Raw genomic sequence first — 263,951 nt, forward strand, 5'->3', positions numbered from 1 at the left:
GGATCTAGAAATATGGATGTTAGACGGTTGTCTTTCTGTAGTAGTGGATGTAGTTTGCATGTGATGCCTCTTAGCGTCTCCAGGTGTGGGTTATATGTGATATTTATAAAAATATAAACTCATAACGTGAATGAAGTCAGGCATAGTAATAGTAAATATCAATCTCATTGTTGGGATAAGTTCAGAAAGCAAGTGTTGAGTTATAAAGAAAACATACAGCACATGGTTGCGTTATACTATACACTCTATTAAGCCAGGGCCACGTGTTGAAATTTTGTGGTTAACCCACTGTATTACAGCAAAGTACTCTGGAAAAAATTGACTGCACAACGTTTGGAACCCACAGCATGTGCAGTAATGTTACAGATTCTGCAAAAGTTAAAACAAAAATGCTATAGCTGTAGGATTAAACCTGCAATGAAAGCCAGCTGGTTTTTGCCATGGGCAAGTCCACTTCAGGATATTGTGTTGCCATAGCCTTATTATGGAATCGGTTGCCTTTTGATGTGCCCTTTATGATTCCATTGTTTGTCTTTTGTATCAACTGTTCTAATGTTGATATATTTTATTATCCTTCTTTGTGGATAATAAAATGATTTAGATATATAACTATGTATTTTACCGTAAATCTACTGAATAAGCATTTTGTTGATCTAGGTGCAGGTCAATTGCCCTTCTTATCAGTTTGCTTCAATTAGAAACAATAAAGCATCTGGCCGATGACCAAGAACAGGGAATATTTCTAAATATTCTTTAGATATACATTTGTTTTCTTCTGCTGTCTAACAAAGAGGTTACACCTTTGAGAAATTTGTTTCAGCAGGTTTTATTCAGGCTGCCAAAAGTTTATGGTCTGGTCAGGACTGATCAATATGCAGTCATTAGCAGTCTAGAAAAGTGTTACCCAGTAGTTTTTATTCTTCAAGTGAATATCCACCCATCAAAACCATTGGGTTATAAATTCGGGGACCTCTGTGCTTGAGATAGGTGAGGGTTCCAGAGGTGGAATTTGCATCTATGAGGCATTTACCCTTTGTCCTGTGGATAAGCCATGAATGTCTCAGATAGGAATACTGCATTAAATGTATTTGGAGACTTTTTTTTTTTTTTGCAACACAGCCCCAAATAGATTAAAATTAAAGGGGTTGTCCCATGAAAAGCATCCTATCGATATTGCTAGTTTATGTGGATTTAAGACATTTCCTAAATACATTGCTTTATCAAAACTGCTTTGTTTAACCGCTGTCTTAATTTATTCACTTCATTGTTGACACTGCGTTTCTATGGCCACTGGGCTTATCTTCTCATTTCCCAAGTGAAATAGCTGCCTGCTCTGGGGGGGGGGGAGGGGCTGACAAGCAACAGAGCTCCTCAGATAGGGGAAGGGGGAGGTGAGAGCTCCAGGATTACTGTGCTGTCTATCTTCAGCTTTTCCACTTATCAGCCGGTTTAATTGAATTTGGCTGATAAGGGCTGAGATAAGGAGTCCATTACCTAAGTATGTAATGCAAGCTGACTCAAATTTAGCTCTGCTACATCAGTTTCCACATCAGCTTTATACTATGGTAATGCATTTAAAACCAATCCCTCATTACTGACTGCAAACATAGCAGATAGCAGAGCAAGTGAAACCCTGCCCACCAATGTGCCGAGAAATCCAGGAAGTGAAGAGAGCACAGACCCCTGCAGGCTGCAGAACAAGAGTTATGGGAATACCCCTTTAAGGACACCATTGTCATACCTTCCAACTGTCCTGGATTTAGTGGGACAGTGACTGATTCAGGGTCCTCACCTGTGGTCATGGTCAGCACGAAGTTTGTCTCGGATTCAACTCATCTGCATCCAGAGAGGATACAGATGAGTTGATTTCAGTGGTGAAGCAGGAGTTTACAGATCCTGCCTCACCACTGTGTCTCCTATGTGCTCCAGCTCCGGGAGCTATAGGTGCAATGTGATGATGTCACATCGTGCCTTCAGCTTCCTGCACACTCTGGGACAAGAGACTGTAGACTGCAGAGGAGCAAGGAGAGGTGAGTATCAGTGTTTTTTGTTTTAAATGTTAGACTACAGCAGGTGAAGAGGGACATTAAACTGTGAGGTAAGATGGATGGGGGAAATAATCGGGGGGGGCATTTTATTGGAACATTAAACGCGGGGGCATATGAAGGGGACATTAAACCAGGGCGGTAGCTGGGGAGTGACATTAAATTGGGGCAGCTGGAGGGAGAAATTTAACTGTCGGTGCACGAGGAGAGAGACTTTATAATGAGTGGTCAGTTTGAGGAGAAGATTATAATATGGGGGCATATAATATTAGGGTGACTGTAGGAGCATTATACTGTATGGGGAGCAGAAAGAGAAATTTATAAGAATGGGCGTGGTCCATTTAGAAGTGGGTGGAGCCAAGTGTGCCACACATTTTGTCCTTCTTTCTGTCCTTTGAAAGTTGGGAGATTTGCATTGTGGCTATTATTGTTACTCATAAGGATAATGATACTGTATGAAATAAGCTCCTGCCAACAGCCAGAATAAGATCTTAGAAAGGGGTTGTCACATGGAAACAACCCCTCATTCATGTGCCTAATAGGGTATATGGGTCTCATGGGGGAGGGGGGTGATTGACTACTTGGGATCCCTTCTGTGAGCCGCAACAAAGAAACATAGGAGCACACTGAGTTCTGGTAGATTTGAGCCAGCTATGAATTACAGTTATTGTTTTTTTTTACAAATATCTTTATTAGTTTTTTGCAATCAGTAAATCAAACAAATAAGTTACATCAACAGAATATATAGCAGGTATGATTTAAAGAATACTAAAAAATAAAAAAACAGAATTGCATAGAAATAATAAACACAAGAATAGTAAGAATTATTATGTAGGAGCTGAGTGAGGAGAGTAGAGCTACATTGTTTATTAAGAGGCGAGAAGATTCTCTAGGGATGTGTTTGAGAAATCGGTCTGGATGGACGGAATTCATTTTGTCTTCTTGCAATTCTCATGGCACTCACATGGTACAGTTTGGCGATTTTCTTGGCCAAGAGACCAGATGAGCTGGATGATGCTGTTTCTCTTTTCTTGGGAAATCTTCTTCATGGCTGATCCTCAGTTTGAACCAGTGACCTTCTGCTGGGATATCAACCAAATACGCTGATCTATAGAATAACAGGTTGTAATTTGTAGTATATAAAAAGAAAAAGAGCAAAACCGCAACAATGCAGTTACTTGACAAGAATCTGCATAGCTAATAACATGTTAAAGAGTGGTAAGTCATATTTATGTATGAGATAGTCAAGATGATTGTCTATAAAATGATGGTGGTCTCACATTCTCAGCTGTAGTGGCTGGTGAAATATGGAGCCTAAAAGTTACATTGTTACCCTTTTGCTTTTCAATGTATATTACATTTCAATGGTTGCTGTGTAAAATTATACTTGACCTATAGAAGCCTGGAAAAATTAGCTGGTTATCAAAGATGGAAGGAATGACGAATGACACTGGATTGTCTCTGATGGGACAGCCCATAACTATAGATCTATGCAGCTAATATGGAGCTCAGCACAGAATGTTATATTTAGATTTTAGGAAAAAATTGTCATCAGTCAGTGTTGGACTGGACTGCTTAGGGTCCACAAATAAAATCCATTCTGGGGGCCCGCAGTAGAGCTATAATATTCCCTGACACATAATACTGGAAAATACATTTAGAGTATCTTGCTACCTAGCTTTTGCCTCTGATTATTTCTGTCCTGGGATCCTGTCAGTGGTTGGTTGCCTAGAACTAGGACCTTCTTAGCCCTATGAGCCAAGAATCTGTGCCCACACAGCAGCAGGTTTCAGTCACTGAGAAGATGTGGTCCAGGGTGGAAGGATACCGGTTGGCCTGACTCTGTACCTAGAAGTCATCCCAGCCGCCTAGGGTGTCCACAGTATATAAAGCAAACTGGGTAGTTCCTTAAATAATCTACCCAGTATATTATATTGACACATAGCCTGGCTGAGATGTTGTATGATGAGTGTCTGTATGAAGTACAATGAGTGTACTGTTTCATGCCACGGTGAGCTGAGGCCATCTGGCTCAGGAACCCACCGGAGGATTCCTCAGTTCACTTGTGGGCCAGTTCAAGCCTGTGATCGGTGGTTGACATTCACATTAAATTGCACTGCATATCTATGAATTCAATATAAGGGCTGGATCACAAAAGTGCTTATTATGTACATTTGCACTGTGCTGAATTTATGATTTTCTGTTTTCCCAATTGCAATGTTATGTAATAGCTGATACTGCTCAAAGTCATTTCCTGTTAGAGTATGGGTGCCATATTTTATATTACTTGCACTGATACTTTATCAATAGAGATGAGCGAACACTAAAATGTTCGAGGTTCGAAATTCGATTCGAACAGCCGCTCACTGTTCGAGTGTTCGAATGGGTTTCGAACCCCATTATAGTCTATGGGGAACATAAACTCGTTAAGGGGGAAACCCAAATTCGTGTCTGGAGGGTCACCAAGTCCACTATGACACCCCAGGAAATGATACCAACACCCTGGAATGACACTGGGACAGCAGGGGAAGCATGTCTGGGGGCATAAAAGTCACTTTATTTCATGGAAATCCCTGTCAGTTTGCGATTTTCGCAAGCTAACTTTTCCCCATAGAAATGCATTGGCCAGTGCTGATTGGCCAGAGTACGGAACTCGACCAATCAGCGCTGGCTCTGCTGGAGGAGGCGGAGTCTAAGATAGCTCCACACCAGTCTCCATTCAGGTCCGACCTTAGACTCCGCCTCCTCCGGCAGAGCCAGCGCTGATTGGCCGAAGGCTGGCCAATGCATTCCTATGCGAATGCAGACTTAGCAGTGCTGAGTCAGTTTTGCTCAACTACACATCTGATGCACACTCGGCACTGCTACATCAGATGTAGCAATCTGATGTAGCAGAGCCGAGGGTGCACTAGAACCCCTGTGCAAACTCAGTTCACGCTAATAGAATGCATTGGCCAGCGCTGATTGGCCAATGCATTCTATTAGCCCGATGAAGTAGAGCTGAATGTGTGTGCTAAGCACACTCATTCAGCACTGCTTCATCACACCAATACAATGCATTAGCCAGTGCTGATTGGCCAGAGTACGGAATTCGGCCAATCAGCGCTGGCCAATGCATTCTATTAGCCCGATGAAGTAGAGCTGAATGTGTGTGCTAAGCACACACATTCAGCACTGCTTCATCACGCCAATACAATGCATTAGCCAGTGCTGATTGGCCAGAGTACGGAATTCGGCCAATCAGCGCTGGCTCTGCTGGAGGAGGCGGAGTCTAAGGTCGGACCTGAATGGAGACTGGTGTGGAGCGATCTTAGACTCCGCCTCCTCCAGCAGAGCCAGCGCTGATTGGCCGAATTCCGTACTCTGGCCAATCAGCGCTGGCCAATGCATTCTATTAGCCCGATGAAGTAGAGCTGAATGTGTGTGCTAAGCACACACATTCAGCACTGCTTCATCACGCCAATACAATGCATTAGCCAGTGCTGATTGGCCAGAGTACGGAATTCAGCCAATCAGCGCTGGCTCTGCTGGAGGAGGCGGAGTCTAAGATCGCTCCACACCAGTCTCCATTCAGGTCCGACCTTAGACTCCGCCTCCTCCGGCAGAGCCAGCGCTGATTGGCCGAAGGCTGGCCAATGCATTCCTATGCGAATGCAGACTTAGCAGTGCTGAGTCAGTTTTGCTCAACTACACATCTGATGCACACTCGGCACTGCTACATCAGATGTAGCAATCTGATGTAGCAGAGCCGAGGGTGCACTAGAACCCCTGTGCAAACTCAGTTCACGCTAATAGAATGCATTGGCCAGCGCTGATTGGCCAATGCATTCTATTAGCCCGATGAAGTAGAGCTGAATGTGTGTGCTAAGCACACACATTCAGCACTGCTTCATCACGCCAATACAATGCATTAGCCAGTGCTGATTGGCCAGAGTACGGAATTCGGCCAATCAGCGCTGGCTCTGCTGGAGGAGGCGGAGTCTAAGGTCGGACCTGAATGGAGACTGGTGTGGAGCGATCTTAGACTCCGCCTCCTCCAGCAGAGCCAGCGCTGATTGGCCGAATTCCGTACTCTGGCCAATCAGCGCTGGCCAATGCATTCTATTAGCTTGATGAAGCAGAGTGTGCACAAGGGTTCAAGCGCACCCTCGGCTCTGATGTAGCAGAGCTGAGGCTGCACAAGGGTTCAAGCGCACCCTCGGCTCTGATGTAGGAGAGCCGAGGGTGCACTTGAACCCTTGTGCACCCTCAGCTCTGCTACATCAGAGCCGAGGGTGCGCTTGAACCCTTGTGCACACTCTGCTTCATCAAGCTAATAGAATGCATTGGCCAGCGCTGATTGGCCAATGTATTCTATTAGCCTGATGAAGTAGAGCTGAATGTGTGTGCTAAGCACACACATTCAGCTCTACTTCATCGGGCTAATAGAATGCATTGGCCAGCGCTGATTGGCCAGAGTACGGAACTCGACCAATCAGCGCTGGCTCTGCTGGAGGAGGCGGAGTCTAAGATCGCTCCACACCAGTCTCCATTCAGGTCCGACCTTAGACTCCGCCTCCTCCAGCAGAGCCAGCGCTGATTGACCGAATTCCGTACTCTGGCCAATCAGCACTGGCTAATGCATTGTATTGGCGTGATGAAGCAGTGCTGAATGTGTGTGCTTAGCACACACATTCAGCTCTACTTCATCGGGCTAATAGAATGCATTGGCCAATCAGCGCTGGCCAATGCATTCTATTAGCGTGAACTGAGTTTGCACAGGGGTTCTAGTGCACCCTCGGCTCTGCTACATCAGATTGCTACATCTGATGTAGCAGTGCCGAGTGTGCATCAGATGTGTAGTTAAGCAAAACTGACTCAGCACTGCTAAGTCTGCATTCGCATAGGAATGCATTGGCCAGCCTTCGGCCAATCAGCGCTGGCTCTGCCGGAGGAGGCGGAGTCTAAGGTCGGACCTGAATGGAGACTGGTGTGGAGCGATCTTATTCTCCGCCTCCTCCAGCAGAGCCAGCGCTGATTGGTCGAGTTCCGTACTCTGGCCAATCAGCGCTGGCCAATGCATTCTATTAGCCCGATGAAGTAGAGCTGAATGTGTGTGCTTAGCACACACATTCAGCTCTACTTCATCAGGCTAATAGAATACATTGGCCAATCAGCGCTGGCCAATGCATTCTATTAGCTTGATGAAGCAGAGTGTGCACAAGGGTTCAAGCGCACCCTCGGCTCTGATGTAGCAGAGCTGAGGGTGCACAAGGGTTCAAGTGCACCCTCGGCTCTCCTACATCAGAGCCGAGGGTGCGCTTGAACCCTTGTGCAGCCTCGGCTCTGCTACATCAGAGCCGAGGGTGCGCTTGAACCCTTGTGCACACTCTGCTTCATCAAGCTAATAGAATGCATTGGCCAGCACTGATTGGCCAGAGTACGGAATTCGGCCAATCAGCGCTGGCCAATGCATCCCTATGGGAAAAAGTTTATCTCACAAAAATCACAATTACACACCCGATAGAGCCCCAAAAAGTTATTTTTAATAACATTCCCCCCTAAATAAAGGTTACCCTTGTGCAGCCTCGGCTCTGCTACATCAGAGCCGAGGGTGCGCTTGAACCCTTGTGCACACTCTGCTTCATCAAGCTAATAGAATGCATTGGCCAGCACTGATTGGCCAGAGTACGGAATTCGGCCAATCAGCGCTGGCCAATGCATCCCTATGGGAAAAAGTTTATCTCACAAAAATCACAATTACACACCCGATAGAGCCCCAAAAAGTTATTTTTAATAACATTCCCCCCTAAATAAAGGTTATCCCTAGCTATCCCTGCCTGTACAGCTATCCCTGTCTCATAGTCACAAAGTTCACATTCTCATATGACCCGGATTTGAAATCCACTATTCGTCTAAAATGGAGGTCACCTGATTTCGGCAGCCAATGACTTTTTCCAATTTTTTTCAATGCCCCCGGTGTCGTAGTTCCTGTCCCACCTCCCCTGCGCTGTTATTGGTGCAAAAAAGGCGCCAGGGAAGGTGGGAGGGGAATCGAATTTTGGCGCACTTTACCACGTGGTGTTCGATTCGATTCGAACATGGCGAACACCCTGATATCCGATCGAACATGTGTTCGATAGAACACTGTTCGCTCATCTCTATTTATCAATTAATCAGCATAAACAAATAGAAGCTCCATATCTAAAGAAAGTCCAGTAGCCAAGTCAATGAATCTGTATTATACAATGAAGCAAACTTTGTGAAAACTTCATGGAGGACAACTATGACTGACTTATTCTTTTATCTGGACATTTTCCCAGTACTCAGTAAATAGAAATTATTATAATCTCTAGATATTGAAACAGACAAGCCAGGGCTGGGAAGTAAAGGTAGAAAGAGTAGAAAGTAGTAAGATAAAGGTGGTGCCAAACCAAATGTTAACAATGACAACCAGTCTGATGTAGACGCAAGGTCAAAAAAAGGGGAAAGCCACCCAGGCAGAACTGGCAGAGGATGAGGTCATGCCTAGTCATACAAAGATCTTGGTAAAAGTGGTATGAACAGTAGCAAATGTTCTGAGCCAAAGACAGTTCGGAATGGCTATGTTAGATGTGTTAGTACCGCTGGCTACAGTCATTGTAGTGAACTAAAAAAAAGGAACTTGGAACACTTCTGCATTTTTTGCATTTCCTTCCCTTCTGTCATCCAAAAGAGTTTTTTTATATTACAAGATATATAGCTAGACAGACATAGTAAATGTGTTATAACCCATTCTATATACAATTATCAGAAACCGAATAATACAGGGACCATGGGAATCCCGTAAATCCTGTTATAGTAACTTTCTGTGTGTGGTGACCAATTCAAGAGTATCCTCCTTTTTGAGGCTGTAATGCTCCACCTGCAACTTTATAGTTGTCCTTCTAGTCTGCTAGCCACTCACTAATTCCAGTTTCAATTGCTCATTTCAGTTTCAGTAGTTATATAATCTATCTCCTGGATTTTTTTTGAGGGATCCATTGCTTTAGACCTTAGCAATTGGGTTCTTTTAGGTTTCTGTATTGTGTAAAGGTTATATGCCATTCTTTCTGTTCTGATGATGACCTGACTTATTCTAACTGATTCTAATGTCTACCTGTCCTGACCTCCTGGTCCAGGCACATTTATCTACGCTATCACCACATTGTCTCCAGTCTCTGTGCTTATCTGTCATTGCAAACCAAGACTACCAACCTGGAGATTACCTTTGGGAAAGTTCATACCTTTTTGGACAGTTTCTAGAATGAAGCACACAATATTTTAGACCTGGCTCAGTAGCACTCCAGTGGATCCACACTATGTGCCCCATGGTTCATAACAGTTATATCTGTAATTTACACTTGTAAAATTGGGCCATTTTGTTCCAACAGTTCTACTTCTTTGCAGAAAGTCTTATAGAATTGTGTATCATATTTTAGAAATATACCTAAGTTTAGTTTGCCAATGACACAGACAATATTTGCATATTGTAGGTACTTCCTATACCTATACCTATACTAGGACCTTGTATATTGTAAGTGCATCTGAAATCGAGAAATTAGATTGTGTGCCCCATCAAGAATGGATATTATTGATGTAAATGACAAGTTTTAGTGCTGCAGGTTATACTGCTACAAAAGGCAACAAAAATAAGCAAATGAGCAACTTGTCAGATCTGGACACTTCTATGGCAGGAAGCCTATAACTTCCTCTCCTTAGCGTATAATCTAATATACAATATGCTGAATTATATGTGAATATTCTATAAAACCAACGAATGACATCCTGGAAGAACAGGTTACATGCACCATAGAGATGAATGCCCACGTCTTGGAAATCACCTACTTAAATCAATATCATTGTGGATGTCGTAATATATTAGAATGAAGCAAACAAATATAACACCTCACAGACATAACAGGAAAGTTATATCATGAAACTACTAAGTATAAAAAGGTGAATTCCAGATTACCATAAGACCTCAGACCTTTAATAGGTCATTGTGTGTGTCGGGGAGTTCCTCCAACACCAGTAGTCCCTGAAGCCCCATCTATGCCAGCAGTGCCAGTCTTGCAGTAGGATGTCATTTGGGTTCTGCATCAACTAAATCTCATCTTAAAGGGATTTTCTGGGCAAAATTTGTTACTATTATTAATGGATTAATAAGTGAACCCAAATATCTTTAGCAGTGTTTTGAGTGATTTCTAGCTTTCTCTGGGAGCTCTTGGCATCTTCTGCACTTGTTTAGATTCTTGTTTTTTATCCTACAACTACCATGATGCATTTTTCTTCACTCACACTACCTCCTCCTCTCATTCACTCCCTCCCTCTCCCGCTAACATCTTTTTCCTGTTTCCGTAGCTAGCCCACCTACTACTAACCCCTCCTAACTAACTGAGCCTACCCCTCTACACACCATCATGCTTGCCTGTCTTCCTGTCTGGATCTTCTGAGCACAGGAGATCACTTTCTTCTGTGGGGCCAGCTTCTCCTCCGTTTGACCTCTGTTGGCGAAATAGAGCCAGAGTGCTGATGTAATGTTCTGTACCCAGAATATACAGACAGGAAGACAGGCAAGTATGATGGGGTGTGGAGGGTGGTGGGTTAGTATTGCTGACATTCCATTTCTGGAAATGGAACGTCACTGGAAAATCTGAACGTGTGCCAGGAGTGCCGCCCTGGTGATCTGGGTAAATATAGATTTTTATTTTTATTTTTTGTAAAGTAAGTTAGAAGTTAGGCAGCTGGTGGTTAGCTTAGTGTAGAAGTATCATTTTATCCCAGACAACCCTTTTAAACATATTTGTCAATGGGGAAGATTTATTAAACTAAATGTCCCAGTGTTCTGGCTTCATTTGCAACACTTTTTTTTTTGTCTTGCATGGCACATGGTTAGCGTGAAAGGCCATGATTTAGAGGAAGGGATGTGGCTTAATATGCAACAATGTGCAAAATTGCACCAAAAGAGTAAGCCAAGTAGTGAGCGTAGTCAAAGACTAGACTCTCCCAATGAGTCATAAGTAGGGTTGATCGATCAGGATGGGAAAAGATCGGATCCTGATTGGTGATTGAGTAAATTTCACAATAGTGATCGGGTTCCGATCCCGCCTAAAAATGATCGGGAACGGAATTCTGATTCCGATCGCTCAACCAACTTACCTGCACAGAACCGCTGCCGCTCCCCAGAGCTCCAAGACGTTGTTCTCTCCTCTACTATCTCTTCGCATGACGGAAGAGCGCTGTGCGTGCCCACACCTCCCTAGGCTAGTGTTACTGCTAGGAGTAGGCGGGGCTTTTTGTGGCCTAGGAGAGTGTGGGCGGGTACAGGGAGGGGAGACGTGAGTGATGCACTCACGTCTCCCTGCCCTGTACCCACCCACACTTTCCTAAGCCACAACAAGCCCCGCCTTCTCCCAGCATCAGTCACACTAGCCTGGGAGACGGGGGGCGTGCACAGCGCTCTTCCAGCGTGCAAAGAGAGAGGAGAGAACAAGGGCCCAGAGCTCCGTGGAGTGGCGTACACATCGAGAGAGGAGGCAGCAGCAGTTCTGTGCAGGTAAGTGGGGGGACTAAGTAGCCAGCGGATTTTTTTAATCACTACACAGCATGGAGGCTTCAATTTTTGGATTCCACGCTGTGTAGTGAACAGGATCGTTTTTAAAATCCAATCTTCGATTATTAAAAAAATCCCATTGACTTGCATTGGCATCAGAATTGGGATCGGGATTGGGTTTGAATGGAAAATGATTGGAAATCGGATTTTAAAATCGATCCTGAAATCTCAAGATCGGCTCAACCCCACCTGTCAAGTCTAATTGCCTATAATGTAAGTTGGCCATACACTTTAGATAGCAGCCCATTATATGTCTAATGCAGTGGTTCTTAACCGGGGTTCAATCGAACCCTAGGCCATATGCACGGTTCATTTGGTGCACCAGTAAAAAAAACATATATATATATGTCTTGAATTTGGAAAAAAATCATATTTGATTTATCACTAAAGAAGGGTTCGGTGAATATGCATATGAAACTGGTGGGTTCGGTACCTTAAACAAGGTTAAGAACCACTGATCTAATGTGTATGGTCAGCTGACATTTTATGTAGTCAAAGGACCAAAGGGTCTATTGAGATGCAGCATGTGCTACATGAGTGTTTAGCAAATTACTAGGGAAGTATTGCATACAGTAAATAAGATAGCTCTCCAAAAGTTAATTTGAGCTTATTAGTCACTTTTATTTTAAGGATTATATTGAGATCCATACATGACATTCAGCCTTGTAGAGTTGAATAAGCATAGAGCGATCTTTCAGGCCAATTCCCCCTTCCTCAGGCAAATACACTGGCTTTGGTGCGGTGCTAGAGTGACAAGGCCCGACCAGTGAAGGTCCTGGAGTGAGGACTTAGAGGAGCTGGTTAGGGAATAGTAGTGAATGGTGGAGTGTGACAAAAGAATAAAACTAAATCTCCTCCATATTTCTTGTGTCCAACCATTGAGATGATATAATCTGATTTCTGGGTACTATTGTGACACTATACTAAGGTGCTGTGCTATGCTATCAGCCTAACCACATTGATGGTCATATCTATGAATACAGATTTACACCTAACATTGTGAATGTACTGTAAATGGTCTGACATAGTGTGAATTATCCCAATCCCTTTTAGCTCAACCATATTCAGTGATTAAAAGCGATTCTTCTCATTGAGGAACAGAACTTAGATTAGAGAACGGGAAGTTTTAGTGTTTGATACAGAACGAAACTTGCCATTGATATTACGCAGCCTTCATCTTACTAACCTGCCAAGTCTTATCTTCACTTCTAACTTCTATCTTCATTGAATGTAAAGTTTCATTTTACTAGAAATGATAACCAAGACCTTACTGAAAGGAAGCCGCTCACTAAATAAAACATAAATGACAAGTGAGAGCACAACCCTTATCACCCTTATCTTTGCCCCACTGCCTTGTCCGTCAGTTTCCTTCATGTTTGTTGGGCTTCCATGAATGGGGCCAGATACCTTCTTCTAGTTAACAGGGCCCCAATGTCAGTATGGGGCCAAGATGAATCTTATGTATGGGTCCATAATGATACTTCTGTGCGGGCGACATTGTGGTGCTAAACACCGTCATGGAGAGCCTTTCAGATATATATCAGGTCATTGCCAGAAGTTCAGCCATTCATTTAGGACCTTGGACAATCTCTCTAAGGTCAGCACTGTAGGGTCCTGCAACGTAAATTGTATATAATGGTTTACTTGCAAAATCCATATCATACTTGGAAGCCCTACTTACTGTAGGTATTATGATATATATTTTATGTTTTGACATAGAAATAGCACTACTATTAATATAAAACCATGATAAATATCTCATCTTCAAAAAAAAAATAAATAAATAAAAAAAAAAAAATATATATATATATATATATATATATATATATATTACATTTCACAGTTTATTATATTACATAATACAAAAGTAAAGGGGTTAATTCAGAAATCAAAATTTCCCCTAATAACCCAAGTTACTCTGCATCATCAGTACAATTGTAGGTCATGATCAATCCAGACACAGTAGGCCTTGGTTCCATGGTCATATATCTTTTGGTCTGTGCTTTGAATATCTCATTCGTAGATTTATTCACATCCTCAGGAAATTACTCCTTCCCTGGTGTTTCCAAAGCCTAGGAAAGCCCCATCTCATACAAATGAATGGGCGAGCCGAGGTGACGAAGGATTCAGGAAGCTATTAGCAGCTTTCTCCACATCAGATCAGCTGATCAAGACACTAAATAATCCCCAAATCCCTCCACACCTTATTAAATTGACCCACAATCAATCTAGAAGTGATATGAGGCTCATTTAAAGGGTTCAATTCACGAGACATTCATCTCATTCACAAGATAACATCCATAGCCACAAAACTATGTTGTTCCCCATATGATGAAACTACAAAGCTCTCGGTAGTTCTATATTTTACATTAGATTTGTTATATTTCCATGTAGTGGTTTTCATCTCACTGACTACAACACCCAACAAGAGGTTAAATTCTTCCATTGCTTGGAGTAGCAAAATCAATGTATATCACATACTTCCACCTTCATATGTTGTATTACCACCATGAAGCACTATTAAATTATACTGCCATATGCACATCCTTGCATTAACATCCATAATAAATGAGGAAAACCTAACCACTAAAACTACTTTATATGTTGTCACTGCTGCTTATAGATTTTTGTTGCAGTGTAAAATTGGTATGAATATGAAATGAAGAAGAATCATTGATTTCTGTATCATGGAGTCATTGACAGTCACTTAGGAGAAAGTTTTCACAGCATTGCTGTATATCTTACTTACTCTCAGACGTGCAGTGTAAAAGTATTTGCCCCTTTAAGATTTTTCTTAATTTGGTATATTTATTGCAATTCATAAGATAAGATAAGATAATCCTTTAATAGTCCCACAGTGGGGAAATTTCAGTATGTTACAGCAGCATGGATAATATAGATACAGGATAATACACAGTAATATATTACAGAAGTAGACACACATAAGCTGAGAAGAGAAGATATACTAGGAGTCCATAGCAGCTAAGGAAGAGAAGAAAGAAAGAAGGAAGACCTCATGATCATTTAGTTTCCGTGCGGAGTGATCTTCGCTTGGACTGATGTAGATTATACAGCCTGGTCGTGGTTGGAAGGAAGGACTTGTGATAGCTCCTTCTCACACTTGGGGTGAAGCAGATGGTGACTTACAGTGCTGCCAAGTCCCATCAAGGTCTCATACATGGGGTGGGATTTGTTCTCCCGCATGGAGGTCACCACAGACAGTATCCTTCTGTAACCCACCACCTGTACTGGGTCCAGGGGGCTCACCAGGACAGAGCTGGCCCTTCTGATCAGCCTGTCAAGTTTTAATATAATCAATTGTTTATTCATGGATGGTTATCGCTAGAGATGAGCAAATTATTCAAAAATTCAATTCGGCAACTTCACCAAATTTTCTGGTACGATTTGATCCAAATTAATTTGCGGCAAATTGTGTTAAAAAAACCCCCTGCTATTTCCTGGCTGCAGAGAGCCTGTATATTGGTGTAGAACATTGTGCCTTGCGGTGGTTTTTAGCGATGTCCAACTAGGAGACTTGAACCAGCGATGCACTGATCACTGGTTCAGCACTATAGACTGCAAGACGCGTGTATTGTAGTCTATAGAGGAAGTCGGCTTATGCAGATGTTTAGGCTGACTACCTCACTTCTGGACAGGATCAACTAGGGGCTTCTAGCAGCCGGGTTTGGCTGCAGCATCCAAGATCATAAAACATATGATCAGAGCTGTGCTCCGACCGGATGTTATGGAGCAGGGTGTTAGATGTCAGTTACAGCTAACAACCGCTCTCGATGCCATGGGCAGTCACAAAGTGGTTAAAGGGCTGTGACATCACAGGGCTGATGGCTGCTGATTGGCTGCATGCATAACATTGTGGATGATCCCATGTTCCTAGAGTTCCTTGCCCCATGTCCTAACATGTGCAGCAGCCATTTTAGGAACAAATGTGATTCATTACCAAGAAGCATGAGGAAATCCATATTCGATGCAAATTGAATATTAACTAAAATTTGGATCATTTTTCACTTCGTCAGTTTTGATTCGCTCATGTTATTGCCTATGAAAAGTAAGCTATGCTAAATGGAAAGGAACCCAAACAAAAGCAGGCAGAGTATATCGTATGTTGCTCTTGGTCATATATAAAACAGAGTCCTGAGTGTTGCAAGGCAACAGTGCTAACTATTAAAGGGGCTCTATCAGCAAAATCATGCTGCTAGAGCCCCACATATGTGTGAATAGCCTTTAAAAAGGCTATTCAGGCACTGTAAATGTTATATTACACTACCCCCCCCGTTTTAAAATAATAACCTAAAAAAGAATGTGCTCTACTTACGGATCGTGCACGCTGGGCGGGCATTCTGGGTGTGTCTACATCTTCATCCACGCCTCTTCTTCCTCCGACGTCCTCCGGTCCCGTCCTCCTCCGGTTCTTGCTCGCGGACACTGATAAAAAAAAAATAGCTTGGGCGCATGCGCAGTAGCACGCGGCTGCTACTACGGCTACTGCGCATGCGCCCAGGCTATTTTTTTTTTTTATCAGTGTCCGCGAGCAAGCACCGGAGGAGGACGGGACCTGAGGACATTGGAGGAAGAAGAGGCGGGGAAGAAGATGAAGACACACCCTGAATGCCCGCCCAGCGTGCACGATGCGTAAATAGAGCACATTCTTTTTTAGGTTATTATTTTAAAACGGGGGGGGGGGGGGGGGTAGTTTAATATAACATTTACGGTGCCTGAATAGCCTTTTTAAAGGCTATGCACGCATATGTGGGGCTCTATCATCATGAATTTGCTGATAGAGCCCCTTTAAGCTACAAACAAAGCCCAAGGCAGCCGTAGATTGTCCAAATGGATAGCAGGCTGTGTAATACCTCTGTATCTGCTAGGGGGCAGTTGTCACAACTTTGGGGTTGTGTGTTTGGCTCCTGCTGCAGTTCCCTAGATCAGCTCTAGCTCTGATGGAGCAATTTAACTCCTTAGATGCTAAAGTCAATAGAAACCCAAAGTGTTTGACAGCGGTAAGGTGCTCGCTCTGGCAGCTGTTTGTTTTCCCCTGTTCATGATTTCAGGAAGAAAATAGATTATCATGACCTTGCAATGGCTTCTCGGTCTGCCATCAGTGCCTGCTTTGCTGGCTAATATGTCACCTGTCAGGGTAATACTAGTATACAGGCACTCAAATAATGACAGCTAGTGTAACAAAGAAAGCAAAATCACTTTTAAAGAGAGTTTCACAAACGGTGAAAAAAAAATTCAGAACACTGAAAGAATTGTCATCTTTAGACTCTCCGTCCAAAAACCCAAATGATCCCCTAAAATCGTACTATTAAAAAGCAGAACTTGCCTTCATACAGCTATGCCAATGGAATACTTCAAAAGTTCTACCTCTCGAAAGACTCTTGTCAGACTGAATAAGTTTACACTGTTGCTCAATAATTAAGTGACAAAATGGCCTTGTCATTAAGGGGTTAATGACCTCCCTTCCCCTCCCCCCTTATATTGTGTTTGATCTGACAAAAATGTTATGAATATGTAACCATAAAAAAAGAAATCAGAAATATTCATGTTCATGGCATTGTATCAGCCACTTGCACTATTGAAGAATGAGCAAGCTGCCCCAAAATGGCAGATGTTAGGGAGATGCTGGCTGATAGATGGCAATCTTGTTACCATAAGCAACTTGCAAACAGTCACAACTAGGGTTGTGTGATGAGGATCGGAAAAGATCGGATCTCGATCGACGATTGAGCAAATTTCACGATCGTGATCGGAACCGGGATCGGCTGGAAAATGATCAGAAATCGGATTTTAAAATCGATCCTGAAATCTCAAGGTCGGCTCAACCCTAGTCACAACCAATGGATGCAGATGAACAATGGGGAGAAGTAATGTAATGGAAAATGTGGAGGGCACAAAGTGGGGGACTATCTTTTTGCTGCTATTCTAGGGGGCATGATCTATATGCCAATATTTTGGGAACAACATAATATGAACCATAATTTTGGCACATAGTGTTGAATCCTAAGCCATTATTGGTTCCTGATGTAGCCGGATAAAGTGTGTAGACTTCAATGGGGCAACATGTCCTGTGAGAGTGCAGAAAGACTGGTGTCGGACCCCTGTAGATCTAAGCTTTAAGCTAGGCCAACAATATTAGGAACTGAATAACCCAGTTAAAATGTAAAGGGTATCTCCAAATACAAAACAAATTGTCATAAAGTAATAGCACATGGGGTCCAAGCATCTATATCACGGTACTTCACCAAATTTGTTCTGTGGCCTCCACCAACCCGGCCTGAAAACATCTGTCCAGTTTTCTAATTACTTCTCCATGTCATAATATTGTTAAGAAGAATTTGTTTTTTTGAATGAGGAAAGAGATAAGTGATCTTTCTTTCTTTTTTTTCCATGCAGGCTGTGAAGAGGTTATGAATTTCCAGTGAAGACATTCTGTCCCTCTTATAGTTTTATTAGGATTTATGGAATATTGCCTATTTCTGTTTTGTGATGAGAATCTGGTGAGTCCTAAATGCAGGAAGGAACAGAATGTTCTGATATTTCAGTATCTTTCCTGCATCTGTAATGTAAACATGCAGAATATTACATTTCACACTGTTCACACTACTAGACAAACAGCAGCTACCAGAGAAGCGCTACCTGCTCGCTTACTATGAGGGCGCTCATAACAAATTTAAGAAAGTTAATCATTCACCAGACAGTAGCTGTGGAAATCTTTCTCGGGTCAATACACTGAGCATTATTTCTGCTGAAAGTTCCAGGGAAGCTTCAATAGAGCTCTAGTAATGTCCAAATCCCATTTGTAGGCAGCCGTATCACAGTAATCATTACTAGAGATGAGTAAACACTGTTCGATCGAATAGATATTCGATCGAATATCAGGCCGTTCGAGGTATTCAATTTCAATCGAATACCACGAGGCAAACGCACTAAAAATTAGTATCCCCTCCCACCTTCCCTGGCGCTTTTTTTTGCACCAATAACTGTGCAGGGGAGGTGGGACAGGAACTACGACAACGAAGGCATCGAAAAAAATTGGAAAAATTGGCTGGCTAAATCAGGTGACCTCCAATTTATACGAATGGTGGATTTAACATTCGGTTAATTTGAGACTGTGAACTATGTGATTGTGAGACAGGGATAGATGTACAGGCAGGGTTAGCTAGGGATTACCTTTATTTAGGGGGGAATGTTACTCACACAGCTCTTTGTGGCTCTATCTGGTCGGGAACCCTGTCAGCTTGCGATATGCACGAGCTGACTTTTTCCCATAGGAATGCATTGCCAGCATTGATTGGCCAAATGCCATACAGAGTACAGTATTCAGCCAATCAACGCTGGTTCTGCCGGAGGCTCGTCTGTGAGGAGGCGGAGTCGAAGATTGGACCAGAATGGAGACTGCCGTGGACCAATCTTAGACTCCACCTCCTCCGGCAGAACCAGCGTTGATTGGCTGAATGCTGTACTCTGTATGGCATTCAGCCAATCAACGCTGGTCAATGCATTCCTATGGGAAAAAGTCAGCTCCCGCATATCGCAAGCTGACAGGGATCCCGACATAATACAGTGACTTGGGCTTGTTAGCTGCCCCCAGGCATGCTTCCCCTGCTGTTCCAGTTGCATTCCAGGGTGTTGGCATCATTTCCTGAGGTGTCATAGTGGACTTGGTGACTCTCCTGAGTCAAAGAATGGGATCCCCTGAAATGAGCATTTTCCCCATAGACTATAATGGGGTTTAATATTCAAAACGAATATCGAATATCGAATATTTTACTGTTCGCTCATTTCTAATCATTACCCCTGACAGCAGGGAGAGCTGTACTCAAGGGTCTTAAATAAATGGCCATATGGGATTGCCCTGTTAAGCACACTTTAAAGGGGCGAGAGGGAAGGTGAAAATAAATGTTATTTTTTACACCTTCCTTGGGCCTCCACCTATTATACGCTGGGGTCTGGAGAGAGTATTAAAATTTCACATCTGGTTTTATCCAAACAAGTTCAGACCAAGTCGAACCGGAGGATCACTACATCCGAAAAACAAAACTTCAGACGTTTGCCCATCCTTATTCCGCAGTAGTACAGGGTGTGGCCTAATAATGTCATGCAAAGAAGGGTTTAAGTGTTGGGAGATATAAATACTTATAAAACATAAAAGGTGCGGCTATACACCATCTAATGTTAATACAACCTATTACTTGGTGTACTTTCAGCTGCATAATCTTGATGTATCTTGTCGCATTTTGGCCATGCCATTTTTGAGATGGATTGGGTAGAGGCAACCGTAATGAGAGAGGATAGAGTGGATACATTTTATGCAGTTTGGGAGTTGTGTGTCCAGATTACGCACTAAGATGCAACAAAAAAATCTGAGATATTAATATAATTGGCAACTCCACTTAGTATCTGAATAGAGTGTTAACAGGAGACCTGCCAATTCAATTTTAAACTCAAAGTGTCTGGGGATCCCTGGATCGGACTTACCCCTCTCCTCTCCCATCTGTCTTCTCCATAATCTTTCCTTCCCATCTGTCTTGTATAACTTCCACAATTTGTAGTTCATTTGGAATACAGTTTACTGCTCTTTTTTTGGTTAAACTGATGTTGTTCTTGGGTCTGGTTCACGTCTCCGTTTGGGCCATTCCGTTCCGCTATCGGCATGAAATATGCGGAGAAAAGTCCTGCAAGTGGTACTTTTCTCTCTACATTTTTCATGCGGAAACCACACGGACCCCATTATAGTCTATGGCATCCGCCGGTTTCCAATGGTAACCGAATTTTTTTATTTTTTTTTTTAATGCGGATCGATTTCCGTTCGGGGGGGTATACAAGCGGTCTCCCCAAACAAAAAACTGAACGCAGATGTGAACAATGACTATCTGAACTTTTCTAAACCTCTTTTGATAGTCAGAATTTTACCTTGAAATCTAATGAATATATATGTTTGATGTACATATTGACATGTTTGTATAAATTATATTGGGGAAAACCCCCCCCCCCAAAAAAAGACCATCTTCCCCGTTTGCCAGGAGGTGCCTACTGAGGTCATTGTCTCAATTCTCGTCATGGCAGTTGCGCCCCTGGGTGTTCCAATCAGGTAAGCCTGACCAATCTGAGTTGCTTTTTTAATATATTTCATCCTGGTGACACTCCCTTTATTATTAGTATTAGTAATATTGGCCATTACCTTTTGAAATAATCTGATATATACTGGTACATATGTGGCCAGTGTGAGGCCCATCAATTTCTGGGGCCCATGTAGTTGAATGGGTTGTGTTATGGGTAATACCCTGGTAATGGCAGACATATAGACAAAAGAGATCTATAAAGAGAAATTCCATACAATTCTCCATACAAGTTACTTTAGTCATTTTGTACCTTGTATTCTTGGTGCATACAAACAAGTACTCTGCCCTGCAGCCATGGCCTCCATATCAACATTCAGGATGAAAGTCAATAAGTGGGACCAAGCAAGGGCCAATTCACATGCAATGAATGTAGACTGTGTCATCTGATGTATTTATGGGATTTTGTCAAGTTTATGCATTTTGTACATTTAGTGTTCATTTTAGGAAAAAACACCCTGTGTCAGCTAAATAGTAAATGCCAATGATAAGAAAGCATCCACTCAGAATAGCCCTACACCATTGTATTTGCCACATATATTTAACCATAAAAGTGTGCCAGGCATATGATTAATCTAATATTAGGACACCACCATCTCACCAAATCCTCAACACAGTGGGACAGATTTACTAAAAATGTGTCTGAATTCTGGTGCCAATAATGGCACGCAAGCCACAAGCAAAGAACATGGTTTTAGATGCAACAATGTGCCCAATACTGCTGCAAAATCTTGGCTCAAAGTTTCAGAATAAAGTAATAGATGGTATAAAGTTAGAAGGGTCTGACTATTCGGTTATTTCACAACATGGGCCAATATGATACATTTGGGGAATATTTAGACTCTCTGTAAGTAAAAAACATCTAAAAGTTAGAAAGTGTTTGTCACTATACAAACAAGGCTGAAAGTCACATATGGCTAGTGTAGCCACATTGGCTATAGATGTTTAATAAGGTGATGCTTTCGAGTCCAACTAACTTATGGTTTCTTTGTATATGTTGCACTCATGTACCATGTCTAGTACAGTGTTTCTTAGCCTATTCAGATTCAGAGCACTGGAAAAAAAAAATTAAATCCTTAAGGCACCCCTAAGAAAGAATTTATAAGAGTGCTTTGGTTCCCTGGCAGGTTTCCAAGACGCTCCTATTGGGAATTGCTAGTCAAGGATATAGGAGTCCTATAAAACTGTTTTTCATTAGTTCATGAGTCTGTGATACTACGGATGCGTATTGCAGGGTCATAATAATATAACATGGGGCATGCGGCCAATGCAGGTGTGCACTCGAAAGAAAAAGAAAAGAGAAAATAGCCTGAAATTACGAAGTTCAGGGAACGTGAGGAAATTCCCAGCTAGCTGGATAGATTGTGTTGTCAGAACGGTTTGAATGGATCTGGCAAGGATCATTCCCTCACCTTACCTGACATATTCAAGCATTGAAAATAGATTTCCTTGTTAGAGTTAGTCTCCTTGTTCACCCCAAAATCAAACAATGAGCCCCTTGTTCATGAAACCTACTTACATTCTGTGGTCAATGAGGCAGACGTGTTATTGTGGCTGCAACGTGACCCCGGTGTAAAATGTGCCAAAATGTGGTGTCTAGTTTGTCAATTACTTCAGTCTAAGGCTAGATACACACAATAGAGGTCAAATCGGCCATGAAGGTCCATTTTCCAGTAGTCTTGTACCCGTTTTCACAGATTTCCCCCTTCCCCCATATAATTCAGTGTATGGAGGGATCCGTGAAAACAGACAAAAATAGTACAACAGTGGAATTAATGCTGTTGTGTGGCGTCCGTTAAAACCGCATGTCACACAGCCAGTATTCACTGCCATGTGAATCTAGCCTAACTCAATGAGTAGATGGGGCGTCATTGGAAAGGGGGTGAATTAGTGGGGAAAGGGGCATAGTTTACATGTGAGAAAATGAAACAAATTACAGAAAAATTTTGTAATAAAATTTGGATGCAAAGTAGACCAACTAATAAGTTTGGTATAAATTTGAATGAGACAATCTAAAGATGAACTGGATTTATCATCTAGCATCAGAAACTGTGATAACTGAAATAACTACACTCACCGGCCACTTTATTAGGTACACCATGCTAGTAACGGGTTGGACCCCCTTTTGCCTTCAGAACTGCCTCAATTCTTCGTGGCATAGATTCAACAAGGTGCTGGAAGCATTCCTCAGAGATTTTGGTCCATATTGACATGATGGCATCACACAGTTGCCGCAGATTTGTCGGCTGCACATCCATGATGCGAATCTCCCGTTCCACCACATCCCAAAGATGCTCTATTGGATTGAGATCTGGTGACTGTGGAGGCCATTGGAGTACAGTGAACTCATTGTCATGTTCAAGAAACCAGTCTGAGATGATTCCAGCTTTATGACATGGCGCATTATCCTGCTGAAAGTAGCCATCAGATGTTGGGTACATTGTGGTCATAAAGGGATGGACATGGTCAGCAACAATACTCAGGTAGGCTTTGGCGTTGCAACGATGCTCAATTGGTACCAAGGGGCCCAAAGAGTGCCAAGAAAATATTCCCCACACCATGACACCACCACCACCAGCCTGAACCGTTGATACAAGGTAGGATGGATCCATGCTTTCATGTTGTTGATGCCAAATTCTGACCCTACCATCCGAATGTCGCAGCAGAAATCGAGACTCATCAGACCAGGCAACGTTTTTCCAATCTTCAATTGTCCAATTTCGATGAGCTTGTGCAAATTGTAGCCTCAGTTTCCTGTTCTTAGCTGAAAGGAGTGGCACCCGGTGTGGTCTTCTGCTGCTGTAGCCCATCTGCCTCAAAGTTCGACGTACTGTGCGTTCAGAGATGCTCTTCTGGCTACCTTGGTTGTAACGGGTGGCTATTTGAGTCACTGTTGCCTTTCTATCAGCTCGAACCAGTCTGGCCATTCTCCTCTGACTTCTGGCATCAACAACGCATTTCCGCCCACAGAACTGCCGCTCACTGGATGTTTTTTCTTTTCCGGACCATTCTCTGTAAACCCTAGAGATGGTTGTGCGTGAAAATCCCAGTAGATCAGCAGTTTCTGAAATACTCAGACCAGCCCTTCTGGCACCAACAACCATGCCACGTTCAAAGGCACTCAAATCACCTTTCTTCCCCATACTGATGCTCGGTTTGAACTGCAGGAGATTGTCTTGACCATGTCTACATGCCTAAATGCACTGAGTTGCCGCCATGTGATTGGCTGATTAGAAATTAAGTGTTAACGAGCAGTTGGACAGGTGTACCTAATAAACTGGCCGGTGAGTGTATATTTCGTAGATCTTTGTGTTAAGGTTCTGTTCACATCTGTGTTGGTAGCTCTGTTCACAGCCTTCAATCCAGTCCGGTGGTGTAACTCCCAGTGTAGCAGGGGTAGGGGTAGCAGTAACTCCAGCCGGTAACAGGCCCTATTTACTTACCGATCCTGGCAGGGGATTGGTAAGTGACGCCACGGGCCCCACTATTATTATAGTCAGGGGTCTTTTCAGACCCCCAAGTATAATGATTGGAGGCCCAGGAGAGGTAAGGGAACATAAAAATAATGTTACTTACCTCTCCGCACTCCAGACAGGCTTCGGCCTAGTTGTGTGATGTATCTGCGTACCGGGTCATGTGACGCCCCAATGTCATTGAAGATGGCCGACACCACCGAGGACTGCAGCGGAGCCGGAGATAGGTAAGTAACAGTGTTTTTTATGTTTGTTCATGGGTGTCCACAGTGGAGTATAATACTGTGTGCAGGGGCCACTATGGGACATAATACTGTGTGCAGGGGCCACTATGGGGCATAATACTGTGTGCAGGGGCCACTATGGGGCATAATACTGTGTGCAGGGGCCACTATGGGGGCATAATACTGTGTGCAGGGGCCACTATGGGGGCATAATACTGTGTGCAGGGGCCACTCTGTGGCATAATACTGTGTGCAGGGGCCACTATGGGGCATAATATTGTGTGCAGGGGCCACTATGGGGCATAATACAGTGTGCAGGGGCCACTATGGGACATAATAATGTGTGCAGAGGCTGCTATGGGGCATAATACTGTGTGCAGGGGCCACTATGGGGGATAATACTGTGTGCAGGGGCCACTATGGGGGATAATAATGTAATAATGTGTGCAGAGGCTGCTATGGGGCATAATACTGTGTGCAGGGGCCACTATGGGGCATAATACTGTGTGCAGGGGCCACTATGGGGGCATAATACTGTGTGCAGGGGCCACTATGGGACATAATAATGTGTGCAGAGGCTGCTATGGGGCATAATACTGTGTGCAGGGGCCACTATGGGGCATAATACTGTGTGCAGGGGCCACTATGGGGGATAATACTGTGTGCAGGGGCCACTATGGGGCATAATACTGTGTGCAGGGGCCACTATGGGGGCATAATACTGTGTGCAGGGGCCACTATGGGGGTATAATACTGTGTGCAGGGGCCACTCTGTGGCATAATACTGTGTGCAGGGGCCACTATGGGGCATAATATTGTGTGCAGGGGCCACTATGGGGCATAATACAGTGTGCAGGGGCTACTATGGGACATAATAATGTGTGAAGAGGCTGCTATGGGCCATAATACTGTGTGCAGGGGCCACTATGGGGGATAATACTGTGTGCAGGGGCCACTATGGGGCATAATACTGTGTGCAGGGGCCACTATGGGGGCATAATACTGTGTGCAGGGGCCACTATGGGGGCATAATACTGTGTGCAGGGGCCACTCTGTGGCATAATACTGTGTGCAGGGGCCACTATGGGGCATAATATTGTGTGCAGGGGCCACTATGGGGCATAATACAGTGTGCAGGGGACACTATGGAACATAATAATGTGTGCGGGGGCCACTATGGGGCATAATACTGTGTGCAGGGGCCACTATGGGGGATAATACTGTGTGCAGGGGCCACTATGGGGCATAATACCGTAATACTGTGTGCAGGGGCCACTATAGGTTGAGGTCTTCAGGGTCCGTATTGGTCAACGGGGGGGCCCTATATCAAAAGTTCGCCACAGGGTCCCGCCATTCCTAGTTACGCCACTGATCCAGTCCATCTAAAATAGCGGACAAATAAAGTACTACAAGCATGACTTCTCCATTAGGCAACTTTGTGGAGATAATAGCCACCTTACAGAGGTGAAATAGTAGTGGTAGTAGAATCCATTGTTGTCCATTATTAGAGGGGTTCATGTTTAATCTGTTCTTCTGCTTTTACAATGTAACATACTGATTAAACAACGCAGATGTGAACGCACACTTATATTGATGGGATAGCAATGCGGTTCAGTGTGACACCTACTGTATGTAATAATTCTTCTATATGCAGAGTAGAAGATGATCTCACCAGAAGAATTCATTAATATTACACAGACTCCACGGTATTGCTGTAGATAAGGAAGCTACTTCTATTATTGCGGTAGTCTAGGAAATACCTGGTAATAAATAGACCTAAGAATTTCCCACTTATTTTTTTCCTGGAATAGGACAAAGTGCAGAGTATATCAACTATACTGGGCAGGTATGGCTTGTCAGGTGAGATAGGTGCTACTTAGTTTGTCTGCTTAAACGGATGCTATCATTAGAATCCCATATTCCACAAACACCAGGCTATTCTTCTCCTACCTTTAGAATTCTCCTACGCGCCGCCATTCAATAGATATTCCCGTTTTTCTTCGTTATGCTAATGAGTAGAGATGAGCGAACACTAAAATGTTCGAGGTTCGAAATTCGATTCGAACAGCCGCTCACTGTTCGAGTGTTCGAATGGGTTTCGAACCCCATTATAGTCTATGGGGAACATAAACTCGTTAAGGGGGAAACCCAAATTCGTGTCTGGAGGGTCACCAAGTCCACTATGACACCCCAGGAAATGATACCAACACCCTGGAATGACACTGGGACAGCAGGGGAAGCATGTCTGGGGGCATAAAAGTCACTTTATTTCATGGAAATCCCTGTCAGTTTGCGATTTTCGCAAGCTAACTTTTCCCCATAGAAATGCATTGGCCAGTGCTGATTGGCCAGAGTACGGAACTCGACCAATCAGCGCTGGCTCTGCTGGAGGAGGCGGAGTCTAAGATAGCTCCACACCAGTCTCCATTCAGGTCCGACCTTAGACTCCGCCTCCTCCGGCAGAGCCAGCGCTGATTGGCCGAAGGCTGGCCAATGCATTCCTATGCGAATGCAGACTTAGCAGTGCTGAGTCAGTTTTGCTCAACTACACATCTGATGCACACTCGGCACTGCTACATCAGATGTAGCAATCTGATGTAGCAGAGCCGAGGGTGCACTAGAACCCCTGTGCAAACTCAGTTCACGCTAATAGAATGCATTGGCCAGCGCTGATTGGCCAATGCATTCTATTAGCCCGATGAAGTAGAGCTGAATGTGTGTGCTAAGCACACTCATTCAGCACTGCTTCATCACACCAATACAATGCATTAGCCAGTGCTGATTGGCCAGAGTACGGAATTCGGCCAATCAGCGCTGGCCAATGCATTCTATTAGCCCGATGAAGTAGAGCTGAATGTGTGTGCTAAGCACACACATTCAGCACTGCTTCATCACGCCAATACAATGCATTAGCCAGTGCTGATTGGCCAGAGTACGGAATTCGGCCAATCAGCGCTGGCTCTGCTGGAGGAGGTGGAGTCTAAGGTCGGACCTGAATGGAGACTGGTGTGGAGCGATCTTAGACTCCGCCTCCTCCAGCAGAGCCAGCGCTGATTGGCCGAATTCCGTACTCTGGCCAATCAGCGCTGGCCAATGCATTCTATTAGCCCGATGAAGTAGAGCTGAATGTGTGTGCTAAGCACACACATTCAGCACTGCTTCATCACGCCAATACAATGCATTAGCCAGTGCTGATTGGCCAGAGTACGGAATTCGGCCAATCAGCGCTGGCTCTGCTGGAGGAGGCGGAGTCTAAGGTCGCTCCACACCAGTCTCCATTCAGGTCCGACCTTAGACTCCGCCTCCTCCGGCAGAGCCAGCGCTGATTGGCCGAAGGCTGGCCAATGCATTCCTATGCGAATGCAGACTTAGCAGTGCTGAGTCAGTTTTGCTCAACTACACATCTGATGCACACTCGGCACTGCTACATCAGATGTAGCAATCTGATGTAGCAGAGCCGAGGGTGCACTAGAACCCCTGTGCAAACTCAGTTCACGCTAATAGAATGCATTGGCCAGCGCTGATTGGCCAATGCATTCTATTAGCCCGATGAAGTAGAGCTGAATGTGTGTGCTAAGCACACACATTCAGCACTGCTTCATCAAGCCAATACAATGCATTAGCCAGTGCTGATTGGCCAGAGTACGGAATTCGGCCAATCAGCGCTGGCTCTGCTGGAGGAGGCGGAGTCTAAGATCGCTCCACACCAGTCTCCATTCAGGTCCGACCTTAGACTCCGCCTCCTCCGGCAGAGCCAGCGCTGATTGGCCGAAGGCTGGCCAATGCATTCCTATGCGAATGCAGAGACTTAGCAGTGCTGAGTCAGTTTTGCTCAACTACACATCTGATGCACACTCGGCACTGCTACATCAGATGTAGCAATCTGATGTAGCAGAGCCGAGGGTGCACTAGAACCCCTGTGCAAACTCAGTTCACGCTAATAGAATGCATTGGCCAGCGCTGATTGGCCAATGCATTCTATTAGCCCGATGAAGTAGAGCTGAATGTGTGTGCTAAGCACACACATTCAGCACTGCTTCATCAAGCCAATACAATGCATTAGCCAGTGCTGATTGGCCAGAGTACGGAATTCGGCCAATCAGCGCTGGCTCTGCTGGAGGAGGCGGAGTCTAAGGTCGCTCCACACCAGTCTCCATTCAGGTCCGACCTTAGACTCCGCCTCCTCCGGCAGAGCCAGCGCTGATTGGCCGAAGGCTGGCCAATGCATTCCTATGCGAATGCAGACTTAGCAGTGCTGAGTCAGTTTTGCTCAACTACACATCTGATGCACACTCGGCACTGCTACATCAGATGTAGCAATCTGATGTAGCAGAGCCGAGGGTGCACTAGAACCCCTGTGCAAACTCAGTTCACGCTAATAGAATGCATTGGCCAGCGCTGATTGGCCAATGCATTCTATTAGCCCGATGAAGTAGAGCTGAATGTGTGTGCTAAGCACACACATTCAGCACTGCTTCATCAAGCCAATACAATGCATTAGCCAGTGCTGATTGGCCAGAGTACGGAATTCGGCCAATCAGCGCTGGCTCTGCTGGAGGAGGCGGAGTCTAAGATCGCTCCACACCAGTCTCCATTCAGGTCCGACCTTAGACTCCGCCTCCTCCGGCAGAGCCAGCGCTGATTGGCCGAAGGCTGGCCAATGCATTCCTATGCGAATGCAGACTTAGCAGTGCTGAGTCAGTTTTGCTCAACTACACATCTGATGCACACTCGGCACTGCTACATCAGATGTAGCAATCTGATGTAGCAGAGCCGAGGGTGCACTAGAACCCCTGTGCAAACTCAGTTCACGCTAATAGAATGCATTGGCCAGCGCTGATTGGCCAATGCATTCTATTAGCCCGATGAAGTAGAGCTGAATGTGTGTGCTAAGCACACACATTCAGCACTGCTTCATCAAGCCAATACAATGCATTAGCCAGTGCTGATTGGCCAGAGTACGGAATTCGGCCAATCAGCGCTGGCTCTGCTGGAGGAGGCGGAGTCTAAGGTCGGACCTGAATGGAGACTGGTGTGGAGCGATCTTAGACTCCGCCTCCTCCAGCAGAGCCAGCGCTGATTGGCCGAATTCCGTACTCTGGCCAATCAGCACTGGCTAATGCATTGTATTGGCGTGATGAAGCAGTGCTGAATGTGTGTGCTTAGCACACACATTCAGCTCTACTTCATCGGGCTAATAGAATGCATTGGCCAGCGCTGATTGGCCGAATTCCGTACTCTGGCCAATCAGTGCTGGCCAATGCATTCTATTAGCTTGATGAAGCAGAGTGTGCACAAGGGTTCAAGCGCACCCTCGGCTCTGATGTAGCAGAGCCGAGGCTGCACAAGGGTTCAAGCGCACCCTCGGCTCTGATGTAGGAGAGCCGAGGGTGCACTTGAACCCTTGTGCAGCCTCGGCTCTGCTACATCAGAGCCGAGGGTGCGCTTGAACCCTTGTGCACACTCTGCTTCATCAAGCTAATAGAATGCATTGGCCAGCGCTGATTGGCCAATGTATTCTATTAGCCTGATGAAGTAGAGCTGAATGTGTGTGCTAAGCACACACATTCAGCTCTACTTCATCGGGCTAATAGAATGCATTGGCCAGCGCTGATTGGCCAGAGTACGGAACTCGACCAATCAGCGCTGGCTCTGCTGGAGGAGGCGGAGTCTAAGATCGCTCCACACCAGTCTCCATTCAGGTCCGACCTTAGACTCCGCCTCCTCCAGCAGAGCCAGCGCTGATTGGCCGAATTCCGTACTCTGGCCAATCAGCACTGGCTAATGCATTGTATTGGCGTGATGAAGCAGTGCTGAATGTGTGTGCTTAGCACACACATTCAGCTCTACTTCATCGGGCTAATAGAATGCATTGGCCAATCAGCGCTGGCCAATGCATTCTATTAGCGTGAACTGAGTTTGCACAGGGGTTCTAGTGCACCCTCGGCTCTGCTACATCAGATTGCTACATCTGATGTAGCAGTGCCGAGTGTGCATCAGATGTGTAGTTGAGCAAAACTGACTCAGCACTGCTAAGTCTCTGCATTCGCATAGGAATGCATTGGCCAGCCTTCGGCCAATCAGCGCTGGCTCTGCCGGAGGAGGCGGAGTCTAAGGTCGGACCTGAATGGAGACTGGTGTGGAGCGATCTTAGACTCCGCCTCCTCCAGCAGAGCCAGCGCTGATTGGTCGAGTTCCGTACTCTGGCCAATCAGCGCTGGCCAATGCATTCTATTAGCCCGATGAAGTAGAGCTGAATGTGTGTGCTTAGCACACACATTCAGCTCTACTTCATCAGGCTAATAGAATACATTGGCCAATCAGCGCTGGCCAATGCATTCTATTAGCTTGATGAAGCAGAGTGTGCACAAGGGTTCAAGCGCACCCTCGGCTCTGATGTAGCAGAGCTGAGGGTGCACAAGGGTTCAAGTGCACCCTCGGCTCTCCTACATCAGAGCCGAGGGTGCGCTTGAACCCTTGTGCAGCCTCGGCTCTGCTACATCAGAGCCGAGGGTGCGCTTGAACCCTTGTGCACACTCTGCTTCATCAAGCTAATAGAATGCATTGGCCAGCACTGATTGGCCAGAGTACGGAATTCGGCCAATCAGCGCTGGCCAATGCATCCCTATGGGAAAAAGTTTATCTCACAAAAATCACAATTACACACCCGATAGAGCCCCAAAAAGTTATTTTTAATAACATTCCCCCCTAAATAAAGTTATCCCTAGCTATCCCTGCCTGTACAGCTATCCCTGTCTCATAGTCACAAAGTTCACATTCTCATATGACCCGGATTTGAAATCCACTATTCGTCTAAAATGGAGGTCACCTGATTTCGGCAGCCAATGACTTTTTCCAATTTTTTTCAATGCCCCCAGTGTCGTAGTTCCTGTCCCACCTCCCCTGCGCTGTTATTGGTGCAAAAAAGGCGCCAGGGAAGGTGGGAGGGGAATCGAATTTTGGCGCACTTTACCACGTGGTGTTCGATTCGATTCGAACATGGCGAACACCCTGATATCCGATCGAACATGTGTTCGATAGAACACTGTTCGCTCATCTCTACTAATGAGTTTTCTCGTATCACTGGGGGCATCACCTGTGCTGCTTGAAAATTCTCCAGCGCTGCCTCCATCTACTGGCACGCCTTTCTCCACTGCGTCCTCTGCAATGTCTTCTTCCGGCACTGGTGTCTTTGGGCTCTAAATCCCAGGTATGCACAGTCGGCTCTGCCATTGGGCTTCGGGCAGAGCCGACTGTGCATGTCTGTACAGCCATTTTCTTGTGGCCACTTACACGAGCATACTGCATGTGACATCGCAGAGGACATGGCAGAAAGGTGTGCCAATAGAAGATGGAGACGGCACTGGAGAGTTGTCAAGCAGCACAGGGGACACCCCCAGCGCTGCGAGAAAACTCATTAGCATAACAGAAAAACGGGATAGCTACCGAACAGCGTCGCGAGAAGAATTCTAAAGGTAGGAGAAGAATAGTCTTTCTAAAGGCTATTCATACGTGGTGTTAGTGGAATATGAGATTCTAATGATAGAATACCTTTCAGTACAAGCAATAGCTGCTGCCATACGTCTCTGAAGGTAGGATTCTGGAAACCAGTATGATTGGGTGGTTCGGAGTTACTGCTTATAGCAGTTAGACTTGTATTATGTGACCTATAGTTCATCTATGGGGAAACTACCACTCCCATCATGCCCTGACAACCACAAGAAATGAAAGAAATTATTTACAGTACATAGACCCCTCAAGTTCTCAATCCAGTAGAATGTTTAGAGGGGATGTCTGGGATTGGAAAATGGACTTTTTATCAATTCCTGCCGCCGAGTTATAATATGTGGTGCAGCAACCTACTTCTGCTGACATACATCACCCTGGCTGAATTTGCTGACATCTTGCCTCATATTACTCATTTACTTTTGCAGAAGCATCAGGGTCGCTATGACAAAACATCCCCAGGTTATGATGAATAATATCATGGTTTCTTCTGTATTCCTCAGAAATGTAAGACGCTGAAATATCACATGTAGATAGGAACTATCAATGATGACAGTGGTTCCTACTTCCTAGGAACGCGATAAGAGATAACCAAGCAATATTCATGTATAAACTGTGGCAGATGTAAAGGAGAAGTCAAAATAATAGCAATTTCATCTGACTTCAGATCTGTAGAGCACATACTGTATGAGAGCGCTGGTGAGCAGAAATGTAGGAAACTGATCTGGCCCGCTACCTACACCAGGGCTCATCCACTGAGTGTAGACTATGCAAAACTTTAAGACCATCAGTAAGAAGATATTACGAGACATAAAAGAGTTGACCGGAGATTAATGGTAGCTGGTGGGTGAATGGTCACAGATATCTATGGGGCATCATTGAATGATCGAACATACATACATACATACATACATGCATAGAAGTTATAGTATGTTACAGAGTAAGTTGGTTCTCATATATTCCTCTGAATTGATATATATGCCTGAGATAAACACTTGTCTATCCTTAGATAAAATGGTAATAATATAAGTGTAGACTAGATGTACTTTGTTCCTGCTGTGACTCAGGCCCATTAGTGTGAACGGTGCTACACTACAATACCACACAACCCGTGAGCACTTTGGCACGGTTTATAAATGAAAGTAGCCAGGCTTAGCTAAACCTGCCAAATCACTTCGAAAATAGAACTCAAGTGTCAACTATATTTAAATACCACCCGCTGGCAAAAAATATTTATATATATATTTACACCATACCCATGCATTGCAGACAGCTACCAATATGGGACATGTTGAAAGACTCTGCAGCTATATGGAAACCACCCAAGATCACATCTATTCCATGGAACTGAAGACATGACTTCAGCAGCTTATAGTTATGATCATATCAGTCATAACCTAAGAATTCTCAAAGGTTATTTTTGCAATTATGATTACATTTTGTACAGTATGTTCATCCTATGTGTTGCTGTACATGGGAGGGGTGATACGATGGTTGTATAAAATGTGAACTGTATATTCATTGAAATAGTCACTAACTTTTCAGATAACCTAGTCTCATTTAACCCCTTTCTACCACAGGCATTTTTCACTCCCCACCTTCCAATTTTTTTCCATTTACAGAGCTGTATGAGGGCTTATTGTTGGTGGAACAAATTGTACTTCATTATGGTACCATTTAATACAATGTACTGGGAAGCTGGAAAAAATTTCTGAATGGGGTGGATGCAGGCACTGACTGTGGGCATTGCTACCAGTTCTCCATTGTATAATCCTGTGCGGCCACCTTATTTAAATACTATCATGGCAGATGTCGGGAAAGTGGTAAGAGCATGTGATTCTGAACCAAAATGTAATGTCATTTAATTAGAAATGTTGTTGCTTTCTGCTTGTAAAAACATCTCTAAAGTTCCTGCTACTAGGTATCTCTCTTCTTTCTAATTTGCAGTTCACTCCCTGTCAATAGGGAAGTCCCATTCATAGATACCATTAAAAAGTAAAATGTTTTCACAGTGAATAGAGGGGGAACAGACTGGTCTTTCCGCACAGTAAATACAGAGAGGAGGAAATGTTTTCTGCAAAGCCTCTAAACACATCTGCAAGATGCTTTCTTTGTGCTCTGGATTAAACATTTTGCACTTCTCACAGTTTACAATGTAAGAATAGTCTTGTATGTACTTCTGGCTACTTGTGTGATTACAAATGGGAGATTATTCACGGAAAGTAAGCACATTTACTAAGTGTGCTCATAGCTTGCTCTTTTCCTGCGTTAGGGATCTTTTCAGCTACATGTATTTGCAAGTCAGTGTTCCTAGAGATCCCATATTATGGACACTTTTCTCAGCTATTTGCTATTGTACAGTTACCTCTGCCAGATTTACATATCAATAAACTAGAACCATAATAAACCAGTTTCCTAACCTTCTGCTCAAGGACTATAATGCTTAAAGGTTGTGTCCCATCTCAAGGATCCTATCTATACTGGTAGCTTATGTAAATTGAAGACTTTTCCTAAATATATTGCTTTAGAAATGCTGTTTTGTTTGACTGCTATGTGAACTTATTCCTCCCATTGTTTACACAGTGTTGCTATAACCACGGAGCTATAGGACAAGTGATGTCACTCTGTCACTGCTCTTTCTGGTAAGGCAATCGTTCAGCTAATTGCAGTTTGCCGATAAAGCAGAGTCTGTTATCTATCTATGTAAAGACACAGATAACACTGAGTCTGTTCTATAGAAGCATCTGTATATTATCTGATCTTTGTAAGGTAAGTGCTGTGAGACTTCTTAGACCCATTCAGACTGCTGAAACACTGAAATGGGGAAACCCCTTTAAGTACCTTAAACATTCACTTGGTAATACTATATAAGATCCAAATACTACTATATAATACTATATAAGATCCAAATTCCTGTGCTCAGTGATTTCTTTATCCAATAAATGAAGCTTTGTTTTTCTTGTATATAAATATACCTGGCATATACCTATATGTCTCTTGTTATTTCTATTTTATATCTGACTGCCATATTATTCATGGAAAACCCCTTTAAGAAGTGTCCATAGTTTGTTACTTCTAAGTACTGTAGATGTATAGTGTATTGGATATAGAAACTGTGCATAGTGGGCTTAACTGGTTTGTATTATTCATTCAGTGTTAAAGTAGGAGGGAATACAACAAACTGTATGTTATCACAACCCAGTAAGAAGAGATGAGTGTTCAGACACGTAGGAGGCAGCGACATGTCCATGCCTGTGTGAGTCAAGCACTGCCATAACAGTGATAACTGGAAAGCCACAGGTACTGAGATTAGTCGGCTACTCCTACATTACTCTGTGTGGCGACCAACAATCAGATGGTCACTGAGTGCCACAGAAGCCGGTGGGTTTGGATGATGATTATCATATATGTATGGCCTAGATAGAATCAGGAAACTAGCGTAGATATTTACGGCACACTTCTTAGGAAAGTATGATATCTGCTGGTCTGGCACCTTCCTATACCAAGCACGTCAGGCAAATTCACATTACCTGTCAATTTACTACAAGCTTATACAAAGTCATCCCTTCTAACTACTCTGTATTCAGAATTATTATGCAAATCAGATTTGTGTCATAAAGATTTACATTTTCGTTTTTCAAGTACACTCGTGGCTGGTTTTGTGTCTCAGGGTTTTTTGGATCATTGAGTTCAGTCTCAAACACCTATGATAATTAGATTGCCAGATGAGTCCAATCAAAGGAAACCTACTTTACGCTAAAGCCTCATGTTGCGGAAATGTAGTATTTGTTGTTGCGGGTTTTGAGGCAAAGCCAGGAGTGGATTGAGCAGAAGGCAGAAGTATAAGAAGCTTCCTATACATTTCACATTTCTTTTGTAGCCATTCTTGACTTTGGCTCAAAAAACTGCAGCAAAATCTGCAACAAAAAAAAGATGCGTTTCTGCAATTTGAGGACTCAGGCTTAGGCCAAGGTCCCACATATCATAAAGCGATGTGGGAAAAATCACAGTGGAAACTCACTGTGATTTTTCCCGCAGTGATTTTAACAGAAAGTCCTCTGCAAACTTTCTGCTTTTATTATATCTACAAGGGAAATTGCCATGATTTCCGTAGGCATAATTGACATTCCTCGATTTCTAAAAAACGCAAAGGTTTTGGAAATCATAGAATTTCCACTGAGTATTTTTCTGAAATGAATGGATGAGAATTGCTAGGAATGAAATACAAATTGTTTTTTGCTACAGAGCTTCTACCGTGGCATTTAAGCCACGTTAGGCCCTGGCTTAAGGCCCCCATATAGCGGGCTGCAGCAAAAAAACGCTGCGGGAAAAGACCACAGTGGAAATGTATCATTTTTTTCCCCACAGTGTTTATCATAGAAAGTCCACAGAGTTTTCCCCTGCAGATTTTCTTCCCCTATTATACTTATATAGAAAATGCCAGCGTTTCCGTAGGTATATAGGATATGCTGCAATTTTCAAATAATGCAAGTGTTTTTGAGAACACAGCGGTCCTCTGCAGATTTTTTTTTTCTGCAATGTGTAGATAGGATTAGACAGAATCCCATCTACTTTGCAGGTAATGTAGAGCACAGATTTTTTTGCTGTAGCATTTTAAATGTGGCCAAAACACTGTTTTTGCAACGTGTGGCCTTGGCCTAGAAAAGACGTTCCAGGTTATCAAGCAGGCCTCAGGTTTCAAGCAATAGAAAAATTATTTCTGCTGAAATATGTCAAATAATGCAATGCCTTGTACAAGGAATGGAAACATTAGATATTTCACAATAACTGAAGCTTGATTATTACTGTGAAGAGATTTGTAGCTGATTCAGAACACAGAGGGGTTCGTGCAGATAAAGGCATGATGAGGAAGGTTTCTGCCATTCAACGTATTAAAAGAGTAGCTGCTTAAATACAATTACCAAGCAGCAAACAGGTATTTGAAGTTGCTGGTGCCTCATGTTTTGAACCAGAATCACGGGGAGAAAGCTGGTAGGCCCCCTTTAGGATCCCTAATAACATTCGACACATTGGAAGTAGCAGGACGAGGAGCACGAGGAATTTTTTGAATTGAATTCAATGGAATTTTCCTGCGTGGTATTCAACCGATACGAGTATTCAATCGAATAGTAGTATTTGATCAAATACTATTCGCTCATCTCTAATCCCTAAAGGTGTGAAAATGATTTCTTCAACGTATACAGAGTTGCTGACTGACCACTTTCTTCCATGGTACAAAATGAATCATTGCTTCCATAGCAAAATCATCTTCATGCAACAAAGAATACGTCCGAGTTCTTGGCTGCGATGGGCATAAACTGAGAGAAGCTCATGTTGTGGCCACTGTCCTCCCCTGACCTCAACCTGATTGAGAACCTTTGGCATATTCTCAAGCACAACATCTCTGAGGGTGGGAGACAGTTCACCTTAAAACAGCAACTCTGGGATCTATTCTGACATCTAGACAAGAATTACAAGCAGAAACTATCCAAAAATTTACAAGTTCTTGGAATGCAAGAATTGTGAAGGTGATGATTTTGGTTGAAATAGCTTTTGAACAAGCAAGCCAATGGTCATTTGTTGAATTTGCAGCATTAATACATACTTATCATAGAATACGCAATGAGAGATGTACTATATATTCAATCTCCTTTATTAAATACAGAATCGCTGAATGTTTCATGAACTGGATTTACATTTCTGATGGTGAAACATGAGACAAAGTCAAGGGAACACACTTTTCGTGAATTTTCAGTACAAAGCCACTATGCACACAAACAAATGAACAGAGTCTGGGAAACATACTGGTATTCTCTCTAATGGATATACCTTATTGCAAAAGATGGAAGTCTAAAATGAATATTTTATAGACTTAAAAACATAATACACTGCAAACCATGACACCAAGTACAAAACCAAATACATTGGTCATGTATAAGAACAGGAAAAAATTTGTTTGTTTTGTTATTTCTCCAGAATCAGAATCACACTTGTCTATAGGCCAAGTATAGAAACATAGCTCACCTCTATTCAACCAAACTCCACTTCATTTCCAGACCCCATGATATGCAATTGGCCAGTTCCCAATTTCAGATTTTTCTCATGTGGGTATGTCCCGCCAGTAGTATATGCTGGATATGAGATTTGTGTGTCCAGGATGCTGTCCCATTCACTATCTCTATCAGCATTGCTCCATGGCCAGACAGAGTTTTCCTTCCACAGTCCATAAGGGACTCTCTTGTGCTAGCAACATTGTTGAGAAGTATGTAATACTCCTTTCCCTTTACACTTGAACACAGCCGGTGTGATGTTTCCATCTACCCCTACAAACTTCCTTGTGTGTACTTTATTTCTATCTGCAATCTGTGCACTATTCTACTATGAAGTCTTACATACATTCATCTAAACATTTGTGATTTGCCATGTACATCCTCCTACCCTTCCTGATGAGACTAATACTGAGAGAAGCGGTGACAAAAGCCAGGGTACGGGTATTTCAGAAGTTGCAGGACAACCAGCTATGTGAAGGAGTTACACAGAGTCTGCGGCAGCTAAAAGATTGGTCATTTTCTAATGAAGATGATTTAAAAAGTTGCTCAATTTTTAATTTAGGAAATAAATTGACAATTTAAACAAAGTAGTGCAAAGGTGTCCTTAGCCTTTAAAAGGTTTCAAGACTTACAATCTTAGATGGATGACCTATCCTAAGGAAAAGTTATCAGGCTGTAAGGGTCAGACACCCCTGACCCCCACTGATCAGCTGTTTGAACAGACTACAGCAATCATGTGAGTGCTGCTTCTTCAGTTCCTGACAGGCCATGTGATGATTGAAAATGATGTCACACAGCCTGAGGTGGCACTTAAGGAGGACTGCTCAATTCAGACAGCTGATCACTGGGTGGCCCACGTGTTGGACCCCAGCTGATCTTAAGTTGATGACTTATCGTAAGGATAGGTTATCAATCATAAATGCCCCACTGATGCTGGTACACTTGGAATTTTATATCCCCCACAATTCCTGAGTAACTAGTGCAGTTAGTTTTAGCCACTAATATACTGATTGCTGTCAGATGGGCGGTGTTGAGAAAGCTTTTTCCAATCCAGGACTGCCCACCCGAGTACAAAACCTAATTAACATATTGGGTACAGAACTAACATATTATTCCATTGCTGCAAGTATCAATAGAGTGGAGACCATTAAAGGATGAAAAGAAATGGAGTTGGTGAAAGGTCCTCCAAGTTCCCAGACTTGACAGTATTTTAAAAAACACAGAAAATCATATGATCATATTAGTTATTTAAGTAGCATAAAACATTCAATTGACATAGGACCCCTTCCAGCGCCAGTATTTGCATGTAACTGCTCCCCCCTGGAACCCTATTTGTAAGCCCGTGGATGAAGTATGAGTGTCCTGTAAAGACTCCATCCATCCTCTTTATTTAGTGCAATTCCAATTCTGCTTTTAGAAAACCTAAGCAGTCTTAGCGTGTTTGGTACCTTGGGAGGTGCTGCAGAGTTATTAGGTAGTACGTCCATTACACAACCTGTCCAACCAAAAACACCACTCACTTCAATGTGACAATGGTATTATTAGTGAGAGACCTTTTTAATACTTTTTTACATCTCTTAGTATTAAAGATTATAAAGTAAACCACTTCCTAGGGAATAGGCTTCCTATTAGATCTGATCGAGGAGATGCTTTATATATGGCGGATATTGTAGAATTCATCTTTGTATTGGTCCACATGGACACTACAGCTTTGCAGGGTCTTCTTTAACCAATTCTTTTATTTTACTTTACTCCATTTTCTGATTTTCTTTCCCTTGATTAGTTAAAAAAGGAAAAGTTTGTATCCTGTCTAATGGATCTGTAACGTGATGCAAAAGAATGCAAAATTGGGTAAAAAGAAAAAAAATTGAGGTCACTGGTTTCTAAAGGGTTTCCAATGGAAGAATCGGGAAATGGACTCTCGTTTTTGCCAGTTATTACCATATTTGCAATTATATGTATGATCATGATCTAAAGCAAGATGGAATTGCAGGACTGTATTATGAGATAAAACAAGATAATGGTAAGAAATGTGTTATGGAATCCTACATGATGACGGTGCAGGGCTCCATTATGGGATGTTAATGTAGCATGATGGAAATCTGCTTAAGGAAAGTATGGTAATTATGAAGTAAGTGTATGATAAGGGTGAAGGGCTGTATGATCATACTGGATGATGATGGGTCAGGGCTATGTGTGCTATCTAATGTGATACTATAGGATGGAGGACACCATTGTACAATGGGATCTTGCATGAGGAAAAACACGTCTGTATGATATTAATATATGATAATGGTCAATGATCATGTTGGATAACGATGGGGTGGGGCGGTGTACACTGTTTGATGTGATGTGCTAAGATGGAGGACACTATTGCATAAAGAAAGGTATGTCTGCATAATATATGATAATGGTGAAGGGCTGTATGGTCATGTTAGATGGTGGGATAGGGCCATGTGTACCCTCTAATGTGATACTATAGGATGGAGGACACCATTGTACGATGGGATCTTGCATGAGGGACAAGTCTGGCACTGCTCCCAAATCTGGAGTCAAGTAATTAGTGTAATGGTTTGTAATGTAATTCCCAGTAGACTCCAGTCACAAGACTTATTAGTTTTTTTCTCTCATTAAACAAAATCACATGTACAAAGTACAGAAACTCTCAATAAAATCAAGAAATAATTAGAATTTATTTTCCATTTACCTATTATTAATTGATCACAACCTAAAAAGCTGCCTTCATCCTGATCTATGGAAACTACATTCACTGTTTCCTGTAGTAATCTGGATGAAAACATCCAGGAATAAAGCTGAACTCTGTGGTATCTTAAAGGGATTCTCCATGTAGTCTGTATGTACTAACTGCCTCTGGGGGATTTAGGAAAGGAAGGCTTTTGGACTGTTTGGTTCTGATCACATAACCTGGGATCAGAAAGAACACCTGACCCCAGAATTGCTCTGATTCCTTCCTCTTCTCCTGTGTTCCTAGGTTACCAGTATAATGGGGGCTGGTTGTTACTATTTTAATGATCTAGTCTTCTAGCCCCCATCATACAGGTAACTAGTTGTGAACATGGGGGAAGAGGGAGGATGCAGAGCGTCTCGGGGCCAAGTGCTGGTTCTAATAATGTTCCATCATCTTGTCAAACACAATGCCACTTTTTTGGATGCTTAGTTTTTCCTTTGATCTTAGCACTGTGTAAGGCTGCCATGGTCCGTTGGAGAGAGCAGGCCTAGGTTTGGTTGTCCTATACCAATACACTACTACCAATAGAGGAAGCCAACTAGAGTAAGGGGGAGGGAGAAATGCATGAAAAAAGGCCAACCAACAACTGTCTGGGGTAACATGAAAGCATAAAGGGGGTTCTAGTTTGATTTTGGTTATAGGGCCACCAATATATTATGTAGGGCACTTCATGCCACTATAAATGACCATTTCTTGCCTATCACAATCCTGGCACTGTGATACACGGCCAGTTCTTTTAAGGGTATTCTTAGACCAATAGGGATGGAAGTGCCACACTGGGAAAGATGAGTTATTAAATGGTAAAAAACAAATTGAAATACACAAAATATACATATAAGCCCACAGGTGACACATCACAGGCTGTACTGTAGGAGCTCAGGTAATCTGTAAGAATAAAATAAATGAGAGGCGTCCTGGGAATCGGAGAAGACATGGCAGGTCCAGAGTGTGACTTTCCTTAGGAACATATCAATGCGAACTGTAAAAAACTAAAAAGCACTAAGGTTATCCGCTAGCTTCACCGCAGCCGTCCATACGTCCAGCAGTCCGTTATCTTCATACTATGACTTTACACTTATAATACTGATATTGTCTTAAAATAGTGACAAATGAGAAGCCCTCTGAAATCTATATACAGTGTACCTGACTTATTATATGTACAGCGTATTTGACTAAAGATCTGACTATAAGCCAGAGACAAGTGAAAAAAGAAATCAGTGCCCTTAAGTACATTCAGGCTTGTGTCTATATTACACTAGAAACCAAGAAGCAGGAGCTAGAACAAGCAATGAATGCAGACACCCACATATTACAGACAATGGGGGACATAAAAATGAAGAAACCTTCATTAGATTTGCCTCCAATGTGAATAATGTGTATACTGAATTCCAACAGTTATATAGAAGCAGTGACAGCGATTACAATGAGGCAATCAGATATCTTAGTGTGGAGGCTGAGAGTAGTGACCACAGCGGTAATAAGACTACAACTCCCAGCATGCACTGATGGCCAGATGGAGAGCCACAGGTTGGTGATCCCTGGTCTAGAGAACATGAGTATTTATTTCGCATTCATAGTGGTGTAAAATGTGCAGTAGCTCTCTAATGAAGTCAATGGACGTTAAAGGTCTAATGCCACCAAACATGTTTCTCTTCTGTCGTATAGGATAATTTGCTGATCGGTGGAGATGTGACTGATGAGAGCGCCACTGGTCCTGATATAAGGGGCATTCTCTGTGAATGCACCTTCAGGATCAGGAGCCAAACCCCACCTGAGCACCAGGGATGGCCAAACTACAGCACTGTCCAAATAAAGTAAATGGTGTCTCCATCCACCAGAGGAAAAATAGGTTTGGTAGTATAAGGTTAGGTTCACACTTGTGCTGGGCTCTCCGTTGTTCAGGTCAATGACAGAGAGCCTGTCCATTAAAACAGCGGTTACCCTCGGACATCATAGTCTATAATGGCGTCCGTTGAATTTTAATACTGAAACTGGTGGAGAGAAAGGTCCTCCGTACAGGACTTTTCTCTCTGCCGATTTTTGTGAACCCATCAAGGCCTTTAAGAAAACTTTGTGAGAGCACTTGGCTGTTTTTGAAGCAAGCAAATACACATCAAGATATGGAAATAGCCAGCAGTTAGACCACCACCTGGAAACCAATAGAGTACAATCTCCCGGTCCCCGAACACAAGAGAAAAGTCATCGGCATCAATTCTCTTTGGTCTATTTTATGAATATGGTTTCCTGTCCTGTACTCATGAAAAGCACATGCATGCTTGTGTACAGGGGAGGCGAGAGGAATAGCTGTCAGAGGAACAAGATAGTGAATGTAGATGGAGATCTTAATTCTCTTTATGCTAGTAGCTATCTGCCATTGAACAGAAGCTGGTGCTGGTGTCTTAGAAAAAAAAAGCTGACGGTCAATGAAATAGAATAGCAGACATAAATAATATCGGCACAGGCAGTGTAAATGAACGGTCTAAAGTGCCAAACAGTGCAAAGTATTCGCTCTCACATAACTCAAATGTCATCCAGAAGACGAGACCAAATTTACAGAGAGACGCTCATTTCTAATTTAGAAGACGGGACAGACAGTAGCAAGACGGAAGGGATTAATGGTCACTGAACTGGTGTTTGCAACTTAAGTCCTGTATGTCCTACTCTTGGTTGCTAAAATATCATAGCATAGAAGCAACATGAGACGGATGTGTGCAGCATATACAGTAGCAGGCCAGTAGCTCTTTTCCAAGGATGTGCGTATTGAATGCTCAGAGACCGCTCCGAGGTGACAATGTTTGCATGGTACCAGGGTTTACCCATTGGTGATTCACACCAGATTCAAACCCCTTTCCAATTTAACATTGTTGACAATATGGCTTTACAGTTTACATCGTAAAAATAGATGTGAAATGATTTTCATTCTCAATGGCCGCCTTCTTCCTCTGCTGCACTCACATCAGCCTTTTCAGTCACGTTGAGCTCAGCAGCTTCATCTCCTTCCTGGGTGTCATCTCCAAGTTCTGCTGGAGTCTCCACAATAAAACTGAATGTGTGAATACTCTGCGGGTCAACAGGCGGGACCAATGTAAGAGACTCCACACTGAGCGCATCGGTATTATCATCAGATATTAAGGAGATGGTTGGCTGGGGGGCTGGAGTCAGGCTGGGGGCCAAGTTGGTTATTTCACCATCTGCCTTTAGCAAAGAACTCTTCCTAGTTCTAGAGCCAGGTTGTGGATTCTCATCACTGGACTCCGTCTGACTGTACATGGTCATTGGAGGTTGGTCTGGAGTGGGAGAATCATCTGGAAAAGGAAAATTACCATCATTAATATAGAGACAAGATACTGCGTCATGTTAAGTAAATAGACGTGTACAAGAGATAATGAAGCTTCACATATACTACACAGGGCAGGAGACATAAATCATTAACAGCCTACAAAACAGTCAGACAGGAGAAAAACAAGAAGGGTCAAGGGAGAAAGGAAATAAAAGGAGGGCATATAAGGCTTGGTTCACACTTTGAAATCTACGCTCGATACATTTTCATATATATATCAAGTGAATTTGCGTCTCTGGTACACCACGCATTGCTAAAATACTCTTTTCTGTTCGCGTTTCCTGCAGTTCTATGAGATATCTGGTCATTGGTATTGGATGGTACCTGGATGATATTTGTACGTCACAAGTGCTTTCACAGGCCCATGCACTTAGTTCAGTGAGTCTGGGCAAAATACACAAGTTTAGGACCTGTCCGGTCCCATACACAACTGTGGGCAGGTGTATGGGGCCACAAAATAGAAGTGTGCTCTCTGTGAGAAATATGCCAAGCACACTGACATTGTACACAATGTAGAATATGGATCACAAAAGAAACACAGACACATTAGGGTGGATTTATGAAGGGGTCTAAAAGAAAAACCGTCTATCGCCCATAGCAGCAGTAATAAAAGAAAGCCGTGTTTGGTTGTTATGGGAATCAAAGACAGGTATTGTCCTAAAAGACAAGTGTAGTAAAAAAACAAACACTTTTGGGGGCGTTCACATTTGCGTCGTGATATTCCCCAGAGAAACTGCATCGGAGACGGCTTCCCGGCGTCAGTTTTAAAACCCTTTCATTTGAATGCATTTTTAAAGCAAACCTCTGGTGTCCGTATGCAGCCTCTCTGCAGGGAAACTGTTTTTTTTTTTTTTTGGCTGGATACAAAGTCCTGCATTTTTGACTTTGTGTCCGACCAAAAAATCTGTTTCCCCGTGGAGAGGCTGCATACGGACACCAGCGGTTTGCTTTAAAAACGCATTCAAAAGAATGCGATTTAAAACTGACCACTGCGAAGCCGTTCCCGATGCAGTTTCTCTGGGTTTAGGACAGAAACAGGGCGCACAGGGGTGCAAGTGTGATTGCCTTCTTACCCTCGACATGTCTAGTTTTTACCAACTTACCCCAGAAAAGGCTTACTTTATTAACAAAGTTAGATTTATTTTGAAAGGAAATGGAGGTAAAACATGTTGTCTGATCTGCATCCATCTTGTCATAGAGCAGGAATCTCTGTTCCTCCATTCCAGTGGGCGGGCCTATCAGTGATTGTGCACCGAGACAGCTGTCAATCACTGGTAGGGCCGCCCTCCAGACTCAATGACTTCTAAGGACCAAATGGATAAATGACAGGTTATACTGAATCCTCCCCCACAAAGCTACCTATCAGCTCCTCCTGCTCTATAACATGCTGCCTGCAGACTGCACTGTATTTTCATGGTGACAGGTTCACTTGAAGCATAATCTCTGTTCACCAATGGCAAAAAGCAGTAAGCTATCTAGTGTCTCCATTCCAAGATGATTTTTTTTCTTAACATGTCCATTATTAGCTCCAACAGCTTAGTCTAGATATCTCTTTTCAGAATGCAATAGACACCCCTAGTGCAAGCTTAGGGCTAGCTCACACTGAGTTTTTTGTAGGCGGATTTTGACACAGAATCCACCTCAAAATCTGCCTGCAAAAAATGCTCCCATTTATTTCAAATGGGAGCTGCTCCTTTCTTATACCCCCTAGAAATTTTTTTCAGAAAAAAGAAGCGGCATGCCTTATCTTCTTTTTTTTTTTTTTTTTTTTTTTTAATGTAGATTGCGAGCCCCTATCAGTATCTCTTTGGAACATGGGATGGAAATCCATGCAAACACGGGGAGAGCATACAAACTCCCTGCAGATGGTTTTATGCCCTTGGCGGGATTTGAACACCAGGACTCCAGCGCTACAAGGCTGCAGTGCTGACCACTCAGCCACCGTGCGGCCCCAGCATGCCTTATCTGCACACAGTTTCGGGCCTAATCAGGAGCAGGATGTCGCGACAGGACGCCAGTGCACTGCATCGGCATCCCGACACAGCTAGCTACGGAGAGAGTTCATATCCTAACTCAACAGCATGTGCCTTAGCAAGAGTCTGGGATTTAAGACGTTTGGAGATATGCAGCTCTATAACTATACAGGTACATAGATCTGTAAAGGGCCTCCACTGTAAAGTAAAACATGCTGAGCAATATACATATTTCTTTCAGAATTGATAAGTTATTCACAATTGGGTCCTGCAAATATAATGGTCAAACATGTCAAAATGAAACTTTAGGTGTAACCGGATAATGGTAGTCTACTGGCAAAAACAAAATTAAAAACTGGTAGCCCCTCAACCCCTTCCCGTCGATGGCACTTTTTGACTTCCTGACCAAGCTCGATTTTTCAAAACTGACATGTGTCACTTTATGTGGCAATAACTTTGGAACGCTTTAACTTACCAAAGTGATTTTAAGATTGTTTTTTCATAACACATTGTACTTCATGTTAGTGGTACATTTTGGTTGATATGTTTTGTGTTTAATTATGAAAAAATTGAAAATTTGGTGGAAATTTTGAAAAATATGCATTTTATAAAGTTTGAAATGATGTGCATTACATACAGATAGTCAGACCGCCAAAATTATATCATAAATCTCATGTCCCAGATCTCTGCTTTATGTCGGCATCAAACTTTAGTCACCCTTTTAATTTTTACGGACATTATAAGATTTACAAGTGAAACAACAATATTCAAAATTTTCAAGAAATTTCCAAAACCCATTTTTTAAAGGGCCTAATCCAGTTATGAAGGCGTTTTGAAAGACCCTTGTATTAAAGCCCCCCATAAATCACCCCATTTTCAAAACTGCACCCCTTAAATAAGCCAAAACAACATATACCTAGTAATTTAACCCTATAAGTGCTTAACAGGAATTAATACAAAATGGAGGTGAAATTTTCAAATTTGAATTTATTTTACTAATATTTTCGTTTAGCCCTAGAATTTGCACATTCACAAGGGGTTAAAGGAGAAAACGCCCCCCACAATCTGTTAGGCAAGTTCTCCCGACTACCATAGTACCCCACTTGTGGGTGTAAACTAATATATGGACGCACAGCGAGACGCAGGAGGGAAGGCGCGCCAAAGAGCTTTTAGAAGGCAGATCTGGCTGTGAACAGTTTCAGGAACCATGTCGCATTTACAAAGCCCTTGAGGAGTCAAAACAGTGGAAACCTCTAGAAAGTGACCTCCCCCCCCCATTGTGAAAACCGCCCCCCTCAAAGAATTTATCAAGTGATGTAGTGAGCATTAGTAACCCCGAAGTGAATGTGTAAGCTGTGCAGAGTAAATTGGGTACACCAAATCCCATTCTATTTTCCCACCAGCTCCTATGACACGGACGGGGAAGAGGGGCATTCTGGGGGATCAGCGCTGGTGTATTATCTCTCATAAGCTCTAAATATGGGGTGTCCCCTGAAAACGCTCGCACCGCTTACACATTTCCTTCTAGTCGCAGCCACTTATGTCCTAATGATTTGGCGACTTTTGGGGTTTTTGTCTTCACATTGTACAAGGTAGATTTTTATTTTTATTTTCTGGCAATGTGGCCATATGAGGGCTTGGTGTTTGCGGTATTAGATGTGCTTTTCAATGCCACCATTTTGGGGCGTGTAACTTATTGACTACATTTTATTAACTCTTTCTGGGTGGGATGTAAAAGGAAACATCAATTCTGGCATTGCTTTTTAGCATTTTTTTTTTCCCGTGCAGCGTACAGCATAAGTAACATGTTACCTTTATTCTGCGGGTCGGTACGGTTACGGCGATACCTCATTTATATGATTTTTTAATGCGTTGCTATTTGTGCAGAATAAAATTCAATTCAGGGAAAAAAATCTATTGTTTTTGCATCGCCATCTTCTGAAAGGCATAACGTTTTTATTTTTCGCTAGACAGAGCTGGTTGAGGGCTTATTTTTTGCGGGAAGACCTCTTCTTTTATTGGTACCATTTTGGTTTTCATCTGACCATTTGATTACTTTTTATTGAACATTTTGTAAGGGAAAGGTGGTGAATAATCATTATTTTGTGCGGTTTTCTACGTTTTTTTTTTTTACGACATTCGCCGTTCGGGTTAAATAATGTTTTAATTTTATTGTTCAGGTTATTACGGACGCGGCGATACCAAATATGTAATGTTTTTTTCTATTTTTCTTTATTTTACATAATAAAATATTTTATATGGGGAAAAAGGGATTTTTGGGGCTTTATTTATTTATAATTTATTTTAAACTTATTTAAACTTTTTTATTTTTACTTTTTTTTCACTTTTTTTTTCTGTCCCCAATTGGGATTGAAGCAGTGATCGGCTGATCACCGCTTCAATACATATACACTGCAATACACGTGTTACACGTGTATTGCATTGTATAGGAAGCTGTCAGCCTGTGTAGACGCACGGGCTGACAGCTTCATTTACGGCAGGATCAGCCAGGAGCGAGGACGGGGTAAGTGAAGGGGCAGACCCGGGGTCACTGATCAGACCCCGGGCTGCCCCCTACGAACACCGGCACCCCCCGAAACCGGCGCGGGGGGTGCCGATCGGCACCATATGACACTGTAACCCTGGAGGTGCCGGTGGTCATGTTGATCACCGGCATCTCAAGGGTTAACACCCGCGATCGGACCCGGTTCCGACCGCGGGTGTTACGGGGCATTGTCAGCCGTGTATTACGGCTGACACCCGCTGTGCATGGTGCGCACACAGTTTCTGTGTGCGCACCATGCATCCACAGTAATAGTACGGCGGTTTGCGGGAAGCCCTTCTCAGCAGCGCCGTACTATTACGGCGAATGTCGGGAAGGGGTTAAAGAGTTTTTCTCAAAACAATAACCCTATTTAAATCTGTAGACAATTAAAATTAAAATTTTACCAAATATAAATAATTCAAGTTTTTGTAAAGTTTTAAAGATATTCTCTTAGTGGCGGCAGTCTTTTGTCTTGAGAGGTGGCCGATGCATGTATTTGATAATGGATGCAGGAACTTTCTATAGTTTGGCACTTTGTTAGAAACTCAGCCATGATTTCCTTCTTGTGGCCGGGTTATCTTCTTAACCATATAGTAGCCCCAGCCTGATAACCTGTCCCAATATGGAAATAATAGCTGGGTTTTTGATAAGTGCCAGACCATACAATGTTCCTCTCCGAAAGTTCAGGGTCTACAAAACACCAGAAATTTGCTGCAATGTAGTAATTAAAACACGAATATAAATCATGGACAAAAACTGTTACCCCTAAGGAGCATTCACACGTGCATCCAGTGTCCGCTGGGTTTCCGTCCTCAGCCCCGAGAAATTGCATAGGAGACGGAAACCTGGTGATCAGCTTTAAAACCCAATCATTTGAATGGGTTTGTAAAGGTGACCACGGGTGTCCGACTGTGACCTCTCCGTGGGGGAAAACAGACTTTTTTGGTCCTCCATGTCATGACATGACTTTGTGTCCGGCCGAAAAATCAGTTTCCCCACAGAGAGGCCGCCGGGTTTTCGTCCTCCTCTGGTTTTCTCGGGGCTGAGGACACAGACCCAGTGGAATGGCACAGGGAGGACACTGGGCGCAAGTGTGAACGCCCCCCGACATGAGAAAATGTTTAAAGCATTACAAAAATGTTAAATCTCTAAATGTTAAATTTCGTAAATTTGCAAAAATGCTTATTTAAATTTGTAGACAATTAAAAGTTAATCTTATATTCATGGGAAAATCTCTTTAGTGAAACTGAACCTACACACTCAGAAAATAAAAACAAGCTAGTACCTAAGAAGGCCGGTTATTTATTCTGAGCAACCATGGACATTGAACTCTTTTTGATCTTAGTTCTGATGAAATGCACAGTAGCTGTCTAGTTATCTCATCACACGCATGAAATAATACTGCAAAAAAAGCATTTACTATGTACCAAGGCTTATTCTTAGATTTACAGTGAAAACAAGCCACTATATCTACCTCTTTGTGGGTGCTGCACTGTCACATCACCATATCAGTTATGTAAGCCTAGAGATATACATGAAGGGGGAAGATTTCCCCAGTACTAGAATAGAGCAAGATGGATAAATTAAAGACATCTTTATGCGCAGCCATGTAAGAAAAGGCTTTATTTGTATTACGGTTTCATATTTTTATAATCTAAAAAAATATTTTTTAACATAGACATAAAAATCTTGTGATAGAAATGAATTTCTGGCCAGGATGAAGAAGCCTACTCACATTTCATAAAACAGAATGCAGTCAAAATTCACCTGGATATAGGCCAGGGCTCATGTCAGGTTTGTGCTAGGACTGGGCAATTAATATAATGAACTCAATGAATTCACTATTTCAAAAAAACAAAAAACAACAACAAAACAAAAAAAAACGCAATTCTGATTTACACTTGGATCAGTAGCCTTGCCCTGGTGTGATATCATGTATGCATATAGGTGATATCATGTAACCATCAGGAACAGGGACTTCACTGAAGGCAATAGTTGGGTAGTAGGATAAGGAGGCCTGCATTAAATATATCTGACTCCTCCTCAGTGGGCCAACTCACTGGACTTTTTTATTTTTTTAAGCAAAAACATAAAAATTTACAAAATTGAGAATTGCTGTAGTCTACCACCAAATCAACTGCCACCACCATGTTACAAAACACAATAGGGTGAAGATGTACTACTCTGAAATGATATGCAAAGAAGGCAATTGGTGCACTGTTGGCAGGTCTTCAACCTTGGGAGCACTGCTCTTGCCACTCAGACCCCTGCCATCTCCTGCCTGCACCACCCCCTGCACAGGGACTTGATTCTCCCCAACATCCATCCTACAGGAGCAGTTCTTCTATGGGTGAAGGTTCACCCCAGTGCACCAACTGCCTCGTTTGGATAAGACTTTCAAATTTTCAATGTTTTCTACAGAAAGAGACATAAACAACATACCTTTGTTATTTATCATGTGTATGTGCTCTGTAACACGGTGGTGACAGTAGAATACGCTTCGGGAAGGCGGCAGACTCCCTCTAAGCTTCAAATAAATTGAGATAATTCTCTATTTCAAGGTTTTGTTTTGACACAGGAATCGTCAGAAAATGCCACAGCCAATGGTCGGTCACCACTGCAACCAGAGACTAGCAAGGGACCCATGAAACATTGCAACAGCAATCTCTGCCCCACTTTCTAGCAAGTTTTGATCATGTAGGAAAACACCTAAGACTTGAATTTAACCATACCGTTAAGCACCAGCCATTTTTTTTTTTGGTATAAGGAAGCAATGGTGTAACGTGATCCGCCATTGCGTAATTTGTAACAAAAGTCCCCCCTCACCATGTGCTCTGACTAATGCTGATTAGAGATGAGCGAGTAGTATTCGATCGAGTAGGTATTTGATCGAATACTACGGTATTCTAAATATTCCTACTCGTGTGGTATTCGACCGAGTACGAGTATTTCAAACACCTACTTGATCAAATACTACTCACTCATCTCTTAAAGTGTCCCAGTGATCCCTGTGGATTACACGGCCTACTAACTAATAAGTACTATTTCTATACTTGGTAAACTCGGGTACATTTTCTCGGAAAGTAAACCACAGCGTCACACCCTGGCCATGTCAAAACAGCCTATATATAACCACAAGCTTCTAAAGTAGAATTGTATGCTTGCCTGTGGTTAATCAATGAAGGAAATGGAGAAGTAGCAATTTCCTAACATAGACTTATTAGTGGACTTGATCACGTTACCCATGTAAGCACTCTCATAGTAACCTGTTCAGCTGTATCCCTGTAATACAGTAAGCATGCCTCTGTGTATGGCAGCCAATAGTCTGTGAATGGGGCACAGAATACAGATTCCTATAAACTAGTCAAAGCTGCAGGAAAGTTATACAACTCCTCAATATAGCAGGTCACTACAGGTAGGACAACTCTTTAAGAACAAGCTCTGGTCAATTCAGTATAATATGTGGCCCTAATATCTATCATTTACTATATGGCGGAAAGTCAATGTTATGCTTGGGCTTTCTCCTGCGGAATGCATAGAGTTGAAGAGTGGATCTGAGGAGGACCACCTCCTCAATTTTGATTGTCAAGAAAAGGAAGAATAGAGCATGAATGTCACCGTGCTGAATCCTTTGTCCTTACGGGAGATAGGCTACTGTAGGTCTGGCAGTTTATTTTCCATTTAAAGGGATTCTATCATTAGAATTCCCTTTTTTAACTAAGAACACATAGGAATATCCTTTATAATTCTGATCCTCGCTGCTGTTCCTGAGAAATATCTTCTTTCTTCCATATGTAAATGAGTTTTCAGACTGCACTGGGGGCGTCCCCTGTGCGGTTTGAAAACTCTCCAGCGATGCCTCCATCTTCTTCTCTGGACCGCCTCTTCTCCAGCGACACCTTCTTGTCTTCATCCAAAAATGCTGACTGCGCATATCCGTTGGCCATTTTCTTGTGGCCTCTCCCATTTGGCCACAGGAAAATGGCCAATGGACATACGCAGTTGGCGCTTTTGGATAAAGACACTAAGGTGATGTGGGAGAAGAGGCGGTCTGGAGAAGAAGATGGAGGCATCGCTGGAGAGTTTTCAAACAGCACAGGGGAACATATGAGTGCAGGGGATCGCCCCAATGCAGTCTGAAAACTCATTTAAATATGGAAGAAAGAAGATATTTCTCAGGAACAACGGCACGGATCCGAATAATAAAGGTAAGAGAAGAATATCCTTTCTTAAGGATATTCCTATGTGTACTTAGTTAAAAAAGGGAATTCTAAATGATAGAATCCCTTTAAGAACACATGCATGCTCAGATGAGCTTAACATGTATGTGTATGAGAGGTCAGGAGGAATACTTCAGACAACTATTCAAGGTGTATAGAAAACGAAACACTTCTCTTTGTGCAAAAGATTCTGTTGATTTGATTCACAACAATTATGACAAAGGTTAACACATCACAGGTAAAATAGAGGTAAAATACACACTGTGCAAACTACCAGAAGACAGACTCACAAATGTGCATGGTCTATTGAAGATAGATTAGCCAGACACACGATAGATAGATATTAGATAGATTAGATAGATAGATATTAGATAGATAGATAGATCACAGATACATCGATAGATGATAGATGGATAGATAGATAGAGCAATTTGTAACATTATCTAACAACTTAAGAACCGATCTTTTGTAATAGAACTGTAGCAATAATACTTATTATAACATAATATCCTCTTCCTTTCCTGTACAATAATTTCTTAAACAGATCATGTAAGTTACTACTACAATACAAGTAAAGAATAGATTTCGAAAGATTCCTTAAAGATTTTGAAACGGCATTCGGTGTCACTTCCTGAGGTTACATGCACATGACTGTAGTGGTTTTCACTGTCTGCAAAAATAGATCCACATTCTGCAAAAAAACATGTCTGCACTGCATCGACAAGTCATCCATAACCATGATCCCCTACATTTGTGTGGCTGAGTCTGTTCCGCAAAAATGGACAGGAATAGATCCTGCTGCATATTTTGCAGATGGTTTCTAAGGTCAGGACAAACTAGTCTGTATGGATCCATAAATATTAATGGGTCTGTATATTATCTGCAGTTGTGGACGCTAAAACCAACAAGAGTCGTGCGCATGAGTCCTAAGAGAAAGGTGGGATAGGAACACTATACAGTATTAAATGTAACAAAGATTATTTGCATTCTACATAACTACATCTAACTAATGAAACTATAATTAAGTACATGACAAAGTCCTTTTCAGTGTAAGGATCAATGAAGTTACCAGTGTTGCGTCCAAAGTCCCTCCCGTCCACGGTTACTAATGGCCGTATACTTTTGTAGTTAAAAGCCTCAGTTTAACTACTATTTTTTTTTTTTTTTGCCATTGGCCTCTGTAGGTGGGTGGGAATAAATAGGATGATGGCTGCATTCTATGCCCTCACCTCTAGGGTACATACACATGGTGTGGATAATGTGTGGATTTTCCACACGGATTTGCATGTGTAAAATTTGCAGTAACGTACAGTATTGACAGACGGCAACGTCAGAGGACTTAAGTGTAAAGACGATTTTCATTAGAAATACTCTAACTTATCAATGGATATACTTCATGGAATGGGCTGAACATGCGCTAGAGTTCATGAGACTCACTGAGGCAGGTGCAGTTCGAGGGCCTAAACCCAGTGTCCTCCGTGACTGTCTGCCTCCGATAGACTAAAGACTCGCCGTCTTCCTTTCCTGCCAGATCTTACTAGAGGGAAACACAGTGACAGGTCATAAGAGGATTTAACAGTGGAACATACAGTAGGAAAGTACACAAAGGAGACTTAAAGACACAAACAGTAGCATTCACGCAGACAATGAGGCAAGTGCATGCTAGATATCAAGACAAAGAGCTTAGAGGTTACTTGAGCAGAAGACTTGTAGGCCTTACCTTCTTAGGATAGGGAGTTCTAGTCACCATATAATCTGTCTGGTTGAGTAAAAGCTACCTACACATCATTTCCATACATTTATTACTAATAATAGAGCTGACACAATGGTGGACATGTACCAAAACTACTGTAAGGGGAAAATGCTGGATCTTCATCAATAAGCAAAATGGTGCCCATGAATCTTGACTCTGTTCTTAAGTAATGTTAGAAAATCCAATTCTTTCTAAGATTCTGTTATTTTGATATGTTGTTTGCTTTGATATTTTTTCTCTGCCACAAGGCTGTTCACTACAATGGATCCCAGGGGACCAGTTTGCAGCCACCACTAGGGAAAGCTTAGGAGCAGCGTAAATACCATTTATACACGGACCTAAATAATAGCACAATAGAGTGCAAGCTCCGCAGCTTCCTATAGCAGTGGCTGCAAGCACTTCACATATTATATTTAAGGGGTATTGCATTCCTGAGAAGAAGGATCATCCAACCCCGTATCGTGCGCATGGCTCGCTCTATTCACTTCTACAGGAGTTCTGAAAATAGCCAAGCAAGCATGCTCCATTCACAGAGGGCAGCAAGGTAAGATCTTGTGATAACTCTCCATTACTTCTACAAGTATGCCTAGTCATCACTCCACGCACAGCAAGGTGAGACACAAGGCAAGGTACCAAAGGACTTGGCACTTGTGGCATATTCAGAAGCAAGTCCTTTGGTACCTTGCCGTGTGTTTCACATTGCTGTGCGTGGAATGATGACTAGGCATACTCTAACAAGATAAAGAAGTTTTGACCACAAGAGTCAAGTTTTTAAATCTAAAAATTATAAGAGAACAAAAAAGTGGGTAGTGACTATGAAGGTATATTGATGATCATAAATATCAGATCAGTGGGAATGGGTATTTTGTACCCCCACTGATCAACTCTTTCCAGCAGCTGATAGAGAATGGAGCAGGAAGCAAACAGCACAGTTCTCTGTGTAGTGGCCAGATAAGGTTACTGCAGATCAGCTCCTATTCACTTAAACAGCTTACCGTATATGCTTGTCATCAGCTGCTAAGAACAGTTGAATGGTTGGGTTGCTCTATGATATTCTTCCACTGATCTGATATTGATAGCCTATTGTTCGATTAGGCACCAATAGTTTTTTGCAATTAAAAAAAAAAAAAAAAAAAAAGGCCCAAGGAGGTAAAAAGAATAATTTCATATATATATATGACTACTGAGGCCAATCTGTGATGTCCTGTGTCCTTTCTGTGGCATCCGGTGTCCCTTCCTTAGGCTGCTGCTAATCAGTGGCTTCAGCGGAGGGGACCCAGGACATCACAGCCGTGGAGGAACTTCACTTCAAGAAGAACAGCTAAGCAGCAGGACTTTTTTTTTTTCACTTCCGCTATTTAAAAAATTCTTTTTTTGCCCATACAACCTCTTTAATTGCCAGGAAAGGATAGCCGTAATACAAAGGAACGTACAATATAAAAGCACAATCATTACCCTGACTATCTAAGCAAAGAACAAAATATAGAATGTATGGTAACGTATGTACGGTAACCCTCACCATGTAACTAAGAGTCAGCAATATAAGGATTTACAAGTACAAAACTTTACATTAACGCAAATTTAGTGCCGGAATGTCCTGCGACTATAAAAAGTTCAGTGGGATAAAGTGCTATTATTCTTGGCGTGGAGCACTCAGTCTGAATACAAGGAAGGAAGCCTGTCTGTTTTCAGTTGAATACTATTTTATCATTAACATTATAAATTAGGCAGGCAGTAGGAGAGGGGACAGTGATGGCTGGGTAACCATAAAAAATGAACACCAGTATGGAATGACCGCCATTGCTCGACAGAAAGTGTATTTATTCACATCGCTCTGTGCAACCCTATTTTCCAGCCGCACAGTTTAATTCTGTGGGAATCATCAAGTCTTCCAATGAGTATCTGTTACACTTTCATCAGCTGAGCAAAAACATTCTAAAAGGAGAAGGTTTGTACTGACAAGACGGATGATCTGGAGTAATTCTGCCATACAAATTAGATCGAGCATACATACAAATGACAGCGACCCCTGTGACTTCTCCATACCTAGCTTGCATGTTTTCCCAGTAGGAAGACAGGACTAGGCCCATGGTGGTGACCTAGACTACCATCTTTAAGACTCTTCTTTACCCAGTCACCTACCATCAGAGTCCAGACACCACCAGCAAATAAGATGGTTGGCAGTTCCATTGAAACCTGCCCCATTAAAAACCTGTGTGAGTGGGGGACCTTGAGGATCTTCAGTTCAGGAAGCATGGGACTAAATACGAGGCCGAGTCACATTATAATGACCACCAATTAATATCCAGAGTAATCCCCATGTGCAGAATGGGCAGCAGATTGCTCAATAAGGTGCTGGTAGGTTGTGTTAGGTATCTGAAGTCATGCTGACTGCAGTTCATCCCACATATGCTAGAGGATGCATGGGAGTAGATCCATAACACAAACTCAACCATTAAAGTGGTCCTACAGATGCTCAATTGGGTTAAAGCCTGTGAAATTAGGAAAGTACTCGGAAAGTCTTGTTTTCTATTAAAAGGAAAATAGATAGGTTAATTAAGTATACTGCAAAAATTTTCACGCTGCACAACAGCAAAGAAAATAAAAAGGGAGTTCCGCTTTTAATATGGTCAATCCTATTGTAAAGTATAAGATAACTAGAAGGGGGTTGTCAGCACGGAAATAATAAGGCTATTTAATCTAACAGCCATCTTTATGGTAGAGTTGGCAGATTTCTTTTCACATTTTAGTAAAATAACACGTTGTACAATTCAGAAAATGACTATAATACAAGATCCAGAATGACTTAAACACAGGCTGTATAGAAATGTACAGTATTACAAAAATTCATTATTCTGAATGGTAAAGTAACAAGACAGTGCCTTTACATTGGACACATTTTACTGTTGCTTTTAATGTACTATTAAAAGTCTGTTAAAAGTGCATTCCCATCCACCGGGCAATTTTCATTTCGATAAGTAAATGCTCCGATTGATCCTCATGCCAGGGCTAACTGCAGGCCTGAATTTATGGGTTTTGTAAAACAAAAGGGGAAGTGAATGGAGGGAATTTAGTTCTGATGCCAGGTCCAGCTTAATGGAAGGGAATGGTTTTTATGATACTTACAACATCTGCTGTAAATCTTATTGCTGGAAGAACACAAGGACTCATATACTATATGAAGGCTAGAATGAAAGATGGCAGGAGGAGAATCACACTGTGGTTTTAGGAGGGGTTTCCATAATGTATGAATTTTAGGCCTAGGTTAAAGGAATACCCTATTTGTAGTGGAGTTTATGTCCACTTTAATAGCAAGTAAGGGAGAAAGTAATCCATTGTGACTTAGAAGGCTGGGAGCTGTGTATATCATTCAATGCAAAGTGGAATATGACTTGTGAGTAGCTAAATGCATCCGAGATGTGATGGGAACTACAAGTCACAGATGACTAAGCACAGCAGAGACTATTATTATTATTACCCCTACTGCCACTGACCAACCAAAGCAAAAGCTGCAAGTACAGTATGAACATGATCAGAGATGGGGAGTCAGTAGCCAAAGCACCAACTTCCCAGTCCTGAACATAATTCTAATGAACTGCTACAATAAAACATCTGGACCCTGCTGTAAAATACCCCAAACTGAACAATTATAAAAAGAATATTTAGCAATTTCTACGGAGACATAAAGTTGTGAGACTCGCATACGGCAACAGATTAGCGTAAGCCTAAAAGGGTATTGGCCAAAATTAAAGGCGTTTTGGATTGGAAAGGGGAAGGGTCTGCTGTCTTCCAGAATGCTACTCTTACCCAGGAGTTATATGGCGTATTGTAGCTTTTTCTTATTCGCTCCAATGGTGAAGGCTGCAATAACAGATGTAGCCCACAAACAAGAGTAGGGCTGGTTTTGGAGGAAAGATGCCATGATTTTTTTTTTTTACCTATAACAACCCCTTTAATTAAAGCAGTCAAATATTACACATAAAAAGATTTACAATGATCATAAAAACTAATAAAAACTATAATATTACTATAATAATGTATTAATATTTTATGGGTCACTCTCATGTGTCCAAAGACATGTAAAGGTGTCCTATGGTATCTAGCCTCCATGATGTTAACAGATTTCTTTAAATCTTGTGAGTTGTGAAGTGGGGCCTCTAGGGATCCTTGACACATGGATAAGCCTTAGGCATCCATGATCTTATCGCTCCTTCACCAGTTATTCACATGACCACTTTTGGTCGGGACATAGAAGGAACAATGGACAAGACCTGCCATCATGGAGATGTTCTAACCTGGTCATCTAAGCATCACAATTTTGGCCACTCGGTCTTTCAGCTCTTTGTCCCCATTATTCCAGCTTCAAGGATTGACTTCTTACTTGATGCCTATATATCCCATCCCTTAACAAATGCTACGGTCAAGAGATTATCAACATAATTCACTTTATGATCAGTGTAAATCTAGCTGTTACATCTGATCGCCTTGCGTAGCTGCCACTGTACTGAATTTGCCAGGACAGTCCGAAATTTTCAGCAACCTTGGAAGGGCCTTTCTCCAAAAAGGAAGTATGGCTTACAAAATCTCCATCTCATAGTTGATTTAAGTATGGGGCATAGGCTGGTTGGGGATACAGCCATGTATAGATCAGGGGCAAGGCTTAAACATCCTTACATTAACAAAGGCAAAGTTGGTAAGTATGACCTTTAAAGTCTGGGCAAACATTCATTTGGTTGTCATAAAGGAGAAGGGGAGATTACACTTTGGTATAGAATACAATATCCAACAGGAAACGGGCCATTTACTGGATATCCTGCTAAACAATGCTGACCTAGCAGCTGTTCTGTTTTCCCGGAAGTGACTTTCTACACAAGGCTACCATGTCAGTATAAGTTTTCAACTTTCACATAAAGAGGCCTAAATAATACCAAATTTAGAGGTTAATCTTGCAAATATTACTTTAGACCTGGTATCTACCCAGATGGGAGAAAACATAAAGATCCAGTATGGAGAGGTCAGTAAAGAGAACAAAAGCTGAATAACGTCTCCATGTATTGCGGCTCTGTGGAGTCCTATCATCAGACACCCGTTCAACCAGAGACAGACTACGGCACAAAAAAAAAAAAAAATAACAGCAAAAAATGATAAGACTGAATAGAATTCCTTTACCTGAAGGACTCTGAATTGCAGATGGAGTTGAGGTTAAACTGGCTGTGACAGAATCACAGGGTCCAGTGCTTCCGCTGGAGCTGCCGCTGGAGGGGGGTGATGGAGAAGATGCTGGTGACGCGGTGTGCTGGTTTATGCATTGGGCTACGGCAAAACCTGTGAAATGTTAGACTTGTATTACTATGGTAAGAAAGTGCAACCGACGTATGAAAAAAATGTATTCTGAATTGTACAGTCCAAACGTAGGAAGTCCCTGTGCAGCAGATGACACATAATATCGAATATGTTTATTCAGAGTATGCATTAATATGGTATAGGTAAGTATATCTAAGCATAGGTGGTGGATTTTCAGGGTTCTTGTAATAATATATTTTATAAGAAAGTGCAATATAAAAGTATTACATTATAGTAACAATTTTACAATTTTACCAGGACTGATGTTCATATTGTTTTTTTTTACTATCCTACCCCTATCATTAAAACAAGGTCCTGCATCCTACTAAGCGGGCGTTCACATGACTGTTGTTAATGTCCATCGATGTCTTCCATCTTAGGATGATCACAGACTAATTTTATGTCCCTTCCTATTGACATTAAAGTAAACAAGGTGACAGAAACTAGTTTCCATCATGTTTGCGCACTTTTGTAACAGAAGATAAAGTTGTGCATGCCGGACTTTATCTTCCATTAAAAAGGTAAACAAATAGCTTCTGCCATGTTACGTCAATGGGAACGGACACAAAATCAGTCTGTGATCATTCTCTGAAACAGCTTAATGTTTGTTGCTGTCATCCTATGATGGAAGACAGAATCAGACATTAACAACAGTAGCGTGAATGTCCCTTAAGGGTATATTGTAAGCATCTATGAGGACAATTTCTGGAGATTCTCTTTAAAAGAGCCAATGGCAAACAGCACAGCAAATTTGCAGTCTACACAATATTATAATTTGTTTTTAACAGTTGTAGAAGGGGATAACAGATCAGAGACTATTGCTTTAAAATTAAAGAGGTTTATCCAAAGAACATAAACATATTTACATTTATAAACAATTAAAAAAAATTAAACATTTCTGCAAATGTTCCGCAAACAATGCTCTGCAAACCAAGCTGTTTGCTAAAAACAAACTTATCTGGATTTTCACCACCTCGCCCATCTAGGCACCCCCTCCAGTATTATCCCAGCCACTGGATTACAAGAGGTATTCATTGATGAAATGGAGTAAATCCATACCATTTAGCACTGGAAAGTTGAATAACTCTTCAATTTGAAATTAATGTTTTATCTACATAAGACAAAGCCTCCTTTAATCTTCCAGCCTGATATCACTAGCCAGCAGTAAAAGGCACAGCAATCTTACGCTTCCATAAAAGGGCTGGATGGGAAATGTGCACACTGCCTTCTTATTTTATTGGCACTTGCTAATGAAACTGCCTCGTAAAAATACAATCAAGAGACTAGAAGCATCAGCTGTCCATCCAAAATGATAAATGTCTACTCTGGGAGATGCCTTCAGCAAGACCTATCATAAGCGGGAAGAGATTCCCTCAAAAGACGAGGAGGAACAGAGGAAACACTCCGCTTAGCTGAAGATGAGGGGCATGATTAGACTTGTTTAATGGAGAAGGGATATACTAACCGTCCAATTCTTTTTATATATATGCCAGAAGTATCACATTGCCTCTTTTTATAGATGTGAAGGGTACTAGACATACAAGTTATCCAGTTTCAGACCAATATTACAATATAAATGTTATTGTTTTGTATAATAAAGTTCTACAGTAAGCCTTTCAAAAGAATATCACTGTGGAAAAAAGTGAAAGAAACTCCAATCCCTAAAATTTCATGGTTGTCCAAATGTGTCATGCGACCAGCTAATGGGCCGGTCTAGACCGAAATACTTACAACATTGCTACTACTATGGTAAACCCCGCACAGTAGATCTGGTCTTTATGGCAGCCTTCTGTTCTTACTAATACAGAGTCACTTTAACAGGGGGACCCTTCTATTACATTTACAGAACATGCCCCAAGATTGAAAAGGGATTATCTAAAGCAGGTTAATATTGAAGTGATCGAGCAACAGGTACATATCCAATAATAACATTTTATTGGGGAACTGCTGCTTAACGCTGGGGCCCCGCATGGTGTAAATGTCGTGGTTTGTCCGCATCATAAACCGTGGTATTTTACAGTCCCTTGTCAATTATATCTACAAAAACACCAGCGGTTTCCCTATAGGTATAATGGAAGCAAAAAGTCCGTATAGGAAACCTCTTCAGACTTTCTGTGCAAAGCGATGTGGGATAAACCATGATGTGTTGCTGCTGCAGTTTTTTCCCACAGCACTTTTTTTTTTTTGCTGCGGCACACTTCGTGGGGCCTTAGCTAGTTCCCCTGAAACTTCTCAGTTAAAGGTTACAAATACCTATTTTTTTATTTAAGAAAATGTGTCTATTTCTACCTAAAGATAATTTTTGAAATTGATTTTTTTTTTTTTAATTGAACACTGCCCAGTTTTCTTTCTGCAGCTTCTCTGTATCACAGTACATAGCAAGCTGCAGAATGCCATCCATTTGAGTGACTGAATGGTCTCCAGTGTTCTTCTGAGTTACTATCTAAGCTCACAGTTGATCAGAACTGAACTTAGATGATCGCTCAGAACACAGGAACGGTAAAAGACCAAGTTATCAGACAAGCTTCTGTACATATTGTGTAATATGTACAGAAGCTAAATGTTGATAAGACCCAAGTAAACTGATTTTTTAAGTAAAAAAAAGTACCCACATTTCAATAAAAAAAAGTTTAATATTTTTACAAATATAATTAAAAATTTTGCAGAATGTTAAAGATTTGTGGTGACAGTCTGCTGTCTCGATCGGTTGCCAGTGGACATGACCATAAATGCAAGAGCTTTCTATACTCTGAAACCCAGTAGTAAATTTCCTAATAAGCTGGATTACCTTATCATGTATGTGGTGTCCCTGCCTGATAATCTGTGCTCAATAAGGAAATCATGGCTGGGTTACTGACACGTGCCACACCATAGAAGATGGTTAAAGAGGACCTTTCATGGGTTTGAGCACATGCCGTGTTATATACGGTACCGGTACCGATAGCTCTTCACTCAGGGCACAGATCGGGAAAGCCGACAGTGCGCTGAATTCAGCGCACTGTCAGCTTTCCAGCGGTATATAACACCACATGTGCTCAAACCCATGAAAAGTCCTCTTTAAAACTGCAAAATTTGCACAAATATTCAACTTTTAATTGATTACAAATCTAATTATCATTATGTTCATGGGAATACCCTTTAAACTCCTTTATTTTATTTTTTTTTTATATAATATTAAAGCTGGAAGATCTTTTGTTAGAACTTTACACTGTGGTAACCCTTGTTCCTCTTGGAAATGAAAAGATTTTGTATAAAACACTCATTTTTATGATCCAATTTGAGTTTTGGCTATAGAAAACAAAAAAACAAATCAAAACTGAACTCAAGTTTCTTTTTTTCCATATAAACTACTGAATAGTTCTGAAATATACAGGCACGCCTGGGGAAACACTTATGTAATATATATAACAGAAACAAATGCATTAGCAACAGCTAAATAAATTTCAACCATGCTCATGTAATGTCAGGGAAGAGACATCTTGTTCTATAGAAGTAGATGTGCCTACGGCAAGTACTGCATAACTAGCTGGGCAGGTCTGGGATGTGTGTAGTTCTGTCATATTCTTCGTATACGCCAGAGGTAAGATTTACACTGCATGCAAATGACTTAGTGGTTTAGAAGGCTTGTGCACATAGGCAGGGTCCTCTGGTGAACTCAGGTTAGTAAGAGGCCAACAGAGTGGCTGCCGAGAAGACCGAGGAAGCAGAATTGTGGCCTCCCCTGCAGCCCTCTACAAAAGTAATAAATGAAGGACCGGGGTTGTACTTTAGTAATAAAGCATTAAATAATGCTTTACTAATGGTAAACTATATTAGTTCCTGCATAACACCTTCACAGATTTTAAAAGATGACCATGGCAGAAATTTTTTTACATCTACTACGATGGGAGGTTTTTTTACAATGCAGTTTCCTACGCCACTCAGAGAAAGATTAGAATAATAATAATAATAATCTGTGCACATGCCTCTTAATACAGTAAGTGCATTTCTTGCCCTGTGTGTCTATATTTAGAAAATACAGCATCAAGGAGCTGGCTTAGATAAGTTTCCGTCGTAAATTACAATAAATGTGTAAGGTTGCGGGAGTTTATGTCCCCCCCCCCCCCTCACTAAGCTCCATACCCTGATCTATCCACTTTTCCAGCCACATGTCGGGGTTCACTTTATAGGCCCACTACCATAGGTCTACATTCCATACATGGGATACTTGTTTCTCGAGTAATAAATGACCAGTCAGTGGAAATTCACATGTGAACAGATAAGAATGATACAAGTCTGACTTTCAAAGGCAGCCAAGATCAATACCGCATGATTTATAAATGTGTGATAAGTCAATTCTTTCATCTACACCCAGAATGACCTGTAAATCAGGACCGATCACATTGTATAGTCGTGAAAATGCTATTGTGCGAAGCTACATCTAGGTCAATGTGCCAGTCCTAGATTATTTATAGTTCTGATGAACAGTGTTCGTGAATCATGAGCAAGTGCCATTCTCATCAGGTTTCTTATCTTTCCCATATTCACCCTCACATATTACACTGAGTACTCGAGTATGGTTTGCCTCTTTCCAATTTCCAAATAGTAATGAAATCTATAGGCAAAAGTACCAAAAACTACAATACATGAAGTTACATTAACATACTTGAATTGATTCTTCAAACATAACTCCAGTTCTAAACACCTTATCATAAATGAATAGTAATATTAATAATTAATAACATATAGTACAAAGTTTCATATTTAAAGAAATAGGTTTTTTTTCCTCCAAGATCAAGCAGGGCGCTTATTTTTCATCAACGTGCTGCGATCTCTGAAAACATCTGGGTGGAATCTGCCGTTGAGTCGGGAGCAGAATTTGTGAACAAATTCTTCAGTATTACCTTTAAACTTCTAAGTTGTAGATAAGATGCCATGATAGCACAAAAACAAATAAACAGGCAATATGAGAGTCTCACGCTCTTCTCCCTCCTACATAGAGATTTATATGTGACAGTGACTACAGATATAATGTAAACAAGATAATGAGCAGGAGAACAACTTAATAAGTGAAGAAGGAAACAGATCTCCTTACTAAGATATACAGTCCTATGAAAAAGTTTGGGCACCCCTATTAATCTTAATCATTTTTAGTTCTAAATATTTTGGTGTTTGCAACAGCCATTTCAGTTTGATATATCTAATAACTGATGGACACAGTAATATTTCAGGATTGAAATGAGGTTTATTGTACTAACAGAAAATGTGCAATATGCATCAAACCAAAATTTGACCGGTGCAAAAGTATGGGAACCTCAATCGAAAAGTGACATTAATATTTAGTAGATCCTCCTTTTGCAAAGATAACAGCCTCTAGTCGCTTCCTGTAGCTTTTAATCAGTTCCTGGATCCTGGATGAAGGTATTTTGGACCATTCCTCTTTACAAAACAATTCAAGTTCAGTTAAGTTCGATGTTCGCCGAGCATGGACAGCCCGCTTCCAATCATCCCACAGATATTCAATGATATTCAGGTCTGGGGACTGGGATGGCCATTCCAGAACATTGTAATTGTTTCTCTGCATGAATGCCTGAGTCGATTTGGAGCGGTGTTTTGGATCATTGTCTTGCTGAAATATCCATCCCCGGCGTAACTTCAACTTTGTCACTGATTCTTGAACATTATTCTCAAGAATCTGCTGATACTGAGTGGAATCCATGCGACCCTCAACTTTAACAAGATTCCTGGTGCCGGCATTGGCCACACAGCCCCAAAGCATGATGGAACCTCCACCAAATTTTACAGTGGGTAGCAAGTGTTTTTCGTGTAATGCTGTTTTTTTTGGATGCCATGCATAACGCCTTTTTGTATGACCAAACAACTCAATCTTTGTTTCATCAGTCCACAGGACCTTCTTCCAAAATGAAGCTGGCTTGTCCAAATGTGCATTTGCATACCTCAGGTGACTCTGTTTGTGGCGTGCTTGCAGAAACGGCTTCTTTCTCATCACTCTCTAATACAGCTTCTGATTGTGCAAAGTGCGCTCTATTGTTGACTGATGCACAGTGACACCATCTGCAGCAAGATGATGCTGCAGCTCTTTGGAGGTGGTCTGTGGATTGTCCTTGACTGTTCTCACCATTCTTCTTCTCTGCCTTTCTGATATTTTTCTTGGCCTGCCACTTCTGGGCTTAACAAGAACTGTCCCTGTGCTCTTCCATTTCCTTACTATGTTCCTCACAGTGGAAACTGACAGGTTAAATCTCTGAGACAACTTTTTGTATCCTTCCCCTGAACAACTATGTTGAACAATCTTTGTTTTCAGATCATTTGAGAGTTGTTTTGAGTAGCCCATGATGCCACTCTTCAGAGGAGATTCAAATAGGAGAACAACTTTCAATTGGCCACCTTAAATATCTTTTCTCATGATTGGATACACCTGGTTATGAAGTTCAAAGCTCAGTGTGGTTACAAAACCAATTTTGTGCTTCAGTAAGTCAGTAAAAAGTAGTTAGGAGTATTCAAATCAATAAAATGATAAGGGTGCCCATACTTTTGCACTGGTCAAATTTTGGTTTAATGCATATTGCGCATTTTCTGTTAGTACAATAAACCTCATTTCAATCCTGAAATATTACTGTGTCCATCAGTTATTAGATATATCAAACTGAAATGGCTGTTGCAAACACCAAAATTTTTAGAACTAAAAATGATTAAGATTAATAGGGGTGCCCAAACTTTTTCATAGGACTGTATAACAAAGTTTCTTATTTTCACTTGTACTATTCTTTTATGAAAAGGCTGTTTACAAGCAGAGGTGCACTTTACGAATGTGCAGAGGTAGAAGCCCTTAAACAAATGTTTGCTGTGCCATTTTCATGCTAAGAAATATCTGCTGTCATGCAAAGTGAATGTGTGACTGCTTTTCTATATGTATAGGTTTCCGTTCAAGGGGGCCCCAAGCGGAATACCAAACGCAGATGTGAACCGGACCTAAGTCATGTTTGAGAATCTGATTGCTAGGGATATTCTGCCAAACAACATCATTCATTTCTGCATGGTTATGTCCCTAACAACTAGTCTGTCCATAGGTCTTCAGTTTAAGATGACTTATTACTAAATGCAGAAGGGCTGAGGACACTGCTATTCTATTTTTTTTTTCCAAGGAAACAAATGTCAGCTTTCACATCTGGTAACATATGCGAAATCTTAATGTGACTTTTTCCCTGCACTGACTAAACAGCTATAATGTGCAGTCTGGATTTTCCCTGCAAAAGTGGGAATAAAAAAGGAAATTTTGCAAACCTTTCCCTTGTGGCATTAAAATCCAGATGAGATCTGTGTTTGCCAGAGTAAAACTTTCCATGTCAATCATGTTACAGCATAGGCTGGAAAACCTGATCAAACTTGATAACATTTGCCTGTGTTAGCAGCACCCCATGACTAAAACTCCTAATGACGTTCTGTATAGACAGTCAAAGTATCAGTGTAACATGGAATCTGTGACCAAGCTTCTACGGACACCAGTCTGATTGGGGATCATTACACTGGACGCCAGTCTGAGCTCAGCATTAACACACAGGGCTATTTTGTTACAAGACCGTGATATATCTGATATAGTTATGCTTATATAAAATCTAGTTCAGATACTGATAGTGGGAATGAGGCAGAACTGGTTGAACCAGAGACAAACTGATACGTATCACACAGGCCCTTTCACAATACAGATGTAAATTTAAAGGCGTTATCCTACTAAGAAGACGGTTTATATTGAAAGTGTACTCCTAATCTGGCATTTATAGCTATATCTATAGGATATTCCATTAATGTCCGATAGATGAAAATCCCACATCTAGCGAAGGAAAGAGGGGAACATTCCCAAATCTCTCCATTCACTTGCAAGAGACTTCTGACAATAACCTGCAAAGCCCTCTTCATATTCCGTGTTATTCCAGGAATTATTTTTACGTATTACCCCCTGCTCTTTCTATACATATCCTTTACTGTTTCCTTCCGAAATTCCTCTGCTTCACGGACTATAAGGGTGTGGTGAGATGACTGCCCCTAAAGCTGCAGCTTCTTCTCTGCTTGTCAGAGGAGATGCTGGAATTGTGCAAATGCAGTAAGCCTTAAATATTGGCCCCTGCTGCTTCTATGAATAGCCCGCATGGTGTCCTTCCTTCTGTGTCTGCTCCACCGACTGTACAGAGTACTCGGATATGGTCAGAAAGCCTGTATAGCTGCACCTTCTTCTCTGCTTGTAAGAGGAGATGCTGAGCACCTGTAATTGCACTAACACTCACTGTCCCACTCCTATCACTTGCTCCGCCAGCAAGCAGAGAAGGTGGGGCAACTTCACAAGCAGTTTGTTCATCACACCAGCACAAGACTGAGCACGTGTGTCCATCCCATCAAATTAACTTGAGGTGGACACAGTAAAACGCTATTCACTGAAACAGAAGGAGGTCCTATCTAACATTATTCCTGGAATATCTGAGAATGCAAGCATCTTTCGTGTAAACGGGACTGGGTTAAAAATTCAACTATAAACCTCAAGTGTCAATTAGTTGAAAACACCCTAATAAAAATTATAGCGTTATTTTGTTTCAGAGCACAATTGATTACATGGTGCTTTATATTAGAGGGGTGTAAGTCTGTGCTCTGTGTTCACTGGCATACTGCATTCTTAGCAGGCCTACCCTATGTGCTTCTCTGTGTTCTGTTCCTGCTCCTATCTGTTTAACCATCAGTGACTGCAATTGCTAAACTTCCTCCATCCTATCCTTGTGTATCTATTTACATCTATGTCTTTAGTCCCTTTGGTTAAGCAATGTGTTGTTTTCTGATCCATGCATGAAAGCTACTGTTTCACTAATCTCTGTCCTGTTTTGGTATCTGATATGTACCCTGATGTGTGCGCATGCATGTGCTCAGCTGTTTTACTGCCAGAGTCTTTGTCTACCTTGTGCTTATCTGGTACCTGTTATTATATTCCCCTGATACCGGTTTGGCCTCTGGGATTTCTGTAATATTCCACTTACACCTGTTTAGCCCTGGGCTTTCTGCAGTATATCTCTATTTCATGTGGCAGTGTACCTTCTATCTGTGTTTGTCCTGTTTGATTTTAACCTGTTTACCAGTCAGTGCCAGCTCTAGTCTGTATTCACATTACGTGTTTTATCCTGTTTCTGTGGTGCTCCGACATTCCATGTCAGCTTCTACCAAAATGGGACCATCTTAGGTGTTGGCGACCTGATGGACTCCCTGCAGAAAAGTCCAGATCCCGATATGAGGGTTAAAAGGTGAAGGGGGTGTGAAAGGATAGTAACATTACAAGTGACCCCAGCCCAAACTGGTTTGGTAGCACAACAGGTCCACAATCCCCAGGCCTGCCCACAAAGGCTTACAATCTATAAAAGTGGGTGCAATTATACCTATGAAGTACTTGTAAGTCACATTATCTTTTTCAGACATAATGATTGGCTAGGAGGAATCATATAATACACTACTGTATGTAACTAAACAGAACCCTCATTTGGTTTAACGCTTTCATTTGCTGGCCAAAGTGGCATAAAACAAAAGCAATAAAACCAATCACATTCACCGATATCCCCATTGCTCTCATTTTGGCACTCCCTTGGTCTAAGCTGTTCTTTCCTGATCCCTTTTGACACACAGAAAATCCCACAATGATCGACTGAGCAGGCATTTTTTGTGTTAAGAGTTAACAGGTTAAAATACATTCTGCAATTTCCAACACTTTCCCTTCCCTGTTGGTCATTTATACCTAAAATGTTGCAACAATGATGATCATTGCAATTTCTATAGCGGTCAAATGGTCATGTTTAATTATTGGTTAGGTTTTAGTCATGCTGTACTGTATGTGTCATCACTACAAGATGGCCACACTGCACCTTGTAAATCTTTCTACTTTATGTTGTAATGGTTCTGAAAATTGTGGCTTGGCTGCAAAAATGATACTGAAAAAGCAAGAACGCAGAGTATGTGTCAGGGTTAGGGACATCTGGCAAAAGCAATTTCCTAGGAATGGGAATGTCCCTCTGCACAAAGACATTCCAGTGCAGGAACACCCCTGGTCTGGACCAAGCACTCCTCAACAAGTGAATCATCATCAGGCATGGCTGTCCTGGCCAGGGAATTCACGTGCCTGCTAAAAATAAGCAGTGAGTTTAAGAAAAAAGGGAACACCACAACACAAATAAGCTTATGCTTTATGGTCAGTATGTTCCTCAAGTCATGCTACTCAATGCTGCTTCCCCTATTCTATACATACCATGCACAAAACCTACTATCTTCCTTCCACAGAACTTCACCGTCTCAACCTGAGCACTTCACATTTGGCTGTCCATTTTTTTTAATCTAACCATCTTAAACCCACTTTGCAGATATGAAAAACTTGCCTTTAATACATAGAAGGCAATTTTTAAGAAGTTGATGGGAACCTGCCATATTGAAAATATAGTCCTATGTACAGGTAAAGGTTATGGACAAGGAGCTGAACAGAAACAGGTGTCTCTTCCTAATATTAGGAGACCGGTACTATAAACCATACTTTATAGTTGGGGACGTTAGAACAGGATTTAACTGGGGACCAGAACCTTTATGGTATAGACTATTATATGGCTTTTTGTCAATGCCTTCTATAGTGTTGGTTTTGCAGTTGCTCCCACTTAAGTGAATGAGAATATACCAGTTGCAGGCCATGGACAAGAGCGGTGCTGTGTCTGGAAGAATGCAGCGATAGAAGCCTCCTTAAATTTCAAAAATCCCTGACCTTGTGCTTTTAAATGTTTGCTAAACTTCTCAAATGACTTCTATTAATTGTAGAAAATTTTCAGTAGTGAATACATTGGTACATAAGGAGAAGGAGCGCTATCGGAGGTCCTTCCTCCCAACAGCGATCAGGCTACATAATCTACATCAGACCAAGCGAAGATCACTCCGCACACAGAATCTAAATGATCCTGAAGTCTTCCTTTCTTTCTTCTCTTCCTTAGCTGCTATGGACTCCTACTATATCTTCTTTTCTCAGCAGATGGGTGTCTACTTCTGTAATATATTACTGTTTTATCATCTTGTATCTGTATTACTTTGCTGCTGTAACATACTGAAATGTCCCCACTGTGGGACTATTAAAGGATTATCTTATCTTATCTATGTAGATTGCCGTAATGTATAGGTGTATATTAGCTGCAAATAATAAAGCAAACTTTCATGGCCTGATCTGAACCCTCCACTGACACCATATGGAGCTTTTCTAGAAGATATTTCTATTGTGAAGTATAAATTTCTTCCAACATTACCCAACCACATAATCCGTAGCAAATAAATTAGTGAGGAAAACATGGAGGGAACAAAGAGGCAGTTCTGACAATATTCCCAGTTATACAGCTGCATATGACTGGTGGGGAATAACATATTTAGTGCAATCAAATATGATGACAAAAACCTGTAAAAAATTATACACACACACACACACACACACACACATGCGCGCGCACACACACACACACACACACACACACACACACACTTTTAGTGAATTGCCCTGGACAACCTATTCTGGCAGAGAGTTCCATATCTTCCAGTAAAGAACAGAGATTTCTGTATTAACCATTTATAAGTCTGTATTTGGTCATCCTTTGGACATCTTGTTTCTAAACTAAATGACCTAAATTGGTTAGGTAGTGGTACTGTACACAATACATGCCATTTATTTCTTTGCTTGCCCATCTTTCATCCAGCTGAAGCACTACTGTATCTTTCTTGTGCACTGGGTGTCTTCTCCTGGACTATAATTGTCCTAGACCAGTGGTATGGCATGTGTGGGGATTCTGAGTCCTCTCTGTGAGCACTTCTTTCAGGTGTATGTGCAAATGTACATACAAATGAACAACTATCAGTGTAGGCCGCAGGTTTGCAGTTTGTACTGATAGAAGATTGTAACCTCTGATCCAACGCAGGCGCGATAACTGTAGTGCTATTGTGTCTTATAACATATAGCATAAGAAAATAAATTCAACAGATTTTGTATTTATTTTTTTTATATTGAAATGAATGGGTAAGCTATGCAAATGTAAAGTTTATCTTTTGCATACATTAAACATATGGTATATATTTTACATTCCTTTTTATGTAGAGGAAAAAATGAGTAATAGCCCTCCCCTATGACCTTCCCCAATGGTCGTAGATTGGCTTGCTAGACTCTCTGAATCATAGCACCTCAATCCCAAGTCATTCAGGATTCTCTGCATTGTCCATATAACTAGCTAGACAGGTCATACATCACCAGTGTTAAGCTCGGACTACAGATATTAGTATAGAACAAGTTGTCAGTAGCTGTGGGTAGACAGTGGATAGTGTATAGTTAAACAGAGAGCAAAAGTGTGTATTATCATGGGGGCAACATAGCAGGTACCATTCAGGAGCATCAGCTGTATCACTAGGTATTAGCATGGATTGAGTCTTATCTGAGCAACTTTCCCTAAAGACTTCTCAATGGCACTTATAGAAGAACTCCAACAACCTTCATTAGGTGCCACTCCATTGATTCTGGTGCAGATGTAAATGAGCAATCCAGGCTATTAGTTTCAAATTCCAGTATGCTAATTAAGTTCTCTACTGTCAGGTGGGTGGCCCTCTGCTGGGGCAGACAGACAGGTACCTCCCTCCTGACGATAGAGAGTACAACTGGGGTATTAGGTGATGATACTAACAGCACTGACTACTCAGGAATGGTAGAGGCTAGAGAAACAAATTTCAACTGCAAAAGCAGCAGTGGCCAAGCGACTATTAAAAGAAAGCAAAGATTGAGTTGGTCGAGGGGTGACAGGAGCCCATTACCAAAAAGAGTTCACAACCTTGACCGTCCTGGGAGAGGCGAGAACTGTTCGACATGTGAATATGTGATATGGGAATATATGGAGGAATTATTCTCTTACTCTCTGGGGGACCCAATGATCAGACCCCTAGCAATCACACTAGTATTCCCTGTCCTGTTATGGGAATGTTCATAATAGCACAACTGCAGATGGAAGTGTCCAACAGCAAACTATTAAAGTTGCGTCTCATAATGAGGGAAGGAACTGGGCGAGTAAGTACTGTCAACAAGTGTGTGGTATACAGCAACTAATAAAACTTCTGGATTTCTAGTCACTTTAACTTTTTGAGATGGAATGCCAGAACTCTCTTCTGAAAAAAACAGGGGTGCCAATTTCCAGGGATCCACCAAGAGTTCCAGTGCAATGTCACCATGTTAGTGCATGGCATAACAGAGACACATAAATGTAATGGTTAACCCTATAAAGCAACACACATGAACATTTAGTAAAGTTTCTGCAAAGTACTGGCATCTTTGCAAAGGACAGCATGAGATCATGGGACCTTACAGTAGAGAAACAGATGCAATGAGATCAGATTTTGGCTGGATTGTAGGTAAAGTCCAATATGTAATTACACATTATGAAATCTTTGCCTGGTAGTTGTTATATGAAACTGTAACAGCCTATTCTTAATGTCATGATAAGGACAAAGCCATCACAGTCTATGTGACCTTCTTCAGATTGAGTAACTGAACAATACAACAATAGCTGTAAAGCCATCCTAAAGAAGTCATGTATATGAATACAATTACATAGAAAATATGTAAGATCATTAGAGGGGTTGTATCAACTACACTTCATCTTATCTATTGTGTATAGCCAAAACTGGAGTGATGTATAGGTGATGAAATACTTATGGAGCACTAGTCCGTCTGCCTATGGAATAATATTAAAACCTAACCCCACAGTATAACCAGTAGGTACTGCTCTAATGACTACATGTCACAATGGGATCAATATGCCTCACCTGTCTACTTAAAAAATAACCACATTTGTAAAAAAAAAAAAAAAAAAAAAACATTTTTGCAAATTTAAATATCGTATATACTCGAGTATAAGCTGAGTTTTTCAGCAAAGTTTTTTAGAATCTCCCATAAAATAATGAAAAAAAAGAAGCTTTAAAAAAATAAGAAAAAATAAAATAAAATAAATGAAAGTTCTAAAATCACTCCTTTATCTAGAATACATATAAAAGTAGAAAATTACTGTGAAACACAAACATATTAGGTATCCCTGTGTCTGACAGTGCCCGGTCTACTGAATATAGGGGATCTGCAGTGCTCCTGTTCCAGGAAGGGGTTAATAGGAGAACTACAGATACCCTATATTCAGCCAGTCTGAATTCCAAGTGGGGGAAGAAAAAAAAAACAAACAAAAAAAAAACAATCCTCAAGCTCAGGGAAGGGACAGACACCCCCTCCTCTTTCTCATCACCCAGCAACTACTGCACCCAAAAACTCCCACCATTTAAATTTTTGAAATTTTCCAGTAGCTGCTGCATTCCCCCCCCCCCCCAGTTTATACTCGAGTCAATAAGTTTTCCCAGTTTTTTGTGGTAAAATTAGGGGCCTCGTCTTATATTCGGGTCAGCTTATACTCGAGTATATATGATAATCAAACATTTTGCAGGTGACAATCTTATGTCTTGATAGATTGCAGTGGATACGACCATGAATGCAGGAACGTTCTATGGTCTTGCACTTCCAGTAACCATTATTATGTACAGGATGTCAGGCAGGGATGCTACATGTATGAGAAGATAACCAGGCCACAATAAGGAAATCGTGGCTGGTTTCTAAGAAATACCAGACCACAAAGAGTTCCTATAGTCATGGTCATGTCCATATGAAACCTACCAACCTACCCAATGAGATGGTTACAGAAAATCATTAAAAAATTATTAGTTATATTTGCAAAAATGTTTAACTTTTGATTGTCGACAAATTTAAATTTGGTTATATTTATGGGAAAATCCCTTTAAATAAGAGGTTTGTTATGCAATCTGTATACAGACAGCTGCAGGCTAACTTTTACCAAACAATATCTACTAATACAACTATTGCTTAAGATCGTGAACGTAAATCACTAAAAGCAAGTTCACAGGTTTAAACTTCATCAAACTCTGCTTTTCTTTGACCTATGGATGATTCCAAAATGGGAATCTATGGGATTAACGTCTCATTTTCTGAAGACTGAAAGTTGAACAAGTTTCCTGTTTACATGGTTTCAAAATGTGGGCGCCCAGCTGAGAGCTTGGGGCTGTCCCTGTATGGGCACTGCCTAATAAGATCATAGTTTTCTCATGACAACCTGTCTTATGATCACTTTGTAAAAGCTGGAAGTGAGAAATTACTGGGGTGGATACACTGGTCGCTCTTCCTCCACAAGAGCGAGACCCGTCTAGAAAGAAAGAAATGAATCTGCGCACATAGGAATTAACACGCTCTGTTTAGTATTTTATAGGATTAGTGATAGTAAATTTTTGGTAGTTTGATACGCTTTGTTTAACCAAATTAGAAACTGGATCCTAAAGTAGGAATACTACAGTAAATTTCTGATAATCATTATATATGATGGTAAACATTTTTTTGACGACAGATACTGGATCAAAGAAATTGGCAGAATTTTGAAGGGGTTATCTGTTTTTTTTTTTTTTTTTTAAATGAGACAAATAAAATGCACAGCACGGTTTATCTGTTTTATTTTCAGGTCATTGAACTCAGCTGTGACGTTTCATTTACAAACTATCCCTCCCTGTGAGCAGTGTAGCCAGCAAATAAAACGTCACAACAGCATGTGACCTCGGATATAGGAATAATTTTCTTTAGCTGTGATTTCATTCCGGGGGAAAGTAGAAAAAGGAGGGGCACACGGAGAGTGACAGCATGTAGACTAATCATGTGAAATGTAGTTTGTCCACAGATTCATTACATGTAAATAACAGTGATTCAAGAAGCAGCAAATAAAAAAAAAAGCAAAGCAAAGACATTATAGTCTATGGGGTCCACAGGTTTCCTGAAGGTAACCACTTTTTAATGCATATAGGTTCTGGGCAGTCCCCAAGGGGAAACTTGAAAGCAGATTTGAAAGATTTGAAAGATGAAAGAATGAAGATGCTCAATTGGTGCAATGATTTAGAACATATGAGCAATACCTTTGAACTTTTAGGGCAACATGGTGGCTCAGTGGTTAGCACTGACACCTTGTCACCCTGGAGTTCTAAGTTCAACCTGACCAAGGACAACATCTGCAAGGAGTTTGTATGTTCTCCCAATGTTTGTGTGGGTTTCCTCCGGTACTTCGGTTTTCATTAAACACTACAAAAACATACTGATAAGGCTTTTAGATTGTGAGCCCAATATAGGACCGTGACTGACAATGTCTGTAAACTGCTGTGGAATATGTTGGCGCTATACAAGTAAGAGCAAGCAAATAAATGAATGAAGAAAAATGGAATTGCTTTATTGTTTGGTGTTTTGAGTTGATGTTTCTTGCAACGCTTTGATAGGTTTTCCACAGAAGTAGGATGTACTCACAAATCCCTGGTAGTTTCTGTGGACTGGGTATATTCCCTGGCACTAGTCAGTAATAACTGTTAACCAGTCAATGAATCAGAATTTTTCTTTGTCCTTCCTTTAACAGAAGATTAGATAACATACCAGACAAAAGCAAACTTCACCTATTTCACAGAAGGTGACACCTACAACATCTTAAATAGCACATTGCTTTTACTTTTCTCTTATCAGGTGGTGCTTTTTTCTATAGATTTTAGCAATGTGTTTTACTGGCACCAAGTGCCTCAAGTGCAATGGGACTAAATATCTGGAACGGGCAAAATTCATGCACCCTACTGCATAAGCCTAGGATTTAGGATAAATCTCCTCCAATTTTCCACTCCACTTCTTCATCTATTGTGGAGGTGAATGCATCATATTAGACACAAAACAAGGAGGTTATTCCATGACATTTATCACTTACCCACTAGACATAGAATGATGGGGGTCCCATTGCTACAACCCCTATGATCACTAGAGTGAGGGTCCTGAACGTCTCTGCTTTATACACTGAATAGAGTAGTGGTCAATGAGTTGATGCCCACAGGTATATCAGTTATGTCACTATTGTCTGCTTTAAGGGGTTATTAACATCTTCACATTTATTTCTATATTCATAAAATATGCCATAACTGCCTGTTAGATTACGGTCCCATCTCTGGGACTTGCATCTTGAAACTGGCACCCCGTTGATAGCTGCAAATGGATGAGGGAGCGCCGTAGTGCAAGACTCTCCAGTCATTTATATTGGCTTTTGAAGAGATCCAAGACTACCTACCTATGGACAGGTGGATTACGGGGTTTGGACAGTGCTTGGGACAACACTGTAGATTTTTTTAAATTAATTTTTCATTATGTCATTTTTCATTTTCATATCTTTGGTTTCATAAAATTTTGTGATTACCCTTCCCCCAAAAAACCCAGTCAAATGAGTAAAGCATGATTGCGATAGGATCTCCACATCAAAAGACAATCTTAGGATCTAAGAGAACGGGATCCTCCATATACTGTATTATATGGATATGCCCCAATAGGGTGCATATGGATTAGGGATTTAAAAAAAAAAGAAAAAATCCTTTTTGCTATTAAGGGGGTTTTCTGCGACTTATTAATTAGTGAACTAAACTTAGGACAGGTCATGAATTAAAGTTCTGCAGGGGTCTGAAACCAGGACCCCAACCGATCACCTGCTTCAAGAGGCTGCAGCACTCAAGCCTCTTCTCTCCTAACCAAGCACATCATAAATTTGTATAGCGACTGTGTTCGGGATCCCCGCTTAGCGCATTCACTTGAGTGAGTCAGAGCTGCGATCAGGACATACGACCGATGAGCATGATGCCACATGGGCTCAGAAGTGGAACCGGTGCTACTGGTTTAATTAGCTGATCTGTAGGGGCCCTGGCTGTTGAATGATCATCTATTACAAAGTCCTGGAAAACCCCTTTAGAAGATATAGGAAAAGAGGAAGAATGAAAGAATAATATTAATAATAGTAATAATAAGAACAAGAATAATTTCCATTACTGATAAATTAGCTGGGTTTTCGTGGGGCCCAAGTATGTTCTACAGCCTGAATGCTGACTTTCTATTCTGTGGATTGTATACTGTACAGTATGCATAATTTATTGTCTTTGACACAAGGCACTTCTACAGCTTGATCAATACGGTGGCTTTTCTGTACACGTGCAGGTCCAATATTTTGACAGGAAAATAACATAGTTAACAAGCAGTATGATTGACAGAGAAGTCAGTCAGTCACGTGACTTCAAGGAAGGGAATGCAGTTACAAGTGCAATCATGTTCTCAAGACGGAGCCTCAAGTGCCGTCTATAAATAAACACAATATCATCTAAAAGGAAACGTCTCCATTTTCCTCTCTCTCATCTTTACCTTTCAATTTTCACAGAATTTTAATACTGCAGGAAAGTGATAAGACTATAGTTGGTTTACGACTTTAGGGTTTTGTAACATGTTGTTTAGACATGTGAAGAGATTCAATAAAAGGGTGAAGGTATACATCACTAATGCCATGAATAGAAGGGTCCAAGGTGCAGAAACCCTGCAAGGACATCTCTCCAATAAAGTCAATACAGTCCATAAGTATCAAGGTGTAGCTGCAAAAAGCAACATATTTTCCATGACTTTTCAAAACATTTCTAAACATGCAGTTCTCGTGTTTTTCTTGAAAATTTCTATTACTTTCCATTTAGATTTTTGGACACATTGATAAAGTTCTGGTATTTTATATACAGCTCGTTTCTCAGAAAACGCATAGAAATCTAGGTGAAAATATTAAAGAGGATTTTTCGCCTCATGGGGCACATGTGGTGTAATACACCGCTAGAAAGCCGACAGTACGCTGAATTCAGCACACTGTCAGCTTTCTAGCGGTGTATAAAACTGCATGTGCCCCAGGAGGTGAAAGGTCCTCTTTAAGTAACAATTTTGAAACGTGGATCTGGAAAAACAGGCTGTGTGGCTGTAAGGAAATGGTTTACAGGGAAAAAAAATAGATGTATTGTTAATATTTCAGTTATCAATTTAAAAAAATTCACTGTGCAGCTAAAATGACATGTCACTTGTATTTTATGGGTCAGTACTAGAGATGAGCAAACACTATTCGAAACAGCAGTTTCGAATAGCACACTCACATAGAAATGGATGGAAATGGCCGGCACGCAGACTTTGCCAGCAGCCGGCCGCTTAACCCCCCCGCATGCCAGCTACGTCCATTCATTTCTATGGGAGTGTGCTATTCGAAACAGGGATGCATAAGGTGCCATATGTACTTTTTAGCATTTTGGAAAAGTCTGATATTTTGATCACTGTTTATTCAAATTTCAAAACGGCAAATAAACAGCAATTGGACACTTTTGATTTCTTTTTTTCCACTACGGTGTTTGCATAAGAGAAAAATATTTTTATACGTTTGTAGACTGGGCATTTTAGACATGGGGATGTGTTTTTATAGCTATTTTATTAGCCCTCCAAGGGGGCTTGAACCTGCAATCCAACAACTGTTTTGCAGTCTATGGGAGATTTGCTACATAGCTATTGACCAGCCTGGGTCATAGTTATAATACAATGACAAGCCTGGGAACCTTCACAAGACTCCTGGCTGCCAAGAAAACATAACAGCTCCTGGGATCTCGCTGCTCGGCAGCCGTCCTCTAGCAATCAGGAGACCACTTTTTCACTTTTGGGGGGGTCCTGACTCTGATCACAGGCAGTGGCTGTAGAATACCTTTAATATTTTTAAAGACCTGATAGCAGTAATAGTACGGCAGATAGCAGGATGGGGTTAAAAGGATTCTATCATTAAAATCAAATTTTCTCTCGATCACACACAGGAATAGCCTTAAGAAAGACTATTTTTCACCTACCTTTAGATGTCTTCTCCGCGCCGCCGTTCGGTAGAAATCCTGGTTTTCGTCTGTATGCAAATGAGTTCTCTCGCAGCACTGGGGGCGTCCCCAATGCTGCGAGAGAACTCTCCAGTGACACTTCTATCTTCTTCTGCAACAGCCTCTCCCCATGTCTTCTTCCAGAGCTGTGTTCAAACTTCTACGCATGCACACTTGGCTCTGCCACCGGGCCTCGGACAGAACGGACTGCGCATGCCCACAGGTCACAAGAAAATGGCCGCTTACACAGCTGGCATGCGCAGTCTTCTCTGCCCGAGGCCCAGAAGATTGAAACTCAGGACGGAAGAAGACACAGGGAGAGGACGTTCCAGAAGAAGATGGAGGCGGCGCTGGAGATTTCTTTCGCAGCATTGGGGATGCCCCCAGTGCTGCGAGCTAACTCATTTGCATACAGACGAAAACAAGGATTTCTACCGAAAGGCGGCGTGGAGAAGATATCTAAAGGTAGGAAAAGAATAGCCTTTCTTAAGGTTATTCCTTCATGTGATTGAGTAAAAATATGATTTTAATGATAGAATCCCTTTAAAGGGAGTGTGTCACCAAGGTGAAGTATATTAAACAAAGAACAGGGATAGATAGGTTGGAATCTCCATGTGAAGCCTTTTCCCCATGGTAATCCATACTTCCGTTGCTGATATTTATTTCGCACTATGGAAATTAGCAGTCTGGAGAACAGAGGGCAGCTCCATTACTCCAAATTGCTCCAATGTGTACTCTCTGTCCCTCGGCGATTTGGGGCACTAAACCACCGGTCCATTACGACTTGTGGGTGGTTTAGTGTCCCGAACTGCCCTGACAGATTCCCTTTAAGTCATAAATATGACCCATGGCGCCTTTTCACAAGTTGCAGATGTTGGTGGAGACAAATTATATGCACATTCCTCGACCCATCCAAAGCTGCAAATTTTTCATCCATGCCAAGATGTCATAGAAGGTTATGTTTCAGGCTGGTATGTACAAATGCCTCTATAAAACACTAAATCCTAAGCCCTGTTTATGCCATCACTGGGATAAAATGTTCGGAGGGAAACACAAACAGAGCATTGAAGAACAGATCATGCTTTAACATTTTCCCCTCAGCTCCTCAAATTTCTTTTTCCTAGAAAATTCATAATGTTTAATTTTTATAACCTTTGTGTCATATTTGTATAACAGAAAGAAAATCCTCAGGAGAGAACATGCTGGAGCTGATCAAGACTTTGTTACAGCAGTTCGTTCCTTAGCTAAACCGCAAAATAAATAGCTGTACTTCAAGGAGTTTGGAAAATCATGACTGCCGTCTTTCAGAAACAGCGCTACTAATGTTCGTGGGCTGTGGCTGGTACTGCAGTTCAGCCTCATTCAAGTGAAAAGGACTGAGCAATATCAGATAAACTTCAGGGACAACAGAGGCACTATTTCTGATGACCATTTCCTAATCTCAAACAACTCTTCAGAGTACAATGTTCTTTTCTATATTTTTTTATGTCACTCAAACAATGGGGGGAGGTACTGGGCACCAGTTATGGGCAATTATCTAAACTAGAGCAGAGTGAGGCCCTGGTAAGAGAGGTCACGCTCCTTAAATTTTCAGATAATTTGCAGAAAATAAAACAGATTTTTATGAAAATGGAGCCGAATTGCAGAATAAGAAGGGCATCTTTGGAAGGTGTAGAAGGAGGCTGTCATTTGTCTGATACTGATTTTCCTGCAAAGGGTATTCAAACCCTTTGCTTTAACACTTGAAATTAACTCTGGGGTCTCCCATTTATCTTGATCATCTTTAAGATGTTTCCACACTTTGTTTGGACGCGATTTGGAATAAACCCCTTTGTCTATATAAGATCTCACAGCTGACAATGCATATCAGAGCAAAAGGAAAGCCACGAATAAGGAAGAACTGCCTGTAGAGCTCATAGACAGGATTGTATGGAGGCATAGATCTGGAGAAGGGTATAAAAAATTCTGCAACGCCAAAAGTTCCCAAGAGCAAAGCACCTCCATAGTTCTTAAACGGAAGAAGTTCAGAAAAACCAGGACACTTCCTACAGCTGTCCACCCCACCAAACTCAGTAATCGGGGAGAAGAGCCTTGGTAAGTGAAGTGACCAAGAACCCAATGAACCCTCTAGCTGAGCTCCAAATATCCTGCGTGCCCAGGAAAGAAAGTTCTATAAGGTCTCAAGACTCTCTGGTCTACTGAAAACCAAGGTCAAGTCTGTAGGAAACAAGGCACTGCTCATTCCCTGCCCAACATTGAGCAAAAACGTACAACTTTTTATTGTGTCATGCCATGCTTTTTCTAAACTGGTATACACTATAGCTCAAATAGTTCTGGCACATGGAGGGCAAAAGATAGGCCAATGGTAATTTATTAAGAAGTGAGTGCATCTTGATAAACTAAGGGTATCTCTATAGTACACAAGGGATAAAGACAAGATCAAGTCTTCAAAAATTTCCTTTATTTTTTTTATTTTTAAAGAAAATGATTGCTTGTGAGGCATCCATGTATTCTCTCAATTACTAGCTAGATTTAGGATATCTCTATTTTTATAGCTTGGGGTATTTTTTTTTATTTTTTTTTTGGTGGGATGTCTCTAAATAGCAAAGCACAGAAAACTCACCTTTCCTATGCACACACAAAATATTTTGTACCTACTCTACATGTAATTTCCTTGCTAATATTTGGGTCGATATTGTATTTTTTTATGGTTGATGTTAAAAAAAAAATCTAAAATATATTAATTTTTTTAAAAAAATGTACGTTTCAAGTTCCAGTTATCCCTTAAGAAATGCTTACATGCCTAGAAGTACCTTTTCCCATTTCTTCTGTTTACCATCCAAGTACAAAACAGGCCCTAAAGCATTTAATTAATGAAAATATTCCAAAACCATAAAAAATATTTTAAAGCACGGTTCCAGGAAAGTGAAGGGATTGGGGGCAGCGGGGCGTTTTAAATATACAATAACAATAAATCATGAGGCGAAAACCACCATTATTATCGGAAGTTAAGAAAAATCAATGGGAAAGTAAAGATTTCTTAGCCACAATATCTGAGCAGAGCAGCTAATTTCTAATTAACTTGACCCAGGAGAATTTAAGACGGGCAATAATAACCATTTATTTTGGTTTAGAAGCCATAATGTTTGGTAGCTGGATGCTGAAAAAAAAAAAATAATAAACTACGGTATTTCAATATGGATTTTGGCTTGGTTCAAGTACAGCTCAGCAGAACTGGAAGTGACTATTGCCTTAATTTAATATTGCCAATATTACTAACATATAGAGACTTCACCATTTGTTTAAGGTCTACCTTCTGCAGCGTGTGAATAGGGACAGGTGACAAGCACTGTGCCGCATATATCTTCCAGCTCCGATCGCTCGATTGTATGATTGTACATTCAATCCATTAGTGTAATACTTAGAACAAGAACATAAGAAGAAAGGACAAATTGTATGTGGCTTGTAGGATAGATGAGATATTGTCTAGGTCTAGTGACTACAAAGGCAGCTGATCAAACTTGTTCGGTTTAGTATCATAGAAAACTATCTCAAAAAGTGGAGAATGACAGGTTGTAGACCACTGATTGAAATGTATAAGGCTAGAGATATACAGTGACTCTGGATACAATACACATAGTGCAGTAATATACATAGTCACTTATTGCAGTATCACTGTGCCTGCAGTTCAGCAGGATTGATGGGGTTAAATTGAAGCTTGCTAGTTGTCGCAGCACTATACCACACCGCAAAGCCACTGGGTTGTCCTAGCCTTAAAAAGAGCTACATATCTGCCAAGTACAATCCATATGCTATAATAAAGGCAGCTGAGTACCCAAGGGCCTGGTTGTGAGCACAAACTCTGCCCCTCCCGTAGTTACACCCCTGGTAATTAGAAATATTCATACACAATTCTTTGGAAATTTTAGTTCAAAACATATCCACCGAAAATACTTTTACATATGAAAGAATTTGTCCTCGGAGCAACCCATTTCTGATTCACAACATGCAGAACCAGAAAATAGGAGGCTGAACTGTGGTGTATAAGTGGATATACAGTCACTGTATCTATAATATAGGTTGTGTATATGGCACAACATTGTTCTTATTACTGCATCTGTCATTATATATGTGAGGTTGTCATTACATAGGGACAGGCTCTATCTACTGTTAGTCTACTGACTCAGTAGATTTTGAATAAGTCGGTTTTTATCCATATGCTAAGGAGCTTTGACCGTGCACCGGAATTATCTGTGTGCACTGTCTGCTCTATGTGTATGAGAGCAGAGGCTGCTGTGCTGATGACTCGTCTCTGCTGTGCATACACATAGAGAAGACAGTGCACACAGACACTTCCGGTGCACGGTCGAATGCTCATTAGCATATGAATAAAAAACGACTTATTTAAAATCTACTGAGGCAATTTACATACAAAAGGTATGTTTCTACAGGCTATGCAAGGATGTACTTATCTAAAAATGACTTTTCCCAATGATAGAGCCCCTTTAAATAGAAGGTAGGAAAAAAAAAATCATACTCACCTTCCCCTGGTGCTCTGCTGCCTCTCAGCACAGTCTGGTTTTCTCGGTCCAGTGTTGACATGTGGTGGACGTCCCAGCCAAATGTGATCGCTGAGGCCAAACAGTGACCTCGGCAAAGGTAATGTGATGTCACTACCTGTGACATCACATGTCTCTTTCTGAAGCCTCTGATTGGCTTCAGTGGTCATGTGACCACTGAAGCCAATCAGCGGCTTCAGCAGAAATAATCCATGACGTCACAGCCAGTGAGCAGTTTCACTTTAAGACGCCCTAGCAGAAGGACTGGACCACGTTGTGAGGACAACGGAACAGCGGAGACAGGAGAGTATGATTTATTTATTTTTTTTCACCTTCCGCCAGATTTAAAATAAAAAAATTTGCCTGGGCAGCCTCTTTAAGGCCGAGCACCTAAAGAGGTGAATCTAAAGAGGTTTAATACCACCATCTTCTCCCAAGAGCAATATATGACAAATAAGCGGCACAATGCACAAACCACACAGTCTATGACTTACTTATTCTTCTGCATGGGTCAGAGGACTTTATCCAAATTAAAATTTCAGTTCTTTTACTTGAGCTTTTTCCCTACAAGTAAAGCTCCTCCATTCCTCGATGATGGGATCTATTCTCAGAAATCTTGAACGTGCCCACAAAACAGACGCCTCCTCGTGGAAACGTAGAAATGATGTATGACATTATGGTAGTAGCAGAACATCTACAATGCATTAGCACGCAGTACTGGCCCATATAGAAGGTCAAAGGTCAAAATAGTGTATCCGCTGGAAACAGATTACGCTCTGTGACCACAGATAGCTTTCATATCATTATAATTGGGCTATCAATAAACCGTTCCCATATAGAGATGTTGGCAACCGCCATCTGACAGTCTCCCAGGGACTGTGGTTTAGGAAAATGAAAACTGGAAAGTTCTTTTAATAGAAGTTTGTGGAGGATGATTAACTTTAACTTGCTGTCTCGGGACACTGTTATCTGTAAGGGTGAATTCACATGCAGCAAATTTGTCACCTGTCCTAATGATCTAAATGGGACTTGCAGAAACCTATATGTTTGCTGTCATTCCGATAAAGGGAACTGTTTTTCAGTGGTAGAATTTTTTACATTTCTTATAGGTGTGAATTCACCCTTAGGAATTGTTCACACAACAGTGTCATTTTCTCGTGAAAAACGGAAAATCAAATCAAATTCAAAGTATCAGTTCCATGTAGAACTGGAGAAACAAATACTGTAGAACTTTACCTATAAACCTAGACGTCTACTTGCATCAGGCAATTTCCAATGTAAATCAGCACATAGGATGCAAATACACACCTTGTATTACCCTATGTGCGGATAATCATTGCTATAGCCAGTATACATTATATATGATGCAAATACACACCTTGTATTACCCTATGTGTGGATAATCATTGCTATAGCCAGTATACATTATATATGATGCAAATACACACCTTGTATTACCCTATGTGCGGATAATCATTGCTATAGCCAGTATACATTATATACCATTACAATACTGCACAAATAAAAGCAGAAGACACATGCAAACACATAAAAGGATCTGTATCAAGAATGACGAGAAATCACATTCTGGGACAAATCTGTTATTGTTTTCTGGAACTTCCCCTATTACACTTGTGGAAAACATCTGTGGACAATGAAAAAAATGAACGGCTCCAACACATCTGAAATGTCATTGTTTTCCTTTATAGGCAAAATTTACTGTATAACGGAATCTTAAGTCCGCACGTTCCTCCCAAAAATCAGCAGGCCAGAAAAAGTAGCTACAAATGGGAAAATAGATTCCTATCGTTATCGCTCATTTTTATGGTTACCAGTGTGCAAAGCGTATAAAGAGCGACAGAAGTAGAAATGTGATCCTGCTCCTTGCCGTTGGGAAATCACTTGGCTGCTGGGTAAGGTGAAGGAAATGCAAAGATCATTGGAAACAAATGGTAAAAAAATCAAGTTCTCACAAGCCCACAGAGGAAGGTTAAAAAGTCAAAGGATATACTCTGGGAAACTCCTCACAAGGAAGCAAACACGCAAAATATGTATATTTTATAATATGTAATATATCTATACATGTAATGCACGTATAATGAACACAGAGCCAGAGATGCAATACCAAGCATGGCCACTATACAACCTACAGCGCTGTGCTTGCGAAGAGACTGCAGAAATCAATATCATAGTCCTAGACTACACCAGTTGCCCATTGCCCAAAAAAGCCGTGCGTGCAGGAGTTTGATGGACATTGTGACGGAGTCTCCTCTGCAAATCTGAACATAGCTTTACATTGTAATGTGATGATGTTTGTATTTCTCTTTGTGACTTTTTTTTGTATTTTTGCCATCTACATCAGTGACTATGCTCGGTTGTTTCAGTGGTTCACTTGTGTGCACGTAAATTAAATGTACTCATGGGAAATTCGGAAATTCCAGAAAACATATAAAGAAGTATTTTCTGTCACTGCTATTAAATTCTCCAGAAGTGCCGGGTGAGACACAAGTCAGACACACACGAGGTCATCTTTCACCACATACTTGGAGACGGGCCAGTGACTTGCGATGATGTAATTATTTAAGTTCTACATCCTGTCTTTTCCCGTTTCGCACTGGTAACGTAGGAGTAAACAACTACAGATACGTACGTGTACACACAGCTGATATAAAGATGGCTGCTGTACGCTACAACAACAAAAGTAAACCTATACATACATCAGGGACGTACAGAAACACACAGTATGTAAGGTTTCTACTACGAGAGATGCTGTAGAATACAAATTCTCCCGCAGAATACAAGCTGCCATCTGCACTTTCTATAGAATAGCCATCTTTGCCGTCAGTAAAAAGCTCTCATAATATAATATAGATTAGATGCTTCAGTGCCGTTCTCCAATACATTAGGGTAGGTAACAAAAGGTAAAAAGAAATTACTTCATCGCCACTTTTAACCAATTCTTACCTCCCTATGGTCTATACACAACAGTTTATATACCTAAGTTTACCCTTGGAGATGGCTTGCACCATCTATATACTATAAAAGCTCCAAAGCTATAACACCTTGGCTTTAATCAACACCCCTCCTCCACTAAGGTCTGACAGTCCTTTATGTGAAAATGCGTTGTACCTCACCCTTCCTAGGAACTAATACCTAACTGTATTTGCAAATGTTGCTGATATAAGATAACAGAATTCATGCTATTAAAAGCTGATGAATAAGTCTAACATAATCCTTGATCTCACACCTGATATCAGAAGGAAAACGTATAACAGGTGAGCTCCGTATCAGGTCACTGGGCACAGATTATAAAAGGAAAAATTCCAACTAGAAATTAAAGGGAGTCTGTCAGCATAAATTAGTTAGAATCCTAATCTCAGTACCTTGTAGAGGAGATTCTACAGTTTCCAAATAGGTCTCAGTTATTCAGCTCCAATTTCCTGTCAATCACTGAATCTGTCATATTTGGAAACTGTAGAATTACCTCTTCAAGGTTCTGGGATTAGGATTATAATGAATTTACTGCTGACAGAGTCCCTTTAATTATTAGAGAAAGGCTACATTCTTTATTCATGGCTGAGTGCATCCCAGAGGAAAATCTGCTTTCACGTATCCCATATAGACATGGGCCTATGGAGCACTCCATCAAATTGGGCCAGTAAATAGAAAATTCAGTTTTCCTCTTGGATTGCTCACAGTGCCATTGCGTTAACAATAGATCTATTGAAGTCTATGGGGCCATGTACTGGACGTTAAAAGGGTTGTCCAGAGGTCGGGGAACGAGAAAAAAAAACAAAAAAAAAAACCTGTCCCTGGTGCACCAGTGACCCAGGAGGCTGTCTGGTCCCATGAGGCCCTGGGGCTTCTTCTGGTGGAAGTCCATGTAGGGCCTAAGGAAAGGACCCAGGATGTCACTTATATACGTTCATAAACACCTTTGACGTCCCAAATTCCTTGTTGCAGACATGACTGCTAAGACCAATCAATGGCTTAACGAAAGGACCGGGCATGTCCCAGGTCCTTTATTTAGGCTGCTGTTGAGACTTCTGCCGGAACGACCCACGGGACTGGACAGCTGCCTGGGATACTGGAGAGCCAGGGATAGATGAGTACTAAGGATGAGCGAACACTGTTTGGATCAGCCGATCTGAACAGCACGCTCCCATAGAAATGAATGGAAGCATCTGGCATGCAGACTTTGCCAGTGGCTGGCCGCTTAATCCCCCTTGTGCCGGCCGCTTCCATTCATTGCTATGGGAGCGTGCTGTGAGCGTGCTGTTCGGAACGGCTGTTCCGAACAGTGTTCGCTCATTTCTAATGAGTACGTTTCTTTTTTTTTTTCCCATCTTCCCCAGGCTCCAGCGACATAAACTGTTTTTCCTAGAAGAAGAGCAGCACATGACTGTGAAATAGTCCCGTGTGTAAAGTTTTTTTTCACACAGTATTTTAGTGTACTGCATTTTCAGCATGTTCCTAACACCAGAGGTCCAGTAGAAACCCGGCAGAGAACATAGGAGAAAAGGGGATGACGTCCATGTCCCTATATGAATAGGATCTGTCCCTTGGTAGATTTTTTTGTGTGTATTTTCTAAATTTAGTGTGCCTGTAAAGACAACTGTCCACAATGGTAGGCCGATTTCACATGTTCAAGCTTGGGCTGGAAAAAACTGCCATGTTTTGGCCAAATTTACAGATCCTAATAATGTGACTATGTAAATGCAGATGGTACACAGATCAAGCATCCTGGTCTAAACTTGGCCACCCAAGTGTACTCCTCCTCTTGGTAGCTTAGTACATACACAAGCCTATAAGGGCTAGTTCACACAGGGTTCCGCATGAATGCATTCCGTCGCGGCTGCCGTGACGGGATATTGGTGTAGTGCACTGGCATCCCAATGCGGCTTTCCGCTCCGGATTAGGCCCAAAGGAATGGGCCTAGTCCGGAGGGTGGTGTCGCGAGGCAGACGCCACAGCTGAATCAGCCGTGGAATTCGCCTGAAGAAGGGGCAGCTCGCTTTTTTCGGCGAGCAGGAACAAACCGCTCCCGGAAAAAGGAAATGACTGTCTCTCATTGATTTCAATGGGAGGCAGCAGGATTTTGACGCGTATTCCCCGTCAAAATCCTGACCCTTTTGTCCCGTGTGAACTAGCCCTTAACTGAATTCATGTAATTATTGTTACTTTTTTTATTTTATTTTTTTAAGTTAAAGCCCTGTATTACTAAAAGTATGGACAAAAAAGCAACAATCTTATAGAGGAACAGTGACATGTAATTCGGTGACATCTGTATCCTATGTGATATACTGTACTGTACCATTCACAATACCTACACATCATGGATATGTCAAAGTTTTTGCAAGTAAATACATATATACAGGAGTTTCTCTACCCTATGGAGGTTACACTGCAAAATTACATTATAGATTTACAGGCTTATCCTACTGACAAGACCAGGGAATGAAATGAGAATTCAAGGAGGTAAATAAAGCAGAATACAGTACAACAAACTAATGGCATTTTATTTATGCAGTGAAAGTAGACTTTTCTTTCTGTTTTGTTTTTCCTTGATCATACCTGGTACTTTGTCAACTGACGCAAAGACAGAGCGTTGTACAGTTTGGTCGCTTCCAACGCGGCGAGACTGTTCATAAAACCGGAAGGGCAGATGCTGAGCTGATGAAGAGCTATGTCCAAAACCAACCACTTCTTTCGATGGCTGGACTGGTAGATCTAATAGAACTAGAAAAAGGTGAGAAAAAAATGCCACTTACTAACTTAATAAGGCAAAAGGTTTTCATAGAGAAGAAAATAGGCTCTGTTTTTTTTTTCCCCAGAAACAGTGCTGTTCTGGCCATAGGCTATGTCTGTAGGTATTGCATTTTCCCCACGAAAATTTATGCTTTAGTTATTGAGATACTAGTATAAGATAAGATAAGATAATCCTTTAATAGTCCCACAGTGGGGAAATTTCAGTGAGTTACAGCTGCATAGTAATACAGATACATATTTCATATATTTGTATATTTCACAATATGCAAATGAACAGTCTAGAGCACCAAAGGCGGCTCCATTGCTCCAACCTGCTATGCCCCACACTGGTCTAACAAACCTTTCCTCCATTCTCTGTTCCTTAAGTCAAAGAGCCAGGGGGCGAAGCTGAAATCTCACTTGGCCCCAACATATTAGACAGTGTGTAGCGTAGCAGTTTTGAGCAAGGGAGCCATCCTCATTGAACTAATGCACTGCTCCCCTGTATATTGTATAATAATCTAGTATCTCAATAACTGAGACAGAAATTTTCATGGGGAAAAAGGGATTACATTGAGGTGAGCCTGACCTATTTAACTGTGTTGCTGGTTTAATATGCTCCCTTTAAACAACTTTTGCTAGTGGGGAAAACCCTTTAAGGCTGAGGCCCCACGTTTTGGAAACAGGGCTTTTTTGTTGAAGATTTTGCTGTGTTTTTTTTTTTTTTTTAACCAAATCCAGAAGTGGATTGAACAGAAGTTAGAAGTACAAGAGCTTCCTATATATTTCACATTCCTTTTATATCAACTATTGGCTTTGGTTCAAAAAACCGCAACAAAATCTGCAAAAAAAAAAAAAAAAGCTGTGCTTTTGCAACGTGGGGCTCAGCCTAAAAAAGGGTTGCCCTCATTTATTATCTAGAGCAAAAAAAGTTTAACGTGTATATAAGAAATGGTGTCACTATTTTTAACAAATTTGCTATATCAAGACCTTGCAGCAGTCTCATGCAGAGTGGTAACCGCTATCATTAAATGCACATAGACTTTGCATATATTTCCAGCTTCTTATAAATACAGGCTACCAGCCAAGTCATGACCAAAATGAAACCATTATTAATAAGAGTGAGTAGGGTTACAACTCTGAGGTCACTTCTCCAAGTTACAGAAAACAAAACCTGAATTAGTGGGAAATCATTCAGATTACAGGAAATCACGAATATATATATATATATATATATATATATATATATATATATATATATATATATATCACCAGCCAAACATTACCATATAAGAAACATATACTTCACTGTACCCATAGACGTCAATAGTCTTGTTCTGTATGTTAAAGACAGGGCTCTGTCACACAATTTCTGCTATATAAACAAATATATCTTAGCACAGAAAAATGTATCCTGCTCTTATTTGGCTATTTCTTGGCTCCCCCTCCATCTTAGAATGATTCTCACTCTGAAAATTCTGGCTTTATGCATCTCAAGGTAGGCTACAGGTTACATAACTCAGATTACACAGGTGTATAGAAGTCTACGGAGAGGGGGGAGAAGTGAGCAGGAAGTGCAGGAGAGCAGAGATAATAAGACAAGCTGAGGTTAGGTAGGTCCACACCTGCGCCTGCATTCCATTCGGAGTTTCTGTCCCCGAATTGGACTTTTTTTGCTGCATTTTTTGGGCGGAATCCAGGTGGAAGCAGATTAGGTTGATGTTCTTTGAGTCCCCCAGTGGGCCCAAAGAGTGGAAACCCAAGTGCAGGCGTGCACCTAGCGTTAGTCTTGTGCTAGAGCTAAATAGGAGCTTTCTATCACAACCAAAGCACTTTAATTAAATCAGTACTACATACAGTATTTCCTCCATGGTCCTGGGGCTGTTTGAGTGAGAGGGAAACCATTATAGGGCAGATACTTGTCTTTTTCTGTAAGTAATACAGCAGCTAGACTATACCCAACAGGTCAGGAAGAAATGCAAATGACAAAGAGAGACTGCAGAGGGGAAACTGCTAAAACGTATAAAACAAAGTCATATAAAAGGGCAGAACTATAGTCTTACTCCTCATGTACACCCAGTACACTATTTATTTATGCAACCAACTCCAACCAGATATTGCACTGAAAAATCTGATTTAAAGGGAACCAGACATATGAAAAATGCAGTGCAATCTATAGGCAGCATGCTATATTGAGTAGATTGATGTATAGCTTTGTGGGTAAACCTGTCCTATAAGTGACTGACAGCTTCCCTTCTATGACCATGTAAAGAGTAGTTAGCTGTCAATCAAGGATAAGACATCCTCTTGCATTCTTAGCATAGCAAGAGCAGAGATTTCAATGGATAAATCACAGGCCATACTGAATTTTTCCCCATAAAACCATATATCAATCTGCATAGCCCCTTCTGCTCTATAACATGCTGCCTATAGACTGTACAGTATTTCCATGTAACATGTTCCCTTTAAAGGGGCTATTCCACTTTGGACAACATGGAAAACTGCTTGCAGTAGAGGGAGTCACTGCAAATATCAGTTGGTTAAAGGGGTGTACCATGCTAAAAATACTGATGACCTATGTCTAAGGATAAGTCGAATATCAGATCAGTAGGGCTGTATCAGCTGAAATCTCACTGAACAGCCCTTCACACAGGTGATGCATAGATATTGCTGCAGGAAACCGATAGCTTAGTTCTCTGTATGGTTTTGGTGTTGGGATGACCTGCAGTACCCTGGCTTGTCCACTACACATAGAAAAGAGCTGTCTGCTTCCTGCACCGATATATGTATATCAGCTACAGAGAACAGTTGGATGGGGGGGGCAGGTTGTGGACCCACACCAATCTAATACGGATGCCCTATCTTGTGGAGAGGTCATTAATATGTATAGCATGGAAAACCCCTATAATATCAAGGGAAGTTGTGCAAGATATTTATAGGTCCTTGGTTCTCTATATCAAAACTGTCCCCATATGGTAAATTAGTTATTATCCAGAAGGAAGTAAACTGTCTTTCTAGTTGTATAAATAAGTCAGTAACCTTTACGTCAATGCCTGACCTATAAAACCTTCACTAGGGATTTTGGTTAGACAATGTGTATAGAGCTACTGACTCTTCCCCAACAGATGACGTTAAGGGTACTTGAGTTTTCATGAAAAGTTGCAATAAGTGCAGGGTCTTCCTGAGCAGTCTGTTCTATGACTGAATAAGTCTTTATATATGGTGTCTTAACAGTTTTTCAGCTAATAATAAATCCCTTTATGAGGGACTATAGCACTTATTGTATTTGTCTCTGAGGCTCTGGGCACGTGCAATAAGGAGCGGTCTGCTCCCTCCTCTATGCAATACTGATACTGTTCTACCATTCTGCCAGGAGTAACTGTATGATACCAAAGAAATAGATGGGAAAAACCCAAGTTGAACATATTATAGAAAATCAAGGGACACTAGACTGCAAATACAGGACAAATATAAGACAAATACATGCAACCAAGCAGATAAAACACAAGAAAAAACAAACAAAAAACAAACAATCTATGAGCACAGTCTGGAAAGCTGCTTGCTGTTTGTGAATACCCATCTGTATTCACACAAGCAGCAAGGATTAGATACAATTATACCACTTTATTTTTATTACATTGTAAAATGTGAGATTTGCAGAATATTTAGTCCTTTGCACATGGCAACAGTTTCCAAACATGTGGCGTTAGTGAGAGGAATCAACCCCTCCCATCAGCATTCACTGTGATCCCATCCTACTTATCTAATGTATCTATGGACAAACCATGGCTGGTAACAGGCAGTGAACTGTAAATTAGCTAGAAGGAAGACACCTAAGGGCAGAAAGTTTAGAGAAGTTTTTCAGGCAGAAAGCAGCTACATTTTTTAATTAAAGTGTATTAAATTATAGTCCAGAATCACATGCTCTACGAAATGAGACTAAGTTGTCTGAAAAGTTAGAGACAATTTAAATTTTGTAATGTCCAATCCTTTGATTCTCCAGGAGATAAGACAACAGAGGTGTTTGGCTCCAGCATATTCTAATCTCCCGACCGAAAAACATGCACACTTGAGCATAGATGTGAACTATAGCTTTCAGCTGAACAAAGGGTCAGTAGACCGCTATTGAAGGTGTATGGCCACTACAGATACAGCAGGACACCAAGCACGTGTGTATACATTTATTTGCCCAAGTCTGTATAGTGCCATCATGTACACAGAAGGTAATCCTTCTCAACCAACTCCCCAGCTCATACAGTATGACCAATTTCTTAGGAAGCCAATGTACCTATCAATATACAGTATTTACTAAGTGTGGAAAGAACCCAGAGTACTTAGAAGAAATCCACTCCCAAACTGATCTGAGCACTTGGCTTACATGGTGATCTCCTGGGCTTTCAGAATTGGCAATATATGTAAATGACTAAGCTGACTTAATAATAAGCTGACTTAATATGTCAAATTCCAACAAACAGCTCAGATGGAAATGTTAATAGGTTGTATGGGTTAACGGGAAAACAAAACCTCAGAACATGCCTCTTGTGGTCGGTAAAAACACTGCAATTAGGTGACAGGGTTATAAAAACAGGAACAACTTCAGGAAAAAAATTTCCATAGATTTGAACAACTGCGTCTCCAATGTCATCTTGCTGCATGGCCGTGCCTTTGCTTCAATTGTGGAGATAAGCGGCCACTAGAGATGTCTGAATGCATGTATATGGGGGGGGGACATGAGGAATAGCGGCCAACAGCCTTTGTAGATATAGTATATGGACCGCTTTAGCAGAATGCATTAGAGCTACATAAATGCTGCACTAAGGCCTTATTCACATATGTATGGAGTCCACATTTTTTACGCCATACATACACAATAGTTCAAGGTGTTTATTCAGAGGTTAGCATGTAATTTTTCCCCATGGATGCTGATGTATCACACAAATGGCATCTGTGTGTCATCTGTTTTTTCAGAGACATACAAAACCGTGCTAAGTAGTGTGGGGTGCTGTTCCTGAAAGGCACAGATTGGAGATTTGGATGTGTGAATAAGGCCTTAGATTCAGCCTGATTTGGTCAAAAACACATGATATAAGGCAGCAACCTGATTGTTTGCTTCTTCTCAAAGCTGGTTTAGTTGCAAGTAGTTTATTACTATGCTGTTATTGTGGTCAGTAAAATCCTGCTAACCTTGTAACCCCACACAACATCCAATCTAAGCATACAGAACAAAGCTGCAGTGTAAAGTTTAAGGGAGGGCAACATTGTCTACTTATAGAAGAAGGATGTCTTACTCTACGACAGACAGAAAATACTGTCAGCTTTAGAGTTTTGTATTGCTAAATAGTCCTATACCAATGAATAGAGCCGTAACAAAATGCTTCTTTCTCCATTTATCAGCCAAACCCCTTTACTCAGTCTGTTATCACTAGTACAAGAAAATAGATGGAAGCATTCCTTCTAACATACTACAAAGAGGGGTAAGGAAGTGAAGAAAACACAGTGATGACAGAAGGAGTAAAGAGAGGAGGAAAGAAAGCCTGATAAATGGAGAAAAGAACATTTTGCTTTAATAAGATATAATACACAGTTTCTATTTGTTTGTACAAGCCATTTATCAGAGGCTTATTTATAACTTGATGAACACTGAAATATTTCTTTAGGTTTTGAGTCAACATTTTTTAAACTGTACTGTAGCGGATAGCTAAAACCGCTTCAGGCATTTCACTTATAAAATGAAAACCACCCTAAAAACTAATGAAAACTGCATGTTTTTCAGATACAGTTTTAACTACACAGTCTGAAAATACATATAATGTATTTTGTACAGAGGGGCACAAGCAGCATCCAAATACATACATCTAAAAGTGTTCCTCCAATTAGAAAGAACTTTTAATAAATGAATAGTATATACAGTATATGTATATATATAAGAAACTTTGTAATATATCTTATTAAGGAGATCTGTGTCTTTCTCTTCTTTTTAAGCTGTTCTCTGGCTCCTTATCTTCAATCTCACTGCTTGTTTATATAAGATTATGTCTCTGTATTAAGCATCACAAGCAGAGCTCTATGGAGAAGGGAGGGGTGGAGTAGAAATTCTCCTGCTGGCTGGTTGATTTATTGCCACATTCTGTGCACTAATAGCCTCTTGTGTATAAACCTAGCAGTGTTAAGGCATACAGAATAGTAGAGTGTAAAACCAGCAAGTATTTAAGTCTTTTCTATCCCCCTCCTCTCTTCATAGACTAAAATATAGAGGGTAACTCTGCCTGAAAAGTGGAGAAGAAAATCTATTTATTTAATAAGATATATTACAACGTTTCATGTATGAACCCATGCTATTCATTTATGAAAAGTCGTTTATAACTGGAGGTATGCTTTAATGTAAATTTTTGGAGTCCTTGACCTGCTTTCCATTAGACATTACTACAAATCAGATAACCTGTGACAACAAAGGGTGCAGAAACTCCTATGTATGGCTAGTACTCTCTTAGCCTATTCCCATTTACTAGATACATAGTCCCTTTAGGACTTTTCATCCCTGTCCTGTCTGATACCATTTCTCAAGTTTTCATTAGACATTTAATATTTTCAGCTTTTACAGAAGCATTACAATTATGAGACGCCATCTCAGTGACAGACAATATATCGACTACCATAACTAAGTTATTACAGCTCTATAAAACGTGCCATTATTGTACATTCAACGATTCATAATAATTGATGACCCAGCAAATCAATAGGGATAAAAATCAATTCGCTGGGGACACTTTTCCTAGAATTGCTCACAGTGACATAATTCTTAGAATACGTGAAATGTAATTGTTCAACCAAACAGTCATTTCCACTTACAGTATGTTAATAATATACCAATTCTGGTTCATCTGTGACAGTTACTTGCCCGGCATTAGAAAAATGTCTGCTTTCTTCCAAAAACAATGCCGCAACTGCTCGCGGGCTGTATTGAAGCGAAGTCCGTATCTGACTCAACCTATTAACATGAATTCGTGTATTCTCGGAAAAAGGAATCCATGTGTTTGTGATTCTAGACAACCTCTATGAAAACTATGATGAGATATATTTGTGGTAAGGCTGATATACTGTATATCCATCTCAACATCTCAGCAAGAAGCACACTAATATTTTTTGGCAATGATGCTGTAGACTATATACAAAAACAGGGGTTGTAAAGGACATAAATATGTCTGCTTTGTCACAAAACAGCACCACACCAGTCCACAGTTTGTTTGTGGTATTGCAGTTTAGCTCCACTTATCTCAGAAAAGGTGAGCTGCAATAATCAGGCACAACCCATTGATGGGCATTGCATTTATTCTGCATAAAGCACCTATCCTTTTTCTAAACTCCATTTAAAGGGGTTGTGCAGGACTTGGGAAGTGACATGTCCTAGATCACATGGCAATACTGCAGCACAGTCTCATTCATTTCAGTGGGGCAGAGATGTGGCATGTGACCAGTGGCCGTGATGTCCCTTCCTGAGAAGAAAAAAATCAGCTATACTTTTAAGTTCTGCACAACTCCTATAAGTGTTAGTTTTAAGACTAAATTCACATGTGGCATACTTCTGCGCGTGTCCCACTTATCTGAACATTTTGTAGAAATCCATGCTGTAGATCAACCAGATTCAACATAATACAAATAGAAAACATTCTGTCCCATTGTGAAGGTTTTGCCACTAGGCATATGCCTATCAGTAGGTTTATTGGGTCTTTATCTGAAAAGGACAGCTCTGAGGTTTAGTGTAAGACGTAAGGTGATCGGTCGTCTTAAACTATTGGGGTGTGTTTACATAAGCAATGTGATGTGAACATGCGGTTTTTGGCAATATCACATTTTTGGGTTTTTTTTTTGCTAAGAAACAGACTCATTTGTTTTTTTAAAACAGTTTATATGGAAAACTATTCACTACACTGTAACAGAGAACCACAGAAGTCTCAACAACATAAAATAATGTGTATGTACTCCGTCACGTAAGATCAAAAACCAGAAAGCCAACTTCCAACCATGGACTGGCTATTACCTATCACCCCCCCCCATTTGTGAGACTTTGGTTCCACTTTGTGTTCTCAAAGCCACTGGAGAACAATGTCATATCTGCCCCGGCAAAAGGTTCTTTCTGGAAGGGTAACAAAACTCGCCTTGCCATTTTTAAGGAATATTTTTATCCCACGAGGAGAACAAAATTTGCAGGAATACAAATAAATGATGTGTAGACAAAATGTTCAAGATTGCTATTTAACGCCTAACTAAGCTTTTGGACAACTTTAGATTTTCTGGCAGTATTTGTGTCGAATACACTTTATTAACCCCTTTTGTGAAATCCTGCGTTTTTTCACTTTTTTTCTTGTTTCTGTATTGAGAGCGGTTTCTGCCTTTAATCGACTGTTACGGTGTACAGGCTGTGTAACGTGTACAGAAAATGAGGGTAGGGGAGGGTCAATTCACTATATCTGCGAAATATAGAGCCCCCACTGTGTGAAGAGTGCAAAGCTCTGTTCTGTGTAGTGGAAGTTCTCACAGCTCCATTCTCCCATGGAGAATGGAGCTGTGATACAACTGTTTAGTGGGGAAGCCAGAAGTAGCACCCCCATGATTTGATACCAATGACCAATCCTAAGGATGGCATACGATACAGCTGGATAATGGAGGGCTAGTTCAGCGCTGCAACTGCATCACCACATTCTCCTGTATAGAGCAGATTTCATTCACCTTCTGGGTAGGAAAAGCAACGCAGAGACCCTCGTCTGAACATAAGGTGGATGGGGTCTGCACTATACAGAGCAGGAGCAATTGTCTATTAATTCTCAGGACTGGCAGAGGTCCCATCCATTGGTCAGGCACCCAGCATAATGTCATGGCATATCCTAGAAATGATTTAATCCCTCCTGAAGTGTGATCCAACACAAACCTGTAGGCCAGGTAAGAGTATATGCTGTAAGGGTATGGCACCTACCAGATATCCTCTGCATTTTTATCCTTCGGGCTTGAATACGTCCTTTAGCAAGTCTTTGCTTGGCTATAATGCAGCGGATGTGGTCAGAGAAGATGAATGTAGCTTGCAGAATGGGAAACGGCTTGGAGTGTGGAGTTGATGCTGGTTTATGGATAGTTATATTTAAGGCTCTGCTGTCATCCTCTACACCCGTTACTTGCATATCCTAGAGAAAAAACGAATAAGACATTACTATGAAAAGGTCTGTAAAATTATTGAATGTAGAAAGAAACTACCTATGTGTAATGTATAAGGTTGTGTATTTTGCTACATTCAAATGAGCATGACTTGTCTAAATTATGTTCCATACTGAACAGTAACACCATATAATGTAATCGTAAAGTGACAAGTCCATGGCACTCAGCTAGCATGCAGGGCATGGAAGTTGGTGCTGCTTTGCAGGTATCCTCTAATAACACAGCATTGATCAACATGACTTTCACCTTTAAACCCATCGGGTTTTCTTCCAAATGGAGTGATGACCTATCCAAAGATTGGTCATCAGTATCTGATCTGTAGGGGTCCAATGCCCGGACCCCACACAGATCAGCTGTTCCAACAGCCTCCAGAGGATGCTGCTGCTGCAGTAGACAGTGAGCACATGCAGGCTGCTCCTATGCAGGTAATAGGAGCGGTGCTGTAGCCCTGTCCACTATATAGCTGTGGTTCTCGGCAACTACAGCACTGCTCCTGTTACTTGAATACTAGCGGCCTACACACATTCCCCATTCACAGACTATGATACATACAGGCTGCAACAGGTGATCTATGTGGGGTCTGGGTATTGGACCCCACAAATGAGATACTGATGACCTACTGATGTAATTTTTAATAGGATCAATTGCTCCCATTTCTTACAAGGAAAAATAAAAATAGATTTTCTAACATGTTAATGCAGGAGACAACACATCAATACATTACACACGGACTTCAATGTGAACTGAGTAATGCTGCTTTCCGTGGTGCTGGAGGGTAACTGCACATATATTGGCGGGCTGGGGGCTCTCCAGCGATCACAGCTGACTGCTGTAAATCTTATCAGTGAGACACCCTGGGATCACATTACAGTGGGGAAAGCCTTTTGATAAAAAGAAATGAGCACTTCAAGCACTTCTAGACACCTATCCAGGTGTGTTCAGCTTTCCAGTACAGTGGCTGTATCAGACGGAAGTATAAAGACAATATATCACACTAACCTGTAATAAGCCAGCAAACTTCACAACTCCCCAGCCCAGCCTTTTACTATCCGGTTCCACCAGGCTCATCTGATAGATGTCCACGGCCAGGAATCTCTGAACTTGGTCTCCATCCTTTGTTATTACCGTGCACGCTATTAAATCACTGTTATCTAAAAGGAAAAAAAGGGTTTGGTTAAACAATGTATCCAAATACATGATAGTTTATTAGATTGCAGGGTATAATAATATGACCCCTGCAGTAACATTGTGGCTTGTGAGTGACGTCAATGTTTCCATTGAAGTCACCTGTGAACTGCAGTGGGATGGCAGAGGGATAGCGGAAAGACAAACAAAGAGCCTGTTCATAGGAGAGCCAAATTATAGCACTGGACAAGAATTACAGAACGCTTTATCCATCCATACACCAGGAATGGCTTGGGGGTAATATGGTTGTGCATGAGCTGATAGAGATAATAGACAAGTCATACCTATCAATCATCCTCAATTTAGCAGGAAAGCCCAAGAGTTCACGTGCTTTCCCATTGTTTCAGAGGATGGGAGTTACGTCCCAGCTTCAACGCATCTGTATTGAGTACAATGGTGGAGCAGGGAGCCATCCACTCCCTACTACACCATGTAGCCCCTTTCTCTGCTCCCAGGTGGGGCGATGTTGTGATGCCACTACATTGGGCCTGCTTCTCCCAAGCCACCAGCAGCAGAGACTGGAATAGACTGTAGGGAAACAGGGTGAGGTTTTATTTAAAAAAAATAATAAACTGTGCGTTTTATTGTAAGGGCCGCAAGTAGGGAGCACTATGTTGTAGGGTCCACAATAAGGGGGACTATAGTGTTGGGACCACAAGAAAGGGGCATTATTATACTTTGGGGGAGCCATTAGAATGCAAATAATACCATACGGACCATAAAGAGGCATTATAGTATGTGAGGGCCACTGGGGAAATGTTATACAGTATGTGGAGCACTAAGAGGGCACTAACGGGGTACTGTACTGTGGGTGGGCGCAAAGGGTCTGGGCAAAATTGGATAAGGTCAAAAGGTGTCTAGGCAGGGTTAGTGGTTTGGTTTTATACATAGATTTCCTTCCTCTTTCGGTCCTCTGAAAGCTAGAGCTATTACTTGTAGAATATATATACAGTATACAGGACAGCATGGTGACTCAGTGGTTAACAATTTACCCTTGAAGCGCCGGAGTCCTGGGTTTGAACCTGACCAAGGACAACATCTGCAAAGAATTTGTATGTTCTCCTCATGTTTGTGTGGGTTTCCTCCCACACTCTAAAAACATACTGATAGGGATTGTAGATTGTGAGGCCTATATGGGGCAGTGACTAACAATATCTGTAATGCACTGTGGAATATGTTGGTGCTATACAAGTAAGTAAAATAAATAATATAGGTGTTGTCCCATAATTCAAATTGAATTTTCTATAAAAGAAAAATAAAATAATATTATAGTACTCGTACATCAAAATCTTTCCAAAATAAGTAAGTGAGTAAAAGTTATCATGGACATTTTCTTTAGTCACTGACCGCCATGTCAGCTATCAATTATCTGGGTGGATTCCTGTTTCGTTGCGAGCACCTCGGAGCGGAGCACAGGAAATACATTAGTAACACACAATCCTGTGTATGCTGTAAATACTCCTGGAGCGCTGCCTGCTGAATCCTAAGCGTGGAAATACACTTCACAGCCCATTTACTGTAATTGCTTTGGTGGCTTGCAGAGATCAATAATGTTAATTAAAAGGTTCAGTGTAAACCACCAATTGTAGCTTGCAGTTTGTTCAGCAGAAGCGGCCTAAGTGCTCGGAAACATCTCTTCCTCTGGAAGAAATGAACCACAATTCTTATGAATGCCTGGAGCATAACACATATACAGATGAAGTACCGGTATATTTCAGCAAGATTTTAATAATAACATCCTAAAAAGATACAAAGACATCAAAGACCTTCCATAAAAATAAAATAAGGTAAATACACACATAGCAAATCAGCTGTAAATTTTCTACACAGACTTACCAATAAATTTTGAAGCCTGCAAAGTTAAAATCTGCACAAGGTCAATATATTTTGTGAATTTCACTCCGGTCTACAGTAAAATCTGTATTTTGCTGTGGATTTGTGCCAAAATCTACAGCAAGATTTGCAGTGGAATAATAAAAGATTGTTCTGGCCATTATACAGCCCTAGCAATAGTATGGGGCCCCAGAGATCAGGGGGGCCCGCAACAATAGGTTGGTTGTTTTTCTTATTATTTTATTTATTTATTGTAGGGACCACAATGTACATTTGTTTATTTTAATTTATTTATTTAATTATTTTATTTATTTTTTCCATCAGTATGTCTTTGTAGAATGGGAGGAAATCCACACAAACACAGGGAGAACATACAAACTTCTTGCAGATGTTGTTCCTGGAGGGATTCAAACCCAGGACTCCAGCGCTGCAAGGCTGCAGTGTCAACCGCTGAGCCACCGTGTGGCCCCTATTGTCCCCCTTCTTCTGTAATTGTGGGATATTTCCAATATCTGATGTGCATTTCATATATAAATCTTGAAACTTGCCATTTTCCCTGAAAAAAAGCTACTGTAACATTAATAAAAATCTATTGATAAAATAAGACCACTGACTCCATGATACACTTAGGAAATATACTGAAGTACTGTATGTAACCTCAATTACAATGAAATACATACATTTGCAAAGAAATGGGCTGGGGGGGGGGGAGAGATAAAGCAATTCAGTAGAAATAACACATGAATTACTTCTAGTGAACAAGACTATACAGAGATCAGAGGAGCGTGCAGTGCGTGCATACATTACACACGGCTACAACGAGGCTGTAATGAGTTCTGCAGAAACCACAGGTCTTCTACTCCTAGGAATTGCATGATTTTATACAGAAACAAAGAAAAGCTGTCCCCAGGGAAGTCTAACTCCAGCCACACAATATCATCTCCGTGATTCTGAAGAACACCTATCAAATGGAGAAACACGCTGCAATATATCTGTGCAAAAGAGATTCCCATAATGAAAAAATAAAAGCAATTTTCAGGATTCGCCTAAAATTAATTGTGATGAATAGAATTTTGTGTCTGTAAAAAAAAAAAAAGAAATCACTTTGGAAAACCACAATAGCTCAAAAAGATTGCTTTAACAAAGCAAAGATCCAAATATGACATCGGCAAACAGAGCTGAACTGGTTAAGAAGCAGCGCCATCCTTTTATATGTACTCTCGGGGTCTTCCCTTCTCACGGACATTACCGATTGCATGGTCTGCCTTATATTATTTTAACCAATTCTGTCCCTTTGCTAAAACTTTTAGAGGCTCAGCATGTAATACTATATAGTGAAATATGCCCCTCCCCTCAAACCCCCCCCTGTCAACAGCTGATCGGCAGGATGTACTCTATGAAGACGGACTCGAGGATGATCAGTATTTGGGTTGGTTTTTCGTCCCTTGACCACTTTATCTAGTTCTCTGTCTCAGTGTAGGTTTCGATCTAAAAAGACATCATATATTTTCCACCCAAGTTCCAGCAAAGCTAAATGTTTTGAGCAGATATAAGCATACATTTATGAGGCTCTGCTGAAAACACCCTTCATTGAACTATGCAATTACAACGGTTCAGCTTGGTCCCACATGGCTCTTCTTATAGATTGCCTGGAGTATTCTTCTCGGAAGAACCCTCACTGTGCGCAAGAATCATTGACTCCAAGATCAATAGCCCTGCCTGACAAATGTAACAATGGGCCCTTCTTAGAAGAGTAATTCTGGACTTCCGTGTGATGAAATTGTTAATGACAACGGGAAAAACACAATAGAGGCTGCTACCTGCAATGAGAAACTGCACCATCTGCACATCAGTGAATTGGACTGACATTTGGACATGTAACAGGTCAGCATTACATCTACTACATGATGGTGTTCATGGCAGGCCTACCAGACCAGTGCTTTATCGGGTTCTTACACTTCAGCATTACACTCTATACATCACAGCAAATCATAGCCAAGGTTATAGTAACATTCCACAATGGAGTAACTATCAATCACTTTGGAAGAGTCAAGTTAAAAGGAATTTTCCCACAAATGGAAGATATCCCTTATACATAGGATAGGTGATAATCTGCAGATCAGTGGAGGACTGACCACTTACACCCCCACTGATTAGGAGACTTTTGCCCACCATTCTGAATGGAGCGGTGTTCAGACAGCGTGTGCACTGCTCCATACATTTCAATGGGAGTATTAGAAATGGTAGAAATACTTTGCAGGGTTTTTTTTAGCCAAAAAAAAAAGCTGCTCTTACACAATCCGAGTCCCTAGACTTAGGACGGGTTCACACCTGCGACCCGATCTCCACTTTTAGGTGTCCGTCTTCTGCCCGAGAAACTGGACAGGAGACGGAAACTGGCAGTCTTTTGAATGGGTCTGCAAAGTGTCTCCGCCCGTGAGCATTTTATGGTCTCCGCGGCCAAACCGTTTTTTTTAACCGGACACAAAGTTGGACAGGCAGGACTTTGTGTTCAGTTAAAAAAAAAACAAAAAAAACATTTTGCCGCGGAGACCACAAAACACTAACAGGCGCTCCCGGGCGGACACTGTCTACCGGGTTTCCGTCTCCTGTTGGCAGAAGACTGAGACCTAACAGTGGCGTAGGTGTGAACCTGCCCTAAATAGTTTTGTAAATTTATTGAATTATTTCATTTTCACAGATCTTTGTTTTACAGTCTGACCAACCCAGAATCAAATTCTACATTCTGCTACTTTTTAGAGGATATGTTTGGAAACAAACTTGTAGACTATACCCCCTAGGGGAGGCCTTCTGACTCTCCCCTGGTGGTAGATGTCAGGAAGGAGAAACATGGAGCACATTGGATTTACAATGAGTTTGTCTTGGGGGCATAAGCTGCCTCTAAAGGTGCCCAGCAGTGGCTTGTTCACCTCTCCCTATTGAGAATATATGCACATTGGTCAAGGTAGCGTGCACGTGTATGGGGAAAGAGTCAGGCTTCCTTGGCAGTCAGGTGTCTAATATATATGGCCAATGTTACTAAAGATTAGTCAGGAGACTGAAAGTGAACTGATATACTAAAGAATTTCTTTAATACAGATTAGCAAGAAAAGTGAAAAAAAAAAAAAAAAATGTTGCAAAAACAGACTACATTCGCAAGAACATATACGGTTCTTGAGTATACTCCTTGGTCTCACATGGTTACACTACAGAGTCCCCTACATACCACAGAACTTGGTCTCGGCTAAATAACAGCACTTCTTGCAGTATTTATAGTATAAAGCTCAGTTCTTATGAAAACTTCATCAGAAATCTTAAGATTACCTTTGGCTCAGAGGCAGAACAACTATGCCGAGTTATGAGGAAAATATGACCTGCAGGTTAATTTTAGAACACATAAAATGCTAATAATTTGACAATGTACAGACAGCTCTCAGGCTACTTGACACAGAGAGAATGGAGCAGGAAACAGGCAGCTCTGTTCTCTGTGTAGTGGCCATAAATGGTACTGCAGCTCAGCTCCCATTCATTTAAATGACACCTGCTTCCTGCTCTATTCTCTGTGTATCAGCTGCTGAGAACAGCCAACCAATGAGGGTGCCAAGTATTCGACCTTCACAGATTTGATACAAGTCACCTATCTCGAGGATAGATCAATAGATTTTGCTCTTTAACAGTGCATGCAAGATAGTTTTGCTTTTTTCCTTCTAGTTCAGAAATTCATTCAAATTTTTATTTTGGATCTGAAAGGAAAGTCAAAATGGGTATTTTTTTTTTATTTGGGTGGAAAATGCAACTTTGTTACAAGTGGGTTGAGGATGCAGAGGATGTGACCTAAAGTAATCTTAAGTATCAGCTCTAAGCTCTACATTCTATGTTAAATATATAGAGAAGCACTTAATGTGTACTAGCTTTCCACGTGATATAGGATTGCTTTCACAGTGCTCCTTGGGAAGTTTAAAGCTCGGGAAATCTTTTTGCATCCAAATCCAGCTTTAAACTTCTCACCACAGAATCGTGGACTTGCCTGATGTGTTCCTTGGTCTTCATGATGCTCTCTGCGCTTCAAACAGAACCCTGAGCCTATCACAGAGCAGGTGCATTTATAGAGAAACTTGGTTACACACAGGTGGATTCTATTTCTCATCATCAGTCATTTAGATTACATTGGATCATTCAGAGATTCTCACTGAACTGAACGGAGGGAATTTGCTGCACTGAAAGTAAAGGGGCCAAATAATTTTGCACGCCCTACTTTTTAGTTTTTTATTTGTTAAAAAAGTTTAAAATATCAAATAAATGTCATTCCACTTCACAATTGTGTCCCACTTGTTGATTCCTCCCCCCCAAAATTAAAATTTGATATCTTTATGTTTGATGCCTGAAATGTGGTAAAAGGTTGAAAAGTTAAAGGGGCGAATACTTTCGCAGCCTATGCAAAACCAACAGCTAGCTGGATATGATTTCATCTAGCCACCTGACACATCTACAGCTCCTCATGAGGCTCAGGGTGTGCAGAGCCACATTTTCTCTCAGCACGTAAGCTCCACTAGGGTTTCCTGTAAATGGACCCTCCACGTTTCTGGTCTGGCATTCTGTGGAACACCTGACTCATTTCTGAAGACAGGAACATGCTGATAAAGCTCCTAGTACACAAGAGGGGGCTACCCATAAATAGCATCTGTTTACAGCTTACAAAACCAAACTTGCTGCGGTGAGCTCATTTCATGGTGGAGAGAAAACCATCATTTCCCCTTTTCATGTTGGGTTCTGCATTCTACATATTCATGAGCGCTCGCAACCTTCATGTGATTCACCTCATATCAAAGTATTATAAATAAGTATGGGGAAATGTACTGTGACCCAATGCATGCTGGAATCTAGCAAAAATTGACATGGCATGAATAATCTTAAGAGTTAAAAAAATTTCTCAAACTTTTGCAATTTTCCATGTAATTATATATAGTCATGGCCTTGCAGGTAGAACATTGCAATGACAAAGGATACTCATTCATGAAAGGAGATCTGCTCCTCTTCTTTGCACATGGAGTAAAGTACTTGGCTATTTCTGGCAGTATTAGGGTCCATTCACAATGAGTTTTTTGGTGCCGATTTTGATGCTGAATCCACACACGATCCACGTGGGAAAAAAAAAGCCTCCCATTGACTTCAATGGGTTCCTTTTTCTGCTAGTGTTCTATTGGGAAGCTTTTTTTGGAGGCTGATTTTGAGGCGGATTCAGCATCAAAATCCTTGCCAAAAAACTCAATTCTCCCTGGCATGCTCTCAATCAACTTCTGGGCCAAATCCTGACTGATAGCAGTCCATTCTTGCACAATCAATGCTTGCATTGTGTCAGAATTTGTAGGTTTTTGTTTGTCCACCCGTCTCTTGGCGATTGAAAACAAGTTCTCAATGGGATTAAGATCTGGGGAGTTTCCAGGCCATGGACCCAAAATCTCTCTGTTTTGTTCCCTGAGCCATTTAGTTATCACCTTTGCTTTATGGCAAGGTGCTCCATCATGCTGGAAAAGGCATTGTTGATCGCCAAACTGCTCTTGGACGGTTGGGAGAAGTTGATCTTGGAGGACATTCTGGTACCATTCTTTATTCATGGCTGTGTTTTTAGGCAAGATTGTGAGAGCCGATTCCCTTGGCTGAGAAGCAACCCCACACATGAATGGTTTCAGGATGCTTTACAATTGGCATGAGACAAGACTGGTGGTAGCGCTCACCTCGTCTTCTCCGAATAAGCTGTTTTCCAGATGTCCCAAACAATCGAAAAGGGGATTCATCAGAGAAAACGACTTTACCCCAGTCCTCAGCAGTCCACTCCTTGTACCTTTTGCAGAATATCAGTCTGTCCCTGATGTTTTTTCTGGAGCGAAGTGGCTTCTTTGCTGCCCTCCTTGAGACCAGGCCTTGCTCCAAGAGTCTCCGCCTCACAGTACGTGCAGATGCACTCACACCTGCCTGCTGCCATTCCTGAGCAAGCTCTGCACTGCTGGTAGCCCGATCCTGCAGCTGAAACACTTTTAAGAGACGGTCCTGGCACTTGCTGGTCTTTCTTGGGCGCCCTGGAGCCTTTTTGCCAACAATGAAACATCTCTCCTTGAAGTTCTTGATGATGCGATATATTGTTGACTGAGGTGCAATCTTTCTAGCTGTGATACTCTTCCCTGTTAGGCCATTTTTGTTCAGTGCAATGATGACTGCACGTGTTTCTTTAGAGATAACCATGGTTAACAGAAGAGAAACAATGATGCCAAGCACCAGCCTCCTTTTAAAGTGTCCAGTGGTGTCATTCTTACTTAATCATGACAGATTGATCTCCAGCCCTGTCCTCATCAACACCCACACCTGTGTTAATGGCGCAATCACTGAAACGATGTTAGCTGGTCCTTTTAAGGCAGGGCTGCAATGATGTTGAAATGTGTTTTGGGGGATAAAGTTCATTTTCTAGGCAAATATTGACTTTGCAAGTAATTGCTGTTAAGCTGATCACTCTTTATAAAATTCTGGAGTATATGCAAATTGCCATTAGGAAAACTGAAGCAGTAGACTTTGTAAAAATTAATAGTTGTATCATTCTCAAAACTTTTGGCCATGACTGTATAGCATCTAATCGTATAAAGTTGCTTAATGTGCAACCAACATATTGGGCTACATTAGCAGAGATTTAAAGGGGCTTTCTGGTACTAGGATAATGATGGTCATTTTTGGGATAAGCCATCAATAATAGTTTGGTAAAGCTATCCAGAATGTGCGACGATTAGCGTTTGAAGGAAAACTTATGGAACTCGAATGAGTTTCAGTTCCTGTTGGATAAGGACATCATGACCATTGGTTACATAGCCATGCTGCAGCTCAATCCCAGCCAAATGAATGGGGATGAGCTGCAATACCAAGCACAGCCGCTATACAATGCACAGCACTGGGCTTGGTAAGCAGTCAAGAGGCCACAGCAGTCAATACCAAAGTCCCAAAGAAAACCTTTAATGTAACCTTCTATGTCAAAAATTATAAAGTAGCCAAGTTCCTGAGGCCAAAATGCAAATTCTAAAACATGTGTTAAAGCCCTTAGCCTAGTATGTACGACTTATAATTCTAGTGTCTTCTTATGCAGCAGACGTTGGACCCCTCACGTACCAGAACCCTGATGCAAGCTCTACTTCTGCCTTCAGTTTCTGGAATAGGGAGTAGTTATTTGGCAGCCATGAGCCATATTAGGCGGGGTTCACACTACCATTAGCAGTTGTGCGAGATTACATAGGAATTACAGCACATTCTTCCCATCAAAATAACAGACCCCATTCTAAGTAGAAATATAGTAAATATGGTCGGTCGGAAGTAGTTGGTGATCCAGCATTGCCATTACAATTTCCAATATAACAGGGACCATGACAGAACAAGCCGTACAATGACCTCAACCTGTGTAGGGGCAGACACTTGGTATGATCCAATGCTCAGTACCGCTAGTTATAGAGTCAACATTCATCTTTGCTAATCTATCCAAGGTGACAATAAGCACATCTGACAGCTTCGACAAATACGTCACCAATCATTTCTCTTATCCACAAAGCCTGCAATGATGTCTGGAGTCAGCAGAAAATGACAAGCGGAACAAAGGGGGAATTAGCTAAGATGTACTATGCTAGTAAATGGGATTTCCAGGTAAACCAAGCAGATTAAATGTAATACCACATAATGTAATGGTCTGATGTGAAGAAGGGACTGGACCTGAAAGATTTATATCAGGGGATACACAATGAACATAGCTGGATTAAACCCTACAGAATACAACATCCTGGTGATATAGAGAACCTTTTACTGTATGACATCAATTCTGGCTTAGAGGATGAACCGGTCTCCCTGCAAAAACCGTCCAGGCCATAAGGGATTTTCTGAGACTAAGGGCATGTTCACATATGTTGGATTTTGGGTGGTTTTCACTACCAATCAGATTCTAAAATCAGTGATATGTAAGAGTAGGGCCCACAACCCTCCTCACATGTGCGATAAAGATTTTTTGCAGGTTTCTGGCTGAATAGAGGGAAAAAAGTTGCTTTGGAAATAAGTGACATGTCACTTGCTTTGGAAGGACGTGCAAATTTTAATCCAATGCATGAACATCTCCAATCCTAAGAACAGCCAAAAATGTTCAAAGTGTACCTCGACTTATAAATCAACCTTTCATGAATGAATAGTGCATGTGATGACAAGAAACTTTGTAATATTTTATTAAGGAAATCTGCTTCCTTCTGTACTTAATTAAGCTCTCCTCCTCCTTATCTTCACTCAGATTGCTTGTTTACATAGAATCCTTACCCATATCCAGCTCACACACAGAACTCTATGAGAAGGGAGGGGAGGAGGAGGCTGCTATTTGATTTATGGGCTTATTCTGTGCCTCTGGTGGCCTCTTGTTTGGAAACAGATTCTCAGAGTAGCAGAGTGCAGCCGCCTCCTCCACTCTCCATAGACTAATATGTATAAAGTAACTTAGCTGGATAAACAGAAATGGAAACAGATTTCTTAAATAAGATACATTACAAAGTTTCTTATATTCACATGAACTATTCATTGATGAAAAGTGGTTTCATTATTGGGGGGGTTATCTTACTATCACACGTCCCAGAGGAGGTACATTGACAATATGACGAGAGTTCAGACTTAATAGTGTGTAAGACATAGATATGATGTCTGTCGCTGACTCCATCATATTGCTAAGGATTCCAGTCACTTCTAGTTGCACTGCTCATCAAATCTTGGAGCTAATTTCTATGAGTACGTCTTTGTTCTATGTTGTGTCCAAGTCCACAATGGACTGTACATGGGCAGCAGACTGGTCCACAGTACCGAATGCAGCAATTCACATGACTGGGTTTGCAGTAGGTTTGGGTTTCTTTCTGTGGAATAATCTACAGCAAGCACTACTCCAGTCAGTCTCTTGGAGGACATTAAAATGTAGATATTTATTTGTCCATAACATTTCACAAGTCTGTCTCATCCACAGTGTTGAGAAATCCTCCGCAGACAATTTTTCATATATTTAAACCAGTGAATCAGGCCCTAGGCTGGGTTCACATTACCCCTGTTAATGACTGTTGCTGTCTTCAATCATAGGATTGAAGACATCATGAGGTCTATGACCAGCCGCAATAGTAATGTATAGAATCTCCCATAAAACAGTGAAAAAAAGAAGCTTTAAAAGAAATATAGAAAAAAAAAAATAAAGTAAATGAAAGTTGTAAATCCCTCATTTCCCTAGAATACATATAAAAGTACAAAATGACTGTGAAACACAAACACATTAGGTATCCCTGTGTCTGACAGTGCCCGGGCTACTGAATATAGGGTATCTGCAGTGCTCCTGTTCCGTCGGGAAGGGGTTAATAGGAGCACTACAGATACCCTATATTCAGCCAGGCTGAATTCCAAGTGGGGGGAAGAAAAAAAACAGTCCTCAAGCTCAGGGTAGGGGCAGACAGACAACCAAAACACCCCCTCCCCTTTTGTGCACCTGCACAAAAACTCCAACCATTTTAAATTTTTGAAATTTTCTAGTAGCTGCTGCATTTCCCCCTCTCCAGGCTTATACTCGAGTCAATAAGTTTTCCCAGTTTTTTTGTGGTAAAATTAGGTGCCTCGGCTTATATTCGGGTCGGCTTATACTCGAGGATATACGGTACTTTTGTAATTGAACAAAAAGTTAGAAATGTAAACAGACATGAATAGAAGATAGCGTCCATCATGTTACTTATATTAGTGTCAATAGGAACAGACACAGACTCGGTCCTATAATGGAAAACAGCAACGGACATTAATACTGTAGTGTTGACCAAGCTTTATAATGCACAGTAAGTAGATCATTATACTTATAAGACCTAAAACATGAACACTGTACTTACAGTACCACAGACACGTGCATGTAATACATTCAGTACAACAAACACAAACATAATATATATACCACAACAGAGACAAGCATACAATACACGTAGTACAACAGACATAGAATACATATAACTACAAGAGATATTACCATTGTAATTGAAAGGTCATTATCTGTCTTATATTTTATATTTCACAAACGTTCTAATTTTATTATTGCTATAGAAAAGGTAGTTGAAAACTTTAAGCTGGAGGTCACATCTAAAACAGTACAGCCTGCTGTCACAAGACTGATGACAGTTGCCTAGAAAGCCTACAGGACGCCCACTTTCTAACGGTTAGATACCACAGCCATGAATGTACTTGCATGTAAGCCTGGTAAATACTGTATGTATTTTTAGAATATGCAAAATGTGGAGAGTTTCACAGACCTTAGGAATCTTAAACTTAATGCAAAGTTGTTATAGAAAACCACCAGAAAAAAAAATAAATCAGATAACATTAATACATATACTATAAAGATGATATAAAACACTACCAAAAATATGCACCATGTCAAAAGAATTGTTAGTGGTATGGTCTAGCTCTGTGCTCTGGTCTAGCCAAACCTCACCATAGAGAAATTGGGGGGGAAAACAAAGTCCAAAGTAACTGAAATAGTTATGTGGAAATTGATGGAGATGGACATTGAACAAGACCCAAGACGGGAATTGTTACCATAGGACCATATGGTTGGGTTCACATCTGTCAGAAACACAATGTCTGCTGAAAATCAGCAGAGAAGTACGTCATGCAAGGAGGACTTTTTTCCTCCAATGCTTTCAGTGTTGAAACAGGGGACAAGAGGCCGACCCCAATGTAGTCAATGGGGTCTGCTGGTCTCTGTGCAACTGTTGTTGTAGTGTTTGGGACGCCATCATTCAAGTCCCCCAATGGATCAGAACAACGTAGAGACCAGTGCTAGTGAAAATCTAGCGTAAGTCAAGTAAGCTTATTAAGCTAATAAAATAGTCAACTAACAGGGATCTTTATATATTACATTTATATTTAAATAATGTTATTAAATTTCTATAAATGCTTTTTAATCACTTTTGGTTGCAGTTTTTAGTGATATTGTATGTGATATCCTATGAATATTTGTTTGTGAAATCCCCTCACTAGTTTCCCACCACTCCTGCCCCGACTCCCAGCCTTTGCTGGCCTCTGCTTTCCGCTTCCTTTTCAACACATAAGAATCAATTGCTTAGTCGATCTCAGTTGGGTCACTGAGCAGTCATTTTGTTTGCTTTGAGAAAAAACAGAGAGAAGCAAAAACCCAAGAAGCATCAGAGAAGGGTGGCGGTGGGGATAGATGAGGTACCCATCATTTTACTTTGTTATTGCATTTTGCTCCATTAAAAAGAAAGAAAAAAAAGTACTAGGCAGATAACTTCTTCAATCTCAGATTTTAGTGCCATCTGGCTTCAACAGTCGATGTACACACTGTTCTTCCTGGCCATGTGCGTTGCCGGTAGTGTCTACTGACTCTAAACCTTGCAGTCTGCTCTCCTGCACCAGTGGGCTATGTAAGGCAGGTTTACTCACAAGAATCTGCCTAGTTTTAGTTGCCTGCTAAGGTGTTTTTGTAACAATGTTTTTTGGTTACCCTTGTTTGATCTCAGTTGGTTGTCTAACTCTAAACTTGTGCCACTAGCACCTACCTTCACTGGATTACTGTATTGATGTGTTGCTTGCTCTGACCTCTGCCTAGAAGAAGAAAACACACAAACAAGAACTCTACCTGTCCTGACCTTGGCCTGTCCCCTGACAGATCTGTTTGTACTCTTTGGAGTCACACTTTAGAACATCTCTACTTACGTAAGGCTAGGCTCACATCTGCGTTCGGGTTTACATTTGGGGGTCCACTTGGGGAACCCCCCACAGAAACTTAATCCGCATAAAAAAGTGGTTACCTTAGGAAACCCGCAGACTCCATAAACTATAATGAGGTCTGTGTGGTTTCCGCACGAAAAGGGTGAAAAATGCGGAGGGGAACAGAATCCCCGAATTTAGTACAAGCGCTGATGTGAACTCAGCGTCCGTTGTCACTGGGAGTGGAATTACTCCAGAAGTAATAATCTGATTGTCCCCTGCAGCAAAGTCTTGATTCCTGCATCGGTGTTAAGTAATAAAAAACAGAAAATCACTGAAGACAAGGCCCTCAGGAGTAGCCCAAAGTCAAATTGGTATTTGATACAGTAGGTCCACACCCTCTGTGTCACACAGATCGCATTTCTATTGTACTATTGGAGAACTTGATAATGCTTTGTATGTACATCCTTGGTTCACTGGAGAAGACAATGTGCTCCAACACCTCCAGGGGGCTGTAACAGATTACTGATATTTATCTGACTATTCAAGAGGTAATCATTTTCTCTTTCGCATAATACAAAACATGATTTTTTTATTTTTTTTTTAAATTGAAATCCATGTAAAATATTGATTTTCGAATTGCTTTTATATTCTTGGTACAGCATCCCTTGGTGTTCTTCTGAATGCCTCTCAGATTGACCACCTAATATATCCCTTCCTGGGAAGCATACATACTCAATTGGCTGTCCCATGGCCTGGATCATCCTGAATCAGGATGGAAAGTAATTTCTGCTATTGTGCACATCAGTCAGTAAGAATTCATACATTATAAGCAGTGTCTTCTCACTGGTACAGAATATTTAGACTGGCTGATCTGAGAAAAAAAATGAAAAAACAGGGGGCGCTATAACAGGTCTTCAACATTAATAACAGCACTTAAAAATATAATATAAATATATATATTTTCCCCTTTAACTCCCATTAATTGTAGCGGACTTAACACATTATTTCATTTCTACATACCGTACTTTAATTAAAATAAATCTAAATACATTCCTTGTAAAGGACATCTTGCACTCTCACAAATGTCTGAAATGACAGGGAATACTTCCCTTTGCTGCAAACACTGTTCTTGTGCGTTGTTGTGTTAATATTTTATTGGCCAAGCCTAGCTTTAATAGCCAATGACTAAGACTATAATACTTAAATTAGAAGCTTTTCTCAGAATTCAGCACACTACTTGTGTAGTGCCTATAAATACAACCAAATAATATCCCTTTACAAAACATAACTAATTTAGCAAAGAGCTGCAAGCAATTCACAGAAGTAGCCGCCATTCATTTAAGAGGAAAAGAAAAAAACCCATCCCATCAATGTGGCAGGAACGAGGCCCTCAGGAACCTTCATCTGGCCTTATACGAATTATGACTCATTGAATTCATCAATGATGTCAGCAGCTTTCGCTAAACTGATAGACGCTGCTAATCCCAGCGTACTTCAGTATACATGCTTTCAAGACCAACTACGTCATTGGCACTATTCTTGTACAAGCATATACAAACCTACTTGCTGCCGCCGAAAGCTTTTACATGTATGTCTTTATGAAAAAAGTGCATTATATGGGAAGTACTGACTGCACTGTGGACGTCAATCTTGTCTGTAGCAGGGATTGCCAAACCTTTCTACTGGGGCTGCACCAGACACAAAATGGAGATACCCGGACCTCACCACCAGATCTCAAACTATGGTCTTCCTAAGCGCTCCCCTAGTTGTTAAGGTAGTTTTATATTGTGCCAAATCAATTTCTCAGCTGCGGACGGCATCGTTTCTGTCTGGTTGGACTTCATCAGCGCAGCCTATAGAGAATTGATTTGGTACAAGTGAGAGGCTGAGAGACCAGATTATGGGGATAACATCCATCCTTAGGGAGAGACCACCTTATAACCGCGCATTATGCAGTAAAGACTTCTGGGAAACTCGGGCATGATGTTCAGGGTGCTTCCCATAGAGGGCGGCATAACAGAGGCACTGTCTCCCTGTTTACATCTTGGGAGACAGATTTGCATATTCTTCCCATGTTCCCTTGCAGTGAAGCAACTATGGCTGTATGTCTCCACACACCTGAAAATTTGATCTCTCCCTAAGGATGGACGTTATCCCCATAATCTGGTCTCTCAGCCTCTCACTTCTACCAAATCAGCTCTCTCTAGGCTGCGCTGATGAAGTTCAACCAGACAGAAACGACCGTCCTTAGCTGAGAAATTGATTTGGTTATAACCCTGCATTATGCAGTAAAGACTTCTTGGAAAGTCGGGCATGATGTTCAGGGTGCTTTCCATAGAGGGCGGCATAACAGAGGCACTGTCTCCCTGTTTACATCTTGGGAGACAGATTTGCATAAACTTTAGTTGGTAATAGAGAAACAAGGGAATGACTAAAAAATATACAGAAAAAGGAACAAAAATAGTTCATCAGGTATATAACATCATGTATTAATGACACAGATGTTACCAGAAAATCAAATGTTGTTTGAAAATTTAGTTACGCTTTAAGAGAAATTCTCAGAAAATCACTGGACCATACAACATATATATACAGCAGGTGACAAACACCACAACTGCTAGTTCTGTTTCTATCAGGACTATCAGAACTGCATAATTTGTCACTTATGGCAAAGCTGGGAGATCAATTGGTTCTTCACCATTTTTGAAAGCAGGTCATTATAAGGGGAATGGGAATACGCAAACCCAAGTGCATGGTTAATCAGGTCTCAAACACAGCAGTTTGTAAAAAAAAATGTATTATTAAACCTTAAAGGGGATGTTCATTTTCAACACAAATATTACTTGTATATTGAAAAGCTGTACAATTTCCCAATAAACTTTCTAGATCAATTCCTCACCATTTTCTAGATCTCTGCTTGCTGTCATTCATTGTTTTCTTCCAGTGGATATAAATCAGTCCATGGTCATGTGATATACAGTCCATTGTCATGTGATATACAGTCCATTGTCATGTGATGAACACACAGCTGCACAGCTCGTTACAGTTAATGAACATTAGTCAGACACCTGTCGTTTTTCTAATAAGCTGCGTGTTCATCACATGACAATGGACCATTTATTACATGACCATGGACTGAATTTCTTTCTAAGAACTTTGGTTTTTCCGACAACATTTGTGTCATTATTACATTTTTTTAATATAATTTTATCTCCTTTCGGTGAAATCCTGCATTTTTTTAAAAAATCCTTTCCCATGCTTCTCTATTGAGATCTGTACCCTGCTTCTCACTTGTGTGTTATGGAGGGAAAATAAGGGGAGAGGGTCAGTGAAACCATTATATCTTGGGCACTAACAAAGAAACAGTTCTGGTGTCATATTAAGGAGGAGATTCTCTTCTTCCATAGAACACAAACATTATAGTTCATCATTTGCTAACACAGTTGGAGATTGGGAACAGCTTCAGCTATATATTAATATATCAATCCGGACTGTGTTTTCAATGGATGATATCTCTGGCAATAATGCAGATAGAACCAAAACTTTCATGTCATGTGAAAGATGAGAATCTCCTCCTTCATATGACACCTGCACATTTCTATACTTTATAATGGCTGACTGTTTAAGTGATCCCCCTGCTTTACACACAAGCCTGTAAACAGTGCGAAGCAAGCTACGGCTTTCAACAAAGAAGCAAAGGAAATAATAAAGAATTTCAGGATTTCACAAAAAGGAGCCAAAATATTTAATAAAACATATTACAAAATCATTAATGACACAAATATTGCCAGAAAATCAAAAGTTGTTCACTGGTTAACACACTATTGTAAATTCTGTACTTTAGCTTGTCTGGTGATCTTTGTTGCTGTATCTGAGGGAAGAATATTAGAGAGGGAGAGAAGCTGAGCTCCGTAATATATTAGAAGATTGAAGCAAAATTTTTGAGTAAATAAAACACTAAACCCTGACAGGACTCTGACACTGGGTTCACACCAGCGTTTGGCACTCTGTTCTCAGGTTTCCCTCTTCTGCATGCAGAAGACGGAAATCTATCATGCCGAGTCCAGCTGTGAGCGCCGGTGAGCGTTTTGGGCTCTCCATGGTGAAACCGTTTTATTTTTTAAAGCGGACACAGAGTACTGCATGTCTGTGTCCGGTTTAAAAAAAACGGTTTTGCCGCGGAGAGCATAAAACGCTCACCGGCGCTCACAGCCAGACACTGTTCAAACTCATTCAAATGAATGGGTTTGAAAGATGCCGGCAGGTTTCCGTCTCCTGCCCTGTTTTGTGCACGAAGCGGAAACCTGCAGAACGGACTCCCGGGCGCAGATGTGAACGAGCCCTTAATAGAAGAACCCTGTGCCGCCCACACACAGTGATTGACAGTCTTCTGTGGACACATACTGATACAAGGATAGTTGTCAGTCATTCTGTGGACTCTTACTTTCTATACTAGGAGTCCTGTCAGCTATATCTGCATACATTTTCTTAAAGTGAAGGTGATCTTTGCTGATGTCTCTATACACATCAGCAAAGATCACCTTCACTTTAAGAAAATGTATGCAGATGCTTCTGAACTTTTTTCCATTTTGAAACACTACTTGGTGTACATAAGTGCTACAACTGGTCGTACAGTACAACCCACAAATTGATAGAACAAAATGTCTTATTGACTGAATGAGATTTATAAGTAACCCTTTCCATAATGGGAATATACACCAGATAAAGCGATCAGGATATCTGGTAGATTTCTCTAAGCCTTCATGAAAAGAAACAGTTAACAGAAACAAGGAACAGCAAAGTTTTACAGGAACTTACATTAAAAGTGCATCGATGAGCATTACTGAAAAAAGACGAGGGGAAAGAAAACCGTGGAGCAGACAGGTACCAATCAAGAAATCAATACATGGACGCAGCCGCATCATGTCCTCCAAGTGCAAAGAAATGCAGCACTTGTAATTCTAAGACAGGAGAATGTCCCAATGTATAGAAATTCAGCATTCTCATATAGAAGACTAGCATCTGCCCGCAATTTCGTCTGCGGGTTTGTGTTGGCACTGAGCCGCTTATATTTAGCCAATTGCTGTTGTGGATGATCCGCCAGCTCCCGCGTCTCAACTCTGCTACATCGCAGCATATGCTCAGCATATTCAGTTGTATGTACATCTCTGCATATGGAGAGCGTACTTAGCTGTGCTTAAGCTCTGCTACATCTGGCCATTTGGATTATAGGGGTGTTCTTATGTCAGTGTGTGAGCAGCTTCTGTGTTGGAAACGGCTGAACGGATGTTGTAGAAATTTGCCACAGTTTGATCAGCCTGCTCCCGCGTCTCAGCTCTGATACATCGCTGCATATGTATAGGATACCCAGCTGTATGTACATGTTTGCATATGGAGAGCCTATAGAGGTGTGTTACAGCGCTGCGTAAGCTCTGCTACATCGGGCAATTGTGATTCATGAAATGTGCCAAAGTTCTCCCCCATCAGAGGCAGAGCAACACATTCCCCGTTGTACTCACTGAAGCTCTACACCCGATATAGTCCTCTTGCCCACACACAGCCTGCATGTTCTGTAGTCTCGTGAGCTTCCATGAGACTCCATTTTCTTCAGCTTTCACACTGTGCAGCTTCATCCTACATAGTTCCGCCCACTGCCTAGCATGATCCTACCCTAGAATGGCTCAAGGACCTGTGATGATGTCATCATAGGTCCTTTAGTGTTGTGTGAACCTAAATTCCTTCGCTGCGGTCGTGTACTGATGTCATTTACTGGGATAAAAAGTAGCCTATGTTTTAATTGGGGTTCCTATCTATGTATGTGGCAAATCTCATGCAAATCTGTTCAGCCGTTTTTGCGTGATTGTGGAACAAACATATTAGTAGGATAGGAAGTAGGATAATAGTAGGATTAGTAGGATAACTTCTGTGACACATTCCTATATATTATATGTCTATGCCGCAGAGTATAGTAATGGAGGACAATAATATTCTTAAAGCATACCTCCAGCTATAAACAACTTTGCATAAATGAAAAGTACAGTTTTATATAAGAAACATTGTAATACATTGTACTAAAGAAATACGTTTCTTCTCTGCTTTTCAGACCAAGTTACTTTCTACATATTAATCTATGAAGAGGGAAGGGGAAAAATGAGGCGGCTAAAAAAAAAAACATAAAATTGCTGCTGCTGCACAATGCTACTCTATGCACTTTTATCACTGCTGAGTGTTTTGATGAGAGGCTATCAGTGCACAGAATGAGGCAATTAACTCTTCTTTCTCCATAGAGCGCTATCAGGGAGGCTGAATATGGAGATGTAATCTTATGTTAACAGTCAGACTGGAGATATGGAGCAGCAGAACAAAGTAAAGGAAGATCTCCTAAACATGCACTATATGACAAGGTTTCTTACATTCACATGCACTATTCATTTATGAAAGGTTGTTTATAACTGGAGATATGCTTTAACACAAAATACACACATGGACAAAATTGTAGGTACTCCTCAGAGAAATAAGTTGAATCTGACAAAAGTAATAATAACCAAACTACATGTTGACAAGCCACAAAGCTTCTGGGAGAATGTCCTATGGACAGATGAGACATAAATCAAACTTTTTGGCAAGGCACATCAGCTCTATGTTCACAGATGGAAAAATGAAGCATATTTTAAAAAGAACACTGTCCTTACTGTGAAACATGGAGGAGGCTCTGTTATGTTCTGGGGCTGCTTTGCTGCATCTGGTACAGGGTGTCTTGAATCTGTGCAGGGTACAATGAAATCCCAAGACTATCAAGGGATTCTAGAGAGAAATGTGCTGCCCAGTGTCAGAAAGCTTGGTCTCAGTCGCAGTTCATGGGTCTTGCAACAGAATAATGACCCAAAACACACAGCTAATAATCACCAAAAATGGCTAAGGGGAAAATATTGGACTATTCCGAAGTGGCCTTCGATGAGCCCTGACCTAAATCCTATTGAGCATCTTTGTAAGGAGCTGAAACATGTCATCTGGAAAAGGTACCCTTCAAACCCGAGACATCTGGAGCAGTTTGCTCATGAGGAGTGGGCCAAAATACCTGCTGAGAGGGGCAGAAGTCTCATTGGCAGTTACAGGAATCATTTGATTGCAGTGATTGCCTCAAAAGGTTGTGCAACAAAATATTACATTAAGGGAACCATCATTTCTGTCCAGGCTTGTGTCATGAGCTTTTTTTTTTTTTTTTTAATAATTCTGTTGAAGCGAAAGGCAATGTCTGACTTTCATTTGTTCATTTTCATTGAATTTTTTATTTATTATTACTTTTGTCAGATTCAAGTTATTTCTGAATGCATTGTGGGTTTTTCTTTCATTAAATAAGGGGGGACGACAGTTTTGTCCACGTGTATATGGATTTCTTATTTTATGAAATATGCATAAAACACATGCCAGAACTGAGGGAATGGAAGGGACACTGAGCACTTATAGAAGAGCACTAACTTCTATCCAGTGACTACATAGAAAGCCTGATGTGTGAAGCTTTAGAGATATCTTACGCTCCAGGGCTTAGCCCGGTGGTTCCAGCCAGGGAGTGTTTTTGGGGGGCCGACCAACAGAGGATTCCCTGGTCTGACATGTTTGTACCGTACATACAGCTAGCAATGTTTAGCAGATTCTGCAGAACATTGGTGGCTGTACACACAGGCTACATCAGCTTATCCTTCTTCCTGTTCTTCTAGAGCTGTTGTGTGGTAGGTGAATGTTCAATTCGCTGTAAGTGTCTCTTTGTCCAAGTGCAGCGGTGCAAGATGAAAGAAGGGGAGAGTCAGCAGCAGCAGCAGCCTTCCCTGCTGTTTACACACAGCACACAGTGCTCAGTGAACTTCTGGATTTTTTATTTTATCACTTGTCAGAAGTGACAGAGGAGTAAAGTGTTACTTCCAAAGGGAAACAAATGGAATGTCTCTTAAAAATCTGTGTATAAAATCCATAAATTACACAAATAATTTGAAACAAAGTAAAAAAATAAACTATACATTGTAGAAGACACGATATACTGCAATTGCTGATAAGAAAATTGGAATGGACATTGCTCAGTTCCTATTACAAAAGCCTTCCTGGTACTGCCTATTCATTACGGAAAAATAAAATGTCCAGTTCTATGCAACAGGAAAACGACAAGACCAGTATATATACACATGATAATGAAGTCCCGTTGCACATAGGACATTGTGTTCCTCTTTGTGAGAAAGACACTTCTAGGAAACCAAAAACCTTGGTGTTGCTCATGATAAAAAATATGATCCAAGGAGGAAGAAAGGTTTAAAAAAGGAAGCATAAAGCTAAAGCATCAAGTGGTGTTATAGTCCTGGAGGAAGAGACAAGAAATGATGGAAACTAAGGATCAACCCAGTCATTGATATCACAAAAGGTTACATAGACTACATTAATGGAAAATTCCACAGTTATTGGATAACCATGTGATGTCTTATACATTCAGGTCACATAGCCTTTCTGCAGCCTAAGGATATTCAAGTGAATGGGTTGAACTCTGAAACAAAGCACAGTCACTCACTTGAGAACTGTGGCCTCGGGTCTCAGGTGTCAGAACTGACCTTCAATATACGACCTATCCTTTTCATTAAAGGGATTCTACCACTAAATTGGGATTTTTTCTGCTTTAGACGTCGGAATAGCCTTTAGAAAGGCTATTTGTGTCTTACCTTTAGACATGGTCTCCGCTGCGCCGTTCCTTAGAAATACCGGTTTTTACTGATATGCTAATGAGCTCTCTCACAAGCAATGGGGGCGGGCCCCAGTGCTCAAACGGCGATGGGGACGTCCCCACTGTTGCCAGAGACCCTCTCTCCAGCGACGCCTCCATCTTCAGCAGCATCCTCCCCTTCTCTCGTCGTCTTCCTTCAGCGTCAGCTCCGACGCCTGCGCAGATGGTTCTGCCAGCGAGACACTAGTAGAGCATGCCAGCCGGTGGCCATATTTTCGAGGCCGCAATTGCACGCATGCGCAGTTCGCTCCTCAGTCTATGCCGAACAAAAAATGGCCGCCGGCTGGCATGCGCAGTCGGCTCTACTAGTATCTCACTGGCAGAGCCGACTGCGAAGGCGTCGGAGCTGACGCAGACCGAAGACGACGAGAGAAGCGGAGGATGCAGCTGAAGATGGAGGCGTCGCTGGAGAGAGTTCTCTGGCCAGCAGTGGGGACGCCCCCATCGCAGTTTGAGCGCTGGGGCCCGCCCCCATTGCTGCGAGAGAACTCATTAGCATACCAGTAAAAACCGGTATTTCTAAGGAACGGCGCAGCGGAGACCACATCTAAAGGTAAGAGATGAAGTAGCCTTTCTAAAGGCTATTCCGATGTCTAAAGCAGAAAAAATACCGATTTAGTGGTAGAATCCCTTTAAGCCTGAAAACCATCTTTAATAATAAAGGAGTTCTCCAAGTGTCTCCGCTTAGCGCTGCAGCTAGTCAGATACTTCATAGAGTTATACCTATTTATTGCACAGCTCCTGCAAGTTAGTAGCCTTTTCCTGTTTGTGGTGCAAAGATGGTGCCCCTGTATTCAGCCCCCTTGTGCCCCATCCCTTCACAGACAGAATAGATGGTCCCCATTGTATCCTTCACATAGGTACAGGTAGTAAAGCATTAGAGAGCTGCTTGGACAGTGGTCTACTTGACCATTTCTTAGGTCACATCTCAGCTTTTCTAACTATAGATATTTTGCAAATTCTGGGAATGATCACAATCAGGTCAATGTCCTTCAGGACAAAACAAGCCAGGATCAGGCAGTGCTGTGTCACCAACTCTACAATAACATTCTTTTCCTTCACTTTCACTTTTCTTTACATAAATTGTACATTGTAGTCACCATTCAGTTCAGTTCAGTGGAATATTTCTATTCAATGGAGAATCTTTTATGTGACTAACTAGGAGATGTCTCAGACTACCTACTAAACACCTACTAAATATTGTAAGCTTAGTAGACAAAGAATAAAATGAGCAGAAAAAGAGCTGCAACTATCGCCACTAAAATTTGTAGTTCTCCACCCAGTGCAGTCATGAGGGCAAACACTCCCCCAGAGACTGCAGCCAGACTGAAAGGTTTTGGGGGCCAACAGTGGCACATCTTGATCAAGCCAAAGCACCACTTGCTCGATTGCATGGGTATAGCCCTGTGCTGGAGTACAACGCAACACCACGCGTACAAGCATGGGGGATTTGTAGCAATGCTACTGCAACAAAACTGTCAATCGAGCCAGATGTAGTAAGCTGGACTACTGCCTTGTCTACATTCACTGGCATAATGCAACAACATGTGATCCAGAGTCAGTAGGCCAGACCACAGACTTTGACTGTTAACATATGCTGGGGGGTGAGGCTTCCTACATGCTGCACATGTCATAGCTGAGCTAGTCTCGCAAAGCAAAATGTTAAAATAAGTACAGATTACTGTGCAAAATACATAGAAACATAACTGTGGCATACCCTGGGTGGACTCCTTATTTTGCTAGCCTGGCCCAACGCTGCGCTTGCAATGGGCCCTATGATAGCAAAGGCCCCCTTTGGACAGCAGGACTGTCCTGCATTTGCTGTCCCGGGCAGTGGGTCTGGACATCCCCCAACTCATTGGTGTCCTCTAGATGTGGTGAAGCAGGGAGCCATCCATGCTCTACGTCACCATCTGGTTGCTGTTTTCGCCTCTGGTGTCGTGAGGACAGGAGACGCTTACATCATGCTCCTGTTGCTCCTTGAGGACTCCAGACCCAGAAAGAGGAGTGAACAGGAAAGCTGAGAATTAAGGTTTGGTTTTTTCTTTGATATATACAGTGGGTGCAACTTAAGAGGTACATAAAACAGTGGGGGCAACCTGGGTGGGAGGGCATGAGGACACTGTGGGGGAAACTTGGAGGGGCATTATATTGTAAGAGGCCACTAGGAAAGCATTATACTGTGCAATAGCCATTAAAGGATGTTATATTATGTGGGGGCCATTGAAGGGGCATTATAATTTGAGAGGGTCAGGTATTTTTAAGTGGTGTTGATGGGGGGGCCACCTTTATGAAACCTTTGCACGGGGCCCACTAATGTGTTAAAACGGTCCTGCAAGGAGGTAAGGGAAATGTGTAGGGGGGGGGGGGCGGGGGTTCATAATATTTTTTGGGTGCAATGTAAAGATAAAGGGAGGAGTACAAAGTTTGCTATGGGGGCCAATAAGACCCTAGTTACAGTAATGGCAGTCCCTTTATATAATTCTGTTGATACATTACTACCTCCTAAACTTTTCCACGGGAAGTGTCCCATTACTAGGTATGGAGAAGGGAGAAACTGCTGTTTCCCTGCCAGAGGTTTCCATCAAATAAGGAGGTGGTTGTATATTTATTTTTAAAAATTCCATTTAATTGCGTCGTCTAAATTTAGAACGTGCTGTTCCAACAGAAATCCTGATTTCTATCATCTGATTTACTTGATTGAATTTGTTTCAGTAAACTGCATACCATATTGTATTAAATTGAGTTATCTACAGACATACTGCCAGTAAATTCTTAATAAGGGAGCTGCCTGAACAAACTCTGGTAAGTGATCCTGACTGTCTATCTGTAATCAATTACAATTGATCAAGACCATCTTAGAACGTGCGGCAAGTCAAGCACAAGTGTGCGCTTTCCCCTCAGTATCTAAAAGGCTGGGGTATTTCAGCAGGTTTCTCGATAATAACAGTGATGAAAGGTGATTTCAGAGTCCAATACTTAAAGGCAATATACTGTATTTAAAGGGAACCTGTCACTTTTATAATATATTGCAATCTGCAGGCAGATTATAGAGCTGGAGGGACTGAGAGGATGTGTAGGAAAAGGTTCCATAAGATAGATCATTATAGCGGTACTATTCGGTGTTTAGGAGTGGGACATATTCCATATTCCCTTTTAAACATATTTTACCTCCACCCCATATTCAATTGCCACCCCAGTGTTAGTGAGCACATTACGGTGATATATAATACAAGTGTGCTGTGTATGTCACGTTTGTAGAAAAACATTTCATATTACATAAATGCAGGATCTGGAGCACTGGGCATTCGCATTCAGCTCTGGGAGCACTGCTCTTGCTTTTCAGACCCCTACCACCTCCTGCCTACTCCGGGCAGTGAGAGTTGATCCTTGCACATCCTACATGAGCAGCAAGGGCGGTGCTCCCAGGGCTAAAGGCCCGCCCCCAGTGCACCAACTGCCTCATTTGCATAAGACTTAAAAGATGTTTCACTCCAAATTTTCAAAGTGACATAAATAACAAAGGTATGTTGTTTATTACTGTAATGTGCTATGGAACATGGACGTTACAGCTGAATAGGTTTGTAGAAGGTTATAGACTCCCTTTAATCCCATCTACTATTTTCTACCTGTATCTGCACCTACTGTCACTGTAATGCCTCTACCGTAGAGCTTTTGTATCTGAGTTTTGTATCTGTATTATTACTGTATTATCTATGCCGCTGTAACACACTGAATTTCCTCATGTTGGGACTATTAAAGGATTATCTTATCTTAAGAGGTTTATGATGCTGATGAACCAACCTTCATGATAAGTTATCAGTATCTCATAGGTGAGGAGCGGACACCCAGACTTTGCACTGATCACATGTTCCAGCCAGCGCCAGCATCGAAACCTTTATAAGGAACAGAAGTGAAAGTGAAGCCATGCTATTAAAGACGACCTTGCATCACTTTGGACACATGCGGTTTTATATACTGATAGAAAGCCCACAGTGCGCTGAATTCAGCGCACTATTGGCTTTCATGTTCTGTGCCCCCGGTGTAGAGCTATCGGTGCTGGTTCCATAGCTCTTCGCCGTCAGAGGGCCTGACGCGAAGGGAGTGCATGCCCCGATGTTCCGTGATCCTAATTTGCACAAGAGATGGAAAAAGAATTTTGCAGAAATGGTGGGGAGAAGCAAAGAATGAAAGGAAGGAGTAGAATTTAAAGGCTATTCCAAAATGTCATTAGTTAAAAATATGTTTTTCTAATGACAGACTCACTTTAAGCTCAATGTACATAAAACCTCAAAGCATTACATTTAGTAGACATATGGTAACAGTGTTACTGATACACAACAGTGCTGAGATGTCTGGTAAATAACTCAGATCGTATGACTTATATTCAGGTACCGGTAATATTATTATTTATATATTAACCTTGTGTAAACCATCCTCAATTGTTCTAGAAAAACAGGCAGTTCCTACTGATGAACAAATACAGTTCTCAAGAACTACATACCACAGACTCGTTTCTACAGAAAAGCTTCAAAGCCATCTGCGGCCATTGCGTCACGTCACAAAAAAACATCCAAACATGTTTAGCATTTTCTGAAGACAGCAGATTGTGTTACAGCACTCTGGGGCAGATTTACTAATCCGGTCTAATACTTAGAGCAAACTTAGACTAGACAATCTTATACTAAGCCAGATTTACCACAGTGATTGATGCTGGATGATATATCTGGTGCAGCTTTACCTTGTCTGGTCAAAATTTATAAAAATCTATTTGTTGGTATAGTTCTGGACAAAAATGGCCAATTTTAGGCCACGTCCATTTCCTAGAATGTCACACCGCTGGGCAGATAAAATATGCCTAAAACAAATAAGGCATGGTTGTAGGAACAGAAGAATGGACGAAACATTAAAGGGGTAATCTGTAAGAGGAGGCCTGGCTGTTGGCCGAACAAGCCATTGGGCAACAGTTTATAAGGATGCCTTGGCTAGCTGAATACATTTGGGGACAATTCTGGGAATAAATTAGGACATCTATAAAAGTTTCATAAGGTTCCCGCTCATGTCAGGAAACCAAACTCTAAAAGCTCAGGCGGGAAACTTATTTCCTCTAGGAGAAAGGATATTAGCCAATACTACAAAAATAGAGATAATGGAAGAGAACGTGGGTGTAGATCTTATAGGAACTTGTAAGCAAATGACAAAGTGCAACACAATCACTTACCAAAGAGAGTTCTTAATATATCCAAACTGTGAGTAAAGGTTTAGGAAATGACACAAGCATTAGAAGAAATGGCTCAGAATTAATGGCGGATAGGATTGGAATTCTTGGAAACAGTTAACAGTATGGTGAGTTCATCCATTGCTTGGGACTAAGACATCCTACCGAAATGACTGAAATCTCCACAACTCCGTGGGATAGATTAGTTACACCATAGTACTTACTGAGATCCAGTACGTCATCTGTCTTTATCAGGTCCTCCTCCCGGGTCAGAGGAAGCTGAGTCTCCGGCTCTTTCCGCAGTTGTAATGACAATGCCCTTAACATGAAGAAGACTCTAATAGCCTGAAATTAAAGAAAAAGATCATAGGACACATTAGATGGTGTTTGCGGTGTTATATTCAGCCATTAGACAATTCTATATATACAAAGATGATCTGATATGATGTCATGGAAGAACACTTGAATTGTCTACAGAAGTAGGTACATTGATCGTAACTGGGGTATGTTATAAACGAAGAAGTCATCGGTACAATGCATAACAATTCATCACCAGTGCACCAGAATTAATTTGTCCAGTAAGAAGTTTCATTAACCATGGATAATGGATACCAATACTTGTAGCACTGGCCGTATCACCAAAGTCATCTTGGAGAGTCTACAGTAAAGGTTTACTTCAGTGTCACTAGTGTGGGGCTTCTCATAGGTTATTGTCATACAAGCGTGTTTACTGGGGGAGAGATGTGATTGCTGGGATCATCAATGTCTTACAAGAGGATTTACTCATAGCGAAGTCTCCTTTAAGAGCGCTAGTCAATGATATGGCAGGTCAATGGGCACACCTGAACTTACATGTAGCTAATATATGGGGGCCCAGAGCTTGTTGATACAATTATTCACCAGTATAAACACTTGACTTCGGCTTAAGAACAAACTCTGTCTACACAGAGATGAGCTGCTGACCAAGCTGCATAGGAGGCCTTCTGATGAAGCTATACATAACGAATCATTTGTTGAGGTGTCTGTACACCTGTCTGACTGCCATGGATATGTCCATGGGTAGGTGATGTGATTAGTTGTTTCACTATTGATTCCATGATTAGTTATATGGGTGTTATAAGCAGTTATTAACCTTTTTGGATATACACTCAGTGGCCAAGTCATGGGAAGGTACCAGATGCACTGTTAATAGCAGGTCGCCCCTCCAGGAGCCCAGATAACTGCAGCAAGACGACGATGCATGGACTCCACGAGGTGTTGGAAGAGTTCAAGGGATATTGATCCATGCAGTCTGCACTGCAGCCCACAATTGGTCCTGAGAAGTTGGTGCTGGATCCATGGTATCCAAAGCATCTCATAAATGCTCTATGGGATTGACGTCTGGCAAGCAGGCAGGCCAATTGAGGGTCGTTAGGTCCCTTGCCACCAACAAGCAATGACATACTGACATACTGCATCCCCATCAGGGAACTCCAACACCAGAAAGGGGTGCAAATGGTCTGCCATAAGTTGCACGTATCGAGCACTGGACTTGATCCCTGCACCAGGGCAATGGGGCCCAATTGCGACCATGTGAACACGGCCCAGACCATGATGGAGCCACCTCCCGCCTGGACAAGTCCCTGTTGACATGCAGGATCCATGGCTTCATAGGGCATACGCCACACTCTCACGTGCCCATTGGCTCTGTACAACTGGAACCGTGATTCAACAGACCATGACACATGCCACCACTGTTCCATGATCCAATGAAGATGGTCGCGAGCGGCGAGCCCATGGCAGTCTTCGAGCTCTGTGTGGCCGCGTCAGCAAAGAGACACGGCTTGAGCGTCAACTGTTGAAGCCTATGCGGTACATTTCTCGGCATACAGTCCTGGTGGAAATGGGGTCCTGGCACCCCACATTCAAATCGGTGGCAATTTGACCCACAGTAGACTGTAGAGAGCTCCGTAAAACACTGCGGAGGTGACGTGATGTCAATTCATCAAACACTCATGGTAGACTGGTGCGCTGGATTATGCGGCTGCCAAAGTTAATCTCTGTGATATTGCTGGTCCACCCAAGGCACTGTTGATCTCGGAAATCCAAATTCCCTGGTAATCTCCAAAATGCTATGCGTCTTGTACCGATTATCATCCCACATTCATAGTCACTTAACTTGCGATGTGCTGCCATGTTCACGAGGCACCTGTCTGCATCAGACTCATTGCGTCACACTGTTTGAGAGTCATGTCTAACACAACTGGCACTGGGACATGCCATCCTGTGACTTTTGGCCACTGAGTGTATATACACTGATTGATTTGGGTATATTTATAGGCAATGTGTTTGTGATTTATTTATTATACACATATATTATCTAATGGTGTGTGTATAAGTGTGGAATTAACTTTTGTGAACTATTATTTTAATATAAAAAGTATGGTGCTGTGATTGACAAATGGTGGAAAGGCCACAGTAGTCAATATCCTAGACCCGTAATACCCTTTTTAACTCAAATTTTATCCCTGTATGTAAAGAAATGTATTGAAAAGAAAAAACACTTCACAAATTGACAGAATTTATTACACTACTTGTAACAAGAATATATTTTCTAATATAGTTCTTTACGGTGTACGGTGTGTATAGTGGTGCTATAATCCTAGCAAGTGCTTTGTATCGGAAAAGACAATAAGATAACTCCTCACTAACAGCCCCTGGTCTTAGTTAATTCAATAGCAAGCCAATTGTGCTTTGACAGAAGTAAAAATTAGCCACATTTTCTGGAACAGTCGATTTTCTAGGACTTCCAGAAACATCAGGATTTGTTTTCCCTGTTTTTCAGATTCAATTTTGCGTGTCATTGAAAAGCACTTTACGGTAAAACACAGAATAAATTAAAATATGTTTAATCTTCTGGAACAAAGTGACTGGATTCATGGTCTATAACTTGATCTGAGTAAGCAATTTAAGCCGCTTCCCAACACTGAATCAGTGAGGTAATACGGAGTTTACAGGAAGCCTTGAAAAAATAGGAACAAGGACTTATTCGCCAAATGGACACCCAAGATGTCAAATGTTATAGAAGCTTCTTGTTCAAAATACCTTTTTACAATGTAGCGAGCAGGCTCATATTACCAGACAATTCATGGTGTAAACCGCAAATATTCTTATAAGACAAAGCAGATTCCTCGCATTCACATTAAGATGACTACAATATATGTACATAGAACTGGAAAAAAAAGCTCCCACTCCCCATTTCTCATAGGCAGGAGTCTACACTTATCCATCAATTTACACCTGGATCTCATAATTTTGCAAAAATTCACAAATAAAAATCCACTTTTTGTGTTGAGAGAAATGGTGAAGATTCATCTCTATACAGTGGACCAAGGTGCAAAGCCCTTAATCCGTGGGGCACCCGTTTCCAAAGATCCCTCTTAGACTTGAGTCTGTTGAGGGATCTGCAAAAATAGGTCATGTCCTAATTGTAGATGAACTATTACTCCTTACGGGACGCAGACATTTTTCATTTATGAGTTTTCGTTTTTTTCTCCGTGCATTCCAAAAGCCATAACTTTCTGTTTAAGTAGTCATAAAGGGGGCTTTATTTTTGCACAAGTTGTCAGTCATCTCTGATCACAGGTAATGTTACCAGGTCCCTGCTGTATGAAACGGCACAGACCCTGGAGCTAGTGCGGACGGCTCTGCTTCAGAGTGGCCGCCATGCTTAGTCACGTGCACCAGAACGTACGTGTACAGACCAGAAGAGTTACCCCAAATTACTAATGTTTAACAGCCCCAGAGCCCTACGGGATAGGTCATCAGTATGTGATCAGTCAGGGGCTTAAACCCAGACGCTGCACAGATCAGCACCCACATATATAATAAATGACCCCCACAGTGTCCCCACACTCAGTGATGCTTAAGGAGCGAGTGATAAGCTGCATTCATTACTTACCTTTCAATGCTTCCTTACTTTACAAGCACAAGGAGCGCATCCATTAGTACTGATAAAGGCACTCACTGCTGTTACAGGCGCATTGGGGAACATTTAGCTATAGTGAAGTACTCAACACTCCGATTGCTGAGTGCTGACGTCACCGCAGGCCCTGGAACAGGGTGCAAGTACTGAACACAGCTTACTGCTTGCTCCCAAAGGTGCCTTTCACTGCAATAAGTGCCTTCATAAATATGAATGGAAATGTTCATTGCCCTTATAGTGTAAGGATGGTACCATGGGCATTCATTATTGGCCGCGGAGACAGTGACTGTCACCAAGACACATACACCCATGGGTACGCTTACTACAGGTTGAGAACCACTCCTCTAGGACTCAGCCATTCATGCAGTTCCCTGTCACCAAGTGATCACATAACTCCTGGGCTGGGAGGAAGCGAGATAGCAGCTTCCATGGGTTGGTTTCCTACAGATGCTGTGTTAGGGTAAGTATGCACGCAGTGGTCTTGGCAGCCACTGTGGTCTTCTATCAGATTGTTTAATGTGTTATATATATTGGTATATATATTGGTTCTTCATCATGAACAGCCATTTGGTTTTGCCACCAGCAATAACAAGGCGATAGATAACACATTTTTAACAAGATAACCAGAAAATCATGGCAGCATGGCTGACCACATGGCTGGCACTGCTGCTAAATGTGCCCGCACCCTTAAAGCCTATTCAATTATTCAATTTAAAAAAAAAAAAAAAAAAATCCCAATTCTGGGTATTGCGAGACATTCCTGCTAAAACTGGGTTCACACTGAGTTTTTTGGCGAGGATTTTGGAGAGGAATAAATCCACTTCAGGAATTAGGAAATGGTTTTTTTGAGGTGTTTTTTGTAACTTTTTAGTTCTTGTTTTTTTTTTTCCACCAGCACAGTGTATGGACCTTGAAAAAAAAAAAAATGGCTAGTGTTTTTTGACGCGGTTTTTGAAAAAATTGCATCAAAAACCGCTAGAGATTTTTCCGTCTCCCATTGTTTTTTTTCAGGTCGGAATCGGCCTGAAGAAGGGTCATGTTGCTTTTTTTTTCTGCTAGTGGATTACATAGGACTGTATTGTGAGGCGGTTTTTGACGCCAATTCTGCGTCAAAATCCTGACCAAAAAAACTCAGTGTGAACTTACCCTAAGGCCTCTTTTCATTCCCTCTTAGAATCACCACCTGATATGTTAAGTACTGGTGAGAAGAAGCTGCCTTTCTACTGGTTGGCCTGCACAATACCAAGTATTACTCTGCTGCCCAGGACGGAGCTACTGAGTGTGTGCGACCACTGACCCCCTACACATAGGCAATCAAAGGAACACTAGAAGGTGCAGTAACACCTACGTACCAGACTTTTCCTTGCACAGGAGTTTTCCCTTCAAAATGATTCTAAATGAAAAATCTAAGATTTAAGATCTAAGAGAAAATATAATTTGACATTGTGTACCAAACTTTTGCATATTCTTGTGTGGCTTTAATAGGCAACGTAAACCAGATCTAATATCTACTGTACAGATCAGCCTTATAAGCAGAAAAATAAGTTGTTTTTTCTTTCTCCTTCTCGACAAGTCTCTCAACATGTGTTTCTGATTTAACATGTAATGAAAGAGAAAGTTGTCAAACGGAAACCACAATATAACCTTTTCGGCATAAGACAGCCGCTCTTTTTAAAGTGAGTGACCTTCCTATATACAGTAGAAGGGAGGGGTTTCCAGGAAATGAACATGATAACATTAAGATAAAACCAGATTTTCTCTTTGCACCTTTCTAGTCAATGCGCTTTGCTTGTTTTTTTTATTTCAGGTAACCCACCAACAGCGTCATGCAAGAGGTAGAAATGACAGAAATAATACAGGAAAAGATTTTTGTGTTTATCTCTTTATCTACTTTACATGAATTTCTGTAAGATGCCGAGACTGATTCTTACTTGGAAAATTGCAAAATTATAACCTATAAAACATTGCCAAACCTTATGGTTAAATGATGTGATGAAAGACGTCTTCCAGGAGGCCTGATAGATGTAACAGATGTAGCTTTTCTTACCAATGTTCACTCAATTTCTTTTAATTAAATCTGTCTTGTTATGTATGCAACTCAATCTGAGCCGAGCAGATTGATATCTAGTTCTGTAACCGTTATATATCCACTCATTCTGGACTTAGGAGTCCAGTGGGTGGTTTTAGTCAGTGACTAACAGCTATCTCTACAGTCACCAGTACAAGGAAGGTTGGCAGTCACTGAGTGGAACTGCCCATTGGGCTCCTATGCATAGAAAGAGAAGGGATTTAAATGAATAAAATATATGTTAGTGGCCATTCACACAGCAGAATGCCTCTTCAGTTTCCGTCCACCGGCCCCTACGGCGGGACGCTTTTGCAATCCCTTGTTTTCAATTGGATGCAGAATCTGAATGGAATCTGCCGCTGATTTGGTGGTTGAGTCCACCCCCAAATCAGCGTTATATTCCTACATCTGAATGGGGCCTAAGACTTTATACAGATCACATTTTTTATATCAGTTTATAACATCCATTTAACGTATGGTTATCCTTTTACATGGACATTAATGTTAAAAAATAAAGCTTTCCGAGGGCACTGCAACGTCAAACGTATTGTAAAATGTTTGTCTACTCTGGATAATCTGTTTTGTCTACTTCTGAAAATATTTCTATTCCCCATGAAATAACAATGGCGCGATATTTTTTCTGAGAATTCTGCACTGTACCGTTTCTCTGTATTTGCCCTGGAAATCTACAAACTATGGGTGTAACCATTTCCCTACTCGATAGTCATGGGGTGGAGGGATTTATCATAAGGAATCTGTATTGTTGTAATTTGCCCAAAATTAAAAAGAAAGTTGCCACATCTGTAATGCTGAGATCACATCTGAAATTTCAGACTCACAGAGCAGATCTGTCAGAAATTTCAGACAAAAAAAGTCCTGTAAGCCTGGCTTTTTCATTGTGTTATTTCAGGGAAAATTCGCCAGGATCCACTCAATGGACCCCCGATTATAATCAATGGGGTCTATGGAGATCATGAGATGGACCTTTTTTCCATTCTTCCAGTCACGCAATAGACCAGAAGAAAAGACAAACCCATCGCAGATGTGAACAAAGTGCAAGTCTAAAGCTGAGTTCATACAGGGGTTTTTGGACCGGATTTTGACGTGGAGGCCGCCTCAGAATCCGGTCCAAAAAACAGCTAGCTGCAACTGGATGCCGGTTCAGTGCACCAGTATCCTGCTCCGGATTAGGCCCAAATGAATAGGCCTGGTTCCTAGCCTTGGGGGGTGGGGGGTGTCGCACCGTGGACGCCGCGGTGGATTCAGCCACAGAATCCGCATCAAGATAGGGCAGATTGCTACTCTATTCCGCAAGTGGCAAAAAAACGTTAGCGGAAAAAAAAAAAGAAGTGTACAGCTCCCATTGAAGTCAATAAAAGGCGTTTTTTGCGCAGATTCCGCGCCAAAATCCAGTCCAAAAAACCCTGTGTGAACTCAGCTTAACACTTCCATCCTGAAATGTTACACCGATTCATTGAAGTAAGATTGCAAAAGATTGAAAAGTGGAAAATTGAATATGTTGCAATTTTTTGCAGAAATCAGCTCAAAACCCCCAAAATCTCTTTGTGACCTTTTTTTTGTACATCGGAAATCTGAAGATGCATATAAAGTGCAGCACTCTAGCAGATCTCTGAAAAAAACTTGACAGTTGACAGTACAGAGACTGAATAGCATATCAGGCATCAAAACTAACAGCATTTACTGTTTGGGAATGGTGGGCGCTAGAGAAAAAAATTCTACCTGGGCAAGAATCAGTGGTGTATAGAGTTGGACTTGTTAGAGATGGTGAAAGGTCCTCTTTAGGCGGATACAGAGTAGTCTCAGACGAAATTAAATCTCTAAAAATCCTTCTATATTTTAGATATTTAAGATAGGTTTCTCAGCAATACATAGCAAACTAAAAGCTAAAACAAGTGAAAAGCCTTAGCACTAAATCCTACTTTATCCATCTACTAAATCCATCCTTTAGGGCCTGGACTATGATGTGAAGTTCAATCCGCAGAATTCCACTCTATGAAGTAAATATAAATGTCACACGACAGTCAACTGCAACTTTGGTGGCCCTTGCATTGATACCACATGTGTGACCCATTGTATGCCTGTGGCTTCTGGCTGCTAAAATACATTGCGACAAGGCTTGGATTTTCCCAGTAAGACATCTGCTGAATCTTACTTTCTTATATAACATATTGTACTGATCAAACGCAACTTATTTTAGTTATTGTTGGTTATTATAACTACATTCATCTGGTCCTTTCACAAGAGGACTGGATACAATATGTGAAAAGAAGAAGCCATAAATAAGACGTCAGGACCTCACCTTATCAATGGTTCACATTAAGAGCTAATGCGTCTTATCAATGGCTCACATTAGCAGATATAAACTAGCACATTCGAGTGGAGCAAAAGAGAAAATAATGACTTCTTAAGCGTCTTCGACCCACATGTGTACAAGAGGATTCTAGGAAATGGCCTGCTTGCTTTCAGCGGGAGGGAGTCGCTCATGTCAAAGAGAGAAGAATAACTGGCAATAATGCAGTCATTCACATGTGTTTTCCTAGAAAGGTCAAGTATTTTCCAGCAAGAACCTCTCCTTGGGTGCCATACTGATAAAATCAACTACAGCAAGACTAGATTGAAGCTATCGCCGGCGGACGCTATAGATATAACCATGGTTTAATATGTAACATAAACTACCCCTGTGTATCATTGTTTGCATAGTGGGAATAGCAGAAATAAATCCACGTCGTAAGGGCTAAACGTACTAGGAATGCGGTCATGGAAATTACAACTACACAGAAATATGTTACTGTAACGTGATCGGATCTTACTAGATAAAAGAGGAATAAATCATGAGCAGTATATTTAGGAGGACCAGTCACATCTCCTGACATAACATTTTTAGTAAATATTAGCATTCCTCAATGAAATAATAATTTTGGAGCATCTATGTGTTTCTTTGTTATTACTCCCAAAAATGAGTATGTTACGTAACAGCTGGATGTTAAAAGTTGAGGGCACCGTCCTACATACTGTCATCATCCAACAAGGGATGACACACCCCTTTGACAAAGAAAAATAGTAACACCCAGATGTCAATTCATTCATAAATATTCAAGTAACAAGGTATGAGAAACCAAAACGACAGGACTATAATATACTATCTACACCGGCTTCTGGAGATAAAAAAACATTTAGTGAATTTTTAATGTTCTCTGCCCCACTTGCCTCTTTTCTATGGATGGGGCCCAGGTAGGCCTTCGTGAAGAGGGCATGGTCCTCCGAAACCCAAATTATTACTCCACCCCTTCTTGCTAAACTGATTTTTCACCCTAAAGCTGGTCTTACACGGCCGTAATGTAAGTCTGCAAATGGTCCGCAATTGAGGGTTTTCAATTGCGGACCATTTGCGGACACATTATATTCAATGCGGCCTCTTACACCACCAGATATTTTATCCGTTGTGTGGCCGGGCTGCAACCGTGGTTCGCAATTTATAGTGCATGTCCATAATGGTCGTGAATTGCGGCACTGCATGGACTCGACCATAGTACTTTATGGGCAAGTGCGGCAGGACCCGGATGTCTGCGGAGTCTATGTTGCCGATCAGCAACTTGAGGACCATACATTCAATATGGTCGTTTAACACCAGCCTAAAATCTCTGTTTGCAGGGTGTCTGTCACTAGAACCAGGCATATCCACCCAGCCTCACAGATAGATGGGTTTTGGTCACCAGACTCAAACTGCGTTTTCCTTGTGTGAATAGGGACCTGCATCACAGCGTTATCTCTATTATTGTCTATATGGAAATTAACCCTTTGAAGCAGTGGCAGCGCTGTCATTCATCCAAAGAGTTAAGTGACAATACTCTCATTGCTACAAAATCCTATTTGCATATGGACAAAAACAATGGTATCGCAGCAATGGGGAAAACACCTTATGATTCAGGTGACCCTAAACCATCTATCTGTCGGACTGTGTTTATATGCTGGGTTCTGGCGAGAGATTCATGAGCTACAGCGTGACAGGACTAAACCTTATAGAGGGCTCATGTAACAACTCACCATCAACGTCTATGGAGAGGGGAGGGGCAGAAGGGAGTAGGAACCCAGTGAGAGGAGAGACAAACACTGCTGCAGACTACAATAAGCTTTTGTATCTCAGCCCAATCTATATATAAAAAACTCAAATTCTGTAGTAGTCTGCTCTATACAAATCCACAGTTCTCGCTCAATTTGGGTGAAATTTGGCACACCTTCTCTCCACCTACAGGAGCAGAATACTGCGCACATTACATCTTGCTAGCATCCCCCGTCATGAGATTGGGGCCCCTAAATTTAGGTCCTATGCATATAATGGTGAAATGTGAAAGTGAAAGTGCTGAGGGGAAAACAACAGTTGTGACTGACAGGGACGGATTATAGTGACAGCGCCAAAGAGGAGCTGCTAAAGGGGTCGCAACACCACATACAAACATCATATAAACATCACACAGACAGCACACATACAGCAACCCACAAGTACAACACCACACAAATGCCACAACACAACACACCACACAAACACCAGACCACTTTAGACACACAACACAAACACCACCCCATAAATACCACACACACACACGCACACACACTCAAATGGATGCGTACTACGCACACGGACGAACAGATCACATGCGTACTCACACACAACTACCACACAAACATGGATCACATGCGCACACATACACACACGCATACATATACACGGACCATACACACGTGCATGCACACACGCATACATACACAAGGATCACACACATGCACACACACATACACACATATACACAGACCACACACGTGCATGCATACACGCATACATACACATGGATCACACACACATACATACACATGGATCACACATACACATACATGGTCCATATATACATGGGCATGCACACACACATACATACACATGGATCACACACATGTACACGCACACATGCACTGACAAAACATGTCTGGTATCCTTAATGGCTGCTTGCACACTGCAGTATTTTTCATGGGCCTCTGGGCCATGAATCTGGCAGTCCCATAGACTTTGTGCACAAAGCTGTGAATTTTGCAGGCTCCATAGAAGTCTATGGAGATGTAGAATCCATGGCCCGGAGACTGTAGTGTTACTGTAGTGTGCAAGCAGCCTTACTGAGCAGCAATATTGGTCAGGTGAAAACTGCCCCATAGTAAGACTGTCATTATTGCTTACTATACAGAGAGATTTCATCACTGAAGCCCTACAATAGATAGTTGTGTAATTGGAAAACTATTTTACTCTTTTGTCTATGAACTACTCATAAATTACACTGGAGGGAGGGGGGAAGGGTTGCACTACGTTGTTAATTGGGTGAAAATCAGTGGCATAACTAGGAATGATGGGGCCCCATGGCAAACTTTTGACATGCCCCCCCCACGCTGAAGGCCCTGACCGACCCGCCCCCCTGCATTCCTGCGCACACTATTTTACCCCATAGTGGCCCCTGCACACAGTATTATACCCCATAGTGGCCCCTGCACACAGTATTATACCCCACAGTGACCCCTGCATGCAGTATTATGTCCCTTAGTGGCCCCTGCACACAGTATTATACCCCATAGTGGCCTCTGCACGCAGTATTATGTCCCTTAGTGGCCCCTGCACACAGTATTATGCCCCATAGTGGCCCCTGCACACAGTATTATACCTCATAGTGGCCCCTTCACCCAGCATTATGCCCCTTTGTGGCCCCTTCACCCAGGATTATGCCCCATTGTGGACACCCATGAACAATTATTATACTCTGGGGGCTTTTCAGAATCCAGAGCATAATAATCGGAGACCCAGGAGGGATATAAACATAAAAAAACACTGTCTCTTACTTATCCCTGGCTTCACTGTACTTCCCGCTGATGGCGACCATTTTCAATGACGTCCAGGACGTCACGTGACCTGGGGGGCTGCGTCGCAATGCAAAGGATGCAGGCCCTGGTCATGTGAAGTCAGGGACGTCAAACAAGTAGGCCCGAAGCCTGGCCGGAGAGGTAAGTAACACAGTTTTTTATGTTCCCTTACTTCTCCTGGGCCTCCGGTCATTATACTCGGAGGTCTTTTCAGACCCTCGAGTATAATAATACTGTTTGTGGGGCCCGCGGTGTCACTTACCGATCCCGGCCGCTGCCAGGATCGGTAAGTATGTAGGGCCTGTTACCGTTCGAGTTACTCCATCCAGTAACGGCCTTTTAAAAAAAAAAAAAAACGCAGCAGTAGCGGCTGTCGCCGTGCCCCTAATGTCCCAGGCCCTGTGGCAGCCGCTACCGCTGCTACTCTGGTGGTTATACCCCTGGTGTAAATGTTTTATATGTTTTTGTAAGGTGCATATATTTTAATTTTGACAGTGTGACACTGAAAATTTTACTTTAGCATAACCAATAATTTAACATATTTTCCGCGAGCGAAGCGGCGGGTATTCTACTAGTTGCTATATAGTCATCAATACAGGTCAGTATTACTCTATAATGTTCAAAATGATCCTGCAGCTGAGAGCATTATAACCTGCACTGAGCAGCTCAGGGAGACCATTAGAGATGGAACCTATAAGCCATACGATGACCAGAAATAGCGGGTTTCTTAGAAACACACCATGTATTATTAATTCATGTAAACTACGTTAAAAGGTAAGTATTCTTTACATTATCACATAATCAGTTTGAAAATCTCATCTACACCAATGTGGTGTGCTTGGGTTTAAAATAAAAATAATCATATTGGAAAATACAAGTCACTGCATCCTATACGTACTAGCATGTAGAAATGTGAAGTAGCTCTGAAGGGTCTCAAATTTTATGGATGCATTTTAAGGCAAATATGTGAAAAATGCAAGGTAAACTACATAGCTACAATTGATATGGAACAAGCTGAGTTAAAGGGGAAGGTAATGTGATAAAATAATAAGAAATAATTGACCTGTTACAAATCTCCTCCACCCCATAGCTCTCGTGCTCCCCACAGGTCTTTGATAACTTAGTTGCAGCGATGTAGTGCCCACCTACTTATGTAACCACTACAGCCAATCACAAGCCTCTGTGGTATGGTGCTGTATACTGCGGAGCCCAGTGCCTGGCTGGTAGACCAACATGTTATCACTGAGGTCTCTGCTTTAGCCAATCCATCTGGTTTCCGTTCTCTGCCCCGCAAAACTGGACAGGGGACGGAAACCGTTTTTTTAACCAGACATAAAGTCCTGCATGTCCGACTTTGTGTCCAGCTATTAAACCCCCCCCCCCCCAAAAAAAAACAAAAAACACTGTTTCCCCGCACGCAGACAGAAGACGCACAAGGGCAGTCACTTTTGCAAACCCACTCGAGTGTATGGGTTTGAAAAATGACCGCCGGGTTTCCGTCTCCTGTCCAGTTTCGCGGAGCAGAAGATGGAAACCGGCCGGATTGGCTAAACCAGAGATGGGGCGCTGGTGTGAACCCGCCCTAACACTGTTGCCTTGCAGCACTAGGCCCTGGTTCTGTATCAGACAGGGGCAACTGCTGCTTGGAGTTTGTATATTCTCCATGTGGTTCTGTAGGTTTCCTCTCACATGCCAAAAATACACTGATGTGTAAATTGGCTTCCTGTAAAACAATTGGCCCTTGTTGATGTTGGGATGAGCACCTAACTCTCCTACTCCACAATGTTCCCTGCCCTTTAAGTCCCTTGGTGAGAAAAGCACATTGGAAATATTTGTCATTGTCATAACACATCACACCTAGGGAAATAATAAGCATAAGGTGCTCAACAATAAAACTGGGTATCCACTACAGAAAATGAAAATGAGATTAATGCCTGCCAATGTTAATTTAACCCGATAATTCCACAATCCAAATTCTTTATAACTGCTCAGATACTTCGCAATTAAAGTTTTTTTTCGGTCCAGACCCATCTCTTTTACTTTGACATGTAAGGAGGGAAGTGACAATATTTTAGAGGGAGTCAGAGTTGTATTGTGTAGTTACACTAGTACATTTAACCTGTTGGCTAAATAAGAACACAACATCCAAACTACAAAATCAAACATGAGCTCTGTGAACAAAGAATATATGTCTAAACAGACATATTAAAGGGGTTTTTCAGACCAAAAATAGTGATGACCTATCCCATAGATAGGTCATTAATATCAAATTGGTGGTGATGGGGGGAGGTTCCAAGTGTTGTGAGCAGCTAATGCACAGAGCTGTAAGTGGACAGCTCCATTCTCTGTGTAGTTGCCAGACCTAGTTTTGGCCACTACATAGAGAACAGAGCTGCCTGCTTCCTGCTCCATTCTCTGTGTATCAGCTGTGAAGAAAACTATTTGGCAGTGCTGTCTGGTGTCAGGCTCCCACTGATATGATATTGACTACCCATCCCAAAGATAAGTCATCAATATTTATAACCTGGAAAACCCCATTTAGGCTGGGGCCCCACGGGACATAAACGCCGCGATTTGCCCGCAGCAAAGACGCTGCGGGAAGAATCGCGATGTTGTACAGTGCAGGCAAAGTGGATGGGATTCATGCGAATCCCATCCCCACTTTGTGGAAAAAAATCGCAGCGCAGACATGCTGCGATTTGCAAAGTCGTTGCGGCTTTGCAAATCGCAGCATGTCAATTATGTCTACGGAAAGGCCAGCGGCTTTGCCATAGATATAATGTTAAGAGAAAGTCCGCAGAGGAAAACTCAGTGAACTTTCTCTTAAAAGCGCTGCGGAAAGAACCGCGATGCGAAGAATCATGGGGCCTTAGCCTTAAAGAGGAGTGGACAGGCAACTTCTTCATCAATTGTGTTCGCTTTGTACTGGTCTTCACACCCTATATACAAAGAAAGTTTAAGCAGACCTTTTTACACCTCTATTAACTCCAGTTCTTAGCATCTGCTAATAAGGTACAACTCCACTGATTCTGGTACAGTGGAAATTTTTTCTCTAGCCCCCACCATTCCTGAGCAATCACAATGCTATTAGTTTTGGTGCCTGATATTCTGTTTAGACTCTGTATTGTCCTCTGAAGGCAGTTTCAGGCAGGAGCAGACAACAAAACTAAATGTGCTTGTTGCTCAGGAACAGTGAGGGCTAGAGAGAAAATTCCAACTGTGCTAGAGTCAGTGAAGTGGCGCCTATTCACTCATGCCAAGCACTTGAATTGGTGGAGGTGGTGAAAGGTCCTCTTTATGAGGGATCCATATTGCTATGTGATTAATTGTAACTGTAGTATCCCGTAGTCTTCTGGTCTAATACAGAACTCTCTGGTCCTGCCTGCCTATAAGTGATACATTATGTCTGACAGCAGTAATTCTGTGTGCCCGGACAAAAGAAATATTCTCAACACATGGGAGAAGAGGATTTTGTAATATAAAACACATCTACAAAACCAATGCATCTGCACGGTAACAGACAGCAATCAAACCTTAGGTAGTCAGATACTGCAGTCAGGCCCCCACCTTCTTGCTAATAGAATTTTGTTGCTTAGCAAAAAGCAGGGGGCAGATGACTAGAAGGTATCAGAAAGCAAACCTTTTATAGCCCAATACTTTACATTCACATGAAAGCACTGGATGAGAGGTATAGGCACAAAACCATATGGTATTAATTACGGTTATTTTAGATGCATTGATTAAAAAAAATTAGCTGCAAAAAATGGAAGTAAGGACAATGATGCAGGACAAATACAAGTGTTACCGAATAAAAAAATGAAGTAATTCGTTAACGGACAATAAAATTTATCCAAGGCTGATGGGAAAGCAACTTACTCTGCGTGTGCGTTCCACATCTCCACACGGTAGACGCTTGACAAAATCAATACCAGTAAGGGGAGTTCCAGTTGGAGGAAGCAAAATGGATTCATCCATCATTAAGTATTCTACATTCAGTGGCTTACTCTACAAAAGATAAGAAAACATAATAAAATAAATGGTCAGAAAATTCTCACCACACTGTGTATGCTAACATAATCCAGCAGTGCCACACCTATATATTCTGTGTCAATAGAAAACAAATTGTCTTCAAAAGCCCTGCACAGACAGATTAAAAGAAAAGCCACAAACAATGTTGGCATTTTTGGGGACACTTTAACACCGAAGTATAAGGACGTGATGATGGATAAGTGTTGAAAACCTGCCAAGCCTGTCTGCTATGGGCTTCCACAACACGTACGATAATATTAGGGATGAGAAGCAGTTTGTGCTGCTGCACTGGCCGCCAGTGACACTAAAACAAATGAATTTTTTGAATGGCTGATTTTATTGATTAAAAGTAGTAAAACATAAAAAATATACAGGTAGTATAACTGTAATTGTACAAACCTAGTGTAAGCCGATGGCCGACCAGGTAATGGAGGTGGTGTACATCTCACCCAGACTACTAAGGTGGGTGAGATGAGAAAACTCCAGAAAGAACGTTTCTCAGCAGATAACTATTGTCTGCTGAGGGTTATTTCAAAGTTCCGGTTACTGGGCTGGATTTTTAGGAATAGCAGGTAGGTTGGTAGTGGGACCTGTCATTCCACCCCCCTCCAGTCCACACTTTGGGGATGTTCCGGCAGCAACTCAGCTGTTGAGTCTCCTCGTCAAGGAGGCTTAAGAAGCCAGCTCCAGCAGCAGACTGTGGCAGAGCTTGGCTGGAGAGCCAACAGAGAGGTCATATTTTTGGAGCTGTGTCCTGAAGGATTCTACTGGCTTTTGGATTTCTGTTATCCTAGGTGAGGAAACCTATTCTATGTTTAGTTAGAGCCTAGCCGGGCAGGTATTTATTTTTCTATTGTTTCCTTTTGTTGCTGCACTACCTTTTTGAGTGAAAATAAACTCTACCTTTGTTCTGGACTAAAAGAAACTGGACTTTTGTGTCTATGCCACCACACCTAGCAACCCCAGACCCTGATGGTAGATAGTGAAAGTTACAGATTACTGATACTGCACATTGCAAAATGATTAACATAAACTATGGCGAAAGTGCTGTTGTTCCCCATCACACCCAGAAAGAGTTTAAGAAAAATTTAATCAGCTATAATTTGTCACACATAATAATAAAAAAAAAAAAAAAAAAACAAAAAAAAAAAACAAGCCCTGAAATAGCAATGGTGACAACAACTACAAAAAGCCACCATGGAAAAACAAATAATGGTGGAGAGCACATCCTTATAGAGGACCTTTCACGTCCTCGTCGACTTTTTGAATAAGTGTCCCAGTGCTGGAGAGATCAGTGCCGTTAATATCGGCATGGATATCTCCCCACTGTCAGAAAGGCAGGCCTTACAGATCAGTGTCATCGTTGGGCGGTAAGAAACGCCCCTTCTGACAGTACAAGGGGGGGGGGGAATAAAATAGTAAAAAAAAAAAAAAAAAAAAAAAGCTTTAAAAATATATAATAAAGATATGAACTAAATAAAAGTTCTAAATCACCTCCTGTCCCTAGAATATATATATAAAAGTAGAAAATCATATATCAAACCACCGGTTTTTTTTTTTCAATAAAAGGTGATCTAAGCAATAGATATTCCCCAAAATGGTATAACTAAAAAGTACTTCTGGCCCCACAAAAAAAACCACTCTATGCATCCCCGTACAGCTGCAGGGTCACCTGTCAATGTGGCCTTGCAGCTGTTGCAAAACTACAACTCCCATATATTAAATATTTTACCAGTTTTTGCTTAAAATTTTTTTTTCCCTATTTTCCTCCTCTAAAACCTAGGTGCGTCTTATAGTCCGAAAAATACGGTAATACTGCTCATCAATGAGGAAGTGAAAGATCCTCTTTAAAGACCTTTCACCACCTCTGTCAAATTCAGCTTTCTGCATCATTTAATAGATTCTACTCCACTGACTCTAGCACAGTTGGAATTTTTTTTTCTCTACCTCGTACCGTCCCTGTGCAATGCTATTTAGGCTCTGTACTGTCTTGGGGGGCAATGTCAGACAAGGGGTGTGACTCTGAGCTCTGACACTGGCTGCCTCTGATTGGAGCTCTGAATCACACGCCACTTGCCTGCTCCTGCCTGACACCGCCTACCTAACTGTACAGAGCCTACGTTACGTATCAAGCACCAAAACTAACTGCACTGATTGCTCAGGAGTGGCGGAGGCTAGAAAAAAATACAACTGTGCCAGAATCACAAAGTGGCATATATTAATAAATACTAAGGACTGGAGTTGGTGGAGGTGGTGAAAGGTCCTCTTTAAGGTGTAATGGGGTTAGACATTGTGTTTACGGCCTTGTTGTATCCACATTCCTCAGTTACATTGCTAATTGGACATCATCCATGTCCTGAAGCGAACATAGTTTATTGCTTATTTATATAGTAATTGAGAAATACAGGTCATCGAGAAAGTTAATAAAAGGCCTCATTGTGTAATGGAGAAATATATATCATCAACAGAGATAATTAATAGGCAAAAGCCTGTATTTAAGAATATCACTCAAAAGTACTTACACGTCTCAGCACAGCAAGGCAGTGAAATATCTTAAAAAGGAAAAGGCCCTTCTACACATGTAAGTATTGTAAGCCAATGGCTGGTCAGGTAATGGAGGGGGTGTACATCTCTCCCAGACTACTCAGTTGGGTGAGATGAGAAAACTCCAGGAATGTTTGTTCTCAGCAGACAACTTTCGTCTGCTGAGCATTTTGGTAAATGCTCAGTATTGGGCTGGATTTTTAGGAATGGCAGGTAGGTTGGTAGTGGGACCTGTCATTCCACCCCCCCCCCCTAAAGTCCACACTTTGGGGATGTTCCGGCAGCGACTCAGCTGCAGAGAGTCTACTCGTCAAGGAGGCTTAAGAAGTTGCTCCAGCAGCAACACTTTGGCAGAGCTTGGCTGGAGGGCCAAACAGAGAGGTTATATTTTTGGAGCTGTGTCCTGAATTATTCAACTGGCTTTTGATTTCTGTTATTCTAGGTGAGGTAACCTATACTATGTGTAGTTAGAGCCTAACCGGCAGGTATTTGTTTTTGCATTGTTTTCCTTTTGTTGTTGCACTACCTTTTTTGAGTGAAAATAAAACTCTACTTTGGTTTTAGACTAAAGAAACTGGACTTGTGTGTCTGTGCCACCCCACCTAACAACCCCAGACCCTGATAGTATCAATAACGTTTTTAGGGGGCAACACGGTGACTCAGTGGTTAGCACTGCAGCCTTGTAACACTGAAGTCCTGGGTTCAAATCCGCCAGGAACACCTGCAAGGAGTTTGTATGTTCTCCCAGTGTTTGCGTGGATTTCCTCCCATTCTACAAAGACATACTGATAGGAGAAAGAAAATGTACACTGTGATCCCTATATGGGGCTCACAATCTACATAAATAAATAAATAAATAAAATAAATAACTTTTTTATGTTCGGTGCACACTGAAGCAGTTAGCAAAAATTCTAGGGAAAAAAAACTTAGCACATGCATGAAAAATAATCCTATACAGCTCTAGCACAACATATAGAGGGGTGCAGATTTACTTTACCGGCTCTATGTGAGAGCATACAAGCACTAAAGAGCCATCTGAGGACAAGTTATAACTCACCATCATACTCCTGTACTCATCTTCAAACATGTCCAGAAAAATTTCTTCTCCCTACATGGAAAATAGAAACAGTTCAGAGCCAGTTTTCATCAATTGTGAATACCAAATTTTAATTTTCCTAAATCTGGGACATTTGTCTTATATTTTTTTTTCAGTTCCAGGATATTCTTGGTAACACGAAAGAATGGTTTATATTACTTCTATACAAGCATGGAAAGTATTGTAACATGCAAACATAATATGCATACTTCACATGGCCATTATCTCCTACGTCCATCACGTATTCAACTATTTTATCATGCCAAATGCTGCAATCTTTTCCTTTCTACTGCGGAGCATACAAGGTTATGTGGGTAAAAATCTGGGTACATAGCTGCTTGGTGTTACACCGCCCAATAACCTTGGATCTCATACCCATACAATCTGTCCATTCAAACAGCCTATGGCCTCATAGACTTGTTCATGTTACACCTCGGTTTCGTATGGAACAGTAATATTACTCCCATGAGGCCTTTCCTATATCTCCATTTGCTTTTGGTTTCATATATTAGCATATAGGGAGCGATATATCATGAGAGTTCAGTTTCAATGGAATCTGCAGTGCAATAATTTACACCACATTTATCAGGTGTTACTGTATATTTGGTAAATGTCATTCCTTTTTACCCCTTATGTCTCTTCCCAAAGTGATCTGCAATAATTTCTATATGTAAGTAAATAGACTTTAGCAAGCCATTTCTTTTTAGTGGTGAGCACTGCCCCCTGTTCTCACCTCCGGTCATGTCCTATATTTTTGACTTTAAAAGAAAATTAGAATCTACGTCTTGGCAAGTCATTGTGGGCAGAGACTGTCACCACAAATGATAAGCACGTGTGACACATTTCCTTTTAGGCTACTTTAAGCCATTGTTCTGCCCCTGCTAGTTGATGTAAATATCCCAACTAGTGTAGCTCTATTGCAGCTTCCTCAGTTGGACGCCATCCATGTCTTGGAGCTGTCATTGTTGTTTATTGCTGATTTATGATGTAATTGAGAAATATATGTCAAAAGAGATAATAAATCGGCGTAAGCCTGTATTTAAGAATATCGCTCACAAGCACTTATAGTTCTCAGGAAAGCAAGGCGGTGAAGTATCTCAAAAGGAATTACCGGTACTGCTTAAGAAATTGTGAAAAGTTCCTTCTAAAAGTGAAAGTATCATTCCAGCACGCTTCATTTCATCATGCGTGTGCAAGCACTGAGTTGTTATGGCATGACTTCCCTATGTGCAACTTCTCACTTATGTAACATTAGGCTGGTGCAACACAAGTATATAGCCAAGACCTAGAGAGAACCATGGAAGTACATCATTCACATTACTACATCAAGGGGGACAAGTTGGACCTGATGAAAGCCTAAGAATTAAAATTATGCGCCACAATATGCCAAGAATACATAAATAAATAGTAAAAGTAATGTACAATCCTAAATCCATTACTACAGACAGGAGGAGTTAACTGGAAATACAGAAATCGCCGATAGAGTTCCTATATAAACAAAGTTTCCAATAAAAGGGAAAAGATACAAGTGTTTACTAGCTCATAGGTTTACATGATATTCTCTGGAAGAAAAAAAAGAGCATGACAAAAGCCAGAAGCCAGATGAGTTCACGATATTTACTATATAGTGTCTATCTTGTGTTACCAGGCTAAAATCTCAGGAACATTTTGTAGAAATTCATTTCTAGTATTACCCAATAGCTGATCCTCTTGGGAGACAGAGAAACAGGGAGTGCGAGACCAAAAGAAAGAGTTTGTCAAGAGAAAAGGGGCAAGGAGGGAGAGAGACAGTCAAAAGGGAGAGAGAGTCTAGAGAGATTTCAGAGACCAAAAGAGAGTCAAGGATGTCGACTCTCGAGAAGAGAGTTTGTTGAGAGAACGAAAGAAAGTTGAGAGCTGAAAGAGAGTGGAACGAATGAAAGGGAAGTCGAGAGAGTATTGGCAGCTGGAACGAGAGAGTGAGTTGAGAGGCCAAAAGAGTCAAAAGACTGAAAGAGAAGTCAAGAGAGAGTGTTGAGAAACAGAAAGAGAGAGGCCAAGTGAGTGAGTTAAGAGACTGAAAGACAGGAGAAAGCACAAAAGACAGAGAGAATCTAGATCAGAGGTTCCCAAACTTTTTTTCTCGTAGATCACTTTCAAAATTTTACTGGTTTCGGAGGACCCCCTGCTGCTACATTTCTACCATATTGCCAAAACTCGTAAAAAAAAATGTGAAGATTAGATCTAAAGATGGAAATTTGTGTCGCAGATGAGACCCCTGGGGGTCTACCTGGACCACTTTGGGAATCACTGGTCTTGAGAGATTTAAGAGCCTGAAAGGGAGGTCAAGAGAGTGTGGAGAGGCCAAAAGATAGAGAGAGTCAAGAGAAGAGAAAGTGTGTTTCAAGTGTCAAGAGCCAGAGGAGCTAGAGACTGCTGGAAGATGATGACCATGTTCCCACTGATAACATACCACATGATAAAATAGACACAAGGAACATGTGTGTCAATCTGAAATGCTTATTTCATGCAATACAAGATGGAGATGGGCACATGACTCTGTATATACAGCCTTATGATTTTTAGATTTTATAATTTTTAGATTATTTATACATCGTATTTATACCCCAGTTATTGGTATAGGTGTATGAATTAAAGGGCTGCCTCATTGTTTCACATAGTACCCTGTATGGTTGAATTCATGCAGACACTGATGCATGTGTGTAGTTGCTGGTTCTGGGATAATGTGCACATACATGCAACATGGTAAACACCAGCACACATGCCACATACTGTATGTGCCTGCAGTCAGGGAGTCCATGTGCTAATCTGACATAGGACTATATATGCTGCATGTTGGATGAGGACGAGTTCTGGTGGATTCCAGGCAATGGAATAATGGCACTGTACACAGTGAAATGTTCTGACCTTAGTAACCATTCTACAACATCCTAATTTCCTATATTTATAGTTAAAAATGAAAAGGAATTTTACCTGGTAGTATTTTACCTTATAGAAGTGGCGCAGGAGATGAACACTTTCTTCTCTCGCGCCCTAGACAAACAAAGAGATATTACAGAGAACAATCAGATTTTTGCTCTTCTAAAAAAAGGCAGACCATTCAACTAAAGGCTACACGAGACTAAATCTGCTGGCTTCAATAAAGAGTTGATCAAACTTCGCTCAAACCCTCTTGATCTACCAAACAGACAAAAAGAAAATTAAATTATGTTGGTGACATGTTGGATAGATGGTGGACTTACCTCCAGACAGGCGAGATGGACATCTTTTATGATACAGTCACCATCAACCAAAACTAGTTGTTTAAGGAGGATACAAGCCAGCTCCAGGGTAGCCAAACGGACTCTTCCATCTGCAGCAATAAATCAATAAGTATGATCTGTTATTTGTATTATAGTATGCGTAGCTACATAAAAGACACATTTACATATATACATACACATCTGCATATCTGGAAATATAAAATATAGTATAATGTCCACCTATTTACTCCAGTTACTTAGGTAAGAACCACATGAGACTATTCTTCTGGATTTCACTGACAATATGCCCATATGGCCAAATCTCCATGATTTTCAATGGTGATAGGGGAAAGAGATGTTTATCTACATGAATAAAGGATCAGTCATCTTAACGGCCTAGTAGCTACCAATATGCCTTTTACGGTGGTGACTAAGGGGTTTCGGCTAGGCCCCTGCCCCAGATTAAAAGTTATCTTGTAAATAGTAAGCAAGTAAAAAAAAAGTTATGGTACTTGGTATGCATCAATAAAAAATGCTTGGTTATTAAAGGGGTTTCCCGTGAATATAACTAGATTTAAGATTGTAGATAATTAAAAGTTAAACATTTTTGCATATATAATCATTTAAAAATGTTGCAGAGTTTTAAAGATTTCCTTTAACCAAATCAGGCTAGGGTCACATCTGCGCCAGAGTCTTTGTTGAAAAATATTCTCCACAACTGCGCTAGAGTCTCCGCCAAAAATATAATCATTATAAAATAGTCAGAAACCTGACGGACCCCATTATAGTCTATTGGGATTGAGGTTAACCGCTGTTTTAGTGATCTGGCTGTCCGTCATTCAGGTTCCTGGGGGACCCAAATGACGGAGGCCTGTGCGCAGATGTGCCTTAGCAATGAGTCTTTTCTCTCAATTAGCTGCCAATGGATATGACTATGTCTATGGTCTGGGACTTGTCAGAAAATCAGCTATGACTTCCTCATTGTGGCCAGGTTATCTTCTTATACGAGTAGTGTCCCTGCCTGATAACCTGTCCACAATGAGGAAGGGAAATGTTCGTTGTTGTACCGTGTTAGCCAGTGGGTTGGAAATATAAAAAAACACGAAAACTTGGTAATCTTCAGTAGTTGATACCTTTTTAATGGCTAACTCATAATGATGACAAATGGCTAACGTTTCGAAGCGCAAGGCTCCTTTGTCAAAGCAAATTTAAAAACATTTTTGAAGGATGCATATATATATATATATATATATATATATATATATATATATATATATATACATACATACACAGAGCAGGCACAAAGGGTGTTAGATTTCAGGAGGAGGGGGGGGGTTGTTAGTAGTTGGTGAGACAATGTAAGCAATTGGTGGAGACATTTGGTCGAGACAATGTGGTAATTGGTGGAGACAATATAAACACTTACAGGTCCTTGTCAGATCACACACTACTGTAAAAAGACATGAACCCCTGTGATGCATTAATCCCACACTCTAGTGTCCGAAACAATGTCATGAATTTATATTCATGTATGCGTCTTTCTCTCTTAGATCTGAAATTCCCTCTCAAAATCAGAATTTTCATGTCATTGGTAATGTTGTGGTCCCCCCTGCAAAAATGTTTTGACACGGGAAGGTCAGATCTTTGTTCTTTAATAGTATGGCGATGTGAGTTCATGCGCAGTCTAAGTTGCTGTCCGGTCTCTCCAACATACAGATTATCAGTGGAGCATTTGGTACACATAATTAAATACACTACATTGGATGTGCTGCAGGTGAAGGTACCTGGAATGTTATATTCCTTGTTCGAGTTTGGTATCTCTATCCTGTCAGTGGTCAGTATGTGGGGGCAGGTTTTGCACCTCTTATTCCCACATGGAAATGTTCCTGCGTTGGTTGGGGATGTTAGTGAGCTACTGACCATCATATTCCTGAGGTTTGGTGGCTGTCTATAGCACAGGAGAGGGGGGTCCGGAAATATGGATGTTAGACGGTTGTCTTTTTGTAGTAGTGGATGTAGTTTGCGTGTGATTCCTCTCAGCGTCTCCAGGTGGGGGTTATAAGTGACAACCAGGGGCACTCGGTTGTTCTCCTGTTTGGTATTGTATCTTAATAACTCCGATCTTGGTATCCTGGTGGCTCTGGTGATTTGGTTATCAATCGTTCTTGGATGGTAACCCTGCTTCAAGAATGTGTCTCTGAGGACTCCGAGGTGTTCTTCTCTATCTGCAGGGTTAGAGCATATGCGATGGTATCTGATGGCCTGGCTGTACACAATAGAGTTCTTTATGTGTTTCGGATGAAAGCTGTCCCATCCTAGGTAGGTTGGTCGGTCAATCGGCTTCCGATACAGTGATGTCTCAATTTTGTTGTCCTGTATCTTGATGACTGTGTCTAGGAAGTTTATTTCCGAGAAGGAGTGATTGAGCGTCAGGTTGATGGTGGGATGGAATTGGTTGAATAGTTCATGGAAGGTTTTCAGCTGTTGTTCAGACCCAGTCCAAATGATTAGGATATCGTCAATGAATCGGTAGTAGGCCAGGGGCCTAATGGTGCAGGTGGAGAGGAAGTCACTCTCAAGCTTGGCCATGAAGAGATTAGCGTACTGTGGCGCCATTTTGCTCCCCATTGCGGTGCCAGTCTGCTGTAGATAGATACAGTCACCAAAAGAAAAGTAATTGTGGGTGAGGATGAATTTCGTGAGTTTCACCACTGATTCAGCGCTCATACCTCGCTTTTCCATGAAAAACTGGCAGGCGTTTACACCATCCTGGTGTGGGATGTTGGAGTACAGGGATTCTACATCCATGGTGGCCAGGATGGTTCCATCTGGAAGGGGACCTATAGTGGATAGCTTATTTAATAGGTCTGTGGTGTCCTGAAGGTAGCTGGCTGTATCCTTCACTAGGGGTTTCAGAGTACCCTCCACCCATCCAGAGATCTGTTCAGTGAGTGTCCCCACACATGAGATGATCGGTCTCCCTGGGTTCCCAGGTTTGTGTAGTTTAGGGAGCATATAAAAAGTTCCCATTCTTGGGCTTGTTGGTATGAGGCTGCTTAATTTAGAGTAGTAGTGCGTGTCATTCAGCTGTCTGTGTGCCTCCTGTATGTAGTCTGATGTGTTCATCATGACTATAGCGCCACCCTTGTCCGCTGGTTTAATGATGATGTCGTTATTATTTCTTAGAGATTTTATAGCCCTTCTTTCCTGGGCAGTGATGTTAGACGGCAGGGCTTTATTTGTATCCAGTATAGTTGATTTGACCATGTGTCTAAAACAGTCTATATAATTATCCAGAACAAAATTTTGTCCAGTTGGAGGTGTCCAATCAGATGTTTCCTTCTTAGTTAAGCTGTGAACCTCTGAAGGGGTGGGTTGGGTCTCCTCTGTGTCATGAAAATATTCTCTCAGGCGCAGCCTCCTGAAAAAATCCTCCATGTCACTGCACAGTTCAATTTTGTCCATGGTTTTAGAAGGACAAAATGAGAGTCCCCTGGAGAGTACCCCTAGAGAAGAACACCTCGGAGTCCTCAGAGACACATTCTTGAAGCAGGGTTACCATCCAAGAACGATTGATAACCAAATCACCAGAGCCACCAGGATACCAAGATCGGAGTTATTAAGATACAATACCAAACAGGAGAACAACCGAGTGCCCCTGGTTGTCACTTATAACCCCCACCTGGAGACGCTGAGAGGAATCACACGCAAACTACATCCACTACTACAAAAAGACAACCGTCTAACATCCATATTTCCGGACCCCCCTCTCCTGTGCTATAGACAGCCACCAAACCTCAGGAATATGATGGTCAGTAGCTCACTAACATCCCCAACCAACGCAGGAACATTTCCAAGTGGGAATAAGAGGTGCAAAACCTGCCCCCACATACTGACCACTGACAGGATAGAGATACCAAACTCGAACAAGGAATATAACATTCCAGGTACCTTCACCTGCAGCACATCCAATGTAGTGTATTTAATTATGTGTACCAAATGCTCCACTGATAATCTGTATGTTGGAGAGACCGGACAGCAACTTAGACTGCGCATGAACTCACATCGCCATACTATTAAAGAACAAAGATCTGACCTTCCCGTGTCAAAACATTTTTGCAGGGGGGACCACAACATTACCAATGACATGAAAATTCTGATTTTGAGAGGGAATTTCAGATCTAAGAGAGAAAGACGCATACATGAATATAAATTCATGACATTGTTTCGGACACTAGAGTGTGGGATTAATGCATCACAGGGGTTCATGTCTTTTTACAGTAGTGTGTGATCTGACAAGGACCTGTAAGTGTTTATATTGTCTCCACCAATTACCACATTGTCTCGACCAAATGTCTCCACCAATTGCTTACATTGTCTCACCAACTACTAACAACCCCCCCCCCTCCTCCTGAAATCTAACACCCTTTGTGCCTGCTCTGTGTGTATATATATATATATATATATGCATCCTTCAAAAATGTTTTTAAATTTGCTTTGACAAAGGAGCCTTGCGCTTCGAAACGTTAGCCATTTGTCATCATTATGAGTTAGCCATTAAAAAGGTATCAACTACTGAAGATTACCAAGTTTTCGTGTTTTTTTATATTCACAATGAGGAAGTCATGGTTGGGTTTTCGACAAGTCTCAGACCATAGCACATTCCTGCATTCATTCATTGGCAACCGTATACACTGGCAACCAATCAAGACAAAGTTGCTTAGAGAAAAACTTTAAAACCCCTTTAAGGTTCAAGGTATGTGAACCATTAATGGGAAACTAATAGGTTCTTTTAGGACCCCCATACACCACCAGTACCTGTGGCATCCACTGTAGCACATTACAATCCCCAAAGTCTCAAACTGATGCCAAAAACATTGTTACTTCATTGCAGCTTATACAAATGAGCCTCACTTAGTCATTGTAGGTGGCCCCACTGCTTCCCTGGTCACATTCCTGGGTGGTTATTTTGTGCTATATCACTCCTACAAGGTGTGATTGACAAGATTCCTTAGGCATCCAGACCCTCTCCTGAAGTAAACCTGAAATCCCGCCCAGGCGCACTTTGTGTTTTTTGCACCCAAAGTCCTCGAGGCTTTTTCTATGCTTGTGTGCATGCACCGCTGTCCGGCGGGACAAGACAGGTGTATTATTAATATTATTAAAGGAAAAATATCTTTGTGCCGTTTTAGCCAGTGGATATGAAAAAAAAAATTTGAGTGTATTCACTGGGAGGCCTTGGAGAAGCGTGTTACAATAACTTGAGCGGGAGATTATGAGGGCATGGACTAGCATCTTTGTAGTTTCAGGGGTGCTGCTCATGAGGGCAGGAAGTCCTAAAATGACCAGTGAAGTACAACGTTCTCATGATACCAAGAATGTAAAGTACAGCAATGGGAATTACAAAAATGGAGGACGCGTGCCATACCTGGGTGTGCTGCGTGGCTCATAATTCGTATCAATCTCTCTACTAGTACATGGTTGTAGGAATGACTGTCTTTAGCTGGCTTCAACGACAACTGGATTTTTTCCAATTTATCAGGATTTATTCCTATCAACAAAAAAAGAAAGGTAATATTACTATAAAGGGTGTTCTGTTTAACATCGGAAGTGGCAGTGTTAGCTTTTACTATGTAATCTAGTCAGCAAATAGTGTTCTGCACTTCATAAGAGGACTCCATGCCATTCATTACATGATGGATTTTTTTTTTGTTTTCATTTGGCAAACATTCGAATACCGCAGCACTGCTCTGAAAACTTGATAATGGGAAGTATAAATTCAGTGAACAATACATAGGTTTGTCCAAATAGATACAAATCTCTAACAATGAGACTTCCGAAAGTTCAGAACAACTTGGAACAAAATGCATCAACAAACCTAACTTGGTATGATACCAGCCAAGCCAAGGTAGCTTGAACATGACTTGTCTTTGCTGTCATGTATAACACTGTATTACAAAGTTCTGGGAATAATATCACTCCTTAAGGAGAGATCACCTTGTCAGATGTATGGAGTCTTACAAAAGCCTTTTTTGCTCCACTGGGGGTTTATGGGAAAAATATGCTAATCTGTTTTAATCTGTTTTCTTGGAAAACAGATTTGCATATTTTTCCCATAATCCCCCAGTGGAGCGAAAAAGGCTTTTGTGAGACTACATATGCCTGAGAAGGTCATCTCTCCTTAAGGAGTGATATTATCCCCAGAACCTGGTCTAGAAGTCTCTCATCTCTGCCAAATCAGTTTTCCCTAAGCTGTGCTGAGGAGATCCAACCAGATTGAAACCGTGCTGTCCACAGCTGGGATACTGAAGTGGCTAATCCCTGCATTATAGCATTAAAGGCTTGTTGAAAAAGTCGGGCATGATGTTTAAGGGGGGTTGCCCCTAGAGGGCAGCAAGCAGAAGTCTCAGCATGAAATAGACGGCATAGAGAAGTACAATATGGCTAAAAAGACTGTGCTGCAAAGAGCCATAATTCACTCATTTACAAAATAAAACCCCTAAAAATATTTGTATGTGTGGATGTAATGATGATATATGTAAGTGACTGCAATTTTACAGAGAGAGGAGAAGCTTAAATGGGAGAAATTGTACAATTAAAAAGGAGGCTCTAGTGCCCTGTTGGGCCACCTCTAACCTGGATTCAATGGGAGATATGGTTGGCCATGAAGAACACAGGTTCCATATGGCATCCTGTTGCAGTTAGGCCAAAGTTAGAATTCCAGCTGATCCCATAAATGCTCAATGCCCTCACGTAACCACTGCTCCCAACACCTAACAGCTAGGTCAGAACAGCCTAGTTGTGGGCAATTTATCAAAACAACCATCCGGCAGCTCACAGTCCAATGTTGGCAAAGTCCAGAAATTGTTTATTGACCTTAATGTGTTTGAGTGTTTCGCAGAGTCATCCCTATTAGAGATGAGCAAGTACTGTTCGGATCAGCTGATCCGAACAGCACGCTCCATAGAAATGAATGGATGCACCTGGTACTTCCGCTTTGACGTCGGCCGGCCGCTTAACCCCCCGCGTGCCGGCTACGTCCATTCACTTCTATGCGAGCGTGCTGTTCGGATCGGCTCATCTCTAATCCCTAGTGGTCAAGGATCTCTCACCAAGAGGAAAAGGAAGGAAGTACTCAACATTTCCTTTTTCTTGTCACGTCTCACCAAGAGGTATACTACTCAAAAGTAGCTTCTAAGAAGTTTTCGTAGGGATTTGGAGAAATCACTTTTACTCCCTTTTGTGACGATCATTTTTATGTCTGCCTGAGACAAAACTGCATGCTCAGATTTACAGCAGTACAAGATTTCTATGTTTTATGAGTGTTTATAGAATCTGGTTAGGCACTGCTCACATCTATGCTGATCGTTTCTTCTACTGTACCGGAACAGTACCGTGTAAAAACAGAGAAATCAAAATGACAAAAATGGCAGATCCGGCAAATGACAAATACCAACAGACTTGATAAGACCCAGTGACTATGCCATGGTTCACAGGGTTTGCATCATGGTATCCGATATTTCTCCAGACAACATAGGTATTGATGAAATCTCTGATAAAGCTCATAAAGGTCTGCACCTCCACTATAGTTTTCCTCTAGAACAGTACAGAAAAATCAAAGGGAAAGCAATGCCAGGATGAAGGCACCAATCGTTCATTCAGAGCTCCAGGCACTTGCCAGGCATTTTTAAGGAGCCGGACAGAAAACAATGCAAGTTTATGATATGTCTGCTGGACAGATCAGCGCTATTCAGTGCAACAATTGATGTGCCAGATGCAAGAAGGGATCCCACACAAAAATTTGTTCTGAAATCATGAATTACCGTATTTTACCGTAATTTACCGTAATTACCGTATAAAAATAGGGAAAAAAAATTTTCAGGCAAAAAATGGTAAAATATTTAATATATGGGAGTTGTAGTTTTGGAACAGCTGCAAGGCCACATTGACAGGTGACCCTGCAGCTGTACGGGGATGTATAGGGCGTTTTTTTTGTGGGGCCAGGTGTAGACCGGGCATTTTCAGACACAGGGATACCTAATGTATATGTTTCACAGTAATGTTATACTTTTATATGTATTCTAGGGAAAGGAGGTGAACTTTTATTTATTTTATTTTTTATTATATTTTTTTTTAAGTGGTTTTTTTTTTTTTTTTTACTATTTTAATATCCCCCGCCTAGGGGGCTTGAACCTGCAATCATTTGATTGCAAGTCCCATAGACGGCAATACAAGTGTATTGCCGTCTATGGGAGATTCTATACATTACTATCGCGGAGGGTCATAGACCAGCCGCGATAGTAATATATATCTATGACAGGCCTGGGAGCCTTCATTAGGCTCCCAGCTGTCATCGGAACAGGCCGGCTCCTGCGGCCTCGCCGTGCAGGAGCCGGCCTGCATCACTAAAGGTATGAAGCCGGGGGGGGGGGGCTAACTAACTGTCGGGACCTGCGGAGGAGCAGTGGGTTTGCAGCATGGCCGTGCTACTGCCACCGCTGGTTTTCTTCAGCGGCAGTAGCGCGGCAATCCGCAGGCCCCGGCAGCTAAGACAGTCCCCGGCATCTGCTGTAATAGACCGGCGGATGCCGGGGAGTGTCTTAGCTGCCGGGGCCTGCAGTATTGTCACACTCCTGCCGCTGAAGAAAACCAGCGGTGGCAGTAGCGCGGCAATCTGCAGGCCCCGGCAGCTAAGACACTCCCCGGCATCCGCCGGTCTATTACAGCAGATGCCGGGGACTGTCTTAGCTGCCGGGGCCTGCGGATTGCCGCGCTACTGCCGCTGAAGAAAACCAGCGGTGGCAGTAGCGCGGCCATGCTGCAAACCCACATTCAGACTATAAGACGCACCCTCATTTTCCTCCGAAATTTGGGGGGAAAAAAGTGCGTCTTATAGTCCGAAAAATACGGTAATTTTTTTTTGGTTGTTTTTGCCAAATTATGACTACAAAGTTGGCTAAACCTCTAGAACACCTTTCGTTCACAGATGAAGGCGACACCTAAAACTGTACAGAAAACCCTAAAATAGTACAAGAGTGTAGAGCAGTAGGCTATAAAAACAGGTCAATGTCCGTAACTAGAAATTGTAGGTCTTATTTATTTCTAGGAACCTGACCCTGGCTATCTGTGTGGGAAGTCTCGAGAACCTTCAAAGTGGTTATGTGCAGAGTACAATAGTCAAAGGAAATTGAGAAACAGATGTCTTTACCAAGAAGTTCATTCTTATTCATTATACATGATGGTATTCTGTGGTCAGGGAATAAAGTTTACTCAATGGTTAGTTATAATCTATTTGTTAAGATTACCAGGGAACGAACCCGGTATAAAAGCTATCATTTGCTAAGGGTCAATTTACACTGCATTTAGCATTTTACAACAGAGGTACACACCAGAAGGAATTTTTGTCATATTTCTGTGACAGTTTCCTCGAATATATGCGATTCTTTAGGTATAAGTCATCCACGGGATTCTATCTAAAAAAGATACGCGCTGCACGGTGTACAATTTTTTGGGGATGACATCTGTATGGAACAACACAGCAGACTGAGCTACACAGAGGGGAAAATGGTATACTGATGTACATCAGCTGGCAGAGGCCAAAATGGGCATTCTCCTGGTATCTTTAAAGAGAACCTGTACGACATGCTAAATTGCATACACCATTTGATTCCACTGTGTCTCTGGTAAATGTGACTAAAACAAAAAAATAAATAAAAAAAATGTGTCGTCCTCTACAAAAAATATGGTCCCTGGAAGGTTGTATATATTAGCTATAATTTGCAAAGTGGGCAGCAACATTTTATTTTTCTGAGAAGATTAAAGCTAATATAGGGGGCCATATTTACTGACTGTATGGAGAGATTATTTAAAAGGAGATCTTTCACCACTTCCCACAAGTCCAGTTTTTTATATACTGTAATTCAATAGGCACTGCTCCATAGTTTATGGAACAATTGGAATTTTTTTCTCCAGCCCCCAACATTCCTGAGCAATCAGTGCTGTTAGTTTTGGTGCCTGATATGCTATTTAGGCTCTGTATTGTCAGAAAGGGGGTGTGATTCTGAGCTCTGACACAGACTGCCTGTAATTGGAGCTCTGAATCACACCCCCTGCCTGACCCTACCCTTTTGATTATATAGGGCTTAAATAGCACATCAGGCACCAAAACTAACTGCGCTTGTTGCTCGGGAACAGTGGAGGCTAGAGAGAAAATACCAACTGTGCTGGAATCAGGGGATCAGCAACTATAAACAGATAAGTACCTGAATTGGGAGATGTGAAGACAGGTTCTCTTTAATATGAAGTCAGGGCTATTATTAATACATTTGCCAAATATATACTATGAACTCATATTTCTTTTTAGACCAATATTTAACAGATTCTTAAAGTAACAGTATACATTTCAGTCTTTTTATTGTATACAATAATTCTATAAACAAGAAACGTATCCATAATGTATTTTTCTGCAGTTCACTTACCGCTATTACGAGACATTGCATAAAGAAGACACAAGACAAATAGAGTATAATAATCATCATCTGTGCATTCCAATGTACTGTAAACCATGTCCAAGAAGGGCCTAAGGAAGACACAAGGTTTACAAATTCTCAGCAACAGGATCTTGGATTTAAGACAAAGATGGTAAATGCTAACAGAAGAAGTTTGTTACGCATTTCGGACCCTCAGTAAAAGCACTGAAGTAAAAGAAATGGTTAATTGTCACAAAACTTGTGATACTGCACATACAAGGGTTCTCTGAGAAGTTTCCAACCTCCACATGTAGATGGCAACACTCGTCAACCAAAGTTGGGGAATGTGTTCATGCATGCGTTGGAATGTACTCACAAAAATGTCAGCCATTTTGCACCAGTGGTTTTTCTTTGACAGTCGTTGTAGTCAAAGTTGGTATCTTTTTCTTCAAAATAGTTGTTCACCAAAGTGATGGCTTCTTCATTTGATGAAAATTTCTGTCCTCCGAGCTCAACTTTTAGCCGAGGGAACAAAAAAAAATCGTTTGGGGCTAGATCTGGTGAGTAAGGAGGGCGGTCAAGCAATTCAAACCGCAGTTCATGGATTTCCGCCATGGCAGTCGCTGAGGTGTGGGCTGGCGCGTTGTCCTGGTGAAACAGAATTTTCTTCTTCTGCAAATGGGGCCGTTTTCCCTCAATTTCTGCTTTCAGCTTGTCAGGTAATGTCGCGTTGTATGCTCCTGTAATAGTTTTTCCTTTTTCAAGAAAATCTATGAAGATAACTCCATGACTATCCCAGAAAACAGTTGCCATCATTTTCCCAGCCAAAGGAACTGTCTTTGCCTTTTTTGGAGCCGATTCTTGTTTCGCAGTCCACTGTTTTGACGGTTTTTGTTTCTGGGGTGTATTGGTGTATCCAAGTTTCATCCACAGTAATTAACCTGCGCCCAAACTCTGATTTATTCTAAACTGCGCCGACAGAGCTTTGCAAATGTTCATCCGAACACGTTTTTGGTCCAGAGTGAGCAATCGCGGCACCCAGCGCTCGGTCAGCTTTGGTGAACTTTAGCAATGTTTTTCATTCGTGGTTGCAGTTTTTGGTTGTCCCGAATGTTCATCGTCAACCAAGCTGGTACGGCCACGTTTAAATTCAGCTGCCTAAAATTTGACGGTGGTACATGATGGTGCAGAGTCCCGGTAAACAGCATCCAACTCGTCTTTAATTTGCGAAGGCAAATTTTTCAAAAACAAAAATCTATTGAAAACTCGATATTCGATTTTATCCATTTTCGCAAAATCACTCGCATCGACTCAGTACAACGACTGTCAAAGAAAAACAGCTGGTGCAAAATGGCTGAAATTTTTGTGAGTACTTTCCAACGCATGCGCGAACACATTCCCAACTTTGGTTGACAAGTGTTGCCATATACACGTGGAGGTCGGAAACTTTTCAGACTACCCTCGTATTGCACAATTTAATGATGCCCTTAGTCAAATAGTTGTGCGACGGTAGCAAGATCACTCCTGGATTATTTTCATAGATAACCATTATGTTGCGATACAGTAATTAATGTTATGTTATCTCACACACATCATTGCCAGGGTTACACAAGAATGTTACTTTATTTGTCCAAATCACAGTTACCATTACAAGGAGTTCCACAGAAACTCAGTCCTGAACCCATTTTGATGCAACATTCAACAGTTGGGCAACTCTTGCGTGATGTATTGCCAATAGTTTGCCCACAACTGGAGGATAACCACATAATGTATAGGTCATCAGAAGCTATGAGAATCAAATAAAATAGTCACCAGAAATAATGACTAATGAAGAAAAAAAAAAAGTGAATCATATGACCCTGCCCTTTACAGAGAGAACATGTCAGGTCATTTTAGCCATCTAAAGCACCATAGACGACCTGATAAACTTCACATAAACCACACATACCCCTGTATATTTATTTATATGTACAGTACTACAATGAATCGGAATTTCAATGTCTCTGTGCTGCAGTAGTGTGCTGTCACCTTACCTGCTCTGCCCAGCCTGTGCCCCGGCGGCAGCCGCACTCTTCTCCTCATCTGTTGTATTCTCCTCCTTAACATGTAACATGGGCTTTTCTGCTGCTTTTGATCTTTCCATGATCACCATTTCTATTTCTAGAAGATACAATTCAATTCAATTTACATTTATAACACTATAACACTGTCATTTACGGTACATTATAACGCTGTATATTTACCCATCAATACAATTAAAGAATTTAGCATAAATCACATAAAACAAGGTGAAGCCAAACAGTGCATTCATCCACAGTAATAAAATGTGGCAGGGACTGGCAAAAAATGGCCATGGATGAAAAATATAATACAATACCTATTCTGTAGAGGTACGCTCCCATATCGTAAAATGTACAAAACATGTTTTCACATCACAGAAATGTTTGTAATATGGGCCATTATGCAACATCCCTTCTGAAGGTCTACCGTACGAGTACCTGCCCTGCAACCTAGTTCATCCTTCTGGGGGAACCAAACTTAAACTTTAAAGCCCTTAGCTTTACGGTTTGTGACTGCCCATGGCGACATGTCAGCCATTTATGTGGAATTTGAAGTAGGAGCCAGAGTTGGAGTTAAGCTGTGGAAAAATAGAAGAATGGGAGGTTTGACCTACAGATTACACAAACTTTCTGGCTCAGATAGTTAGGGAACGGGTCACTTTTTGGGAAAGACTTGCCATATATGGCACATTTTTAGGGACAAGCTGTGGTTGGAATGTTTTTCTTGTCTTTTAACTTATAAGACTTTCCAAAATTGGTGTGACATGGACTTGGCATGTAACTGTCAGAAGGAATATATTTATCAAAGACTTAGGACAGATCAGAGATTTATCAAAGTTAGTGCAAGCCAAAAGTGGAAGAGTTATTTATAGCATGGTATTCCACTCTTCATTTTTTCATAGACTTTTGGAAAATGCTACAAACAACTGAATTTTAACATTACACCAATTTTATCCATTCTGCCTAATTATCTATAAAAAGAAGCCCATGTATGCCAGGGCAGGGGCGAACCTTGTGCCTTCTACTGTCTGTAGAAGGAGACACATTTTCTTATCCAACTCTGGAGCGGTCTTAGTGTCATTTCACACAGAAGAATTTGCCACGTATTTGGGGGTGGATTTCGCCCCCGAATCCAGAGCAGATTCCTCCTGAATCTGCCTCCTATTGAAAACAATCACAGCAGGAGATGGAAAAAAAGAAGAAGCGTCCTGCTCGATCTCACTGTGGATTCCGCGGCTGGAGTCTCCCTCCTGATTAGGCCCATTCATCCGGGCATAATCAGGAGATGGATGCCATCCCATCGCGGATAGCTCTGCAAAAATTATGGCGGCGGAAAATGAAGAGGAGTTTCCTTTTTATTTTCCACTGTATAAACAGACCCTTAAAGAGCACCTTTTACTGCCTCCATGTATGTTAACAGTTGGAATTTTCTCTCTAGCCACCGCTGTTCTAGAACAACAAGTGCAGTTAGTTTTGGTGCCTGATGTGCTATTTAAGAGCTGCATTGTCACAAGAGCAGTGTCAGGTGGAGGAGAGGTGTAATTCAGAACTCCAAGCAGAGGCAGCCAGTGTCATAGCTCAGAATCCCACCCCTTGTCTGCTACTGTCTGGCACCACTCACCTGACAGTACAGAACCTAAATCAGGCATATCAGGCACCAAAACTATTAGCATTGATTGTTCGGGAATGGTGAGGGCTAGAGAAAAATTTCCATTTGTGCCAGAATCAACGGAGCAGAGTCTAATAAATGATGTAAAGAGCTGGACTTGTTGGAATTGGTGAAAGGTCATCTTTTAAGTGGTTTGGAATATGGAAACGGCCAAGCAGACTGTTTTACACCATTTCCACTATTCCTATAGAATTAGATATGAATTACGGAAATGGCATAGCCCAGTTAGCTACACGTTTATACGGTCTACCTAACTCTCAAAGAGGTTAAGGAGTTACAAAAAAGTCTGCTCACCTGTTTCCGTATTCCTGGCCACCTCAAGCTGCTGCAAAAGTAGATTATTGTATAGAATACTGCTCTTGTGTGCCAACCAATATCACTTGCTAAGTGACTTACCAAAGAGCAGTCTAAGAACCTGGTGGCACCAGGTATTGTAATTATGTATTTATTGTTTTATTTATTACTGTAACTCAGTCTCTTTAATATAAGCACGGCAGGGTGTGATCCAGCTCTTCCATATTTCTGCCACAACTAGTGATGTGTATTTAGCATTTGGCAATTGCACAAACACATCCATTTTGAGTAAAACCAAAAATAAAAATCATTCTACATTTGCCAAAAATAAAAAGGATTTTAAGAGAAGCTTCCAAAGCTATTAAAGTCCTGCTATGAGTGATAAACCATTAACTACTGTTTACTGAGCAGTGCGAATGATGTGAAGTGGCAGGCAGCACTAAGCACTAGAGATGAGCGAACAGTGTTCTATCGAACACATGTTCGATCGGATATCAGGGTGTTCGCCATGTTCGAATCGAATCGAACACCACGTGGTAAAGTGCGCCAAAATTCGATTCCCCTCCCACCTTCCCTGGCGCCTTTTTTGCACCAATAACAGCGCAGGGGAGGTGGGACAGGAACTACGACACCGGGGGCATTGAAAAAAATTGGAAAAAGTCATTGGCTGCCGAAATCAGGTGACCTCCATTTTAGACGAATAGTGGATTTCAAATCCGGGTCATATGAGAATGTGAACTTTGTGACTATGAGACAGGGATAGCTGTACAGGCAGGGATAGCTAGGGATAACCTTTATTTAGGGGGGAATGTTATTAAAAATAACTTTTTGGGGCTCTATCGGGTGTGTAATTGTGATTTTTGTGAGATAAACTTTTTCCCATAGGGATGCATTGGCCAGCGCTGATTGGCCGAATTCCGTACTCTGGCCAATCAGTGCTGGCCAATGCATTCTATTAGCTTGATGAAGCAGAGTGTGCACAAGGGTTCAAGCGCACCCTCGGCTCTGATGTAGCAGAGCCGAGGCTGCACAAGGGTTCAAGCGCACCCTCGGCTCTGATGTAGGAGAGCCGAGGGTGCACTTGAACCCTTGTGCACCCTCAGCTCTGCTACATCAGAGCCGAGGGTGCGCTTGAACCCTTGTGCACACTCTGCTTCATCAAGCTAATAGAATGCATTGGCCAGCGCTGATTGGCCAATGTATTCTATTAGCCTGATGAAGTAGAGCTGAATGTGTGTGCTAAGCACACACATTCAGCTCTACTTCATCGGGCTAATAGAATGCATTGGCCAGCGCTGATTGGCCAGAGTACGGAACTCGACCAATCAGCGCTGGCTCTGCTGGAGGAGGCGGAGTCTAAGATCGCTCCACACCAGTCTCCATTCAGGTCCGACCTTAGACTCCGCCTCCTCCGGCAGAGCCAGCGCTGATTGGCCGAAGGCTGGCCAATGCATTCCTATGCGAATGCAGAGACTTAGCAGTGCTGAGTCAGTTTTGCTCAACTACACATCTGATGCACACTCGGCACTGCTACATCAGATGTAGCAATCTGATGTAGCAGAGCCGAGGGTGCACTAGAACCCCTGTGCAAACTCAGTTCACGCTAATAGAATGCATTGGCCAGCGCTGATTGGCCAATGCATTCTATTAGCCCGATGAAGTAGAGCTGAATGTGTGTGCTAAGCACACACATTCAGCACTGCTTCATCACGCCAATACAATGCATTAGCCAGTGCTGATTGGCCAGAGTACGGAATTCGGCCAATCAGCGCTGGCTCTGCTGGAGGAGGCGGAGTCTAAGGTCGGACCTGAATGGAGACTGGTGTGGACCGATCTTAGACTCCGCCTCCTCCAGCAGAGCCAGCGCTGATTGGTCGAGTTCCGTACTCTGGCCAATCAGCGCTGGCCAATGCATTCTATTAGCCCGATGAAGTAGAGCTGAATGTGTGTGCTTAGCACACACATTCAGCTCTACTTCATCAGGCTAATAGAATACATTGGCCAATCAGCGCTGGCCAATGCATTCTATTAGCTTGATGAAGCAGAGTGTGCACAAGGGTTCAAGCGCACCCTCGGCTCTGATGTAGCAGAGCCGAGGCTGCACAAGGGTTCAAGTGCACCCTCGGCTCTCCTACATCAGAGCCGAGGGTGCGCTTGAACCCTTGTGCAGCCTCGGCTCTGCTACATCAGAGCCGAGGGTGCGCTTGAACCCTTGTGCACACTCTGCTTCATCAAGCTAATAGAATGCATTGGCCAGCACTGATTGGCCAGAGTACGGAATTCGGCCAATCAGCGCTGGCCAATGCATTCTATTAGCCCGATGAAGTAGAGCTGAATGTGTGTGCTAAGCACACACATTCAGCACTGCTTCATCACGCCAATACAATGCATTAGCCAGTGCTGATTGGCCAGAGTACGGAATTCGGCCAATCAGCGCTGGCTCTGCTGGAGGAGGCGGAGTCTAAGATCGCTCCACACCAGTCTCCATTCAGGTCCGACCTTAGACTCCGCCTCCTCCAGCAGAGCCAGCGCTGATTGGCCGAATTCCGTACTCTGGCCAATCAGCACTGGCTAATGCATTGTATTGGCTTGATGAAGCAGTGCTGAATGTGTGTGCTTAGCACACACATTCAGCTCTACTTCATCGGGCTAATAGAATGCATTGGCCAGCGCTGATTGGCCGAATTCCGTACTCTGGCCAATCAGCACTGGCTAATGCATTGTATTGGCTTGATGAAGCAGTGCTGAATGTGTGTGCTTAGCACACACATTCAGCTCTACTTCATCGGGCTAATAGAATGCATTGGCCAATCAGCGCTGGCCAATGCATTCTATTAGCGTGAACTGAGTTTGCACAGGGGTTCTAGTGCACCCTCGGCTCTGCTACATCAGATTGCTACATCTGATGTAGCAGTGCCGAGTGTGCATCAGATGTGTAGTTGAGCAAAACTGACTCAGCACTGCTAAGTCTGCATTCGCATAGGAATGCATTGGCCAGCCTTCGGCCAATCAGCGCTGGCTCTGCCGGAGGAGGCGGAGTCTAAGGTCGGACCTGAATGGAGACTGGTGTGGAGCGATCTTAGACTCCGCCTCCTCCAGCAGAGCCAGCGCTGATTGGCCGAATTCCGTACTCTGGCCAATCAGCACTGGCTAATGCATTGTATTGGCTTGATGAAGCAGTGCTGAATGTGTGTGCTTAGCACACACATTCAGCTCTACTTCATCGGGCTAATAGAATGCATTGGCCAATCAGCGCTGGCCAATGCATTCTATTAGCGTGAACTGAGTTTGCACAGGGGTTCTAGTGCACCCTCGGCTCTGCTACATCAGATTGCTACATCTGATGTAGCAGTGCCGAGTGTGCATCAGATGTGTAGTTGAGCAAAACTGACTCAGCACTGCTAAGTCTGCATTCGCATAGGAATGCATTGGCCAGCCTTCGGCCAATCAGCGCTGGCTCTGCCGGAGGAGGCGGAGTCTAAGGTCGGACCTGAATGGAGACTGGTGTGGAGCTATCTTAGACTCCGCCTCCTCCAGCAGAGCCAGCGCTGATTGGTCGAGTTCCGTACTCTGGCCAATCAGCACTGGCCAATGCATTTCTATGGGGAAAAGTTAGCTTGCGAAAATCGCAAACTGACAGGGATTTCCATGAAATAAAGTGACTTTTATGCCCCCAGACATGCTTCCCCTGCTGTCCCAGTGTCATTCCAGGGTGTTGGTATCATTTCCTGGGGTGTCATAGTGGACTTGGTGACCCTCCAGACACGAATTTGGGTTTCCCCCTTAACGAGTTTATGTTCCCCATAGACTATAATGGGGTTCGAAACCCATTCGAACACTCGAACAGTGAGCGGCTGTTCGAATCGAATTTCGAACCTCGAACATTTTAGTGTTCGCTCATCTCTACTAAGCAGGTTACGGCAGCTCCCGTACAGAAGTGTTGTAACATGTGAAGATGAAAACAGAATGACAGAGCAGATTTACGTAAAGTATCACATAAAATACCCTTCAGGGTAATACTGTATTCAGGACACGTGAATAGGGTAGCACCTTATCTTCAGCAAAAAATTCTAATATATACAAGTGTGGGTGTTTCTTGGTAAATTCGTGTGTGCCTGATGTTTACATAGGAGTGTATAAATATACATAAGTAAGTCTAGGAGTGTCACTTATATAGTATATATGTTATATAATGATTGTAAGTTTCTCTTTACCATGTAGTCCTTTGAACGTATATAAAGAATTGCACAATTTGATTTCTCACCTTCAGTTTCACCAATAGTTTTTACTCCTTTTGAGCCAACCTCTGCCGATTTTGCCTTATCAGGGTCTTCGTGGCCTTCCTCAGGCAGTTTGTCCTCCTCCTCTTCTTCGCCCACATTTTTGTAGTTTGGCCTCTTTTGCAGCTTCTTTTTCCCCCTTTGTCGGTTAATTTCAAGGGATTTCTCTAGACTCTCTTGAGGTTTGATGAAACATCTAATGCTGGATTCTCCCTATGAGAATAAAAACAGGAATAGATTAGCAAAGTAATGAATCAGAATAAGCAAATTCAGAATGTCAAAGAGGACATGGCCCAAGGAGAAGAGTTTTTTCAAATAGATCTTTTTGATAAATTTTGACAAATCCTTTAACCTTTGTAACTACTATTGACTAGAGATGAGCGAACAGTGTTCTATCGAACACATGTTCGATCGGATATCAGGGTGTTCGCCATGTTCGAATCGAATCGAACACCACGTGGTAAAGTGCGCCAAAATTCGATTCCCCTCCCACCTTCCCTGGCGCCTTTTTTGCACCAATAACAGCGCAGGGGAGGTGGGACAGGAACTACGACACCGGGGGCATTGAAAAAAATTGGAAAAAGTCATTGGCTGCCGAAATCAGGTGACCTCCATTTTAGACGAATAGTGGATTTCAAATCCGGGTCATATGAGAATGTGAACTTTGTGACTATGAGACAGGGATAGCTGTACAGGCAGGGATAGCTAGGGATAACCTTTATTTAGGGGGGAATGTTATTAAAAATAACTTTTTGGGGCTCTATCGGGTGTGTAATTGTGATTTTTGTGAGATAAACTTTTTCCCATAGGGATGCATTGGCCAGCGCTGATTGGCCGAATTCCGTACTCTGGCCAATCAGTGCTGGCCAATGCATTCTATTAGCTTGATGAAGCAGAGTGTGCACAAGGGTTCAAGCGCACCCTCGGCTCTGATGTAGCAGAGCCGAGGCTGCACAAGGGTTCAAGCGCACCCTCGGCTCTGATGTAGGAGAGCCGAGGGTGCACTTGAACCCTTGTGCACCCTCAGCTCTGCTACATCAGAGCCGAGGGTGCGCTTGAACCCTTGTGCACACTCTGCTTCATCAAGCTAATAGAATGCATTGGCCAGCGCTGATTGGCCAATGTATTCTATTAGCCTGATGAAGTAGAGCTGAATGTGTGTGCTAAGCACACACATTCAGCTCTACTTCATCGGGCTAATAGAATGCATTGGCCAGCGCTGATTGGCCAGAGTACGGAACTCGACCAATCAGCGCTGGCTCTGCTGGAGGAGGCGGAGTCTAAGATCGCTCCACACCAGTCTCCATTCAGGTCCGACCTTAGACTCCGCCTCCTCCGGCAGAGCCAGCGCTGATTGGCCGAAGGCTGGCCAATGCATTCCTATGCGAATGCAGAGACTTAGCAGTGCTGAGTCAGTTTTGCTCAACTACACATCTGATGCACACTCGGCACTGCTACATCAGATGTAGCAATCTGATGTAGCAGAGCCGAGGGTGCACTAAAACCCCTGTGCAAACTCAGTTCACGCTAATAGAATGCATTGGCCAGCGCTGATTGGCCAATGCATTCTATTAGCCCGATGAAGTAGAGCTGAATGTGTGTGCTAAGCACACACATTCAGCACTGCTTCATCACGCCAATACAATGCATTAGCCAGTGCTGATTGGCCAGAGTACGGAATTCGGCCAATCAGCGCTGGCTCTGCTGGAGGAGGCGGAGTCTAAGGTCGGACCTGAATGGAGACTGGTGTGGAGCGATCTTAGACTCCGCCTCCTCCAGCAGAGCCAGCGCTGATTGGTCGAGTTCCGTACTCTGGCCAATCAGCGCTGGCCAATGCATTCTATTAGCCCGATGAAGTAGAGCTGAATGTGTGTGCTTAGCACACACATTCAGCTCTACTTCATCAGGCTAATAGAATACATTGGCCAATCAGCGCTGGCCAATGCATTCTATTAGCTTGATGAAGCAGAGTGTGCACAAGGGTTCAAGCGCACCCTCGGCTCTGATGTAGCAGAGCCGAGGCTGCACAAGGGTTCAAGTGCACCCTCGGCTCTCCTACATCAGAGCCGAGGGTGCGCTTGAACCCTTGTGCAGCCTCGGCTCTGCTACATCAGAGCCGAGGGTGCGCTTGAACCCTTGTGCACACTCTGCTTCATCAAGCTAATAGAATGCATTGGCCAGCACTGATTGGCCAGAGTACGGAATTCGGCCAATCAGCGCTGGCCAATGCATTCTATTAGCCCGATGAAGTAGAGCTGAATGTGTGTGCTAAGCACACACATTCAGCACTGCTTCATCACGCCAATACAATGCATTAGCCAGTGCTGATTGGCCAGAGTACGGAATTCGGCCAATCAGCGCTGGCTCTGCTGGAGGAGGCGGAGTCTAAGATCGCTCCACACCAGTCTCCATTCAGGTCCGACCTTAGACTCCGCCTCCTCCAGCAGAGCCAGCGCTGATTGGCCGAATTCCGTACTCTGGCCAATCAGCACTGGCTAATGCATTGTATTGGCTTGATGAAGCAGTGCTGAATGTGTGTGCTTAGCACACACATTCAGCTCTACTTCATCGGGCTAATAGAATGCATTGGCCAGCGCTGATTGGCCGAATTCCGTACTCTGGCCAATCAGCACTGGCTAATGCATTGTATTGGCTTGATGAAGCAGTGCTGAATGTGTGTGCTTAGCACACACATTCAGCTCTACTTCATCGGGCTAATAGAATGCATTGGCCAATCAGCGCTGGCCAATGCATTCTATTAGCGTGAACTGAGTTTGCACAGGGGTTCTAGTGCACCCTCGGCTCTGCTACATCAGATTGCTACATCTGATGTAGCAGTGCCGAGTGTGCATCAGATGTGTAGTTGAGCAAAACTGACTCAGCACTGCTAAGTCTGCATTCGCATAGGAATGCATTGGCCAGCCTTCGGCCAATCAGCGCTGGCTCTGCCGGAGGAGGCGGAGTCTAAGGTCGGACCTGAATGGAGACTGGTGTGGAGCGATCTTAGACTCCGCCTCCACCAGCAGAGCCAGCGCTGATTGGCCGAATTCCGTACTCTGGCCAATCAGCACTGGCTAATGCATTGTATTGGCTTGATGAAGCAGTGCTGAATGTGTGTGCTTAGCACACACATTCAGCTCTACTTCATCGGGCTAATAGAATGCATTGGCCAATCAGCGCTGGCCAATGCATTCTATTAGCGTGAACTGAGTTTGCACAGGGGTTCTAGTGCACCCTCGGCTCTGCTACATCAGATTGCTACATCTGATGTAGCAGTGCCGAGTGTGCATCAGATGTGTAGTTGAGCAAAACTGACTCAGCACTGCTAAGTCTGCATTCGCATAGGAATGCATTGGCCAGCCTTCGGCCAATCAGCGCTGGCTCTGCCGGAGGAGGCGGAGTCTAAGGTCGGACCTGAATGGAGACTGGTGTGGAGCTATCTTAGACTCCGCCTCCTCCAGCAGAGCCAGCGCTGATTGGTCGAGTTCCGTACTCTGGCCAATCAGCACTGGCCAATGCATTTCTATGGGGAAAAGTTAGCTTGCGAAAATCGCAAACTGACAGGGATTTCCATGAAATAAAGTGACTTTTATGCCCACAGACATGCTTCCCCTGCTGTCCCAGTGTCATTCCAGGGTGTTGGTATCATTTCCTGGGGTGTCATAGTGGACTTGGTGACCCTCCAGACACGAATTTGGGTTTCCCCCTTAACGAGTTTATGTTCCCCATAGACTATAATGGGGTTCGAAACCCATTCGAACACTCGAACAGTGAGCGGCTGTTCGAATCGAATTTCGAACCTCGAACATTTTAGTGTTCGCTCATCTCTACTATTGACATATACTTACACATACATATAAAGTAATGAATTGTGCAGTAATGGAGTTTACATATCCAACACTTTTTTAAGCTCTTTTTGATCGAGGTGCGTCCAATGCTGTTATTACATCATACAATCCAGCAGAGAATTATTAAACTAGACTACAGATTACGTATGCAACATAGTAACTTAAAAAAATGAGATAATAAACAACACTGGCAAACCAGGCCTGAAGCAGGAACCCTAAAGGACGAAGAAGAGTAGATGGATCCCTACAAGTATCATCAGTCCATCATATAGTACTAGATAGAAGGTATGCAGGCAGCGAGTCACAACAGTGCCACTGGGATACACAGCATGTAAACGGGACAACAACCACAAAGGAACATCAACATTACTAGAGGTCGTGGGTACTTTTGGTGGCCCCACTTGTTGGATGTGCAAAATTTTGGGGCAGTGTGTAAGGTCATTGGTGAGTTACACAACAGTTCCTAAAACTTTATATGTACCGTATATACTCGAGTATAAGCCGAATTTTTCAGCACAGTTTTTGTGCTGAAAAAGCCCCCCTCGGCTTATACTCGAGTCAAATCTATGACCAGCAGCAATATCAATGTATAGAAGCTCCCATAAAATAGTGGGGGGAAAAAAAAAATTAAACTTCTAAATCCCTCCTTTCCCTAGAATAGACACAAAAGTAGAAAATGACTGTGAAACACAAACACATTAGGTGTCCCTGTGTCTGATAGTGCCCGGTCTACTGAATATAGGGGATCTGCAGTGCTCATATTCCGTTGGGAAGGGTTTAATAGGAGCACTGCAGATACCCTATATTCAGCCAGGCTGAATTCTAAGTGGGGAAAAAAAAAAAAAAAACTCAGTCCTCAAGTTCAGGCAAGGGGCAGACAGACAACCAAAACACCCCATCCCCTTCCCCAGCATCTACTGCACCCAAAAACTCCGACCATTTTAATTTTTGAAATTTTCCAGTAGCTGCTGCATTTACCCATTCGGCTTATACTCGAGTCAATAAGTTTCCCAGTTTTTTGTGGTAAAATTAGGGGCCTCGGCTTATATTCAGGTCGGCTTATACTCCAGTATATACGGTAATTTTTTTATTCTGATTGTAGGGAAGGAAGGTCTTGACTAGCTTCCCCCATCCAGATAATGAGGGACAGCGGGAGCGGAAGTTGAACGGAAGTTGATGGAGGTGGTGAAAGATGAAATGACATTCTCTCAACCGGAGTCTGATCATCCCACTTCACAAAAAGTGCACTAAAACCAAGCTTATATACTACCTGGGAAAGGTGAACACGAGAAAGACAGTAGCAACACTGGATCTCAATGAGTATTAATTGCTTTTCCCTCATCACCCAATAGATCCCTAGTCCTCTCTGTCTCTGGTACTCCAGTAGTAATGTGGCCCACCAGTTGTTATATCTGCAGTTGATCACTGGCCTCAGCAGTCACGTGCAGAATTCAGGTATGTAGTATATTACCGCAGTAATAATATATCTGACTACCATGTGTGACCGCTGAGGACAATGGTTGGTTGCAGTAGCCACATGGGGAACCACTGACATTACAGAAGTGCTAAAACGGAAGACTTATACAGTGGTGGGGACCTAAAGATGGGACAATGAGCCAAAGAATTGGTGAGTGACACTTATTTTTTTTAATTTATGCTCTCACCTTCCCTCTGAGGGTTTTACTTTGTTTTTTTTTCTCCCAGAAAACTTCACTAAGCAAGTAAAATAAAGTATCGCTATAAATGGGAGGGTTTGTTTGGTTAAAACTATTACAATGAATTGAAATGTACTGCAAAAAAAATACACACGTATATAAGTACATGAAAAGTTTAGCTAAGGCATAGTTTAAAAGGAGTGAATATTTAGGTATTGAGGGAGTAATGAAAGGGTTAATATGATCATTTAAACCTAAAATCTAAAGTCCAAATTTTAAATTACGATTCCGTGGCGAGTGCCAACAACAACTCAAAAATAGCTGAATGAACGAAATGTTCGACAACCTGACCTAACAAACCAAGGACTTCGGTTTGCTTCTACTTGCGTCACAGATTCCATCGATTTCCAACAGAAACCACAATGCAGTGCCAGATCTGTCAAACCCAAAATATCACAGCACCTGAGAAACCTGGTTGACCCCCTCCCCAAAGCTTCCCACTGGCTTCTGTTGTGGTGTCCACCATCTTGACTCTAAATACAACCATTGCATGCTTGAGAAATATTACACAATCTACTGAGCCTTCAACAAATGGGAATAAAGTCTTACATCTAAATCCTTTACAGTATTTACCCATGGTCTACAATCTAATCGCACCTTAGGCAGGGCATGTACAAGATCCTTCCAATAAAATGGAACTTTTTCCAATGTGACTGTAATGTTTACTTAAAGGCGAAAAAAAAATTGCCAAAAACCTTCAGCGGTCAACTTTCCGTTTGCTTTATTAGACCCCATGAACATAGTGGTGTGCGTGTCAGTGGAATACAGAATGGACGGCACACGAGTAACATCTGCGAGCAATCCCTGTTCTCCATGGACCCCATCAACAGAACAGATGGACAGAAGTAGGACCTGCTTCATCCTTTGGAGACATGAGGAGGCCTCTCACACCCACAAGGTAAAAGAAAAAAAATTCACACGGGTACAATTCACATAGTGCGGGGGACGGAGATATTACAAGTGTCAAAATCAAGTTCATTTACCGCAGTCAATATACACGATATGACTTTTCTCTCTGTGTCATCTCTATGTCAGTCAGTAGAAGACCCTCTCATTCTTTCCACCGTACACATGACACTAGTTGTGACTGAAGTTCTCAGTCAGTCAGATGGCGAGGATGATAGCAAATTGAATCAGGAGGGAAAAAAGCAGACATAAAACAGATAAGAGAAGGTTACACATCTGTAATCTACAAACAGGTCTTATGAGAGTCGCTGAGAAGTGCTGCGCTTATAGTACTCGCACGTGTATAAATCATCACCTCACATAGCAGGAACGTTCCGTATGTCGCAACGTTGGAACATCTGGTAACCTGATAATGAAATACCAGCCATAGATATACTGTGTATTATGCCCATGATAGCTTTCACCCTCACTGAAGAGCTTAAAGGGTCACTAACTTTAACTAGCTTTGCATAAATCGAAAGTAGAAGCCAATATAAGTAACTCTATAATATATAAGTAACTTCAGGGAAAAGGATTTTCTATTTATCTGGTTCTTTTTCCCTAATTCGCTCTCTGCTTGCTGAAAGATTAGATACACAATAAAGGGGTTATCCAGGGAAGAGTGAAGCTTACTGATGCCCTAGAGTCATGATGGCGAACCTACGGCATGGGTGCCAGAGGTGGCACTCAGAGTCCTCTCTGTGGGAACTCATCTGTGGAGAAAATTATATTGTGTGGGGGCCCCTGTGGAGCAAATTGTACCGTGAAGGCCACTTTGCAGCAGATTATACTGCGTGGGGAATCCTGTGGAGCACATTATACTACGTGGTGGCCACTGTGGAGCAGATTGGACTGTGTGGGGGCTATTGTGACCCAGATTAGACTGTGTGTAGGCCACTGTGGAGCAGATTGTACTGTGTGGGAATCACTGCGGCGCAGACTGGACTTCACTATTTATATCACACAGTATCTGTTTTATAGCAGACATGATATTATTACAAGTCAAAATAACATTGCATGATCACTACAGATCCAGTGCCATGTAAAAAGTGAACATTAATTGTTCAAAATTGTACCAAATGCAGTACAAAGTTGCTTGCAAAATTGAAATCTCAGTAAAGCCCCATTCACATGACCATATTTTGCGGGTCCGTAACTCTCCACAATAGTGGATCTGCACAGTATTAAGGTTATATTGCTGTGTTGACACTTTGTGATAACTTAGTGGGTTTTGGGTCGTAGTTTGGGCACTCGGACTCTAAAAGGTACACCATCACTACCCTAGAGACCTGAAGTTTACCTCTGCAGAGAACAGCTGGGGTAGTTGGAATATTCGATCCAGTGCCGAACTACAAAAAAAAATGTATGTGTGAAGGAGGGCTTAAAACAAAAAAAAAAAAAAAAAAAAACCTTCGCTCCTTTGGAAGAACATTGACTTTTCAAGTTTCTTTTTCTCAGGGTCAATTTTAACTTGACTGCTGGAAATCTGCGTTCTGACTTCTCGCCATATTGAACTATTTAAATAATGTCCTTTTTCACATCCTTTCCACAGTTTTGGTTTGAACATATGCAAGACTGCTAGTAAGTCAAAGCTGTACCCGTAAAGACGACATCTTACGGGAAAGAGAAAGTAGGTTACAAGATCGACAAACTCTGGGCAGGTAGAAGCAAACCACATCACTATTGTACAGGAAACAGATGGGAACCTTTCTCACCCAACAGGAAGAAACAAAAATATCAGAGAAAACTACTCAAAATTGAGATTCACGCTTAGGTGAAGAGCTCGCACCTTACAGAACATACCGAGCGGTTATGTTTCACAACCATGACAGGCTACAGATGACACAGCATCCAGAAAAACAGAAGAGCGACAATCTGGTTCATCTCTAACCTACGACTGGCACATGCTACTCATTGTCAAATAAAAAGAGCCACAGGCTTCCAGGAAATGTACCATGAAATTTTAAGTTTTAGGTTTTCTCAGAAGTAATACCACAAGGTATAGCTTTAATCTTATCTTATCGCATGCAATATGTTATCACTCATTTCTGAAGTTCACAGCCATGGAAGAAGGGAAGGAAGAAGATCAGATTTCCGGAGAACTAAAAGATACCTAATAAGACTGTACTGTAATATACAACAATCTACACACGTAGCAAAAGCTCAGGAAGACGTTTAGCAAAACCCATTTGGGAGACTTATTAGGAACGACCTTTAATATAATTAATCAGAATTAAGATGTGCACGCCTTAAAGGGGTTTTCATACGGATGACCTCTCCACAGATCAGCTGCTACAGTGGACATGGAGCATCACTGTTCCCTGCAGCCGCTCTCGGCAGGACAGCTCATCTGTGTGGGGTCCAGATGTCGGACCCCCATAGATCAGATAGTGATGGTCTAATGTGTTGAGAAGCACAAAAAGGGTTAAAAAAAAAAAAAAAAAAAAAAATCACAAACTGGTGCACAAAATAGATGTACTCCAAAATCCGCACCTTTTTTCTTTGCCAAAAAAACCTGGCACACAGCACTTGATAAATTCCTTGCTAAATTTTCCTCACTGTGATATCGCAGTAACAATATACATATATTTTTCAGGGTGCAGAGAGATAGAGATGGTCTCTGAAAGAAGTGTCCTGTACACAGACAACCCACTGATGTGAAGGAACATTGTGTAATGCTTAAACTCGCCCATGGTGGCTCTATAGGAAAAATTAAAAGGGTTTTCCGGGGACAATTGTTTTACTTACAGCTCACATGGGTCTAAGAGTTGAATGTTGAGCTTAAGTATGGTCTGACCCAGCACTCACCTCCAGTGAAAGGCAAATATTGAATACCCTAAGGTCACACACTACAAAAAAGCTGCGGAAAAAAGAAGATGGGCGGGGGGAGGGGCGGGGGTAAAAGCACTGCAGAAAACATAAGCTAAAACTGGCACCAAAAGGAAGACACACAGGCCTGAAAGCAATTGTAGTGTTTGGGTATTTTTGGGAGTATTCAGAGGGTTTAGGGTATGTTCACAAAGTGGAAACCTTTTCCGCTGTGTGACTTTTCCACGCAGCTAGCCGCAACAGGGATGCCAATGTGGTGCATCGACATCCTGTCGCAGCATCCCACTCCCAATTAGGTCCGAATGAATGGGCCTAAGCAGGAGGTTGTCTCCAGCCACGGAATCTGCAGGAAGATAGGACATTACACTTCTTTTTCCCGCTAGCTGAAAAAATTTGCTAGTGGGAAAAAAAAAAAAAAAAAAATCGAGGGACTCCCATTTAAATGAATGGGAAACATTTTTGAAGGCGGATCTTGAGGTGGATTCCACATCACAATCCCCCTGCAAAAGTGTGCACATACCCTTACACACCAAAATCCACTTCCAAAACTCTTGCAAGAAGTTTAATATTCACTTCTATGGGAAACTGTGCTGTCGGTTCAATAGGTATTTTTTTTCCTTCCAGAAGTTTTTTTTTTTTTTTTTAAACTATGTCTAGGGAAAAAAAAAGTGATGTCAATTATTGGCAGGAAATAAGTACTGAATCCACACCGCTGTTTCAGAGGAAGTCAAAAGGAGACTTAAAAACATCAAAAACCTTGTCAAAACTGCATCAAAATACTGGTGGCCATTATAAAAACATGTAAAACTTACGTTGTTTTGGATTGTGGGAGGAAACCAGAGTACCCAGAGAAAACCCATGCAAACCCAAGGAGAACATACAAACTCCTTGAAGATGTTGTCTATGGTTGGATTCAAACCAAGGATTTCAGTGTTGCAAGGCACCAGTGCCAACCACTGATCCATTGTGCTGCCCATACATTATGGGTAGGGGTCCCAGCGGTTGGTCCTGAACAGATCCTATGGCATATATAAATTCCCAGCAAAGTGAATAAGATTTCATTTAAAGGGGCTCTATCAGCAAAATCATGCTGATAGAGCCCCACATATGCGTGAATAGCCTTGAAAAAGGTTATTCAGGCACCGCTAAAGTTATATTAAACTACCCCCCAGTTTTAAAATAATACCCTAAAAAAGAATGTAATCTACTTACCCATCATGCACGCTGGGCGGGTCAGGGTCCGCCGTCTTCTTCATCCACGCCTCCTCTTCCTCCGATCCCGTCCTCCTCCGGCGCTCGCAAACTGACATTGCTAAAAAAAAAAAAAAAAAATGGCCTGGGCACTTGCGCAGTAGCATGCAGCTTCTACTACGACTACTGCGCAGGCGCCCAGGCCATTTTTTTTTTTTATCAGTGTCCGCTCGCGAGCGCCGGAGGAGGATGGGACCAGAGGACATCGGAGGAAGAAGAGGCGTGGATGATATTCTTTTTTAGGGTATTATTTTAAAACTGGGGGGTAGTTTAATATAACATTTACAGTGCCTGAATAGCTTTTTTTAAAGGCTAATCACGCATATGTGGGGCTCTATCAGCATGATTTCTCTGATAGAGCCCCTTTAATCTCATCCATACACAGAAAATGAACTGCGGTATAGTTTTTACAGTAAATTACACCATTTTTTTTTCTTTTTGTTAAAAAGTCACAAACTGGGGTTTTGTGTTGCAATTTTTTTTGAAAGCCATTTGTGACAAAACTTTGTAGAATATGTCAGTAGAAGAAGGTCCACATGTGCCGGTCCTCAGCTGGTCAGTATCTCAGCTTCCTAAATGTGGCTGAATATCCCAGGACACCAATACAAGCAGATTTTTTTCTCACAAGCCCCTCATTCTTACATACGAGCAGGGAGAATCGCAGACTCCCTTTTGTAGGAAGACTAAGAAGTATTTAGTACATCTCCGCCTGTGTCCTTGCTGTCCAGAGATATCATTGATTAATTGGGAAGACTAAAGGGAAAGCAAAGGAGGCAAAAAGCCAAAAGTAGATTGAGGATTTGGCAGAGATCTGGGGGAAAAAAAGGATTCTGTGTTTTTTCATACAGTTTCTCCGGTCTTGGTCTTTTAATGAAGCAACAAGGCTGTCTAAGGTCTGATCAGCTGAATGAATGCTGAAGGATACGCATTCTATATGGTATGTACACCTACAAGTCTGAATGAGAGATTGTCAGTGGCAATTTTTGGTGGGTACTGAGAAGCTAAACTGCAGCTGAGCAAGGGGTAGAAGGACTATCAGGATTCTGGACCTCCTGTAAAAAAGCAGTCTCCTAGTTCCTCTGATCCAAAGAGTGTGGTCGGAGCAAAATCACATGCACATGCATATCTATCTAATCCATTATGAAATGTTCAAAGACACAGCTGGCAACAGAAATGTCACTTAATGTCAGTAATCCGTAGCCTATCACATGTAGGTTATAGCAAAGGCAGTCCACTAGCACCGCCCAAAAACTTTCAGACGAGTAAATAGAGTTAAAATATAGTTATCATCTAATTGGACCACTTAAAGGGAGACTGTCACTAGGAGACTCTGACAAGGCACATTACATTGTAGGGGGCTTTTACGATGAGCACCATTAGATAACTCCCATTTAATGTTAACCTTATTTCCAAATTTGAGAAAATGGTGTATCACTGGCGTATCTAAAGGTATGATGGTGCTCAAAATAAGTCTCCTAAACACCCCATTTAAGCAGTTTTTTTTTTTTTTTTTGGGGGGGGGGGGGTTAGTTGAAGCAGCCTTCCACCTTTGATTACTCTCCAACCACTGGGGATGGAACGCATGATGGAAAGCTAAAGTAAAGCCTTGCTTTTCTATTGATTAGCCTCATTTAAAATGGGGTTTATCAGAAATGCGGCCTTATGCCGTGATTTCCACGGTAACTCAGCAGTGGAAGCAGAAAGAAGATCGCACAGGATGCTTCCAACAGGGTGTCCAACAGGGTGTCCAACAGGGTGTCCAACAGGGTGTCCAACAGGGTGTCCAACACGGTGTCCAACAGGGTGTCCAACAGGGTGTCCAACACGGTGTCCAACAGGGTGTCCAACAGGGTGTCCAACACGGTGTCCAACACGGTGTCCAACACGGTGTCCAACACGGTGTCCAACACGGTGTCCAACACGGTGTCCAACACGGTGTCCAACACGGTGTCCAACACTGCCTCACAAACTAATGTGGGGTAGATTTCAGGCAGAATTTGAAGTCGATTTTGAGGCAGAATCTGCTTCAAAATCAGATCCAAATTCTTCTGTACCCTAAAACAGACAATCCTGATCCCTTCTACCAGGAACACTTACTACTAACAGACCCGCCAGTGGGTTTCATTGTAATTTCTATTTAATGTGCAGCATGACAAAGACTTCTCGGCTGTTTCCCAGTACTGCACTGCAGATCATGCCCATAATACGCTCTTGGCAATCTATAGTAAGACTGGCCTCCATGCCCTTTGATTCTTTAATAAGCAATTTTTACATTTACTGTAAAGTATGTAGAGTTAGTGAAATGAGAGGATTAAAATAAAAATGAAGATAAACATATTCCTCCAGCAGACACTTCCTGCGCACTACCAAGAAAAGGCATTTTGAGAGGATATTGGAACAGTCAGGTCAATGACACCAAGATATAAATAAAACCTGCATCACATATTGGTCAGAGCACTGCACTTTATCAAGAAACTAAATGGTTTTCACGAGTGCTAGAAAAAAATGTTGAGGTTTACTTACGGAACTTCGTTGAACGTCTTGTTCTGGTTTAGACGAAAACATAGAGAGGTCGCCATTTAAGATGACATCCGCCAGCGAGTCAACGAGAGGCGCATAATGTATTGTTAAAAACACCTGCATGGGGACAATGATGAAATGTGTATAGAGTTTAATACCAAATAATAAAGACTATATAAACTAAATACTATCAAAGTAGCTATAAAAAGGGACAAAAAATTGTTAATTTAACTCCACGACGTCCTATAACTCACAATATCCAGGAATACCAGTACAGTACCATGAGTTCTTGAGATTTAACGTTAAAAGGGGCCAACTTGTGAAGACAATCCACATCCATGCACCCATCAGGCCATAGAGGTAGGCTCCCCATTCAGGACCTCTTGAGTGGACCAAGTCGTCCATATATTACATGTTCAGCCTTGTATTAGAAAGTATACCACACAATGCTACGTTTCAGTCATTGCAGTCATCTGCTCAGACATGGCTGATCGGGTCAGAACCAACCTGAAGCAATCATTTATAGAGGAGCGATGATCAAGGGGCAACCTATTTAATAAATTCTCCATGCACGGTATACGGATAATTGCATTTGTTTGAAGGCAGCTGATCATCCATCTGTGAAGTCAACTAGTATCAGAAGGGGTACCAGGTCTCCTTGAGGAGACTTCCTTTCGATTTGTGGAGTCTCACAGACCATACATGCTCTGCTAAGAATTTCTATCAAATAACTTGTATATCTGTCCTCTATTGTAGAAAACTTGGTCCAGTGCCATCTTTTGGAAGGTATGACAACACCCTCATTGCTACAAAGAGCTTGTTTATATGTGACATCTCTGGAAAACCCCATATATTCTGCAGGGCTGGATTGATCTACTGGGTACTGTTGTCAGACTCGCTATACATGAGCCTATTGTGAGGGGTCACACTACCAACAGAGGGAGCTTCTTGCATATTGTTATACATTACCATAGACAATGAATGGAGCGGCAGGGAGCATGGTCAGGGTGCTGCTCCATCAGGACAAGAGAACCAGACAACGCTCTCCATCATAGTATGGGTCCCAGTGGTAACTCCCCACCGATCAAGACGTTAACCCCTAACCTATTAAACCAAATGCTGTCTGATCTGCAAGCAGCTTGTTACTGCATATGTCCTGGTGATAGGATCCCTTTAAGAAATGATCGGAGTAAAATAAGCACTTATGTTTTTCTTTTGTCTGCAACAACAGCCAACTTATCTGAAATAATAAAGTGGTGATATTTATTTGAGGAGCTGCAAATGTCAGGATCTATCTAGTACCTGTGACAGCAGAAGGACACAATGACATATACGTAATTCCGGACGGAGAGGGGAGGTAAGGTGTGCGGGGCAGACAGCCATCTGCTGCACGCTGAAAAATGAAGATGTACCATCCTAATAGATCCTGTGTCACACATTCAAGGACCTTCCTGCCAAGGACGAGCCGAGGACACCGCCAGCAGTTTATTTATTTTATTTCCGCTTCTGGTGAATGCAATTTAAAAGGGTTTAGGTTGCCTCAGACTGCATTATTAAGCGGATCTCCAGAAATGCCCTTATTTGCTAGCGAGCAGAGCGCTTTCAAAGGTTTATAAGGTCAATTCGTGTAGAAACTTAAATGCTTATAGGGCGTCAGGACAAAGCACATTTATTTATTTTAAGGCAAGGCTTCGAACGGGATGGGCTCCAAATGCTGAAAGCCATTCCAGTAATGCAAGGATCAATAAAGTCCCATGTGCTAAGGGTTAAGGAGCAAGAATGAATAATGGATACCGATATACCTGAATGTGGGATGGTGCCGTTTGTTGTGCATACAGTTTAGTGTATACAAGAACTTCAAAAGAATTGTTTGCACATGTGTGTATGTGTGTGTAAAACAACATGGGAGGGTGCGCTGTGTAACCAGAATACGGCTGGTTCACACCGGGACACGGAATGTTTCTGAGAAACCCAATCTCTCTCTACTTGGTGTGGTAACACAGACTGCTCTCCGTGTGATAACAATGCCTTGCTTGTTAACCCTTTCAAACCCACCCACGATTCAACTTCCAGTGTTCTGGCGCCTCTCCGTGCTCTATCAGTAAATGACTACACCAGCAATGGGTCACAGAGAAGGCACAAGCAATTTCTGGTAACTTCTGCAATTTTCTATTTCCTACAATACAGTATTACAGGTCTAGCAAAATGTTTCACGGCCACACAGATAAAACTACTACGTGCCAATGTGGCCGGTAACCATCACTCACTTCTCCATTGCTACTGCTTTCACTGAGGTTCTACCATATGGCAAGCGCTACTCTATAATCTGAACTACATATGAAGGGGACTGTATGGTTTATAATATGGGTGTAAATGATAAGCAATACTCCACAGAAGTCTGTGACAGACACCAATGTTAAAGAGGTTCTCTAAGACTTCATATTGAAGGCATTATCCACTTTTCTAACTCTTAGGATTAGCCATCAATTTTAGACCTGCGGGTATCCAACAGTCAGGACCCCACAGAACAGTTGTTTTGGAACAGTGGGGTTCCCAGTAATGTTTATATACCAATAGCCTTGAGTCTATAGGACAACACTGCATTACCTAAACCCACTGCTACACATTGGGGGAAATTTATCAAGCAAAATGCGACAGAATTCTGCACTAATTTGTGCCCCCAAAAATGTCTAACATGGTGTGCAAAACATTTATCATGTGTTTTATGACCTGTATGACAAAAGGGCGTGATGTTGTGGAAAGAGGCATGGCTTCATGGAAAGTGGCATGGTCTAAATTATTACGCTTGCCGCAAAAAAGTGCCAAAATTTTGACACATTTTTCTGATATAAACTAAGCCAACTTATAGGAGGTGTAAAGTTAGACTAGACAAGTCTAAGAATATATGACAAATTTATTAAATTGCTTCAGACACTTTGATAAATCTTGCGCAGTTTAAGACTGTCTAGTCTAAGTTTGAGTGGGCAGTATGGCTGCCGACGTGTAGACATTAAATAGAGTGGTGCTGTCATGGCTGTCGGACACCGACAGATCTAAAATTGAAGGCTTATTTTAAGGATAGGGCATCAATATTAGAAAGGTAACTCTCTACTATTACTACATTAGAAAGAAAACCCCTTTAATGGCCTATCCTTAATGATACCCGGCAGTTCTGTGATCATCTGTTTTCTGCCCTGTGCAGTGGCCATGCTGCGCTATTACAGTTAAGCTCTAATGCTTCTATAGTAAGGCAGAGTTACTGCAGTGAACATGACAAAAGAAAGATGGGGCATGATAAATGTAATGATGCTTGATTCACCACTAAAGACGCCTGGAAACAACTTACCCTCCTTACTGAAAATACAAGTACGCTTGACCAAACCAAGCATGCACGTGCATTGCGGAATCGAGAGGAATAGCTGTCAGTGTTTGATCAGTAGCAAGCGAATGTGCATGAGCACCTTAACACTACAGTTAGGTGGCCAAAGCCAACCCTGGTGACAACAACTGTTCACAGGAAGCCATACTATGGAGATTCAATGATCAGAGGCCGGCCAGGGGAGTTGTCTTTATGCAGTAACCCCTATAACATTTATATCAGCATTGAATAGGATTTTAGACTCCCTGTTTCTTGCATGTTCAGATTACTTTACTAGCATTATTCACTTGGGTGTGCCATGTTAATAAGATAGGATGTTTACCCAAAACCACAATCTTGAACTCTGCCTGTGACCTGGGCTGGAGTGTCGTTACAACGTGTTCAATGCTTGCACATTTAATAACACCCTGCCACCCATTGATTATAGTATGAAAGTGAATGGCTGGCATCCGACATCAGAACGCTCGGCTTCTGCAAACACCAATTACTTACTATAGTGAAAAGCATGAGATCAGAAAAGAAGCCAGTGAGACGGAGCTGTCTAAGTTATATTTACTTGTTTTATCCTCAGTCGCTATATGGATCACTTTTATAAATCGCTTAAATTTCACATGTGTACCCATTGTGTGCTTCACAAGTGCATTATGTGTCCTATGACATAACCATTTCTTCTAGCCCCAGTGATGTCCTGTATAGCAATCACATGGATTAAGCTGTCCTAGACCAGTATACAGGATGCCACTAGCGATGTTCCATTTCGGGTTGTGTGGGTTTGCTAAAGCTGTGACAAGAAAGTGCAGAGAGTTGGCCAAAGGTGAATGGGAGTAGCCAACTATATGCTGTATATAGTGTGCAAGACATTATAGGAAGTGGAGTCTCTACATGAAGCAGAGTAAGCAAATATTTCCCAATTGCAGCCCAACAAAAATAATTATTATTATTTTTTTTTTTTTTTACTTTTAATCCACTTCTGGCTTTGGCTCAAAGCTGTAACAAAAAAAAGCCTCAAAAAGACTATGTACAAGGACACACAATGCAAACACACTGCAAAATCTACTTCTGCAAGCTTTAACAGAAAAAAAAACACCTAAAATCGGAAGTTTCTGCTGCAAATAACCTTCAGGTTTCTCTGCAGACCTCCTGCAGGTTTCAACTTTAGAATAGCAAAAAGTGAAATCTGCAGCTAAAACCCGCACCAATAATTGACATGCTCTGGAGTTTTGAAGAAATCCGGCGAATTCCTAAAAGGACTTCAATAAGTACTGGATATGTACCAATGCATCTATCAAACTATTCCTGCCTACGTCACAATAGACTTTTAAGAAACCATCAGAACCCTCCTCTATAGTCAAACAACATGGGTTTTTTTGCAGCCTCTAGCAAATTTTTTTCATTGCATATTTAATCAGATATTTGCAATGATTATTGTAGACGGCATGCAGTATAACTTATTGTAACGCATGCAGTATAAATCATCAGGCTCTTGTAGTAATGCTTAACTGATACACTACACAAATAATCAATAACATATCCTATACCACTTAAATAATCAATACTTGGAAAAGAAATAAAACTTACCAACCACATAAGAAAAATACAATACACAAAAAAGTGTAATGTTAAAGGGGTTTCCGGGTTAAATAATTAATAACCAATCCTTAGGGTAGGTCATTAATTAAAGATCAGCAGGGGTCCGACGCCTGGGCCCTCGGCCGATTAGCTGTTTGAAGAGACTGCAGCATTTGTGTGAGCGCCGCAGCTTTTTCAGCACTTCCCATTCACTTGAAAGGGACATAGCTCTAATTAGATCATGTGACCAATGCATGCAATATCACAGGGGCAGTGAAGCAAATGCGCTGCTGCTTCAACTAACTAACCCACAGGAGTCCCAGGTGTCAGGTGTCAATTAAAGGCATATCCTAATTTAAAAGTTCCAGAAAACCCTTTAGGCCTGGGTCCCATGTGGTGCAAACGCCATGGAAAAAACTGCAGCCTTTTACAGTCACAGCAAAGTGGATGGGATTCTAGCAAATCCCATCCCATCCCCACTTTGTGGTTATTAAAAAAAAAAAAAAAAAAAAAAAAAAAGGTGCTGCAGAACACGGCGATTGAAACGTTTTCCGGCGGACACGTGGTTTTGGAAATGACAGCAGATCAACTATATCTAAGGAAAGCTAGTGGTTTCCCTATAGGTATAATTGAAGGAAACCTATGCAAACTTTCTGTCCAAAGTGCTACAGGAAGACCTGCAATGTGTTGCCTCTGCAATTTTTCCTACAACATTTTTCGCTGCGGAACGCCACTTGGGGCTTTAGCCTTAAAGAGAAGACAGAAAATTGTATCCATATTGATGGAACATGCATAATGTTCTCTTGTAGGAAGTGTATTCATAGGAAAAAAAAACTAAAAAAACATTATTGTCTGCTGAAATGCATTACCCCTTTAGAAAAAACAACAGTGGCGATCTTTCCTCTGGTTCTGGGAACAGAACATGCCACAAAATACCAAATAATTTATAAGCATCTCTTGGAAACAGAGCAATGAAATTTTCCAGCTCATTAGCCACATAAGAACTTACCTGGGATAACAGGTACAAGGAAACTTGAGTACTTATTCTTGGACGGTCTGTCGCCTAAACATGAAAAAAATAATCATATAGGTAAATAACTATTAAAATGCACATCTAGGTTTATTGGCCTTCCAAGAAAACAGCAGGATGCATCAACACAGTTAAAACTGTTGCGTGAAATAAAAAAAATAGTATATTACTGCAGAAAAAAACAAAAGTGGAAAAAAAAGAGTGCTCAAAAATGTGATGCATGCCAAAACTGCTTTGTGCAATTGCACAAATGTGTTGTTGTATGACCATATGTGTGCAAGTCCTGTTATTGTTGAAGAACTTGCTCATATTTGGTCACATGACCTGCCACAAGGGGCAGAGTTTGATGGACTCAAGTTGGGGACCACTGATGTAAGGGTTTGTCTTCTATGATGTGCAATAGATGAGACATGTATTCTTAACTGTCGATTCTCAGAATACGTCTGATAGATGAAGGACGCACATGTGAGATATGAATCTACGTGCAGAATAGGGAGAGGCAGCTGCATTCTCAGTTCACTTCCATGGCTTACAGAAAAAGCTTGTTCTTCCCAAAAGTTGGGGACTTATTTACCAAACATATATTGGGCAGAATTTATTCAAAATGGCGTTACCTATATCAGCCTTAAAGGGGTTGTCCAGGATTTCTTTTATTTATGATAGACTATAAAAATCTGATTGTAGTGACCGGAACCCAACCCCCTTGTGGATCAGATGTTCAGGGATGCGTCCAGTCCGCTAATCCAGAAGCAGATAGCGCCGTGTCCTCTATAGTGGTGGGAGCCTTTACTGCAGCTTTCCTCCCATTGATATAAATGGAAATTGAACTGCAGTAACGGCACTTGACCAACATACAGGGCATGGAGCTACCCGCTTCCACGGTCTAGTATACAGCTACAAACAACTGATATATGCAGAGGCAGTCTCTTGACTCTCCATCAATCAAATATTTATGGTCTGTGTTCAAGACTAAAAATGAAAAAAATCCCGGACAACTGAAAACAATCCATTCCCTAACTGGTGTAATATGCACAAGAATTATTAAGAGACTGTTTCGTGATAGTTCTGAGTTTTCAATGAAAATGGAAAGACGGCGCTCTCAGGTCACAACAGGATTTTATTCAAAAAGACAATGATGCATCATTGTCTTTTTGAATAAAATCCTGTTGTGACCTGAGAGCGCCGTCTTTCCATTTTCATTGAAAACTCTATCTTCCCTGGCCTTGGCCGGTGTCCATCAGACGTGCTGCCTCCTCCACCTGACGGTAAACCCCAAACGTAGTTGTGAGCGATTGTCACAACCTCATCAGGTGAGAGGCCATTTGGTCCTTTTAAATCTTCTGGTTATTTCCACCAAAATTTATCAGACATTCTACACTATATAGTGTGCTCGGTGTCTCTTTTGTTTTTTATTCGTGATAGTTCTGGACATGCCAGGCGGTCCTGTTCTCAAGAATTGAAATGTACTCCAGCCAGAACAAGGCATCCCTGCTCTTCCCCTAATGTCCCTTTTCCTCCCTGTTCACCCGTTCATCTTTGGTGAAAACCAGGTCCATGTGCAAAGATATGCCACTTCTACACCAATTTTCTGGTGTAAACATGTTGATAAATTTTTCCTGAAATGTCCAAAATAGGAGTATCCCTTTAAAAGGGCAAAGTCTCACTTGTATGGAAAGCTAGTTCCCATGTTCCATAATCCCAGATCATCACTGATCATACAGGTAGCACTTACCTGGTCCTGGTTCACCAGTGAATAGACATAAAGGGGGAGTAGTAGTCTGTTCAGGAGATGATCTGTTAGAACATCATTTAGAAACTCGCAGTTGATAATAAGAATATCATTGAGATAATTCAGGTGATCCAGATGCTGCGATACCAAGTTGCTGAGACTGCCTCGATTCTTGTGTCTGCAAAATAAATAAATAGACAGGACATGACACCTGCGTTCAGCTGTCCGTTCTGTGGTTTCCATCTTCTGCATGCCAGAAGACGGAAATCACAGACCAGGTCCGTCCGTGAACGGCGGTGAGCGTTTTATGCTCTCCGCCGCAAAACCGTTTTTTTAATCCGGACACAGAGTACTGCATGTCCGACTCTGTGTCCGGATTATAAAACCCGGTTTAGCGGCGGAAAGCATAAAACGCTCACGGCCGGACAGCCCATTCAAATTAATGGGTGAGAAAGACTCCTGCAGGTTTCCGTCTCCTGCCTCTGTTTTATGCAGGAAACGGAAACCTGAAGTACGGACACCTGGGCACAGATGTGAACGAGCTCTGAGCCATTCGTGCTTGACCAGTCCCTGATCCTTCTGGTTTACAAGCAGTATGTTGTGACATTATGTGATACACGTCAGCCTATCGATGTATCGGGTGTCGTTTTGTGAAACATAAAGCTTAGGAGCTAGGAAATACTGTATTTTCTTATAAGTGGAAATCCACTCATGAAAGAAGGCTTCCCATGTATAGTCTAACAACCATGACTGAACGTTTCTTAAAGGGGTTCTCCAGTTTGGACAATACACTCCTCATAACATTTACCCCTAATACAAACTGCAGTGGTTTGATGTAAACTATAAACAGTAAGTGTGCAATTACACTGCAGCGCCACCACTGGTAGAATAAATCATTACATAGTGGCCATTCAAATCAATGGGTTGATTGTGCCATGTAGGACAGAACAGGTCCTCCTAGAAGTAACACGGTGGCTCGGTGGTTAGCACTGCAGCCTTGCAGCACTGGAGTCCTGGGTTCAAATCCTGCCAAGGAGAACACCTGCAAGGAGTTTGTATGTTCTCCCCGTGTTTGCGTGGATTTCCTCCCATATTCCATAGACATACTGATAGGTAAAAATGTACACTGTGATCCCTATATGGGGCTCACAATCTACATAAAAACAGGTCCTCCTAAATGATAGACATTCTCTACTCAGCTCAAAAAATAAAGATCTGTAATGAAGTCTATGAGGTTTTTTTCCCCCTATAAAGAGCCTTGTTTTCACGCATTTCCACTAATGTGTATAGGTTACTCTTATGGCATTACACCTGTGATCTGCTCCAATCAGATTATAAGGCCAAATGACACTCCAGACGCTGCCTCGTATCCTCTGCTGCCATCCTTCCCCACTCATGAATGTGAACTATTAATTTAGCCAAATTACAATCACTTTAATGGATTGCTTCAGAATATGGATTACGCTACCACTCCAATCACTCAAGCACAACAAGCAGGGCTTCAATTAGTACATGAGCAGGCTGCTGCGGGGGCCGGCGACCCGGAGGAAGCTGTGAATAATTCATGCAATCCAATTAAGAGGCGGTCATACGATCATTCAGAATGTAGAGATTAAAGGCATCAGGATTAAGCACTTGTTTATAAAGGAAAAAAATCAACACAGTAGTGAAAATGATCTAAATCTTGGCTGCGGCCCAGGCGGCTCAGAGAAGCTTCACAGGGGTGCTCATTGATAAATCTTCTTTCTGCAACTCTGCAATTTGGAGAATGTTAATGATCAATCCAGCGATAAACAACACTACGTGTAATAAAAGTGGCGGAGGGAGAGAATGTGCCAAGCCAGCGCTTCCATAGACTGCAAAGTGTAGGCCGTGCAGAGTTTACCGTTACTTATGCCTGTTTGATGGAGCACACTGTAAGTAAACCACTAAATCCTGAAGTCTGGGGAAAATGACTGCCAATAAATAACGTAACGGTAGGCTACCAGTAATCTGGAGTAATAAGATTCATTTAAGGATGTAACTTACATAGAGATTCAATTCATTGGAAAAGCTATGGCAAAGAAATAGCATCTGAAAGACTTCTTTTTTGGTAAAGGGGACACATGGTGGAATCACCAGCGGGTCTATGTGCTGTGAACTACACTAGCAGTGTATTAGAGGCGCTGACGGTTTGGAACATGCAAAATGTTCAATATTGCTGTGGTTTTTACCGCTGTTTTCAATGTTTGCAACTCAAAGGATGAAATCTAGGGCCAGATGCCTGGGAAGTGCAGCTGAAGGCTACTGTGAAAATCAGGCGTAGGCTAAAGCCCACGTTGCGGAAACTCAGGGTTTTTCTGTTGCGGATTTGGTGTTCTTTTTCGAGCCAAAGCCAGGAATGGATTGAACAGAAGTTAGAAGTATAAGAGCTTCCTATATATCTCCCATTACTTTTGTGTTATACATTCTTGGCTCTGGTTTAAATGGCTGCAACAAAATCTGCGACAAAAAAAGCTGCCATTACACAACGTGGGCCAGTTTTGCAGCGTTGTCCCACAGAAATTTATGGGGCATTGCTTTAATACCAAAAGCTGCGCAACAAGGGTACTGGTGCTCTAAGAGGATACTGTGTGTTGGACCCCAGGAGAGAGGCCATCAATGTTAAAAACCATAGAAACCCCTTTAAATTAAGGGCTATATACACATTTGTAAATATATTTTTATCCTCTCAGTAATCTTAAATAAGACCTGTCTTCAGGTATGAAAAGCCCAATGACATACATCATCTAATAGGTGCTGTCACCCTGAGCATTCTGATATTCTCTTTATCCATATCGGTTCAGCCACTCCAAAGCTATAAGCCCTTTTAGTGATGTAAATTATGGTATAAGAGCCAAGTGGGCAGTAACACTGGTTTCACAGTGATCTCTGTGTCCTGTATGTCATGCAGTTACCACCCATTTGGCTAGTATACCAGAATTTGCATCAACATTACTTAACCACTTCAGTACCGGGCCAATTTCTGGTCCAGGACCAGACACATTTTCGGGTGTTCTTTGTATGTGCGGTTTTGAGGGCTGTAACATTTTTCTCGTATGTCTCATTCAACTAATTTTTGTGTCTTTTTTGTTGTTTTTATTTTCGAATGTGTTTTAATTTTTTTTTTTTATATCCGGGAAATATAAACAAAATAGGAGGAAAATGTGTCTGGTTTTTACTTTCTTATTATTTTTTTTATTTAATAACACAAAGTGCTACTGAAAAACTTTATAAAATAGTTTTTCCTCTACGTTACGATAATTTTTATTTTGTATGGTGTCGTCGGGGGTGGGGCTATAACCTTTAATAACAGTGTTTTATTAGCGTATTTTATTTATTTTTTTAAATTATTTTATTTTAATTTTTTTTACTTTTTTATTATATATATATATTTTTTTCAGATTGTGTCCCCATAAGGTCATAAGAGACCTTTGGGGACATCTGATCACTTTTTTTTTTGTTAGGGAGGCTGATTTCCCCTATAGCTGAGGCTACTACATTTAGCCTCAGTTGCAGGAGGAATACAGCCTCCTGCACGCTGTATACACAGTATACAGAGCTGATCTGGGTCCTGTAGGACCCAGCAGCTCTTGTAAGACACTGTATACACAGCGATCAAGAAGGCAGGGACAGGAATAAACCTTCCCTGCCATCTCTCTAGGAGCTCCGGCTGAAGTTACAGCCGGCTCCCAGCTTCAGCAGCTGCACGATCTCCGTGCAGCTGCTGTGTTCTTATTGGACATACCAGTACGTCCTGTCAGAACTAGGCAACCACTTCCTGGACGTTTATAGTCTATGGGCGGTCCGGAAGTGGTTAAGCCTATAACTTTGGAATAGCTGAACAGATATGGATAATAAACATAATATTTGCATACTAACACAAATTCTCAGGGTACCAGGACCTATCAAATTATGTAGGCCATTGGGCTTTTCAGATATGGTGACAAATCCTCTTTAAATAAAATAGGCAAAAAAGAAAGGGCCTGACTAGCAATGGGAGGCTGGCAGTCGCAGAAATCATGTACACATCATAGGCAAGTCTGAATAGCTAAACAGAATACTTTGGAAAAACACTAGTAATAGAGGCGTCAGTTATCTAAGGTGAGGTCATATCTGTTTTGACAACTGTAACCCTAAGATAATAAGATAAGATAATTTCATGCTCATCACTCAGACATAATATTCTGTAACACAGGAGGAGCCTGCTCAGCCCCAAGGAAACCCATAAAAAGAAGAAAGAACAATTGGGGAAATGTATCAAACCTAGCGCAAAGAAAAAATGGAGCAGTTGCCCATGGCAATTTGAGAAGATGGGCATCTCCAGTTGCAAAAAAAAAAAATATGTCATCACTTACTGAGTAAAAATATGGAAAAAAAATAATAATAATTTCAGAGAAAAAAAAAAAAAAAAAGCGTCTTTCTTCATATCTGCACTAAGTTTTAAAATAACTTCCCCCACATAGTATAGATGCATATTTTATATGGATCTTTGGGGGCCCCCTTGGGGTCCAGGGCTGAGTAGCAACTGCTACCACTGCACTCCCTAAAGCTACAGTCCTGGATAGGCCACTAATATCAGATCAGTGAGGGTCCAACGCAGGGTATCCTGCCAATTGGCTGTTTGAAGGGGCCGAAGCAAATGGAAGGATCCCATTAATCAGGGTAACAATATTAGAGCTGGTAGGCACCCACTGTAAATTAATGAAGATAATCCCAATATTCAACTCAATTTTTTACTATAACAAGATCATCATATACTTACTCTTCATCGGTCTGGACACATTTGTCAAGTTCAATCACATGAATTCCAATGAACCAAACCAGATTGGAGAAATACGGCACTGCGGTTTTATCTCGAATGTAGTGTAACATGGGCTGGTTGTTAACTAAAAATAATATATATATATATATATATATATAAAAAGGTTAATATACAAAATAAGCACAAGCAATACATTTATTTTTTTTAAGCCTAACAACAAGCCAGTGACCTTGAGAGGTCTGTGTCCATTAAGCTAAAATAGGGTGAAGCCTGTATATTTGTACACTCAGCAGCGCTTTTAACGATTATAGCTTATGCCGTAAATGTGTAACAATATTTCCTTTTTTTATTTGCTTCCTCCAATTACAAAAATGTTATGGCTGCCACATATAGGAGAGGGCTTGTAAATCTGTGTTTAGTAATGAGATTGTAACCAGCAATTAAACTAAGTAAACAGCATAAAGTAAGGGCGTGCGTTACACATATATCATATATACATACACAAGATTGATCGTGTGTGTGTGTATATATATATTTATAAATATATATATATATATATATATATATATATATATATATATAACTCATATACACTGTCTGATACATATCCACACTGTAAACATCAGATAAATCTAGACAGAAAACTGTCCCTGCCAAAGAATCACCAATATATACACATCTAAGCAAGTCTGCTGTGTTATGCACCAGTGCTGGATTAGGAAATAGAGGGGGGGGGTCCTCAAAATGTACCTAACCTTTCAACAAACTTTGCGTACATCAACAGTAAAGTGTGTACACAAGGATTAACACTATTTCTGGCCATTACAAGACATGTATTGTGTAGTTTTTAGCAGTTTTCCCCATTGCATGTTCTCTCTAATTTTCAGTTCTCTCTGAGCTGGTAGATGGAAACTAGATATTATGTTGTCTGCTATAGAGTGCACACAGAGAGTAGAGGACAATCTACTCTATGGCACTGTCTCACGCTCTCCAAAGGAACCACAGGATCAAATAGGTATTATAGAGAAGTACTGACCTGTGCTGATGTGAATACAGCACATAGGGCGAGATAGCTTACTCTAATCTGCAGCTGCGTCTCCCTCCTCTCTCATCAAGCTCCTACTCCTCCTTCCACCTCCCCTCACTATAGAGTTCTAGAATTTTTTAATATGACTCCTCTGTGACCTTCTGTCCATTTAGCTCTACCAAGACGGATTAAGCAGAGATTTCTGAGTGAATGTCAGTTTACCATGGAGCACAGAGCAGAAAAAGAACCATACAAGTGTAAAAAGGCATTTTTCTGTGATGAGATACATTACGAAGTTTCTTATAATCGCCTTTACTATTCATTTATACAAAGTTTGTTGAAAAATTAGTTTAACTTTTTAGGAATAACAAAAAAAAAAGCAGAATTAAGGTCACAAGTATATAAAAGGCACCAGTTACGTATAGAAGGTGGTGGGATGATGGTGGAACTCTAACACAAACATCTAGAGATGGTGTAACCCAGCTACTTAGATATAGACATTTCAATCTATCTTTTGTACAGTACAGCCAAGGCTATACTCAGATCACAATCTGTCCATTTACTTACTGGACCAGTCTAATAGATCTACTCAAACTAGATGCACATTTGCATAGGGTTCAATGTTAAAAAAAAGGCATCTGTTGTCACCAGTCTTTTAATGGGACACAAATGTAATATATTACGATTTTGGGATTGAAGAAACGGACAACAATGGATCCTTTTTTTTCCATAGCATTGAATTGAACCCTATGTTTCGGTTTTACCCCATATCCCATGTTTAACCCTTCTGTTTGGCATCATTTTTAAGCAGAACTGTTCGGATCTGCTAATCTGACTATAGCTTTATCTGTATACATGGAATACACAGCATTACCTGGGTGACAAAATCAGCGCCTCATCAACCCACAATTCATTTTTACCCAGTAATTGAAACAATCAGATCTTGCCCTCCTCATGTGATATGTAAATGCAAACACCACTAAAATCCACATCATCATCCCACCCGTTTTATTATGGTCTAGTGGTTTAACAATGTAAAAGGTGGCAGGTTATGGATTTCAAAGCAGTCCAGTGGTGGGCAATGTAAAGGTGAACACTTGATAAATGTCCCCCATCCCCATTCGGTTAAACTTGTTGTGGTTTTCATGCGCCAATATCCAAAGACAAAGTATCTTGTGGAAGAAAATCTATATGTGATCGTACTATAAGCCATGTGATAACCAGGTTACCATCTGATGCCCACCACTGGCTGCTTCATTTCATGCAAGATTACCAATCAGAATACATGCAAAGGGAAAGCAATGGTAAATGGTTAGCAAACTTACATGACACTGCGATATGGTACATAGGGGTCACCAGAGAGGAAAGGGCAAAAAATAGAAAATAATTATATTCAGAACCTGGGTCATTTAAGCATCAGTAATTACCGTCAGCGTGGTCATGTATCCATAACTATTTATTTTATTATATACACAACACATCTTAATTTCAGTATGTAAAATATGAATGAGCAATTAGAATCTACAAATGGAAAAAAAGTGACACATATAAACAAGCACACTTATATTGACACCCAAAATATAGGTCATTGAATTGTTCCCGTCTGCCAAACATTACAACATCTATTGAATAATTTCTTAGTTACAGCCAAACCTTACCTTTCCATTTTACAGAAAATGCCTCCTACAACTTGGTACTTGCCAAGCTTTGTCTGGCCCCTGAAAAACCTACTAACATCCCAGTCACAGGCTAGCTGCCACTAGCCCACCATGATCTACAGTGGCAGCATAGTATATAAGAGTTGGACATCCCCGCCACTGCTGTTGCAATGCTTAAATAGGTCCCTGTAAGTCTCTAATTCTGGTCACTCTTGACATCCACCAATTCATGGCTCAGTCTATCACTGCCCACAGCAGTGACCCATCTCAATCAGTGCCAAGAAGGACCAGAAAGTAGAGCCCGGCAGGGAAACCAACAAAATGCCAACAGGGAATCAATGAAGTGAGTAATGCTTATTTTAATTTTTTACAATTTCCTTTTTATTAAACCATCCCGTGGACTAGTGGTTAAGTGTCCCAAATACGTCCCATACATATACAGTATATACTCGAGTACAAACCGACCCGAATATAAGCCAAGGCCCCTAATTTTACCACAAAAACTGGGAAAACTCGGGGGCCAAACGGTGGCTCAGTGGTTAGCACTGCAGCCTTGCAGTGCTGGAGTCCTTGGTTCGAGTCCCGCCAAGGGCAAAAAAACCATCTGCAAGGAGTTTGTATGGTCTCCCCGTGTTTGCATGGACTTCCATCCCATTCTCCAAAAAGACATACTGATAGGGAAAAAATGTACATTGTGAGCCCTATGTGGGGCTCACAATCTAAAAAAAAAAAAAAAAACTGGGAAAACTTATTGACTCGAGTATAAGCCTAGGGGGGAAAATGCAGCAGCTACTGGAAAATTTCAAAAATTAAAATGGTGGGAGTTTTTGGGTGCAGTAGTTGCTGGGTGATGAGGAAGGGGAGGGGGTGTTTTGGTTGTCTGTCTGCCCCTTCCCTGAGCTTGAGGACTGTTTTTTTTTTTCCCCACTTCCCCCTGGCTGAATATAGGGTATCTGCAGTGCTCCTATTAACCCCTTCCTGACTGAAGAGGAGCACTGCAGATACCCTATATTCAGTAGACTGGGCACTTTCAGACACAGGGATACCTAGTGTATATGTGTATTCTTTAAGTTTTTTTGTTTTTTTTTCTTTTTTTCACAATTTTATGGGAGATTCTATACATTACTATTGCGGCTGGTCATAGACCTCCCCCCCCCCCCAATAAAAACTGTGCTGAAAAACTCGGCCTATACTCGAGTATATACAGTACATGTATATCTATCTATATCTCACACACAAAAGGTGGCTACTTTGAAGAACCTAGAATATAAGACATATTTTCATTTGTTTCACACTTTTCTGTTAAGTATATAATTCACATGTGTTAATTCATAGCTTTGATGCCTTCAGTGTGAATCTACAAGTTTCATAGTCATGAAAACACAGAAAACTCTATGAATGGGAAAGTGTGTCCAAACCTTCGGTCTGTACTATATATATATATATATATATATATATATATATATATATATATATATATATATATATATATATATATATATATATATATATATATACACACACACAGTATATGTGTATACATAATTATCTCAGTACACGAAAATTATTTTCAAGTACATATGCTCTGGAGCGGATACACATCTTCTAGCGTTCGAGAAGTGCCTTTATTATTTTCTAAGAACATGTCCTTACAATTTCACAAATACCTAAGTGTTTGCTCCGCTTCCTTCTACCAAGGCATTGAACCATACCCCCAGCGAATCCTCATTTACAGGAATTATATAGACTTTACCTTTAAATCTCATTAAATTTGTTTTTCTACTTCCCCCTAATTCACAGGAAACTATTAGCCTGCTGCTAGGTTACAAACACAGTGAAGTTGCGGTTACGTCCCAATCACTAGCTGTACAAGTCTGCTAATTTGTATTACACATGCCATCCCTCCAGGCTGCAGAGATAGACAGATAAACTACCTGCTAGGGCTGGCTTCTCACACAGAGATTATCAGGAAAACATACCACTGCAGTTTTTCTAGAATTTTTTTGAGTCAAGGTCAGAAGGGAATCCAGCACATAATTTCTTTTTATTTCTCACTTCTTTCAAATATCGGATAAAAAAATATGCCAATCTATTCTCCAGGATGTAATTAGGAGAACAGTGCACTCTGTATGCCGCCCTCTAGAGGGCAGCATCCTTAACATCATGCATGACTCAGTTAAAAAGTCTACTATCATGATGCGGATTTAATTGCCAAATTAGTATTTCTATTCCAAAAGGAACAGATTCCCAGCTATGGACAGCAATGTTTCGGCCTATTGGGCTTCCTCAGCATAGCGCAGGGATACTGATTTGGCAGAGTGAGAGACTATAGACCAGGGTCAGGGGATAAACGCACACATCAGGGAGAGTGTTTGCCTACATAGGCAGTGCGGAGACTTACAAATCATTCCTGCTCCGCTAGGGATTCTTTTAAATATCGACATCTAGTTTTGAATTTAAAAAAAAAAAGAAACAGGTCCCCATGCTTTTTATGCCAAGTGACCATGACGGCCAATCGCAGGTCTCAAAGGTCACCACTTCACAAATGGCACATCACAGTAGTCACGTACTATTTGTGAAGAGGTCACCGCTGAGAGCTATGAATGGTTGCAGCCATCACCTAGTACCCACAGGATGCCACGGGTGACATTGTTCAGGGGACCTGTGTACAGATAGCCGAAGCTGGACGAGAAGGTCTGGATAGAGGGGAGCACTGCTTTCTTATGCTTATGGCCCTAATAGCTTCAGTATTCACTAATCAAAAACCTAAACTGACAAACCCCATTAAAAGTAGTGCAGATGCTGCGATGATCACGAGATTTTATTAGCTCGCAAATTCCATCTACAGACTCGCAGTTGGCTCGTCATTTCCTTAGGTAAGATATTCAACTTATTTTAGCTAGCTGTCTTTTTTTTGTCATTTGCATATGAGTGTACTATGGGGACATACTTGACCCCATGCAGCATTCCAGAGTGTCACCGCTTATATTGTTTTTTTATTTTCTGTGCCTCTGGTTTTATGTGTATGTATTGTGTATATGTTTTATATATTTTACTGGTTTGCAGTTTCCCTTATATGTATTCCCTTTGGTTTGCCCCACTGTTTGGTTCACCCCTGCAATTGGTACAGCCCTTGCCAATCAAAGGCCACTGGATTGGGTCTGGGGGACCGATACAGCCTCAGAGATAAGCGAGTAGTGTATAGTGGAAGATAGTGAGTGTTGGCACTTTCACAATGTGCTCTGTGGTCTCCATTCAGCCCCTGAGAGAGAAGATTCTAGGCCAAGGCCTTGCTCAAGACAGCCCTGATATAGGGAATATTCAGTGTTTTAACCAACTAACACAGTGCCAGGAAGAGAGAAGGAGTCCTGCCTGCCAGGAGTTGTTATCCAGGACCCACATCATAAGGTAACTGGGCTGGGAAAGAACTTGCTTATTAACAACCCCTAGAACCATCTACTGGCTGTGGAGAAGATACTGAGAGTTGTTGGAGTGGAGTGCAAGACACTTAAGTACCATCAGGTCTGGGCATCCCTCAGCCCCAAGACTGGGAATGCCATAGAGCTGGGTGACTACTACCCCCATTGGGAAGCTACACAGTAAAGTTGTCCTGTTTCAGTGTATCACTGCCTCCAGAGGAACCCTCTCCAACTAGAAGCGCCCCGGGGAACCTATTACCACCACCATCCAGTAGCACACAGGTCCCCCTTGTTGGAGGTGTACTGGGGGAGATTGTTTGAGGGCACTCGGCCTATCCGATGACACAGTTATCGCCACTATTACTCCCATCCTTTGGTTCCCTCCATCTGGACTGCGGCACCCATATTACTGCCAAGTATCCAAGCTATATAGTCAGTCTAATGCCCTGAACTAATACAATCACAGATTTATCCGTTTGGGTCATGAGACGTGGGCCAAGAAACGCCATAACACATGCACAAAAATACTCAAGTGAATCTGGCCTCTCTCAGCAGGGAGGAAGTAAAAGGCTGGAGTACTTTCACTTTCCTCCTTCTCTGTATCATATGGAATTAGATAAGAGCTTGAAGCAGAAGTAAAACAGTAAAAAGTACTATTTTTTCTATTTGAGATTAGACACTTGAATTTAAACATTGAGAAGGTTTTTGAGAGGATCGGAGATACGCTTTTGCTGCGACTCACTACGTTTTTTGGGGTTTTTTTTTTTTTGTTTTGTTTTGTTTTTTTTACATGTTGGGTCTACAATTTTAAGTTCAATTTGAAAAAATATATATAACTTCCCAAGATATTAACATCTTTAATAAATTATAACAAATGATGCATGATCCATGATCTGAGATCTTCTGAGCATTTATGCATGACCCTAAGAACTGTGGTTTCCAAGGACATAAAAAGCAATAATCAGAGATGATTCTCTATGTGAACTATGGAGGAAATGTTGTAATACTTGTTTGGTAGTTCTCAAACAAAATCCCTCCAGATTACTCAGAATTTTGTAAAAATAAATATTGGTACATCTTTCAAGCAGCTCACTTTTGCCATCTAGTGGTTACTACTCAGATTGCAATGTGCAGAACAAAAATCACTAGTGGGAAAAAAAATAAAAAAAATTATAAAACAAAGTCAGGCCATTGGGACCATGTACCACCCGATATACCCAATATTTGAGCCCTTAGGGCCAGTTCACACTGAGTTTTTTGGTAGCGGATTTTTTGGCACCTTAAAATCCGCCTGCCAAAACGGCTTGTTCCTTTTTCTGCTAGCTAGTAGCGGAATAAAGAAGCGAGATGACCTATCTTGCCGCGGATTCCACGGCTAAATCAGCCGCAACACGAGACTCCCTCCTGATTAGGCCCATTCATTCGGACCTAATCCGGAGTGGAATGCCGCAACGGTTGCGGAGCACCCTTAGGGTATGGACACACCATGTAGACTACTAGGCTAGGCTACTGGTACTCTCACTTCAATGTAAAGCGGAGTTCACTTGGTGCATTTTTTCACAAATATGAATGCATTTTTATTGGAAAACAGTCTGCCTTTTTGTGCAAAAACATACCATCATACAGAGTAATATCCCATCCACACAGAAGGGTATTCCATAGTGGTGCCACCGAATTTTCCAAAAAGGTCGGACTCAGTTAAAGCCAAAATTTTTGAGTTTCACCACTCACAGTTAGTGACCGCTGATTGTCTCAGGGGTCACGTTGGCATTATTATGCATCATAAAACCCACGTAACCATTGAATCCCTATCAGTGGTTTCTGACATCATGCAGAAACACTGAAGAGAACCAGAAGCCACGCCAGAGCCCAGGGAAGGTAAGTAACATATTTTTTTCTGTTTCATCATTATACTCTTGGGACTGAAGACTGCCTCTTCCTCAGGCTGCCTTGCCAGGGAAATATGCCTTGCATGCTTGGGGTTGCATGCCGACCCCTAGGATAGAGGGTAAATATCTGATAGGTGGGGATCTGACCTCTGAGACCCTTGTACTTCCCAACAAAGGGAAATTCAGTCTGAATGTAGCTTGGCTGAATGTAGGAGTGACTGGTGGAAAGTGCTGTCATTCACTTGAATGGGGGTGCTGGAAATAGCCGAAATAGAACACTCAGACCCCTCCTTCGCGGTCTTTGGATTGGCGGAGGTCCCAGCAGTCAGACCCCCACTGATCAGGTATATGTGTTCTACCTTACAAATAGAAGTTAAATACTATTTATGGCATTATCCCTTTAAATGTATTTTTGTATCTTTCACTTAGACTTATTGTTTGTATCAACAATATAAGGGCTTATAGCTTTAGAATAGCTGAATGGATTTGGTTAAACATAGCACCAAAATACTCAGGGTAATGCATGTCATTAGTCAGTCCTCTTTAAAGAACAGATAGCTTATTTGTAAAATGAAGTCTATTTCAACAGTCTAGTCTGCAGCCAAGTCTTTTACACTATAGCTTGCAATAAATCTGCATGAAATCTGCAGAAAATATGAATGTGATGTACTTCTAGACGTTCCCTATTGCTATTGTGATAGTGACACTAGATATCCATATATCTAGCATCTACTTCTAGTACAATATTGTAATACTGTGTGTATGTGTCTTTTCCATATCAATTTATGTCTCATAAATGCCACAAAAGAAAAGTAAAGCTGCACAATAAACTCAACCATATCAGATTTTTTTTTCTCTATAACCGCAATGTACCATTATTACTCCCAAAAATTTCACTTCATTAACATAGGTGTTACCATTGCCCTTGCGAAGAGGGGACTGGTACAGAAAATGAGCCCTCCCCACAACTAGCCAGATGACATATTCTTACCTTTGTAAATATTTAAGGTGATGTTCCTCACCGCAACGCGGACCATGTGCTCCGGGTGGTTGAAGAATTTAATTGCTTCAGTGTAAAGAGCAAAATCATTGGTGTGCTGGAGGAGAAAAAAACACAATTATTAACAATAACATCAAACAGAGGATTACAGAGACCTGGCCGTGTGGAGACTGACAGATCCTAGCTGACTAGGTGGACCTGAATATTGCTATAGATAAGATAGAACAGCAGGTGGCTCTATAATATGTAAATAAATGACTCTTCACTACATTGCGTTTTAACAGCACGTAAATGGCAAACATGGTTTATTTTATGGTCTGTACAACGAATGTAATACTTAATGGCGGAACAACATATAGTCTTAAAATGACTAAACGTAAAAACAGACATCACTGGGAGTGAGTTTTTTTATATAGAACGATAAGCAGTGGGTTTTGTGCAGTTGATGCAATTTTCAATCATGATCAACTCCGTGGTGGTCTCTCAACATTGACTTCAATAAGAAAGATGCCAATAACTTTCGTTTTACACACAGTGCTGCTAGAACTGATGGTTTGTCCAAGGTCCGGGTGCTAGACCCTGACAGATCACATCCTGATCACCTATCTTGTGGATAAGTGATAGGTATGAAAATTCAATTTGGGGTTGGATAAGCCCTTTAAAAACGTCCTGGAACTTCTAATGGGCCATTCACATGGAGGAATTTGCAGCCGACTCAAAGCAAGAGCAGAGCAAGGAGCAACCCAGCAAGATCTGTGTCAGCTTTTTGCACTTGATCTACACAGAGCCAGGATTTGGAGAGGAAGCAGAAGACCACCTAAAACTTATCTCCAATCGAGTTCCTCCAGGAGTTCCTTCTTATACGGAGTATGGAGGCATTGGTGGTGGAGGACTCTCCCGATTCCTCCAGATTTGAGCGTCTCTGGTGGCCCTGGATCTTGTTCCAGGAGTCATCTAACTTTTCCGCTGCCTTTGCTTGAGTGCGACGTGGCCTCCTATCTTCTTTCTCCTCCTTTTATCATCCTCCTTTTCTTCTGTCCCCTTCGGTTACAGGTCTGGTCCCCCTTTTTGCTGTTGCGCGTTCCAGTGTTTACGTTTTTCGTATCTTTCTCCTGCCCTTTTCCCCTCTATGTTTTGAGATGGTTTACAATTGGTCTCCCTGTGTTTTTCCTTTCTCTCCGTTTTCTCCTCCCCTTTCCTTTTTTCTTCTTTTCTGTAATTGTGACGTTGTTGTGCGTAATATGCACTGTTGTTGCGGTTGGGGGTCTCCTCCCTGGCTGCCCAGCTTACCGGTATATATGCATCTTAGACACTGCACAGCTTGTTCCTTTTCGGTTTGTGTTTTATAATATTGAAAATCTTTAATAAAACCCGTTTATACATAAAACTTATCTCCGAACTCAGCCATAGGAATGACCCCTAATACAGTATAGTATAGTACAACTCGTTTCTCTAGACCTACATCTGAACATCCGCCCCCACTACCTATTCCTTAATCCCAGCTTTCCTTCCTTGTCAGGCTCTCCAAGACTAGAATCATACACGCAGGTTTGGATGCAGTTTATGCTGTAGCTTTTTTTATCCAAAATCAGAACTAGAAGTCCTTATATTTTTCCATTCCTTCTTACAGTTTTGCTTTAAAAATATCATATCAAAACTTCACCATAATAACTGCTTGTGTGATTACAGGTTAATAATCACAATGACGGAATGGAAATCTACGTGGCCAAATACAGTCCCTAAGGGCCCAGGATGAGTTCACCAGTTCCTGTGAAGACTGTATGACCGGATATATGCTTATCAGAGATTTTTAGCAGGGGTTTGGCAGCAGTGATCATATGATGCCAGCGGAAGGATTATTACACACCTTTTCCTGTTAATTAGAAACTATGATTACACTGTGGGACTGCATATGAAGCCGGCTTATATCTGACATCAGATCAGCAGACTCACTGATGGTATTTATTCAGCCAACAGCTGTTTCTCCTGACCCGACACCTCCGGCAATGGTATATTTCACGAGAACAGAATGACCAGACCTTTGGCACACACATTACATGGTCAGCGGGAATTTGTCTCATCTCTATGCCCATCCTAAAGGTGCTTTCCGAAACTTTAATATTAACCCCTTAAAGTAAAATGATGCAAATATAGATCATCTCCAGAGTAAGTTATTGTAGAATCATCATTCTGATTCTGTGGGAAGAATATGCAAATCTGCCTTCCATGAAGTAATTAGGAAGACAGTTGCTGCCTCATTGTTGCAAACCAATAGAGGGCGCTCACTGGAATGTGCAAGCCCGTCTTAAGACAGGATTCCAGTGAAACAACCCAATAATGGCTGCTCCCTTTAGCCTCATGCCCGACCTTCCAAGAGGCCTTTGTTTAGCAATGACGCTGGGATTAATACCAGGTATAGTCTCTCAATCGAGGACAGCTGTTTCGATCTGGTTGGATCTCATCAGCCCGATGTAGAGAGGACTGTCCTCTCTACATCGGGCTGATGAGATCCAACCAGATCGAAACAGCTGTCCTCGATTGAGAGACTATACCTGGTATTAATCCCAGCGTCATTGCTAAACAAAGGCCTCTTGGAAGGTCGGGCATGAGGCTAAAGGGAGCAGCCATTATTGGGTTGTTTCACTGGAATCCTGTCTTAAGACGGGCTTGCACATTCCAGTGAGCGCCCTCTATTGGTTTGCAACAATGAGGCAGCAACTGTCTTCCTAATTACATCATGGAAGGCAGATTTGCATATTCTTCCCACAGTTCCTTGCAAAGTGGAGTGCTAAAGGCTTAACAAGTCTCCACACACCTATATGGTGGTCTCTCCCTAAGGAGTGACAATATCCCCCATTCTGATTCTGATCATTCTGCGGTGACCATGGGATCTCTGTGGGAGAATGACCAAGCTCTGGCTGTGGTCAGTGATAGCTCCAATTGTGACCCCTTAGATCTAAATAACACCAACACCCAGATTGTGAAGGCCCAATGGCTTGCCCAACAATGGTCCTCCCCACCTGTTAAAAAAAAAATATATATAAGAGGTTTTGCCACGTCCAGATCGACCAAAATTAATTACCACACAATTTAACCCTCATAGCGAATGCCAGAAATTTTTTTTTAAAAATATATTTTTTTTTTGTACATGTCACCAACCAAAAACCATAATAAAAAAAATGAGATGAAAAATTGAATATACCCCAAAATGGTACCAATAAAACCGTGTACTGCAAAAATAAGAACTCGTGCAGCTCCATCTGTGCCAAAATAAATAAGCCACAATACAAAAACAATATTTTTCTTGCAAAATTAGTAAAACAAACAAAAACTAAATTTATGGCCTGAATTGTCTTACTAACAGACTTAGGGGGTGTTCACACATTGGAAACGGATGAGGATTTTGACTGTGAATTTGAAGCAGTATTTGACCTTGAAATTGGAGAAGTCAAATCCGTATTTGTGAATTTATACAGTATGGCACAAAATTTAAAATCGATTTTAGACATTAACAATGGGTGTTTTGGTCTAAATTCCATCTTTTGAGTCCCATAGAAATGAATGGGACTGAACGATATTAATAAAACATAAAAAGCTAAATGAATACTTGCTGCCATCATGTGGTGCAATCTGTACATGCAGGAAGCAACAACCTTATTTTGAACCAAATCTATGGTAGGTCAGTAATAACATATGCTATGGACCTGCCAAGGTCCCAAAGTAGTCACATCTGGCCCTAGGCTTGTTTGGGCCCTTGGGCGACAGAGTCTTAGTGATGGACCCTTTTGTGACACAATTCATGCAGCAGTAGTATTTTCCTCCAAAAGGGCCAAAGCAAAAAACATTGGGTGTTTTTTTCTGAAATGGACTGTAATACAGGAGATGCAAAGCAGATAAAACTATACATAAGTGTAATACAGGGACAGCATATAAATGTAATACTGTTATACAGTGCATTGCATTGATGGAAGTGCTCACTGCAGAAAAAGGGGTCTCACAGATGATGTATGTAGCCCAATATATATACACACACACACATATATATATTCAAACACATATACAAACAAATATATGTACAGGTACATGAACCCATTCAATCTTCTTGGTGTGATACATACACACATACAGGTACATGTTCTGTCTTTATATGCCCACCAAAACGACAGAGCATTGAGCTGAAGGTAAACAGGTGCCTGTATGTCTACACCTATCTATCTATCTATCTATCTATCTATCTATCTATCTATCTATCTATCTATCTGTACGCTATTCAATCAAGATTGCTAATATGCCAGTAACCGAAACCAAAATTGAGTGGCATGGCGTAGCATATAAACATGTGGTGTGGCACGTAACAACAGGAGTGTCCTAAAATAATTGTTCTTTAAAAAGAATGTCCAGGCTACAATATTTTTTTTTTTAATTAGGCCAAGGGAGGTACAGAAACAAACGAAAAAAAAAAAAAAACTCACTTGTCCGTGGTGCTCCGGTGTCCTCCATGCGTGGACCAGTCCTGCTGCGCAGCTGTCTTCTTTTGTGGAAGTCCTCAAGGTCACGTGACCGTAAGGCCAATCAGCAGCCTCCGTGGCCTAAGGAAGGGACCCAGGAAAATCCCAGGTAGTGACGTTCCCAGGTCCCTCCTTTAGGCTGCTAATTGACCTCAGCTATCATGTGTGATCAGGACTTCTGCAGGAAGAAAACAGCCGAGCTGCAGGACTGCTATGGGGGACACCAGAGCACCAGGGACAGGTGAGTAGAAATATATATTATCCCCACCTCCCCCAGCCTAATTCAAAATTACATTTGAGTCTGAACAACCTCTTTAATCGTAATTGAGATAAACTGTTCAATTAATTTTGATTTGAGTCATAATTGCTGAACCATTGTAAAACACGTGATCATTTATTCAATATACACCTAAATGACAAAATAAAGGCACCTGGAAATACACAGACATGTTTTCTTTGTGCAACTCACGGTATTGATGGGATTGGAGGACAAAATAATGTGTATGAGCATAGCCCAAAAGACGACTGTAAAAGGAGTTGCACCAACTTTAGAAGTTATCCAGTATAGATAGGGTAGAGGATAACTTCACGATTGATAGGGCTCCTGTCAATCAAGTAACTAGTCAGACCCACACCTAGAATGGTCCAATTTCCCCTGTTACAAGTTACTATGGGGTCCCATAGCAAAAGTTCTAATGTGATCCTATTCTACCATGACCATAAGCAACAATTTCAGAACTTGAAAAGTGTATCATTATTTTGATCTCCTTTAGATACTGGGATAACTGTGCTGTGACAGTACAGGAATAATGCACACAGTGATGTCACAGTACAGGGATAATGCACACAGTGATGTCACAGTACAGGGATAATACACACAGTGATGTCACAGTACAGGGATAATGCACACAGTGATGCCACAGAACAGGGATAATACACACAGTGATGTCACAGTACTGGAATAATGCACACAGTGATGCCACAGAACAGGGATAATACACACAGTGATGTCACAGTACAGGGATAATGCACACAGTGATGCCACAGAACAGGGATAATACACACAGTGATGTCACAGTACAGGGATAATACACACAGTGATGTCACAGTACAGGAATAATGCACACAGTGATGCCACAGAACAGGGATAATACACACAGTGATGTCACAGTACTGGAATAATGCACACAGTGATGCCACAGAACAGGGATAATACACACAGCGATGTCACAGTACTGGAATAATGCACACAGTGATGCCACAGAACAGGGATAATACACACAGTGATGTCACAGTACAGGGATAATACACACAGTGATGCCACAGAACAGGGATAATACACACAGTGATGTCACAGTACAGGAATAATGCACACAGTGATGCCACAGAACAGGGATAATACACACAGTGATGTCACAGTACTGGAATAATGCACACAGTGATGCCACAGAACAGGGATAATACACACAGTGATGTCACAGTACAGGGATAATACACACAGTGATGCCACAGAACAGGGATAATACACACAGTGATGTCACAGTACAGGAATAATGCACACAGTGATGTCACAGTACTGGAATAATGCACCCAGTGATGCCACAGAACAGGGATAATACACACAGTGATGTCACAGTACAGGAATAATGCACACAGTGATGTCACAGTACTGGAATAATGCACACAGTGATGCCACAGAACAGGGATAATACACACAGTGATGTCACAGTACAGGGATAATACACACAGTGATGCCACAGAACAGGGATAATACACACAGTGATGTCACAGTACAGGAATAATGCACACAGTGATGTCACAGTACTGGAATAATGCACACAGTGATGCCACAGAACAGGGATAATACACACAGCGATGTCACAGTACAGGAATAAAGCACACAGTGATGTCACAGTACTGGAATAAAGCACACAGTGATGTCACAGTACTGGAATAAAGCACACAGTGATGTCACAGTACTGGAATAATGCACACAGTGATGTCACAGTACAGGAATAATGCACACAGTGATGTCACAGTACAGGAATAATGCACACAGTGATGTCACAGTACTGGAATAATGCACACAGTGATGTCACAGTACTGGAATAATACACACAGTGATGTCACAGTACAGGGATAATGCACACAGTGATGCCACAGTACAGGGATAATGCACACAGTGATGCCACAGAACAGGGATAATACACACAGTGATGTCACAGTACAGGAATAATGCACACAGTGATGTCACAGTACTGGAAAAATGCACACAGTGATGTCACAGTACAGCAATAATGCACACAGTGATGTCACAGTACAGGGATAATGCACACAGTGATGTCACAGTACTGGAATAATACAGACAATAATGTTACATTACAGGTATAATGAAGAAAATGATGTCATATTACCAAAATAATGCAGCCTACGATGTCACAATACAGGAATAGTGCAAACAGTGATGTCACAGTACAGGGTAACGCTCACAGTGATATCATTGTTGGTATTATCCATGTTCTGTAACATGACTGTGGGCATTATCCGTGTACTGTGACAAGTATCATGGCCACTATGACATCCCACTACATGAATAAAGCACCTAAAAAAACATCACTGTGCACACTATGACATCAAAGCAAATGAAGAAAGTAATGACAATATAATGTTGTGAATGTCACATGTAGGCATTGAAGATGTCCCGACAACGTAATAGAGGTGTAGTCAGTTTTCCACATTCTCTTCCATCATCCATAGGTATTATTAATTGTACCCTAGATCTCAATGGCAATGAGCCCTCTTAGTTGTTGGACCCCATAGGAGCTGCTGTGTTTTCTAGTCTGCTAAATATGCACATGTCCAGCCAAGAGGAAACACAAGGAGGTACACATGAGAACATTAAGGTAGGTCCCTGTATCAAGGGATAGGGAAAACGGCGATGGAGCTAGAGTGCATAAAAAGCTTTGTGGTCCCTTAATATTCAGGATCAGTGGATCAATTCTTGCCCAAATAAAACACAACCATGTTCCCTGAAGTACTACAACATCAGGGTGTAAGGAGGGGTTACTTTGTCGCTGTCCTACTCACCTCATTGTAAAAGAAGTGGACAGTATGGCTGTTGAGTTTCACGGACAGCGTTTTCAGGAAGCAGATATAATAACCCATGATCTCTTCATCCGAGAAATCAAACTTGTGGACGATGATGGAATTCACATGGTTATTAGACAGCAAGTAATCTGACGGTAGAAAAAGAGACATGTGGTAATGTCCATGATAGTAGGGTCAATTACTTTCAGAGAGAAACTTGAAAAAGGTGACAATTTATCATAAGCAGCACAAAAACCATGTCAATAACAAGACAAAGGCGGCAACTTCAACGTGCAAAAGAAATCTCCATAATGCTTAACTTACTTTTCAGTCTTAGTATTAATTGATTCATGCCAGATTAACAAATTCATTATTTGTGCAAAAAGTTTCAAAATGACCAAAAGTAAGATGGTGTCCATTGGCAGGAAAATGCAGAAAAGTAAGCCCTGCTTGCAGGACTTTTCTCTCCGCATTTTTCAAGTGGATTCGGGAATGGAGACACTGAATGGAATTCAGGCACAGTTTAAACCTAACCTTACAGAGGTTCACACAATGCACTGTTCTCTCCATTAATGGGATTTGCCCATAAACCCAACTTATTCCATATCCAAAGGATTTTGGATAAGTTGTAGATCAATAGGGGTCAAAGTGTTGGGACCCTCACTGATCATGGGGTCAGGGGTATCTTGTACCACCGTTAGAATGAGTCAATAGTCGTGAAGATACACAGCTGTTCCATTCATTTCTACGGGACTGCCAGAGACAGTCGAGCGTGGTAGTTTGCTATCTCTAGAGGTCACAGAAAAATTAATGGAGTGACAGTCAGGTGCACAAGGCAGTCTCACCCTATTCTCGTGGTCAACAGGAGTCCCAGTGGTTATGCAATTCAATACACAAACAACAGAACAGTTATAAATGAAGCCACCAGATGAAAACGCATCAATAATACACTTATACAAAGAGTTACTGGAACATCTTCTTCCGGTAAATAAACTTTCTGTGCTTGGATATTAAATTGGCATACTAAGCAATGCGGAACGGTCCAGGAAAAAAATTAACATTAACTTTATTCTTTTAATAGGCTGGGGGCAATGAAAAAGAAAAAAAAAATACTCACCTTTCTCTGATGCCTCCCACTGCAGTTCGGTCTTCTTGGACCAGTGTTGATGTGTGGCGGAAGTACCAGCCACAAGTGACCAATCAGCGGCCTCAGTGAAGGACATGAGAGGTCACTACCTGTAATTTCACTGGTCGCTTCCTTTGGCCTGCTGAGGCCAATATGCGGCTTCAATAGAAGGGATGCGGAATGTCAAAGACGGCAAGCAGTTTCACTTTGAGAAGGGCGGTGTCAGGCAGGGGGGTGTCAATCAGTATCAGAACTCTACTGGCTGACACCGCCCTCCTGAGAGTACAGAGCTTAAATATCAGACACCAAAACTAATAGCATTGGTTGCTGGGGAATGGTGGGGGCAAGAGAAAAAATGCCAACTGAACCAAAATCAGTGGAGCAGCTCCTAGTAACAGATGGGAAGAATTGGTGGAGGTGGCAAAAAAATGTGATCTATCAGTTTTATTAGGTGCAGGTTCCTTGCATCCCCTTCCAACTGCTGTTTTCATTAAAACACGGTGACCTGCCACGCACTATGATAGTCACATCATGATGGACAACAAATCACTACTATTCCAAGTTTTTGGCGTCATGATCAAGTGGTAGCAGGCAGCAAGTTATCAAATGGCAATGAAAACAGGAAGCAGGGGGGGGCCCGTGACCTTCACTGCAGGAACATATGAAAATACAGTTAACTAACATTTTTTGTTCAGATTTTCGGTCAGTGAAATTTTCATTTTATTCCCTAGCAAACTCCTTCAATATACCTGCAATATTCATTTCTCTTGCTCCACAGTCTACATGAAATACACAAGGCAGTGAAAAGTGCATTACAGTTAGGGCTCATTCACATCTGCACCCGGTCTCCGTTCTGCAGGTTTCCGTTTCCTGCACAAAACAGAGGCAGGAGACAGAAACCTGCAGGACTCTTTCATACCCATTCATTTGAATGGGTTTGAAAGATGTCCGGCCGTGAGCGTTTTATGCTCTCCGACGCGAAACCGTTTTTTTTTAAAACCGGACACAGAGTCGAACATGCAGTACTCTGTGTCCGATTTAAAAAAAAAACGGTTTTGCGGCGGAGAGCATAAAACGCTCACCACCGCTCACGGCCGGACCCGGTCTGACAGGTTTCCATCTTCTGCATGCAGAATACGGAAACCACAGAACGGAGACCCGAATGCTGGTGTGAACCTAGCGTTACTATGTATGATGTGTCATTGTATAAACAGTAACTTACATAAAGATGTCTCATGATTTATGTTCTCAAACAACATGTTCAGTGTCTGCAGAAGTTGCCCGCAGACGTAACGTCCAGATTTCTGACGCAGAATATTCAAGAAGAAAACAAACATATTTTTCTCCAGAAAGAAGCTGCAACATAAGAATTTACAACATCAACAAAACAAAGCATCACAATTGGTATACACTTACAGGCGGTGTCCGATAATAACTACTTATCACTGGGGTCTCACCACTGCGATCCCCCCCACCTGAACACCTGAGGCACTCACATATGCATGATACCACTCTGTTCAAAATCTATGGGGATGAAGAAGACAGCAAGAGAGATGGTCTTGGCTGCGTCCATCATTTCCAAAAAGCTTAACTGGAGCTAGAGCCAAATGTATTACCATAATTCCACACACATGGGGGACATGGAATCCCTGTTCATGATCAATAAGGGTCCCAAAAGTGGGATCACCACCGATGAGATGCTGATCACCTACCCTAAGCTTAGGTAATAACTTGTTTTTGTGAGACCAGCACCACGCCTTGTTAATGTTGAACATACAGAGGGTATAAATTAAGAAAAACTATTAAGGATGGCCTGAAGAGGTGCTTTGTGTCCTTAAGGAGACTGCCTTTGCAGGACACCTTTCCAGGTGGCTGGGGTCTGCTGGGAATTTTGGTAAACAATATGCACATAAATTATATTTAATGGAAAAAAGGAAAATTGCACCTCTAGCATCAGAAGGTCACTTTCTACAGTTCCTGGCTTTCAAGGAGCCTAGTGACATAACCAGGGATTAAAGCCAAGCCAGAATATCTTCCCAAAACATAGCAGGGTAGTGGCCCCCCAGGGGAGAGAGGCCATATACATAGGTCAGGAGAGCATTACTAAAAACATAGAATGACAAACCAGGGGGCAGAGGTCCTATCTAAAATGTTTTGCCAAATACCTCATATAAAAGGCAGGGAGACGCTATACAATGGAATCTATAGGAAAAAAGAAGTTAAATAATGTAAATTATAACCAACAGGTAAAAGAAAAAACTGTAAACGGTGTTTTACACCAAGTTCACACTAGCGTTCGTTTCTCTGTCCTTGAAGTCCTTACGTCTGCTAAAAAAAAAAAAAAAAAGGCAGTTACCCCGCGGACACCAGCAAAACCCCATAGATTATAATGGGGTTCGCCAAGTGTCTGTCAGGTTTCCAATGATCTTATACTGAAACCGGTGGAGAGAAAACTCCTCTGACTTTTCCCTACATCAGTTTTAGATGGAATCTGCGGTGAGGTCTCCTATGGATCCTCCGGCGCGCAGGTCAACCTAACCATATCAGAAAAATAATACTCTAAGAAGAAAAACAATGCATCTTTCCCCAGTATGGAGGTGGCCACCCCTCACCCAAAGTAACAATTCGTACTTACTCAAACACTGAGCTGTCATTCTGATCTCCCCAGATGAGAATCTCTGTGATAGAGCGGATGGTCTCCACCAGCAGATTGCGGTTGAGGTCTGTGACTGTGGTGTTCTTGGTTAAGACGTGATACATGTACCTAAAAGACAATGAAAGGACAGCTAGTAAAAAAAAAATGTATGTAGATTGTGAGCCCCACATAGAACTCACAATTTTTCCCTATCTGTATGTCTTTGGAATATGGGATGGAAATCCACGCAAACACAGGGGGACCATACAAACTCCTTGCAGATGGTTTTTTGCCCTTGGCAGGATTTGAACACCAGGACTCCAGCGCTACAAGGCTGCAATGATAACCACTGAGCCATCGTGTGGCCCCAACAAACTAGAGAAATTTCAACAAAAGGACCATCATACACAACTGCATTTTGTCTGATTTTTTTTTTTTTTAATACCTTTTATGCCTCTCCCAGTTGGCATAATCACTGAGAACTCCCAATAGATAGGTCACCCATATTATCCCATTCATCTAATAGGGCCCTTTTAGCCTCTGTGTGCTGTTATACCTCAATATACCTTTTTTCAGCAGACTGTACTATTCCATGCAGAGGCCCCGCACGCAAAAAAAAACGGCATGCTGTGCAACATGCCGTAAATTGAGTAATCCTCCAAAAAGCTAAATTTGGGCCCTACCATAAGAAAGGCCCATGCTAATGACGCTCTCACCCACTCGCCACCACTCTGACACTGACCTGGTCCCTGCTGCTCTCCGACACACACAGGCAATGCCCAGAGATGCCTGCTCAGCCAATCACTAGTCAGCCCATGAAAGTACCCCGAAAGTGGCGGTTACTTTACAAAATAAGGCTTTGTTTGGCGTCTTCATTAACAGCTATGTAATGGACCATGCAGCGCCCCTACATGTACAATATTGTACCTATGTGTAATATAGTGGCCACAAAAGTGCCCCCCCCAGTGCCCTACATAATAGCAATACAACACAGTGCTCCCACTTGTAATATAATGACCTCAAAGGTGGGCCCCCACATGTCATATAATGGCTTTTACACTGCTCCAAGTAATAAAGTGGGCCCCACCCATAATGCCCCCACATATAATGGCCCTCATGTATAATATAATTCCCATACTATCTCTAAATACAATGGCCAATATATAATATAATGGCCCCCATAGTGCTCCCATGCTCAGTGATGTTTAAGGAGTGAATGGTAAGCTCCACACACTTCTTACTACTCCGCTCCATTCTTCCTCCCTGTTCTTGGGCCTGTTGTTATGTCAGTACTCTGCGCACCGCGGTAGAATAGTGACCCTGCGGTTTTACTGTGTCCACCTCAGTTAATGTTCATGGTGGACACACATGCTCAGTGTTGCTTCTTTGTCTTCCCCACTAAGTATACAGAGGGAGATCCCTGGTGTAGCTCTGGAGGTACAGTGTTGAAAGATTTCATGGTTAATGGGGCATATAGATCCAGGATGACTCCATATGTAAAATACCAGTGATGATGGCTGTCTATATGGATTGTATAAGAGAGCCTGCTCCAGGATTATTGCGCGTTAGTCCTCACACCACTTACTGTTGTATTTTCCATGATCTTTACATGTTTACCATAAGATTGTGTGAATGAAAGGTAATGTAAAGTTGTGCTTGTGACGTGTCCTGGTACATACTGTATAGTAACCGTACTGGCGAGACTATGAGAGGCAGCAAATAACTCACAAGAAAAGAGTTGTCTGGAAGTTATAATTATGCCAAATGATAAACGGACTGCGAACTCTACCAAAATAATCCTACAGGCTCAACCACCTGGACAGGCGTCCGACTATTTATATTAGGAACACAAATGTGCACGTTGCATTGCAGTTTTTAGAAAACAATTAAAGTTGAAACCGCACGTTGCAGAAAAAAAACGCTGCGTTTTACAGTCCCAGCCAATTTAATGATATTTTATTTAATCTCATCTCCAAAATGTGTTAAAAATTATGCAGAAAGGAAAGGGGGGGGGGGGGAAGAGACAAAACATAACCTTATTAAATCTAGGCCTCTCAGTGTAGATCAAATCTATAGGACTTCAGTTCCTTGTCCTAATCTATCAGAGGATCAGAACAACAAACAGAAAATTAATAGTTAGAAGAGGAAGACGATCTGTAACATGTTCACTTTAATGTTAAAACAGATGGACCCTTCTGATACTTTACATTTTTTTAGAAGAAAAAAGATAATGCAGACTGAACTGGACAGCAATGTGAATGTAGCCTTAGCCTAGAGCAGTGTTTCTCAAGCTTTTCAAAGTACCCCCTAGTCAGAAAAAGTCCCAACTGAATCCCCCCAAAGTCACAATCACTTATAAATGATTTAGGCTTGGTTCACATCTGCGCCCGGGTTTCCATTCGATGGGTCCGCTTGCAGCTCATTTCTCTCTGCATTTTATATGGGGTGAGGGGAATGGAATCCCCGTATGGAGTCCAAGCGCAGATGTGAACTGAGCCTCATAGCAGTTATATAATGACCCCCAGAGTACCTCCACTTGTACCCCCCCCCCCCCCCCCAAGTGTAACATAACGGCCCACACACCCAGAGATGTCTATATCACATGCTGCACTGCCCAGGATGGACACCCACACATATCCATGGGCACCAGCCTTCCTTTAGATAAGCAATGATCTGTACTGACGGAGAAGCTCATTGCAATTAATGGTGCCCCAGGAGAAAGTAGTAAGTTGCATTTATCACTCACCCCTCTGCCCCATGTTTCTTCACTATTCCAGGACCCACAGTAAAAATGACACATGCAGCCATGCATAAGCTTCCATCCTGGGCAGGGGGATCTGCATGAACTGCAGCATGTGGATCAGTGGATCTTAGTCGCATACCCTCAGGGACTTCCCGGTGTACCACTAGGGTGCTCGTACCACTGGTTTTGGAGTCCAGACTGCTTAGCTCAAAAACAATTGCTGAGATTTCATACAATTATGACAACCTGTGAGATGTATGAGGCCTGCACAAATTCAGCTCCTGCAGCTAAACATGTTGAAGGGGTTTCCAAGAGTTAAATAATGATGACCTATGCTGAGAAAACATGTCACCAAGATCTGATTGGGGGGTCCAATACTGAAAACCCCTACAGATCAGTAGTTTAAAGAGACTGAAGTGTTCAGGCGAGTGTTGCGGCCTCATTACTGAATACCAGGCACAGTGCCGTATTTAACGTAGGGGATGTACTTGGTATTGTAGCTCGGTCCGATTCACTTGAATGGGACTGAGCTGCAAACAGACAATGTAAGTGATGAACATGAAGTCACTGGCCTGTGAAGTGAGAAGATCTGCTTAAAAGTCCTTCGAAAATGGTTGGCACCTGTTTGTTTTGATTTTTTGGATCCACACATCTCCCACTAACTTCTTATGTAATTAAAGGGGTGCCCAGATACGTGTCTAAGAGTAGGCTATGGTATCAAAAATAACCATTACTTTCTTGTTAAAGGGGTTTCCCATGAAAGACATTTACGACATATCCACACAACATGCCGTAAATATCTATTAGATAGGATTCCCATCTGTGAAGCCGCAGACTCTGTGCCCTGCTACTTACCCGGCCTCAGCCTTGCTGAGAACACTTCAGCTGTGCTTGCGCTGAACTGCGTAGCTCTGAGCTACGCAGTTTCCATAACCCCCATAGGAGTAAGTGTAGCTCAGTGTTGTATGCCATTTCTGTAACTCCCGTTCTCTTCAATGGGAGTTACAGAAACAGCAAAGCTCAGAGCTACACTGTTTCCATACAGCCCAACCATAGCTGGAAGTTGGCAACAGATACAAGACCAGTGATTGGCTCCCATATGAATGCAAATAGAGACCACTGGGGTGGCGGAACAGCCAAGGCATGGTACTGGTTAATTGTATATTCTACACCACTGCCTGCCATATATAACTGCCAAGAGGAGACTATAGATCCTTCACAGTGCACAGGGGACCCGAACAACAAAGAGCCCGTCCACTAAAATAGTGGTTACCTGTGAACCCCATTATAACGCATCCATCGTTTGAATACTGAAACCAATGGAGGGAAAAGGAGACCCCAACATATGTGAGCCTAGCTTCACATTTGCTTTTAGAGAGTCATCGCAGTGTGAATCCAAAAGTCCTGCAAATCTGACTTTTTTGCCTGGCAGTTTCAGTTTAAAAGAAGGACACCCGACAAATTTCATTGGGGTACATGGGGTTCCAGGAGTGACCACTGGTATAGCAGTGCGCCAATCCTCTGACAGACGAGAGCAACAGAAAGGCCGAGGCTAGCGTCAGATCTGATGGATACAATTTACGACACATATTAAGGTAGCAGAATCTTGGCTTTTAGTGAATACCTCACTTGGGCACTATATTGCGGCACAAAACATGTCTGAGAGTTGGCGTTGTCACCCACAGTGCCCTAAGCAGTAGCCAACAGAAAGCGATACAGGCGGCACCAAGACACTGTATGCCACCCCCTACCCACAATACCCTTTCACTACATTAATGACATTTTAAGGAAAACATCTCCGCGACCAGCGACCATCCAGTGTGGCAGCCCAGACACACATGTCCCATACAATGTCCTCAGATCCGGGATACACTTCTCCTGCTGATGTGACCTGTAGCAGGCAGCTGAGTGTAAGGGATAGCCTGAGGCTGAGTGACCACCTGGCCGCACCACTACAGGTCACCACGTAGTAAACAGTACGCTGCGGTGACGTCAGAGCGGGGCTGCTCAGACAGGACTTTGGGGCAGGTAGAGAGTCCTGGAGCCCTGACAACTAGTAGTAGTGACCCGCTGTGGTCAGCTGTGACCTCCTCAGCACACACTTACTTCAGCCGGTCCAGAGAGTGGATGCTGGACGACCGCCCGGAGCCGCTCACCCAGCTCTTCGACCTGCCGAACATTGTTGTGTGTCGGTCCCGGTCAGTTCATGCTCTTAGACCGACACAGATGACACTGTGCGCTGCCACAACCCCCCTCTGCCGGGGAAGAGCAGATAAACCACGACAAGCTCCGTACACCGAGCGCTGCTGGGAAATGTAGTTTTTACGCCATTGCAGAGCGGTGTTGTTCCGCACTTGGACGACTACAAGTCCCGGCATGCACAGCGACATGTAATGACTATTGTGACGACAGCTGTGATGGCCGTGGCCGGGAAGTAGAAGCTTCCTTCCTATGTACGGTTTGTGGCTGTGAGGGGACGTATTCTACAGTGCAGCCCGGGAGCTCTGACTGCTAACACTGAGGTCGGACTACGGCGGATATACAACTCATATTCAATCCTTAGGATATGCTATCAATATCAGATTGGTGGGGATCCGGCATCCAACATCACCCCTACTGATCTGCTGCCGCTGGATCTGCACAGACCAGCATCTGCTGCTATATCGATCACCTATTCTAAGGACTGTCCATCAATATCTACTCGTGTACAACCCCTACAATAGATCATAGTTCAAAAATGGACATATATAGTAGGGGAGAATGTATCATACATGTTATTCCTGACATACATGTTTGATAAAAGTTGCAAATTTTAGCGCATGCCCATTTTTGTGTCAGAATTGGCCCCTCTGCCACATATGCACCCAACGTGTCACTTTTCAGAAAAGAGCTTATGAGGAGGTGGCCTGACCTCCTGCACCGGACAAATATGCTAGATTCTGGCACATGCAGGAGTCTCTTAAAGGGGTTGTCCCATCACAAGGATCCTATCTATACTGCTTGATAATGTGGATGTAAGACTTTTCCTAAATACATTGCTTCAGCAAAACTGCTTTGTTTGTCCACTATATCACTTTATTCATTTCACTGTTGACACATCCCTTGACTTATCTGGTCATAAGTCAAGTGATGTATCTGCTGCTCGCAGGGAGGAGGGGCTAAGTGCACGGGAGCGAGCCTGGAGGGGGAAGGGGCCGCCAATACAGACCCGGCATCCGCTTTAATAGAGAGGCGGATGCCAAGTGAGCCTTGAGGTCTTTTGTAAAGTGAGAAGGGGGATAGACAAGCGTCCTCAGCCTGGCCATCTCTCCCTAGGGGATCAACGGGTTGGAGACATACTGCAAGCAAGCTAGGGACGTACCTTGCATGATTAACCCCCGCTGGTTCTCCTCTCTTTGTATTCATAGCTGAAAGGGTGGACTATATGTTACCATATATGAAACAACTTAATCTGAGCAGGAGTTTATGACATAAAAGACAGTGAGGGCAAGTGAAATTTTGAGAGAGTTATTGCCTACTGCCACATTAATGCTCAGGAAGCTATTCCACTATTTCCCTCTTTCAAGCTATTTGTTTTATTGGGGTCTATGCTTTTAGAAAGTTTAGAATTAAACGTTATATTTTAGTTTAATAGGGAAATCTTTCAGTGTACTTAACTCTTTCTAGTCCCTATACCCTGTGTATTGTGTTGCAGGGATGGTGTCTGCATTCTGAGGACCTAGGCAAGAGCTGGGGCCTATACAGTGGCGTAACTAGGAATGGCGGGGCCCCATGGTGAACTTTTGACATGGGACCCCCCTTCTTGACCGAAGCCAAAGACCCCGAGTAAATAGGGCCTGTTACCGTCTCGAGTAACTCCAACCGGTAACGGCCCAGTAAAAAAAAAAAAAAAATCTCAGCGGTAGCGGCTGTCGCTGGGCCCCTAATGTCCCGGGCCCTGTGGCAGCTGCTAACCCAGTATTTGCACCCCTGGGCCTATAGCACGTCTTGGGGCCCACTTATTTCCATCAGTACAGATAGAAGAGCCCATTGCACTGTTAACAGAGCAGAGATGTACTTGCAGGTTTCATTCTCACTTACCACACTTTGCTTCTCAAACCAAAAGAATAACTTAAAGCTCCTGGATCCCAGTGTAACATCTATATTGGGGCCCCTACCTTGTCTCATTTAGATTAGTGGCAGATTGTGTACAGCATAGGGACCGGGTCCTGGTAGTGACTACTAAGGCTGCGCCCTCTATGGTATAGCTATGTCCCTGCCTCAAACCAATGCCGCTGATTTGGGGGCAAAATCCGCTGCAAAATCAGCGCCAGATTCCACCATCTGAACAGGACCTGATTCTATTAACAGTACAATGAACGCTTTCATCTCTATTAATGGAAGTGCTGAATGCAGAGACTGAGTGTGCCCCAAATATATATATATATATATATATATATATATATATATAGGGACTTAACTAGCAAAGACGCGGCCCCATAGCATACTTTTACATGGGTCTCCCCATGACATAGTACCTCCCTTTCCTGGCCCCCACACAGTATTACACCCCATTTAAACACACTATGATGTCCCACAGTGGCCCCTTCTCACAGTATAATGTCCCATAGCAGCCCCTCCATACGGTATAATGTCCCACAGTAGCCCCTTTATAAGATATAATGTCCAACAGAGACCCCTCTATACGTGATAAAGTCCCATAGCTGCCCCTCCATACAGCATAATGTCCCATAGTAGCCTGAACCAAACTGCCTGGCCAGAAATGTAGCTAGGGTTTCAGCATGGGGGGGCAAACATGTTCAAGTGGGCCCCCAACTTAGGTATACCAATTATTATCACTATATGGTAACCGTATAGTTGTATATATCAGCTCTGCAGACGATTTAGGCGAATACAGTGCAATTACATTTTGTGACTATAGGTGATGCCTCTGACTATTCGTTCACATTTCTCGTCTCTTCCATCTGATTCGCCATGACGACTTCTTCCAGTCTCTGTAAAATATGCAGCCCAGACATCCTTGGCTCCTTAGTTTTCCAGGCACCTGACCCACATTGTCCTTACCTGCACACACATCCCGCTGCTTCCCCAATTCTAAAATATATAATATAACCCCTGTGAGAAGGTGACGGGCAGAATGCTGGAATCTCGCTACATCTCCCCCAGGTTTTTAACTTATGTGTACACCGGTGCAGGTTTTGAGTAGGCTTCAGCTCCAGGTGTGAGTCCTTGGCTCATTACTGCACCAGAAAAAGGCTGCAGATCCTGCACTCCAGTGCAGGTCCATGGAGTGGGAGGAAGCGTCTTGGTCTGTCCTGTAACCCTGAGTCCGGTGAGACAACATTATGCTTGTTCGTGTGGTTGGTACTAAACCACATGTATAGTTAGGTTATCATTTCTGTTTAGTTAGTCTTTCGGACGAGCAGGTTTTTATTTTGTTTTTGCCTGAAGTTAAGTGTCACGGGATGTTTAGAGTCTATACTATAGGCCATGTGTAATATATATTTGGTGTGGAATGTATTCTCTAACCTGTTGTATACATCAATGTGTAGTTGGCTGATTAGGGTCTAGTGTGTTAGCACATTGTATGCAAATACCTCTAACTAGCAAGGACCAGTGAGGACAATGGGTGGAGATAATCTGATTGTGTCCCCAAGAAGATGTTGGACGGTGCATTGTCCAAAGTAGACAGGGAGTCTGCTCTCTTTGGTATAGGTGAGGGGGGAAGGATCTGTGACTCAGCCCTTTCCACCCACAGATATAGGATGTAACAGTGTTAGTATATAGTATGTAGTTTGCAGTTAGTATGGGTTAGCCGGCCTGTGCACAGCTCTGCAGAGAGCCAGGATTTAGTTACAGGACCAAGGAACCAAAGCTATCATTGGATTGTGACTTCCGTGGACTTGTTATTACGGTTGATGTGACCGCCGCCGGCTACTAACTTTGTGGATTACAATAAATTGCTGTTGTCTCCCGACCTCTTGCGTCCGTGTTGATTCAAGATATCCTCCGGAGGAAGGACGTATACCTTTGCTCCGTGACAACTGGTTGGCAGCGGTGGGATCAACAGAGGACAGCGAGATGGACTACAACAGCCCAGCGATTAATGGAGCCACAACCTCAGAATACAGGAAATGGACTATGGCAAGTCTACAAGTAAGGGCCCAGGAACTAAACCTAAGTTATCAGGGAAGAACGAAAGATCAACTGATCGAGGCACTGGAGGAGATGACCCTGCAAAGCGACCATTAGGAGGGCTTCCCCCAGGAGAAAGTAGAGATACGGGAGTGGCAGGTACAGACCCAAAAGAGCAGATGGGTTGTTTTGTATGAGGAGGAGTTGGCAGTGCTGGGGCTAGAAGCAACTGCAGAGCAAAGGAGTAGAGCATTACAGAGGGCTCAGGAAACGGAGAAGGAGGAACAGAGAATGGCGCATGAAATGCGAATGGCTGAGATAACTACGAGGAATTATAATCAAACGTCGACCCCCAGCCCAACAGTGAGAGAACCACCATATGTGTCCCATAAACACTTCAAGACCTTTGATGAAGCGGCTGGGGATGTTGATGGATATTTTCAGGACTTCGAACACCAGTGCCGCCTGATGGAAGTCCCAGAGAAGGATTGGGTCCGGTATCTGGTGGGACACCTACGAGATGGGGCTGCGGAAGCTCTCAGAGCCATGGACCCTAGTGATCAGCGGGACTATGAGGCCATTAAAAGAGCGGTGCAGAAGTATTATGCAGTCACTCCAGAGACCTACCGAGTTCAGTTCCGCTCTTTGTCTTACAATGGGGGAAGCTCCTTCCACATGTTCGCCCACAAGTTGAAGCAAGCATGCAAGCGCTAGCTAGAAGGAGAGGGGGCTGTCACAGTCGATAAGGTTCTCCAAGTCATACTTAAGGAACAGTTCTTTTCCCAGTGCCCCGCTGAGATCCATGAGTGGGTGCTGGAACGGAATCCAGCCACAGTTGAGCAAGCTACTTCTCTTGCAGATGAGGGCCTGACCATCAAGCCGCAGTGGAAGAGGTTGTTTGCAGAGGAGCGGAAAACTACCACAGTCCCCCAGACACCCTTCAGCCAGCCACCCACCTTTCGTGTCCGGCCTCAGGATTACAATTCCCCCTCTACCCCTGCCCCAGCCCATCGGCCTTCAGCTATGAACAACCCTGTTCCTAGACAACGACCTACTGGAAGAACGCTAGAGTGCAGATGTTTTGGGTGCGGGCGGCCTGGACATTTGCAAGCTAGCTGCCCTGCTAACATGGGGGCACGGGCCACCGTGGCATCCCGGCCTATTCACTACCTAGGAACCACCCCTAGGACAGAAAGTTTGGCCCCATTTCCAGATGACTCCTTGAATGACCCATCTGTTCCACCTCCAGGGGTCTATGGGATTCAGCCCTCTGCCACACATCCTGCAAACCTTCAGCGGAAGCACTTGCAGGAGGTCCTACTGGATGGCCGAACAGTTGTTGGATTCCGGGACTCGGGAGCTTTCCTAACGGTAGCGGACCCCCGAGTTGTGCGACCCGAGGCCCTAGAGGAGGGCCCTGGCATTTCTATCGAGTTGGCAGGGGGTACTCGGAGACGTATTCCTAAAGCTACCGTGGAACTCGACTATGGTTATGGACCAAAACGATGCACAATTGGTGTGATGTGCGGGCTGCCGGCCGATGTTCTGTTAGGCAACGATGTTGGAAATCTACAGTGCCACTTTGTGGGAGCAGTGACCCGAAGCCAAGCTCAGAGAGAAGCCAACATGGATCGACTGGATTTGCTGCCAGATTCCAGCCCAGCGGCCCCAACTTCCCAACTGGTGAGTGACTCTTCCCTCGGGGCTAATAATCCTGCAATTTGGGACAAGGCACAGTTTAGGAGGGAGGTAGAGACGGACCCTACATTGGATAGTTTCCGAGCACGGGCTGAGATTGGACAGATAGGAGAAGGTGGTGAGAAGATTATTAAGGAAGATGGACTCCTCTACCGGGTTACAGAGGCTTGCTCTCCAGATAAACCCTGGACTTATTATAGACAGCTTGTTGTGCCCCAGCGATACCGGGCCTCCCTACTGCACCTTGCCCATGACATTCCCATGGCTGGCCATCAAGGGAAAACTCGCACAGAACGGAGGCTTACTCACTTGTTTTATTGGCCTGGGATCTCTCAGGCTGTTGCGCAGTTCTGTCGGACTTGTGATGTATGTCAGCGTAGAGGCCGACCAGGGGACCACCCAAGAGCCCCCTTACAGCCTTTGCCCGTCATCGATGAACCCTTCCAACGAGTGGCTGTTGATATCATCGGGCCTTTGGCTAGACCCAGTAAATCTGGGAAACAATATATATTGACAGTAGTCGACTATGCCACCCGATACCCGGAAGCTGTGGCACTATCCTGTATCTCTGCCACTAAAGTAGCCGAGGCCCTTGTGACTGTCTTCACCAGAGTTGGATTCCCAAGTGAGATCTTGTCAGACCAGGGTACCCAATTTATGTCTGAACTAGTACAGTGTCTATGGCGTACCTGCGGGGTGCGGGCGATCCGGACCACCCCATACCACCCCCAGACCAATGGACTATGTGAGCGTTTTAATGGTACTCTAAAGAACATGTTAAAAGCCTTTACTGAGACTGATCCAGACTGGGAAAGGTACCTACCACATCTCCTGTTTGCATATCGGGAAGTGCCCCAGGAATCTACTGGATTTTCCCCCTTTGAACTGCTGTATGGCCGGAAAGTTCGTGGTCCGTTAACCTTAGTCAAGGAGCACTGGGAGGGGCCAGTGGAGGATACCGGAATTCCTGTTGTCCCTTATGTTCTGAAGCTTCGGGACACGCTGGCCCGGTTGGCCCATTTTGCTAAAGAGCAGGTCCAGAGGGCGCAGACTCGACAAAAGACTTGGTACGACCGCAAAGCATGCTATCGGGAATTTACTGAGGGGCAACAAGTTCTTATGATTGTCCCACATCCCCAAAATAAGCTACAGACCACCTGGGAAGGGCCTTTTAGAGTCCTCCGAAAGCTCAATGACACCAACTACCTCTTAGCACTAGATGAGCAGGGGCTCCGACAAAAGACTGTCCATATTAATATGATTAAGGAGTATCACGATCAGGCTCCACCTATGATTGCCATGTGCCAACTTGCCTCTGAGGAGCGCTCAGAAGGAGACTCCCTCCCGGATCTCCTAGAAACGGCCCAACGCATCACCACTGTAGAAGATGTCCCTCTAAAGGACCACCTGGACCCAGCACAGTGAGAGGAAGTGTCCAATATACTTCATCAGCACAGGGCTGCGTTCTCCTCCCGACCAGAGCAAACCAGGCTGACCCAACACAATGTGGACACCCCCGGTGTCCCACCAATGCAACAAGCACCTTACCGGGTTCCTGAATCTGTCAAAAACACCATGTGCAAAGAGCTGGAGGATATGCTAGCCCTAGGGGTTATCCAAGCCTCGCACAGTCCCTGGGCTTCTCCAGTGGTGCTTGTACCCAAAAAGGATGGCAGTACGAGATTTTGTGTGGACTACAGGCAACTGAATGACCATACTATGAGTGACCCCTACCCTATGCCACGCATTGATGAGCTTCTGGACAAACTCGCTGCGGCTAAGTATGTCACCACCTTGGATCTCAGCAAGGGGTACTGGCAGATTCCCCTGACCACTGCAGGGAGGGAAAGGTCAGCGTTCATAACCCCTTTCGGACTGTTTGAATTCCTAAGCATGCCTTTTGGAATGAAGAATGCCCCAGCAACTTTCCAGAGGATGGTGGACCAGCTACTTCAGGGATGCAGAGACTTTGCCTGTGCTTACTTGGATGATATCGCAATCTTTAGCCACACGTGGGAGGACCACTTGCATCATGTTGAGGCTGTTCTAGATCGGATACAGGAGGCCGGCCTGACAATTAGACCAGACAAATGCCAGATAGGTCTGGGCGAAGTGCAATACTTGGGGCATAGAGTGGGAGGGGGAAAACTGCGACCAGAGCCCGCTAAGATACAGGCTATTAGAGACTGGCCCATACCACAGACAAAGAAACAGGTCATGGCGTTCTTAGGTACTGCTAGCTACTACCGGAAATTTGTCTCTAACTTCAGCTCCGTGGCCAAGCCCCTGACGGACCTGACGAAGAAGAACCTGCCCAGAGTGGTGAGCTGGACCCCGGCCTGCGACAGAGCTTTTAACCAACTGAAGGATGCCCTTGCCTGCTCACCTGTCCTTGCTGCCCCGGATTTTAAACAAAGGTTTATTGTTCAGACAGACGCCTCCACATATGGACTGGGAGCCGTCCTCAGCCAAGTAAATGCCGCCGGGGAGGAGCACCCCATTGCCTACCTCAGCCAGAAGCTGCAGCACCGAGAAGTAGCATATGCCACTATAGAGAAGGAATGCTTGGCAGTAGTTTGGGCCCTCAAGAAGTTACAGCCGTACCTGTATGGTCGGGAGTTCACCGTAGTGACCGACCACAACCCCCTCACTTGGCTGCAGAGAGTCTCTGGGGACAATGGACGACTGTTGAGGTGGAGTCTGGCCCTTCAACCCTACAACTTTACCATTCAGTACCGCCGAGGGAGCCAACACCAGAACGCAGATGGGTTATCCCAGCAGGAGGACATATGAGCTATAGAGACTGATGTGCACTCCACAATTTACCTGTGTAGGCCAATTGTGTCCTGCACATGTTTTGAGAGGGGGAGGGGTTGTCACGGGATGTTTAGAGTCTATACTATAGGCCATGTGTAATATATATTTGGTGTGGAATGTATTCTCTAACCTGTTGTATACATCAATGTGTAGTTGGCTGATTAGGGTCTAGTGTGTTAGCACATTGTATGCAAATACCTCTAACTAGTAAGGACCAGTGAGGACAATGGGTGGAGATAATCTGATTGTGTCCCCAAGAAGATGTTGGACGGTGCATTGTCCAAAGTAGACAGGGAGTCTGCTCTCTTTGGTATAGGTGAGCGGGGAAGGATCTGTGACTCAGCCCTTTCCACCCACAGATATAGGATGTAACAGTGTTAGTATATAGTATGTAGTTTGCAGTTAGTATGGGTTAGCCGGCCTGTGCACAGCTCTGCAGAGAGCCAGGATTTAGTTACAGGACCAAGGAACCAAAGCTATCATTGGATTGTGACTTCCGTGGACTTGTTATTACGGTTGATGTGACCGCCGCCGGCTACTAACTTTGTGGATTACAATAAATTGCTGTTGTCTCCCGACCTCTTGCGTCCGTGTTGATTCAAGATATCCTCCGGAGGAAGGACGTATACCTTTGCTCCGTGACATTAAGGCTGTATTTTGTTTTGCTCATTTGTGCCTGAAGTTAAGGTTTATTTACTTTCCTGTTTTTCTAAATAAACCAATTTGCTGCATATTTCTTGTCCCTCTCTTGACTGTTTGGGTCCGCACCACTGCTTCTACCGAGCTAACTTCCCGACATCCCCCATAATGAATAATACCCCAAAGGCATCTTTAAATTAATGACATCACTGTGTACCCCTGTAAATAGTGACCCCTATCAATAATGCCCCAGGTGTTTCCTAATTAAAAGATAAACAAAAGGTAAAAAAAATTAGTGGAGTTCCAATACCTGGGACACTGATGATCAGCTGTTTGAATTAGCCGTGGGACCTGTGCGCCGTGACCCCCTTCTCTGTTTACACAGTGTCATTCATCTCATAGAGGCCGTGTAATGTAATTTCAGCCTGGTCCTATGTATGTCTATGTGACAAGGCTGGAATTACATCATAACTATAAACAGACAGAACTTGATATAAACAGGCGCCATGGCCGCTTCATACAGCTTGTCAGTGGGGAGACACTGATCTCTTATTGATGATCTATTCTGAGGATAGATCTTCAATAAAAATGAGCTGGAAACCTCCTTAAGCCTAATGCCCCATGTGGCGTCCAGCAGCAAAAAAGTGTTGCAGGAAAAACTGCAGCGGTGATGCATCGTGTTTCTTCCTGCATCCCTTTGCACAGAAAGTTTGCAGAGGTTTCCTCTGCATACTTTCTGTTTCAATTATATCGAAACTACCAGCATTTCTGTAGATATGCGTCGATTTCCAAAACCGCGACTGTTTTGGAAATCACAGTGTGTATGTTATTGTACCACAAAGTGGGGATGGGGACCCACGTGGCGAAAACACCACGGGAAAACTTGATATTTTACAGTTCCTGCAAAGTGAAGGGGATTCTAGCAAATCCAAACCACACATTGTGGAAAAACATGTGCAGTGAACAGGTTGCGAGTGCCAAAACCGTTGTGGTTTCGGAAATCGCAGCACGTCAATTATACCTACGAAAACACCGGCGGTTTCCCTATAGATATAACAGAAGCAGAAAGTCCGCATAAGAAACCTCTATGGACCTACCATGTAAAGAGCTGCGTGAAAAAACCACAATGCATTACTGCCACATTTTTTCTGCAGCCCTTTTTTGCTGTGGCCTGCTACATGAGGCCTTAGTCTTAATAAAGTCAAAGTGCCACCTTAATTAAATTAATTGCCCCCTCATATTATGCCCTTGATTCCCCCTGACATAAATACTGCGCCCCTTAATGACCCCTTATATCAATGACCACCCCCTTATGTTCATAATGCCTCCTTATATAAATGATGCCCCCAATAACCCTTATATAAATGACCCCCCTTATGTTCATAATGCCCCCTCCCTTATAGTTATAATTACCCCTACGAACAACCCCCTTATACTCAAACAAACAAAAAAAGTTACCTACCTGAAATCCTAATGAGCGGAGCTGCCGGCCCATGCCCGTGCACGCGGCCCTTGCTTGTCCATGACATCATCACGCCGCCTGTGCTGAGAAGCTTACGTTTGTCTGTGTTCTTGTTGTCTTGTCAACCGAAGGCCTCATCTAACTTACAGTTGACAAGACAACCATGTTATAAGAAGTGTTTTAACTAGATCAGTGTCTGCAGACACCGATCTAGTTAAAAGTAAAAGATGTATTAATGGCAGTGATTGGGTCGGCAGCCATCCCCTATGCAGTCAGCACCCGGCAGCCCAGTGGGCCCCCTCAGGAGCTTGGGTCCCCGTCACTTGCCCGGGTTTGCCTCGTGCTGACACCGGTCCTGTGTATACTCCTAGTGGTAAATGTGGCAGAAAGAAGGAAAGTGAAAATTTGGGCCCAGTTTTTATTTCAGCAATCCACAATTTCTGTTCATTACACATCAGTTCTTTTTTTTTTTTCTTGTTGTGCCAAATTTGGCTTAGTTCTAATTTCAGCAACCTGCTTCTAGCTCCACCTCTTACTGTGTCATTTTAAAGAACCGGAAAACTAATAGGATAAAGACCACTCTGAATCCACCCAAGAGTCTGTACAAAGAACATGAGACCTGAGGCTCCTTCCAGTCATGTGACCTTTCATATTGTATATTGTGATAAACTTTATTATAAGCAGGATCACAGCTAAGTTTACTTTTAGTTCTAGTGACAGAGATCATACTCATTATGGAGGAATAAAAAAACACAAGCACCACAAAATATTCATTCTTGATATTCGTTTATTTCATAATGAAGCAGCAGCACTGTAATGAAAATATTACTGTCTCTTTAATAAATTACAAAGTGGTCACGGTGACTCTCAGGTCAGGCTTGGGGGACACCACAGAACTTGCTGTGGTCATTCAGACCAGTCCACCATTGTCCCGAAGTGAGAGCCGCCCAACCCAGTGATCCAGAGGAAGGCGAAACAACCTCCCCGAGAGTTCTACCTCAGGGGAGGAAAAATTCCTTCCTGACCCCAGATGTGGCGATCGGATATGTCCCTGGATCACACCTAGACTGCTGCTTATTGTTTTATGGATTATAAATTATACGCTCAGAAGAGCGGACTGTGTAAGGAGGGAAGAGACGTATACATCCTGCTCCTAGGAGCTTACAATCTAATATACAATGTACACTCTGCTCCTAGGAGCTTACAATCTAATATACAATAGACATCCTGATCCTAGGAGCTTACAATCTAATATACAATATACACTGCTCCTATGAGCTTACAATCAAATATACACTAGACATCCTGATCCTATGAGTTTACAATCTACTATACAATGTACATCCTGCTTCTAGGATGCCAGTGCACTCGCTGCACTTCTTCCTTTCCCTCCTCTTCCTGAATGCCCCCACTGTAAGACAGAGGGCATGTAGGAGCGCCTTTAACCGCAATTTCTTGGGCATGGTATCCTGCCATGCTGTGACAGACAGCTGCAAAACAAAGAAAAAAACAGCCAAAACGAAGGCAAAAACCAGTCCATGATCCAAAAACCTAAGGGACAGGGTAGGAGGGTGTTGAAGTCAATAGGAGCCATTTTGGCAGGCGGATTATGAGGCGGATTCCGTGACAAAATCCGTTGCCAAAAAACACTGTGTGAACATATCCTAAGGGAGCCTTCACACAGAGTATACACTCCGCTCATTCTGAACATAAAAGTCGTTCAGAATGAGCACGTAAAAACCAGCTCCCATTGACTTGAATGGGTGCCGGCATACAAGCGCTACCCATTGATTTTTTTCCCTATTGCTTGCAATGTGATACGCGATTTTTATTTGTGCCCCTTTCTGGAGAATCATTTGATATTAGGGAGGCTGAACTGGCGCCTCCTCCTGGCGCATCAATGTGCCCAGGACACATGACCCTGTTGCACCCCTAGCTACACCAATGTCTTATCAGTGTTTGAACTTTATCACAATTTCTGTGTTATAAATTACAGACATTGTGATAAAATCCAAGCGCAGATTAGGTGAGAATTGTCATAAATCAGGATTTGGCACGGAATCTGATACCCGGCTTACCAGGACGAATTCAAGAAGTCTGGAAAAATAAGAATCTACACTATAAATATTAAGTCTTTGTATAAACTTCATGTATTTGTCACAAGATGGATCTATGAAATACTTAGAATTGTACTTCAGTATATCATAGAACTATCTGACTGCAAGACCTAAAAACAGTGTAAGAGTAAAGTGTGTCAGGGCCAAATATATTTATTTATTCTACAGCCCGATCTGACCGTCACATTCATTGCATTCACCCATCTCATTCACACATCTCCCTAATTTTGGATGCCTCTGCTTCTGCTACAGTCCCATTCTGACCGTCACATTCATTGCATTCACCCAAATCATTCTCTTCATTCACACGTCACTCATTCTGGCCGCCTCTGTTTTCTGCAGCTCCACTCTGACCGTCTCATTCACTCATCTCACTCACTCTGGCCAACTCTATTTCTTCTGCAGCCGCACTCTGACCATCACATTCACTGCATTCACCCATTTCATTTACTTCACTTACACATCTCATTCATTCTGGCCATCTCTGTTTTCTGCAGCCCCACTCCGACCATCTCATTCACACTTTTCACTTACTCTGACCGCTTCCATTTATTCTGCAACCCCACTCTGACCGTCACATTCATTGCATTCACCTATTTCATTCACCCATCTCACTCACTCTGGCCGCCTCTAATTGTTCTGCAGTCCCACTCTGACCGTCACACTCACTGCATTCACATATGTCACTCACTCTGGCCACCTCTATTCATTCTGAAGCTCCACTCTGACTGTTACATTCATTGCATTCACTTCACTCACACATCTCACTCATTCTGGCCGCCTCTCTTTTCTGCAGCCCCACTCCGATCATCTCATTCACACATTTCACTCACTCAGGCCGCCTCTATTTATTCTGCAGCCCCACTCTGACCATCACATTCATTGCATTCACCTATTTCATTCACTTCATTTACACATCTCACTCATTATGGCCGCCTCGATTTTCTACAGCCCCACTCTGACCATCACATTCATTGCATTTACCCATTTTATTCACCATCTCACTCATTCTGGCCGCCTCTTTTTGCTCTGCAGTCCCATTCTGACCATCACATTCATTGCATTCACCCATCTCACTCACTCTGGCCGCCTCTATTTACTATGCAGCCCCACTCTGACCGTCACATTCACAGATGTCACTCATTCTGTCCGCCTCCATTTATTCTGCAGCCCCACTCTGACCATCACATTCACTGCATTACCCATCTAATTCACTGCATTCACCCATGTCACTCACTCTGGCCGCCTCTATTTATTCTGCAGCCGCACTCCGACTGTTACATTCATTGCATTCACCCATTTCATTCACTTCACTCACACATCTCATTCATTCTGGCCACCTCTGTTTTCTGCAGCCCCACTATGACCATCTCATTCATTGCATTTACCCATTTCACTCACACATCTCACGCATTCTGGCTGCCTCTATTTGTTCTGCAGCCCCACTCTGACCATCACATTTATTGCATTCACCCAAATCATTCACTTATCTCACTCACTCAGGCTGACTTTATTTATTCTGCAGCCCCACTCTGACCATCACATTCACGCATCTCATTCACTGCATTCACACACCTCTCACACTCTGGCCACCTCTGTTTCTTCTGCAGCCCCTCTTTGACCGTCACATTCAATGCATTCACCCAAATCATTCACTTCATTCACCCATCTCACTCACTCTAGCCGCATCTAATTATTCTGCAGCCCCACTCTGACTGTCACATTCATTGCATTCACCCATTTCATTTACACATCTCATTTATTCTGGCTGGCTTTATTTTCTGCAGCCCCTCTCTGACCGTCACATTCATTGTATTCACCCAAATCATTCACTTTATTCACCCGTCTCACTCACTTTAGCCGCATCTAATTATGCTGCAGCCCACTCTGACCGTCTCATTCACCCATCTCACTCAGGCATCAGCCTGGTGGTTCGAGGCACATTCACGTATCTCATTCATTCTGGCCGCCTGTTTTCTGCAGCCCCACTCTGACTGTCACATTCATTGCATTCACCCATTTCATTCACCCATCTCACTCACTCTGGCCACCTCTGTTTTCTGCAGCCCCACTCTGACCGTCACATTCATTGCATTCACCCATCTCACTCACTCAGATTTTTTTCACACTTACCACTTAGCTCCTTGGACCCCTGATCCTCTCTGCTCTGGCATCAGCCTGGTGGTTCGAGGCAGTGATGCAGACAGACAGCTGCTAACAGGCTTTTAGCTCTGACGGGTCCCCATAGATTCAATATCTGAAATTAGGCGCCAGTACTATGTGTAGAGCGACATACCTGGACTTGTCCTCTTCTAGCTATTATGCTCAACTGACACAAGATGGCCGACGCTCAGGACTTTGATGAGTCTGGACCAACTGTCACATCATGTGATGTCATCATAGCTGTGTAACAAGTGTAAAACATTAACACAATGTTCCCATACAGTAGCATGTCCCTGTATAATTCTCTCATATAGTACAATTCAATCTTATGCCCCATCATTATTGGCTTTTATATCTCCATATAATGTACCTATACAGTACAATGCTCTCTTATTACCCCCCCCCCCCATAATGCCACCATATGTTCCTCTATGGTACAATGCCATCCTCTATATAATGCCCTCACACAGTTCATTGTCCCCATATAATAGCCCTATTATACACTGATATGGTGCCCCATACAGTAAAATGTCCCCATGTAATGGCTGCCTATCCCCCAATACAGTACAAAATCCCCATATAATTGCCAATTACGCCCCCATACAGTGCAACGCTTCATTATTCACCCATGTAATGTGCTAGACAGTAAAATGTTCCACCATCCCCCAATACAGTACAATGTCCCCATATAATGGCCTTTTAGGCTCCCATACAGTACGATGCTTCTTTATACCCCCATACAGTACAATATCCCCACATGATGCCCCCTTATATCTGCCCCTCAGCACCTGCTTTACACTGATTTTAGCAGTTAGTGCAGATTCCATTTTCTCTTACCGCCCTTAGCCTCTCGGATGCCGCCACTTCCTTGATGCCAGCACACTTAACCCTTTCAACACTAAAGTAGTAAAGGGACCAGTGATTTAAGGCAGAAGTGCAGCTATAGAGGGTGAGGAGGTAGCAGCCGCTACCAGGCCCTGGGCCCTAAGAGGTCCCTCTGCTATATAAAATCTACCACTAATCTAAATAGTGCAAGTTACATGGTTAAGCACGGTGTAAAGAGCGACATACCTGGACTTGTCCTCTTCTAGCTATTAAGCTCAAATGACACAAGATAATAGCAAGCTTGATGAAGTGTTTTTTTTACACGAAACAATCGTCGCTGTGCTCTGAATGTCTTTACACCTCCTTCATATATGCTGATTTTTTAAGGATGTAATAAAGTCTTTTGTGGATTTTACAACACTGTGGTGAGTGCCCTGCTATTTTTGTTTTGTTATTTTATTAGTATATGGGGCCGTTAGGAGGGGTAATTATAACTAAAAGGGAGGGGTTATTATGAACAATAGGGGGGGGGGTCATTTATATAAGGGCTATTAGGGGCCATTGTGAATACAAGGGAGAAGTTATTTATATAAGGGGTCATTATTTATATAAGGAGGCATTATGAATTAAGGCAGTAACACATTGTGGTTTTTTCCCGCAGCGCTTTTCACGGAATGTCCAAAAGGTTTTCTATGCAGACTTTCTGCTTCTATCATACCTGTAGGGAAACCGCCAGTGTTTTCGTAGGTATAATTGACATGTTGTGATTTCCAAAACCACAACAGCACATATTTTTCCACTTTGCAGGAACTGTAAAATGCATTTTTCCCCATGGTGTTTTCACCACAAAGAAAATTCAGTGATTTTCAAAACAGTCGCGTTTTTGAAAATCGCAGCATACCTACGGAAATGTTGGCGGTTTACATATAATTGAAGCAGAAAGTACGCAGAGGAAACCTCTGCAAACTGTGCGAAGGGCTGCAGGAAGAAACGCAATGCGTCATCGCTGCAATTTTTCCTGCAGGACGACATATGGGACCTAAGTAAAAGCACCAGTAACCAGAATATAGTACCCAGTGTGACACCACCCTAGGGGTAAAGACATGGCAGCACTGGCCATAGCTCGGGCCGCTGGTGATTTCAGTTAAAATAGTGAAAGGATTTATAACCTGTGACTGATAGGGATGTGCATTTTTCCAAGTTACCGCATGGCCTGTAACAAGTCACAGGCGGTAATAAATCCTTCACTATGTCAGCCCCGAGTGTAGCCAGAACCACAGCCGAGGTCTTTACCATAATGGATGATAACCCATCTCTACATTTCTCTTTTCCACTATCTAGGACAATACCGCGGAATGAGCAGGTTATATTGGAATAAAATTCGACAATGTCATGTTGCTTTAGATTTAATAAACTTTATTAAACAGACTGGTGTAACGTACTGCTTTCACAAACAAATGGTAAAGGGTGTAAAGTTATCTTCAGGAATAACTCAAATATAAAGTAAACACATTGAACCAGAAGGAGCCTGGCTAGAAAGATTTCCTTAGACAGAACCGATTCACAAGTTGTGTTAAAAATTAGTTTTTCATTTCCAGATCTCGGATGTTATATAAATCTGTCCTTTGGAGAGTTTGATCCATCTCCCCCGTATTTAGGATTCTTTCCCACTTTTCAGGAACAAACACGACTGATGAACCAGGCCATATAAAAGTGCTATCAGTAACAGGGAAATAGTGGGGAGGGGTAGCAGCAGCGCGATTCTGGAGAGCGCGTAAACATATAATACATCTCTGAATCCGCTTAGGCCAAGACTTACTGGAATCCTGAACAGAAGGATGAGCTGGACCATATAGTACTTTCACTTAACCTATTCTGTGCTGGTTAGAGAATGGGACAGACTAACTGAATTAGGACATCTTTGTGCCATATCCCCTGTCACTGATGAGAAGGGACAGTTCACACAGTGAAAAGTGAAGTGGACTTTGTAGTGGACCTTCCCCTCAAATTCCTTTTTTTTCAGCATACTGCGTTGGTCTCTGCCTCCCAATACAATGGGAGGCAGATTCAGGCCAGGACTCCATGGGCCGGAAATGCTGCGATTTTAAAATTGCAGCGTTTTACAGTACTTGCAAAGTGTATGGCATTCATGTGAATTCCGTGCCCACTTTGCGGAAAAAATCGCAGTGTGTACACGCTTCAATTTCCAAAACCGTCACAGTTTTGAAAATGGCAGCATGCAATTACATCTACCGAAACACCGGTGGCTTTCCCATAGATATAATTGTAACAGAAAGTCCGTGGAGAAAAACTCAGAACTTTCTGTTCAAAGCACTACAGGAAGAAACGCAATGCGTTCAGGCTGCGGTTGTTCCCGCAGCGTTTTAGTGCGGTGGTTCCGGCCTGTGGGGCCTTAGCCTTAGGGTGAAATTTGGAGGTGATTTTCAGGCGGACTCCGCCTCAAAATTATCTCTAGATTCCACTGTGTGAACATACCCTAACAGTATAATAGATAGATAGTAGAGAACACATTGGTATAACTTACTGATCAACGAAGGTCTGACTGCTGAGGGTCCCTTGTAGGTCGAAATGAATGGAGAAGCTGGTGTACATACACAGCCGCTACATTCCCTTCTATGGGATTGCTGGAGGTAGTCTAGCCCTGTGCTATCTCTGGCAGTCCCAAAGGGAATGAATGACGCTCCATTCAGACAGAGGAACGGGGCCCCCATTCTCAATGTGGAGAGGGGGTAGGTAGAAATAACCAAAATCATTTATTAAAAAAAACTAGATTCATTACATAGGCTGGAAATGGTATGAGTGCTGCCAAGTTTTCTGTCACCTGTAATTTACCTGTGCATATGTAAAGCACTCATAAATGGAGAGGGTTTTTATTCTCTTTGCATTTTGTTTTTGCTTTTGGCATGAAGTTTATGAAGGACGACAATGAAAAAGAATTTTGGCCATTTTCCACCATGCTTGTCACTTTTGATAAAAAGTAAGCTGTCCTTGTAGGGACACCTTGGCCGGACAAATCTACTATATATTAAAAGAGCTGCCCATAGGAATTACTTGTGTTCCATTAGATGAAATATGTGTGAGTGCCAAGAAAGGCAGTCTGGCTATTTTCTGCCAAGTTATGTCAGGGATGCCTTGGCCCTACAAATTTACAAGCCACACTTTTCTCTCCACATTTTTCGTGCGGAAACCACACGGACCCCATTAGAGTCTATGGTGTCTGCAGGTTTCCTTAGTTAACTGCTTTTTTATGCGCATTAGGTTTCTATATGGAGAGTCCCCAAGCGGATTCCCCGAATGGAAAGTTGAACGCAGATGTGGACTGAGCCGAAGAATTGTGCTAGAAAACTACTGTAAGTTATAGCTGAAATGTATGATAGTTCCTGACTGACACAGACGTCCATTCTACTGCATGGGACCTCCTTAAACATGTAAAAGATGGAGCCTCTTAATAATACTGGCATATAAAAGAAGCACATCTGCATTAAAATACGCACAGAAAATATGTATGTAATCCTAATTGTGTGCATGTACCCTTAAGCTACATTCACACAACAGCCATGAAAAATGTCCCTTTTCAGGGCCGTTTGGCATCCAAGCAGTATCTGTTTTCACAGATCACTCACAGATTTGAGTCTATTGAGGAATCTGTGAAAGCAGGTACATATCTTATATTTTAATGGTCCATTACAATGGACCATCATAAAATAATCATGGGAATAGCCCCCATTTGCTCAAATTGATTTTCAGGCAGCGGTGTGATGGCCGTTAAAAACAAAAACACAGATGTTCCATGGTCAAGGAAATCGTTCATGTAAATACAGCTTTAGTTGCCTTACTTTAGACCGTGATTTTATATTAAAAAACAGTAATAAATGTGGCACATTTTAGGACTTCACAAACCACTTCACAAAATCGTTCAGGGGGTTCACATGGGGACCACCCATGAACGGAATACCAAATGCATTGGCAAACGAAGAGCTTATGAGAGGACACGGACCTCATAGACTGTAATGGGGTCCGTGTGCTTTCTGTGCGGTGTCTGCACGGAACATGTGCACAGAAAAGTACTTAGTGATCTACCTTCATGTCCGCATGACTCGTGAACTAGTGACTCAGAAAGCACACAGACCCCATTATAGTCTATGGGGTCCGTGTCCTTTCACTGCACACCGCTTCCCAATGTGTTCAGTAGTCCGTTCGGGGGGACTCCATGCGGACCCCCCGAACGAATTACCAAATGCAGATGTGAGCCCAGCATTATGCAGCATTAACATTGAGTAACGCTGGCGTTTTTTGTGCTTATTTTGGCACGTAGCGCCGCGTTAACGCCGCACAACGCCACCGCAAAATAGCGCGGCGCGAACGCAGCGTTTACGCGGTGCTACGTGCCAAAATAAGCACAAAAAACGCCAGCGTTACTCAGTGTGAATGCTGCCTTATACTGAGATGTATGTAAAACTACATTTACTTAAGAAAGTTTTTCAAATGCAACATATGATGACAGAAATAAGTGAATTTATAACCCATGTATGCAAGGAGAATAAACTACAGAAAATCAGTCTTTTACAAGCCAAAAGTGTTAGAAAATAGTAATTTGCAAACAGACCACATGAGGGCGCATTTATAGCCCAGTATTTGCATAAGGGGAGCTTTATCAATCCCTCTACGTCAGTTTTCTGGTGGATATTGTGGTGCACATCTGACACTATGCCCTTTCTTGCCCCAAACGTGCACCACAACTCCCGTTCTGTGCCTCGCTTGCCTCATTGTGCTACATATGGTCAGAGCGGAGCAGGCCAGGTCACATTGGCACAATACAATCCATTCATTATAACTTACAACAGTTGCGTTAAGAAAAAACAAAATGCAAAGGGAAGACACTAAATATTCCTCTTATAAAAGCCAGTAATGCAGACCACACATAGCTATGTAAAAGGGCCCAAATAAGGGAAAAAATTTTCTATTGCATTTTTTAGATGCTCAAAAACAGAAGTTCCAGAGTGTATAGATGCTTAGGTCAGGAAGCAGCAGAAGGTCTTGTTATGGCTTTACTGATCCTAAGGTACAAAGAAAGTTTCCAGGTTAATCTAGAGACCTAATGTCACAGTCAAAACTACAGCCATTTCTAAAATAATGGCTGTAGATGGAGCTTATAATGTATATTCCCAGTGGTTAGACCCACCTGTAAAGTGGCAGCAGTTGTCTGCTATTGGATCTCTATTTTAGGCAAAAGTGGGCGCTCATTTTAAAGGGGTTGTCCAGTTCTTTTTTAATTGATGATCTATCCTCAGAGTACGTCATCAATAAAAGATCAGCGTGGGTCACACCGCTGGGACCCCCACCGATCAACAATTTCAAGGAGCTCCCTGACCTCTTCACTGTTTGCATCACACACTGTATAGCCTCATCCCATAGATTAGAATGGGATTAGTCTGCAATTACATACATGGCTGTTACAAATCAAATGGCATGCTATGGAAGCAGTGGAAGGATCACAGTGCTTGCAATGAGTCCTGGGTGTCGGATCTCAATCATCTTTTACAGAACAAGTCATTAATAAGAAAAGGACAACCACTTTAAAAGTTTAGGGGGAAACTTTATCTAGACTGGTGTTTCTTACACTATTATTTATCTCCCCTGCTCTGGAGTAAGCTGTACCTAATTTATTAAGAGACTCCTGCATGTGCCAGAATCTCAAATCTGGCATATTTGTCCGGTGGAGGAGGTCATGCCACCTCCTGATAGGCTCTTTTCTGAAAAGTGAAACGTGGGGTGCATATATGGCAGACATGGCTAATTGTAACACAAAAATGGGCATGCACCAATATTTGCAACTTTTATCAAACATGTAAGTCAGAAATTGTCATAATATGTATGATAAATTCTACCCTATTATATGTCAATTGTTGAAGGGGTTGTACACGAGTAGATATTGATGGACAGTCCTGGGGAAAGCTGAGCGTTATCAAATCAGTGGGTCAGATGCTGGTCTGTGCAGATCCAGTGGCCGCAGCAGTAGATCAGTAGGGGTGCTGTTGGATGCCAGATCCCCACCAATCTGATATTGATAACATATCCTAAGGATTGGATATCAGTTGGATACCCTCTTTAAGGTCCAATATACTGTTGTTATTAATTTATTAATATATCTCAAAGTGTATGCCAAGCAAACAGTCTTATATGCCTTTGTTTAAAGAGGGCCTTTCATGTCCTCGGGCACATGCAGTGTAATACACCGCTATAAAGCTGACAGTGCACTGAATTCAGTTCATTATCGGCTTTCCCTTTATGTGCCCGTGCAGAAGAGCTATCGGTGCCTTTACCGTAGCTCTTCAATGTCAGAAGTGAGTTTCTGACAGTCTGAGCAGTAAGGAACGCCCCCCACCCTCCCTGTACTAGTCTATGGGCGAGTACTGTCAGTAGGGGGCGTTCCTCACCGCTCAGTGTCATGGGTGGGCCGGTAAGGAAAGCCCCCTCACAGTACAGAGCTACACACAGTACTGTGAGGAGGGGCGTTCCTGACAGACTATCAGAAACTCCCTTCTGACACTGAAGAGATACGCTCCCGGCACCAATAGCTCTTCAGCATGGGCACAGTATGGGAAAGCAGATAGTGCACTGAATTCAGTGCACTGTCGGCTTTCTAGCGGTCTATTACCGCACCGCATGTGCCCCAGGATGTGAATGGTCCTCGTTAGGTGTTTTTTTGGGCACCATGGGAAAACAGCTTTGCAACAGTCTTGCTATGCCATTCCCCATTATTATATGACGACCATGAGAACAAGGGGGATTCACCCTTCAGTTATGTGTCGCTTAAGGGTTATGCACACCTTTGCAGCCATATTTTATTGTCCCAATGCATCTAAAAGTACAAAGCAATAATGTTGTTAAATGTAGTTAAAATGTCCTATTGTTTTCTTCCCTCAGCTTCTATGCAGACCTATGTGTCTCCGTGGTTTGTCCTCCACTTCCTGCAGCGCCTATCCTACAGTAATAAACCTAAGCTAGAATACAGTAGAAGAAAGTATAAACAGCAAGATCAGACTACACAAGGTTTGCTTGTTGTCTGTTACCATGAAGATGTTTGCACAGATACTGTAGCAACAAAACTATAGAAAAAAAATGTACAGTTAACAACGTGTATTGCCAAGTTGCTCCAATTTTCATTTTTAGAGGCACTGAGACAATGAAAAAGATGAACACGAAGATGGAAATAGCCTTTAAGTGTGAAATTATATTACTATATATATGTTTATTGCTGATATTTACTAATAAAATACAAATTATTCCAAAGTTTTGCTTTCAAATAAAATATTAGGTTTGTCAATTTCAAGAAGCGTCCAATTTTTTTTAATATTTTGAAAAATATAGACTGTTGAACTAACTATACAAGTTGCTTGCCCTTTAAGTCAGGACCGAAAATATACTCTAAGATGTGTTAGTTACACAGGAAGACTTCTAAAGCCAGCAGCATACCCCAGTCCAGTAACTCTAGCATCTTCCTATTTGATTTAGTACTGGGTATACCAATAATCTGCTGATGAGACTGGTAATGTGTATGATGCCGCCACATTTAGAAGAGTACAGTATGCTAGACCGTAAGGCACACTGTATTAGATTCAAGCCCTGGGTTACAAAATACCTTATGGCGTAACGCTGTCTTGTAAACATATCCTATATATACTTGATACCACCCAACAAATTGGGAGATGCTGTCACATTATATACCGAGAACCAGAGGCCTGAAATCTGACAATGACCAAAAGACCAATTCTTCACCTATGTGAAGGCCAAGTTCAGAGTAACTCTTCCACACCCCATGGCACTGTTGTAGCTGCTGGAGGAACATGTAGAGGACATTGGTTAGTAAAAAGGCTTAATGCAAATTATGTTTCATCCGCTCCATGATCCACATTAGTCTTAACCTCGTGAGAAGTTCTTTATTTTTGCCACTTTTCTCAAGGTTCTCCTTATAAACCACATAGGTCCATCTGCAGCTCCTAAACTGGGGAATAAGAGAGGGTAGTTAGAATATATGATAGGACATTCCGACTTTCTATCATTCTAGGTTGTCATAGCCACAAAATAGGACATTTATGAAATATCCACAGATTATAAAGGTGTGATAAATGCAGGCCCCACATCTATGCCAATAACAGAGGACCCCTCCCCCCATCTGACAAGGTAGCCCCCACATCTAAGCCACAAATAAGAATAGAAAGGTGACTTCATTTCAGCACGTTTGCTTAACTGATTCTGTATGTCCAATAGAGCAGAATGGAGAGAGCAGCCTTGTCTCCATTCTATCCTTATCTTGTTGAGGAAAACCACCTTATTAGGTCCAAAAAGCAGAAGATACTAAAAGTCTAAGATATGAATACTTCCAAAATGTATTTGTACCAACAACCTCTTCCATGTGTACGAATACTTCATACTCACTCCCACCGAAGCACTGCTCTATTATATATGTTTTATTACATAGCAGAGCCAACAACATGTGCCCCCTTCTATTTACACCACTGGTCCTCCCCCGGAAGATTAGAGTCAACTCTGAAGACTGTCCAGACTCTTAAAGGACAACAATTGTTAGACTCACAGGGGCAGATTTATTAAGACTGATATATCATACGCCAATCTTAATGAAGGCCATGACTGTTGTAGGAAGGAAGTGATTTATGAAGAGGCTCTGACTCCTTCATAAATCAGGTGCATGTCCCTGCGCCAGAATGGAGATCCATGACAGGTAGGAGGAAATGGCGTAGACTTCCCATATAACTCATGAATCTGTTTAGCCGAGGTGTCCCCAGCTCATCCTGCTACATCCACATTCTTATAATGTGGTGAGGACAAGGATTGTGGCACACATTTGGTGCAAAAAATGGCCTTGAACCAAAGGTGCGCCAGAATATTGATAAATCTCCCCCATTGTTCCTATAAAAGTCTGCAGTAAATATTCTTACAGCCAGTCTCACAATACATCCAATATACAGCTGGATTTCGATGCTGGGATTTGCTTTGTCTATTAGGACTCGTTCACATCTGCGCCCCAATCTCTGTTTTGCAGGTTTCCATTTCCTGCCCGAAACTGGACAGGAGACGGAAACCTGCAGTCATTTTTCAAACCCATTCATTTGAATGGGTTTGGAAAGTATCCGGCTGTGAGCGCCTTGTGCTCTCCACGGCGAAACCGTTTTTTTTTAACCGGACACAAACTCGGACATGCAGGACTTTGTGTCCAGTTAAAAAAAAAAAAAAAAAACGGTTTCACCCCGGAGAGCATGAAACTCTCACCGGCGCTCACAGCCGGACATGGTCTGCCAGGTTTCCGTCTTCTGTCGGCAGTAGACGGAAACCTGAAAACGGAAATCGGGCGTAGGTGAGAACCCAGCGTTAGTCAGAAAAACATCCATGATAGAGGGTGAGATTTTCTATTACTTTCCTGACATCATCTCCTTGTGTCACTGCGGTGAGTAGGCAGCGGTGGTCTGACATTTGGTGTCACCTATAGCAGACTACCATTTTATCTCTTGTGATAGATGTGCGGGATGTATCTGTTACTTTGTATTCAGTTTACTTCACTATTAAGTCTATTTATTACATGTGTACTTACAGTCCTATGAAAAAGTTTGGGCACCCCTATGAATCTTAATCATTTTTAGTTCTAAATATTTTGGTGTTTGCAGCAGCCATTTCAGTTTGATATATCTAATAACTGATGGACACAGTAATATTTCAGGATTGAAATGAGGTTTATTGTACTAACAGAAAATGTGCAATATGCATTAAACCAAAATTTGACCGGTGCAAAAGTATGGGCACCCTTATCATTTTATTGATTTGAATACTCCTAACTACTTTTTACTGACTTACTGAAGCACAAAATTGGTTTTGTAACCTCAGTGAGCTTTGAACTTCATAGCCAGGTGTATCCAATCATGAGAAAAGGTATTTAAGGTGACCAATTGCAAGTTGTTCTACTATTTGAATCTCCTCTGAAGAGTGGCATCATGGGCTACTCAAAACAACTCTCAAATGATCTGAAAACAAAGATTGTTCAACATAGTTGTTCAGCGGAAGGATACAAAAAGCTGTCTCAGAGATTTAACCTGTCAGTTTCCACTGTGAGGAACATAGTAAGGAAATGGAAGACCACAGGGACAGTTCTTGTTAAGCCCAGAAGTGGCAGGCCAAGAAAAATATCAGAAAGGCAGAGAAGAAGAATGGTGAGAACAGTCAAGGACAATCCACAGACCACCTCCAAAGAGCTGCAGCATCATCTTGCTGAAGATGGTTTCACTGTGCATCTGTCAACAATACAGCGCACTTTGCACAATCAGAAGCTGTATGGAAGAGTGATGAGAAAGAAGCCGTTTCTGCAAGCACGCCACAAACAGAGTCGCCTGAGGTATGCAAAAGCACATTTGGACAAGCCAGCTTCATTTTGGAAGAAGGTCCTGTGGACTGATGAAACAAGATTGAGTTGTTTGGTCATACAAAAAGGCGTTATGCATGGCGTCCAAAAAAAACAGCAGTCCAAGAAAAACACTTGCTACCCACTGTAAAATTTGGTGGAGGTTCCATCATGCTTTGGGGCTGTGTGGCCAATGCCGGCACCGGGAATCTTGTTAAAGTTGAGAGTCGCATGGATTCCACTCAGTATCAGCAGATTCTTGAGAATAATGTTCAAGAATCAGTGACGAAGTTGAAGTTACGCCAGGGATGGATATTTCAGCAAGACAATGATCCAAAACACCGCTCCAAATCCTCAGGCATTCATGCAGAGGAACAATTACAATGTTCTGGAATGGCCATCCCAGTCCCCAGACCTGAATATCATTGAACATCTGTGGGATGATTTGAAGCGGGCTGTCCATGCTCGGCGACCATCAAACTTAACTGAACGCAAATTATTTTGTAAAGAGGAATGGTCCAAAATCCCTTCATCCAGGATCCAGGAACTGATTAAAAGCTACAGGAAGCGACTAGAGGCTGTTATCTTTGCAAAAGGAGAATCTACTAAACATTAATGTCACTTTTCTGTTGAGGTGCCCATACTTTTGCACCGGTCAAATTTTGGTTTCATGCATATTGCACATTTTCTGTTAGTACAATAAACCTCATTTCAATCCTGAAATATTACTGTGTCCATCAGTTATTAGATATATCAAACTGAAATGGCTGTTGCCTACACCAAAATATTTAGAACTAAAAATGATTAAGATTAATAGGGGTGCCCAAACTTTTTCATAGGACTGTAAATTGTTCAAACTATTTTTTTCACTTATTGTACATGCGTTCTTATATTTATCGATTTAGGCTATTTTGTCTTATTTTGTGGCTCAGTATATATTAGTAGTTATTTCTTTTGTACTGATAAATCTTCAGGTATATTGCAGTATGCCAAGAAACAAGAAAGCTGTGGCTAGATGAATTAATGGTTACTTGGTTGGTTAAAAGGGTTGTACCATAAACAATATTTATCTGTAGGATTGGAATAAATTGACGATTGGTGAGAATCCACTGAGACCAGGAGATGTTTTACCCTCATTGTGGGTACAGCTGCGGGAATACTATACTTTGGTTATCTCTGGCTCTTCCATTGTTGTGAATGGAGGTTGGGACACATCTGTGTTCAGCAGGCGTTTGGCTGCTTTTCCTGCAGCTACATTCACAATAGAGGTTAAACACCTCTGTTCTCAGGATTGAATTAATTTATGGTTAGAGGATAAATATATTTGTGGAATGACCCCTTTAACAACTACAATTCCATACGTCATTACTTTTGTCCCAATATGGGCTTGAGCAGCCTTTATTCCCCATTTTTGATCACTGTCCTTACTATCTTTTCATATATCAGTAACATTTATGTATAGAAATGATGTATCTTCATGATCAATAATGAATAGCTGATGTTAAGACCTTTATATGAGATATTTTCATGTCCCAATGCATCTGTACACTTTATGGCCCTCAGATCCAAGCTACTATATTTCCATATTTCCTAATTCCATTGGCCGTTGCAATCTCTGATGTCCCACTGCTGCCATGCTGACTCCACCAACAAACCACCCCAATGCTATTATGACCCCTCAGCTGGTGCTAAAATCATCATCCTTAAAAACCAGGAAAAGGATGAATCTATGCCAGTCTACCCTAGAATTTCCTGCCCTCATCTGCTGAATGAACAGGAACTGTAAACCACTGGGTGCCAGGTAATGTAACTATATTAATGCATTTCCCAGTTATGTCACAGAGGACGCGCCGCATAGAACAATACCAGCTGATGTTGGCAAATGGGCAGTAGAAGGGTTCCTGAATTAATAATGAATAAAGTGACTGCACCTTCTGCAGTGTGCTGCTGACAGTCATAATGTAAAAGTATGGTCAGACATTGACTCAGATTCAAGGAGACGCCAGATCAGCCATGCTGATGCTGGTGCTGATTCAGAAGATGCCCTTACAACAACATCTCCCCCTGAAAAGCAACACAGTACAGCAGTTTATAGTTGGCATCAGTGGGCTGAAACTAAAATGTATGAAAATATCAGTATTCTTGAATTAGTGCAGCAGGTTAATAATGAAGATATATCAGCACAGCAGGTTAATAATGAAGATATATCAGCACACAAGATGTTAACAGCAAGAAACGGGATGCGGTAAATTTAAAGGGGTCTGTCAGCAGGGAATTGGAAACCTAATCCCAATACCTTGTAGAGGAGATTCTGCACTTTCCAAACATGCCCCTATTATTCAGCTTTAGAGCCTCATTTTAATGCGCAAATGACAACTGTAGAATCACCTCTACAAGGTACTTAGATTAGGTTTATAACCAATTTACTGCTGACAGATTCCCATTAATGAGGACCTTTCATGTCATCCTCGATGTGTGGTACTATATACCGCTAGAAAGCCAGCAGTGCACTGAATTCAGCACACTGTTGGCTTACCCAGAATACGCTACAGGAGATATAGGTGCCATTCATTTCGGCACTGATATCTCCCCACTGTCAGAAGGGTTGTCAGAATTTCTTGGACCCTTAGGGCTCGTTCACACGGGGCAAGTTGGCAGTGGATTTTTCCGCAGAATCCGCTGCTCCCATTGACTTCAATGGGAGCCACTCACTTCTTTTTTCCGCTAGCTAGTAGAGGAAAAAAGAATTGAGCTGCCCTGAATCAGCCACGGCGTCTGGCTGAGCCTTGCTACGGACGCTACGGCGCAAGGCTCTGGCCCATTCATTTGGGCCTAATCCATCGCGGAATGCCACGACGGGATGCCAGTGCACTGCACAGCCACGAAGGAATATGTACACACGGAACCCCATGTGAACTAGCCCTTACAATCCTGACAGCACTGAGTCTCCTTCAGATTTTCTCCTCTGCTGCTTCAGTCCATCTGGCTGTGCAGGAAACTGTAGCCTGCTTTATAATACCACCCAGAAGATGTGAGTCTTGGAAGCCTTAACACCCGTAAAAAAAGGTTCTATTAAAAGTACCTGTCATCCAATATACCACATAGCTGTTACATCACATTTTGCAAATTGGTCGATAACGTCTAATAATAACTTTATGTATCTCAGCAACACGGTCGATGCTGAGCCACAGACCTGCCACGGGAATATCAGCATATATAACTATGCATTCAATATGAACTTGCTGTCTACCATCAAAATCCTTCCCAACACATTTTTATGAAATGACATTACTTTGCTGAATCATTCCTTCTAGCTTATAGGAATCCTTCACTGTAATGAAATGGTGGCTAAGTGGCTGGAGGCCAGAGTGGGTGCAACTTTTGTTTCTGTGCAGCAAATGCTCAGGATAGTAGAAAGGACATCCAACAAGGTCACCAGAAACAACCGCCAACACTCTACAACACCCCATATTTCAGCTTCTTGCTCAATTTTGAGTCTCATATGTGGTAGGGGAGAGTAAAATACTGGGGCTATCTCATACCAGTTTTTTGGATGTGAACAGAGGTTGCAAAGTTGCAGACCTTTTCTGTCCAGCTCTTTTAGATGCACACTGTAATAGCGTATCCAAACAGATACAAATATACAGATATAAAGTAGCTTTAGACAAGTGTTGTGTTTTCCTGGATGACCCAGCAATACCATTTTCACAATGGTGATGCTTCAGGTAAAGTGAACACCCGCTGCTGGGTATCTCTTATTATAAATGGACCTCATTAAAAGTGCAAAACCTTTAAAGCTAAGTTCCCACGTAGCCTTCAACGGCAAAAAAAGCGCTACGGGAAAAATCGTCGTGGCCACATGGGACCCCTAAGCCAATCTTGGACTTTAGGTTGCAAAGTTTGCATTTTTTATGCATTTGTATTTGCAGGATGACTTTTCAGGCTCCAATTTGGGGTACATATGCCATTTTAATTTTTTTATTTTTTTATTATTTTTGGACAAATGTTCAATTCGAACCCCAATTACAAAAGAATAAAAATTTTTTTTGCAATCTCCCGCAGTTTGTTGCTCGCCTAAAAGTAAAGTTGCCAGGACCAGGAGATAGGGTCTCAAATATGAGAATGCACGTTTCTTTGGATAATATAGTACATTAGTTTGTGCTATTACATTGCATTTTAAGTAAAATATAGATAAACACATGGGGCCGGGCAGCACGGTCTGGGGTTAGGTTTACACAGTGTTTTTTTTCTGCTGATGAACAGTGCATGGTTTTTAATTGCAGTTCAGGGCAACACGTTACATCTCACCTGTATGGTAAATCAGAGATGTTCTATTAGGCTCCGTTCCCACGGAGTAACGCGCCGGTCATTTAGACACAGAAACACGTGTCAGAGCAAAGCGCTTCAGAACAGATCCAATTGACTTCAATGGGTGCCGGCTTATGCGCGCTGCCCATTGAAATCAATGGGTTATAAAGCCTCCCCTTGATTTCAATGTGTTGCGCGCGTAAGCCGGAACCCATTGAAATCAATGGGATCTGTTTTGAAGCACCTCGCTCTGACATGTGTTTACGTGTCTAAATGAGCGGTGCGTTACTCCATGGAAACGGAGCTGTAAACTCCTGACATCTGCTGTAAGTGGATGTTGGGTCTATGGCAGAAACTAAGGAGCTGTATTATATATTGGAGAACTGGCACCAATGCCCATGATCAGTACCTGCACTGATCGCAGGAAATAACCCTAAAGATGCTTCAGTCATGTACCACCATCTTGATGATAATTGCTGCCCCTGAAATGAGATGTGCTGCTCTAACAACTGAGCGCCTACTGAAGGCCCACAGGCTTGTCATCAGTGTACTTATATTACAGGTTGTGAGAGACAGCCTGTAATAGAAGTGTATGGATTTTACATTAGCACTGCAATGCACTGTCATTTTTTCCAACTTCTCAGTACACTGTATGGAATATTAAACATTACCATCAAGAAGTATAACTTGTTCTGCAAAAATAAGGCCCTCAATTTTGAGCAGGAAAAATTAAAAAAATTATGGCTTTAAGAATGCGGAGATTAAAAAATGAAAACTCTCTGTAGAGGGGAGGGGTTAATGGTCATTGGTATACATGTCAGATGTATAGTAACACGTGCTACTCATTACTGCAATTAAAAATCACATGTACAGGTTTAAGGTACATTCAAGTGAATAATGGCCGTATGATGTCCATTTTTTTTTTTTAAAGGATGTCACACAGCAACATTAAATTCAATGTCAGTGAATGCAGTCTAATCACATGACAGATTACTTTAATGGTCCGTTCACTCAGATCATCAAAATACTGTATAGGTCATACCCTGCTGTTGGGCATTTTCATTGATATCTCCTTTGATATCTCCATACACTCAAATGAATGGGGGAATACATGAAAACGGCTGCCACTCAGGTGCAAGATGGCTATGAAAAATGTAAGTTTTGCACCTCAGTCATCCGAAAATTATAAAGACAGTAACTGTAGTCATGCAAGACTCGACAGAAAGTTGGACAAAGGTGGATTTTTGTGCAACTGTCCCATGGTATTCGTAGCATGTTGCATGCGGCACTATAGAAATGAATGGCTTTATTGTCACGCAACTTTAATACAATTTTAAGTCACGAGACAAATGTCTGTGTAGCCCTAACCTAAACCGAGTCATACATAGGTCAATGAGCGCTGTATACACAGCTATGGGCACCGCCATGATGCTGCTCCAACCTGACCTGGAGGTCACATGATCCACTGGGATCAGACTCTGTTAGAGCTGCTGTGTCCTACACGACCCAGTCCAACTCTATAGCTATGGGCAGGAGGCTGTATTCCTCCTGCAACTGGGGCTAAATGTATCAGCCCCAGTTACAGGGGAAATAAGCTTCCCCCAGAAAAAAAAAGTGATCAGATGTTCCCAAAGGTCTATTATGATCTTATGGGGACATAATGTAAAAAATAAATAAATAAAGGGAATAGAAAAGTAAAAGAAATAAAAATAAAATGCTTTTTGCAAAAATAAGCAACGCTTTACAGGAGGGGAAAACAGCCTGGCTTTTTTTAAAGCTGTTTTTACAAAAAAAGCTCCAAAAAAAGCTTGGCAAGGTCCAAAAAAAGCTTCCTAATTAGGAAGCTTTTTTTCCCGATACCAAAATAAGCCACACGTTATTTACGTGTGAACTAACCCTTATTAGGCTGAGGCCCCACATTGCATAAACGCAACTTTTTTTGTTGTAGATTTTGCTGTGACCTTCTGATCCATCCACTCCTGCTTTCGGCTCAAAAAACCGCAGCAAAAACTGCAACAAAAAAAGCTGCGTTTCCGCAACATGGGACCTTAACCTCAAAAAGTTTTTTAGAAACACTTTGTGCTATTAAATAAAAAAGAAATTAAAAGGTGAAAAAAACAGACGTTTTCCCTCTTCTTTTGATTATATTTTAGAGGATATTAAAAAAAAATATTAAAACACATGCAAAAATAAAAACAACATAAGAATAAAATCCTATGTGTCACCGAAAAAAGATGTAGTAATTAGTTGGATAATCCAAATGATAAAAGTGTTATAACCCCCAAAACGAAACATACAAAAAAACGTAAATGTGTCTGGTCCTGAACCACAAACTGGCTCAGTACTGAATTGGTTAAGAGGCTTACTCACACGATCATCTCGCTGCACTGTCAGGCACCATGCATTAATTCTGTTTTAGGGTACAATAGCCTAGTAAGTTACCCCATACTGCTTACAAGAATGGCAGAAACTAGACAGAAAAAAGACTAATTGAAATCAAGCGATGGCATCTGATGTCAGAAAAATCCTACAGAAATCAGAAGAGAGGAGATAGAAACTCTTTACTATGTTCAACAAAATAGTGCAGCATAAAGGACACGGTGTCAGAAACCCAGCAACCCTATTAAAATCAGAGAGGTCCGCAGGTGTTTCCTAATGCTATTTAGGAATAGTAACACAGAAACATTGATGTTGTGCTCTTTTATTTTGGGGTATTATTTTGTAGATGCCTACAACAGTCATATAATAAAATTTGCAATATACCGTACTCATCTAACATTAGGTTTACATATGCTGTGTCCTATCTGACCTCAACAGGTCCTAAGAGACCCATTGACTATAATAATAAGCTGAACTCGCCAGATGAAAAAGTTGCTCTTGCAACATTTTTTCGACTGGTGATTTCTAACAGATCTCCCTGCGCAGATGTGAGTGTGCACTTACTTTAGTCATGTCCATAGACAAAGGTGGGTTGCAATTGGCAGATGGAGCATTGTGTTGTCTGAACATAGCAATGGGGGAGCACCAAGGGAGGAACTTGCATTTTTGAGGCTCTAAGCAAAACTATGTTTACCCCCTTCCCCCATACTAAGCCCCACACATAGCATGCTGCCCCCTTAATGAAACTGATGGTATGTAGTCAGTGTGAGCACCCCCTAAACTTTGGGGCCCCATGCAATGGTTTGGTGGGTAACAGTTTAACACCACCCCTGGGGTGACAAAAGTAAGTGAACAGTTACCGAACTTTATTACGATGCTTTTCTATAGGAATTCCCATCTTCCCTTAAAATAATTTTTAATAATGCAATAATTTGGAAGGAGTAACTTTAAGGGGGTACACACTGCAGGAACACTGCTGAGAGGTCCTGAGCTTTGTGACACTGGAGGACCTGTTGTGGAGAAGAAGTCCACCATTTACCCATAGCAACCAATCACATGCCAGCTTTCATTTTCCATCATACCGTGTATAAATAAGAGCTGCACTGTGATTGGCTACTCGGGTCCTCTGCACTAGTTTTCCCTGCGGAGGCCCAGGCAGTGACGCAGAGCGGTACCGGGCTGTGCGGCAGGAACTTACTGTGGGTTAGTCGGGCTGCCGTGCTCTGCTGCTCCGTACACAGGCGGCCATCCCGTCACCCGTGGCCGCAGCGGTGCAGGGGCCATTTTGGAGCAAGGAGAGACCAGTCCGTCCGTACAGAGTAATTTCCCAGGAGCCCCCGCACAGCGCCCGGCGCCGCCATCCTCACTAATCCAGATAGCCGTCCAACGCGTCAATGTCGCTCCCGGCGTCATACAAGAGGGAAGCAGGGTCTGAGAGCACTCCGAGCTCCGCTAGCGCCTGGTCCATGTCCTCTGGCAGGAAGACGATGCCCACGTTGAGGGCGATGTACTCCATCAGGAAGGCATAGTACAGGATCAGCACATTGACGAAGAACAAGCCCACGTAGAACATATAGGGAGGCTCATGCAGCGGCTGCCCCGGGGGATCCAGGTGTGCGGGGGTCGGGCACGGAGCCTGGCACTACTGGGCTACGGGCAGCATGAGCGCGGCACTGCGGAGCTCCTGACAGGGACGGGGTTAAAGGGTAGCGGAGCAGGCAGCCACCGGCTGTCCGGGAGCAGGCACACAGCCTGGCACTGCAGTGGGGTGATCCAGATGTTTACACCCACTGACAGGCAGCAGAGGATTACCCGGGGACTGTACACTTACAGGGGGCGGGACCTGCGGCACAGCATGGCCGGGGGGCGGGGCCTCAGCACAGAGGGAGCTTGTCAGGGGAAACTTATTAGCTCCGGTCAGGAGCTCTGCTGCTATGTAGTAATATAGTGTAATAGAGTGGGGGACAGGGCCAGCCTGTAGCAAGGAAGTATATATGTGTGTGTGTATATATATATATATATATATATATATATATATATATATATATATATACACTCACCGGCCACTTTATTAGGTACACCATGCTAGTAACGGGTTGGACCCCCTTTTGCCTTCAGAACTGCCTCAATTCTTCGTGGCATAGATTCAACAAGGTGCTGGAAGCATTCCTCAGAGATTTTGGTCCATATTGACATGATGGCATCACACAGTTGCCGCAGATTTGTCGGCTGCACATCCATGATGCGAATCTCCCGTTCCACCACATCCCAAAGATGCTCTATTGGATTGAGAACTGGTGACTGTGGAGGCCATTGGAGTACAGTGAACTCATTGTCATGTTCAAGAAACCAGTCTGAGATGATTCCAGCTTTATGACATGGCGCATTATCCTGCTGAAAGTAGCCATCAGATGTTGGGTACATTGTGGTCATAAAGGGATGGACATGGTCAGCAACAATACTCAGGTAGGCTTTGGCGTTGCAACGATGCTCAATTGGCACCAAGGGGCCCAAAGAGTGCCAAGAAAATATTCCCCACACCATGACACCACCACCAGCCTGAACCGTTGATACAAGGCAGGATGGATCCATGCTTTCATGTTGTTGACGCCAAATTCTGACCCTACCATCCGAATGTCACAGCAGAAATCGAGACTCATCAGACCAGGCAACGTTTTTCCAATCTTCAATTGTCCAATTTCGATGAGCTTGTGCAAATTGTAGCCTCAGTTTCCTGTTCTTAGCTGAAAGGAGTGGCACCCGGTGTGGTCTTCTGCTGCTGTAGCCCATCTGCCTCAAAGTTCGACGTACTGTGCGTTCAGAGATGCTCTTCTGGCTACCTTGGTTGTAACGGGTGGCTATTTGAGTCACTGTTGCCTTTCTATCAGCTCGAACCAGTCTGGCCATTCTCCTCTGACCTCTGGCATCAACAACGCATTTCCGCCCACAGAACTGCCGCTCACTGGATGTTTTTTCTTTTTCGGACCATTCTCTGTAAACCCTAGAGATGGTTGTGCGTGAAAATCCCAGTAGATCAGCAGTTTCTGAAATACTCAGACCAGCCCTTCTGGCACCAACAACCATGCCACGTTCAAAGGCACTCAAATCACCTTTCTTCCCCATACTGATGCTCGGTTTGAACTGCAGGAGATTGTCTTGACCATGTCTACATGCACTGAGTTGCCGCCATGTGATTGGCTGATTAGAAATTAAGTGTTAACGATCAGTTGGACAGGTGTACCTAATAAAGTGGCCGGTGAGTGTATGTGTGTATATATAGGTGAGGCTGTGCTGCCTAATAATAGTGTAGTAGTAGTATGTTGTAATAGAAGTGGGGGACAGGGCCAGCATATAGAAAGGGAGTATATATGTATGTGTGTGTGTATATATAGGTGAGGCTGTGCTGCCTAATAATAATATAGTAGTAGTATATTGTAATAGAAGTTGGGGACAGAGCCAGCATGTAGCAAGGGAGTATATATGTATGCATATATACAGTGGGGCAAAAAAGTATTTAGTCAGTCACCAATAGTGCAAGTTCCACCACTTAAAAAGATGAGAGGCGTCTGTAATTTACATCATAGGTAGACCTCAACTATCAGAGACAAAATGAGAAAACAAATCCAGAAAATCACATTGTCTGATTTTGTAAGAATTTATTTGCAAATTATGGTGGAAAATAAGTATTTGGTCACCTGCAAACAATCAAGATTTCTGGCTCTCACAGACCTGTAACTTCTTCTTTAAGAGTCTCCTCTTTCCTCCACTCAATACCTGTAGTAATGGCACCTGTTTAAACTTGTTATCAGTATAAAAAGACACCTGTGCACGCCCTCAAACAGTCAGACTCCAAACTCCACTATGGTGAAGACCAAAGAGCTGTCAAAGGGCACCAGAAACAAAATTGTAGCCCTGCACCAGGCTGGGAAGACAGAATCTGCAATGGGCAACCAGCTTGGATTGAAGAAATCAACTGTGCGAGCAATAATTAGAAAATGGAAGACATACAAGACCACTGATAATCTCCCTCGATCTGGGGCTCCACGCAAAATCTCACCCCGTGGGCTCAAAATGATCACAAGAACGGTGAGCAAAAATCCCAGAACCACGCGGGGGGACCTAGTGAATGAACTGCAGAGAGCTGGGACCAATGTTACAAAGCCTACCATCAGTAACACACTACGCCGCCAGGGACTCAGATCCTGCAGTGCCAGACGTGTCCCACTGCTTAAGCCAGTACATGTCCGGGCCCGTCTGAAGTTTGCTAGAGAGCATTTGGATGATCCAGAAGAGTATTGGGAGAATGTCCTATGGTCTGATGAAACCAAACTGGAACTATTTGGTAGAAACACAACTTTTCGTGTTTGGAGGAAAAAGAATACTGAGTTGCATCCATCAAACACCATACCTACTGTAAAGCATGGGGGTGGAAACATCATGCTTTGGGGCTGTTTCTCTGCAAAGGGGCCAGGACGACTGATCCGGGTACATGAAAGAATGAATGGGGCCATGTATCGGGAGATTTTGAGTGCAAACCTCCTTCCATCAGCAAGGGCATTGAAGATGAAATGTGGCTGGGTCTTTCAACATGACAATGATCCAAAGCACACCGCCAGAGCAACGAAGGAGTGGCTTTGTAAGAAGCATTTCAAGGTCCTGGAGTGGCCTAGCCAGTCTCCAGATCTCAACCCTATAGAAAACCTTTGGAGGGAGTTGAAAGTCCGTTTTGCCAAGCGACAGCCCCAAAACATCACTGCTCTAGAGGAGATCTGCATGGAGGAATGGGCCAACATACCAACAACAGTGTGTGCCAACCTTGTGAAGACTTACAGAAAACGTTTGACCTCTGTCACTGCCAACAAAGGATATATAACAAAGTATTGAGATGAAATTTTGTTACTGACCAAATACTTATTTTCTACCATAATTTGCAAATAAATTCTTACAAAATCAGACAATGTGATTTTCTGGATTTGTTTTCTCATTTTGTCTCTCATAGTTGAGGTCTACCTATGATGTAAATTACAGACGCCTCTCATCTTTTTAAGTGGTGGAACTTGCACTATTGGTGACTAAATACTTTTTTGCCCCACTGTATGTGTGTATATATAGGTGAGGCTGTGCTGCCCAATAATAATATAGTAGTAGTATATTGTAATGGAAGTGGGGGACAGGGCCAGCTTGTAGCAAGGGAGTATATATGCATGCGTGTGGATAGATAGATATACACACACATATACATATAGGTGAGGCTGTGCTGCCTAATACTCTACATCCTGACACTCATGGCCACTTATAGTCAGACTTGGACTAACAGACCTGACATCTGAAAACTTAGTGTATGTTCACACGATGTAATTTGCTGCTGATTTTGAGACATATTCTGCCTCCCTTTGTTTTCAATCAAAGCAAGACACTGTAAAAAAAATAAGCTCGTCTATGTCGCCACTAATTCAGTCGCAGAAGCCTAAAGCAGTGAGGTAATGGCGTGACAGAAAGTGGGAGGCGAGGGGCAACACGGTGGCTCAGTGGTTAGCACTGCAGCCTTGCAGCGCTGGAGTCCTGGGCTCGAATCTCACCAGGAACAACATCTGCAAGGAGTTTGTATGTTCGCTCCGTGTTTGTTTGGATCCTCCTACTCTTCAAAGACATACTGATAGGAAAAAAAAAAAAAAAAGTACATTGTGATCCCTATATGGGGCTCACAATCTACATAATAAAAAAAGTTGGAGGAGCAGAATTGCAGGAGAATTTAAGGTGGAATTTCTCTGTTTCCACTGTGTGAACATACTCTTAGGCCGGTTGCAGATGACCGTGGCCATGTTCAGTGTGCTAGCTGTTTATTTATAGGAAGACTGGGACTTAATCCCAGACTGAAGAACCAATTTCGTGCTCCGTACGGTAAACACAATGTTGATGCGTAGATAGGATTAAATGGATTTATTTAAAGATAATGTGTTTCGGGGTATCTTGATACCTTACAAGTACCACCCCTTCATCAGATCTTATTTCTGCTTTCACGAGTCTGTATGCTGTATGTGGTAATCCATGTTGCTGTATAACCAAACCCCTGTAATCACAGTTGCCCCATGTAGCAGAGTTTAGGCACCTCTATAGGTTCTCCATATGCAAACATGTACATACAGCTGGGTATCCTATGCATATGCAGCGATGTAGCAGAGCTGAGACGCGGGAGCAGGCTGATCAAACTGTGGCAAATTTCTGCAACATCCCTTCAGCCGTTTCCAACACAGAAGCTGCTCAGACACTGACATAAGAACACCCCTCTAATCCAAATGACCAGATGTAGCAGAGCTTAGGCAGCACTGTAGCACAGCTCAGTATGCTCTCCATATGCAGAGATGTACATACAACTGAGTATGCGGCACATATGCTGCAATGTAACAGAAACGTGAGAGCAAGCTGATCATCCACAACAGCAGTTGGCTAAATATAAGCGGCTCAGCGCCAACCCGCAGACGAAGTCGCGGGCAGATGCTAGTAATAAATAAAAATTCTATGAAAATGAACAAATAAAACACATTGCTTTTCACTTCAACAGAATTTTTTTAAATAATAAAACTCATGAAACAAGCCTGGACAGAAATTAAGGTTTTTAGGGGCCACATGGTGGCTCAGTGGTTAGCACTGCAGCCTTGCAGCTCTGGAGTCCTTGGTTCGAATCCTGCCAAGGGCAAAAAACCATGTTTGTATATTCTCCCCGTGTTTGCGTGGATTTCCATCCCATACTCCAAAAAAGACATAATGATAGGGAAAAAATGTACATTGTGCGCCCTATGTGGGGCTCACAATCTACATAAAAAAAGAAATGATGGTTCTTTGAACGTAATATTTTGTTGTGCAACATTTGAGGCGCCATTTTCCTGGCAGTGCGTGGGCGCCGCCATTTTCCTGGTAATCGCCGGCACCTGGAGTAAGCTCCAGGGCCGACGTCACGTTACTATGACAGCCGGGAGCCTTGTGAAGGCTCCACAGCTTGTCATTACATTGCTTCTATAGCAGGCAATGCTACATAGCCTGAAATAGAAGTGCCGGTATTTTGCAATGCATTGCATTAGTGATCAGACCCCTAGGGGGTCTAATAAATGCAAAAAAAAATTTAAATATTAAAAATTCAAATCACCCCCCTTTCCCTAGAACACCTATAAAAGTAGTTAAATACTGTGAAACACATACATGTTAGGTATCCCTGTGTTCGAAATCGCCCGCTCTACAAATCTATAAAAATATTTTTCCTGTACGGTAAACACTGTAGCGAAAAAAAAGTCAAAAGTGCCAAACCGCCATTTTTTCACATTTTTGCCTCTGATAAAAATTTTAATAAAACATGATCAAAGAAATTCCAATTCCCCAAGATGATATAACTAAAAAGTAAAAAAAGACGCCCTATACATCCCCGTACACGGAAGTATAAAAAAGTTACGGCTGTCAGAATATGGCGACTTTTAGAAAAAAAAAATTTTGGCATAGTTTTAGATTTTTGTTAAAATGTAAATAAAACCATATAAATTTGGTATCTCCAGAATCGTACCGAAACACAGAATACAGGGGACATGTCATTTTGGCTGCACAGTGAACACCGTAAAACCGAAGCCCGTAATAAAGTCGCAAAAATGCATTTTTTTCTTCAAATCCACCCCATTCTGAATTTTTTTCCAGCTTCCCAGTACATTATACAGAGTAATTAATGGAACAATCATGAAGAGAAATTTGGCCCGCAAAGATTAAGACCTCATATGGCTCTGGGAGCGGAGAAATAAAAAAGTTATGGGGTTTAGAAGGAGGGGAGTCAAAAACGAAACTCAAAAAATGCCATCGGCGGGAAGGGGTTAAATATATTCTTAAAACCCATTGGTTAGTGAATTGATGAATTTTAAATTGACTTAGATCTTAGAAAGAGATGGACAGATAAATGCTGTAGATAAATCACGCACACACAAAATTTACATTTACCTTCTTAAAAGACAGCTGGACTTCTTTCATGAAGACATCTTGATCATAGCAGAGTCACCTTGGAGGGGAAGCCTAGTTCACCAGCCAGGGCAGACAAACAGAGGAGGGGAGGAAATTCATAGTGAATCTGCATAGTGAATGTTACACATGCAGATTTTGATGCGATTTTGCAGTATAACCCACAAGCTAATATGCAGAGAAGAATAGTGGTGTGGATTCCATACAAGACTACTGCATCAGTTCACAGTATAATACATGTGGATGGGGTTTTAAAAACTTCTTTCCCATAGGAAAAAACAAAATGAGCATGAAAATATGGACATGCTGCTATGGCTGGATTCACATTGGAGCCTCTGTTGGGAGTCTCTCAAAGATTCAATCAAAAAGACTGGACTAAGTAGCACAAGCATGCTGCAACGTTCTGTCCAGTAAACTGGCAAAGTCCCTAATAGAAACCTGAAGGACCCCATTATTAGTGCACCATGTATTGCCATTATGCAGCAGATCCTTCACCTCCAGTATTTTTGCATTGTAATAGAAATAAACTCAACGTTGCCGACTATTGCACTATTTTAAATAATAGTGTGCTTCCTACATTATGGCGGTTCTATGGGTTGAACCAATGTTACTTCCAGGATGACAACACCAGCTGTCATGTAGCGAGGTCTACCATGGCTTGGTACAGTGACAATCAGGTTAACCGACTGGGCTAGCCCGCCCAGAGCCCAGACTTAAACCTTATCATACATCTCTGGGACGAGTTGGATCGCTGAACTAAGGGGTGCAGCAGATGACCAAAATCAGTGAGAGAACTTACCTGTCTTTTCCAAGCAGAATGAAATAAAATACCACTAGCCGTCATACAAGGACTTGTGGAAAGGCTGTATGGAAAGGTTGAGGCTGTAATTGCGCTCGTGCCGCTTGGACCACAGGTGTCCATATACTTATTGGTAGATGAGTACTATCAGGAGGGCGTTCCTCCCCGCTCTCACTCACAGACTTTCAGTAACACCCTTCTGACTGCGAAGAGCTACGATACCGGCACCAATAGCTCTTCAGATCGTGAAAGCCGACAGTGAATTCAGCGCACTGTTGGCTTTCCAGCGGTATATAAAGCTGCATGTGCCCCAGCTCATGAAAGGTCTTCTTTAAGTGACCTCCAAGCTCAGTTTCTCTGCTTTATTACATCTAGTACAGCTGTTTTCCAATGAGAGAATACAAAAGGGACAGAGGTGGATATTATTGCAGGTTTTCATGAAAAGTAACCAAAACACTTTTAAAAAGTATATTACGGTCACAAATACTGGCAGAAAATGAGAAGCCGGTAGTACCAGGGAACAGCGTGCGTGCAGGCCCCGGAGGAGGGGATGAGGAGACTGGGTACCGGGTAGGAAACATGGGCAACATATTTGGGCGGAAGAGACGGAGCCGGGTCACTGAGCAGAACAAGGCTGTGCTGCAATTGAAGCAGCAGCGAGGCAAGCTGAAGCAGTACCAGAAGAAGATCACGTCACAGCTGCAGCGGGAGCGCGAGGTGGCCAAACAGCTGCTGCACGATGGCAAGAAAGAAAAAGCCAAACTGCTGCTGAAGAAGAAGCGATACCAAGAGCAGCTCCTGGAGAGGACCGACAACCAGACGCCACTTCTATGCCGCTGGCCCTGTGTGTGCGCTCCTGATGCAGCTAGGCATCGGACATACAGCCTTCACAATGCAATACAGACCCGACATCCGCTGTAATACAGAGGAGGATGCCGGGGAGTGTAGACGCCGGCACAGGTGCCTGCAACATCGCTATGCTCCTGCCCTGCATGAAGCCAGCAGCAGCAGGAGCGATGCTGCTATTCCGCTCCTCCGCCCCCCCTCCCCTCCGGAATAGCAGTATCGCTCCTGCAGCTGCTGGCTTCATGCAGGGCAGGAGCGTAGCGATGTTGCAGACACCTGTGCCGGCATCTACACTCCCTGGCATCCGCCTCTCCATTACAGCGGATGCCGGGTCTGTATTGGTGGCCCCTTCCCCCCCCCCCCCCAAAGTGTAAACTACCCCCCCCCCCCTCCAGGCTCGCTCCCGTGCACTTAGCCCTTCCTCCCTCCCCCCTGAGAGCAGCAGATACATCACTTGACTTTTGACCAGATAAGTCAAGGCATATGTCAACAGAGAAATAAATAAAGTAAGATAGTGGACAAACAAAGCAGTTTTGCTGAAGCAGTGTATTTAGGAAAAGTCTTACATCCACATTAACAAGCAGTATAGATAGGATCCTTGTGATGGGACCTTACATCAAACATATAGGTTATCAGTATGTTATCTGTGGGTGTACTTCACTTAGAAGGGTGTTGGTAGCTGCTAGTGTACAAGTAATAGGAGCAGCACAGCAGCCCCGTCCGCTGCATGGTAGTGCTTCTGAGGAACTGCAGTGCCGCTTCTGCCTGTCCTTACCAGCTTCTAACGCCCAGAGGCTGATAGAATAGTTGAACTGTTCGGGGTCTCGGACTTGAATAGGGATAGTGGTGAAAAACGCTGCAAGACACCTGTAATGCAAGTTTTCTTACAGAGAACAAAAGTACTGGCATGTTGAAATCCTCTGAATCTGCTGTCAGGAGGCCA

General features: G+C 42.2%; 2 protein-coding genes across 7 annotated transcripts; both read right to left on the bottom strand.

Annotated features, from left to right (window-relative positions):
* Window positions 1-37,647: 37,647 nt before the first annotated feature.
* On the bottom strand, window positions 37,648-220,652 carry CLEC16A (C-type lectin domain containing 16A). Of its 6 annotated transcripts, none has more exons than XM_075285766.1 (24): window positions 220,503-220,652; window positions 215,654-215,782; window positions 214,241-214,374; window positions 211,893-212,041; window positions 204,289-204,394; window positions 195,305-195,428; window positions 190,525-190,699; window positions 188,772-188,825; window positions 182,818-182,931; window positions 169,691-169,919; window positions 163,437-163,563; window positions 161,413-161,513; window positions 156,363-156,485; window positions 150,935-151,044; window positions 150,681-150,725; window positions 147,654-147,704; window positions 143,900-144,028; window positions 128,300-128,420; window positions 100,327-100,478; window positions 99,092-99,296; window positions 89,947-90,111; window positions 59,801-59,956; window positions 54,316-54,411; window positions 37,648-44,105 (listed from the first exon to the last, which is right to left on the bottom strand). In XM_075285766.1, exons 1-24 carry the CDS (start codon window positions 220,574-220,576, stop codon window positions 43,723-43,725), a joined length of 3,252 nt encoding a protein of 1,083 aa, XP_075141867.1. In that variant the 5' UTR covers window positions 220,577-220,652; the 3' UTR covers window positions 37,648-43,722. The 6 variants fall into 6 exon arrangements, with proteins under 6 accessions (XP_075141867.1, XP_075141866.1, XP_075141869.1 ...); XM_075285765.1 differs by having other exon boundaries at window positions 150,666-150,725; XM_075285769.1 differs by having other exon boundaries at window positions 43,977-44,105; window positions 54,316-54,415; window positions 150,666-150,725.
* A 22,844-nt stretch (window positions 220,653-243,496) lies between these two features.
* DEXI (Dexi homolog) lies at window positions 243,497-255,211 on the bottom strand. The gene is made up of 2 exons (XM_075284991.1): window positions 254,570-255,211; window positions 243,497-244,278 (listed from the first exon to the last, which is right to left on the bottom strand). The coding sequence occupies exon 1, from the start codon at window positions 254,942-254,944 to the stop codon at window positions 254,738-254,740; it is 207 nt and encodes a 68-aa protein (XP_075141092.1). The 5' UTR covers window positions 254,945-255,211; the 3' UTR covers window positions 243,497-244,278; window positions 254,570-254,737.
* Window positions 255,212-263,951: the final 8,740 nt, after the last annotated feature.

The sequence above is a fragment of the Leptodactylus fuscus genome, chromosome 8, assembly GCF_031893055.1.
Source record: "Leptodactylus fuscus isolate aLepFus1 chromosome 8, aLepFus1.hap2, whole genome shotgun sequence".
Taxonomy (NCBI): Eukaryota; Metazoa; Chordata; class Amphibia; order Anura; family Leptodactylidae; genus Leptodactylus; species Leptodactylus fuscus.

Excerpts from the sequence above, each read along its gene's own strand:
- CLEC16A (XM_075285765.1), bottom strand. The coding sequence starts at position 220,576 with ATGTTCGGCAGGTCGAAGAGCTGGGTGAGCGGCTCCGGGCGGTCGTCC. Across the intron at positions 163,564-169,690 it reads AACTATTGGTGAAACTGAAG|AAATAGAAATGGTGATCATG; the intron begins GTGAGAAATCAA and ends TGTATCTTCTAG. Across the intron at positions 161,514-163,436 it reads GCACAGGCTGGGCAGAGCAG|GCCCTTCTTGGACATGGTTT; the intron begins GTAAGGTGACAG and ends TGTCTTCCTTAG.
- DEXI (XM_075284991.1), bottom strand. The coding sequence starts at position 254,944 with ATGTTCTACGTGGGCTTGTTCTTCGTCAATGTGCTGATCCTGTACTAT.